Consider the following 243,793-nt stretch of genomic DNA (forward strand, 5'->3'; position numbering starts at 1 on the left):
GCTGTTTTACTGGAGCATTTAAAATGAATTTCAGGGGCCGGGTGCGGTGGCTCACGCCTGTAATCCCAGCACTTTAGGAGGCCGAGGCGGGTGGATCACAATGTCAAGAGATCAAGACCATCCTGGTCAACATGGTGAAACCCCGTCTCTACTAAAAATACAAAAAATTAGCCGGGCATGGTGGCGTGTGCCTGTAATCCCAGCTACTCAGGAGGCTGAGGCAGGAGAATTGCCTGAACCTGGGAGGCGGAGGTTGCGGTGAGCCGAGATCGCGCCATTGCACTCCAGCCTGGGTAACAAGAGCAAAACTCTATCTCAAAAAAATAAATAAATAAAAATAAAATAAAATGAATTTCAGATATATTTATGTATCAACTGCTACTTCTTAGTTCTCCTACATACCAGTAACGAGTGATTAAAAAATACAAAGGTCAAAAGATACCATAATTACTCACTACAAGCAATGTTTGTTTACCTACATGTTTACCAATTGATTGCTCACCATTCCTTCTTGAATCTCTGACGTTCCTTATAGGATCATTTTCCTTCTTCCTGAAGAATATTCCTTGGCAGTTCTTTAGGACAGGTTTATTAGTGCTAAATCAGTTTCTGCTTATCTGGATATGTCCTTAACTCACCTAATTCTTCAAAGTTGGTTTTGCTGATATATGATTCTAGCATGACAGTTATTTTCTCTTAGTTCTTAGACTTAGTACTTTCTCTTAGTACTAAGTGTTATTCTTTTGTCTTTTGCTTCTTTTGTTTTTGTTTTTGAGACAGTCTCACTCTGTTGCCCAGGCTGGAGTGCAGTGGCACCATCTCAGCTCACTGCAACCTCTGCTTCCTAGGTTCAAGTGATTCTCCTTTCTCAGCCTCCCGAGTGGCTGGAACTACAGGTGCGAGCCAACACACCTGACTAATTTTTTTTTTTTTTTGGTATTTTTAGTACAGATGGTTTTTTACCATGTTGGCCAGAGTGGTCTCAAACTCCTGACCTCAAGTGATCCACCCACCTCGGTCTCCCAAAGTGCTTGGATTACAGATGTGATTCCCTGCACCCCACCTCCTGTGTCCTCCACCTTAGTCATTGCTGACAACTTCCTTTCTTTATAGCTCAATCAGATTTCCCAGGTTTCTCTTGTCCATTTCTTGCCCTAGAACTGGCACCAGCCATTTCTCCAGGGAGCGGTAGTTCCTTTTAGTGAGCAAAATTGGGCATTAAGTGTGCTGATTGCTACTAGGTTGTCATTACTTCAGAGGACAGAGCTGGAAAATACATATTAAAAATAAGACATGAGTTTATATTGATATTCCTAATTCAGTTGTGAGATGATACGATCTTTTTTTTTTTTTTTTTCTCTTTTCAGGCAGAGTCTTGCTCTGCCACCCAAGCTGGAATGTAATGACACAATCTCAGCTCACTGCAAAGTCCGTCTCCTGGGTTCAAGTAATTCTGCCTCAGCCTCCCAAGTAGCTAGGATTACAGGTGCCCGCCAGCACACTCGGCTAATTTTTGTGTTTTTAATAGAGACAGGGTTTCTCCATGTTGGCCATGCTGGTCTCCAATTCCTGATCTCAGGTGATCCGCCCGTCTTGGCCTCCCAAAGTGCTGGAGTTACAGGCATGAGTCACCATGCCTAGCGAAATGATAAAGTCTTTAACTGAACTTCTTTTATTTTCAATCTCTAGCTGCTTTTACAGTTTGGTTTTTAATATTCTTCAGTTTCCTTACAAGAATCCTACAAGTGAAATTCTTTGTTTTTATCCTTTTTGAGTTTATACTCCTGGAAATGGGAACCTACAGCAAAATTCACAGAATTAAAATATAGAAATAACTTAAGGCCGGGCGTGGTGGCTCATGCCTGTAATCCAAGCACTTTGGAGGCCAAGGCAGGCGGATCACCTGAGGTCGGGAGTTCAAGACCAGCCTGACTAACATGGTGAAACCCCGTCTAAAAAAAAAAAAGGAATAACTTGAAGATCCTTCAGTAGGGCAAGAGTTTCATGAACTATAGAGCATCAGTAAAATGAAACACTATGGAATAATTCAAATCAAGAAGAGATGGACCGAATGTGTGATGACATTAAAAATCTCTGATGCATTGGGTTAGGCCATTCTTGCATTGCTATAAATCCCTAAGGCTGGATAATTTTTTTTTTTTTTTTTTTTTTTTGAGATGGAGTCTTTCTCTGTCACCAGGCTGGAGTACAGTGGCACGATCTCGGTTCACTGCAGCTTCTGCCTCCCGGGTTCAAGCAATTCTCCTGCCTCAGCCTCCCGAGTAGCTGGGACTACAGGCATGCACCACTAGGCCCAGCTAATTTGTGTACTTTTTAGTACAGACGGAGTTTCACCATGTTGGCCAGGATGATCTCGATCTCTTGACCTCGGGATCCACCCGCCTCAGGCTCCCAAAGTGTTGGGATTACAGGCGTGAGCCACGGTGCCCGGCCAAGGCTGGATAATTTGGTTTTTTTTTTTGTTTTTGTTTTTTTGAGACGGAGTTTCGCTCTTGTTACCCAGGCTGGAGGGCAATGGCGCAATCTCGGCTCACCACAACCTCCGCCTCCTGGGTTCAGGCAATTCTCCTGCCTCAGTCTCCTGAGTAGCTGGGATTACAGGCACGCGCCACCATGCCCAGCTAATTTTTTGTATTTTTAGTAGAGACGGGGTTTCACCATGTTGACCAGGATGGTCTTGATCTCTTGACCTCGTGATCCACCCGCATCGGCCTCCCAAAGTGCTGGGATTACAGGCTTGAGCCACCGCGCCTGGCCCCAAGGCTGGATAATTTGTAAAGAAAAGGGGCAAAAAAGAAAAAAAGAAAGAAAGAAAGAAAAGGAGCTTAAATGGCTCACAGTTCTGTAAACTATACAAGCATGGCAGCAGCAGCATCTACTTGGCTTCTGGAGAGGCTTTAGGGAGCTTTTGCTCACTGCAGAAGGTGAAGCGGGAGCAGGTACATCACATGGTGAGAGCAGGAGCAAGAGAGAGTGAGGGGAGGTGCCGCACCCTTTAAACTGAGTCACTAGAAAACAGCAGCAAGCCATGAGGGATCCACCCCTATGACTCAAACACCTCCCACAGGCCCCATCTTCAACACTGGGGATCCTATCTCAACATGAGATTTGGAGAGGACAGACATCTAAACTATATCATACATGTCAAGTAAAAAAGCAAGCCATGATTCTGTGTGACATGACCCAACTTATTACTGGCAAAACCAAGCCAGAAAAAGGCTTTGAAGAGTCCACAGCAATGTTACTAATAGTTCTCTCTGGGGCAGGAGGATGCAGAAGTAGGGGCTGGTGGCTTTCTTCCAGACTCTCAGCTAAGGCTGAGTTTTACTCTTTTTTTTTTTTTGAGACAGAGTTTCGCTGTTGTTACCCAGGCTGGAGTGCAATGGCACGATCTCGGCTCACCGCAACCTCCGCCTCCTGGGTTCAGGCAATTCTCCTGCCTCAGCCTCCTGAGTAGCTGGGATTACAGGCATGCACCACCATGCCCAGCTAATTTTTTGTATTTTTAGTAGAGACGGGGTTTCACCATGTTGACCAGGATGGTCTCGATCTCTCGACCTCGTGATCCACCCGCCTCGGCCTCCCAAAGTGCTGGGATTACAGGCTTGAGCCACTGTGCCCGGCCAAGTTTTACTCTTTATATACATTGGTACGGTTTGATTTCTTTTTTCTTTTGGTATCACCAGAATGTATTTACATATTACTTGTGTAAATTTCCTTTTAGAAAGGAGGTTATCTGCAATGTCAATTGCCTCAGAGAGGCCAAGAAAGGACTGTAAGAGTCCACTGAATTGAATTTGGCAACTTGGAGGATACTGGTGACTTCACGAAGAGCTGCCAGTGGGGTGGACACCAGACTGTAGGGGTTAGGAGAGAGTCAGAGGGGGCATGGAAGTGGGAAGGTAGCCTGTGAAAGGAGGGAGAAGGATCGGAAGACAGTAGATAAGAGCATAAAGCAGGATAAGTACAGGTTTCAGTTGGATGGTGTTTGAGAGCACAGGGGCAGCTTGAGCCAGGTTTGATGGGCAAGGTGTGGTTCTAAACAGAGGAACAAGAAACCAGAAATTGAAAGTCTGAAGATTAGGAACAGGTTGGGAAGCACGGATGGGTCAGGATTATTATTATTATTTTTTTAATAGGATGGGGTTTCACCAAGTTGGTCAGGCTGGTCTTGAACTCCCGACCTCAGGTGATCTGCCCGCCTTGGCTTCCAAAGTCTTTGGATTACAGGCATGAGCCACCCACACCTGGCCTAGGATGATTTGTTAAGGAAAAAGGCTGTGAACATTGTTTAAGGACATTAGTGGCTCATTTCTCTGAGTGTGTGTGTTGTGTGTGATGTGTAGTATGGGGGCTGGGGATGTTGGTGCCAGATTAAAGGAGACCCGCAGAGCAGAATTGTTGAAGTTGCATAGGTGACCCTTGTTTGGGGCAGGTGCAGAAGCTTGAGGGGCTAGGTTGAGAATGCTGTGGGAGATGGCTTTAAGGATGTCCCTATGAGTCCAGTTGAATAAGAAAGGAGTTGGAAAGGAAAGTGTCTAATACTATACCTGGCATGTAATAGGTGCTTGATACATACTTGTTGACTGTTGTCAAGGCAAGTGTTGTGAGACCAATATTATAGTAGGCTGGCCAGGCACAGCGGCTTATGCCTGTAATCCCAGCACTTTGGGAGGCTGAGGTAGGCAGATCACTTGAGGTCAGGAGTTCCAAAGACCAGCCAGGCCAACATGGTGAAACCCTGTCTCTACTAAAAATAGAAAAATTAGCCAGGCATGCTGGCACATACCTGTAGTCCTAGGTACTCAGGAGACTGAGGCAGGAGAATCGCTTGAACCCAGGAAGCAGAGGTTGTAGTGAGCCAAGATTGTGCCACTGCACTCCAGCCATTCCAGCCTAGGTGACAGAGTGAGACTCCATCTCAAAAAAAAAAGCAGAATATTGAGAGGTTAAGATTTTAACAGTGGGGCGGGAATGTTTTGGTTCAGCTGTGTCTTAATGGAAGGTGGTGGAGGATGAAGTATTTGAGACAATTAAAGAACAGGGGGAATTTTAGAGTGCTGGAGAACTTAAAAATGGGGCTGCCCAGCTCCAGTTTGTCTCAGCTTTTCCACTGTTCAGTCTCTGGCCTCCCTATTTATTTGTCTTTGATTATACATACTCCTCTGCCCATGCCATTACTGGCCCTTTTTTTTTTTTTTTTTTTTTAAGACGGAGTTTCACTATGTTGGTCAGGCTGGTCTTGAACTCCTGACCTCAGGTGATCCTCCCACCTTGGCTTCCAAGGTGCTTGGATTACAGGTGTGAGCCACCATGCCCGGCCTACTGGCCCTTTAGTTAACTTCCTAGATGAGTTGAAGCCTGCCAAGCTCCTAGGCACACCTTAAACGATTATAACACTCTGGCTGAGCATTCTTTTCTGCCTCAGGATTTGCTTTCACCCAACTTACAGATCTTCAGCCAATGCAGGGCTTTGTCTGTAAGGCCCTGAGCATCCTGTGATGATGTGAGTATCTATTTACCCATTCAGAGAGAAAGGGACTATTAGAGTACAAAGATTAGATATTTCATCGTTGTTCAGACCCTGTCAACTTTCTAAAGCTTTTCGGTAAGCACCATATCTACCCCTTGCATTAGCCCAGAGAGTTACAATGACACAGGAAATATGAGCAGAGGGAGTCCGGTGGTAGGGGCAGGGATGGCACCTTGCTGTGGAGACCCTATGGATTGTGGTATGTGCATTCGATTTGCTGAACCAGACACTTGAATTTTGGGGGATCCCCAGGGTGAATAATCTCACCAGGACTGATTCACACTGGCCAGCTTGATAAGAGATTCATGTGCAAACCAGATCTAAATTTTTCTTTATAGTTGGGAATATATTGTTCAAAAGGTGCCTCCTGTATGCATACTTCTCCCTCAAGAGATCTCTTGGCTCAGGGCTTTAAAACCTCCTGTGCCGATGACTCCCAGATAGGTATCTCTAGCCTCAGTCTCTCTATTTATTTATCTGTCTCTTCTTTAAGTTGACTAGTAGGCATCTCTTGGCTGCTCCAGTTTTTGCTAAGCTGGGATTTTGCTTGGGCTGTTGGCTCCCTACCCAAGTTAAACACAAGAGAAATTACAGAGGGAAACGTGAAATCCAGGAAATAACAGCAGAGAAGAAACCCCTGGGGAGTTGACAGGCTGTTTAGAACTGAGGAGTGTGTGTATGCATTTGGGGTGGGGGGTGCCTGCAGCCTGAGGGGTGTGACTCTGATGGTAAAGACAAGGAAGAGAAAAGTGATTGACTCTCTCCTCTTGCCTCTCCTGCACCTTTGCACTAGCCAGTCATCGCTTGTCTTCACCGCAGAACTACAGAGGCTCAGACCACTGGTCAGGATGTCCATGGGGATGAACTCAGGGCAGCGTAGAGCCCTGCCAGGGTGAGGAGTTGATTAAGGAACGACCATTTTTGAGCAATCCCTCCACTCTTTCCCCTCCAAATCGCGACCGTGGCCTATCCCATCAGTGGAGACAGCTTCCTTCCAAATACAGGGTGGAAAGTAAAACCAAGACCCCTGGCAGGATGAAAACAAACTTGTGGTTGTGCAGAATCTGGGGTGCTCCACTGAAGACCTGAGTCCTCACCCTCTCCTTGAACTTAACAGGCTGGTGGATACTAAGGAGTGGATTTCTAGCCAGGCGTAATGGCTCACGCCTGTAATCCAAGCACTTTGGATGCCAAGGCCGGCGGATCACCTGAGGTCAAGACCAGCCTGACGGACATGGTGAAACCCTGTCTTTTTTTTTTTTCTTTTTTGAGACGGAGTTTCGCTCTTGTTACCCAGGCTGGAGTGCAATGGTGCGATCGCAGCTCACCGAAACCTCCACCTCCTGGGTTCAGGCAATTCTCCTGCCTCAGCCTCCTGAGTAGCTGGGATTACAGGCACGTGCCACCATGCCCAGCTAATTTTTTTGTTGTTGTTGTTGTTTTTTTTTTTTTTTTTTTTTTTTTTGAGACAGAGTTTCACTCTTGTTGCCCAGGCTGGAGTGCAATGGCGCGATCTCGGCTCACCTCAACCTCCGCCTCCTGGGTTCAGGCAATTCTCCTGCCTCAGCCTCCTGAGTATCTGGGATTACAGGCACGCGCCACCATGCCCAGCTAATATTTTGTATTTTTAGTAGAGACGGGGTTTCACCATGTTGATCAGGATGGTCTCGACCTCTTGACCTCGTGATCCACCTGCCTCGGCCTCCCAAAGTGCTGGGATTACAGGCTTGAGCCACCGTGCCCGACCTGAAACCCTGTCTTAAAAACAAAAAACAAAAACAAAAAAAGGAGTGGACTTCTGCCTTCCCCAAAGGGCATTACAAGGCAATAGTGAGACACTTGAAGGGCAAAACTAAACCAGAAGAAAAAAGGATTGCATAACATATAACACCAGAAACAGCAGGACTGGGCAGGAGTATTAGCACAGATGGACCAACGATTTAAAATCAGCTCTATAGGCTGGGCATGGTGGCTCATGCCTGTAATCCCAGTGGTCTGGAAACTCTTACCTGACAATAAACCCAAGCAGCACTTAGGGGATCAGAGGAACACACTTTATTACGCTGGCAGGCCCAGAAGGGTTTGCACCCAAAAGTCTGGACCCTAGCTAAGAAAAGTTCACAGTTTTTATAGGTAAAGTGGCAGGGGAAGTAACTCAAGACTTTAGACAACGCAGCTGGTTTTAGACAACGCAGCAGTTTCTCTTGAGGTTTTCCAGTTAGTAAGCAATAAGCTGACGTACAGAAGCAGAAAGAGGTAGTTACTAACAAAAATAGGGACAATCTCCAAATAGGGACAGTTATAGACAACTTGCTGACAAAATTCTGGGCAAAATTTCCACTTCACCAGCACTTTGGGAGGCCAAGGCAGGCTGATCACTTAAGTTCAGGAGTTCGAAACCAGCCTTGCCAACATGGTGAAACCCTGTATCCACTAAAAATACAAAAATTAGCCAGGCGTGATGGTGGGCACCTGTAATGCCACCTACTCAGGAGGCTGTGGGAAGAGAATCACTTGAATCCAGGAGGCAGAAGTTGCAGTGAGCCAAGATCACGACACTGCACTCCAGCCAGTGCAACAGAGTGTGACTCTATCTTAAAAAAAAAAAAAAAAAAAAAAAAAAAAAGGGCCGGGCGCGGTGGCTCAAGCTTGTAATCCCAGCACTTTGGGAGGCTGAGGCGGGTGGATCACGAGGTCAAGAGATCGAGACCATCCTGGTCAACATGGTGAAACCCCGTCTCTACTAAAAATACAAAAAATTAGCTGGGCCTGGTGGTGCGTGCCTGTAATCCCAGCTACTCAGGAGGCTGAGGCAGGAGAATTGCCTGAACCCAGGAGGCGGAGGTTGCGGTGAGCCGAGATGGTGCCATTGCACTCCAGCCTGGGTAACAAGAGCGAAACTCCGTCTCAAAAAAAAAAAAAAAAAAAAATCAGCTCTATAAATACATAAGATATGATAAGTAAGGTATGAAAAGTGTAAAACAGAACAATAAAAAGGTTAAAAGGGGCCGGGCGCGGTGGCTCAAGCCTGTAATCCCAGCACTTTGGGAGGCCGAGGCGGGTGGATCACGAGGTCAAGAGATCGAGACCATCCTGGTCAACATGGTGAAACCCCGTCTCTACTAAAAATACAAAAATTAGCTGGGCATGGTGGCGCGTGCCTGTAATCCCAGCTACTCAGGAGGCTGAGGCAGGAGAATTGCCTGAACCCAGGAGGTGGAGGTTGCGGTGAGCCGAGATCGCGCCATTGCACACTCCAGCCTGGGTAACAAAAGCGGAACTCCGTCTCAAAAAAAAAAAAAAAAAAAAAGTTAAAAGGACCAAATGAAAATATTAGGTATGGGCCAGGAGCGGTGGCTCACGCCTGTAATGCCAGCACTTTGGGAGGCTGAGATGGGTAGATCACCCGAGGTCAGGAGTTCGAGACCAGCCTGACCAATATGGTGAAACCCCATCTTTATTTTTATTTATTTATTTTTTAGACGGAGTTTTGCTCTTGCTACCCAGGCTGGAGTGCAATGGCGCTATCTCGGCTCACCGCAACCTCCTCCTCCTGGGTTCAGGCAATTCTCCTGCCTCAGCCTCCTGAGTAGCTGAGATTACAGGCACGTGCCACCATGCCCAGCTAATTTTTCGTATTTTTAGTAGAGACGGGGTTTCACCATGTTGACCAGGATGGCCTCAATCTCTTGACCTCGTGATCCACTTGCCTCGGCCTCTCAAAGTGCTGGGATTACAGGTGTGAGCCACCACGCCTGGCCCTGAAACCCCATCTTTAAAAAAAAAATAAAATAAAAATAAAAAAGAAAATATTAGGTATGAAAAAGATAATGGAAAGAAAGAACAAATAAACCAGGTAAGTAATAGATGAAAAATAAATTAGAGTATCATATTTAGAAACTGTAAGAGGGACTCACTGAAGAACGAGGAGGAGAAAAATAAAGTTAAGAAATAAGAAGACTGGCCGGGCAAGGTGGCTCAAGCCTGTAATCCCAGCACTTTGGGAGGCCGAGGCAGGTGGATCACGAGGTCAATAGATCGAGACCATCCTGGTCAACATGGTGAAACCCCGTCTCTACTAAAAATACAAAAAATTAGCTGGGCATGGTGGCGTGTGCCTATAATCCCAGCTACTCAGGAGGCTGAGGCAGGAGAATTGCCTGAACCCAGGAGGCGGAGGTTGCGGTGAGCCGAGATCGTGCCATTGCACTCCAGCCTGGGTAACAAGAGTGAAACTCCATCTCAAAAAAAAAAAAAAAAAAAAAAAAGAAAGAAATAAGAAGACTAGAAGCAGAATACCCACGTTCATATAACAGGAATTCAGAATAAAACAATAAAAATGAATGGGGAAGGCTGGGCGCAGTGGCTCACCATCGTGCCTGGCCAGAAAAATATATTTGAAGAAACAATAGATATGCATTTTTCAGATTTAGAAAGAATGAATGACTTCAGATTGAAAGAGTGTAGAAAACAAGAGACAGAAGGGAAAACCCATATAAGATATAGTATGGTGGGCCGGGCGCGGTGGCTCAAGCCTGTAATCCCAGCACTTTGGGAGGCCGAGGCGGGTGGATCACGAGGTCAAGAGATCGAGACCATCCTGGTCAACATGGTGAAACCCCGTCTCTACTAAAAATACAAAAAATTAGCTGGGCATGGTGGTGCGTGCCTGTAATCCCAGCTACTCAGGAGGCTGAGGCAGGAGAATTGCCTGAACCCAGGAGGCGGAGGTTGCGGTGAGCCGAGATTGCGCCATTGCACTCCAGCCTGGGTTAACAAGAGCGAAACTCCGTCTCAAAAAAAAAAAAAAAAAAAAAAAAAAAAAGATATAGTATGGTGAGCCGGGCCCGGTGGCTCAAGCCTGTAATCCCAGCACTTTGGGAGGCCGAGGCGGGTGGATCACGAGGTCAAGAGATCGAGACCATCCTGGTCAACATGGTGAAACCCCGTCTCTACTAAAGGTGCAAAAAATTAGCTGGGCATGGTGGCACGTGCCTGTAATCCCAGCTACTCCGGAGGCTGAGGCAGGAGAATTGCCTGAACCAAGGAGGCGGAGGTTGTGGTGAGCCGAGATCGCGCCATTGCACTCCAGCCTGGGTAGCAAGAGCGAAACTCCGTCTAAAAAAAAAAAAAAAAAAGATATAGTATGGTGAAATTTAAGAATACCAAACAGGAAATTCTAAAAGAATTAGATTGATGGGCCGGGCGCGGTGGCTCACGCCTGTAATCCCAGCACTTTGGGAGGCCGAGGCGGGTGGATCACGAGGTCAAGAGATCGAGACCATCCTGGTCAACATGGTGAAACCCTGTCTCTACTAAAAATACAAAAAAATTAGCTGGGCATGGTGGCGAGTGCCTGTAATCCCAGCTACTCAGGAGGCTGAGGCAGGAGAATTGCCTGAACCCAGGAGACGGCGGTTGCGGTGAGCGGAGATCGTGCCATTACACTCCAGCCTGGGTAACAAGAGTGAAACTCCGTCTCCAAAAAAAAAAAAAAAAAAAAAAAAAGAATTAGATTGATGTCAGACCTTTCAACAACATTGGGTGTAAGAAGATAATGGAGTAATATTTCTTAAGTAAAAAAGAAAAACAAGTTTCAACCTACAATTTTACAACCAGCCAAGTTGTCATTCAAATGCAAAAAGATCAAAATAAAAATATTCTTAGGCAGGGGTTACAGAGGTTGAGGCCTATAATCTGAACACTTTGGGAGGCCAAGGCAGGTAGATTTGAGCTCAGGAGTTTAAGACCAGTCTGGGCAACATGGCAAAACCTCATCTCTACAGAAAATAAAAGAATTAGCGGGGTATAGTGGTGTGCACCTGTATTCCCAGCTACTGGAGAGGCTGAGGTAGGGGGATCGTTTGAGCCTGGGAGGTGGAGGTTGTAGTGAGCCATGATTACACAACTGTACTCCAGCCTGGGTGACAGAGTGAGACCTTATCTCAAGGAAAAAAAAAAAAAAAAGAAATAGGCTGGGCGTGGTGGCTCACACCTGTAATCCTACCACTTTGGAGGCCAAGGCAGGGATCACCTGAGGTCAGGAGTTCAAGACCAGCCTGACCAACATGGTGAAACCCTGTCTTTAAAAATAAATAAATAAATAAATATAAATTAAAAAAAGAAATAAAAGAAAACTGCAGACAACGAGGCCTTAAAATGCTTGCCCTGCAAAGAGCCACATTGAAAACTATCTCTGAAGTGCCAGAAAACAAGGTCACATTCAAAGGTCAATAGAGTGTTTTCAAATGGTTTAACTAATATAGAAAACAATTTTTTTTTTTTTTTTTTAAAGACAGGGATTCACAGCCAGGCGCGGTGGCTCAAGCCTGTAATCCCAGCACTTTGGGAGGCCGAGGCGGGTGGATCACGAGGTCAAGAGATCAAGACCATCCTGGTCAACGTGGTGAAACCCCATCTCTACTAAAAATACAAAAAATTAGCTGGGCATGGTGGCACGTGCCTGTAATCCCAGCTACTCAGGAGGCTGAGGCAGGAGAATTGCCTGAACCCAGGAGGCGGAGGTTGCGGTGAGCCGAGATCCCGTCATTGCACTCCAGCCTGGGTAACAAGAGCGAAACTCCGTCTCAAAACAAAAACAAAAAAAAAATAGCAATATTGTAATATTGCCCAAATTGATCTGCAAGTTTAATGCAATCCTGTGATGTAATAAGAAATAAATATGTGGCCGGGGGCGGTGGCTCAAGCCTGTAATCCCAGCACTTTGGGAGGCCGAGGCGGGTGGATCACGAGGTCGAGAGATCGAGACTATCCTGGTCAACATGGTGAAACCCCGTCTCTACTAAAAATACAAAAAAACTTAGCTGGGCATGGTGGCACATGCCTGTAATACCAGCTACTCAGGAGGCTGAGGCAGGAGAATTGCCTGAGCCCAGGAGGCCGAGGCTGCGGTGAGCCAAGATCGCGCCATTGCACTCCAGCCTGGGTAACAAGAGCGAAACTCCGTCTCAAAAAAAAAAATAAGCCGGGCGCGGTGGCTCAAGCCTGTAATCCCAGCACTTTGGGAGGCGGAGGTGGGTGGATCACAAGGTCAAGAGATCGAGACCATCCTGGTCAACATGGTGAAACCCTGTCTCTACTAAAAAAATACAAAAAATTAGCTGGGCATGGTGGTGTGTGCCTGTAATCCCAGCTACTCAGGAGGCTGAGGCAGGAGAATTGCCTGAACCCAGGAGGTGGAGGTTGCGGTGAGCCGAGATCGCGCCATTGCACTCCAGCCTGGGTAACAAGAGCGAAAACTCCGTCTCAAAATAAATAAATAAATAAATAAATAAATAAATAAATAAATAAATATGTATTTGATCTCTGCCCTGGTTTCCCAGCACAGAATAAAACTCTTGTGATTTCCCTGAGTGATAGGGGTGAGAGGAACACTTTGGTTATTCATAAAAAGCCCGTTTCAACCATACTATGCTAATGAGGAGTTTATGCTAATGAGGTGACTCTTGGAGGATGGGAGCTGGTTGACAGAGGAACCAACCTTGTAATTAGAGGGTTGGAATTTTCAGCCCCATCTCCTTGACCTCTAGGGAGGGGAGAAGAGCTGAAGATTAATGTCAGTCACAGAAGGTCAATGATTTAATAAATCATGCCTACATAATGGGACCTCCATAAAAACCCTAAGTGACAGGGTCTGGAGATCTTCCAGAACACATTAAGGTCCTGGGAGGGTGCAGGGCCTGAAAGGCCATGAGAGCTCTGTGCCCCTCCCTCTTCATGCCCTGTCTTGTGCATCTTTCCCATTTGGCTGTTTCTGAATTGTATCCTTTATAATAAACCTCAGCTGAGTTCTGTAAGCCACTATAGCAGATTATTGAATCTGAAAAGGGGGTCGTGGGAACCCCTCATTGTAGCTATGTCACACTGAAGTGTGGGTAACCTGAGGACCCATTACTGGAGACTGGCATTTGAAGTCAGGGGCGGTATTGTGGAACTCAGCCCTTAAGCTGTGGAGGTCTCACTAACTCCAGGTAGCTAAGGTCAAAATTGGATTGACTCACTGGAGACCCAACTGGTGGTTGCAGAGAACTGACGAATTGCTTGTTGTGGGGGTGGGATGGGGGTGGGGTGGAAATCCCAGACATTTGGTTTTAGAAGTGTTTTTGAGTATAGAAAAATCTGTTCACGCCGGGCGTGGTGGCTCAAGCCTGTAATCCCAGCACTTTGGGAGGCCGAGGCGGGTGGATCACGAGGTCGAGAGATCGAGACCATCCTGGTCAACATGGTGAAACCCCGTCTCTACTAAAAGTGCAAAAAATTAGCTGGGCATGGTGGCACGTGCCTGTAATCCCAGCTACTCAGGAGGCTGAGGCAGGAGAATTGCCTGAGCCCAGGAGGCGGAGGTTGCGGTGAGCCGAGATCGCGCCATTGCACTCCAGCCTGGGTAACAAGGGTGAAACTCCGTCTCAAAAAAAAAAAAAAAAAAAAATCTGTTCATTTTTTTCCTTTAAATCCCTATCAAAATCTTGGTTGCCACTTTTGCTGAAATTGGCAAGCTTATTCTAAAATTAATATGGAAATGCAAAGGATCTGGAATAGCAAAAACGATCTTGGAAAAGAACAAAACTGGAGGACTCACACTTTTCTGATTTCAAAACTTATGACAAAGCTACAATAATCAAAACAATGTGGTTCTAGCATAAAGATAGATGTATAGGCCAATGGAATAGGATTGAGAGCTCAGATCTCACATGTAAGGTCAATTTATTTTTGGCCAAGCCCAAGGATGCCAAGGTAATTCAATGGGAAAAAGATATTTAATATAGTGTTGGTAAGGATGTGGAGAAACCGGATCCTTCATACATTTCTGATGAGAATGTAAAATGGGTCAGGTGTGGTGGCTCACACCCGTAATCCCAGAACTTTGGGAGGCTGAGGTGGGTGGATCACTTGAGGTCAGAAGTTTGAGACCAGCCTGGCCAACATGGTGAAACTCCGTCTCTACTAAAAATACAAAAATATTAGCCAGGTGTTGGGGCACATGATAGTCTCAGATATTCGGGAGGTTGAGGCAGGAGAATTGCTTGAGCTCAGGAGTCGGAAGTTGCATTGAGCTGAGATCGTGCCATTGCAATTTAGCCTGGGCAACAAAGGGAGGCTCTGTCTCAAAAAAACGAAAACAACAAAAGAAAGAGAGAATGTTAAACGTTACAGCCACTTTGAAGAACAGTTTGGTAGGGTTTTTTTTTGAGACAGAGTCTTGCTCTGTCACCAGGTGCCAGGTTGGAGTGCAGTGACACAATCTCGGCTCACTGCAACCTCCGCCTCCCAGCTTCAAGCAATTTTCCTGCCTCAGCCTCCCGAGTAGCTGGGACTACAGGCGTGTACCACCATACCCAGCTGATTTTTGTATTTTAGTAGAAACGGGGTTTCACTATGTTGGCCAGGATGGTCTTGATCTCTTGATTTTGTGATCCGCCCACCTCGGCCTCCCAAAGTGCTGGGATTACAGGCATGAGCCACCGCGCCCTGCCTGGTATTTCCTTAAAAAGTTAAAATTAAACTTACCATTTGACCCAGAAATTCCATTCCTAGGTACTCAAAAGAAATGAAAACATATGTCCACAAAGACTTGTACATGAATATTCATAGCAGCACTATTCATAATAACCCCAAACAGGAAACAGTCCAAATAGCCATCAACAGGTTAATGGATAAACAAAATGTGGTATAATCACACTACAGAGCACAGCATAAAAAGGAAGTACTTTTTAGTAAAAAGGTCAGGCCTAGTAGCTCACATTTATATTATTATAATCCCAGTACTTCGGAAGGCTTGGGTGGGAAGATCCCTTGAACCCAGGAGTTGGAGACCAGCCTGGGTAACATAGAGAGACCCTATCTCTAGAATAATAATAATAATAATAAAAGATGAAAAAAAAGAACTACTAATATACACTAGGACATAGATGAACCTCAAAAATATTATACTAAGTGAAAGACAGACGTAAAGACTATATATTGTATTATCTCATTTACATATATATATTTTGTTTGTTTGTTTGTTTGTTTGTTTTGTGTTTTTGAGACAGAACCTTGCTCTGTTGCCCAGGCTGGAGTGCAGTGGCATGATCTCTGCTCACTGAAACCTCTGCCTCCCAGATTCAAGCAATTATCCTGCCTAAACCTCCAGTGTAGCTGAGATTGTAGGCATGTGCCACCACACCCGGCTAATTTTTGTATTTTTTGTGGTGATGGGGCCTGTACTGCCCCACCTTGCCCCTCCCTTCCTCCCATCCTCCCTTCCTCCTTTCCTCCCTTTTTTGACAGAGTCTCACTCTCTTGCCCAGGCTGGAGTACGGTGGCACGATCTTGGCTCACTGCAATCTCCACCTCCCAAGTTCAAGCGACTTTCATGCAGCTGGGATTACAGGTGCGCACCACCACACCTGGCTAATTTCCATATTTTTAGTAGAGACGGGGTTTCAACATATTGGCCAGGCTAGTCTCGAACTCCTGACCTCAAGTGATCCACCAGCCTAAGCCTCCCGAAGTGCTGGGATTACAAGCGTGAGCCACCACGGCCGGCCAAATCTGTGCTGTTTTAAGTGATCAAGTTCATGGTAATTGTTGTAGTGGCAACAGGAAGCTAATATTACTATAATATCCAACCTCAAGCATATTTGATTTCTATTTTATAATTTTTGAATTAGTTGTAAATGTAGAAAAATTCTAAAATTTCACATTAAAATCTGGATTTATAGTTCTGTTATTGTTATTTAACTGGAAAATTAGAAAGCATAGATCTTCCCCAACAGCATGGCAGTACTAACTGCCTGGAGCTGAGCTAGGATGCCCCACGACCCTGGGGCCTGCTTGCCTCCCTGTGATGCCCGCCCGGCTCCTACAGGCATAGGTGTGTGTGACTTCCACTTTAGGCTGCGTACCAGGGCTTCCTGCAGCCACATTTGGATCTGAGGATGTGACTGAATCACTTTGAATGAATGTGACTTTTTTTTTTTTTTTTTTTTTTTACTAGCATGAATTACACTTATCTGCTTGAGAGGTTCAAAAGAGGGACAAGTGGGGCTACTTCTCCAGTTGCCTGATTATTTCAGCCTGTGTCATCTATACATCTTCTTGCTGAAAATCACCCGCCCGTGTTATTGCAGGGACTTGTTCTTTTTATCAAGCTTCTGACTTCTCTGAAATATTTGGCTAGTGACGGAGTCTCTCCTCTTCATACTTCACTCGTATTTTCCACTTTGCCATGTACTGACGCTTACCTCCTGGAGCTCCAGGACCACCACCCTCTCTTGAAAGATGAGAGCATTGACCAGGCCTGGTGTCTCACGTCTGTAATCCCAGCACTTTGGGAGGCCAAGGCAGGTGGATCACCTGCAGTTGGGAGCTCGAGACCAGCCTGACCAACAGGGAGAAACCCCGTCTCTACTAAAAATACAAAATTAGCTGTGTGTGGTGGTGCGTGCCTGTAATCTCAGCTACTTGGGAGGCTGAGGCAAGAGAATCACTTGAACACAGGAGGCAGAGGTTGCAGTGAGCTGAGATAGTGCCATTGCACTCCAGCCTGGGCAATAAGAGCGAAACTCTGTCTCAAAAAAAAAAAAAAGAAAAGAAAAGAAAAGAAAAAAGAAAGATGAGAGCATCTTGGCACCCTCGGCAGTGCAGGAAAAGGGGGTACTGAGAATGTTGTTTTCTGTCTGGGACAGGGACACAGGCCTGTTTAATTATTTGCTTCAGCACAGGTGGAAGGTTAACAGACTTAGCTGAATGAAATCTTGGTATGAATTACAATGCACAAAAAAAGAAATCTTAAAAGTATACATTAGAGGCCAGGCGCGGTGGCTCAAGCCTGTAATCCCAGCACTTTGGGAGGCCGAGGCGGGTGGATCACGAGGTCAAGAGATCAAGACCATCCTGGTCAACATAGTGAAACCCCGTCTCTACTAAAAATACAAAAAATTAGCTGGGCATGGTGGCGCGTGCCTGTAATCCCAGCTACTCAGGAGGCTGAGGCAGGAGAATTGCCTGAACCCAGAGGGCGGAGGTTGCGGTGAGCCGAGATCGCGCCATTGCACTCCAGCCTGGGTAACAGGAGCGAAACTCCGTCTCAAAAAAAAAAAAAAAAAAGTATACATTAGAATGCTGTAGTACTCAGAGGCCAAGCTTTTCCACCTAAGTTCCCTCCTGAGCCCTCCCTTTCCCTATCCCTCAAGAAATGATACCCACAGCAACTTCCTCCACCCTGAGTGCTGGTCTCCTGCAGCCCTTGTCTTAGGTTAGGATTCCGAGGCTGGTCTTTCAAAAAGTCTGACAGCCTTACCAAAATTGACCCACTGGCTACACCCTCATCCCCATCCAAGAATACTGTGATCCTCCAGTCTGCAGTCTGGATCAGCAGCCTGGGCCTTGGCACTGTCAGCCAGTCCCTCCGGAGTCTCATGCTGAAGAGTTCCCCTGGCGGTCTTCTGGTTGCCTTCCTGGCCCTCCTCCCATTTTCCTCTGGGTAACTGCTTCAACCAGGATATACCCACACCCTTGCCCAAAACACGGCTACAGAGACTGCCTGGTCTGAATCACATTTTTTAAAAAGAAGCATTTTTCTAATCCTTAAATGATTTTGCATTGCCCTTAGGAGGAAATCCCAAATTCTTAGGAGCCCATGAGGCCCTGAAGGGTGGTGCCTGCCTTTCCTCCTGCTCAGGCCCCACCAGCCTTTTCCTTCCCTCCCTCAATTGCCTTTCTTCAATTTTTTTTTTTTTCAGATGAGTTTCACTTTTGTTGCCCAGGCTGGAGTGCCATAGTGCTACCTCAGCTCACTGCAACCTCCGTTTCCCAGGTTCAAGCAATTCTGCCACAGTCTCCCGAGTAGCTGGGACTACAGGCATGCACCACTATGCCTGGCTAATTTTATGTTTTTAGTAGAGACAGGGTTTCACCATGTTGATCAGGCTGGTCTGGAACTCCTGACCTCAGGTGATCCACCCACCTTGGCCTTCGAAAGTGTTGGGATTACAGGTGTGAGCCACCGGCCTCCTTTTCTTCTCTCTTTCTTCTTTTTTCTTTTCTTTTTTTTGAGACAGGGTCTTGCTCTGCCACCCAGGTTGGAGTACAGTGGCATGATCATAGCTCACTGCAGCCTCAAACTCATAGGCTCAAGCAGTCCTCCTGCCTCTGCCTCCTGAGTAATTGGAACTATGGGTGTGTGCCCCCACTAGCAGCTAATTTTTTTTTTTTTTAATATGGAACGCTTCAAGAATTTGTGTGTCATCCTTGAGCAGGGGCCATGCTAATCTTCTCTGTATGGTTCCAATTTTAGTATATGTGCTGCCGAAGTGAGCACAGCTAATTTTTTTTTTTTCCTGTAGAGATGAGGTCTCACCATATTGCCCAGGCTGGTCTGGAACTCCTGGGCTCCAGAGATCCACCTGCCTTGGCCTCCTAAAGTGTTGGAATTACAGAGATGAGCCATCATGTCCAGCATTACTATTTTAAGTCATGCAGAAATCCACATACTTATATTAATACAACATTCTTTGAACACTTGTGTGAGGATTTCCACAGGGTAAATTCTTAGAAATGGAGTTGCCAGATTAAAGGAACCACCCATTTAAAATTGTTGGTAGATATTAATGTATTTATTTCCAAAAAGGTTGTGCCAGTTTGTGCTTACATCAAGGGTATCCTTCCCCATCACTGCTATGTTAATTTCAATTTTAAACTAGTAGTGAGGTTAAGCATTTTTTCACGGGGTTAATTGCCCTTTATATTTCACTTGTGAACTATTTATTCAAATTCTTCAAGTAGTTGAGATAGAATCCCAAATATAAAAAATAAACTCATATATATATTAGACAGAGAGAAAAGGCAGCTCCCACACTGTCGTGGGAGAGGACCCAGAGAGGGAATCTTAAATTCCTATATTTTATTCTGTTACTTTAGTACCACTTTATGTTTAGATCTTTATTCTGTCATCTTTTTTACGAGCTGAGATTTACCTTTACATTTAATATTTATTACTATTTTTTAATAAATAAAAGTAAAATTGTCTTTTTCCTACATATTTGAAATACCATCTTTATAACAGATCAAATCTTATACATATGTAAGACTATTTCCAGACTTTCTATTCTGTTTCTGCTGACTCTGTTTGTAGATTTCTGGCTCCACCTCACATTGTTTTAATTATTACAGCTTTATAATACATACCTGGTACCTATTAAGCACTCAACAAATATTTGTTACCCTCTGAATCTACTCTTTTGAACATGCTTTGAAATCAATTTGTCAAGTTATTTAAAAATTTATTGAGATTTTAAATTCTTTTGCTTTCAAATTCTTTTTTTCTTTTTCTTTTTTTTTTTTTTTTTGAGACAGAGTCTTGCTTTGTTGCCAGGTGCCAGGCTGGAGTGCAGTGGGGCAACCTCGGCTCACTGCAATCTCCACCTCCCGGGTTCAAGCAATTCTTCTGCCTCAGCCTCCCGAATAGCTGGGACTACAGATGCGTGCCACCATGCCCAGCTAATTTTTGTATTTTTTAGTAGAGACGGGGTTTTACCATGTTGGCTAGGATGGTCTTGATCTCTTGACCTTGTGATCCACCTGCCTCGGCCTCCCAAAGTGTTGGGATTACAGGCGTGAGCCACCAAGCCCGGCCTACTTTCAAATTCTTTATGCAATTTTTTTTTAATTGACGCACAAACCACACACAGATGGTGTCTTGCTGTGTCATCCAGGCTAGTTTCAAATTCCTGGGCTCAAGTAATCCTCCTGCCTCCACCTCACAAGTAGCTGGGATTATAGGCACATACCACCACACCAGGCTGCAACTGTATTTTAAGCATATTTTTTATTGATAGCATATGTTTGCATTTAGTGGGTTTTTTTTTTTGTTTTTTTGTTTTTTTGTTTTTTTGTTTTTTGTTGTTGTTGTTGTTTTGAGACGGAGTTTTGCTCTTGTTACCCAGGCTGGAGTGCAATGACACGATCTCGGCTCACCGCAACCTCTGCCTCCTAGGTTCAGGCAATTCTCCTGTCTCAGCCTCCTGAGTAGCTGGGATTACAGGCACGCACCACCATGCCCAGCTAATTTTTTGTATTTTTAGTAGAGACGAGGTTTCACCTTGTTGACCAAGATGGTCTCGATCTCTCGACCTTGTGATCCACCCGCCTCAGCCTCCCAAAGTGCTGGGATTACAGGCTTGAGCTACCGTGCCCGGCTGCATTTAGTGTTTTTAAATCTCACCTGAAAGTACTTAATTTTAATTGTGAGTTTCTGCCAATCAATTATAGCTCTACAGATAGGTTAGTCTTGTCATCTTCTGTTATTTCATGTTGCTTTTTAAATACTCCCTTATTGTTTTTCTTGTTTTCTGTCGTTTGCTTTCTGGCCTGTGTTTTCTTTGTTGCTTTTCCCCACTCCTAACAATTTGAAAAATGTAATTATGTGCAACACACAATTTACTCATGCATCAAACCTGCACAGGTACCCACTGAACCTAAAGCTGGAAATAAAAGAACGTGTAATTTTTCAAAACTGTTACTTTTTCATTTGGTTTTGTTTCTTTTCTTTGTTCTTTCCTCCCCTAGAGACCAGAGCTCTGTCCATCACCCGGGCTGGAGCGAAGTGGCTCAATCACAGCTCACCGTTGCCTGAAACTTCTGGGCTCAAGCCATCCTCCCATTTCAGTTTCCTGAGTCACTGGCCTATTTTTAAACTTTTAAATAAATACGCTTATGCCTGTGCAATTCCAAAAGCCACTACTTTTAGAGAACGAGAGAGCAATCAGAGAGAAAATAAATAGGGATATTAAAAATCTAAACAGGCCAGGCGGGGTGGCTCACGCCTGTAATCCCAGCACTTTGGGAGGCCAAGGTGGGTGGATCACCTGAGGTCAGGAGTTCAAGACCAGCCTAACCAATATGGTGACACCCTGTCTCTAAAAAAAAAAAAAAAAAAAAAAAATCTAAACCATACAATTAATACATTTGATCTATTAGATACAATTGAACTCCACACCTAGCAGGGAATTCACATGCTTTTTAAGTGCTAGAGGAATACTTAAATTGGCCTAAAAGGAACTGTAATAAGTGTCACAGAATCAGTATCATATAGACTAAAATTAGAAATGAATAATAAAAATAAGGCTGAAAAGCACATGACTTGTAATTTGCTGGCTCTGCTGTCCCTTCTGATCTCTCCTACCTGCTCCTCCCTCTTGAATTGCTGGATGGCTCTGGGAAACTGGAAATTTTTACTCTACACAGCAATTTAGTTCTTCAGCATCTCCTCTCAAACTCAGCTCCCAGACCAACTGTCCTCATTGAGAACCCATCCATGTGCCCAGCAAAAACAAAAGGGTCATCTCCTGATTTACCAGGATTCACCTTCCTAAGATTTTATTTTTTTGAAAAAATTGTTTTTTGTTGTTTTTTTTTTTTGAGACAGAGTCTTGCTCTGTTACCGAGGCTGCAGTGCAATGGCACAATCTTGGCTCACTGCAACCTCTGCCTCCCGGGTTCAAGTGATTCTCTTGCCTCTGCCTAATAGATGGGATTACAGGTACCCGCCACCACATTGCACTAATTTTTTTGAATTTTTAGTAGAGATGGGGTTTCACCATGGTGGCCAGGCTGGTCACGAACTCCTGACCTCAAGTGATCCACCTACCTCAGTCTCTCAAAGTGCTGGAATTATAGGCGTGAACCACCGCACCCAGCCCTAAGAAGATTTTACTGGCAGTTTACACACTAGTGAGCAGTATCTATTGACCTTCCTTCTCCACCTTTATGAAAAGGGAATAAATAGGCTAAAAACACTGTGGTAATTCCCTCCTCCTTTTTCCTTTCCCCACTCCACCTTTTGGGCATGTTTTGTCATTTATTTTTATTTATTTATTTATTTTTTTTTAGAGATGGAGTTTCTCCATGCTGGTCAGGCTGGTCTTAAACTCTGAGCTCAGGTGATCCACCCGCCTCAGCCTCCCAAAGTGCTGGGATTACAGGTGTGAGCCACTGCGCCCGGCCACTTTTGTTTCTTTTTTCTTTTTTTTGAGACGGAGTTTCGCTCTTGTTACCCAGGCTGGAGTGCAATGGCACCATCTCGGCTCACCGCAACCTCCGCCTCCTGGGTTCAGGCAATTCTCCTGCCTCAGCCTCCTGAGTAGCTGGGATTATAGGCACGTGCCACCATGCCCAGCTAATTTTTTGTATTTTTAGTAGAGACGGGGTTTCACCATGTTGACCAGGTTGGTCTCGATCTCTCGACCTTGTGATCCACCCGCCTCGGCCTCCCAAAGTGCTGGGATTACAGGCTTGAGCCACCGCGCCCGGCCAACTTTTGTTTCTTTCTTAAATCAACAAATATTTCTTGAGCACCTGGTGTGTGCCAGGCACAACAGTGGACGCTAAAGATGTGGAGGTCAGGCCGGGTGCGGTGGCTCAAGCCTGTAATCCCAGCACTTTGGGAGGCCGAGGCGGGTGGATCACGAGGTCAAGAGATCGAGACCATCCTGGTCAACATGGTGAAACCCCGTCTCTACTAAAAATACAAAAAATTAGCTGGGCATGGTGGCGAGTGCCTGTAATCCCAGCTGCTCAGGAGGCTGAGGCAGGAGAATTGCCTGAACCCAGGAGGCGGAGGTTGCGGTGAGCCGAGATCACGCCATTGCACTCCAGCCTGGGTAACAAGAGTGAAACTCCGTCTCAAAAAAAAAAAAAAAAAAAAAAAAAGATGTGGAGGTCAACCAGGCAGGTGTGGTTCCTGCTGTCATGGAGCTTATAGTCTAGCAAGGAAAGAGACACAAACACAAATAACCACTCAAACGAGTGTAACATTGCCCCTGTGGATGGTGAGGACAGCTTGTGGTAAGGAGATCTTACTATTAAAGACAGTTATTCAATAACATTTGTTAAAGCATGGTAAGGAAGACTTTATTCAAGACCATCGTTATAGGCATAGGAATCGCTACAGTGGGATTTTTCAACAGGGGAAAGGGACTGGGCTCAATTCTGAATACAGCATGGGCAAGTCGGAATTTGTAGCCAAGAAGCAGGGTGGGGTCAGTGGATGGTAAATGACTAAGAGCTAACATCTAGGATAAGGGGTCATTCTGGCTAAACCGACCTCACAGGATTCTTGCTAAAGTCAGTCCAGGTGATCAGCTATCACTCCAGGGTATAGGGGAGGGTGAGAAACCCAATCAGATATCAATGGTAATCGAGATCAGATATCCAAGGGAGATGTTCTTGATGACTTAGCAAGATTCCTTGCTAAAACTAGATTTTACAAGGAAATGCACAGATGGGCCTAGCGCAAAATTCGGGAGGTTGACTGAAGTTTAGTCAAGCAAGGAATCTTTGTCACTGCCTGGCCAGGGAGCCCAGGGAAGGCTGGACTGTTAGAGGGATGCTGGGATGATGTCAATGGTGGGGTAGGAGTTACTTTGGTAAAGAAGAGGGAATAGTGTGCTGGGAGGAGGCAATAGTGCCTGCAAAGCCCTTGTGGCAGGAAGGAGCAAGGTAAATGTGAAAGACTGAAAGGAAGCAGCCTGCCTGGGTCATTGTGAGGCCCGGAGAGGCTGCAGAGGTGGGCCAGGACCAGGCCGTGCACAGCCTGGATGGTCAGGCTGGGGGCGGCTGCCCTGATTCTAACAGCTGTGAAAAACCATTATGATTATTTTGTTTTTGTTTTTATTTGTGTTGTTAAATATAACATGAATTTAGAAAATCACATCAAGCAAATGTACCATTTAATGAATTACTATAAAGTAAACATCACAGATGGGAGGAAACTGAGGAGACACGATGACTAAATGCAGTGTGGGATCCTGGATTGGATCTTGGAACAGAAAAAAAAATTAATGGGAAAACTGGTTAAATCTGAATAAAGTCTGTCGTCTAGTTAATTGTATTGTACCAAATGTTGGTTTCTTAGTTTGGACAAAAAGAAAAAAAAAAGTAGGGAGAAAGTATTATGTACTAGTAAAATGTTAACATGAAGGGAAGCTGAGTGAAGGGTATATGGGAACTTTCTGTACTATCTTTGTAACTTTCTGTAAATCTAAAATTATTCCAAAAAAAAATTTAAGCTGACAAATACAAAAAACATACTCAAATCCAGAAAATAATATGATTTAAAAAAAATAACTTACAACCTGTGGGATCGTAAAAAAGAAAAAAAAATTAACTGCCTCACCTACTTCTGCAGTACTTTTTCCCTACTTTTTTTGGGTTTCATTCGATCGTGTCTTTATTTGTTTTTTTTTTCCAGATGGAGCCTCGCTCTTGTGGCCCAGGCTGGAATGCAATGGTGAAATCTCAGCTCACTTCTGTTAAAACATGCGCTCTAAATGAAGAGCCCCCCAAACAGGCTTTGTGTGAGCAACATGGCTGTTTATTCGCCTAGGTGCAGGTAGGCTGAGGCCTAAAAGGGCGTCTGCGGAGGGCAGAGGGATAGGAGTTGGTTTTATATGTTTGCGATAAACAGTGGAAAGTTACAGAAGTAACTTTAGGGCAGTTTTTTGCAAGCTGGGAGGGGGTCGCAGGGTGTGGAGTCACAAGGTTGACCAAGGTAGGTTACAAGGTCCAATGGCCTTATCAATTGGAACAGGAATGAGGAACAATAGAGAATGTGTTAATTTAAGTTAAGTAGGCACCGCAGGGGTTGATCATTTCTTCCTCTTTTCATGGTCTTCCAGTTGCTTTAGATTTTCCAGGAACTCATCTGGAGTGTTCGTGCAGGTCACAGAGGTTAACATGGCATCTATGGGGCCGTCAGTTGGCCTAGAAGATCTTAAAACTTCTGCCTCAGCCTCCTGAGTAGCTGGGATTACAGGTGCCCACCACCATACTGGCTAATCTTTGTACTTTTAGTAAAGACAGGGTTTTGCCATGTTGGCCAGGCTGGTGTCGACCTCAAGTGATCTGCCCTCCTACGCCTCCCAAGTGCTGGGATTCCAGGTGTGAGCCACCACACCTGATATGCCTTTCTCATGGCTGCATGTCAGGAGTACATGCTTTCCATGGGATTTATTACTGGTGATGTTAATCTGGATCACTCAATTAAGGTGATGACTGCCAGGTTTTGCTATTGTAAAACTGCTATTTTTCATACTCTATTCTTTGAAGGTGAGTCTCTGAGACCAGCCCTCACTCAAGGAGAGGGAAATAAACTCCACCTTTTATGTAATATATCTACATATATTACTTAGAATTCTGTAAGGCAGATTTTTCTCTTTTCTTTCATTTATTTTATTGATATCATATAGATACATGAATATTTATTTTATTTTATGGGTTATAATCCAATACTATTATAATTTATTTTGTGGCTCAAATTATTCCAGCTCTGGCCATTGGGAGCCTGTTTTCTGGTTGGCTCCTGTAGTCTGTTGACCTACCGCACCTTCCTCACCCCCTTTTCTGCCCTGACAACTTCCTTACTTTCTGGCATTACAAAATGACCCAGGCTAACCTTGTGTTTTCTCTGCCCTAGTCCTAGAATCAGATATTTCTCGAAGTCTGGCTCTTTGTATTGGAGGACAGTAGTTAGAAACCATGAACTGGCTGCTGGATGTGCTCATTGCTACTGGTGTATCTACCTATTTTTAAAAATGTGTTTTTCAAGTTATAAGGTTCTTCTCTCTCTCTCTTTTTTTTTTTTTTTTTTTGCAATTTGTTGAAAAATACTGGATTTTTTTTGGCAATTTGTTGAAAAAACTGGACTGTTTGCTGTTTGTTGAAAAAAACTGCATTGTCAGATAAAGTTTCCCATTGTCTGAATTTTGCTGATTGCATTCCTATGTTATTGGTTTAATGCTTTTCTCTGTCCCATATATTTCCTGTAAATTTATATATAGTTGCATATAGATGTTTGATCAGATTCTGGTTAAATTGGGGGGTGGGGCAAGACTACCTCATAGACGGTGATGTATTCTTCCATCAGGAGGCACACAGTTCCTAGTTATCTCTTTCATGTTTGGGGTGTCAACAGCCATTGACAATCACGGCTTAGATCCATTAATTCCTTATGGGCTGTGAACTGGTGCTATTCCAACTCAATAATTCCTACTTCATTCATTTTCTGGAACACTTCTATATTTCAAATCTTTGGCTTGTTATTCTCATTGGTGCTCAATTTGTTGTGCCTTTGTCCAGTAGAAGCATCTTGACTTGTGTCCAGAATTCTTTTGACACAATCTTGTTGGTCTTTAGTGGCTTTCCTACAAAATGGCATCTGGGAATCAGGAAAGAGGCAACCACGCCCTCTGCAGTGTCTAGGTGGGAGTGCTTCTTTTCCTTGAAAAAGAAAAGAAAACACTGTTTCTGGTTAGGGCTTTCAGAGATTCACCAAGAGAGGGAATAAAGGAGAGGGACCAGGTGGGGATGGGGAAGATGATGAGTTCAACTTTTCATTTTATTATGGGCTGATTCTTATGCCTTCAAAATTCATATATTGAAATTCTAACCCCGGTGCCCCAGAATGTGACTGTCTTTAGAGATAGGGCCTCCTTTCTTTTTTTTGAAACAGAGTCTTACCCTGTCTTCCAGGATGGAAAACAGTGGCACAATCATGGCTCACAGCAGCCTTGAACTCTTGGGCTCAAGTAATGAACATGAATATAGTCTTTTTTTTTTTTTTTTTTTTTTTTTTTTTTGACATGGAGTCTTGCTCTGTTGTCCAGGATGGAGGGGAATGGTGTGATCTTGGCTCACTGCAACCTCTGCCTCCCAGGTTCAAGTGATTCTCTTGCCTCAGCCTCCCAAGTAGCTGAGATTATAGGCAGGCCATCACACCTGGTGAATTTTTGTGTTTTTAGTACAGATGGGGTTTCACCATGTTGGCCAGGCTGGTCTCAAACTTCTGACCTCAAGTGATCCACCTGCCTCAGTCTCCCAAAGTGCTAGGATTACAGGCGTGAGCCACCATGCCCGGCCTGAACATAGAGTCTTTAAAGAGATGATTAGGGTAAAATAAGGTCAATTAATGGGGGCTAATTCAATATGACTGGTGTCCTTGTAAGAAAAGGAGGTTAGGGAGCCGGGCGTGGTGGCTCAAGCCTGTAATCCCAGCACTTTGGGAGGCTGAGGCGGGTGGATCACGAGGTCAAGAGATCGAGACCATCCTGGTCAACATGGTGAAATCCCGTCTCTACTAAAAATACAAAAAAATTAGCTGGGCATGGCGGCACATGCCTGTAATCCCAGTTACTCAGGAGGCTGAGGCAGGAGAATTGCCTGAACCCAGGAGGAGGAGGTTGCGGTGAGCCGAGATCGCGCCATTGCACTCCCGCCTGGGTAACAAGAGCAAAACTCCGTCTCAAAAAAAAAAAAAAAAGAAAAGAAAAGGAGGTTAGGGCTGAGAGTAGTGACCGAGAGGTAATCCCAGCGCTTTGGGAGGCCAAGGCTGGAAGATTGCTTGATGCCAGGTGTTCAAGACCAGCCCAGTAAGTATAGTGAGACTTCAGTCTCTACAAAAGTAAAAAATTAGGTGTGGTGATGCATACCTGTAGTACCAGCTACTGGAGAGGCTGAGGAGGGAAGATCACTTGAACCCCTAAGTTCAAGGCTGCAGTGAGCTATAATTGTGTCACTGCACTGTAGCCTGGGCAACAGAGCAAAACCCTGCCTCTAAAAATAAATAAATAAAATTTAAAAAGGTAACAGGAGATAGGATATAATCAATACACAGACTGAGAAATAACTATATGAGATCATATAAGAAGGTGGCCATCTGCAAGCCAAGGAGAGAGGCCTCAGAAGAAACTAAACCTGCCACCACCTTGATCTTGAACTTCTGGCCTCCAGAACTGTGATGTTTTAGTAACCCAGTCTATATTATTTTGTTATGGCAGCCCTAGCAAACTAATAAAATTTGTTGAATTTGAAAGTATGGGCCGGGTGTGGTGGTGCACACCTGTAATCCCAGCACTTTGGGAGGCTGAGGCAGGTGGATCACAAGATCAGAAGTTCAAGACCAGCCTGGCCAATGTGGTGAACCTAAAATGCAATAAAAAAAAAAAGAAAAAAAAAAAAAAAAAAAAAGAAAGAAAAGAAAGTATGTGTGGGTATACAACGAATACATGCAATTTTATATGTCAACTTAAAAATAAATAAATTTGGCCGGGCGCGGTGGCTCAAGCCTGTAATCCCAGCACTTTGGGAGGCCGAGGCGGGTGGATCACGAGGTCGAGAGATCGAGACCATCCTGGTCAACATGGTGAAACCCCGTCTCTACTAAAAAATACAAAAATTAGCTGGGCATGGTGGCACGTGCCTGTAATCCCAGCTACTCAGGAGGCTGAGGCAGGAGAATTGCCTGAGCCCAGGAGGTGGAGGTTGCAGTGAGCCGAGATCGCGCCATTGCACTCCAGCCTGGGTAACAAGAGCGAAACTCCGTCTCAAAAAAATAAATAAATAAATAAACAAATAAATAAATAAATAAATTTGAAAAAAGTATGTATGAGGTGCTTCATGGCATTTGTAAGTGTTCATCTCAGGTTCAGGAAAGAGAACTGGGCTGGAAGTAGATATATGGGAGGTGAGAACATTTACAGAATGAATAAAGCCACATGTGTAAAAGGGAATCTTTAGAAGTCTAAGGACTAAAAAGAGAAGAGGGCTGAGAAATAAACCAACATTAAGAATTTGGAGGCCAGGCACGCTGGCTCATGCCTATAATCCTAGCACTTTGGGAGACCAAGGTGGGCAGATCACTTGAGCCAAGGAGTTCAAGACCAGCCTGGGCAACATGGTGAAATCCCATTTCTACAAAAGCTAGGAAAGTTAGCCAGGTGTGGTGGCAGGTGCCTGTGGTCCCAGCTACTCAGGAGGCTGAGGCTGAGGATCGCTTGATCCCTGGATGTTGAGACTGTCATGAGCCATGATTGCACCCCTGCACTCCAGCCTGGGCAACCCCCTGCTTTGGGGCAAAAAAAAATTTGGGAAAGGAAGAGAAGCCCCCTGAAAGAGACCCAGAAGATTTAAAGGAGAGGCAGGAGCAAAGGCATGAAAGAATGGAGTCCCAGCAGCAGAGAATAGGTTTGAGAGAGTTTGGAGGAAGGCAGGGGTTAACTACCATGTGCAGAAGGGAGGTTAAGATAAAGACTAAAGGAGGGCCTGAGATTTTGCAATTGCAAATGCAAAAACGACTAGGACAGGCTGCTGTAGAGTGGGGTATGAATGGGGCAGTGAGCAGATAAAGTCAGGGAGGTTAATCATATTTAGAAGACATCTCAGAAAGAAGGACGTGGTACCGGCTGATGTTGAAAGCGTGTTGTGGTTTTCTGGCTTTGTTGGGAAGGATGTGAGCATATTTATATGATGAGAGGAGGAGACAGTGGATGAGAGGTACAGAAACGAAGGAGAGGATAGAACCCTGGACTGCCTCAAAGTAGCGGAAGGAAAATTAAGCACTCAGGAACAACTCTTCCTCTGAGATGCAAAAAACGCAGGTGGAGATTGTAGGTTTGGGGTAGGAACTGGGGGACGAATATTGATGTTCGACTTTTTGTGTGGACACATGTTTTCATTTCTCTTGGATGTATACCTAGGAGTGTGAAATTGCTGGGTCATATGGTTACTCCATGTTAACAATTGAGGATCTGTCAAACTGTTTTCCAAAGTGGCTGCACTGTTTTACATTCCTACCAGCAGTGTATGAGTTTCCAGTGTCTCCACAACCAGAAAACACTTGTCATCTGTCTTTTTATTATATCCATTCTGGTTGGTGTGAAGTGATACCTCATTGTGATATTGATTTACATTTCCCTAATGGCTAGTGGTTTTGGTGTCTTTTCATGTGCATGTTGGCCACTATATATCTTCTTTGAGAATTATGTATTCAAATAATGTGCCCGTTTTTTTTTTTTTTTTTTTTTTTTTTTGAGACGGAGTTTCGCTCTTGTTACCCAGGCTGGAGTGCAATGGCGCGATCTCGGCTCACCACAACCTCCGCCTCCTGGGGTCAGGCAATTCTCCTGCCTCAGCCTCCTGAGTAGCTGGGATTACAGGCACGCGCCACCATGCCCAGCTAATTTTTTGCACTTTTAGTAGAGACGGGGTTTCACCATGTTGACCAGGATGGTCTCGATCTCTCGACCTCGTGATCCACCCGCCTCGGCCTCCCAAAGTGCTGGGATTACAGGCTTGAGCCACCGCGCCCGGCTTAATGTGCCCATTTTTAAACTGGGTTGTCTTTTGATTGTTCTTCTGTTGTTTTTGTAGAGAAAAGGCCTCATGGCCGGGCATGATGGCTCATGCTTGTAATCCCAGCACTTTGTGAGGCTGAGATGAGTAGATCACCTGAGGTCGGGAGTTTGAGACCAGCCTGATCAACAAGGAGAAACCCTGTCTCTATAAAATAATAATAATAATAATTTTGTTAAAAAAAAAAAAAGAGAGAGAAAAGGCCTCACTCTGTTGCCAAGCACTGGCAAGTTCATAGCCTACTGCAGCCTCAAATTCCTAGGGCTCAAGGGATCCTCCTGCCTCAGTCTCCCAAGTAGCTAGGACTACAGGTGAGTGCCACCATGCCTGGCTAGTTAAGAAAAAAAAATACTTTTTGACCTGGCGCAGTGGCTCACATCTGTAATCCTAGCACTTTGGGAGGCCAAAGTGGGAGAATCACAAGGTCAGGAGTTCAAGACCAGTTTGACTAACATGGTGAGACCGTTTATCTACTGAAAATACAAAAAAAAATTAGCCAGGCAATGGTGGTGCATGCCTGTAATCCCAGCTACTCAGGAGGCTGAGGCAGGAGAATTGCTTGAACCCGGGAGGCAGAGGTTGCAGTGAGCCAAGATCGTGCCATTGCACTCCAGCCTGATTGACAGAGCGAGACTCTGTTTCAAAAATAAATAAATAGGAGGTGGGTGGGCAATAAAAAAATAAAAATTAAAAAAATAATTTTTTTCTTGTAGAGATGAAGTGTTTTTATGCCCAGGCTGGTCTCAAATTCCTGGCCTCAAGCAATTGTCTTACCTTGGCCTCCCAAAGCATTGGGACTACAGGTATGAGCCACTGTGCTCAGCCTGTCTTTTTATTGTTGAATTATAAGAGTTCTTTACGGTTAGAAAGAAAAAAAAAAGAGTTATTTATATATTCTGGATACTAGCTCCTTATGAGATATATGATTTGTAAATACTTTCATCCTGTGGAGTGTCTTCTCACTTTTTTTTTTTTTTAATACATACAGTGTGATGCCAGGGAGGATTTTCACTTTTTTTTTAATGGTATTCTTTGAAGCCTAAAAGTTTTAAATTTAGATAGAATCCAGTTTATTTTGTTATATTTTATTTATTTATTTTGAGATGGAGTCTTGCTCTGTTGCCCAGGCTGTAGTGCAGTGCCGTGATCTTGACTCACTGCAACTGCCACCTTCCAGGTTCAAGCAATTCTCCTACTTAGCCTCCCTCATAGTTGGGAATAGAGGTGCATGCCACCGTTCCGGCGTTCAAGATGTCGAAGCGAGGACGTGGTGGGTCCTCTGGTGCGAAATTCCGGATTTCCTTGGGTCTTCTGGTAGGAGCTGTGATCAACTGTGCTGACAACACAGGAGCCAAAAACCTGTACATCATATCTGTGAAGGGGATCAAGGGACGGCTGAACAGACTTCCCGCTGCTGGTGTCGGTGACATGGTGATGGCCACAGTCAAGAAAGGCAAACCAGAGCTCAGAAAAAAGGTACATCCAGCAGTGGTCATTCGACAACGAAAGTCATACCGGAGAAAAGATGGCGTGTTTCTTTATTTTGAAGATAATGCAGGGGTCATAGTGAACAATAAAGGCGAGATGAAAGGTTCTGCCATTACAGGACCAGTAGCAAAGGAGTGTGCAGACCTGTGGCCCCGATTGCATCCAATGCTGGCAGCATTGCATGATCTCCAGTATATTTGTAAAAAATAAAACACTTTAAAACCATTTAAAAAAAAAAAAAAAAAAAAAAAGAGGTGCATGCCACCACACCCAACTAATTTTTGTATTTTTAGTAGAGATGGGGTTTCACCACTTGGCCAGCCTTGAACACCTAACCTCAGGTGATCCACCCACCTCAGCCTCCCAAAGTGCTGGGATTACAGGCGTGAACCACCACGCCCGACCTTTATTTTATTTTATTTTTCAGTTGCTTGTACTTTGGTGTATCTAAGAAGGTTTTGCCTCATGCAAGGTCGTGAAGATTTTGTTCCTACATTTTCTTCTAGGAGTTTTATAGTTTTAACTCCTACATTTAGGTCTGTAACGTGTTTTTTGTTTGTTTGTTTGTTTTTGTTTTTTTTTTTTTTTTTTTGAGACAAGAATCTCACTCTGTCACCAGGCACTAGGCTGGAGTGCAGTGGCACAGTCTCGGCTCACTGCAACCTCTGCCTCCTGGGTTCAAGCAATTCTCTTGCCTCAGTCTCCCAAGTAGCTAGGACTACAGGCGCATGCCGCCACGCCCAGCTAATTTTTTGTATTTTTAGTAGAGACGGGGTTTCACCATGTTGGCCAGGATGGTCTCAATCTCTTGACCTTGTGATCCGCCCGCCTCGGCCTCCCAAAGTGCTGGGATTACGGGCTTGAGCCACCGCGCCTCGCCCCTCTATAACGTGTTTTGAGTTAATTTTTGTGTGCAGGTGTAAGAAGGGGGTCCAGCTTAATTCTTTTGCATGTGAATATTCAGCTGTCCCAGGCCATTTGTTGAAAAAACAATAATTTACCCATTAAATGGTCTAGGTACCTTTGTTGAAAATCAATTGGTTATAAATGTAAGCATTTATTTCCGGACTTTTTTTCTTTCTTTCTTTCTTTCTTTTTTTTTTTTTTGAGATGCAGTTGGCAGGCTGCAGTGCAGTGGCACAATCTCAGCTCACTGCAACCTCCACCTCCCAGATTCAAACGATTCTCTTGCCTCAGCCTCCCAAGCAGCTGGGATTACAGGTAAGCACCACCACACCAAGCTAACTTTGTTTATTTTTAGTAGAGACAGGGTTTCACCATGTTGGCCAAGATGGTCTCGATCTCCTGACCTCGTGATCCACCTGCCTTGGCCTCCCAAAGCTCTGGTATTACAGGTGAGAGCCACTGCGCCTGGACTCTATTTATTCCACTGGTCTATATGTCTATCTTTATGCCAGCATGACACTGTCTTTATTTGTAGTAAGTTTTGAAATAAAAAATTGTGAATGCCCCAACTTTGTTGTTCTTTCTCTTTCTTTCTTTCTTTTTTTATTTTGAGATGGAGTCTTACTCTGTCACCAGGCTGGAGTGTAGTGGTATGATCTTGGCCCACTGCAACCTCTGCCTCCCGGATTCAAGCAATCCTCCTACCTCAGCCTCCCAAGTAGCTGGGACTACAGGCACCCGCTACCACACCCAGATATTTTTTACATTTTTAGTACAGATGGGTTTTCACCATGTTGGCCAGGATAGTCTCAATCTCTTGACCTCATGATTTGCCCACCTCTGCCTCCCAAAGTGTTGGGATTACAGGCATGAGCCACTGCATCCGGCTGTTGTTCTTTTTCAAGGTTGATTTGACTATTTTGGGTCCTGTGCATTTCCATGTCCTTTTCAGCGTAAGCTTCCCAGTTTTTGCAAAAACAGCAGTTGGAATTTTGAAAAGGAATATGTTGAACTGTAACTCAATTTGGTGAGTATTGCCATCTTAACAATATTAAGTCTTCACTTCCACGAACATTCAATAACTTTCTATGTATTTAGGTTATTAATTTCTTTCAACAATGTTTCGTAGTTTCCAGGGTATGAGTCTTTAACTTCTTCTTCTCCTTTTATTTTTTTGAGACGGAGTCTCACTCTGTTGCCCAGGCTGGAGTGCAGTGGCGCAATCAACTTCTGCCTCCCACATTCAAGTTATTCTCATACCTCAGCCTCCCAAGCAGCTGGAACTATAGGTGTACACCACAACACCCAGGTAATTTTTGTATTTTTTAGTAGAGACAGGGTTTCACCATGTTGGCCAGGATGGTCTTGATCTCTTAACCTCGTGATCTGCCTGCGTAGGCCTCCCAAAGTGCTGGGATTACAGGCGTGAGCCACTGCTCCCAGCTCTACCATTTACTTTTTATATATTATCACTCTTGGCTATGGGTCTGTATACTAAAGAAAAATTACATACACACACACACACACACACACACAATCACATTTACCCTTGAAGATAACCATTTAAAGCAAGGGCTATTGCCACCCTCATTTTCACTGATGAGGAAATGGAAGCAGAAAGAGCTTAGGTGATTTTCCCCAAGTCTCCAACTGGAAAATTGCAGAGACTGAGTGACTCTACTGCCTGTGGCACTCTACTTTCACACCAGCTTTTTGGTCGTCCAAGCACTAGATCCATTTAAAGTTAAAAAAGTAGGAAATGTTCTCATACCCATTTTACAGATGAAGACTGAAGTAACCAAGGTTACAAGAGTCAAGATGAACCCCCAACTTTAATAGTGAATTCCTCGGCTGGGCGCGGTGGCTCAAGCCTGTAATCCCAGCACTTTGGGAGGCCGAGGCGGGTGGATCACGAGGTCGAGAGATCGAGACCATCCTGGTCAACATGGTGAAACCCCCGTCTCTACTAAAAGTGCAAAAAATTAGCTGGGCATGGTGGCACGTGCCTGTAATCCCAGCTACTCAGGAGGCTGAGGCAGGAGAATTGCCTGAGCCCAGGAGGCGGAGGTTGCGGTGAGCCGAGATCGCGCCATTGCACTCCAGCCTGGGTAACAAGGGTGAAACTCCGTCTCAAAAAAAAAAAAAAAAAAAAAAAAGTAGGAAATGTTCTCATACCCATTTTAACAGATGAAGACTGAGGTAACCAAGGTTACAAGAGTCAGGATGAACCCCCAACTTTAACAGTGAATTCCTCGGCCGGGCGCGGTGGCTCAAGCCTGTAATCCCAGCACTTTGGGAGACTGAGGCGGGTGGATCACGAGGTCAAGAGATCGAGACCATCCTGGTCAATATGGTGAAACCCCGTCTCTACTAAAAATACAAAAAAGTAGCTGGGCATGGTGGCACATGCCTGTAATCTGAGCTACTCAGGAGGCTGAGGCAGGAGAATTGCCTGAACTCAGGAGGCGGAGGTTGCGGTGAGCCGAGATCGTGCCATTGCACTCCAGCCTGGGTAACAAGAGCGAAACTCCGTCTAAAAAAAAAAAAAAAAAAAGTGAATTCCTCGGCTGGGCGCAGTGGCTCACGCCTGTAATCCCAGCACTTTGGGAGGCCAAGGCAGGTGGATCACAAGGTCAGGAGTTTCAGACCAGCCTGGCCAATATGGTAAAACCCCATCTCAAAAATAAAAATAAAAATAAAAAGAGTGAATTCCTCGAGGGCTTTGCAAGTGAGGATATCATCACTAAACTTCAGCTAACATAAATGGGTCACTCCTTTAGCGGTTGTCTTTCATGTGTTTGCCTGCTTTCCAACATGACTGCTCCTCCCTCCTCCCTCCATCCCTCCTCCGCCAAGGAGGAGCAAAGCACCAGGAAAGGGGGAAACGGTGGGGAGAACTCAGACGGCTCTTCTGCCTCACCTGCCCTCTGGCTCTCTTTCCTCCTGCCTTGGCCCTTGTAGATTGGCAAGCTCAAGCTTCCTGCTGGCTGTGGACTGTGGCTTGCTATAGGAGGGCAGGGAAGCCAGCCAAGGCTCCCACGCCAGGTTGCCTGGCCCTAGAAGGAAAAGGTGGGTCTGCTAGCTGTCTGTGGCTGAGAAAAGAGCAGAAACACCAGATACCGAGGTCTTGGCCATCTAAAGGTGTGTTTCCTCCTCTAGAAGATGAGACCCTCCTCCAAGTCACTGCAGCAGCCTGCATAAGAGTTAGACAAGAAGATGGCCGAACCATCAGTTTCCTCTGCCTCCCCAGGGCTGGGTGTCCTCACTGCCTTCCTGGGCCTCTCCAGTCCATTGGAGGCAGTTCTTGCTTGAAAAGCACCCTCCTATGTGTAACTTCCACTCCTTGCTCCCTCTTCAATATCCCTAAGCCCATTTGCTTTCCCATGGAGACACTTCAACATATTTTGTCCTGCTCTTCCAGCTACATTTCCCTCTGTTCTTCACCTCACCTTCCCGTGCTATTTTCTAGTCCCCTCTTTATAGCAGAACCACATGCCCACGTCCAAGTCCTGGTGCCCCCACCTACCAGCTGTATAAGTGTGGGCAAATTACTGAACCCTACCTACTGACTCTGTATTTGCAAGTTTTGTATTTGCCATATTGGCCAGACCGGTCTCGAACTCCTGACTTCAGGTGATCTCCACATTTTGGCCTCCCAAAGTTTTGGGATTAAAGGTGTCATCGAGCCATTGCACCTGGCCTAGACTTCTTTTGTTAAATTCATTTCTAAGTATTTTATTTTTTGATGTTATTATAAACGGAATTGTTTTAATTTTCTTTTCTTTTTTTTTTATAGATGGGGTTTGACTGTGTTGGTCAGGCTGGTCTTGAACTCCTGACCTCAAGTGATCTGCCCGCCTTGGCCTCCAAGGTGCTTGGATTACAGGCGTGAGCCACTATGCCCGGCCTTTAATTTTATTTTCAATTGTTTATTGCTAGTATATAGAAATATAATAGATTTGAGTGTGTTGATCTTGTACCCAAATAACCTTGCTGAACTCATTTATTCACCCTAACAGATTTCAGTGAACTCCTTAGGATTTTCTATTTGCAAGATCTTGTAGTCGACAAATAAAGATAATTTTACTTTCCCTTTCCAATCTAGATGGCTTTATTTCTTCTTCTTGCCTAATTTCCCTAGCTAGAACCTCAAGCACATGTTGAAATAGAAGTGAAGAGAGAGGACATTATTGTTGTATTCCAATCTTAGGGAGTATACCATGGTTTTGAACGGGATGTCTATGGTTTATAAAGATGTCAGTTGGCTGGGTATGATGGCTCACAACTATAATCCTAGCACTTTGGGATGCCAAGATGGGTGGATCACCTGAGGTCAGGAGTTCGAGATCAGCCTGACCAACATGGAGAAACCCCATCTCTACCCATCCAACATGGAGAAATATTATTGCTTGAACCCAGGAGGTGGAGGTTGCAGTGAGCCGAGATAGTGCCATTACACTCCAGCCTCGAGAACAAGAGCGAAACTCCATCTCAAAAAAAAAAAAGTGTCAATTTTTTCTTACAACAATTTGTCTCACAATTCCAAATAGAATTACAGCTCATGTGGATGGATACACAAGTGAGAGTATAAGATCTTTGAGGCCGGGCGTGGTGGCTCAAGCCTGTAATCCCAGCACTTTGGGAGGCCGAGGCAGGTGGATCACAAGGTCAAGAGATCGAGACCATCCCGGTCAACATGGTGAAACCCCGTCTCTACTAAAAATACAAAAAAATTAGCTGGGCATGGTGGCGAGTGCCTGTAATCCCAGCTACTCAGGAGGCTGAGGCAGGAGAATTGCCTGAACCCAGGAGGCGGAGGTTGTGGTGAGCCGAGACTGCGCCATTGCACTCCAGCCTGGGTAACGAGTGAAACTCCATCTCAAAAAAAAAAAAGATCTTTGAGTGGAGATTTGCTCTTTTGTTGTAATGAAAACATTTAAAAGGCAACAACAATTAAAACAGAACCATATACATCTCAGTGAAAGAGAAGATGGAGTTGAGACCCTGTCTACAAATATATGTATAAACTTAAACCCAATGGCTAAGGTATAGGGCTTTGCAACAAATATTGGGAAACTTGGATAGCTGTTGGGAGAGAGCAGTTAGAGAGGCACCTGAAATCATTCACCAAAATGGTTTCTAGAAGAATTTAAAGAAAAATGAAAGAACAAACAAAAATCCAAGCAACTTAAAAACTTGAAAAAATCCAAATGAATATTATTGGACCTGTAAGTTTGGAAGAACTCAAGCTTATAACAATGGAAGAAATTCAAGGATTTTATTATCTAATTTTATTTATTTATTTATTTTCTTTTATTTTTCTTTTTTTTTTTTTGAGACGGAGTTTCGCTCTTGTTACCCAGGCTGGAGTGCAATGGCACGATCTCGGCTCACCGCAACCTCCGCCTCCTGGGCTCAGGCAATTCTCCTGCCTCAGCCTCCTAAGTATCTGGGATTACAGGCACGTGCCACCATGCCCAGCTAGTTTTATTGTATTTTTAGTAGAGACGGGGTTTCACCATGTTGACCAGGATGGTCTCGATCTTTCGACCTTGTGATCCACCCGCCTCGGCCTCCCAAAGTGCTGGGATTACAGGCTTGAGCCACCGCGCCCGGCTATTTTTCTTTTTTTTTTAAAGACACAGTTTCATCATGTTGGTCAGGCTGGTCTTGAACTCCCGACCTCAGGTGATCTGCCCTCTTTGGCCTCCAAAGTGCTTGGATTACAGGCGTGAGCCACCACGCCTGGCCTACTTATTTATTTAGACAGAGTCTGAGCTCTGTCACCCAGGCTGGAGTGCAGTAGCATCGTGGCCCACTGAAGCTAGGGCCTCCCAGGATCAAGCAATACTCCTGCCTCAGACCTACTCCAACCACCCTGCCACCAATTTAAAAACAATTTTTATTTATTTATTTATTTATTTATTTATTTATTTTTGAGACGGAGTTTCGCTCTTGTTACCCAGGCTGGAGTGCAATGGCGCGATCTCGGCTCACCACAACCTCCGCCTCCTGAGTTCAGGCAATTCTCCTGCCTCAGCCTCCTGAATAGCTGGGATTACAGGCACTCACCACCATGCCCAGCTAATTTTTTGTATTTTTAGTAGAGACGGGGTTTCACCTTGTTGACCAGGATGGTCTCGATCTCTTGACCTCATGATCCACCCGCCTCGGCCTCCCAAAGTGCTAGGATTACAGGCTTGAGCCACCGCGCCCGGCCTAAAAACAATTTTTAAGAAGAAAATTGCTATGTTGTCCAGGCTGGTCTTGAACTCCTGGGCTCAAGCAATCTTCTGCATTGGCCTCCCAAAGTGCTAGGGTTACCCGCATGAGCCACTGCACTCAGCTCATCTAAAGTCTTATGTCAGAAATGTATCTGCCGGGCGCCATGGCTCACGCCTGTAATCTCAGCACTTTAGGAGGCCAAGAGGGGCAGATCATGAGATTAGGAGTTCAAGACCAGCCTGACCAACATAGTGAAAGCCTGTCTCTACTAAAAATACAAAAATTAGCAGGGTATGGTGGCGCATGCCTGCAATCCCAGCTACTCAGGAGGCCGAGGCAGGAAAATTGCTTGAACTTGGGTGGTGAAGGTTGTGGTGAGCTGAGATCACACCATTGCACTCCAGCCTGGCAACGAGAGTGAAATTCTGTCTCAAAAAACAAAACAAACAAACAAAAAAACAAAAAACCACATGTCTAGGCTGGGAGCGGTGGCTAGCACCTGTAATCCCAGTACTTTGGGTGGCTGAGTAGGGTGAATCACCTGAGGTCAGGAGTTTGAGACCAGCCTAGCCAACATGGCAAAATCGAGTTTCTACTAAAAATGCAAAAATTAGCTGGGCGTGCGGGTGCACACCTGTAGTCCTAGCTTCTCAGGAGGCTGAGGCAGGAGAATCGCTTGAATCTGGGAGGTGAAGTTTGCAGTGAGCCGAGATTGTGCAACTGCACTCCAGCCTGGGTGACAGAGTGAGACTTCATCTCAAACAAACAAACAAAAAATCTGCAGTAAATATGAACAACAAGGTGTTACTATTCTTTATCTTTTTCTTTTGAGACAGGGCCTCACTCTGACGCCCAGGCTGAGGTGCAGTGACATGATCACAGCTTATTGCAACTTCGACTTCTTTTTTTTTTTTTTTTTTTTTTTTTTTTTGTATTTTTTTTTAGTAGAGACGGAGTTTCGCCACGTTGACCAGGATGGTCTCGATCTCTTGACCTCGCGATCCACCCGCCTCGGCCTCCCAAAGTGCTGGGATTACAGGCGTGAGCCACCGCGCCCGGCCAACTTCGACTTCTTGAGCTCAGGTGATCCTCCCACCTCAGTAGGAACCTCCTGAGTAGCTGGGACTATAGGCATGTGCCACCACACCCGGCTAATTTTTGTATTTTTTTTTTTTTTTTTTTTTTTTTTTTTAGAATTAGAGTTTTACCATGTTGGCCAGGCTGATTTCGAACTTCTGGACTCAAGCAATCCTCCCTCCTCAGCCCCTCAAAGTGCTGGGATTACAGGCATGAGCCACTGTGCCTGGCCATGTTACTATTCTTAACATATAAAGCATTCGTGTAAATAATTAATATGAAATTAAAGCTTCATAGAAAAAAGAGCACAGAAAATAGACAATTCAGAAAATAGACAATTCATTAAAGGAGGAAATACAAATGACTAATAACTGAAAAGAAGTTCAATCTCACTGGTAATCAAAGAAATGCAAATGAGACAACAAGAAGGAACAACCTTTTGCCTTCAGCAGAGATTTCTAAGATGATGATTCATGCTCATTACTGCTTAAGGGGTGTTGAGCTAGCTCTCATAGTAACCCTTTGAGGTAATTTCCTATGAGCAGGCCCGTATTACAGAGGCAGAAACAGACTCAATAAGGTTCAGTAATTTGCCCACACTTATACAGCTAGTAGGTGGGGGCACCAGGACTTGGACGTGGGCATGTGGTTCTGCTATAAAGAGGGGCCTAGAAAATAGCACGGGAAGGTGAGGTGAAGAACAGAGGGAAATGTAGCTGGAAGAGCAGGACAAAATATGTTGAAGTGTCTCCATGGGAAAGCAAATGGGCTTAGGGATATTGAAGAGGGAGCAAGGAGTGGAAGTTACACATAGGAGGGTGCTTTTCAAGCAAGAACTGCCTCCAATGGACTGGAGAGGCCCAGGAAGGCAGTGAGGACACCCAGCCCTGGGGAGGCAGAGGAAACTGATGGTTCGGCCATCTTCTTGTCTAACTCTTATGCAGGCTGCTGCAGTGACTTGGAGGAGGGTCTCATCTTCTAGAGGAGGAAACACACCTTTAGATGGCCAAGACCTCGGTATCTGGTGTTTCTGCTCTTTTCTCAGCCACAGACAGCTAGCAGACCCACCTTTTCCTTCTAGGGCCAGGCAACCTGGCGTGGGAGCCTTGGCTGGCTTCCCTGCCCTCCTATAGCAAGCCACAGTCCACAGCCAGCAGGAAGCTTGAGCTTGCCAATCTACAAGGGCCAAGGCAGGAGGAAAGAGAGCCAGAGGGCAGGTGAGGCAGAAGAGCCGTCTGAGTTCTCCCCACCGTTTCCCCCTTTCCTGGTGCTTTGCTCCTCCTTGGCGGAGGAGGGATGGAGGGAGGAGGGAGGAGCAGTCATGTTGGAAAGCAGGCAAACACATGAAAGACAACCGCTAAAGGAGTGACCCATTTATGTTAGCTGAAGTTTAGTGATGATATCCTCACTTGCAAAGCCCTCGAGGAATTCACTCTTTTTATTTTTATTTTTATTTTTGAGATGGGGTTTTACCATATTGGCCAGGCTGGTCTGAAACTCCTGACCTTGTGATCCACCTGCCTTGGCCTCCCAAAGTGCTGGGATTACAGGCTTGAGCCACCGCGCCCAGCCGAGGAATTCACTATTAAAGTTGGGGGTTCATCCTGACTCTTGTAACCTTGGTTACTTCAGTCTTCATCTGTAAAATGGGTATGAGAACATTTCCTACTTTTTTAACTTTAAATGGATCTAGTGCTTGGACGACCAAAAAGCTGGTGTGAAAGTAGAGTGCCACAGGCAGTAGAGTCACTCAGTCTCTGCAATTTTCCAGTTGGAGACTTGGGGAAAATCACCTAAGCTCTTTCTGCTTCCATTTCCTCATCAGTGAAAATGAGGGTGGCAATAGCCCTTGCTTTAAATGGTTATCTTCAAGGGTAAATGTGATTGTGTGTGTCTGTGTGTGTGTGTGTGTGTGTGTGTGTGTATGTAATTTTTCTTTAGTATACAGACTCATAGCCAAGAGTGATAATATATATAAAGTAAATGGTAGAGCCAGGAGCGGTGGCTCACGCTTGTAATCCCAGCACTTTGGGAGGCCGAGGTGGGCAAATCACGAGGTTAAGAGATCGAGACTGTCCTGGCCAACATGATGAAACCCTGTTTCTACTAAAAAATACAAAAACTGGCCGGACGTGGTGGCTCACGCCTGTAATCCAAGCACTTTGGAGGCCAAGGTGGGTGGGTCACCTGAGGTCAGGGGTTCAAGACTAGCATGACCAATATGGTGAAACCCCATCTTGAAAAAAAAAAATACAAAAATTACCTGGGCATGGTGACGCGCACCTGTATTCCCCAGCTACTCGGGAGGCTGAGGCAGGAGAATTGCTTGAACCCAGGTGGCGGAGATTGCAGTGAGCTGAGATTGTGCCACTGCACTCCAGCCTGGCGCCTGGAGACAGAGCAAGACTTGGTCTCAAAAAAAAAAAAAAAAAGGGTAGAACCAGGACTCCAAAGCCCACAGATTTAATAGTTATACTGTAGGTGTCTCACAACCATAAAAACAAACACACATAGTATAAAGACTGGAAAGAAATACAACAAATTATTAAGAGTGTTTGTTTCTGTATGGTTGGATTATGATTTATTTTCATTTTTTCTTTTTTTGAGACAGAGTCTCACTGTTGCACAGACTGGAGTGCAGTGGTATGATCTTGGCTCACTGCAACCTCTGCCTTTGGGGTTCAAGTGATTCTCATGCCTCAGCCTCCTGAGTAGCTATGATTACAGGTGTGCCGCACCACACCCAGCTAATTTTTATATTTTTAGTAGATACAGGGTTTCACCATGTTGGTCAGGCTGTTCTCATTTCTTCTTCTTCTTCTTCTTTTTTATTTATTTATTTATTTATTTATTTATTTATTTTTTAAGACAGGGTTTCACCTGTCTTAATATTGGTCAGGCAGGTCTTGAACTCCCGACCTCAGGTGATCCGCCCGCCTTGGCCTCCAAAGTGCTTGGATTACAGGTGTGAGCCACTACTCCCAGCCAGCCTGATCTCAAATTCCTGACCTCAAGCGATCCACCTGCCTTGGCCTCCCGAAGTGCTGGAATTACAGGCATGAGCCACTGCATCCATCCTCATTTTTTATTTTTTTGAGACAGATTCTTGCTCAGTTGCCCAGGCTGGAACGTAGGGCTCAGTCTTGGCTCATTGCAACCTCCGCCTCCCAGATTCAAGCGATCCTTGTGCCTCAGCCTCCAGAGTAGCTGGGACTGCAGGTGCCCGCCACCACACCCAGGTACGTATTTTTTTTGGTCTTTTTAGTAGAGATAGGGTTTCATCATGTTGCCCAGGCTGGTCTTGAACTCCCGCTTCAAGTGATCCACCAGCCTCGGCCTCCCAAAGTGCTGGGATTACAGGTGTGAGCCACTGTGCCTGGCCTAAGGTAAGAATCATTATCCCCATTGTCCAGATGAAAAAATAAGGCCAAGAGAGGTTAGAAAGTTGGCTTAAACTTTGGGTTTCATACCTACTAAGAGGCAGACAGCCAAGATCTGTAGGCGGATCTGGCTGTCTCCAAAGCTAGGTGCTATCGTCAGGAATGCTGGACCATGGGACTGGTGCTTAGGACTTCCCCACACCAGTCTTCTGATGGAAGAGTTAAGGTGGGAGGCTGTGAGGACTGGGTCTATGCTGGATGTGCTCTCATGGGTCTCCTCTGCCTGCTCTATTGTTTTCCTGGGTTCATATTCCTGGTAGAGGGCATGGCCTGGAAGGTGGACAGTCAAGGGTGCCATGGAGTCTCTCTAAGGATTACCTGTTTCTCCTGTTAGGTATCCCATAGAGCAGTGCTTCCTAACCTTTTTGGCACCAGGGACCAGTTTCCATGGACGGGGTGGCAGGGATGGTTTCAGGATGATTCAAGTGCTTTATGTTTACTGTGCATTTTATTTCTCTTATTACATTGTAATATATAATGAAGTAATACAGCTCACCATAATGTAGAATCAGTGGGAGCTCTGAGCTTGATTTCCTGCAACCAGGTGGTCTCATCTGGGGATGGGAGACAGTGACAGATCATCAGGCATTAGAATTCTCATAAGGAATGTGCAACCTAGATCCCTTGCATGGGCAGTTCACAATAGGGGTTGCACTCCCTAGGAGAATCTAATGCCATAGGAGGTGGAGCTCAGGCAGTAATGTGATAGGACGATAGGATGTGGCTGTAACGTGGCTGTAAATACAGATGAAGTTTCACCAGCTAGCCCCACCACTCACCTCCTACTGTGCTGCCCAGTTCCCAAAAAGTCATGGAGAGCTACCAGTCTGTGGCCCAAGGGTTGGGGACCCCTGGTATAGAGGAACTAAAAATAATAGCATAACTACAAAAGACCGAGGTATGGAAGTGTGTGTTAAGGCAATAGACAGTGGCCAGTCCTGATAAATCCAGACGTAGCTATGTGAGTATGTTATGTAGTGATGTGGAGGTAACTATTAGACCTGAAAACATCAGTGGCTTTAAGCAGTATCCCTGGATTGGAAGGATGGAGAGGGAGTTCTTGCTTTTCATTGGAAGCTCTTCTGTCCTATTTGATTTTTTGATTTGATTTTTTTAAAAATATGATTTTTTTGATTTTGATTTTGTATTTGATTTTTTAAAAAGGCTGTGTGTATTATTTTAAAATTACTATTTTAAAAGAACAGGTTTGTTTTCTGTTTTTGCTTTTTGGTATAGGCTTTGGGGGCATCTAGGGGATTCACATCCCTTCCCCATCTAAGCTGAAATTTTATCTTCTGGAGAATAGGGATAAAAACCATACTCCCCCCACGGAGTTGCTCTGAGGATAAAATGAGGTAATGCATATTAAAGCACATAGACCAGAGTTGGCTGAAATTCAGCATCTATAATTACTAAACATTGTTATTATTAATAATAAACCAAATACGCAGGTAATACCAGAGCCCTGGCACATAGTAGGCACTTAATATTGGGTGAAAGTTATTTAAATAAAGTAGTTATTTAACCCCTCACCAAGGCCTTATAATTTCACCCCCAACCCATGACACACTGGCCCCAAGGCTCCGAGTAACACTTAAATATTGATGTGGTTACTCATTTATTCATCACTCGGCTCTCCGCCGCAGAGTTCGAGGAGGGTAAGCCCCGCTCTCTGGCCTCCCGCGCGGCGGCCTGGCCGCATGCAGGCCCACTGCGCAGGGAGGTTGGAGGCGGCGGCAGCTCACCGGCTTCCAGGTCGCCGATGCGGGACGGTCACGTGGCCGGGCGGTAGTCGCTCCGGTTTCACTCGGGCATTTTCCAGGGCAGGGGCGGGCTGGAGGAGGGGAGATCGCGGCCCGGGGTCGGGGAGCGGCAGGGGTCCCCATCACCCTAAGTCCGCGCCAAGAGGATGGCCATCCCGGGAGGGGCGGGTCGGGATCCTTTTAGGACAAGGGCTTTCCAGAGCAAGGACTTCTAGAAGGAAGACGCGGGATTGGCCTGGAGGCGCAGAGCGGGTTTTTTGTACTGGCCGCGGGTATCGGGCTCCCTACGGGGAAGGCGCGATCGCTTCAGGCGCCCCCCAGCCAGGGGCGGGGCCACCGCGAGAGCTCCGCCTACCCTCTGCAGAGGCCGCGCGCCGCCCCGTCCCGCTTCGGGCGGGTCTGCGGCTGCAGGGGCGCAAGCGGCGTACCCGCAGCCCTGTCGCAGCGCCACGCGGGTCGGGGCGGCGGGCGCGGGGCGGGGCAGGGGGCGGGGCGCTGACGTCGCGGCGCGGCCCGCGGCCCGGCGGGGCGGGGCGGGGAGGCGGTGGCCGGTCGGCCCGGCCCAGCCCGCAGCGGCGGCGGCGCTCGGAGCCGGCTCCAGACCGCCCTCCGCCGCGGCCGAGTTTGTCTCCAGGTCCCGGGGTCTGCACCGGCTCCGCCGGCCCTCGCCCGCCGCTTCCCCGCCATGGCCCTGGTGCGGGGCGCGGAGCCGGCAGCGGGGCCTTCCCGCTGGCTTCCCACGCATGTCCAGGTGACTGTGCTGCGGGCCCGCGGGCTGAGGGGCAAGAGCTCGGGCGCGGGCAGCACCAGCGACGCGTACACGGTGATCCAGGTGGGCCGCGAGAAGTACAGCACGTCGGTGGTGGAGAAGACGCACGGCTGCCCAGAGTGGCGTGAGGAGTGCTCCTTCGAGCTGCCACCCGGCGCCCTGGATGGCCTGCTGCGGGCGCAGGAGGCCGACGCGGGCCAGGCGCCCTGGGTCGCGGGCTCCGCCGCCGCCTGCGAGCTGGTGCTCACCACCATGCACCGCTCACTCATCGGCGTCGACAAGTTCCTGGGCCAGGCTACGGTGGCGCTGGACGAGGTCTTCGGCGCAGGCCGCGCCCAGCACACGCAGTGAGTGGGGGGCGCAGGGGCACAGAAACGGCTAAAGGCCTAACCGGTCGGGGGATCAGGACCCCTGAAGTTCGGCTTGGCCGGCGAGCCCCTCGCCTCGCGCTCAAGGGCGTAAACCGACAGACACGTTGCTTCTTCGCATTTCGTGGTTGCCTTCAGGCTCCCCGAACGTGTGCTGTGAGGGGCTCGGCCACTGGCAGGTCCCTGGGAGGACTGGGGGAGGTTTAAGTGGTGGCGAACGTTAGGAGTAGATTGTCAAGTCAAGTTAGGAATGAGATCCAGAGGCTTCGGGGCTGTGGAAACCTCAAGAAGAGAAATCTTGGGACCATTCTTAGAATCTCCGGGCCTGCTTCCCTTTCCTCAAAGGGGAGGAGAACTGCGGGCACCTGTCCCTCAGGGGAGTGGAGAGGAATAGCCTTGCCCTGCGGGGGAAGGAAGTCCAGGTGTCTTCCTCCAGGGTGAGGTTGAATGTTGATTTCCCCACTAAAGATAGAAGCTGGCTGCTGAGGGCATCTGCCTGTTGCCTGGGTCTCAAGATGCCCTCCACTATCTAGAGTTGCCCCCCGCCCCCGGATCCTGTCCCTCTGTGTCTTGTGTCCCTGGTCTGGGGACTGGAGGAGCTCCTAAGTAAAGGCAGGAAACGCTTGAGTCAGCTTTCCAGTAGCCTGCCTGCCTGCCTGCCCTGTCCTGCCTGAGGTAGAGGCAACTGCATGGTTAATGCACAGCGGGAGATTATCTCCTGGTCACTCCACCTCAATAGGCCAGTGGGTTTTTTAATCATTTATTTTGGCAGCATTTACCCTTGCCTGTGTCAAGATCAAAGCTTCAGCCTTGGAGCCCCATTTCCTGTTTTGGGCTTGGGCAGGAGTTGGAAGCCAGTCTCCAGGGCTGACAGCCTGCTGTGGGATCAGTCAAATGGTTAACTTCAGAGTGACCTGGGTAGGAGGATAAGGGGATTGGGGCAGGACTGTGCCTTAGGTCTGTAGAGGTGCCGGAAAGGTTTAGCCCCAGTGACATGGGATCCACTGAGCAAATAAATCCAGGAAGGCTTGCTGGAGGAGGGAGATGAACCTGGTGCAAACCCAAATGAAAGCAGGATTTAGGTAGAAAGGATCTGACCTTGAATGTTTTCCGAAACGTGGGTGTGGAATGGCCTTCTTGGCTGGCTCTCTGTGGCCTGGGATGGGGAGGGTGTTAGTGCAGGGCAAGTTCCAGGCGTGGCTGTGACCTGACTCCCTCTCCCCATGCCCTGGCCTGCTCCCCTCCTTCCTTCATGACTTGCTGTTTGGTGGCTGGGTGTGGGATCATGTGGTATAGCGTGGCCCTTGTTTTGTTTTTTTCCTCCTCCTTTCTGTCTTCTCCCTCCTTCCTGGTTCCTGGAGCCCAAGGGGGTGGGTATACGGGGTGAAAAGCTCTCCCCTGGATCTCTTACCCCACTCTTTTTCAGAAGAGGTGCCTGTCCCCCAAATCATTCTGCCCCTTCCCCTAGTCCTTCACCTTCCACCAATCAGCTACTCTGACCAGACTGGTAGATGACACATCTGTTCGGGGGTGCTGGGGGAACAGGAGGAGGCAGACCAAAAAAAGGCTCCAGGCCTGCAGGGAGCAGCTTCTTTGTTTTTTCCAGTTCCTGCCCTTGCTTTCCTCTTGGCCTCTGGATCTTCCTTAGCTGAGCTGGCCAAGCCTGTAGGTCCAGGTGGTCCTATTTTCAGCCAAGAACAGTCTGTCTTGGAGAATTTGACTTACCACCCCTTGATCTGAATGGGAGCCTTAATTTACTTTATAGAAATCATCTTTTCCACCAGGATCTTTCCACACCCACCTGGCTGTTTTCTCTGATGTATCGACTTGATTTATTTATAGAACCGGGAGGGAACAGGAGTAAGGAGGGTCACTTAGGGTGGGCAGAGGAAAGTCTGTGAAGTTGACCTGGTCCTTTAGTTTACTGGACCTAACAGCATGCCCACTGACATAGGAGGAGGGCTGTCACCCCCACAGTGGTCCCCACCTCTGGCTCTACTGGCTATTCCTGGTGGTATTTTCTGGAGCACCCTGATGTGGGCTACTGAGACTGAGTCTAAATGCTTCCTGGTAGAGAGGGCAAGGTAGAGAAGACCAGGGTGTACCCTCCTCCACTTTGAATAATGGTAGAAAAGAACAATATCTACTCCTTATCTCCAGGAGTTGGCTCTGGTGGTCTCAGGCAGGGCAGATGGTGGTCCTTTGCCAAGAGAGAACCTGAGTAGGGAAGAGTACCGTCGTGGTTAGGAAGGGGCTGTAGAGTGGCACTAGACAGATCCCAGTCTCAAAATTGCCACCTGTGTTTGTAGGTGGCAAGTCATGTAAACTCTTGGTGCCTCAGTTTTCACATCTATAAAATGGAGATAATTTACACCTTCATAGGGTTAATGTGAGGGATGAAATGAAAATGCAACTTAAGTACCTAGTGCAGTCCCTGTACATGGTAGGTGGTCAGTACAGAGCAGTGATGGTGAAGGGAGCTTTTGGTAACAGTATCTGTTATCCCTAGTGTGGAGGAGTTCCCCTGCCCTAGAAGAGCTTCTTTTTTTTTTTTTTTTTGAGACGGAGTTTCGCTTTTGTTACCCAGGCTGGAGTGCAATGGCGTGATCTCGGCTCACCGCAACCTCCGCCTCCTGGGTTCAGGCGATTCTCCTGCCTCAGCCTCCTGAGTAGCTGGGATTACAGGCACGTGCCACCATGCCCAGCTAATTTTTTTGTATTTTTAGTAGAGACGGGGTTTCACCATGTTGACCAGGATGGTCTCGATCTCTCGACCTTGTGATCCACCCGCCTCGGCCTCCCAAAGTGCTGGGATTACAGGCTTGAGCCACCGCGCCCGGCTAGAAGAGCTTCTTATGTGATGGGGGAGAGAGTCCAGAACTTAGAGCCTAGGAAAGCCTCAGGATGGATTACACATAAGAGTACGAGAGTTCCCAACAAAACGAGCTGGCCCTTTGCAGCTCTCTGAGTTCTATTTGCTGCTAGAGGGTCAAGAACCGGGGCTGGGCTTGAGAGGCCTCTGCAGTCCTGAAGCCAGGCTCAGATAAGCCTGCAGCTCTATAGCTGTCCTCCCTGGCAGTCCTGCCTGGAGCTGGCCCTGCCCTGTTGGGAAGGAAGGACGGCCCAGGGCTTAAAAACCTGGAGGCTGGGGTTTCACTCCCAGTTCTGTGACTTACCAGCAGACAGGTTACTTACCCCACTTCCTCACTTCTACAAAGATAATGATAATAATCATAGAGCTGTACAGATTAAATAAGACATCATCAGTAAAAGCCCTAATATAGTTCTGGATACATAGAAGCTCTCAAAATATTGAGAGCGCAGTGGTGACTCTGGGGCCCTGCTTTGTGTGATGATGGTTGCTGGGGTTGTAGGTGCCTCAGCAGCCTCCAAAGGTCTTGTGTCAGTGGGGCAGTCTTTGAGATGAGGAATTTCATCAGAGGCTTCCAAATAATTGAATCTCTTCCAAATTGAAGAGGAGATTCTCAAAACAAAATGTAATGGCAGTACACAAGAAAATTAATGATCTCCACCTCCCTCAGTAGAACTGTCCAGGGATTGCCATGGTTCCCGTGGGTCTGGAAATCCTGAGATGCTTCTCAGCGATTTATTTTCTGGTTTTCACCTTCAACTTCCTTATTTTTTTTCTTTTTTCTTTCTTTCTTCTTCTTTTTTTTTTTTTTTGAGACAGCATCTCACTCTGTTGCCCAAGTTAGAGTGCAGTGGCGGGATCTTGGCTCACTGCAATCTCCGCCTCCCAGGTTCAAGCGATTCTTGCCTCAGCCTCCCGAGTACCTGGGATTACAGACACGCACCACCACACCCGGCTAATTTTTGTATTGTTAGTAGAGGCAGGGTTTCGCCATGTTGGCCAGGCTGGTCTTGAACTGCTGACCTCAGGTAATCCACCCGCCTTGGCTTCCCAAAGTGTTGGGATTATAGGCATGAGCCACTGGGCCTGGCCCCACATTCTTCTTAGCACTCCCCAGTGGGTGCCCTGTGTTTGCCTCCCTGCCTCCCAAGACAGGGATGGGATGGTGGTGGTTGGTTGCTCTTGTTCCCTTTGGGGTCAGATGGGTCATTTGGACCTTTCTGGCCTTTATGCTGTTGGTGTGGATCACACCCCCAAGGGAGTAGACCTAGATATATCAGGAGAGGGAGGGAAGGAAGCAGCAGCAGCAAAGGTTTTGGAGAAGACGGGGCATCTCCCATAAGACCATTTTGCTTGGGGAGACCTGGTCTTTGCCCTCTGCAGTGCTGGTCTTTGTGTGTTTTACAGGACAAGGAGGAGAGAGCACAACTCTGTTATGTGGAGCCCCTGTCCACCTTCTCCCTTATCCTGATAGGGGTGAAATGAATGGTCCCTGTGGTAAGGCCTGGAATATGGCGGCCAGGATCATCGTCCTGGGCCTGCTGGATCAATGGTTAGAGGCTGGGCTCTTGGGAAAGCAAAGGCTGTGGGTTCAGCTTGAGTTGGGATCAGTTTGTCTTTTTTCATCACAAAGACTAAAACTGTTGTGACCATGAATCGTGGCCCCCAAGAGGCTCCATCAGCCCCTGCTTAGACTGTGGCACTGGGCCAGGGAGTTTGGGGACCCAGAGCTGTGGAGGATGTAGGTTGGAGACAAGAGCCTTCCGCCTGGCTGGTCATGGTGTTCTGAGACCTCCTTAGGAGGGTGGGTTTGGGGGCACTGGGTGGTGCCGGAAGGGACATGCATCCTATTGGCCTAAGGTTGGGATGGTCTTTGAGGGCTTCCATCTATGCCCTAGCCCACAGACAGGCTGCATGAAACTGTTGTGGGCAGATGGTGTGTGACCCCACAGCATTATCTCTGCTGGCTTCTGGGTGTGACCGCTCCTCGGGAAACAGCCGTGGTCACTTGAGCCCCTGGCCTTGGCTCCTGCTCCAGCCCCAGAGCTGGCATGGGAGGCCTGTGGGGCTGCTGGGGAGGTCTGCTCTGGCTGCAGAGGAAGGGTGTGGCTGCACTTAGAAGCCAGTCATTGGTATGCAGAGTCTCCGCTGCCCTTAGTTATGGGGTAGTTTTTATTTGGGGTTGTTTGAGCAGCAGCGTCTGGGGGTGTGGGGTGGTGCAGGAAGTGTGACTCCTCAGTCAGGCTGGTCAGCTTCTCTTCTCTAGCCCAGCAGCTTCCCCTACCTTCCTCATCTGCCCCTGGCCCTGAGCCCTGGCTGGGACCAGGGAGTTTCAAGGGACCTGTGGTCAGCCCCATGTCTGCCCTGCCTGCCCCTCCTTGTAGGCAGCTGGCTGCAAGGCACAGCTCAGCAGAGCCACATCCTGGCGACCTTGAGGGCTGACCTTCTCCTGTGCTGGAAGCTGCCCACCCCACTTGTCACTGCTGCCACCTCAGTGCTGTGACGTTCTTGTCTAAACCACTGGTCTGGCCTTGTCCAGATGTTCTCCTGCCCTTCCCACCCTGTGCAGGGACAGATGATTAACACAAGAACAGGAGCTGTCATTGCTCTGCTCTAGGGGAAGCAGTCCTCTTTCTTTCCTCTGCAAAATGGTGTTGCCATGAAGCAGTTTTGTTCTTCCCCACGGCCAAGTAATAAAAATGAGTCCTCTGTGCACTTGTCTCTGTGCACAGACTCCCATCCCGAGGAGTCTGATCACTGTGCCCCTACTGAGGTGGCCTGAGGTTCTTTCTACCTTGGGAACAATGGTGGCCAGAGAGGAGAAGGGCTTGGGCGGTCACATGAGGCCTCTGTGTGGAGCTGGGGCCTTGCCACTCAGGAGCAGTAAGCGGGGCCTCCCAAAGCAGGGCTCCCAGGAGCAGCCAGCACCTCCGAGAAGCTGCTGGGTGGGGGATACCACCAGCCACCTTGATCTTCTGCTCACCTGGTAGTGGGGAAGGGAGCACACCCTTACTCATGGGACTGTAGCATGGGAGCTGGAAGATGGCTCAGACGAGGAAACTGAGGCTTGCAGAGGGAGATCAGCATACTGTTACCACTCAGCATTTAGTGGAGGCTGTGCTCTGTGTGGTTTCCATTAGGCCCTGGCAGCCCACAGAGCTATAGGATTTGGGGTGAAGGAGAGATGGCATTTGGAGCCCTGCATGCATCCCAGGGATTCTGTGGAAATGCCTGTGGGCTTTTAGAGAGATGGGGACATTGGGTTTCTCTGCTGACCTAGAAGAGCAGTGCAGTCCAAAGGCAGTGCTGGAGGCCTGAAAGGCCAAGTGTAGACTATTGGTGGGGGAGACCTGGTTATCACCCTACACTTGGAGGAAGTTCTGCAGCCAAGTGCTGTGTTTTGGGGCCTAGACAGGGAGCCCTGGAGATGTTCAGAGCAGACAGAGCCACTGGGGCCTACTGTGGTCAAGACAGACCTCTGTAAGGAGGGCACATACGCCAGAGATCTGTTGGCCATCACGGAACCCATCTGCCTCCCCAGCCTTCTCTGAATCCCCACACCTGGAGCACATGGCACTCTGTTTTGGTGCATTAGTTTCATTGCCTGGTTGGTCTCCTTTGTTGCTGATGAAGGCCCTTCTAGTTGCTGGCACTGTTTTAAAGACTGGACTTCTGTTTGCCCACAGCAAGTCCTTGAGGTGTAGTTGCTGTTTAACAGCTGAGGAAACCTTGGCACGGAGAGGTAAAGTGACTTTTCTTTTTCTTCCGTTTTTTGGGGTGGGGTCAAGGTCTGGCTCCCTCACTCGGGCTGGAGTGCAGTAGTGCCATCATAGCTCACTGCAGCCATGAATTCCTGGGCTCAAGTGATCCTCTTGCCTGGGCTTCTGAAAGTGCTGAGATTATAGGCATGGGTTACTGGACTTGAACTGAGTTGGCTTTTTTTTTCCCTAAAGGCACACAGTACATGGCAAAGTTAGGATGTGAACCTATGCAGTCTGGCTTCAGAGTCTATGCTCTTGGCCACCACACCACACTGCCCACCTCAGTCTTCCCCCATGACTCTGCTCTGCACAGGGCCAGGTGCTCAGCTGCTGCCTGCTGAGGGTTCCTCTCTCCTTGTTTTTTTTTTTTTTTTTTTTTGAGATGGAGTTTCGCTCTTGTTACCTAGGCTGGAGTGCAATGGCGCGATCTCGGCTCACCGCAACCTCTGCCTCCTGGGTTCAGGCAATTCTCCTGCCTCAGCCTCCGGAGTAGCTGGGATTACAGGCACACGCCACCATGCCCAGCTAATTTTTTGCACCTTTAGTAGAGACGGGGTTTCACCATGTTGACCAGGATGGTCTGGGTCTCTTGACCTCGTGATCCACCCGCCTTGGCCTCCCAAGCGCTGGGATTACAGGCTTGAGCCACCGTGCCCGGCCCCTCTCTCCTTCTTGACATGGATCGTGGGCGTTAATTTGGTGCTCTGTAAGCGTGATCTGCTTCTCCTGGGTGAGCCCTTGGTTTATTGGGATAAACACATTTGGTCTGCAGCTCTAGCCTTGTGTCTGTCCCAGAGGCTGGGGGTGTTCTCTGGTACTTTGGGAGGGAATCACTGCAACCAGATACCTCTCAGGAGTGGACTGAGGGCTGGGTGTGGTGGCTTGCACCTGTAATCGCAGCACTTTGGGAGGCCAAGTCAGGAGGATCACTGGAGGCCAAGAGTTCCAGAGCAACCTAGGCAACATAGCAAGACTCCATTTCTTTTTTTTTTTTTGAGGCAGAGTTTCGCTCTTATTACCCAGGCTGGAGTGCAATGGCGCCATCTCGGCTCACCGCAACCTCTGCCTCCTGGGTTCAGGCAATTCTCCTGCCTCAGCCTCCCGAGTAGCTGGGATTACAGGCACGCGCCACTATGCCCAGCTAATTTTTTGTATTTTTAGTAGAGACGGGGTTTCACCATGTTGACCAGGATGGTCTCGATCTCTTGACCTCGTGATCCACCCGCCTCGGCCTCCCAAAGTGCTGGGATTACAGGCTTGAGCCACCGCGCCCGGCCGCAAGACTCCATTTCTACAAAAATGCAAAAATTAGCTGGGTGTGGTGGTATGTGCCAGTAGTCCCAGCTACTCAGGAGGCTGAGGTGGGAGGATCACTTGAGCCCTGGAGGTCAAGGCTGTAATGAACACTGATTGCCCCACTGTACTCCACCCTGGGTAACAGAGCGGGGGAGTGCAAGGGGGAAGAGTGGAATGAGGCCTGAGATGATTGGCCAGGGCACTTTCCACCCTGGGGAGATTTGCTTCCTTCAAGCCGGGCTTGGGGGTATCAGCACATATCAGACTCCGTGATCCTTCCTTAGACGTCACATGCTGGTTTTACCGTGACAAAACACCAAGCCATCCTGTTCTTCCTCCTGCAGCAATATAGTCATTTGCTATTTTTTCCCTTCTGTTTAACAACATCCAGGAAGCAATTACTGGACAACCATTGTAACTACTGTGCCTAGGTCAGTGCTGTGGAGGAAACCAGGGAAATGAAGTGGATAGCCCTCTCTCTAGAAGGGCTAAAATATGTTTGAGACAAGCCTAACGCAGCAAGGACAATTCCTCTGCAAAGCAGCATATAAAAAGTGTGAGAGCCGGGCGGGGTGGCTCACGCCTGTAATCCCAGCACTTTGGGAGGCCGAGTTGGGCAGATCAGGAGGTCAGGAGTTCAAGACCAGCCTGGCCAATATGGTGAAACCCCATCTCTACTAAAAATACAAAAATTAGCCAGGTGTGGTGGCATGCACCTGTAGTCCCAGCTACTCAGGAGGCTGAGGCAGAAGAATTGCTCGAACCCAGGAGGCGGAGGTTGCAGTGAGCAGAGATCGTGCCATTGCACTCCAGCCTAGGTGACAGTGTGCGACTCTGTCTAAAAATAATAACAATAATAATAATAATAAATAAAAGTGTGAGAGAATGAGGATGTCAGGAGAAGGGAGAGCTCACCAGTTGGAGTGATCAGGGTGGGCTTCCTGGGAGAGGCAAGGCCTTGAATAGCAGGTGAGACCTGACTGGAGGCAGGGTGAGTTGGAGGCAGGGAAACTGTGAGTGTGGTGGGACTGGGCCAGGAGAGTAGATGAGGTGAGCCAAGCTTAGTTTCCTGTGTTCCACTCTCAGCAAAACAGCCTGACTTTCTTTACTTCCTATTTACTTTTTTTTTTTATGGAGACCAAGTCTTGCACTGTCACTTGGGCTGGAGTGCAATGGTTCGATCTCGGCTCTCTGCAATCTCTGCCTCCCAGATTGACACGATTCTCCTGCCTCTTCTGAATAGCTGTGATTACAGGTGCATACCACCACATCCAGCTAATTTTTTGTATTTTCAGTAGAGACGGGGGTTCACCAAGTTGGCCAGACTGGTCTCGAATTTCTGACCTTGTGATGACGTTGAGATTGAGACCAGGATGGTCTCAATCTCTTGACCTCGTGATCCACCCTCCTCGGCCTCCCAAAGTGCTGGGATTATAAGTGTGAGCCACCGCGCCCGGCCTAGACAGAATCTTGCTCTGTTGCCCAGGCTGGAGTACAGTGGCATGATCTTGGCTCACTGCAACCTTTGCTTCCCAGGTTCAAGCGATTCTCCTGCCTTAGCCTCCCAAGTAGCTTGGACTACAGATGCATGCCACTACACCCCGTTAATTTTTGTATTTTTAGTAGAGATGTGGTTTTGCCATGTTGGCCAAGCTGGTCTTCAACTCCTAACCTCAAGTGATATCCCTACCTCAGCCTCCCAAAGTGCTGGGATTACAGAAGTAAGCCACTGCACCCGGCCCCTATTTACTTTCGAGTAGTTCACCTGGTCCAAATTCTAAAGGTACAGAAGGGCACATAATGAAAAAACTTTCCCTTGCCCCAGCCTTGAGTCACCTAGCTCGTCTCTTCACAGGCATCCAATATTACCAGTTCTTGTGTAACCTTCCAAAGGTATTTTCTGCATTTTGAGGCAAATGCATTGTGTATTTTCTTCCCTCCTTCCTTTTTTTTTTTTTTTTTTTGAGACGGAGTTTCGCTCTTGTTACCCAGGCTGGAGTGCAATGGCGCGATCTCGGTTCACCGCAACCTCCGCCTCCTGGGCTCAGGCAATTCTCCTGCCTCAGCCTCCTGAGTAGCTGGGATTACAGGCACGCGCCACCACGCCCAGCTAGTTTTTGTATTTTTAGAAGAGACGGGGTTTCCCCATGTTAACCAGGATGGTCTCGATCTCTCGACCTCGTGATCCACCTGCCTCGGCCTCCCAAAGTGCTGGGATTACAGGCTTGAGCCACCGCGCCCGGCCTCCTCCTTCCTTTCTGTTTGACCAGATGCAATATTCTCACCACACAGTTCTGTACTTCCCATGAGTCTGGTGGGAGAGTTGTTTTTTTTCCCCGCCTCTTGTGGGGTCTGAACTGAGACCTTGGCAGAGGGGATCATCACCACTTGGTTTTGTCTTCTTGGATCTGAGTCTCCTGCTCAGTGTGAACAGGGGTCAGGAGCATACTGGGGAAGGGGATGTGTTAAGTGGAATTTCTTCTTTGTTTTTCCACTTGACAGAGATCCCCTGAGAGTGGTCATCCTGATGGTTCTCTCCTTCCTCCTGGGCAGGGTCGTTGCTTCTTGGTCCTGGGCCACCTCACTTACATGGGGCTGATACTGGCCTGTAAAAGGCCTTTGATAGACAACCCCCATCTTTCTGTGTGGTTTGACCTACTTTTAAGGGTGCCTTCCCAGCATCACCTCATTTCATTCTTCCCTGAGGGCAGATGGGGGACCACCATCTTTGCAAATACGGAGACTGGGGTCTCAGGAGGTAGAGTGACCTGTCTAAGGTCACAGGACTTTTTAGTGGCAGCCAGATTTCTGATATCTAAGCCTGGTGCTTTTCTCTGTACATTGTGCTGTCACCCCTACATCTTTTTTCTGTTGCTCTCTGTGGTTTGACTTGTCTCCAGGCATTTTTGCAGCTTTTCCTTGTGCTGGGTGAGCTGACTGTGACAGACCGTTGGAGCTACAGCACCAGGATGAGGATTAGACAAAGTGCTTGTGCCCAGGAGGGAGGGAGGCTGGACCTGGCTGTAGTCTGAGGAGGGCTGATTGAGCTGTCCCCACAGAGGCAGGGGGAGCTAATGAGAACCTGAGCTCCCTCCAAGAGTTGCTGGTGCCAGGCATGGTGCCAGAGGAGGTGATAAGAATCATCTTCTGGCCTGATAAGAGGCCGTATTCTGTCCTGCAATTATGTCTGGCTTGCAGTTTTACTGTAGATACCAAATCAAAGGGTGGGGTAGGCAGTGGATGCTGGGAGACAGCAGGGGTTGGCTTGAGGCCCACATAGCTCCTGTGTGCCGGTGTGAGGCAGGCTGCTGGGAGAGGAGAGGAGGCATCAGGGTGGAGGAGGCTCTGGGGAAAAGGGTTTTCCAACTGTCTCACCAAACTCTGATTATAATAGTTCTAGTTTCACTTTACCTTGTCTTTAGCTGCCTGATTTTATCAGCCTCATTTTATAGAGGTGAAATGGCTGCTTCAAGCCCTTTAGTAAGGCAGAGCCAGGATTAGAATCCAGGTCTCCCATCTTCTAGTCCACCATGGTTCTCACACAATGCCCTTAATATCATTGCTTTTCCAACTTATTTCTGAGACGAAGCCTAGCCCTGCCAATTCTGTCGTTTACCCAGTACATGTTAGAAGATGTTCTACGTCTTGGGCCCTATCTCAGGTGGTGAGAGATAAGAGGTAGATGACTGTCCCTGCTGCCAACAGTAGTGACAGTCCAGAATGGAGGGGCTCTGCCACAGTTCTGCTGCAGGAGGTGAAAAGGGGGTGCTTCCAGGGGACCCCCCTGGCCTTCCTACCTTCCCCATTGTTCCTGTCCTAGTTCAGGCTTTAAAAAAAGTTTTTTTTTTAAACCTCTGCTCTGGACTGTTACCTTAGCTCCTGCAGCCATTTTATAAACCAGAGTGCCAGTTTATTAATTAATGGTGAGAAATAACTGCTAAGGCACTAGGAATTGCTCAGGTCAGCCTGGCCATGGGACCTGCCCTGGGCTGTGACTGCCCCTTGCTGGTCCCCTGCCTCACCTCTCTGCTGTCCCTTTCCCTGCTGTTCCACCCTCTTCCTGCAGCATAGTGTCAGTCCTATCCTTGTGTTGTATCCTGTCATGCATTTCAGGGCCCAGAATACAACTATGGCTCCTTAGTGTGACGTTAGGGACAGTCTCCTCCTCCTGTCGCACATCTGTAGTCTGTGTGTTGTGTCCCTCACACCCGGAATGTCTCCCTAACCCATCCTCGCCTCTTTCCCACCCGTTGTTCAGGACCCAGTTTAAATGCCACGTCCTGCACCCTCCTCCTGAAATCATCAAACCCCTCCCCTTGAGCCTTCCTGTGCGCTTCATTTGTGCATTTTTGTGGTGTCAATCACCACCTTCCGTCCGCCATGTGACTGTCTTCTCCACCAAGGCATAAGCTCTTCAGAGACACCTTGGTTCTTGTTCCTGGCAAATACTTGGGGATCACTGGAGCAGAGGCCTGGCTGAGGCCTCCTCTGGTTGGGTGGGATCTCGCAGATGTACGCTCTGTGTCGTTAAGGGGTGGTGGGTGTCAGGCTGGGTGTCAGGATCCCATGTGGGGCCTTCAGCCCTGGTGCAGTGGTGAGCCGGTGGGCTGATGAATTCACAGGTGTTCACAGGGGTGCTGATGAGTGCAGGAGCTGAGGGAGGAGAGCAGGGGGTGGGATTCAGTCTTAAGGAGAGAAAGCCTGTGTCCTGGCCGGAGACCTGCCCTCCCTGACCTCTGTAGGAGTCTGATGTCAATCCACCATCAGTCCCAGGTGGGAGCAGGAGAGTGTCAATGCACCCTAAATGCTTCAATATGCCTCTCCAGTCCACTCCAACAGATGTGGGTACCTTTAAAAAAAAATAGCCTTAATCCCATCCTCACACAAAATCAACAATTCCTTAATAATCATCTAATACCCAGCCCACATGTAAGTTGTCCTGATGTCTAAAATGCCTCTTCACAGGTGGTTTGTTGAGTCAGGAGCCAAATGGGTACCCAGCTGTTATGTCTGCTCGTGACACATCTCCCCCTTTAGACAGTTCCTGCCCCTCCAGTTCATGCTGTCACCTGGTGAGGAACCAGGTCATCTGTCCTTGAGACTATCAGACATTATGGCCCTGGCTGCTTTGTTCCTTGTGATGGCCTGTACCCTGATGGACACTAGGTCACCTGGCAAGAGTCCTTCCAAGGGGCTGGCCAAGCCTTGCCTCACCTGGCTGCAGCCCATCTTCAGCGAAGCCCTGATGAAGCAGTGGGTTCTGGATGGTTAGCCCCTCAGCTATTCTGAGTCCTCCCCCGACACCAGCCTTTCTCCCAGAGCTCTCGGTGTCCATTGATGATTGTCTGTACAGGTGTGAATTTCTTATATACCAGCAGGAAGCCTAGCATAACGATGAGCTTTCTCTCTCACTGTTTGGTCACTGCAGCAGGAATGGCAGGCTGGCGTAGGTTGCAGTGAGCTGAGATGCACCACTGCACTCCAGCCTGGTCGACAGAGCGAGACTCCATCTCAAACACACACACACACACACACACACACACACACACATACACACACATACACACACACACACCCCTACCCACCCAAAAAACCTGTTGGGAATGGCAGGAGTGACGATTCTTGGCCATTATTTTTCAGTCTGGGGCCAGGCACGGTGGCTCATGCCTGTAATGCCAACACTTTCGGAGGCCGAGGTGGGCAGATCACTTGAGGTCAGGAGTTCAAGACCAGCCTGGCCAACATGGTGAAACCCCATCTCTACTGGAAGCACAAAAATTGGCTGGGTGTGGTAGCACATGCCTTTAATCCCGGCTACTCAGGAGGCTGAGGCAGGAGAGTCGCTTGAACCAGGAAGGCGGAGGTTGCAGTGAGCCAAGATTGCACCACTGCACTCCAACCTGGGCAACAGAGCAAGACTCCATCTAAAAAAAAAAAAAAAACCAAAAAAAACCGTTATTTTTCACTTTGGTGATGACTTTCACACTAAATATTTGCCCTGCCCATGGTACTGTCCGAGATACCAGTCATGGAAGGCTGCAGGCCTTTTGTGGGCACATGATTTCATCTATACAGTGTCACTTGAAACGGCATATCACTGGCCTGCAGTGGAAATCTGGGGCTGGCAGTATTATGGGCAGGTGTTATGGTGTTTTCCCCAGCACATACTTTTTGAGTCATATGCCTGTCCAGAGGGTTCCTCTGGAGCCCCAGAATCTTCCATTTGTACCAGCTCTAAGGGAAGCTAGGTAGAGGGAGTGAGGCTGGGAAAGGAGGCCTGGATCAGTATTTCTTCCTCTCCTTCACATTGGTACCCTACTTTCCCTCTTAGGGGACTCTCCCACCCAGTATTTTGGGGCAGCTTCGTTGTCATGACTAAGTTCATCTTGACTTCATTTGCCTTGGGGTTGGGGTTTGATTCCTACAACAGTCAGCTCTCCAGGCCCCTTGTCCCCAGGGTGGTGGTAGCTGTTCACCAGCTGAGGTAAGCCCTGTCTTTGGAAGAGGCTGGGGCAGTGGGTTGCAGCCACAGCAGGTGAGGCTCAGGTGAGGGCCAACCCAGGGAAATTGGGGACTGTGATGTTGGGGGCATGATCAAAACAAGCTCCGGAGTAGCCTGCTCCCAGCTAGCAGGTGCACGTGGCTGTTGCTGTTTCTCTGGAGTCACCTTCATCGGCATGCAAGGGTTTGAGGGTCAGCCTGAGCACTGTGCATGACGCTGGGGAACCTGAGGGCCTTTGGCCAGCTTCTTGCCCTTCACCAGGCTCCCTATTCTCCTAGCTGTGTGGGAAATGGGAGCAGCACCCATCTTCTGCTTGGAGCTCTCAGCCTGGGTGCCATGCAGTGGGCAGAGTGGGGAGGACCTGGCCGTCTGCTGAGTTTGCTCCCTCCCCACTCTAAAGCAGGTATTCTCAGCCCTTTTGGTGCCATGAATTCCTTCTCAAAATAAGGTCTTTAAATATACAGTATTGCAAAGTACACCAGTGATGTTGAAGTATAGTTCTTAATATAAAAGCCAGCATTTGGGTGGCCGAGGTGGGCACATCACCTGAGGTCAGGAGTTCGAGACCAGCCTGGTCAACCTGGTGAAACCACATCTCTACTAAAAATACAAAAACTAGCTGGGCATGGTGGCGGGTACCTATAAACCCAGCTACTTGGGAGGCTGAGGCAGGAGAATTGCTTGACCCCGGGAGGTGGAAGTTGCAGTGAGCTGAGACTGTGCCATTGCACTCTAGCCTGGATAACAAGAGTGAAACTCTGACTCAAAAAACAAAAAAAACCAATTTACTCAAGAAACGTACATGCTTTATTACTGTATTAAATAATGAGATCTACTGGAGGTCTAATGATTTTACAATTCAAAGTAGTGATGAGTGTAAATATTTGTGACATCTGTAACAGCTAAAATGTGATAGGAAAGTAATCCAGTTTCTCTTAGTGACAAATGTATAGGTGCTGCTTCTATATTACTACTGTTGCAAAAATTCATAGTTGGAAGACATGCTAAATTTTGTTAGAGATTAGGGGAAATAAGGATGTGATTTTTCTTCCCATCTAACACATACCCCGTGCTCTACAGAAATAGAGGGGTAACTTTACTTTAGATTCCTTGGTTGGACAGAGACATGGGAGCTCCTGGGTGTGGGGGTGAGTGTGTGTTGTACTTGCAGAGGGAGGCAGCATAGTACAGTGGTCAGGGTCAGGGGCTCTGGAGGTAGAGAGCCTGAGTTCCAGTTCTGCCTCTCCTGCTTACTGTGTGACTGGACCCAGGGCATGTCTCCTTACCTCAGTGCTCACACCTGCTGAATGTGAGAGCCGATGCTCCTGTGCGTTTCTCGTGTAGCCGGGCCCTGTTCTGAGCGCTCCACGCATAGGACATGGAATCCTCATGCAAGTTGAAGATCCCTTATTCCAAATGCTTGGGACAGAAGTGTTTTAGAGTTTGGATTTTGGAATATTTGTATTATCTGGCCAGTTGAGCATCCCTAATATAAAAATTGAAAATGCTTCAGTGAACATTTCCTTTGAGCACCATCAACTTTGGTGCTCAAAAAGTTTTGGAGCATTTCAGATTTCAGATTTTTGGATTGGGGATACTCAGCCTGTTGTCTTTTGAGGGGGAGGGTAGGCTGCTACCACCATTTTATAGATAGGTGAGGAAACGAAGGCATGGAGATGAGGTCACACTGCCAGCACATAGTGGGGCTGGGGCTTAACCCAGGCCGCCTGGTGCCGAAGTCCATGTTCTTAGCCACTCCCAGGGTCTGCTTCCCATATCAACCTCACGGTGTTGTTAAAGAGGATTAAATAAGATGTAATGGCATGTACTTAGTGCTTAGTATCGTGCCAGCACACAGTAAGTGCTAAATGAGTGATTATAGTTGGTAATGAGGATAAGATTAGTGGCCTTTGAGGGCCAAGAGATGGTATAGAGTTGGGTCAACTCTTCTGTTCACAAAGCTGCAAGCTTCCCACAGCTGGCTGGGCATCTTCTCTCCCAGGGAAGTTAGTGAGATTCTTAGCTTAGTTGGGGGGCCGAGGAAGTGCCTCACAGTAAAAGAAGGTCTCATTTTGAAACTCCCTTTAAGCCTGGCATCTCCAGCTCCTGCCCTCCGGAGGCTCCTGTTTGTGGGGCGGGGAGAGGATCTCTTTACTCTTTGGGAGCTCCAGCTTTCAAGACAAAGACCCATGGGTTTGTAGCAATAGAAAACCATGGAGCAGTTGTGAAGGGGGCCCAAGTTAGTCACAGAATAATCTGTTGGCTCATTGAGCAAATATTTGAGTGTCCACTGTTAAGTGCTGGGGGTACAGAGATGAGCAGAATAATGCTGTTGGCTGTAGAGTGAGGGAAGACAGATGCTAACAAGCCCTGTACGTGTGCAGCATTTCACCACGTGGATGTGCGCATGGGGACACATGCGTGTGCACACACACAGTACCAGCTTGTGGTCAGTATGATGATGAAAGAGGGTGATGGGGGTAGAGCACAGTGGCTCATGCCTGTAATCCAGCACTTTGGGAGGCTGAGGCAAGAGAATCACCGGAGGTCGGGAGTTCAAGACCAGCCTGACCAACATGGACAGACACCGTCTCCATTAAAAATGCAAAATTAGCCGGGCATGGTGGCGCATGCCTGTAATCCCAGCTATGTGGGAGGCTGAGGCAGGAGAATTGCTTGAACCTGGGAGACGGAGGTTGCGGTGAGCCGAGATTGCATCATTGCACTCCAGCCTGGTCAACAAGAGCGAAATACCATCTCAAAAAAACAAAACAAAACAAAACAGGGTGAGGGGTAGTTGCAGTTGAGATACTTGGGGAAGACGGAGGAAGCTCGAATGAACAGAGCCCTGACTCAAGTGAGTAAGTGAACCATGGCCAGAAGGTCTGGCCTGCATCTCAGGCAGAGGGAGCAGCAGGTGCAGTGGCCTTGAGGTGGGAACACACCTGATGGGTTCAGGGACACCAGGAGGACCAGTGTGTCCCAGGTGGAATGAGAGATGCAGACAGTCGTAGGAGCCAAGCCCCAAAAGAAGCTGAGCGAGGGAGGGAGGGTGGGCCATGATGAGCATCAGACTTCACGTCTTTGCTGGGTGGAACGTGCACGTCAGATAAGCAGGGAGGTGGTGGTGGACGGAACAATGGGGTGACAGTGGTGAGGGGATGAGTTCTGGAGATAATTGCTGGTAGAGTTGACAGAGTTCCAAGTTTAGATGTAGGGTATGAGGAGGAAAAAGAGACAAATCTGGTGTCTAGGTTTGGAGTCTGGAATAAATGATGGGTGGGGGTTTAGAAAGGGGCATTGTTATTTGGGTCTGAATTTTGGGCTGATAAGAATTGGGGGTGAGTAGATGGGTATGGGCCTGCTGTTATGGCTACCTCCAGCCCCCACGCTCCTGCCTGTCTCTGACTGGAGTCCCCTGGCACTTGCATGGGTATGTGTGGCAGCTGGCCCAGGTCGGCTCTCCCCTGAGTGCAGGGCCTCCCTAGTTAATGCTGCATGGCATCGGTTAGCCAGCTGCATTTCCTGAGAACTGGGTGCATTTCCTGAGAGCTGGTTATGAGGGCCTGGGGACCCCACCAGCAGGAGTAACTAGGGCTGTAATCTTGGGGAAGGTGAACAGACTTGCTCCTCTCCAACCCTTCCATCGCTTTGTCCTCTGCTTCGGGGGTGGGTGTGAGGAGCCTGAGAGCCAAGTGCCAAGTCCACATGGGGCCTGCGAACTTCGTCCGGCAGAGAGAGCCTGGGGGAGGTGTTCTCCCTGAGCTGGGGGCTCCCTGTAAGACCTTCCCTGTGGTCCCAGCCTCTCAGGAATTCTGGACCCTGATGGCTATTGAGGGAGGCTGGGCTGCTCTCTAACAAGGTTTTGAGGGGCTGAGGACTGGACAGAACCCTGAGGCCCCCTCAGGGCATCTCAGGGCTCTGTGCTCTGGGATTGTACCAGCCTTTTGAAAGAGGGTTTGGTCTTCAGGGTCTGTGATGTGTATCCAGGCCTTTTCCAGCCTCTGTCCTCTCAGGGTACCCAGGGCAGGAGTATGTGCATTCAGCTTTTCTGAAAGATACTAAACCTTAAAGGTTAAGGCATGGCCTGGAGTTGGGCATCTTCATGTTCAAGTTCCAGCTTCATTATTTGCTAGCTGTGTGGCCCTGGGCAAGTTACAAACCGTCTCCACAACTTAGTTTCCTCATCTGTAAAATGGTCCTCCCATCTCCTGGGCTGGCTGTGTGGATAGTAAAAGAGCTGCAGAGCCGGGCACACAGTGAGCCCTCAGCAGGGTCAGCTCTGGCCATTCTCTAGCCCCCTTGTGTGCAGCCCTCTGCAGAGGTGTGTCCCCTGAGCCAGCAGCAGCATGGGCAGCTCGGAGCTCTCTCAGGCCCACCTACACTTTGGGTATCAGAATACACATTTTAAAAAGATCCAGTGATTTTTTTTTTGCACTTTGCAGTTTGGGAAGCACTGATGTGTGTCTTCTGAAGAGCAGCATCGGTAGCTGCGTGTGCCTCTTCAGTTGCAAAGAATTTTCTCTTACTGTGCCTTTCCATACTGTGCCCATCATGTTCTGGCTGCAGAGGCACCTGGGACAAGTCCCAGATAATCATCATCTTCATCAAAACCCTTGTATCCTGAGCTTGTGCTGCTTGGGCCTTGGAGAATTCAAGTGCCCCAGATGGCGCTCCTAACAGAGAGGTGGAGTCAAGGTGGGTGCTTTGCAGGTGGAGCAGCTTAGTTCCTGCAGTGAAGGATGTGCTGGTCGGTGATATATGTGCTGCAGGCAGCCCGGAGTTTGATCACCAGGTGGGTGTCAGGGCAACTGTACGGGGGCAGAATCACTGTCCTTCCTGTTGTTTTGGTGAGACTGTTGTTTCTGAAATGGTTTCTGAACTACGAGGCCTAATTCCTCTTAACATTCTTTTTTTTTTTTTAAGACAGAATCTTGCTCTGTCACCCAGGCTGGAGTGCAGTGGCACCCAGATTGTGCAGTGGCACAATCTCGGCTCACTGCAAACTCTGCCCCCTGGGTTCAAGCAATTCTCCTGCCTCAGCCTCCTGAGTAGCTGGAATTACAGGCACGTGCCACCATGCTAGGCTAATTTTGTATCTTTAGTAGAGACAGCGTTTCACCATATTGGCCAGGTTGATCTCAAACTCCTGACCTCGTGATCCGCGTCAGGGATTTAAGAGCAAGAATCCTACTTGCTCACGGTCGTGGGAGAGAATGAGAGGATAAGTGGGAAGCACTGTCTGCTTGCCGACCAGGCTTGGCGTGCCTTAGCCTCTGAGAGGATGGTTGTCCCCACCTGAGGGGCAAGGAAGTGGAGGCTGAGGGAGGTGACCTGGTCAGTGGGGGACTCAGCACTCACCACCATGCCCTGCTATCAGGTGCATCCGGATGAAAGCTACAGCTCCAAATTGTGCATGCATGATTTCTTTACTTTGGAGCTGTGTGTCCCAGGGGATAGTCAGTCAATATCCACAGGAAACACAGTCTAGGTGGGGAAACCTTGGGTGCCCAGGACATGACAACACCAGGTGGTCCTGGAGCACAGTGCTGCCAGATCTGGCTGTAGGGTGACTTTGGTTCAGAGTGTGTATGTCTGACCAGAGAGAGAGGAAGGACTGGGCCAGGCCAGCAGGGTGATGGCAGCTGAGGGAGCTTCCCAGAGGAGGTGGGATTTGAACTAGGTCACAGGACCTTGCTGTCACATTCCTTGTGGGAGCTTCGGTCTCTAGGGATGAGGTGCTCAGAGCCCGTTTGCTCTGCTGTGTGAGACTCTGAGAAGAGGAAGTCTCCATTTGTTTTCATCGTGGGCTCCTTAGCCCCCTTTGACAGCATTCATAGTTTCCCATCCTCTGGGGGACCATGTCATGGTGCCCATCAGGTCTGTGGGGCTGTCTGGTCCAGGCACCGGGAAGCAGGAGCTCTCGGGAGGGGGAAGATGTGGCCATCTGCTCGTGTAGGCCACACTTCTGGGAGAAGGCCTGCTCTGGTTGAGTCTCTGGGGTGCCCAAGGTGCTGGGCAGAGTCCCAGTCAGTCCTGCTCTTGACTGGGCTGCAGAGGGAGGTAGGGCTGGAAGGGAGGTAGACGGGTGACGGTAACTGGGGTACAGAGGTCGGTCCTGGCCATTCTCCACTTCACTGTGCTCTTGATGATGGGAGAGCCTGAAACATATTCAGGGAAGCCTTTTCTTTTTCCTTTCTTGCTTCCTGGAAAAATAGGTACAAAGAGAAACCCAAATTCCCTGTCGGGGAGGGGTGGGCAGAACAGGAGAAGGGGAAGTGACCTTATAGGTTAGGGAGTTCCAAAAGGTCCTAGTGGCAGAGGACCTGAGCCTTGGCCTCCCACCTTCCTCTGAGGGCTGAGAGGCAGAGGACAGCGGCCCGTTCTGTGGCTCAGGAAGCTGAGATGAGATAGGAGTGGGAGCTTTCCCTTGTCTCTTTTTCCTATTACCACAGTAATATATGCTCCTTATAAAACCTTCAAATAGGACAAAAATAGGCAGTGTAGGAAGTGCTAGTTCCCTGCAGCCTCACCTCACTGCGCGGCCCCTAGGTAATTGTGTTGCTACTGTGGTGTGTGCAGTGTGAGCGGCTGGAGCCGAGGGTCCCAGCCTGTCTGCCCCAGCAAAGACTGGCCCTGCTTGCTGATCTAGTTACTCAGGGCTTGTGATTTGGGGCTAGAGTCCATACCCTTCTCTTTTGCCCCACTTCCCAGGACCTTCCTATGGTAGACAGGGACTAGTCCAGGTTTAGGGAAAGCCACTAGGGCTTGGTCTCTAAATAGGTAAAGGGTCAGGCTCTGGTTGGCCATTGGGCTGAGAACAACAAGGTGTAAGGCTGTTGATGCTGCGGCTGGTCTTTCTGTCAAACTTCCTCTCCTGCCCCACAGACACCCTTACACACACATCCTTCAGTCTGTCTGTCTTGCTTGGCCTTTCCTCCCCTCACTCCCTGCTTGTGCCTCAAGAGAGAGGCATACACACCCTAGGACATGGCCCTCTGCCTGCCCTGCCCGTGGCACCGTCTGTCCCTACCCGGCCTTCTCAGGGGATCATCTGTCAGGTTTGAGAAGGAAAACCAACAGCCTTGGCTTAGCCTGCTCAGGCCTTGGAGTGGGTCTCCAAGGAGCGGGGACAGGCCAGCCATAGCCCACTAGGGTTTCATCATGATGGATTCTTCTATAGGGATGGTAGTCCGAGGGGCCCAGGAAGCCTTTTCTTTTTTTTTAAACTTCAACATTAAATAAAAAATAATCAAAATACTACCATCAGTACCACCAAGCTTTTGCAGTGACTTAATTCTGGATCTTTGGATGTATAGGGACTTTTTACACAAAGGTTCCCCATGCCCCACCCTGTGTCCACCAGAAGCTCAGGGAGCTGGCACTGTGGGGTTGGCAGAGGTGTCCCCTGCACCATTGACTGGGTGGCTGTGTATGTGTGTGCGCATGCATGCTGTGCAGTGTCTTATTAACATCTTGCATTAGTGTGGCACGTTGTATTTGAAAGCCAACATCAATATATCATTGTTAACTAGGGTCTATATATTACATTAAGTTCACTCGTTCGTTGTATTGTGCATTCTGTGGGTGTATAACAATGTGCTCATCGGTATGGTAGCATGCAGGATAGTTTTTCTCTCCTGAAAAGTCCCTGTGCTCTGCCTATTCATCCCTCTGTCCTCCCTTCAATCCCCCAGCAACCACTGACCTTTTCACCGTTTCCATAGTTTTGCTTTTTGCAGAATGTCAAATAGTTGTGTCATGCAAGCATGAAGGCTTTTCGGATTGTCTTCTTTCACTTATGTATGTAAGACCCATCCCTGTCTGTTCATGGCTTGATGGCCTATTTCTTCTTATCATTAAGTAGTATTCTGTTGTCTGGATGTACCACAGTTTGCTTATCTGTTCACCTACCGGAGGACACCTTGGCAGCTTCCAAGTTTTGGCAGTCATGAACAGAGTTGCTATAAACATTTGTGTGCAGGTTTTTCTGTGGATGTAAGTTTTCACCTCAGTAGTCTAAGTACCAAGAAGGGTGATTGCTCCTTGTATGGAAATAGTTTGCTTAGTTCTCTAAGAAACTGACAACCCCTGCACAAGAACATCCCTCCCCAGTAGGGCAGGCCCCAGCCACCCTGTGCAGTGGCCATGTGTATTGGGGGCTGTCTCTGTGTCTTTCTGGGCACAGTGGGTGTGCACTGGGAAGAACTTAGGCTTTGGGGAGCTGGATGCCTGGCTCTGAGTCTCCACTGTCCTTTACCGACCACCTGTTTTTGGATGGGTTCCTTTACCTCTGAGCCTCCCCCTCCTGATCTGTACAATGGGGTAGTGCCTCTTACCTCACACACTTCTTGGGAGGTGTATGTGGGAGTAAAAACCCTCACGCTGGTTGTAACTCACTGTAGATGCTCAGCAGGTGTGAGTGCTCTTTGTCTTTCCTGGGTTTCTTTCTGCCATTCTTGCCTGCTCCTCCATCTTGTAGAGGTATTCCTGACAGGGCTTGGGATGAGTCGGTGTGTGTGTGAGTGTGTGTGTGTGTGTGCACATGTGTATGTATGTGAGTATGTGCACTAGCATTCCTGTGTTCCTGGCCCTGGGCCTCTGGGTGAGCTGTTCTTTCCTGCGTTCACTGGTGCCTGGGAGTAGAGCTTTGGCTGGGACTGGCCAGAGGAGATGATGTCAACAGGGAGAAATGTGGGTAGGTCTGTCTGTGCTGGAGCATGGAGATGGGAGGGGAGGGCCCTCACAAGCCCAGCCTTGCCCCTCTGGGCCTCTGAGTTTCACATATAGGGGATATGGGGGATGGGAGGGGTCTCTCAGCTCCAGGAGAAGGTCCTGGAGGGGTCATGGCATGGTAACTGCCGCCCTACCTGGTGGCATCCCAGGAGCTTCCCCATTCAGGATGTGGTTTTCTCCATCATGGAGACATTTTGGATAGTTTCTCAGCTGCATCTGAGGCCTGGAAGCCCAGGCCTATGGGGAGAGGCTGTCAGTGACCCTCAGAGCAAGGGTGGGTCCGGGTGGTGTCTGGTACTGGGTGGGAGTGAGGCTCCCTGGGCCCGTGACTGAGCTCTGCCTGCTCCCTTCCTCTTACAGGTGGTACAAGCTGCACTCCAAGGCAGGCAAGAAGGAGAAGGAACGCGGTGAGATCGAAGTCACCATCCAGTTCACACGCAACAACCTGAGTGCCAGCATGTTTGACCTGTCCATGAAGGACAAGCCAAGGTCCCCCTTCAGCAAGATCAAGGACAAGATGAAGGGCAAGAAGAAGTATGATCTGGAATCTGCCTCTGCCATCCTCCCAAGCAGCGCCATAGAGGATCCTGACCTGGGCAGCCTGGGCAAGATGGGCAAAGCCAAAGGCTTCTTCCTCCGCAACAAGCTGCGCAAGTCGTCCCTGACCCAGTCCAACACCTCTCTGGGCTCGGACAGCACCCTGTCCTCAGCCAGTGGGAGTCTGGCCTACCAGGGGCCTGGCGCCGAGCTCCTCACCCGCTCACCAAGCCGCAGCAGCTGGCTGTCCACTGAAGGGGGTGAGTAAGCACAGGCCACCACCCTGGGGAGCAGGGTGCTGGCTCTCCCCTTGGGTGATGGTGAAGACCTGGGGCCGTGAAATGGGGCTTCTCTTCCTGGGAGCTAACTGGGTGGGTTTCCTCTACAGGCAGGGAGTCTGCACAGTCCCCCAAGCTGTTCACCCACAAGAGGACCTACAGTGACGAGGCCAGCCAGATGCGCGCGGCTCCTCCTCGGGCCCTTCTCGACCTTCAGGGCCACCTAGATGCTGTCTCCCGCTCTTCGCTCTGTGTCAATGGGAGCCACATTTACAACGAGGAGCCCCAGGCCCCTGTGCGGCACCGCAGCTCCATATCGGGCTCATTTCCATCCTCTGGCTCCTTGCAAGCTGTCTCTTTCCGGGCCTCTGAGGAGGGGCCTCGTTCCGCAGATGACTCCTGGGCCAGAGGCAGTCGTAGCAACAGCAGCTCAGAGGCAGTGCTTGGACAGGAGGAGCCGAGTGCTCAGGCCAAAGTCCTGGCCCTTGGGGCCAGCCGCCCTGGAGAGGAGGCGGGGGCCCAGCTGCCAGAGGGCAAGCCCATCCAGGTCGCCACACCCATAGTGGCCTCCTCTGAGGCTGTGGCAGAGAAGGAAGGATCCCGGAAGGAGGAACGCAAACCTCGGATGGGCCTCTTCCACCACCACCACCAGGGCCTAAGTCGGAGCGAGTTGGGGCGCCGAAGCTCTCTGGGGGAGAAGGGGGGTCCTGCCCTAGGGGCCTCCCCACATCACTCGTCCAGTGGGGAAGAAAAGGCCAAGAGTAGCTGGTTTGGCTTGAGAGAAGCCAAGGAACCAACTCAGAAACCCAGGTATGTCCTTGGCAAGACCAGCTTTGCTCCTTGGGGAGGATGCTGGGGTGTGTGCTGCCTGGACCCTGGGGCAGGGAGGAAGGAGCAGATGTGAACCTCAGGCAGGCTGCTGGGGCTCTGGCTTTGCATGGTTAAGTGGGGGTGTCTCCCTAAGCCAAGGTTCGTTCTGTGTGCACGGACACAGGTGAGTTACCAGGGCACAGTGCTCTGAGAATTCTGTGGATTGAGAGGTCCAACTTCTCAGCCCTAGGCCTTGCTGCATGAGTTGGCACGCCCACCCCCTGAGCTGGAGGGAAGCAGGGAAAGGCCATTTGTGTGAAGTCTTTGCTTCCTGACCTCTTGCCCTCTGGCTTCAAGGTAAGGAAGCCGTGGCAGTAGAGAGATGAGAACTGGAGACTGCACCCTCAGACTTCCCTCCCTCTCTGGAGCTAGATGACCTCTCCCCAGCTGTCTCTGATCACTTCTCTCTGGGAGATGGGAGACAAATAACCGAGGCTTCTACCCCTTCCGCCGTACATTCACCCCCAGTTGCTTCCCAGCCTGGCAAGAGGCTGTGGGCAGCTCCCATGAAATTTCTAACCCAACTCTGTCCTTGGAGATGCTGGGGGCTCTGGCCCTCTCTGGTGTCTCTTGGTCTTGAGGTTTGGCACTGTGGGAAGTGCTGGCAATAGCTGCTCCATTTTGAATGTACTGAGTCCCCCAGTTCGGGTCCTGGGCAGAGCCCCCGGCCCCCACCCTTTGCTTCCTCTTAACTCTGAGCCAGGGGAGGCTGCAGAATTGTATAGCAGGGTCCAGGGAAGGACTCCAGGCACATGTCACAGAAGCTTGTGTCCCACCTTCCCAAGGGCTTGGGGCCAGCCGCTGATGGGCAACATCTGTGGCAGCCCTGGCCAGTGTGGCGAGGGCCACTGTTTCTCAGCAAGCCTGCCCTTCCCGCTCCATGGCTGTGTGGACAGGTTTAGAGGACAAGCACAGTAGCGAGGGGGCAAAAGTAAGTAGTGAGGGGGCAGAGGAAGGACCCTAAACCTATTGCCCAGAGGGGAGAGAAATCTTGTAGTCCTGGCTTTTCCTTTCCAGTCTGCTGAGAGGAGTGGAGGGAGACATGCAGCTCTTTCTAGGTTTGGGCCATGATAAGCTGGCAACCCCTGTTAGACCCTTATAGATAGGGGGATGGGGGTAAATCAGTTTCAGGGGCATGCTACCCCCTGCCTCCCCTGCCTGGTACAGCAGCCCCTGTCCCTCTGCCCAGCCCATACTCACCAGAGCCCAGGCGAGCTCCTGGCCATCTGCGGGGGAAGATTGGGAAGAAGGGGACAGGTCTTTCCCAGGTGCCAGGCTGAGCCTGGTGGCCCTGTGACAGCCAGCCAGTGATATTTGGAAGTGGTAGGTAGGGTAGAGGGAGCTGGCAGGAGACCTGGACAGGATATTTGCTGGGAGGAGCTGAGGGCCTGGATTGAAAGGGTCACAGACCATATAGGCTCAGTGTGGTTGTCTGTATGGTGTCTCTGGGCCTTTTCTGGGTCAGGGCAAATGCTATGGCCATTTGCAGGTGAGTGCCCAGGCTTTGGGCTTGGACTCCTGCAGGCCTGACTGTGAGTCTGTTGGGTTTTCACTGGCCTGGGGAACGTAGAGTCTCCATCCTCTTTCTCCTGCTTCCCCACGTCTCCTAATGGTCTCGGAGTCTGGTGGATTTGGGTCACTGATGGCCATAAGGAAGCTGAGGTTTCTGTCCTGCTCTCACTTGAATTCTGAGCCTTATCTTTAGCAGGATGGAGGGCACTCAGCATCCCTCCCCAGATAGGGTCCATTTGCAGGCCACAGCTGCAGGGCCAGGCTCTGTGGCCGTGCATTCAGATGGGGCGGGAGGAGCTGTCAGACCTGACACCTGGCCTTTGAGCTCAGTCAGCAACATCCCTGGCCTCGTGTGCCTTGCAGGGAGGGGAAGAGTGGCCTGGAAGAAAGAACTGTTGGCGCTTCCCCAGAGGGCTTGCTTAGGGCTTCTGAGGAGAGGCAAGGTGGGCTGCCTCATGGCAGGAAACTGTGGGTTAGACCCAGAACTGGAGTGACTGAATGCAGCTGCAAGATCTCCAGCTGGGGACTGGGGAGCCTGTCCCCAGGTCTAGAGACTGGGGGCCTCTGCCCTGGGGCTATGGTTGCAGATTGCAGGATGTTCCTCACTGGCAAGAACAGCGGCGCCCTCTAGTGCTCCCGTGTGGCACTGATGCCCCACAGAGAGGCCTGAGGCTGAACATATTGAGCGCAGTAGCCAGAGAAAGGCTGCTGCCACTGGGAAGGAATGAACGAGGCTATGCAGGGCGGAGAAGAGGCTCCCGCTGTTCCTCTGACCTGGCCTTCGTCTGCTGGGGCCCATGGTGGTCACACTAGGCCCCTACCAGTGTATGCTGGAGCAGGTAGTAGGTAGTTGAGACCAAGCTTGTTTCAGCCACAGGACTTAGTCTCACTCCCCACCCTGTTATGAGCCATTCACGGTGAGCTGCATTGCAGGCTACTTCGTTTGTGTTTGAGGACAGGCAAGACCTCGCATGTGAAACCCGTCAGGGCCAAAGCAGATTGTCTTTGTGTCTATCCCAGGTCGTGCTGTGTTCCCCTGATCCCTGCCCCCAACACTAACTGTAGGACTCTATGCACAGAAGGGGATCAAATGTGGATTACAAAAACTTTTAAATTTAGAAATAAGTGTGGTCCAAAGAGGTACGTGTATCATTATGGTGGCCTCTGGCAATCTCTGCAGTGCCTCCCCGCACCAGGTGTGGTAGGCAGCAAGGTCCCTGTGGGCCTGGAATGTGCCGTGGCAGCGGAAGGAGCTTGGCTGCATTCTTGGTGGTGTAAATGAATAACTCTCATGTGCGCCCAGTGGCTTGGAGTTAGTGCAGCCTCACGTCCTGCTTGTGCCTGTTCTCCTGGCATGGTTACTGTATTAACAGTGTTCTGGTTTGGAAGATAAATGATACGCTTTCACTACTTACAGCCTACAAGGCCCCTCTGTCACCTCATGGTGCCCAGGTGATGGGAGAGGATGTCTCTTGGACATGTTTTCTGGACATTGGGCCCATCTCAGGAGGGTCAGGAGGTCATGCCTCAGGAGGAAAGGCTGAAGGCATGTTGCTGGAGGTGGGCGTGCCTCCAAGGCTGGCTTTGGCCTTTGGGGGATTGCCTGGTAGAGAGCCTGTGCAGATCCACTTCCATCTCTGGGACCAGTGTGTGGAAGAGACACACTGAGGAAGAGGAAGCCTAAGGAATTGCTGTCCACTAGTGATACCTGGCCTTCAGCTACAGAGGTAGCCCTGCAGAGGCAGAGTGTTTAAGAAAAGGGGCTGTCAGGGTGAACAGGTGGTTCCTGTGTTGAATGGCAGGCTTAACCAATTGTTCAAAGCTTCCTGCAGGCAGTAAAGTTTTATTCCCTTAGGTTGAGCGAGGACAGACATCTGGACTTCTGACTTCCTTCCCAGCATTTGGTCCTAAAAGAGAACACAAGTCAGCATATGTTGCTGCCCCAACCACTTGGGGGTGGGGAGACTGTGCCAGGCCAGCACAGTAGGTTCTAGGATGCAAAGGTGTTTGTTTGTTCTCAGAGCACAGCCTGCAAAGACAAGTGCACGTGGGAATATGTCCCTGACCTGGGCCAGGTGGAGTGGGAGGGAGATGCTTTGAAGTGAGAACCTTCAGAATGCGCACTTGCTGTGGAGCAAGGGAGAGGAAGGCATGAAGAAGGGATGTGTTACTGGCTAGGCAGGTGGACAAGATGCTCTCAGAAGTGCTGCTGGCTCAGTAAAGCCTGCCAGGCCCAGTGCTTGGAGTCCCTTCCTCCAGGGAGAGCCCTTTGCTGATTCTATGCCAACAGGTTTGTGTGTACCTCTGGGGAGCTGGTGGGGAGAAGGGAGGTTGTCAAGCCTAACCTGGGGCTCCCAGTCTACTCCCCTGCCGCTCTTGTTCCTGCAGTTCTGACTGCCAGCCAGATTGCTGAAAGATTGCAAGGGTGGGTGCAGGCCAGGCCAGGGCTGAGGAGGCAGAGCTAAGCTTGGTGCTTTTAATGTTGATGGGGCTCTCTTCCTCAACGGGGGCTGGGGAGAGAAGTAGCTCAACGTGCTCTAGCCCTATTGCTGGGGGCCCTGGTCCTATAGGCAGGGTTGGGCTGAGTGCAGTGTGGATGCTGTAATGACGAGTGGGCTGAGGTCAGGCTCTTGATCTGCTGGTGGTGTATGTTGCTTCTCACTCCCCTTGGTCTCCAAGGCTGGCATGTGTGCCTTGGCCTGGGGCTTGTCTGGAATGAAGGGAGAAAGGACATCTGCTGGGGTTGAGGCTCTGGGCCCATGATTCTTCCTCTTTTGGTATCTTCACCGTGTCCGTAGAGGCAGAGTAGTAGTGGGAAGCCCAGGTGGCGTGGGAACAAGTGAGAATTTTTAACTCTTTCCCTTCAACTCTAGGTGGAGGGGATGAGACTGAGAATTTACCATTGGGTGGGGAGTTATTGTAAGGGGAAAAATAGGGTCAGGAAGCTCATTCTTATGAGAAATCCATGGGTTTGGGACCCAGCTGTGTTCTGCCCATGAGGCTGACCTCCCAGCTCCCAGAACCATCTTTGGAGCCACCTGTGATGTTTGGCTGGATTCCTTCCTGTGGTCTGCCCCTGGCGGTAGCTGCCGAGCTGACCTGCCTCAGCCCAGCTGTGTGTGGGCCTGCCTTCTTCGGGCCCTGGGTTCCCAGGAGAATCTGGGCAAGCTCTAGACAGCTCATCCTCTTTCCACAGGTGCCCTTCCTACCCCAAGCCACACTCCTTATGGGCTGGCTGGCCGAGCCTGGCTTCTGCCCCTTCAGGACTTACTGCCCGTATTTCCTATGGAAGAAGCTGATTGGTTTGAAAAGACGGATGTGTAGGAGTTTCCCCAGGATATTTCCCCCTGGACAGGCAGGAGCCAAGGAATGGGGGTTCTGGAAGCTTAGAGCCAGAGCTGGGAGACCAGCCATGAGGAGGGAGACTGCCCAGAAAGCGGAGAGTGAGGCCACTGAGGTCTGCCTCTGACAGGTGGCTCAGTGGCAAGGCAGCCTTCTGTCTGTGTCCTGGGGAAGTGAGAAGCGGTAGTTTGAGAGCACACCCCTGCCCGAATCTCTAGAGTTGGCTGCACTCTGTAGATAAGCACCAGTGCAGGGAGTGTTCCTCCCAGAAAGGACCCTGCCCTGGACACTTGAAGGCCAGCACCTGTTCTCCAGTGTCCTAAGAGGACCTGCCCTGTCCCCATCCCCAGAGTCCCTGAGAAGCCCCTGGTGACATCTAGAGTTGCTGCTGCTACATTGCCAACCTTGGGAGACACTGGACCGTCAGGGCACCTGTTGATTGGTGTTCTCCACAGGTGGCTTATCTTCATTAGTCAGTTAGGCTGCCCTTCTAAATGAGACATCTTTTCACACCTGATGACAGCCTGTCATTACTTCCTGCTTCTGCAGGTGATCAATAGAACCCAATCTGTTTCAAATATCAGAATTCCAGGTGCCCTGCGAGGTGCTATAAGTGCTAGCTTTGTCCAGATACCTAGGCCTGGCCTTTCTCTGATCTCTTTATCCCCCCGATGCCAGCTGGTGTTTCCTTTGCTCTTAGTCCTAAAAGGTGCCAGGCATGGTGGCTCATGTTTGTAATCCCAGCACTTTGGGAGGCCGAGGTGGGCATATCATGAGGTCAGGAGTTCGAGACCAGTCTGGCCAACATGGTGAAACCTTGTCTCTCCTAAAAATACAAAAATTATCCAGGCGTGGTGGCACACACTAATGGCTTGAGCCCAGGAGACAGTAGTTTCGGTGAGCCGAGATCGTGCAACTGCACTCTACCCTACCCTGAGTGAGAGACAGACTATCTTAAAAAAAAAAAAAAAAAGGTGTAAGGCACTTTCGATTAGTTTTGGATTAGTTTTCCTAGATGTAAATTCATTGTTGAGTAGAACCTTAGAAGCTTCAGCATGGGACAGAGGGAAGAACACTTGGTTTAGGTTTGGATCCTGCCTGTCAAATGGGATGATTTCCTTCTGGGGTTGGAGTGAGGATTAAAATAGCTCTGCCCAGCATCTTTCTCCTTGAGAGGCACTCAGTAATGTTACATGTTGGGGTCTTCCCTGTGTCCCCTGGCCCAAGTAGGTAAATCCAGCCCATGTGTGTGTTGTGGCCCCTGGTCCCGAGGCGGGGGTGGGGCATGGGACTCAGGGGCCTTTCCAGTCTTGGCATTAACCAGGAGGCTCACGGTTTTGTCTCCCTCCACAGCCTGGACGTGTCTCCTCAGGTAGAATCTGACCCAGCTGCTCTTCCTCACCACCTCCCCTGCTCCCCTGGGGCTCTGGCCCCCCCCACTCCTGCTCCCACTGCTGCTCCCATGCTAAGCACTAACCTTTTTGCAGCCGCCTCCCCCGCTGCTGCCACTGCCGCTGCCACCACCACCGCCGCCCCTGAAGCCACCCCACCTGGATTCTTGGGTCTCACCAACCCGTTCCTCACCTCTTTGCAGAGCAACCCCTTCTTCGAGGAGCTCATAGCCGACATAGCACTAAACTCTCCTTCACCTGCTCCCTCTCTCCCCAGTGCCTCGAGGGCCAGCCCCACCCCCCTGGCCTCCCCTGGGAAAGCCCTGCCTGAGTGGGACAACACCTTCAACGTCTTTGCTGCCAGCAGGCTGCGTCCAGAGGCCAGGAGCAAGATCCTGGCCCCTGCAGGAGTGGGGCTGGAGGCGGCAGGGCTGCAAGACCCAGGCCCTGTTGCCATGACTGTGAAGGCAGCCGAGCCCAAGGGAGAGCCTGGGGGAGGAGGAGGAAGAGGTGGGAGCAGCGTGTGGCTGGAGCCCAGGGTTCCTCTGGACTTAGGACTGGACCACCAGAGCACGAGTGCAGCTGACCTGGGGCCTGTCGGGTCTGTAGGGACTGGTGTGCCTGACTCGTCAGCTCAGCTACAGCTGAGAGCCTCAGCCTCAGAACCAGACAGGGAGCTGCCAGCCCTGGAAGGGGAAGAAGGGCAGAGTCCGGCAGACAGTGGGACATCTCTGTTTAGCTCCCCAGAAGTGATCAGTGTGTGGGAGAGGCTGCCGGGCCCAGACAGTGCTGCTGAGGGCCAGGATGATCAGGCCTCCCGAGGCGAAAACCAGCTTTGCCCTGACGTTGAGACAGCTGATGATGCCTGGCCTTGGGATGTGGTCACCATTTCTCCTGCAGCTGAGATGGCCTCACTCGTCTTGCCTGGAGAGTCTGATGAGCCTCTGCCCCAGGTGCAGCCTGAATCGCCAGAAACTGTGAGCCCCCAGGGGAGCGAGGGGCTTCCCCTGCTGGAGCCTGAGCCTACACCTGAGTGGGTGTCTGATGAGGGGCTGCAGCCCAGCACCCCACCTCCCAAGCCACCGCGCCTCTTCACACCCTCAAGATCCCAGGAGGAGGAGAAGGCCACAGCAGGGCTGAGTAACAGGGGGTCAGAGACAGAGGGAGAAGATGCCTCCTCAAGTGCACTGGCTGTCAGTCCCCCAGAGACAAAGGAGGAGGGAGAGAAGCCCGAGTCCGAGGAGTCTGACAGCCACTCCTCCGCAACCCTGCTGGACGAGCCTGGCCTGGAAGAGCTAGTGGAGGATGCTAGCCCTGTTGTGTCTGGGTCCTGCCTATCTGTGCCCACCAGCTGTCCTGAGGGTCCTGCCCTCATACCATGTCACTCAAAGAGCTTGGCTCTTCAGAGTCAGCAGGGGTCTCTAGAGACTGGAGAAGGCCCTGAGAATCCTGAGGCCCAGGGCCAGGGCCCAGTAAGAGAGGGGCTTGGGTCCCCATCAGTTACCTCGCAGCAGGCTGATGTGTGGGTCTCCAAGGAAGATGCCTTGAACCCCTTCTTGTTTCAGGGGAGCCGAGATCCTCCCAGCCTCTCATCTGCATCCCCACCAGGGTCCAGGGAGTCTTCTATTCATTCTGGCCCAGAAGAGCTGCCCACTCCCCCAGAGCCTGACTTTCCACCGCCCCCTCTCCCGCCTTGGGCCAGCCACCACTGTGGGGGACCCAGCCCTCCGTGCTCTCCCCTGTCTGGAGCCTGGCCCCCGACCTCATCCTCCTCACCACCGGGGGAGCCAGCCTCACTCCCTGGCCCCCTTGAGCCCTCCCCACCTGGGGGCTCCCCTGCCCCACTTGGGGAGGACCTCGCTGCAGCCACCCCAGCCTCCCCGCTTGTGCTTCTGCCCTTGGAGACACGACCAGCTGAGGAGCCGCAGCCCAGTGCCAGGTGAGCATCCACCCCTGAGAACACTGTCTAGGAGGAAGAGGGTGGACAGGGGGCAGAACAGCCCAAGGGACTGAGGGTTCACACTCCAGCCTCACCCTTTGTAGGGGCAGGTGAGGGTCTCTTTTACTCCAGGGGTGAGACGGTACAGGCTTTGAAGACATGAGCTTTCTGTGGTACCACCTCTGAAGCTGCCTTCTTGGGACCTGGAATAATCAAGGCAGACCCCCACAAGCCAGGGGTTTGGAAAACAGAACTGATGAGGTGCAGGCATAAGGAATGAAGTGAGGCGAGCCGATGTGGCCTGGCAGGGAAGGACAGCTGTGCTGTGGGCCTTTCCGGAGCGGGTGCGCTTGGCCACAGGGGAGCTGTGGGCGGGGGGCAGTGGAGCTTGTCAAGTAGGGGGCAGTTCTTGGGGCAGACCGTGGGAGAGCAGGCTGGCAGTGGATCCTGGAGCAGTTTCCGGTTCAGCTAGAGTGAGGGTGCAGGCTGAGGAAGGCAGAGAGCCAGAAGGGGGACCAGCACTTAGGTCAGAAAAGAAAGCTGGAGACAAATTCAGAGGAAAAAAAGGAAAAACTAAAACACTTCCACGTATGTAACTGTCAGAAGAAAGGTTTTCCACCCTCAGCAGTTGCTTCGTTGGTTTGCATTTGGTGCCTTTCAGGGGGTGGTTCCGATGCACTTAGGACTGCTGAGTGGACAGCAGATGCCTGTGTGACTGTACTCACTGTGGCACTGGTATGTTTGGAAGAATTATGAAGCTGTGACCTCACCAGGTAGCTGGTGAGGGGTGATGTGAGCAGAGTGGAGACTCAGGGCACTGGGAGGTGAGGGGTGTGACTTAGAGGGCAGCAAGTCCCTCTGGGATGGTAGTGCTCTAGGAGGACCAAGTGAAGGAGGGGAGAGCAGGACAGGCTCCAGCACTGGCCTCCCAACCAGGCACTCATGTTTCATCATCCACATTCACTGAGCATCTTACTATGTGTCAGACACTGAGCAGATGAAAGACACAGTCCCCACTCTATTCCCAAGGAATGTCCAGTCCACTGGGGCAGATAGAGTGGACCCAAGAAGGGAAGAAGCCCCAGGGGGCCAGCATTACATATGGGGACTTGGTAGGTGGGAGTCCAGGCTGCCCCCAGCATCCCTCCCTGGTGGTGGTGGTGGTGACTCTGCTCCCTTGAGCTGAGGGAGAGGACGTGGGGGAGCTGGTGGTTACAGTGTCCTTGGCTGGCCCTGCTGTCTGCCAGTATGACCTCTATTCATATTTGCCACTTTTTATAAGTTTTATTCTTCCCAGAGTTGGCTTCATGTCTGTATTGGGCTTGTTCCTTCTATCATGAAGTGGATAGGCCAAATAGAGCTGTGTCTCATTCCTCAAAGGAGGAAAGAGAGGCCATGAACGCTGCAGGGTTTAGGATCCCGGATCCCTCTGATGTAGGGGGCAAACAAGCCAAGCCAAGGCCTCCGGGTCCCTCATTCAATGCACTTTTATGCTATACTGGTCATCCTCCCCTTCCCTGGCACAGCCCATAGGTGGCATTAGAGCTGCTTTTACACCCCATCCCTAGCACAGACTCCTAGGTGGCAGGAAAGGATTGAGATGCATTCTTTTTCTCTACTGTCTGCCCAGAGCCTGGGTGCTCTGCCGCTCTTCCCGATTTGTGAGAATGAATGCATAGACCTAGTCTGAGAGTCTCTGGGTCTGGGTGACCCTTCAGTGGAGTTCAGGGCCTTGGACTAAGCCATTTTGCTTTCTATTCCTGAATGGTCTAAATCCTCTGTGAAGTAAGCATAGATTTGTAAGAAGGTCCCCCTGGACAGGATAGTTGATTTGGGGGCCTGATGCCGTTTATGTTACAGTTTATGTAACTGTCACAGGGTGCTGGAGGATCCCAGAAGAGGGTTATCTCAGTCTGGAGGAATCAGGAAGGCTTCCTGGAGGAAGTGGACTTGCACAACTGTGAAACATGAGTAGGAATTAGCCAATGGGTGGAAGAGACAGTGTTGTTCCATACAGAAGACTAGCTTTTGTAAGAGCTTGATAAGAATGTGGCTGAGGGAGTAGCAGACCATGAAAAAAGGGCAGGGGCCATATTGTGTTAGAGATAGCATTTTCTTACCTTGATAGAAGCCATTAAAGGATTCTCAAGCTTTGGAAAAGCTGAGCCCACTATCCTGCAGCAGAATGGTTGGAGGGGGGGCAAGACTGAGATGGAGCAGCTGATTTAGTGGCTGTGGCTGGAAGAAAGGTTTAAGCAGTGGCCTAGAGAGGAGCAGGGTGGCTTGAGAAGGCAGGAAGATAGCAGGGCTTGATTGTTAAGGTTGAGGCTGAAGAGGATGAGCCAGAGGGACTCCCAGGCTTCTGACTTTCTGACCTGAGCCAGGGGAGGCCAGAGGTGCTCCTTACTGCTGGGGCAGCACAGAGGAGGTGGCAGGGAGTAGGATGCACCTGACTGTGCAGGTCTAGGGTTCAGGGGGTGTGGTCTGGGCTAGAGATGGAGATTAGGGGGTTGAAGGAGCAAGGGAGGAGGAGAAGAGAGAACCCAAGGGCAGACTAGCAGTTGTTAAGACTGAGAAGGGGCTGTGGGGTCAGAAGACAAGATGGAGGTCTTGAAGGGAAGGGGAGGCAAGCAGCCTAAAGGAAGGAGTGGTCCAAGTGTTGACTCCACAGAGGTCAGTGAGGTGAAAACCAGCAGGGCTTGGTGACCTCAGCAAGTCCACTTGTGGTGGGCTGGTAGGGACTGACGTCCTGTTCTAATGGGTTAAGGAATCAATAAAAGTTAAGAAGTTAGACAAATGTAGTCTCCATGCTGTGGAGAGGCTTGGGTGAGAAAAAAGGGGAAGGTGACTGGGAGTGATAGCTAGAGCAAATACAAGGTCAAGGGAAGGTTTTGCAGAGCTGTGGAAACGCCGATAGGAAGCAACCCATAAAGAGAGCTGGGTGACCAAGTGTCCCAGTTTGCCCAGGTTTTAGCACTCAGAGTCTGATGTCCTGGGAATCCTCACAGTCCTGGGAAAACTGAGAACTTGGGAGGGTTGGTCACCACAGTAGAGAAAGGTTACAGTATAGAAGAGGATGGAGGGAAGATGGCTAGAGGAGGGCATCACTGACAGAGGCTGGGTGCAGGTGCAGAGGAGGCTGTATGGCCTCTGCTGTCCCCGTAAAGGGGCCAGATCACCAGGTGAATAAGGGAGTCAAATGGGAAGGGAGCAGATGGTGGGGCGGGGATTGAGGCCAGCCCAGGGGGTTGCTGGACATGGGTTGCAGTATAGCCCAGGAGTACTGGACACGGCTGCCTGAGACCTTGACTCTGTAGGGGCAGCCACCACCCAGCAGACCTGGAGGCTCCCAAGTGAAGGCAGCCCCACCTTTGACCCGTGCCACCCTTTTCTCCGCGTAACCCATCTCTTGTACGTCTTTGCAGTCCCCACCCTGTGAAGCCCCTCAGTGCCACTGCTGTGGAGGGCAGCCCCGAAAGGAAGCAGTCACGCTCCAGTTTGAGCACAGCCCTGAGTAGTGGGCTGGAGAAGCTCAAAACAGTCACATCTGGGAGCATTCAGCCTGCGACCCAGGCCCCCCAGGCTGGCCAGACGGTGGACAACAAGAGGCTGAAGGTAAGGCCCGGCAGGGTGTTGGGGGCAGCTGACAGAATGTGTGGTGGAGTCTCAGGGCTTGGTCCTGGGGAGGGTGGGGCAGCGAGTAGCCCAGGTCCCCCACACCGGAGTCCTGAAGCCAGTTAGGCCATCTGTGGCATTGGAGACAGGCAGCCCAGGGCCCTGTGGTGGTGAAACTTAGGTGTTAGTGGGCAGGTGGGTGGGCAGACAGGCAGGTAGGCCTGGAGCTGCCCTGCTCACTGTCTTCGGTCTGGCCACAGGACTCAGCTGTGCTGGACCAGTCGGCCAAGTACTATCACCTGACCCATGATGAGCTCATCAGCCTGCTCCTGCAGCGGGAGCGGGAGCTGAGCCAGCGGGACGAGCATGTGCAGGAGCTGGAGAGCTACATTGACCGGCTTTTGGTGCGGATTATGGAGACCTCACCCACGCTGCTGCAGATCCCCCCAGACCCCCCCAAATAGCCTTCCTCACCCCACCCCAGGAGGGTTGGCGTGGACCTGCTGCCGCCTGCCCTCCCTCCTGCTGAACTCTGACCTGCAGCGGGGCATCATCTGTCCCGCCTCATCACTCCTTGCCCCCCTCTCTCCTGCCTCGACTGGGGCTGCTGGAAGTGGGGCGCTCTGGATTCCCTCTGGAGGCATCAGGTTCTGTGCACAACTTGCTTGTCTTTGGGAGCCCTGAGTCTTTCCCACCTGCCTATTTTGGAACTCTTCCCCCCAAGACAGAGCAGGGGTAAGCTGTAGCTTGATGCGGTATCTGGGACAAGACTGGTTGCTAGCACATACTTTATTACACCACAAGGATAGTCAGCCATTTCTGCCCACAGCCAACCCCCATCCCCTTCATTTTCCTCCAGTCTCTGGAGGGGCTTCTAGTATTACTGGGACAAGGACCTTGCTGCCTATTTGTGAGTTATGGGCAACCAGGGTGCCTGCTCTTCAGCCTCAGACCCATTCCCCTGAGTGCAAGGAGCCTGTGTGATCTGGACCAGTCTCTGCTATGTCCCGAGTCTGTTTCAGTCTCAAGCTGTCTGTCGGGCGAGTGCCATGTAGACAGAGGTAGATGATGTGTGTTCTTTAGGCTGCTCCCTACCCCCTCTGACCTTCCACAGGTGTCACATGGGAATGTGTGGGGTGCAGGGGTGGGTGCAGGAAGAGCTCCTCCTTGCTTTTTGAGCTCTTGCCCACCTCCAACATGTAGGCCCCTCCAGTCTGGGGCTTGGGGCTGCTTTTGTTTTGGGGAATCAAGCTTCCATGTCTATTCTTGTTGCCTGTCCAGATGCCAAAACTCTGTGTTGCTGCAGGGTTTGAACTTTTGGAAACCAATTAAAATGTGCCTTTTGTGGGCAGGGTCAAGAGCCCCTGGATGTCGACCTCTCCCGCTGTGTGGCGTCCCCCTCCCACCTGTTGAATACATACGGATGGCTCTCTCAGGGCCCTGAGAATGAGAATGGGTGGCCCTGCTGTGTGCTCTTCCCCTCTCCTAGAGTTAATCTCTTGGTCTGGCCAAGTTACTGCTCACTCAACCTTCCTGCCATCTTCCCATCCCTCAACCCCAATAGGAGGATCCCAGGATAAAAACTACTGCTGGGCAAGTGGACAGGCAGGCCTAGGGCTGCCCTGCTGACTCTCTCATTTTGTCTGGCCTCAGAACTTAGCCATGCGAGACCAGTCAGCTTGCCTGTAAGTGGGAGGTCCCACTATACCTTTGGGAGACACCTGTACTTAGGAAAAAGCCTCTGTTGCCCTCCCATCCATCCACTAAGCTGCTGTCCCAGCCTGTCCTTCTGTCCCACGACCTTGCCTGGCTTGGCTGCAGTGCACTTTGAAATGAAGTGTCTGTCCTTTGGCCCTGCCCCTAGTTTGCTTGTAGAAAATATGGCAGGCTTCCCCAAGGCATCTGTAAGGAAACTTTGCGGCTTGGGCCATCCTGAATTAGCAAAAATGGGGGGTGATGAGGTACTGAAGGAGGTTACTTATGGCCTAGTGAGGAGGCAAGAGCTCCTCTGCGACCACCGCTTCTTCAGGAGAGGGCCAGTGGGCTTGCTTGGAAGGCCTTGGATAGACACGAGCCCTGTGGGTGATGTCTGTCTGCCGCGAGGATGAAGCAGAGGAGCGTCACACATGGAGGAAAGCCCCTGTAATGTTACCTACCTTAAACTCCACTCGTCAGAGCTGAGAAAAGTGTCCACTAGTCCCCAGGGCTTCAGTCATGCTTTTTGGGGGTCATTGGGCATTAGAGAAGTAAGTATCTTTTCTGAGCGAGGGGGAGTCACCCTCCTACTGGGTATTCATCTGGGCTTTATTCAGTCCCATCCCTGGCCCTGACCTTTGACTGTGGGCCTCCCTAATGCCCAGGGCATGGGTCTTCAGAGGAGTTTTTGAATCGAAGCCCAGCGTCCTTGTTGATGTTTCTTTTAGCCACACTTGGAGGAGAGTGGGCAGGGAGCAGGCATGGTTCTGCTTTGCTGTTTGTCTTCCTAGTTGTAACTCCTGTTTATAAAGAGCTTGTTCTTCATGTTTTAAGCACTTTATGAAGAATAAAACATTCATGTACTGCAGGTGGCTCTTGTGTTCCTGTTTTGGAAAGAACAGGTACAGGAAGCTGCTGTGGGAGAAGGCACCTTAAATCCAGGTGATGGGATTCTTGGATGACACTGTCTTTGACCTGACATCAGGGGGCGCAGCACAGTGTTGCCCAGTAGCCTGAACTCACTCCCAGGATACCCACATTTATTGGGCACTTTAAGATGGGCCCATTTATTGGTAATACAGAGGGTAAGAAATAGATTCCTATTCTCAAGTTGCATGGTCTAACGGGGGAATATAAGACAGAAATCTAAGATACAAATTGTTCTTCATAGCTAGCTAGAATCTCCCTCCAGGTTTATGAAAACTGTTTCTTGCGGTTCAACTACTGGAGGATGAAAAACTTTGCTACAGCTCATGCAGTGTCCAGAAACACTGGCAGACATGAGCCAACTCTGCACGTTACCATGAGACTGAGACCCAAAGTAGGGTTCCCCAGAGTCAAGACCAAATATTTCTACCGTCATCTTGAGTAAAACAGGCATCTCCCCAACTCCCCCAGCCTGGGCCACTGATCAGGTAATTCAGCTGGGAATATTCAGTTAATCCATTCTGCAACTGTGTGTGTTTTATTATCCATGCTGGTGCTTACTCCACAATCTGTAGTACTCCCCCTTACCTAACGCACTCCCCCTTACCTAACGCCCTCCCCACCCACCAGTCCCAAGTTCTCCTGCCGAGGAATTAGGCCCAGAGGGATCTTCCTTGGTTTGCCAGAGAAGGTGAAGGCTGCCAGGGCCCTTAAGTCCCCACTTATGAACTCACAGCCAACACATATTTGAGTCTGTACTGTGAGCCCTCTTGTCTGGTTCTGAAGACTTAAGTGAATTATAAAATCACAGTTCCTGCCCTGTGAACCTTACAGTAAGGAAAGACTGTCTAAAACAGTAAGTAATCGTGAATGCAAAAGGTAAGTGCTGGGTGCCACGGAACCTGTAAGGGATTTTGTGGAAGCAGAGTGATGGACTGGGAAATACAATGTTTAGGCTGAAGCCAGAAAGAGCCAGCATCAGGTGAAGATTTAGTCTTCTGGGTACAGAATGTTTAGGGGTCCGAGGGGGAGGGGCAGGCCCCAGCATGCTCCGGGAACTGAGTGTTAGGGCCACCGGAGAGCACAGGCGAGTAGGCAGGGTGGCGACGGAGGAAACTAAGAGAAGGTTCCAGAGTGCAACTCCCTGCAGAAAGCCTTCTGAGGTTAACCCTACTCCACCTGGAGTCTTTGCCCATCTGGTCCCAGGTCGGGCCCGCTCGAATGGGACTCTATTGGGCTGCCTGGCCTCGGGAGCGACGGCCACGGCAGCAACTTTAACTTCTGGGGGCAGGTAAGCAGCGAGGGGTGGCCCGTGGTCCCCTGTTGGGATCTCAGCGTCGACAGGAACACCATTTCTGGGCTGCCGACCTTGCACCTTGCAATGCGGGCGGCGGGCACCGAGACCTCTTCGTTCGGCTGCAACTCCGCAGTCTAGGGTTGTAAGCGCCATGACGCGAAAAACTACACTCCCCACAACCCCTTGCGCATCTCTCGCTGCGGTTGCTTAGGGCCAATCGGGAGAGGCAGCTGTGGCGGGGGCCGAGGAGGGACATTTTAAAAGGGCCGGAGATTGCGGGCGTCAGTGGCCATGGCGGATACAGCGACTACAGCACCAGTGGCAGCAGCTAGTGCCGCTAGCGCCTCGAGCGATGCACCTCCTTTCCAACTGGGCAAACCTCGCTTCCAGCAGGTGAGGACAAGGCCGTGGTCTGCGGGCCAGCGGGTGGCAGAGACAGGGCCAGCAAACTCCCCTCCAAAGTCCCCTTCAGCCCGATGGTCTCCCACCCGCAGCCAGCGGAGCCTGCAGCTAGCGCCTAGGGAGACCTCGGCCACAGCCACCCCATTCCTATTGGTCAGCGGAGCGGGCTCGGACTCCCACTGTGGCTTCCCATTGGCTCTTGGCGCCGTCATTCCCCGGCTGCCCGCGCCCTCTAGCCTTTCCCGCCCGCGGCGCCCGGTGATTGGCCGCCGCCGGCTGCGGTCAGGGTCCCGAGAGCCCCGCTCCGAGCGGCTGCTCAGGGTCTCTCCCCGCTGTGCAGCTACCCGCCCGGAGCGCAAAGTTCTAGTCCAGCCCTGGATGGGAAGTTGGCGTGGCCGGGATGCCTTCTAACTTTTTTCTCCGGTGGGGACTGACGTTCCTTTCGAGCTGCTGGCGGAGCCGCCGGGCAGCGTCGCGCCCCGCGGTCATCCCCCAGCCCTGGCCCCCAAGCCGGGCCCGGCGCGCGCGACGGGTTTGGGGGCGAGTGCCGAGGCGAGAGGGGGCCCGGCGACCCCCGTGCCCGCGCCCCCTCGCGGGCTGAGGATTTGCTGACGCAGCGAGCCGGCCGCTGCCCTGCGGGGATGCCGCCCGGGCGTGCAGGGGAAACGCTGTGTCATCCCCTGAGGCCGCCCTCCCTTCGAGGGGCTCGGGAGCCCCCCCACCCCCCGCTGCGTTCTCTGCAGAGGTCTCCCGCGCCTGGGCTCTCGCACCGCGGGGCACTGGCTCTAGGCAGACCCGCTAGTGCTCTGCGGGGCACGGCGACAGGGGTTCTTTCCTTCCGGGACCCCGCTGGGTCGTCGCCGACTAGGTCCCGGTCTGCGGAGGCGGAGGTGGAACTCCGAGTCCGGGCGGCTAGCTGGGCCCGGAGCCGGAGAGGGGCGGCTCCCTCGCCCCAGACCCTCGGGCTCGCGAGCCTCCCGCACCGAGGCGACGGTGTTTATTAGGAAACGGACAGAGAGACCGCTGAAGTGAACCGGGGATTGCCAGGGGTGGGCGGCAGCCGAAGCGGCCAGAAAAGAACTTTGCAGGAAGAAAGGAAATTGTGCAAAGGTCGGTGTGGTGGCTTTTTTTTTTTTTTTTTTTTTTCAAATCGTGGTGGTTGAAGGGGGACAGGTTCCAGCAAAAGGGGGTCTCGAACTTCGCTGATAATTAGGGAACTTGGCTCCTGAGCCATCTGAAAAAAATGCCCCCAGTGTTTCTTAACAGGACTTTAATTCCTTTTAAAAGTAGGCCATCTCAGCATGTAGGTATCCAAGGCGAGATTGGCATCTTCCTTCCAGCGTAGGAGGCCATCTAAGGGTGAGATTGTTGGGGTGCACACCTCTTGGCCAGCACATGTCTTTCGCCCCCCCGAGTGGGATCCTCATAGCTCAGCGTTCAGTCTGCCCTATGGTCCTCTAAATGTTTGCTGTGTGACGACTTGGTTTCCTCAAACCCCCTGCAGGCCTCTTGCCAGAAGGGGTTGAACTTGCCCTTCTATGCCTCTGTCTTACGCTGATAGAGGCAGGTTAGGCATATAGTAATGTGCCAAGTAAAAGATTTGTGAGGTGTTTTTTTTTTTTCTCCAGGTGTCTGTTATCTGTATGTGGCACTTGGGACATTAAGTTACCCAACAGACATTTATCAAATATGTCTTAGTGACTTAGATGACTGAACCCTTTGCTGTGAGCACCGCTCTAGAGCTATAGATAAACATTTGAGGTTACCTTGTTCCTGCAGCCATTGGGGTACTTCTTTTTGGCATCGCTCTTGAAGGCAGTAAGAGTATTTGTTTTATCCACTTTTTTTTTTTTTTTGAGACGGAGTTTCGCTCTTGTTACCCAGGCTGGAGTGCAATGGCGCGATCTCGGCTCACCGCAACCTCTGCCTCCTGGGTTCAGGCAATTCTCCTGCCTCAGCCTCCTGAGTAGCTGGGATTATAGGCACGCACAACCATGCCCAGCTAATTTTTTGTATTTTTAGTAGAGACGGGGTTTCACCATGTTGACCAGGTTGGTCTCGATCTCTCGACCTCGTGATCCACCCGCCTCGGCCTCCCAAAGTGCTGGGATTACAGGCTTGAGCCACCGCGCCCGGCCGTTTTATCCACTTTTGAAGCTCCCTCGTCCATCCTAGTGACCGGCCTAAAGCACATTACATGTGATTCATCCATATTAAGGATCTTCTCTTTCCTCCACATCTGCTCCTCCCGCATGGCTCCCTGGCTCTGCAAGCAGCCCAACTTGCCACCCAATCAATGCAGTCAGAAACCAGGGAGCTGCCTGTCTTCTTTCCTTCTCCCTCACCCTCTAAATGGAACCAGAGACGCAGTGATCTTACCTCTTACACAGCTCTCAAGTCCACCCAGCTCTACTGCCGGAATCCTGGACCAAGCTCTCATCATCTGTTTCCTGGGCCACTGCTGTAGCCTTGCAACAGGTCTTCCTGCTTCCATTCTGGCCCTCTTCCAGCACCTCCTCCTTCTGCAAGGGAGTATCCCAACAATAGAGATCTGATCAAGGGACTCCCCACCCCCTTGCACATTTAAATACCCTCCAATGGCTTCCCCTGGTTTTGAGATAAAGACCTCACTTCTGAAGGGGCCCGGAAAGTGTGCAAGGCTCACCCCACTGACTACTTCCTTAAATCACACCCTCCACCCACCCACCCACACCATGCACCCTCCCTCACATCACACTGGCTGCTTTTCAGCCTCTGAACCCACCATGTTTCCTCCCACCACTGGGCCGTCTGCTTGAAACATCACCTCTTCCTCTGTCCCAACTCTTGTTCCCACTCTTCTTTATCCTTGGTGTATCCATGAAGCATCACTTTCTTGGAGAAGCCTCCTGCCACTCCCAGGTTGAATTTTTGACTGTTCCCTTACTGCAAGCACCTATCTCGGTGTATACATTGATTTGTGATGATTATTTCCTTGCCATTTGTGTCTCCCTTTCAACTATGGACTTGTAGAAGTGAGGGCTGTGCCTGTCTTCACTCCATGTTGACTCTCCCAAGGCTCAGCACAGTGCCTGGCAGTTAAGAGGTGCTTAATGAAAATTTGTTGTATATGTGAATATCTTGGAGACAGATCAGTAGGGCTTTGCAGACTTGAATTAAATTGACTTGTAAGATTGTGACTGGGGAGGTGGGCCAACTTTTTTTCCAAATTCTCCCTTAGGGATCTTATAAAATTGCAGCCAAGTGGAGCATGTTTGACAGTGTAAGATTTATTAGTGCTGAGACACCCCAGAGTTGAAGTGTCTCTAAGGAGGTGAGTCTAAAGACACAAAGGTTGGCCAGTCTCAAGACACTGGGTTGACGAGCTCTTTTAGGGTCCATCCTACATCTCTGTGTCCTGCCCTGGCATGTAATAGTTGTGTAATATGTGCTCATAGTACCTTGTGCTGGCCTGACAGAAGCCTGCTTCAAGGTGGTTGATAATCCAGGGTTCATTCCCAGCACCCATGTCAGGGACATGACTTTTGTTCCCCAACTAATCTCACCACTTTCTGCAGGATTTGGCACCAAGCTCTTTCCTTATTCCCTGGAGTCACTCCAGAACTCTTCTTTACTTCCTCAAGGGTCTCCCTGTGCAAATGGACAGAGGGTGGAAGAGGGTGGAGGGTGTGGAGGATCAGAGGGTGAAGAAAGATGATGGGTGTTGGTCTGTGACTTTCTTTCTCCCTGTAAGATGGTGATGATAGCCAAGCATCATTCCATCCTTTTTGTGTATTGTCTTACTCAATTTTCACAAAAACCCTGTGAGGCAGTTGTAATGATCTTCATTTTATGGGTAATAAAACTGCAGCACACAAACAGATTAACTTCCCAGTCAGTCTGGCTCCAGAGTTCATGTTTGTTTATTTATTTGTTGTCAACTTTTTATTATGGAAGTTTACAAACATATAAATCTGGAGACAGTTGTCAGTGAACCTTTACGCACCCATCATCCAGTTTCAGCAGTTGCCAACTTAAAGCCAACCTTGTTTCATCTATACACCCAACCCCCACAACTCATATCAATGAATTATTCTGAAGCAAAGCCCAAACATCCCATCATTTCATTGAACCTATTAGTAGGTGTCTCTTAAAAAGTAAAGACTCTTTAGTTAGCTTTTTAAAAATAAACTTTTTTACTTTGGAATAATTTCAGACTTACAGAAGTCAAAAGACAGTAGAGAATTAATTCCTGCCTAGCCCTCATCCATTGTCCTCTATTATCGTCTTCCATTGCCAGAATACATTTTTCAAAACTAAGAAACTAACATGGGTACATTATCATTAACTACTCTCTGGACTTCGTTGAATTTTACTGTTTTTTACACAAATGCCTCCTTTCTGTCCTAGCATCCCATCCAGGAACATGTTACATTTAGTCATCATGTCTCTTTAGCCTCCTCTGGTCTGTGACAGTCATAGTACTTGGGAGTTTTTCTCAGACTTTACTTGTTTTTTATTACCTTGAAAATTTTGGAAGATTTTTTGTAGAGTGTCCCTCAATTTGAGTTTGCCTACTGTCTTTCTTTTGGGTAGACTGGAGTTATGGTTTTGTTTTGTTTTGTTTTGAGACTGGAGTCTTGCTCTGTCGCCCAGACTGGAGTGCAGTGGTGCGATCTCGGCTCAGTGCAACTTCTGCCTCCCAGGTCCAGGTGATTCTCTTGCCTCAGCCTGCCGAGTAGCTGGGATTACAGGCACGAGCCATCACACCCAGCTAATTTTTGTATTTTTAGTAGAGACAGGGTTTCATCATGTTGGCTAGGATGGGTTCAATCTCGTGATCCGCCCGTCTTGGTCTCCCAGAGTGCTGGGATTACAGGCGTGAGCCACCGCACCGGCCTCAGAGTTATGGGTTTTGGGGTAAGTATATCACAGAGGTAAAGTGCTCTCTTTATCATATGATATTGGAGGGCTTTTTGATTCATTTAACATAACCACACCCTTAAAACACCTAAAATCATTATTTCTCTTTTTTAGAGACAGAGTTTCTGTCTGTCACCCGAACTAGAGTACAGTGGAACAGTAGGGCTTAAGCAATCCTCCGGCCTCAATCTCTGAGTTAGCCACTGTGCATGGCCATATTTATATATATATTTTTGTAGAGACAGGTGTCTTGCTATTTTGCCGAGACTGGTATCAAACTCCTGACCTCTAATGATTCTTCTGCCTCAGCCTCCCAAAATGCTGGGATTTACAGGCATGTAAATGAGCCACTGTACCTGGCCCATTAATTCTTAATATCATCAAGTAACCAGTCACTATTTATATTTCCTTGATCATCACATAAGTTATTTGTAGTTGGTTTGTTTGAATCAGGATCCCATAAGCCCCCACATATGATTACCTTTGAGTATCTCTCTTTTGTATCTTTTATTTATTTTTTTGAAGACAGAGTCTCTCTCTGTCATCCTGGCAGGAGTACAGTGGTGTGATGACAGTTCTCTGTAACCTCCGCCTCCGGGGTTCAATTGATCCTCCTGCCTTAGCCTCCTGAGTAGCTGGGATTACAGATATATGCCACCCCACCCAGCTAATTTTTGTATTTTTAGTAGAGATGGGGTTTCGCCATGTTGGCCAGGCTGGTCTTAAACTTCTGACCTCTGGTGATCCACTCGCCTCCACCTGCCAAAGTTCTGAGATTACAGGCATGAGCCACTGCACCTGGCCTTTTTTGTATCTTTTAATCTGTTAGTTCTGCCTTCCTCTTTTCTCTTTTTTTTTTTTTTGAGACGGAGTTTCGCTCTTGTTACCCAGGCTGGAGTGCAATGGCGCGATCTCGGCTCACCGCAACCTCCGCCTCCTGGGTTCAGGCAATTCTCCTGCCTCAGCCTCCTGAGTAGGTGGGATTACAGGCACGCACCACCATGCCCAGCTAATTTTTTGTATTTTTAGTAGAGACGGGGTTTCACCATGTTGACCGGGATGGTCTCGATCTCTCAACCTCGTGATCCACCCGCCTCGGCCTCCCAAAGTGCTGGGATTACAGGCTTGAGCCACCGCGACCGGCCCTCTTTTCTCTTTATATTTGTTGAAGAAATGTTTGTTTGTCCCTGTAGAATTCCCTCCTTCTCGGTGTAGCTGATGGCATCTCTGTGATAGTGGTTAGCATGTTCCTTGTGCATTTAACTACTACCCCAAGTGCCTAGTCAAAGGGAGGAGATGACAACGCAGCACCCAGGGAACCTCTGAGAGCTACTTTGCTTCTTTTCCTCTTCCTTTTCTGCTCATTTCCTCTCCTGACCTCACTGTTTTCCCTTCTAGCCCAGACACCATGTTTACCAAGTTGGGGCCTCAGGACAGGAAACAAACACACATGCTTTTCTTCCATTTGTGTTTCAGTCCATTTATAAATTGTTGTCCAGGGCCAGGCACGGTGTCTTATGCTGGTAATCCCAGCACTTTGGCACTTTGGGAGGCTAAGGTGGGCAAATCACTTGATGCCAGGAGTTTGAGACCAGCCTGGCCAACATGGTGAAACCCCATCTCTATTAAAAATACAAAAAATTAGCTGGTCGTAGTGGCAGGCACCTGTAATCCCAGCTACTCAGGAGGCTGAAGCAGGAGAATTGCTTGGACATGATAGGCGGAAGTTGCAGTGAGCTGAGTTCGTACCATTGCACTCCAGACTGGGCAACAAGAGCAAAATTCCATCTAAAAAAAAAAAAATTGTTGTCCAGCTGCAGTGGCTCATGCCTGTAATCCCAACTTTGGGAGGCCAACACAGGAGGATTGCTTGAGGCCAGGAACTAGAGACCATCCTGGACAATATAGTGAGACCCCATGTCTACAAAAATTTTGAAAACCAGCTGAGCGTGGTAGCATGCCCTTGTAGTCCCAGCTACTTGGGAGGCTGGGACAGGAGGATCCCTTGAATCCAGAAGTCTGAAGCTGGAGTGAGCTATGATCACACAGCTGCACTTCAGCTGGGCAACAGAATGAGACCCTGTCTCAAAAAAAGAAGGAAAGAAGTTTTTTTAACAACTTCTGGCAAGATGTGGTGGCTCATGCTTGTAATCCCAGCACTTTGAGAGGCAGAGATGGGCAGATCACTTGATCCCAGAAGTTTGAGACAAGCCCAGGCAACATGGTGAAACCCTGTCTCTACAAAAAAATATAAAAATTAGCCCTGTGTGGTGACACATGCCTGTAGTCCCAGGTATTCCAGAGGCTGAGGTGGGAGAATCACCTGAGTCCAGAAAGTAGCGGTTGTAGTGAGCTGTGTCATGCCACTGCATTCCAGCATGAGTGACAAAATGAGACTCTGTCTTGAAAACAAAAATTCCTTGCTCTTTTGGAAGTCTCATTTATCTGCTGAGATGGCTGGGGATGTGAGTGTGCTGGGGAACAAGGCCTAGGTGAGCAGAGCAGGCTGGTTCCACAGGGCTGCCTCTGGGGCATGGAGAGCTTTCTGGGCAGAAAAATGCTTTCTTCACTTCAAGGTTGGAAGGTTTTTGTGGGTTGAGAGTTGGGAGGCAAGGGGGAAATTTCTCATAGTTTGCTTGAAATAAAGTTCTAAAATCGCAGTACCCTGCATGCAGGTAGTTACGTATTTTAATCATTTTCTTCCTATAGCTGAGACAGTGAGTTTTTTCTAGTGCTGCTCTTGGGCTGGTTTGTGCAGTGAAGGGGGGTCATCATTTCCAAGAGTCATACTGGGCAAGTTTTAAAATAGACACTGATGCCTGGAGGCCACCCCCACAGCAATAGAATCAGAATCCGTGGTTGTATGGCCTGGTTTTTGAAGTACCCAGATAGTTCAGGGTGCAGCTGATTCAGGACTACTGGGCTGGCGCAGCCTTTCTGCTTTGGGCTGTAGGTTCAGTGAGTATATTATTCTTAATCCTGAAGAGTAGTAATTTGGAGGTCTGGTGTGTGTAGTTGGGGGACAGTGTCAGCCTCTGTGATATTTGTTCTCAGCTGCCGCTCCCAAGGCCTGGTCTCCCTGGGGGGCCTGCAGATGGGAGAGAGCTGGCTGGTGGAGGTGGGAAGGCAGCTGCTGCTGCAGGCCACAGGCTCCTGCTGAGAATTAGCTGACTCACCTTTCTTGTGAAGGGAAAGAGAAGGAATCACTTGGCTGACTCATTCTTCCTGCAAAGAAAAAGGGGAGGAAAATCATCTACTGATTGTGTGATTGGGTAAAGATGGCTGAATTTGGGAGGGAAGCTCTACATTTTAGACGATTGAGAAAATGAAAATGAACTGCGACTGAGAAAGTAAAAACCTTCCTTGCCATTCATCTGGCAGGGAGGACAGACACAGCCAGCTGCAAAGAAACAGTGTTTCTCACAAGAGCTATAAAGTATGGGAACAACCTTCTTCCAGTAACCACCCCTTTCATACTCCTGTCTCACTCTGTAAGGTCCTAGACTGCCAGGAACTTTGCTGTTTAAATCATATCATTAGGAATGAACCATCCACCTCTTGATTGGCAGGTCTAAGTTCCTCTGCCTCAGAGAATCGACCCATAGCTGCAAATAAGGGGTTCCTGGTCACAACATTTCTCATTACTCTTAACTTTATAGTTTTTAAGGAAAATGACTATGAGTCATTGGTCCGGACCTATGTTGACTCCTTTCCACACAGTCTTGCTTTCCGTGGAGCCTGTTGAAGCACTGCTTCATTTAAATTTTACTCTACCTTCCTTAAATCAAATTCTATGCTAAATATTTTTTTCTTTGTTGGCAAGGTACCCCATAATTCCTCTGCTGTGTACCCTTCTTAGTTGAGTGAGTCAGTAAATCTGACTTTGTCAGACTATAGGTTTGTTGTCTGTATAGTGGGTAGAGGGGTGTGTCTTAGGCCAATCTGTGCCTGACATTTCCAACTCAGAATCTCTTTCTTGAATCTCAGTCCAAGTGTTTGCTGCAAAATTACATCTGGAAGGCCCTTCAAATATCTCAGACTAATATAATCAATACAGAGTTTTTATCTTCCTCCCACTTAATCTGTATGCTTCTTGCTGTCCCTGTTCTGGTTAACAAACATTCATGTCTCACTAGAAAGCTAGGCATTATCTGTGGATGCTCTTCCTCATTCCCTACAGTCAGTCAGCCTTGCTACCTCCAGGACTTAGCACAGTGCTGGGCACACAGTAGGCCCCCTTGATACTGGGTTGAATGGTGAATGAATGAAGAGACCACAGGAGTCTGGTGCAGCTTCTGATCCTAAGCTTCATGCCTTCATCCTCTTGCATTTACCCTCCTCTGTTAGGTAAACTCATCCACCCCCTGCTCCCAGCTCCACTGGGATACCTCCTTGACTCACACTAGGAAGACATAAGAAGAACTCTGTGTGTCCCCAGTACACTTTGTGATGCATCATTTAAGCTCTAATCAGTGTTTTGTGGTTATTTATTTGTTTATAGTTATTAGTCTGTCTTAATGGGCTCTGAGCTCTTTGAAGGCTTGTTCATTCAGTATCCCCTGAGCCTAGCTCATTAGGAGTTTCTAGATGTCTGTGGAGCAAAGTGCTTTATCTGGGAGTCTCCCCCAGTAGCTGTGGTTGAAAGTGACACAAGAAGGCTGGCAGGCCTGGGACAGGATGAAAACCGTGCCAACTGCAGGACAAGTCAGAGGCTGAAGTTTCTGCTGGACCATCTTCAAGAAGTTGCTTTGCTCAGTCCATTCTCCTTGCAAGTTCTCTCCTCTGCCCCTGCTCATCCTCTTCCCTCCTTGGACCACTAGCTGCCATACAGCTATCCTTTCCTAATCCTGTCTTCTCTTCAAGGCCCAGCCCACCTCTACCACACCCAGAAGCCTTGAAGCCACTGGCTGCTCATCAGCCCACTCATGCATTCCTATGGCAGGAGACCCTTCTTTTCAGATATGTAAGGAGACTTGGGACCAGGGAGGATAGGGAAGGAGCATTCAATAGCCCATGTCCTTCAGGAGCTCATAATCAAGTGTAATACTTAAAATATCAGTTCATATTTTACTTTATTTATTTATTTTTCTTTTTTGAGACAGAGTCTCTGTTGCCCAGACTGGAGTGCAATGGCACGGTTTCAGATCACTGGAACCTCCGCCTCCTGGGTTCAAATAATTCTCCTGCCTCAGCCTCTTGAGTAGCTGGGACTACAGGTGCCCACCACCATGCCTGGCTAATTTTTGTGTTTTTCTTTTAGTAGAGACAGGGTTTTACCATATTGGTCAGGCCGGTCTCGAACTCCTGACCTCAAGTGATCCACCCATCTCAGCCTCCGAAAAGAGCCACCATGCCTGGCCTTTACTTTATTTTATAATATTTTTGGAGACAGGCACTTGCTTTGTCACCCAGGCTGGAAGGCAGTGGCATGATCCTGGCTCACTGCAGCCTCGAACTTCTGGGCTGAAGTGGTCCTCATACCTCCTAAGTAGCTGGGACTACTTACCACCATGCCTGGCTAATTTTTAAATTTTTTTTTAGATATGGGGTCTCACTGTGTTGCCCAGGCTGATCTCAAACTCCTGGGCTCAAGTGATCCTATCATTCAGCCTCCCAAGTAGCTGGGATTATAGGAGCAAGCCTCTGTGACCAGCTTGCATTTTGCTCTAAATATATATTTTAAAATATAGTATCATTTCTGTGTATTATGTATAATATTGATTTTTTTTTTTTTTTTTTTTTTTTTTTTTGAGACGGAGTTTTGCTCTTGTTACCCAGGCTGGAGTGCAATGGCGTGATCTTGGCTCACCGCAACCTCCGCCTCCTGGGTTCAGGCAATTCTCCTGCCTCAGCCTCCCGAGTAGCTGGAGTTACAGGCACGTGCCACCATGCCCAGCTAATTTTTTGCACTTTTATTAGAGATGGGCTTTCACCATGTTGACCCGGATGGTCTCGATCTCTTGACCTCGTGATCCACCCGCCTTGGCCTCCCAAAGTGCTGGGATTACAGGCGTGAGCCACCGCACCCGGCCGATTTTTTTATTTCAAAAGCAATTTACAGACTTGGAAATATAAATCGTATATAAGCCTATTACCCAGAGGCTATCTCTGTTAGTATTTTAGTGTATTTTCATTTAGGTTTTTTGAAAATATAATTTTTACCTTTTTATTTTGGAACACTTTCAGTCTTACATAAACATTGCAAGAAATAAAAGGAAAACTTCCCTATACCCTTTGCCTAGACAACCAGTTTTTAGCATCTTATCACATTTCCTTTATTATTCTGTTTGTCTACAGGTAATCATATAGTCTGGACACGTAGCAAATATACATGATATCATCAGGACATCTTTAGTCTGTAAATAAATGAAATTATAGTACCTACATGTCCAGATTTTATGGCTGCTCTGTATTTTTACATGTTATTTTTCTTCAACTATTTACGAATAGGCTGTATTCATTCATTTCCTAATATATCAGCTAGATCTCTTTTTTTTTTTTTTGAGACGGAGTCTTGCTTTGTTGCCCAGACTGGAGTGCAGTGGTGCGATCTTGGCTCACTGCAACCTCCACCTCCCAGGTTCAAGTGATTCTCTTGCCTCAGCCTCCCAAGTAGCTGGGATTACAGGCACACACCACTGTACCTGGCTAAATTTTGTATTTTTAGTGGAGAAGGGGTTTCACTCTGTTGGCAAGGCTGGTCTCGAACCCCTGACCTTAGGTGATCCGCCCGCCTTGGCCTCCTAAAGTGCTAGAATTACAGGCATGAGCCACCGTGCTTGGCCCAGCATGTATTTCTTAAGAATAAGGACATTCTCATATATAAACACAAAGTAGTAATTACATTCAGGAGATTTAACATGGATACAACACTTTTATTAACCTATGGCCCGTATTCCATTTTTGTCACTTGTCTCAGTAATGCTCTTGAGATCATTCCCCACTCTACTCCAGGACCCAATCCCAAGTCACACAATGCATCTAGTTCTCTCTTTAGTTTCTTTAATGTGGAGCTGTCTCATTCTCAGTCTTTCTTTGTTTTTATGACATTGATGTATTTGAAAAACAAAACCAATTAATTTATGGAATGTCCCTCAATTTGCGTTTGTTTTGTTTTCTCATTAGATTCAGTCCCTTTGGAATATTATGTGAATGATGCTGTGGACTTCTCAGATTATGACATTTGGAAGAACACACTGTGCCACCTGCCCTTCATTGATCCTTTTAACATGTCCCCATCATTTTTGGGGTGTAAGACTTCATTACTTTCTGGTGCAACAAAATGTACCAGTTTCATCTTGCACCCTCCCTTCTCCAGCCTTCAAATCAGCTCCTTTTGTAAAGAACCCTGGTCCCTGTTAGTGGACCAGGATCTGGATGTCATTTCGTCTTTTTGCTTTCACTTAGTATCTGTCTAGCTCTGTTTATCTGCTTGTTTATTGAGTTGGAATCACACTGCTTATATGCATTTCATAAAATTATAAGCATTATTCCATGTCATAAATGTTTGAAAACATAATTTTAAAGGCTGCATAGTATTCGGTCATATGAATGGGACATCATTTATTTAATCATCCACCTTTGTAAATAATACAGCAGTGAACATCTTGGTGTATCCACCTGACCACATCTTTGAACATTTTGGATTATTTCCTTAGACAACCTTCTTAGGGGTGAAATTTTGCCAGGACAGCATTGTGAGCCTCCCCTATGTATGTCTTAAATGGGGAAATGGTCCAGGTTGTCTGGATTATAAGAGGTTAGAGAGGCAGCTGTTCCTGTTAGGAATGGATTGAAGCTTGACCTGATTTGTGACAGACAGCACCTGGGAAGTGGTGGCATTAGGGGTTAGAGGTTGCTTCATGCAGGGGTGCCATGGTGGAAGAGAAATGGAGGTGGGATAAGAACTCTTGTGTTGGGGTACTTTGAGGTGACCTGGATCCTATTGCAGGGTCTTTATTGGGAAGGGAAAGGAACAGGAATTAACTGCAGAGTCTAGTGTCCTACTAAATAAGGGGAGAGAATGTGGAGGCTTCTGTTTTCTCCACCCTGAAAGGATGGTGCTTGGAGAGTTGTGGGGCTCCAGGGAGGAATTTGGGGCAGAGCCCAGAGTGTAGTGAGGCATGAACACCCAGCGATTGCAGCTTCCCCTTCATCCCTGAGCTTGGCACCCTCCATCTTCCCCTTGAGCTCAGCTTTGCCCAGCTGGCTTAGTCCCCAGGACAGAAGGCCCAGCAGCCCCGTTGCTTGATTTCCTTTCATTGTGCTCTAATGCCTGTGGCTGCACTTTGCACAAAGCCCTCCTTTTCCATGGCCCCTGCTCTGGGGCAAGGTTGAGGGAGCTGCTCCTTGTCTTGCACCTCAGCAGCTACAGGGCTATAGGTGAAGGATGACCTGAGGGTTGTGAGCTTGGTGCTTTCAGGCTTGAGCTGTGCTTGTGGACCTCTCCCTGGGGGCAGAGCTGGACCTTGGGGAGGAACCCTGTGTGGGGCAGGTAGGACACTGTATCACTTGAAGTCCTGAGCAAGGCAGGGGGTCTGGGGACCAGGCCTCACCTTCAGCCTGCATGTCCAGGGATGCTTGGGAGCTTCTAAAGGGCTCAGAATAGATCTCAGGGCATTGGGAGAAGGGGGAAAATGGGAGGCACCTGGAAGAGCAGATGGGCCTGTCCCTGAGTATCTCAGTGGTCTCTCTGAGTTGACTTTAGAAAACCGTCCACCGTAGGAAAGCTGTCTTCAGATTTTTGAGGCCTCATTGGCATTTATCACGCACATGGTGAGTTCTGGGGACTGGGGGACCCCAATCATAAAGGAGAGCTGTGGTTGGGGTTCCCCAGTGTCTGGAGTAGGGTGTACAGCAGCTGATCCTTTTACTCTTCTCTCTCATCCCCTTCTTCAGACATCCTTCTATGGCCGCTTCAGGCACTTCTTGGATATCATCGACCCTCGCACACTCTTTGTCACTGAGGTAAGTCATGGCTGTCACCCTCAGTGGCCCTTGGGCCTTTGTACCTTGTCATTTCAGAATATGTGGGCCATTAAGGGGCCAGGGAGGGTGAGGATGGGGGAGTGAAGAGAATAGGAGAGGTGGGAGGTGAGAGGAAGGTAACAAATTCTCTCTACCTGTAAGTATCTATGTATCTATGTGTCTGTCTGCCTCTGTCTGAGTTCATACATTGTGCTGTATGCTTTTCACATAATGTCATTTGGATCTCACAACACCCCTTCAAGATAGATATTATTGTTATTATTTAAAACTTTAATGAAATTGTCAAGTACCTAAATTATTTGCTTGTTAGAAAAGTTCCAGCAGTACAAATATGTTTAAGTAGAAAAAAAGTATCCTTTAATCATCCACCCTACTTAGTTCTGTTTTCTCATAGGTAACAGCTGTTAATGGCTTTTTTTTTTTTTTTTTTTTTTTTTGAGACGGAGTTTCGCTCTTGTTACCCAGGCTGGAGTGCAATGGCGCGATCTCGGCTCACCGCAACCTCCGCCTCCTGGGTTCAAGCAATTCTCCTGCCTCAGCCTCCTGAGTAGCTGGGATTATAGGCATGTGCCACCATGCCCAGCTCATTTTTTGTATTTTTAGTAGGGACGGGGTTTCACCATGTTGACCAGGATGGTCTCGATCTCTCGACCTCGTGATCCACCCGCCTCGGCCTCCCAAAGTGCTGGGATTACAGGCTTGAGCCACCGCGCCCGGCCTGTTAATGGCTTTTAACATCAAGTTGTTAAGATATAATTTACCTTTCTTAGGTGTGCAGTTCTTTGGGTTTTGAAAGTCATATTCAGTCATGTATCCACCATCACAGTTGAATTAGTCTGGTCTCAAACTGCTAGAAAGAAATACCTGAGACTGGTATTTAATTAATAAAGGAAAGTGGTTTAATTGTCTCACAGTTCCTCATGGCTGGGGAGGCCTCAGGAAATGATCATGGTGGAAGAGGAAGTAGGCACCTTCTTCACAAGGTGGCAGGAGAGAGAGGAATGGAGGAGGAACTTCCGAGCACTTATAAAACCATCAGATCTCATGAGAACTCACTATCACGAGAACAGCATGGAGGAAACCACTCCCATGATTCAGTCACCTCCCACTACGTCCCTCCCTCAACATGTGGGGATTATGGGGTTTACAGTTTGAGATGAGATTCGGGTGGGGACACAGAACCAAACCATATGGACAATCAAGATGTGAAGTATTTTCATCACTCTAATGTGTTCCCTCATACCGGCTTATAATCAATTCCTCCCTGTCTCCACCCCTTGTCAACCAATCATCTGCTTTCTGTTTCTATTGTTTTGCTGTTTCCAGAATGTGCTATAAATGGAATCCTACAGTATGCAGCCTTTTGTGTCTGGCTTCTTTCCCTTAACATAATGCTTTTGAGGCTGGGTGCAATGGCTCACACCTGTAATGGAGGATTGCTGGAGCTCAGTAGGGCTAGACCAGCCTGGGCAACATAGTGAGATCTGTCTCTACAAAAATTTAAAAAATTAGCCCAGTGTGGTGGTGCATGCTTGTAGTCCCAGCTACTTGGGAGGCTCAGGTGGGAGGATTCCTTGAGCTTGAGAGATTGAGGCTGCAGTAAACCATGATTGTGGCACTGCACTCCAGCCTGAGTAACAGAGCGAGACCCTGTCTTTTAAAAAAAAATGCTTTTGTGATTCATTTGTGTCATTGCATGTATTAGTAATCCTTCTTCTGCTGAGTAAAGTGTCCCATTGAAAGGATGTTCCAGAATTTGTTTATCCATTTGCTTATTGATAAACACCTGGGTTCTTTCCAGATTTTTGGCTATTGTGAATAAAACTACTATGAACATTCTTTGTGTGGATGTATGCTTTCATTTCTCTTGAAGGAATAAGAATGGGATTGCTGGGTCCTATGATAAATATGGTAAATATATGTTTAACTTTTTCAGAAACTGCCAAAATGTTGTTCAAAGGGCTGTACATTTTACATTTCCATGAGCAATGTATGGGAGTTTCAGTTGCTCCACTTCCTCACCAACACTTGCTATTGTCAAATTTAAAAATCTTTTTTTATTCAGCCATTCTAAGAAGTATGTCTTGACAGACTTTTTATATGTATTTACAAATGTGTGTAGGAATACATGTACATATAAAATACTGGGGTTTTTTTTTTTTTTTCAGACAGGGTCTTGTTTTGTCGTCCAGCTGGAGTGCAGTGGTGCATTCTCAGCTCACTGCAACCTCTACCTCCCAGATTCAAGGAATTCTCGTGTTTCAGCCTCCTGAGTAGCTGGGATTATAGGCGTGTACCACCATGCCTGGCTAATTTTTTGTATTTTCACTAGAGACTGGGTTTCGCCATGTTGGCCAGGCTTGTCTCAAACTCCTTGTCTCAAGAAATCCACCTCAGCCTCCCAAATTGCTGGGAAAATAGGTGTGAGCCACCGTGCCCAGCCTAAAATGTCAAATATTTATTAAGTGCTATAAACAAGGCAATTTGTAAGCATTTTACATGCATTAGCTTATCAGATTAACTCCAAGCAGCCCTAAGATGTCAATGCTATTATAAGTTCCATTTTACACATGAAGAAACAGACAGGCTAAAAGTTAAGCCTCATGCGTATGATGTTGGCAAGTAATGGAGCCAGGTTATGAACCCAGGTACACTGGTCTCCAGACCCTTATTCTCACCCCATTTGCATTCCTGTTCAAATAACTTGAGTTTAGGGAACTTGACCAAGATGACATGGCAGAAGGCCCGAGCATTGGTCCAGGCCCCCACGTGGGCAGCACTTCACTGCACATCTTCTCTGTACTGACATTGGCTTACTTGCTTTAAGCCCTGGAGTTGACCAGCTCTCGGAGAGAAAAGCCATGATAGAAGGGAGCACAAGGCTTGCTGGGCACCTGGGCCTAGAACCAGGCCCCGTCGTGTTTAGGGGAGCAGCTCAGTAACGTGAAATTTGGGAATTACCCTGGCATGTGGTTTCCTACTGCATCTCAGAAGGACAAAGGGCATAGGTATTTTAGTAGCTGACCTGGCCTCTGTCTGGATTCTCCTAAGAAGTAATCAAGGAATAATCAATGCAATTACATAAGTTGGAAGAGCACAGAACTAGAGAAACTACTTATCTGGCTCACCTAATGTGCTGGGAGGGAGCGCGGGATGGTTGCTGCTTAACTGGAGGAAATTTGCATGAGCCCCTTTGTCTGTGATGATGGGAGAACAGTAGAGGTCATGAGGACTTGAGGAGGTGGCTCTGGAAGCTGGGGAGTCCAGAAGTAGAAGGAGCCTAGGCAGCTTGAGCCATCTGGTGACCTGGTTCTCAGGGACATTAGCTGAACCAATGGAGAAACTCCTCTTCAGGGAATTTTGCAGCTACTACTTTGTAGTTTCTTCCAACTGACCAAGCTTTAAAAAGATCCCAACCCTTATATGTGTAATAAGGCAGAGGAAATTTTATTCACTGTAATTTCTCTTAGGAAGAAGGCTGTCTTTGTTCTAAGAATGCCTTGAACAAAGCTTCAGAGGAAAAGCTTGCTCTGCTTGACAGAAGAATGGTGCATTTTGATCCTAAATGGAGAAAGGAGAGGGAAGAAAGAGGAGAAAAAAACAGTAGGAAGAAGAGCATGATACTGGGATGGGCTGAAAGACCAATAAAGAAATGCCACAGTGAGGTGTGGCTGGGCTCTTTTGAGTTAGTGATGCTTACTGTATTTGTGAGAACTGTGAATTTGCACTGTTATTCCCTCTACCATAATTCCTGGGAAGTTGTCGGAAAATATGCCTGGTTTGTGAAATCTCTACAAGAGATTATTTAGGGGGATTTTTTTTTTTTGTTATTAAGGCAGAGTCTCACTTTGTTGCCCAGTTTGGAGTGCAGTGGCATGATCTCGGCTCACTGCAGCCTCTGCCTCCTGGGCTCAAGCGATTCTCATGCTTCAGCCTCCTGATTAGCTGGGACTACAAGTGCATGCTACCATGCTCAGATAATTTTTCTATTTTTCTAGAAACAGGGTTTCGCTATGTTGTTCAAGCTGGCGAAAGTGATCGGCCCACCTTGGCCTCCCAGAGTGCTGGGATTACAGGCATGAGCCACTGTGCCTGGCCATTTGGGGGAATCTTGAAAGGCTGTGAGTCTCCTTGCCAGGGTGCAGTGTGTGCAGAATTATTTCCAATGATATAAGTCACCAGGATCTTGCAGAAGCAAAAGGGAGAAATCTTTGGCCTTCCATGTAGGCCAGGGAATTAGATCTAGATCTCTAAGGGCAAGGCTGTATGACATCTGAATTACTCTTAATTATAGACCAAAGATGGAAGGCATTTGCTATTCTGAATTCAATAATTACTTAAGGCAGGCATCCCCAAACTACGGCCTGCGGACCACATGCGGCCCCCTGAGGCCATTTATCCGGACCCCGCCACGCTTCAGGAAGGGGCACCTCTTTCATTGGTGGTCAGTGAGAGGAGCACAGTTTGTGGCGGCCCTCCAGCGGTCTGAGGGACAGTGAACTGGCCCCCTACGTAAAAAATTTGGGGACGCCTGACTTAAGGAATTGAATGGCTGACACATCATCATCATGTAGGGCATGGAAAACTAACTGAAATTGTATTAATAACAATTCAATACTAGAACTGTTGTTATAATCTAAAACTATTTGAGGTGTATTATAGGATAGAATAAATAATTATACTGATGTGGAGAACCAGCGTTCTCACTGTGGGAGATGAGTGATACAGGTATAGAGTAGGGGAAAAGACAAAGGACTATGTGATGTTGTATTTGAATTAGAGGTACCAATATGCACTTATCTCTCTCTCTCTCTCTCACACACAGACACACACACACACACACACTGTCTCTCACTCACAAACACACTTTCCTAATTTCCTGGCTCTGTTTTCTGAAAGGGCGTAGAACTTAGGAACACCACAGTAACAATGAACACAGCACCCAGATCTTGGTTTCTAAATACCACTACCCACAAAAAGGAACAAGGGCTTCTTGAATACATGGTGGGATCCAGGTCTGAGGCTGCAGGTGTTGCTACAGAAAGCAAGGAAATGCTCAAAGAATGATGGAGACACAGTAACTGGCTTAAAAGGAAATCCACTGGCCGCATTGGGACAATTTGAGCATTAAGAAAAACAGCAATGAATTACAAGACATTGAATTAAAAAATAAATCCAGGCCTGGCGCGGTGGCTCAAGCCTGTAATCCCAGCACTTTGGGAGGCCGAGGCGGGTGGATCACAAGGTCAAGAGATCGAGACCATCCTGGTTAACATGGTGAAACCCCGTCTCTACTAAAAATACAAAAAATTAGCTGGGCATGGTGGCGCGTGCCTGTAATCCCAGCTATTCAGGAGGCTGAGACAGGAGAATTGCCTGAACCCAGGAGGCGGAGGTTGCGGTGAGCCGAGATCGCACCATTGCACTCCAGCCTGGGTAACAAGAGTGAAACTCCGTCTCAAAAAAAAAAATAAACAAACAAATAAATCCATGAGTCAGTAAGCTATGGTTTGAATGTGTCCATTCCATACTTGATGGTGAATGTGATAGTATTAAGAGGTGGGGCCTTTATGAGATGATTAGACTGTGACTGGAATTAAGACCCTTATAAAAAAGGCTTCCCACAGCTGCTATGGTCTCCTGCCCTTCTGCCTGCTTCCCTGTGAGGACACAGTGTTTCTGCCCTCTGAAGGATGCAGACCTCACCAGACACTGAATGCTGGTTCCTTGATCTTGAACTTCCAGCCTCCAGAACTGTGAGAAATAAATTTCTGTTCTTTATAAATTACCCGTCTGTGGTATTCTGTTATAGCAGCACAGACGGAATACAACAGAAATTGATACCACAGAAGTGGGGTGTTGCTATAACAAATACTTAAAAATGTGGAAGCAGCTCTGGAGCTTGGTAAAGGGTAGAGGCTGGAACAGTTTTGAAATGAGTGCTGGAAAAAGTCTCATTGCCATGAACAGAGCATTAAAGGCGATTCAGGTGAGGGCTCAGAAGAGAAGAGCTGTAGGGAGAGCCTCCTTCCTTTTAGAAGTAACTTACGTGATGGTGACAGTGAAGACCCTTCTGATAAGATGTGAGACAGAAATAAGGAACAAGGTATTGGAAATGGGGGAAAGGCCATTCTTATTACAAAGTGACAAAGAACTTGGCTAAATTATGCCTGTGTCCTAGGATTTTGTAGAAGGCAGGACTTAAGAGCAGTGGACTGGGATATATGGCAGAAGAAATCTCTAAGCAGCAAAGCATTCAGGAGGCTTCATGGCTTCTCTTAACTGCTTTTAGTAAAATATAAGAAGAGTGAAACAATTCAAAGATAGAATTTATAATGAAAAGGGAAGCAGATCGTACATATTTGGAAAATTCTCAGCCTGGCCATGTAAAGAATAAAAAATCATGTTTAGGAGAAAAAATCAGGAGTGTGGCCAAGTGACTGTTTGATAAGTAGATTAGTATGGTTAGAAGGAAGTCTGGTGCTATTCATTAAGAAAATGGGAGAATGAACCCCGGAGGCATTTCAGATCTTCGAGGTTGCCACATTCATCACAGACCCAGAGTGCCAAGGCCTTAGCGGCAGAAGTCTCTAACTGGGGTTACAGAGTGTCTATGGGACTTCAGGGCTCACTGCTCGTTGTCTCTGCCCACTGTTACTGGCACAGTGCTTCTCAGCCACTCCAGCTGTGGCTCAGGCAGACCCAGGTGCAGCTTGGGCCACTGCTGCAGAGGCACAAGGGTAAGCCTTGGCAGCATCCATTTGGTGCTAACTCTGCAGGTTTGTGTGTGAGCTGGGGCTGCAGTGCTACCTCCACCCAGATTTCAAAGGACATTGCAGACAGCCTTGGGGCCCAGGCAGAAAGTTGCCGCAGGAGTGGAGCCACTGCAGTTTTCACCAGGGCAGTGCTTGGTGGTATTGTGGGGATAGGGCTGTCCCTGCAACCCAAGAACAGTAGCGCCACCAGCATGCAACACTAGCCTGGGAAAACCACAGGAATACAACGTTAGTGTGTGAGAGTTGAAATGTGGCTGTCTGGCAAAGCCATGGGAGTGGGGCTGTCCAAGGCCTTGGGGGCCTAACTCCTGCCCCAGTGTGTCTAGAAGGCAGGACATGGAATCAGAAGTAATTCTGATGATTGAATGTTGTTTGCCCTGTTGGATTTTAGATTTACTGAGGACCTAGTACTTCTTTTTTTTTTTTTTTTTGGTATTTCTCCCTTTTGGAAGATAAATTTTCGTTTTTGTGTCTGTCCCACCATTGTACTTTGGAAGCATATACTTTGTTTGATTTTTACAGGCTCACAACTAGAGGGAAATTTGCCTCAGGATGAATCACACCTTTGAGTCTCATCCATGTCTAATTTAGAGGATTCTAGATGAGACTCTGGACTTGATTTTTGAGTTGCTGCTGGAATGACTGACTTTCAGGACTACTAAGATGGAATGAATATATGTGAGAAGGACATAAATGGAGGGGGTGGTGGGGTGAGCTGCTGTGGCTGAAATGTGTCCCATCCGAAATTCAGGTGTTTAAACTTAATGGCAAATGTGATAATAAGTATTAAGACGTGAGGCCTTTAAGAGGTGATTAGGCCATGAGGGCTGTTCCCTCATGAATGAAATTGAGGTCCTTATAAAAGAGGCCATTGCACTCCAGCCTGGGTAACAAGAGTGAAACTCTGTCTAAAAAAAAAAAAAAAAAAAAGAGGCCTGGCTGGGTGTGGTGGCTTATGCCTGTAATTGCAGCACCTTGAGAGGCCAAGGCTCAAGAATCACTTGAGCCCAGGAGTTTGAAACTAACCTGGGCAACACGGCCAGACCTCATCTCTAAAAAATTTCTTTTTAAATTAGCTGGGTGTGGTGGCATGCACCTGTAATCCCAGCTACTAGAATCACTTGAGCCTGGGAGGTCAAGGCTGCAGTGAACTGTGATCATGCCACTGCACTCCAGTCTGGATGACAAAGCAAGACCCTGTCTCAAAAAACAAAAGGCTTCACACAGCATTTAGCCTTCTTGCCGTTCTGTCATGTTGAGGACACAGCCTTCCTGCCCTCAGAAAGATACCGCCCTCACCAGACATCAAATCCTGGTTCTTGATCTTGGACTTCCAGCTTCTGGAATTGTGAGGAATAAATTTCTGTTCTTTACAAATTATCTAGTCTGTGGCATTCTGTCATAGCAGCACAGATAGTCTAAGGTACCATAGTAATACTAAAAATGTGGGTGGGGAAGCGCCTCTTTTTACCTTTGGTAACTCTCAGTGCAGTAACTGATTCTGTCCAGGATCATTAATAAAAACTATTTCCAAAGAGTAAAACGTTATTGGGAAACTGAATACTCATTTGATCTCAAAGTATCACTCTGTGATTACTTAGCAGTTACAAAGGGGTTAGGGTACCTTTATAATGGAGACCCTTAAAAAGTCTTTCATTCAGAAATTTCATTTCCAGAAATATATCCAAAGGAATTAAGAGAAGTACAGTGAGATTTATATACAAGGATATTAATTGCAATATTATTTATAATGGTGGACACCTTTTAGCTAGATGACCAAACTTAGCATCCCTAACAATTGAAAAAAACCTGACATTGTGTGCTTCCTGATGTGATATGATTCTGGTAGTAATTCCTAAATACTGGAAGACATATAAAAGTCTAAAGAAAATTAAAACTGCTCATCGTCCAACCTGCTAGAAATAATCACCATTAACATTTTGGTACATATGTATGTATGATATTGGGATGACTGGCTGGGTATAGTGGCTCATGCCTATAATCCCAGTACTTTGGAAGGCCAAGGCAGGTGGATCACCTGAGGTCAGAAGTTTGAGATCAGCCTGGGCATCATGGTGTGGCGGCACATGCCTGTAATCCAGCTACTCCCGAGGCTGAGGCACAAGAATTTTGAACCTGGGAGGTGGAAGTTTTAGTGTGCTGAGATCATGTTACTGCATTCCAGCCTGGGTGACAGAGACTCTGTCTCAAGAACAAACAAACAAACCAAAAAAATTGGGATGATGATATAATATGAATATATCTGTATCTCTATTTAAATATGGGGAATCATGTACATATGCATGATATTTATATATACATATACATAGATGTCATACATGGTTATTTATATAGAGATGGATATCCATGGTATGCATAATACCTATAGTATATACTTTATGAGTATATGAGCATTTTTTCATGTCATGAAATGTTTCAAAGTGTTTAACTGCACAATAATTCATCACATGGTTATTCTGTATAACTTATTTTCTCTATTGACCATTTAGGTGGATTCAAGACATTTTCATAAATAATATTGCAGTAAATATCCTCATACAAAAATCTCACTGTACTTCCTTTAATTTCTTTGGATGCATTTCTAGAAGTGGAATATCCAGATGAAAGACTTTAGGGGCCGGGCGCGGTGGCTCAAGCCTGTAATCCCAGCACTTTGGGAGGCCGAGGCGGGTGGATCACGAGGTTGAGAGATCGAGACCATCCTGGTCAACATGGTGAAACCCCGTCTCTACTAAAAATAAAAAAAATTAGCTGGACATGGTGGCACATGCCTGTAATCCCAGCTACTCAGGAGGCTGAGGCAGGAGAACTGCTTGAACCCAGGAGGTGGAGGTTGCGGTGAGCCGAGATCGCACCATTGCACTCCAACCTGGGTAACAACAGCAAAACTCCGTCTCAAAAAAAAAAAAGACTTTAGGTAATATTTTGAATTTACTGTATTAGTCTGTTCTCATGCTGCTAATAAAGACATTCCCAAGACTGGATAATTATAAAGGAAAGAAATTTAATGGACTCCTAGTTCCACATGGGGAGCCCTCACAATCATGGTGGAAAGTGAATGAGGGGCAAAGTCACATCTTACATGGCAGCAGGCAAGAGAGTTTGTGTAGGGGAACTCTCATTTATAAAACCATCAGATCTCGTGAGACTTATTCACTACCATGAGAACAGTATGGAGGAAATTGCGTCTATGATTCAATTATATCCACCTGGCCTAGCCCTTGACATGTGTGGATTATTACAGTTCAAGGTGAGATTTTGGTGGAGATACAGCCAAACCATATCATTGTCCTGCAAATTGTACCAACCTGTACCAAGATTTTATATTTATACTCCCAATAGCAGCAAGTGAGGATGTCCATTTAAATGTATTCTAGAAATGGAAAAATAGCTAAAACAGAAAAAAGAAAAAAATGTATTTTAGACAGCACTGGATAGTGTAACTTTAAAACATTTAATGGAATTTTAAAATTTAAAACATACCCATTGTCAGTATCCTTCAAGTTCTTGTCCATCTGCATACATTTTGGCAGTTATGACATAGAACACGTACTTTTAAAAATTATTTTCATTTCTTTTTTTTTGAGATGGAGTTTTGCTCTTGTTACCCAGGCTGGAGTGCAATGGCGCCATCTCGGCTCACCGCAACCTCCACCTCCTGGGTTCAAGCAGTTCTCCTGCCTCAGCCTCCTGAGTAGCTGGGATTACAGGCACGCGCCACCATGCCCAGCTAATTTTTTGTATTTTTAGTAGAGACAGGGTTTCACCATGTTGACCAGGATGGTCTCGATCTCTCAACCTCGTGATCCACCCGCCTCGGCCTCTCAAAGTGCTGGGATTACAGGCTTGAGCCACCGCGCCCGGCCTATTATTTTCATTTCTAAGTCTTTATAACTTTAAAAAAATTGGGGTACAGTATCAGTGATCATGGTTCACTGCAGCCTTAGCCCCTTAAGCTTGAGATCCTCCCACCTCAGCCTCACAAGTAAATAATCATCCCATTACACTTTTTGGTCTAACAGATAGATTGTTTTCTATCTTTTGCTTTCTTGCACAAAACAGTCTTAGGCATATCACTTTATTTTTTGAGATGGAATCTCGCTCTATCACCCTGGCGGGAGTGCAGTGGTATAATCTCAGTTCACTGCAACCTCCACCTCTCAGGTTCAAGCAACTCTCCTGCCTCAGCCTCCCGAGTAGCTGGGACTACAGGTATGTGCCACCACACCTGGCTAACTTTTGTATTTTCAGTAGATATGGGGTTTCACCATGTTGGCCAGGCTGGTCTCAAACTCCTGACTTCAAGTAATCTGACTGCCTCAGCTTCCCAAAGTGCTGGGATTACAGGCATGAGTCACTGCACCCAGCCAACATATCACTTGTAGTTTTTACTAAATTTACTGTTTAGAATAAACTCCCAAGAGTAGGGTAGCCAGGCTGGAAGCCATGGTCATATTCAGAGCTCTTGGGATAGGTGGATTGGTTTCTTTCCTGAAGGGATGTGCAACCTGTCATGCTGCTAGAACTGCATCAGTTTACCTCACTTGGCCTCCTAAGGTGACTAGAGGTCAGGGCAGGGAAAGCCATGTGTCTCTGGTTCCCCTTCTTTGGGCCTCTCAGAGGGTGGGCTCCTGGCTGAGGGGGGCCAAGGACCCATCCCAGCACAGACAGGTAGAACCCTGAGGGTACTAGGACTGCTGGGTGGGAACATGGAGTTTGGGATGGTTGAGGGAAGACAGGAGAAAGGCTTGGGACTTTGCCTGCGTATAACTATTACGATTGGCCTTCAAGACCCACTGCTTGGAGGTGACTCTAGGAATGGTCAAGCCTTGGTAAGGATGCACGGCCCTGCCCTCGGTGCTGCAAGATTGGCCCAGTGAGAACAGCTACTGAACCATCAAGGCATGGTGGAACATAACCTCTCTGCCATCCTGCATGCCCCACTGCCAATTCCTCACCCCCATACCACCCCACAGTCTTTTAGTTCTGTAAGCATTTGGGCTCCCAGACTCGGCCTGAAATGGCCCATGTTTCAGCTATACCTGCCTCCTCTCTAAGCACGTTCTCTGTTTTTTCTGTGTTAGGCTGGGCTTAGCCTTGAGAGTAGAAGAGACTGTTTTTTCACTTGGGGTGCCCTGCCTCAGAAGCCATTATTTCTGGGGGGCTTCGGGTATTGTTGAGGTTTCTTTGGGAGACGGTCGCCTGCGTGAGTACAGCAGATTCTTCTGTGCAGATGGCTCATGGAAATGGCTCTGAAATAGAGGTGAGGTTTCCTGTGGTTTCTAGGTGTCACTCACCCACTGTGACCTTGGGCAAGGAAGTACCCTTCCCTCTTGGCCCCAGCTTTGTCAGAGAGGGAATGGCCCCCAGGTTTCTAGGATGTAGACCTGCAGAGAGGTAATCTTATCCATATCCCATGTGAACAGGGCACAGTCTCCCCAAGAAGAGATGGGTTTTGCTTCCGATGACTCTTCCTTAGCTTTCCTTTTTGTGCCTCTTTTTCTTCTTTGTCCCTCTGTCCCCATTTCCCTCCATTGAGGTATCCTGCCCTCTTCCCACCCTTCCCCCTCATGCAGGGCCTTGAGGCAGGACCAGTGGGGCCAGGATCCTTCTCTGTTCAAATTCTGTTCCGCTGGAGCAGACCTCCCAGGTGCAGGCCCTCCAGAGGGATCTTCTGGAGACCACCCTCCTCTCAAATAAACGAAGGGATTCTCATGGTGAAACTTGCTGGCAGGCTGACGATGGAGTAGTATTTGGGAGCAGCATCCTGGGCTGTGTCCTCCCGCTACCCCCAGCTGGATCCCTCACAGCCTTTGTGTTCAGGGACTGGTGCCTGTTTGTTCCTGGTTGAAAAGATTGCAGGAAAAGATTTCCTGCAGAATTCACCCTGCCACCCACCTTTCCCCACTCCTCAAATACTGAGGCCCTTCTGCCGAACCTCACAGTCCAGGGGCATGTTTAAACAGGGAGGCTGTCCTCTCATTCCCCAAGTGTCCGTGATACAGGCCCTTTCTCTAAAGCGGGGGCATCAGCCCCTAGAACAGCCAGGCCACAGTGCCCCAGGTGGCCTGCGGCCTTGCCTGTCTCACAGGCCTGGAGCCCCAGTCCCTCAGACAGAGGTTTCCTAAGGTCCAAGTCCAGGCTGTAGCTCTCAGAGGTAGAAAAGAAGGTTCCAGCTTCCTTCAGTCCTGGGCCCTCAGATTTGTCTGCAGGAACCTTGGATCTTGTTCTCCCTTAACCCATGCCCTTCGCCAAGATTAGGGCTCTTTGGATTTTATTCTTTTGGCAGGAGGGCTCCCTTTGATGACTGTGTCAAGTGAGATGGAATCTGGCCAGGTTGTTATAGGAACTCAGGAGAATCCCTAGAGTGGAAAAAATAATGAGAACACGGGGCTATTCACCATTCAGCATTGGAAAGTAGAGCATTCATTGTCCAGTTCCACAGAGACAGACGATGGGAGGGGCAGGCTTAAGGGTGGGGGCCTCACTGCATCACTAGGAGGCTTTAGGGGTATTGAGGGGGTATGTGGTGGGGTGTGCAGACAGGGGTCTAACTAAACTCGGTTCAAATACTAAATCATCCACTTGCTATTTGTGTGACCTTAAGCAAGTTAAAACAAATAACATGATCCAATTTTGTTGATAAACGTATTATGTCTAGAAGGAAAATCGTCCTCACTTTTGGAGTGGTTATCTCAGGGATGTGTTTACACGTTTAAGATTACTTTTTGTACTTTTTCATGTTTTTTCTGATATTTTCTTTCTTTTTTTTTTTTTTTTTTTTTTTGAGACGGAGTTTCACTCTTGTTACCCAGGCTGGAGTGCAATGGTGCGATCTCGGCTCACCGCACCCTTCGCCTCCTGGGTTCAAGCAATTCTCCTGCCTCAGCCTCCTGAGTAGCTGGGATTACAGGCACGTGCCACCATGCCCAGCTAATTTTTCATATTTTTAGTAGAGATGGGGTTTCACCATGTTGACCAGGATGGTCTCGATCTCTTGACCTCATGATCCACCCGCCTCGGCCTCCCAAAGTGCTGGGATTACAGGCTTGAACCACCACGCCCAGCCTTTTCTGATATTTTCTTTAAACAGCATGGGGAAACATACTTGTACAATGGGGAAAAAATAAAAACAACTACAAAGGTATCTCCACTTTGGAAATAAGCAGTACCTAGGAAGAAGGGGCTCTTTGGAATCTAGGAACTGCTGGACCCTTCCATATTTGGAAGGGAAAGGACAGTACTTTTTGGTCTTCAAGCCATTCCAAGTAAGAAAAGTGTTCTTGGCCCCCAGACTACCTACGGTTCTGTCTTGGGCCAGGCCTGGGTTAGACCAGTGCTGGCCACCACAGCGTTTCACATGCAGGTGCTTCACATGCAGGCCTGAGGGGTTGAGGGAGGCATTACTGGTTTGTCTGGGTTGGCTGTTCATTTTCCACTCTGTCAGCCAGCTCAGAAAATCTTGCCTGCCCCACTGAGGGCCCTTCCTGAGACTGCATTCTTCTTTTAGACTAAGGGGCCTATGTTGAGGTCTCTGCACTCCCATGCCTAGCCAGTCTCATCTCCATCAAAAGGGGAACAAGGCAGCTTCACTGGGTTTCTCCCTCCATTCAGGCTTCCTTGGTGTCTGGGTCCCTCATCTGGACCTTGATATGAGCTTCCTCTATCACTGTTGTGTTTATTGTTTTTGCTGTTATTTGTTTTTTTGAGACAGTCTCACTCTGTTGCCCAGGCTGGAGTGCAGTGGTACGATCTTGGCCACTGCAACCCCCACCTCCTGGATTCAAGTGATTCTTCTGCCTCAGCCTCCTGAGTAGCTGGGGTTACAGGGGTGTGCCACCACACCCAGCTAATTTTTGTATTTTTAGTAGATACAAGGGTTTCACCAGTTAGTCTGGTCTTGCATTCCTGACCTCATGATCTACCCACATTGGCCTCCCAAAGTGCTGGGATTACAGGCATGAGCCACTGCACCCAGCCTAAAAGCTTTCAACGTTAATTAAAATTAAATTTCCTTCTGACACCCCTTGCCAAGTCTTGGCTATTTCCTTCTACCCCGAGGTAACCCCAGCCACCAGGTTGGTTGCTCTCCTTTTAGGGCTTTTCTGATACATTGACATATACATATAAATGTCCACATAGGAAATACTGTTTTATATGTGTGTGTTGTTTATTTGGTACAAGAAACAGCATCATACTGCTGGGTCATTTGCTTTTTCACTCAACAAAATATCTTGGAGAAATGACTGTGGAAGCACACATCACTCTACTTCACTTTTTAAACTGCCAAGTAAGAATATTTAGGTGTGTTTCTTTATTATTTTGTGTGTATCCCATGAACTGAGGGCAGGCCCGAGAACTTTGGCTGGCAGTATTTGATACTGATGTAATCCCACAAAAGAAACATTTGCAGGAGCCCTGGATCTGTGCCTCTCAATATCTCTTTTTTTTCTTTTCAGAGACGTCTCAGAGAGGCTGTGCAGCTGCTGGAGGACTATAAGCATGGGACCCTGCGCCCGGGGGTCACCAATGAACAGGTAACCCTGTGGGAGGTAGGAGCATGGCCAGTGGGGAAGGGAGAGTGATACATTCACACCCCCTTCCCTGCAGCCAGAACCACTTCTTTCCTCCAGTATCTACTTCAGCTGGTACGTACCGCTGTGGACTAAAAGCTCTTTGGAGATGGCCAGATCTCTTCTTTGCTCTAGGTCCAGTGGGAAACAAGGAGGCTGGTAAGACTAGGGTGGCCCAAAGGCAGTGGCTTGGTGAGGCCGGCTTGCACTGGCTTGCGAGAGCTGACTGTGTGCATCTCTTCCCAATTCCGCATTCAGGGACAACACAGTGGGAGTTTGAAATCAGCTAGGATTGGAGTATTTATACCATAGAAGTTAGCAAATGCTACAAATCAGGACTTTTTCTCCAGAGAACAGATTATTAAACCAGCATACCACTGTTCAAAAATTCAGGTTAAGGGTAGGAAGGATCCAGGAGAATGTTGAGGATTAGGCTAGTATACTGTCATTTTATTTTTTAATGTCATGTAGGAACTTGAATTGGAGATACTTGAAACGTTGAAGATTGTGTTTTGTTTTGTGGAGGGGTAAAGGAATATAGTACTCAATGATTACAGAGACTAATGGTTCATGTGCCAAAGTCTATCTTTTTGTTCATAAACTTTATTTCAAAAACTTTTTCACATTTTGGGAGGCCTGGGCAGGCGGATCACAAGGTCAAGAGATCGAGACCATCCTGGCCAACATGGTGAAACCCCGTCTCTACTAAAAATACAAAAATTAGCTGTGGTGGCACACGCCTGTAGTCCCAGCTACTCAGGAGGCTGAGGCAGGAGAATTGCTTGAACCTGGGAGGTGGAGGTTGCAGTGAGCCACGATTGTGCCACTGCACTCCTTCCTGCCTGGCGCCTGGTGACACAGTGAGACTCTGTCTCAAAAAAAAAAAAAAAAAAAAAAAAAACAACCTTTTTCAAACATTAATTTAAATATTTTCAAAGTCGTGTGTACATAATTCAAGAAGTCAAATAGTACTAAAATGCTTATAAGGGGCCGGGCATGGTGGCTCACACCCATAATCCTAGCACTTTGGGAGGCTGAGACAGGCAGATTGCCTGAGCTCAGGAGTTCAAGAAGAGCTTGGGCAACATGGTGAAACCCTGTTTCTACTAAAATACAAAAGAAATTACCCGGGTGTGTCGGTGTGTGCCTCTAATCCTAGCTACTCAGGAGGCTGAGGCAGGAGAATCTCTTGAGCCTGGGAGATGGAGGTTGCAGTGAGCTGAGATCACACCATTGCACTCCAGCCTGGGCAACAAAGCGAAATGGTCTCAAAAATTAGTAAAATAAAAAAATAGTGCTTGTAAGGGAAAAGAGTATATGCTTCCCATCCCTCCCTGGTTCCCATGCCTGTTTCCTAGGAGCAAGTACTTTTCGCTATTCTTCAGATAGAATTCTGTATTCTATATTTCAGATGAATATGCTTATCTATACTGCTATTTCTCAATTAGTTTTTTTGGATTATCTATTATGGTAGTTGAAGATTCAGCTCTCTTATCATCCAATCCTCTAAACACACTTCTTTCCCCCATCCATACCCACTCTTGAAATAGTTATCATGGTTTTGGGGCCTATACATATTCAGTCTTCATGTTGTTACAATTATAGAAATAACATTTACTGCGTAGTCAGACTGGCTGTATCATGATTATGTCTCTTTTTCAAATTTGTTTTATCTGGGGTTAATAACTACCTCAGATTTTTTCATTGGCGTAATTTGCTTTGTACTATCTCTCACTCCCACTGTACCCTCCCATGGCCTTTCAATACAGTCATCACCACATAATGACATTTTGGTCAACAAAGGATCACGTATATGACAGTGGTCCCATAAGATGATAATGGGAACGGGCATGGTGACTCATGCCTGTAATCCCAGCACTTTGGGAGGCCAAGGCGGGCAGATCACTTGAGGTCAGGAGTTTCAGACCCTCTTGGCCAACATGACGAAACCTTGTCTCTACTAAAAATTTTTAAATTAGCCAGGTATGGTGGTGCATGCTTGTAATCCCAGCTACTTGGGAGGCTGAGGCGGACGTTGAAGGGATCGCTTGAACCTGGGAGGTGTAGGTTGCAGTGAGTCGAGATCGCACCACTGCACTCTGACCTGGGTGACAGAGTGATACCCTGTCTCAAAAAAAAAAAAGATGATAATGAAACTGAAAAATTCCTATTGCCTGGAGATGTCTTGATGATCCTGACCCTGTGCAGGCCTGTGTTTGTGTCTTAGTTTTTAGCTAGTTTTAAGAGTTTAAATAGTTAAAAAAAACTTGAAAATTTTAAAATAGAAAACTTAATAGAATAAGGATATAAAGAATAAGGACATAAAGAAAAATGTTTTTGTACAGCTGTACAATCTGTTTGTGTTTTAAGCTAAGTATTATGAAAGAGTCAGATAGTTAAAATTTAAAATTTTATAAAGTAAAAAAGATACAGTAAGCTAAAGGTCATTTTATTGAGTAAATAATACTTTTTTTTTGTTTGTTTTTAAGAGACAAATCTTGCTCTGTCACCCAGTCCTGGAGTGCATTGGGGGATGTAGCTCACTGTAACCTCAAACTCTTGGGCTTTCCTCCCACCTCAGCCTCCCGAGTAATTGGGACTGTAGGTACACACTACCACACCTGGCTAATTTTTTATTTTAAAAAAAATTAGTGTGCTTAAGGGTACAGTGTTGATAAAGTCTACAGTACTGTACAGTAATGTCCTAGGCCTTCACATTCACCCATCATACACTCAGTGACTCACCACAGCACCTGCTAGTCCTGCAAGCTCCACTCATGGTAAGTGCCCAATGCAGGTGACTACTTTTTATCTTCTATGCCATATTTTTATTGAACCATTACTATATTTACATATACAGATACCCACCATTGTGTTGCAGTTGCCCGTATATTCAGTATAGTAACATACTATCCAGGCTTGTAGCCAGGAGCAGTAAGCTGTACCTACCATGTAGCCTAGGTGTGTAGCAGGCTTGCCCATCTAGTTTGTGTAAGGGCACTCTATGCTGTTTGCACAATGATGAAATCACCTAGTGATGCATTTCTCAGAACATATCCCTATCGTTAAGTGATGCATGACTGTATTTTCAGTCCTCCTTTCAATCGGAAGATTTCTGTCTTTGAGTTTCTTTTTGTTTTCCTGAAATTTTTCTTTCTGGGGCCTACCTCCGAGTTCCAGGTCTTCCTTTTTCTTGTTATATTTCATCATTTTGGCGTAACACCTCTTCTAGTAGCTTCCAGAAAAAGGGTAAATGAGAAGAAAGTTTTGAGTCTTTTTATGTCTGAAAAATTATAATTCTGCACTCAGCCTTAATTGACAGTTTGGCTGAGGAGAAAATTCTAGGTTGACAATCATTTTCCTTCAGATTTTGAAGACCATTGCGCTATTTTCTTCTGGGTTCCAATATAGCTGTTGAAAACCTGATGCCGTTTCATTCCTGATTCTTTGCGGTCTGTTTTCTTTCTTTGGAAATATTTAGGATCTTCTCTTTATCTGTGAAATTTGTTTCTGAAATTCCACAGTGCTGTTTCTTTTAAAATGTATCATTTTGGATTCTTGATGACCCCTTTCAATTTGAAGGCTCCTGTCTTCAGTTCTGGCAAAATTTTTAATTGCTTTCATCATTTTTTTCTTTCATTCTGGAACTTCTGTTAGTCACATATTAGGCATTATAGGCTGACACGTAGGTTTTCTCACCTTTTTTCTCTTCTAACCGTCACCATGGACCAGATGTGAGGGTAGGGCTTTGTGGAATAGAGCAGATAGGAAGCTGGATGAGGTTCTTAATCTGCACCACCAGAAACCAGGCAGTGACAGTGAAAGCACAGGATACCGTGGGAGAGCTATGGAAGGGGTGACCCTCCCAGACTCAGGGCGTCTGGAAGAAATTTCTTGCCTGAGATGTGAGGGCTGACAGGGCTGGTGAAGAGCGGGTAGGGGTGGTCCAGGCGAGGAGACGCACACTGTGCTAGAGGTAGAGGGAGCAAGACCCTGCAGAAGAAGGGAATGGGCGAATGTGCTAGACTGGAACATGGTGATGGGAATGGAGGGCAGATGCATGAGTGGAAGCAGCACCTTGGCCAGATGCCCCTGTGCAGGGCCCTGGGGGACAGACTCGCAGTGCCTGCTTACACAGGGCTCACCTGAAGGCGTGTGCACTGCGTGCTGAGTCATGGGCAGCCGTCAGCCAGGAGGGCAGGCTGCGATCTCCTCTTTCCGGAGCAGTGGGACTTCTCTCTGGCCATGAGCACCTAAGAGCCTGGATGGTGTTATCCGGTACCCCACCCTACCCAGGCCGAAGCAGTCCCCAGCCCCTTTCATGTTTTTCTCAGACCTGTGAGAGTTAGATCCTGCCTCTGTGCCCTCTTAACCCTGTGTTTGCTCCTGGCCCAAGCTCCGCTCTGCCCCTTTTTTGCTGAGGTTGGCCTCTCGGGATCCCTTCCAGCTCCCATAGTTTGGAGAATGAAGCCGCATTTCCTCCTCTTTGCTCCCTTCAGTAGCTTAAAGCTGCCTGTCCTGTTTCCTGGGCCTCCTTTGTTTTCTGTCCTGAAAGCCCCCATGTGCCTCCAGGGAGCTGGGGAGGAGGGGAACTGGGGGGATGGTTTGGCACTAGCTGTGCTTCCCGATTCTGGCTCCTGTTGGTGATGCCTGCAGTGTCCATCTGGTGGCTGGGTAGCACAGTGCTCTAGGTGTGAGCCTGCCACTATGGCCCCCTAGAGGCAGATCCTTCCTCTCCCTCCCTTCCCCCAGCCTCCTGGCTCCCCCAGCACCAGCTCTTACAAATGCTTCCCTCCCTGGGCTTCAGTCAGCCAATCTACACCCTCCTCTGGCCTCCACAGACACAGGAACAGAGGGGATGGGTGGTGACATGGCAGTTCAGGGCTTGGGGGGCTTAGCAATTCATAATTAACAGTCACTGTTCCTGGCCCAGGCTAGCCCTGCTCATCTGAAGCAGCCTGGGTGGTTCTTGGTCTCAGTCTGGACAGCGGCCTCACCTGCACCTGGACTCTGCGGCTGCTCTGATGCCATTGCAGGCGTGTGGGCTAGAAACCTGCAACTGGGTCCCGAGGCCTGCAGGCCATCCTGGCGTTGTGGGCAGGACTGATTAACTTGAGACACCCTCTTTTGCTACCCAACTTGTCATATAACCTGCCTTCCAGGTACAACACCTCACCAGCGGGTGTGCGCAAATGTATCGACAGTTTGTTCCCTCCTGATGGCCTTGGTTTGGTCTTCTGTTGTGTGTGGGTGCTCTTTCCAGGACCATTACCTTGTTAAAATGTTGCTATACCAGCTGGGTGCAGTGGCTCACACCTGTAATCCCAGCACTTTGAAGGCCGAGGTGGTGGATCACCTAAGGTCAGGAGTTCGAGACCAGCCTGACCAATATGGTAAAAACCCATCTCTACTAAAAATACAAAAATTAGCCGGGTGTGGTGGCATACGCCTGTAGTGCCAGCTACTTGGGAGGCTGAGACAGGAGAATTGCTTGAACCCGGGAGGCGGAGGTTGCAGTGAGCCAAGATCACGCCACTGCACTCCAGCCCGGGTGACAGAGCGAGACTGTTTCAAAAAAATAAAAAGATTGCTGTATCAATGAATCACTGGTTCCTAGGACAAAATAAAAATGAGTATAATTTACCTTTTGGGTTTAGCAGATAAAAATTTGATGAGCTAGGAACCCTAATAAGGACTGTAGCTATCAGTTAAAAAAACAAAGCCATAGTGTGCAAAAATGTAAGCATAGACACAGCCAACTAATTTCTGAATGTTGACTCAGATCTGTACACTTGTATGTGCTGGGGCTTTGCCAGAATGATTTGGTGTGGATGGAGGTGGGTGCGGCTAAATATGGAAGACCCCCTCCCGGTGGCGAGCCACTACTCCTTGCATGCTTTTGAAGTGCTGGGCATTATACCATAAGTACCAGCACTTTCCACATATTATCTCAGCTAATTTTGACATAAGCTTGTCAGTAGGTACACCCTATATCAACCCTATTTTGCAGGCAAGAAAACTGAGACTCAGAGAGGTTGCATTATTTGCCTAAGGTCACATAGCTAGTATGTGGTGGGGTAGGGATATGATACTGAGCCTCTTAGATCTAATGGGAGAGACGTCTTCTGGAAGTGAGAGAGACAGAGAGAAAAGAGTTAAGAGAGAGAAAGCTGGAAGGAAGTTGGAGGGTACAGGCCAGATTGTGAAAGTCTTTGAAAACCAGGCAGAGATGCTGGATGCGTTATATGGGTTAAGAGGAAGCTACTGAAAGCTGTTGAGCAAGGGAGTAGCATGACCGTGGTATTGTGGTAGGATCAGTCGGTGGCAGTGCCAGAGTGGACTGGCAGGAGTAAGTGCTATTACAGAAACCAGCTTGGAAGCGACTGGAGTGATTGGGAGGGCGGTGAGCAGGTTACTGGGAACCACTGTAGCTCCTGAGTGGTGGGACTTGTCCATCACTCCACATTCCTCAGAGGTCGGGAACCAGCCAACCTTTCGTAAGTGCCTACCCTGCAGCCAGTGCAATGAATGTGTGGGTTGCTCAGAGCCCCCATGCAGGATGGATTTCTGTCTGTGACCTGCCTAGGAGAAAGAGTTGCTGGGATGCCAGGGATCCTGCAAGTCTTCTCTGGCAGAAAGGAAATGGGGTCAGCTGTGTTTGGGCTTTGCTGAAAATAGCTGAGCAAATACCAGAGGCTTAAAAATACTTGTGCCCCAAGTCTTCTGTGAGTGTCAGCAAGTTTGTCAGATGCTGAAGGGAAGGCTTGGCTGACCTACTAGTCTTACCCCGACTCCTAGCATCAAGCTCTGTGGATCCTGGTCAGCACCCTTTCCCTCTGGGCCAGCCCCAGTGTGGCCCTAACTGATAGCACAGAACAGACTAGTGATGAGTATAAGCTAAGTCATTTGTATGATGTGCTAGGTGTCGTACTGAGTGCTGTAGATGCATCTGTGGACTGGGTCCCTGAAGTGGCCTCCCGGATGATCTTCCCATGCTACCTGGGTCCCTTTGTTCATTGCCAATATAGCAGACAGAGTGAGCTGTGAAATTATACATGACATTGTTTGTTTCTCTGCTCCAGGGCTTCTCCGACTTGGCACAATTGGCATTTGGAGCCAGATTATTCTTTTTTGCAAGGGCTGTCCAGTGTACTGAGGGTGTTCAGCAACATGGCTGGCTTTGACCCATTAGATTCCAGTAGCTTCCCCTCCCCAGTCATGATGACCAAAAATGTTTCCTGATGTTGCCAAATGTCCCCTGGGTGCAAAATCCACCCCCAGTGGAGAACCACTGCTCTAGAAAAAACTATAGTGTTCCTCTTTTGCACTTAGAGTAAAAGTCATAATCCTTAACCTGGCCTGCAAAGCCCCCAGTCCTCTCTGACCTTGTCTCCTACTGCTGTCTCCTGTTGGGTTCACACCAGTCACACTGGCCTCCTTGCTGTCTCTCAGACCTGCCAGATAGTCCCACTTCTGCCTCGGGGCCTTTGCACTGGCTGTTCTGTCTGCCAGAACAGTCTCTCGCTAGATAGCTGCCTGACTCATTCCTTCCTTCAAGTGTTTCCTCCAATATCACCTCAGTGAGACCCACCCTAACCACCTTGTGTCTGTAATCTCCATCTCTGCTACCAGCTGACACTCGCTATCCTCTTGCCCTGTTCTGTTTTCCCTAGTTTTCTGAAGCACGTATCCTTCTAACATGTCAGAGAATTTGCTTATTTATTATTTGTGTTGCTTATTGTTTGTCTGTCTGCACAACCCTGTAAACTACAAAAGCAGAGATTTTGGTCTGTTTTTTGTGACTGATGTATCCTTAGCACCTAGAGCAGTGCTCAGCACATAGTAGATGTTCAATAAATACTTGTTAAATAAGTGAATTTGTTAAATAAATGAATTATTTTCACAGTAACCTTCAAAGTATTCACATCCTCATATTATAAATGAGGAAGAGGAGGCTCAGAAAGATTAAGTACATTGCCCTAAATCACACAGCCAGCAAGTGGGAGATCTAGAATTTAAACCCGAGTCTGTATAGAAACAAGCTGCATGTATAGGGAAGTTGCAACTGCTGCTGTGTGCTATGCTGCAGAACTGGGCAAAGAGTCTCCTCTTTCGTGAGTCTGTAGAACTGGGGGTACCCTCACCCAACATAGACTTGCAAAAGTACATATTACCTGGGAGTAACCATGGTTACAAAATTAATGGTGAGGTATAATGCGATTGGCCCAACTGATAAATTAGGAAGTTTTTTTTGTTTGTTTTATGGAGGCATTCTTTGCCTTACAGAAGGATCCCCTTCAGGCTCTGTTTAATTACCTTCTGGAGGTTGTTTTAAATAGGCTCTGTCTTTGCTGCCTTGGGAGGTTTGGAGAAGCAGCTTGGAAGGAGGCAGAGGGGAAGGGGAGTGAGCCAGATTGGGGGTGGGGCTGGGCCCTTCCTCCTTCCCTCTGGGTGCTGGGGATGTGCCCTGCTCTGGCCAAGAAGCCCAGTTGATGAATGTGCTTTACCCCTCCCTTGGGCTCTGCAGCGAACTTCAGATAGGTTCAGATGGCAGCTCAGCCGAGATGCTGGCTGTTTTTGAAATTTTCCAACTTCTGGGATCTTCCAGCCACCTCTCATCCAGATTGCTTCTCCACACCTCCTCCTTGTCCTCATTCAACGAGTTGAGAAATCAAGCAAGGTTCAAAGTCTCATATCCATACACTGACTTGTTGGAGCCAATAAGTCCCAAGGGATCAAAGCTGCATATTTTTATGCTCAGCAGGGGCACAGAGGAGATGGGCTGAGCCCACATGAGATCAGCTCTTAAGCAGGAATTATAGTTTAAAGTGGAGATGCTTCAGTGGTCTAGTGAGAGGATGCTGCGGGCTCCCTGTCCTAGATTCCCAGTGTGGATGGCCTGTCCACTGCACCTCATTTGACTTCTCATCGAACTCTTTACGTTCCAGGATGATCCTCCCCTATCACTTGTTCACAGGATTGGCTTGTAAAACTTTAAACTAGCAACCAACTCTTGGCTTGTGGGTGGTACCTTCCCTGCTGACATTTTTGCATCCAACATTTAACCCCTTAAAGTCAACGTTTAATCCAGCAGGACCCAAGGAGTCAGACCTGAGTCCTTGTCCTGTTCTCCCTCTAAGCTGGGCCTGGTATCATACACCACAGGACAGGAAGGGGCCCTGGAGAGACTTGCTTCTGCGTCCTATCCCTGCTTCTGCCTAATTTAAAAACAGTACAAGTCTAAGCTGTGAGGCAACTTGCACAGGCAGGCTATGTAAGTTAATGACTGAGAGAGGGTCAAAGTCCATGATCCTGACTGTTGTCACTGCAGCCTGGAGATGGGATCAGCCCAAACAAGATCAGATCATGACTAGGAATTTTTGTTGAAAATGGAGATGTTCCTCCCACCTCACCCCAAAACCTCTGAGGCTGGTGTGTTGTCAGGTGTCTCAAAAAGAGCCTCATGCACCACTTTAGCTTCCATTTCTTTCTTTCTTCCCTGGAAATCTTTCCCTGATACCACTGGAGGCAGTTTCCTATAACCCCAAATGGGTTATATTAGTTAAAGTGATACTAGCTGCTGTAACAAAAAGATCCCCAAATGCATTAGCTTAAATGAGACAATTTATTTCTCTCCTGTGTAACAGCTCAAGTTCCAGGTGGGCAAGTTGCTTCGCTCCACAGGATCATTCAGGAACCCAGGCTTCTTCCATCACCTTTCTCTATTATCTCTTTGCGTGTTGTGCTAGCTTCATGGCTGAGACTGGGCTGTAGCCACATTCTCGTGCTGGCTCACAGCAAGGGGATGGAAAGCACGGAGAGAGAGGCACTGACCTGGAAAAGGCACATTACTTCCCCTCAGATGCCACTGGGAGTCTTAGCCCCATGGACAAGGCTCATTGCAGAGGAGGATGGGAAATGTGTAGCAGGCCAGCCACTTGCCAGCTTCTGTTCCATGACTGTGGACAACGGGAGATAGATTTTATTGAACAGTTTGTGGTCTGTGCCATAAGGGTCAATAAAGGGTTTGGAATTTGTGCATCTTCTATTATATTTTTCTAGTAGTTACCTTTTTTTTTTTTTTTTTTTTTTTTTGAGATGGAGTTTCGCTCTTGTTACCCACGCTGGAGGGCAATGGCACGATCTCGGCTCACCGCAACCTCCACCTCCTGGGTTCAGGCAATTCTCCTGCCTCAGCCTCCCAAACAGCTGGGACTACAGGCACGCCCTACCACGCCCAGCTAGTTTTTTGTATTTTTAGTAGAGACGGGGTTTCACCATGTTGACCAGGATAGTCTCCATCTCTTGACCTTGTGATCCGCCCACCTCGGCCTCCCAAAGTGCTGGGATTACAGGCTTGAGCCACCGCGCCCGGCCAGACAAATATTTTAAAGTAGGTAATGTATGAATAAGATACAGAATTCTAAAGATATTTTTAAAATAGGGTTTTTTTTTTTTTTAAACCTCTCCCTTTTTGTCTCCCCCAGTTGCCCATTTTCCCTCCCTAATCATTGGTTTCTTTTGTATTATGCCAGAGATAGCTGTATAATTTATCCTTTTTCTTTAAATGCTCACAATGTAATAACTCCAGTGAAATTCACCAGAGCATGGTTTGTAATAAGCAGAAAGATAAGACAGTCACAAAAGAGTAAGTACCGTGTGATTCCACTGATATGAGATGCCTAGTGTAGTGAATGTCATGGAGACAGAAAACAGACAGTGGTTTCCAGGAGCTGGAGAAGGGTGGAATGCGTAGGTTGCATTTAATGGGTAGAGAGTTGCAGGTGGGGAAGCTGGCGGTGTTTTGGAGATGGTTGGTGGTGATGGCTGCCCATGATGTGAACATACTTAATGCCAGAGAACTGCATACTTAAAAATGGTTAAGATGGTGAATTTTATGTTATGTATATTTTACCACAATGAGAAATGAGAAATAGCTTAAAAGTCCATCAGCAGGAGACAGTTTATAAAATATGCAGTCTGGGCAGGGTGGCTCACACCTGTAATCCCAGCACTTTGGGAGGCCAAGGTAAGAGGATTGCTTGATGCCAGGAGTTCTCATGACCAGCCTGTTCAACATAGGCGAGATCCTGTCTCTACAACAACAACAACAATAACAACAACAACAACAACACACACACACACACACACACACATTTGTTTATTCATTCAAGGGTTTTGGTTGGAAGAATAAGACTGTTTTCTGTGCACTGATGTGGAAAGATCTCCAAAATATATGACATGCCTGAGGGGCAGAACAGTGCAATGGTAAGCTAGCCTTTAGAGATGGAGGCATGTGGTAGTTAAGGGTAGGGACTCTGGAGCCAGACTGCTTGGGTTCAGATCCCAGTGCTGTGAGACTTTTTTTGTTTGTTTGTTTGATTTTAGGTTTGTTTTGTTTTTTTGAAACAGAGTTTCACTCCTGTCACCTAGGCTGGAGGGCAGTGGTATGATCTCAACTCACTGCAACCTCCGTTTCTTGGGCCCAGGTGATTTTCCTGCCTCAGCCTCCCAAGGAGCTGAGACTACAGGCATGCACCATTGCGCCTGGCTAATTTTTGTATTTTTTCTAGAGATGGGATTTCACCATGTTGCCCAGGCTGGTCTCAAAACTCCTGAGCTCAAGAGATCTGCCTGCCTCAGCCTCCCGAAGTGCTGAGATTACAGGTCTGAGCCATGGTGCCCAGTCTTCTTTGGGACTTTGGGCCAAGTCACTTAATCTCTCTGAGCCTCAGTTTTCACATCTATAAAAATGGGAGATATATTAATCCCAACCTCTTAGGGTTGTTGAGGGGATTAAATAAGTTAATAAGTCACTCTGGCCAACTTCAGATGTTGATGCGCTCCAGTGCGGGGGAGACCCAGATGAGGAGGCCTGGATGCCTGTCTCCATCCTGCCACTGGCCCCTGGGGCCCTGGCTTAGTCACGTAGTCTCTCTGAGATGTCTTACCTAGTCTAAAGAGCATCTGTCTACCTCCCAGGCATTTGAGGGATAAAACAATAGAGATGAAGTTAAAATTTGAAAGATGATTAAATCCTTGAAAAAAATACTGCTCATTTGAGTTGCTTCCCTCTATTTTAGGCAAAACTATTGAGCACGTTCTATGAGTCAAATATTTTATATATACATATGTCATTTAACGCTCAGTGTTAGTCAGATTGAGCCAAATGTTAGTACAAATAACGCCCAGGTTTCAGGGGCTGAACACAGTCAGGTCTGTTTCTCATTCACGTCTGACTCCATTGCAACTCGGGGACCTGGCAGAGGCCAAAGATGATGCTAAGATGCCCCCTTTCACTCATGTCTTCTAGTGCCTCACTGTCCTCCTCTGGATTCTCTGCGGGAGGCTCCGGGGACAGGCCTGAAACAGGCAAACGTCATTTCCACCCACAGTCCGTTAGCCAGCACCCGGTCCCAGGAGGCCACTTGACTGTGGGGGAGGCTGGGAAGTATAGGCTTAGCTGTGTGCCCATAAATGCAGACTGCCAGGGCACCCTGCCTTACAACAACTCATGTTACTGATGGAGAACCAGCCACTGAGGCAAAGTGATTTGCTCAGGGCCACACATGCAGTAAGTGATAGAGCCAGGATTTGTCCCCTCTCTCTTTTTCATTGTATCCTCATGTCTGTCTGCTCTGAAGATGGTAGAGTCTTTTAAAATGTTCTTTAGTTCCTGCATTGTCTCCTTTCCTCAGAATTCCTTTTTCTTCCCAGAATTCCTTTTCTATGTGTACATGTGTAGGCTCACTGAGCAATGATCTGTTTCACTGGGGTCCTCCAAATATCAGTACTTCTAGGCGGAGCTGACTATGTCATGCTCAATGCAAAATGGAAATGCAAGACCCTTGTTACAGAAAACAGAAAGAAGCTTTTCCTTCCTTTCTGAGTTCTCTCTCTCCCCTCATTTTTTCTCTACCTGGCAAGGTATTTTTTTGCTATTTAATGTTTTTCTTCCTTAGCCACAGGGGACACTCATGGGACAAGTGCAGACCCTCACAGGCACCCAAAGTCCTGCCTCACAACTTGGTGCATGGGGCCTGCATGGTCCTCCCTGTGCCCAGCTCTCTGACAGGAGTAGAGGGTGCAGCAGCCTCTGGGTGGCCAAGAACCCAGTTCAGGGAGGTAGCTGACGCAGTGGGAGGCAGGACCACGTGTGAGCTGAGGCTCCAGGCCGCCAGCACATGCTGCATTGTTCCACTGGGCTTAACTTATTATTATTATTATTTTTTTTTTTGAGACGGAGTTTCGCTCTTGTTATCCAGGCTGGAGTGCAATGGCGCGATCTCGGCTCACTGCAACCTCCGCCTCCTGGGTTCAGGCAATTCTCCTGCCTCAGCCTCCTGAGTAGCTGGGATTACAGGCACATGCCACCATGCCCAGCTAATTTTTTGTATTTTTAGTAGAGGCGGGGTTTCACCATGTTGACCAGGATGGTCTCGATCTCTTGACCTCATGATCCACCCGCCTCGGCCTCCCAAAGTGCTGGGATTACAGGCTTGAGCCACCGCGCCCGGCTACCTGGGCTTAACTTATAAAGTACAAACTCAAAGATAAAGATACAGTCATGCCTCACTTAACATCAGGGATATGTTCCGAGAAATGCATCATTAGGTGATTTTGTCGTTATGGGAACATCAAAGAGTGCACTTACACAAACCTAGATGGTAGAGCCTACTCCACACCTAGGCTGTATGGGCTAGCCTGTGCTCCTGGGCTACATATCTGGACAGCATGTTACTCTACTCCACACCTAGGCTGTATGGGCTAGCCTGTGCTCCTGGGCCACATACCTGGGTAGCATGTTACTCTACTCCACACCTAGGCTGTATGGGCTAGCCTGTGCTCCTGGGCCACATATCTGGACAGCATGTTACTCTACTCCATGCCTAGGCTATATGGGCTAGCCTGTGCTCCTGGGCTACACACCTGGACAGCATGTTACTCTATTCCACACCTAGGCTGTGTGGGCTAGCCTGCTGCTCTTGGGCTATACACCTTGACAGCATGTTACTCTACTGAATACTTTAGGCAATTGGAGCACATGGTATTTGTGTATCTAAACATAGACAAGGTACAGTAAAAATAAGATATAAAAGATTAAAAAGATGGGGCCGGGCAGGGTGGCTCATGCTTGTAATCCTAATACTTTGGGAGGCTGAAGTGGGAGGATTGCTTGAGCCCAGGAGTTGGAGACCAGCCTGGGCAACATAGGGAGACTGTATGTCTACAAAAACACACAAAAAATTAGCTAGTGTGATGGCACACCCTGTGTGCCCATAAATGCAGACTGCCAGGGCACTCTCCCAGGACTACAGTAGCTGGGACTAGCTGTAGTCGAAACTAGTCCCAGCTACTCAGGAAGCTGAGGTGGGAGGATTACTTGAGCTGGAGAGGTGGAGGCTGCAGTGAGCTGTGATGATACCACTGTACTCCAGCCTGGGTGACAGAGCAAACCCTGTCAAAAACAAACAAACAAACAAACAAAAAACAAAAATGGCACACCCTCATAGAATACTTATCATGAATGGAGCCTGCAGAACTGGAAGTTGCTCTGAGTGAGTGAGTGAGTGCTCTGTCAATGTGAAGGCCTAGGACACGACTGTATGCTACTGTAGACTTTATAAACCTGTATCCTTGGGTTGCACTAAATTTATTTAAAAATATTTCTCTCTTCAAAATAAATTAACCTTAGCTTACTGTAACTTTACTTCATAAACTTGTAAATTTTTAAAACTTTGACTTTTTTGTAATAACACTTAGCTTTAAACATACACATACTGTACAACTGTACAAAAAAATTCTTGTCCATAAGCTCTTTTCTATTTTTAAACATTTTTACTTTAAAAAAAAAAACTTTTTAAATGTTTTTGTTAAAAAGTAAGACACACTCATATTATCCTAGGCCTACATACAGTCAAGATCATTAACATCATTGTCTTTTACCTCCACATCTTGTCCCACTGGAAAGTCTCTAGAAACAGTAATATGCTGGAGCTGTCATCTCCTATGATAACTATGCCTGTTTCTAGAATACCCCTTGAAGGGCCTGCCTGAGGCTGTTTTACAGTTTGTTTGTTTGTTTGTTTTTTAAATATAAGTAGAAGGTATACACTCTATAATAATAAGAAGTAACTGGGCACAGTGGCTCACACCTTTAATCCCAGCACTTTGGGAGGCTGAGGCAGGTGGATCACCTGAGGTCAGGAGTTGGAGACTAGCCTGGCCAACACAGTGAAACCCCATCTCTACTAAAAAAAAAAAAAAGCTGGTTGTGGTGGCACGCCTCTCTGTAATCCCAGCTATTCAGGAGGCTGAGGCAGGAGAATCACTTGAACCTGGGAGGCGGAGGTTGCAGTGAGACAAGATCGTTGCCCTCCAGCCTGGGCAACAAGAGCATCTCAAACTCTGTCTCAAAAATAATAGTATTAATAATAATAAATAATAATAAAAAGCATGGCATAGTAAACATAAACCAGTAACATTGTCTATTATTGTCAGGTGTTGTGTACCATACATAATTATAGGAGCTAGACAGCAATGCAGTAGATTTGTTTACACCAGCATTACCACAAATGTGAGTAATGCATTATACTGTGACTTCAGGACAGCCACAAGGTTACAGGCCATAGGAATTTTTCAGCTCTCTTGTAATCTTATGGGACCACTATTGTATATGTGGTCTGTCATCAGCCAAAATGTCCTTAGGTGGAATGCCTGTATTAAAGTTAAGACAGCAACCATGTTGGGTGAGGCGGCTCACCCCTATAATCCCAGCTACTGAGGAGGCTGAGGCAAAAGAGTAACTTGAACCTGGGAGGTGGAGTTTGCAGAGGGCCGAGATCATGCCACTGCACTCCCACCTTGGTGACAGTGAGACTCTGTCTCAAAAAAAAAAAAAAAAAAAAAAAAAAGACAACAACCACACAGTATCAGACCACTGGAACGGGGACCTCCTTCTTAGCATTGTGCTAATGGCCTATTCATGAATCCAGCCTTCTTAGTGGGTCATTTCTCTGGGAGCTTTTCTGTTTCCCTGGAGAAGGCGTCTCCATCCTCCTGCCTGTGGTGTCCTGGGAGCTGGACGCAAATGGGCTCCTTGAGAGACCTGTATTCAGCACTCAGACCCTTGCCTGGTCCCCCTGGTCCCCCTGTGCCTGTGACCATGTCTGGGCTGTACTGATTCAGCTTCTCTAGAGAATAAACCTCTATCACCTGGGTGGGGACTTTGAGCCTTCCTGGTCCGTGCACAGGGACATTTGCAATCTCTCTCCCTGTTTTCTGGCCCTGCCACCTGCACCTTTGCAGTGTCTGGAGAGTCCAGTTGGGCTGAGCCCACTCACTCCCCACTGAGCATATGGGGGGCACTTCCACCCTCTGCAGCATTGCCAACTGCTCACCTCTTCATCAGCTTACCACCTTTCAAAGATGTGTGACATCTTCTGCCTGCTGTCATGTCCCCTTCCTCCCTGAGGGGGTTTTCAGCTGGTTTATTCTTTTGCTGTTCTTTTATCGAGGATTTGGGAAGAAAAGGTGATGAAACTGTGCATTGGCCTCACTGTGCCTTACCAGAAGTCAACTTAAGTCTAGGGTATACCTCTGTTTTAGAAGATGATATTCCTTCATGAGGCACATATTGAGCACCTACTGTGTGCTAAACCCTGTGGGGATGGGACGTGCTAGGAGACAGTGCTGAAGAGCCGATTCCTGCCTCTGAGTGGCCTGACTGTGAATCCAGAGGGGAGAGGATGCAGAAGGTTATGACTGAGGGGGAAGGTGTGGGGTGTCAAAAGTCTGTACACAGAGCCTGGGGTGGCACCAGGGACAGAACCCAGACTTCAGGGTGCGCTTCAGGAAGGTGCTTACTGAGCAGAGAGGGGAGGATCAGCCTTTTATTTTTATTTACTTTTTTTTTTTTTTTTTTTTTTTAATAATCCCTTTGCTGTTAGGCTCTCACTTAACCTTTGTGCTAGAAGTGATTCTGCTTTTGGCTTTTCTCTCATCAGCCCCCCTCTGTTCCCCAATTATTATTTTTTTAAAATCAACTGCTTCTAATCTGCCTGGGTCTGGAATAGCAGACAATCAAGTGTGTTGGAAATGTGTCTAAAATAAGAGTTAATTAGGCTGTGAAGTAAGGTTTGAGGGACTCAGCTGTGAGTAAAATGCATAAACTTTAATGTATCAATTTTATAACTTCTATTTTTACTACCCAGTAGCCTTCTTAACTTCTGCAGCTTAATTTATGTTCCAGATGACCAACATTGCCATATACATGAGGCATAACAACCATTCTATTATAAAACTTTAAACATCAGCTGCTGTCTGTATATTTCTTCTATCCCCTTAGCCTTCTTTCTCCATTAAAAAAATATTCCAGGCCTTTGGTTTGCCCATGGTGTAAATTTTTTATTTTTTATTTTTGAGACAGGGTCTCACTCTGTCATCCAGGCTGCAGTGCTGTGGCACAGTCATGGTTCATTGCAGCCTCTACCTCCTGGGTGCAAGTGTTCTCCTTGCCTCAGTCTACTGAGTAGCTGGGTCCACAGGCACATGCCACCACGCCCGCTAATTTTTAAATTTTTTTTTGTAGAGATGGGGTCTCCCTTTGTTGCCCAGGGTAGACTGATTCTGGGCTCAGTGATTCTCTTGCTTTGGTCTCCCAAAGTGTTGAGACTACAGGCGTGTGCCACTGTGCCTGGCCCCCAGCCCACAGTGTAAATTTTTATTTACCATGTTTCTTTGATTTGAAAAGGCCTACTTTATCACATTATAACGTCTGTAAAATGAAATGAGTCTTTTAATTGATGGGGGTCTTGATATTACATCATAGTTTTCTTTCGTATGTGGCACATAATAGTGTATGTTAGGATCAGTGGTGTCTTAGATTCAATGCAATACAGTATTTAGGTCATTTGAAGGGATTGACAAATTATTCTGTTTCTCCAACCTGTCTCTGTGCTGGAAAGAGACAACCTCATCATCATTTGAAAGGAACTTTTTTCTCCCTACAGCCTTCTTATAATAACAGCAAGCGTAATAATGCCAACAACAGTAAGCACTTACAAGCACATGATACTGTGCCGACATTGCTCTGAGAGCTTCCCATTCACCTCTTAAATGATTCTGTGTTAGAGGCTTGGCTATTATGCCCATTCCACAGATGAGGAAACTGAGGCTGAGAGGTAGAAGTGGCACCGCAGGGAATCCAGGCTATCTCTGAAGAAATTGTATATACTATGCCGCCACTAGTGATTCTGGGAGACGGTTGAAGTATCTTCATTTAAATCAGAGTTTGTTTTTTTTTTTGTTTTTTTTTTTTACTTAGTTTATTAAACTAATAAATCAGAGGTTTTTACCTGCTTATGACTTAGAGTGAACTAGGGAGCTTTAGGAAAATACTGAAAAAAATCTCCAAGGAATTCTTGAGTGCAGGCAGAGTCAAGAACCCCTGACTTAATTGATCCACCTGAGGTCCCATAGCTCTGCCATTCTGGGGCCTCTCTGGCCCTTACTATCTGATGCCACACCTCCGGAATAGGACAGCTGCCTAGTGTGGGCTGGCAGGGACAGCCCAAGCCTCTTATGCTTTTGGAGCTGAATCCCTTGGTTAGAAAACATGGGTGGGAAACCTTAAACCAATATGTGCTTTTAATTTTTGTTCTTTGTTTAATTTTTCCTTTCTCTCTCTTTCTTCCAGCTCTGGAGTGCACAGAAAATCAAGCAGGTAATCCAGTTTTGGATTTTTTTTTTTTTTTTTTTTGAGACGGAGTTTCGCTCTTGTTACCTAGGCTGGAGTGCAATGGCGCAATCTCGGCTCACCGCAACCTCCGCCTCCCGGGTTCAAGCAATTCTCCTGCCTCAGACTCCCAAGTAGCTGGGATTACAGGCACGTGCCACCATGCCCAGCTAATTTTTGTATTTTCAGTAGAGACGGGGTTTCACCATGTTGACCAGAATGGTCTCGATCTCTTGACCTCGTGATCCACCCGTCTCAGCCTCCCAAAGTGCTGGGATTACAGGCTCGAGCCACCGCGCCCGGCCAGTTTTGGATTCTTTATTTCCTTCTTCATGCTATCCCTGCTCTGTCCCAGGGATTTAGTGGAAGCCCCTCTTCCCATGGCTCTTCCGTGCTCTCACATTTGCCCTTGGCCCCCTCATCCCTTCCTCCTCCTCGGGCACCCGAGGGCCAGAGTCTGTGAAGCCTGGAGCTCAGGCCAGGCTGGCCTTTTCCCTGGGTTCTCTGAGCTCCGGGAAGAGACAGGGCTCTGCCCACAAAATCCTTCTTACGTGCCTACCATGTACCAGGCATAGGGGTAGAGGGCCTGTAATGTAGACAAGATCCCGTTCCCCATGGACTTTGGCTCTCCCCTACATTCAGCTTTTAGGGTAAGTCAGGAGGAGGGGTGCTGTCTGTTTATGGCCCACGTTTTGGTATTCTCTTGCCTTGAGTGGTGTAAAGGCCTAACTGACAACCAGGCAACATAAAGCCACTATGTCTGAATCTTCCCAGGGAGGTTGTCCTCTTCCCTCCTTCCTCCCCTAATGCCTTTGCTTGTCTTCCTCCTCCCTCCTCTTCCGCCTTCCCCCTCCCTGCATCCCTGTCCCCACCCATTCTCTGTTCTCGCTTTCGCCAGGCTATTCTACACCCGGACACCAATGAGAAGATCTTCATGCCCTTTAGAATGTCAGGTAAGCTCCTGGGGCCCTTCTGGTTCTGGTCAGCCTGGGGTGTTTACTCCACTCACAGCTCCAGGAGTGTCCAGATGTGTTGGCCTAAGGATGAGACACAACCTGTCACAATCGTGGCCACATTTGCACCTACATGTTCACCTCAGCTCAACCATACAAGACGCCGGCCAGGCCTCAGAATCCTCTATGGAGCTTGCCTGCCTTTTCTGCATGAGCAGTTGGGGTGGAGCCGGGGCTTCCAAAGATGAATCTGGTTGTCCCTGCCACCACCCACCCCGTATCACTCAGCACCCGCTAGGACAGCCTCAGTGATGCCTCCATAAGCAAGCCCTGGCTTCTACAAGTCATTCCCTGTCTCTTATCCATGCATGTCCTGCTGTTTCCTTCCAAGTCGTGCTCCCTGCCCTGCCCCGTTTAGGCAGCCAGTCTCCAGCTTAATTTTCTGTTCTCTGATCCTGCAATGAGCTCTCCCTTCCCTTCAGAATGGATGCACTGTTATTGTACTTGCACTGCTGTGCACATACAGAAGGTGGGATTCCCGTTCTGTGGAGACCAGTGGGCAGAGTGGGAGACAAGATCCCTACCCCAGGAAGTCCTGTGGTCACTGAAGAGGCAGCTATGTATATGTGGGCTCTAGGGCTTAGAAAGCACTGGCATGTACACAAGCTGGGTTGGCATGCTTATCTCCCCAGCAGTTCTGAGAGTCACTGCAGTCACACTCATGAGTGTGCTGATGCTTCCTCTTTGCCAATTCTCAGTGCAGTGGGACGCACCCATCTTGAGTGATGAGGGTGGGATGGGAGGGTCCTGCTGCTGCTGCCTTGGGAAGGCCTCAGGGGGCTGGAGAAAGGCAGTCTCAGTCAAATGGGTCAGTCAGGCTCCCCACCCCCAGAGAGCCTGACCTCATTGTGGGCAACAAAATAAACAACCAGGGAGTGGATGAACATGTGATGTTATTGTGTAAACTGGGGCAGTGAGTGCCCTGTGACCCCCTTGCTTTGTCATGTTAGAACTCCAAGGCTCTGAGCATTTTTTTTTTTCTTTATATTTGAGACAGAGTCTCACTCTGTTGCCGAGGCTGGAGTGCAGTGGCGTGATCTCTGCTCATTGCAGCCTCCACTGCCCAGATTCAAGCACCTCCTGAGTAGCTGGGACTGCAGGCACACACCACCATGCCTGGCTAATTTTTGTACTTTTTATTGGAGATGGGTTTTCACCATGTTGGCCAGGCTGGTCTTGAACTCCTGACCTCAAATGATCCGTCTGCTTCGGTTTCCCAAAGTGCCAGGAAGGGCTCTGAGCATCTTATAGTTGTGGTTGTAGACGCCCCCAGTCCCTGTACCCGGCATAGCAGGCTCTCACCCTGAGCCTGGCTTCACTTGTAATTCCTGACCTTTTTGAGTCATGCATTCCTCTGAGGCCCCAGTCAAACTCTGGTTCTCTCCCCAGAGAGCAGTGAGTCGGAGAGTGATGGCTCATGTGTGTGCATGATTATGCACACTCAGGATGCAAAGCTTCACTTGAGATGTAAGTCAGATAAGCCCGATCCTGCTGTCCAGCCACTGCTCACTGGCTGCCATGGTTAGAGGTTGGGGACAGGAGGCCGTCCGCTGACAACAGTTGGGGCTGTGGAGAGAGCCTTGCCTGGGGGCTGAGAGCAGCGAGGAGGCCGTACCCAGGGCCTGGCTTCCTACTGAGCCACTGGGGATGCCACAGATTTAAGAAGCTTTGGCACTTAGAGGTGCATGGCTCAGATGGGGAGGGAATTTTCTTTCCAGAAATGGCCTTGATGCTGGGGAAGTAAGGGCCTGTGTTAGAAAGACAAGCTGAGGGAAGAAGGAAGACATTCTGGGGTCCTTGGAGGATGTTCAGCTTCATGTAGTGAGTGTGCGCAGGGGTGTCATGCCTCGCAGGAAATCGTGGGAGGATCACCACATGTGGAGCGGTGGTGCCCAAGGCAGCGGCAGCCCTGCCTGCAGGAACAGGCCTCTGGGTTCCAGTGGAGAGTGAAAGCTGCCTGGCCAAAGACAGCAGAGAAGAGGAGGCTGGGGACACAGGGGACCCTCTGCCCTGGCGAGGGCTGAGCTGGGAAAGGTTCTGTGAGATTGGAGGTGCCTCCTGCCTAACTGACCTGAGCCGCTTCATCAGGACCATTGATGGCCTCAGACCTAACCTGGAAGCTCCTGGGTATCTCAGGTGAGATTTGAGTGGGTTTTAAGGCCTGACTCTTTTCTTCTTGTTCACAGGTTACATTCCTTTTGGGACGCCAATTGTAAGTGTTACCTTCACAGGATTTCCTTTTAAAAAATTATTTTAAATGTCTAATGTTACATTATTGCTCACAGATATTTGACTGAGTTGTTGATTGAGGATAAATCAATTCCTGGAGGGAAATTACCAAATAAAATAATACGTATTTCTTACCGTGTTTCTCGATGCTGATTGGCAAACCTCTTTTCTTAAAAAGCCTGATGACTTAAATCCAGTGTGGAGTCGAAATTGCCTTCTTCCCTGCATGTTTTCTGTCCCCGGTGTTGTCATTAGCACCTGCTAGTCATAGAGAAGTTTTATTAAAGAACCTGGGAAGTACGAGTGGAAGCATGCCTTCTGAAAAATCTAAGTTTAGAATTAATTCAGAAAGAATTTTCAGCATTTTTTTTGTTCACTTTTAGAATCAGGATTATGTTTACTCTTTGTTTTTATTGGAATAAAACATACAGAAAGGTGCATTCATCATCTCAGAAAGCTCACGTGTGTCCTTCCCAATCACCACCCCCATAGGAAATCAGTTTTCTGACTTTTGTATTTTAGTTTTGCTTGTTATTGAACTTTATATAAATGGAATCATCAGCATGTGCTTTTTTGTGTCTGGCTGCTTTTACTCCATATTGTGAGATTTGTTCATATTGTTATCTGTAATGTTTGTTCTTTTTTCATTGCTATATAATATTCCATTGCCATAAAAATTCAGAATTTCTTTATACTACTGTTGGTGAACATTTGTGTTTTTCTGGTTTTGGGTTTACAACAAATAGTGCTGTTTTGAACATGCTTGTACAAGTCTTTTAGTGGATATATGCCCTCATTCCTCTTTGATATAGACCTAGGAGGCTAAATTAAAACAGGTAACAACTATAATAAATGCAATGTGTAATCCGAGAATGGATCTGGTTGGAGCAGGTGGTGTGTAAACTGTATTGCAGTTTCTTACAATGCTGAAGATGCACTTACAATATGACCAGATGACCCTACTTTTAGGTATTTATCTAAGATAAATGAGTATGTTTGTCTGCACACAGATCTGTGTGTGAATGTTTATAGTAGCATTTTTCACATTAGTCTAAAACTGGAAGCAGACAAAAATGACCAACAGATGTTAAAACTACTGGGTAAAGAACTAATTGAGAACAGAATATTTGCCTAGTCTCAAATTTTTCTATAGCTATCATAGATATTATTCCTTCTATGTTAATAATAGTTGGCATCCTCTTGAGTTTCCCTTCTGTCTCTTCCTTTAACGTTTTCTTGAAACTATCAGTATTTAGATACTGCTAATACAGTCTTTGTGTGTTTTTTTAACTCAGCAGTTAAAAATTTACTCCTGTCATTATTTATTTTGATATGCAAATTGGGCCACTTTTGACCCAACCTTGAAGCAGTTTCTCTATTTGACATGTCCCCTTAGTCTTTGAGAGCTTCAGTACCCCCTGACACAACAGGATAGTCTAGGTTCATCTTTTCTTTCCCCTCCCTTTCCCCTCCCCCTCCCCTTTCCCTCCTCTTCTCCTCCCCTTCGCTTCTTTTCTTTCCTCTCTTTGCCTCCCTCCCTCCTTCTCTGTCTTCCTTCCTTTTTTGTTCTTTTTTCTTTCCTTTCTTTTTCTTTTTTTTTTTTAAGATGGGGTTTCACCATGTTGGTCAGGCTGGTCTTGAACTCCTGACCTCAGGTGATCTGCCCGCCTTGGCCTCCAAAGTGCTTGGATTACAGGCGTGAGCCACCACGCCCAGCCGTTCTTTTTTCTTTTATTTTATCTCACTCTGTCACCCAGGCTGGAGTTCAGTGGCAGGATCATGGCTCACTGAAGCCTCAAACTCCTGGGCTCAAGTGATCCTCTTGCCTCAGCCTCCCGAGTAGCTAGGACTACGATGCCCAGCTAACTTCTCAAAGTTTTTTTTGTAGAGATGGAGTCTCATTATGTTGCCCAGCCTTGTCTTGAACTCCTGAGAGAAAGCATCTTCCCACCTCAACTGCCTAAAGTGCTAAGATTATAGATTTGTCTGTACAGTACTTTCTTTGCCCCCATCCTAGAATAATTGATTTCTCCAAGGAACCCTATTTCCTTTTAGAGGGAAATGATACTTAGAAACCAAGATCTTGATGCTAGGTGTACTCATTGTTACTGGAGTATCATTACTTCTAGCATTCTTAGAGCTAAGAGATACAGCTTTTAAAAATTCACGAGTTTATACTGATAGCTCTAATTCCCATCAGACATCTCAGTGTTCATTTGTTTTCCCATTTCATATTTGAATCTCCCTTCTCCCCGAACGAGAATCTAACAATATTTTTACTCACTTGCTAAATCTTAGACATACAGATAAGAGTTTTCAGAATTGCTGCACCAATACCGCTCTCAAAATACGTGTTAACTACAGCCTAAGATTTCTTTGAAGTTCTTTTTGTCCTTAGAAAGTATCCTATTGAGAGTACACAGTCGGAGAACCATGTTCAAAAGTTACTTGAATTAACTTTTTTCTTATGTGTTTGTGTTATCTATTTGATATACAGTTAGGTTTAACTGATTTCTATTGGCATTCCATTTTAGTTGTTTCCCCATTTTTATTAATTTATTTTTTGATATTTGGGAGATACGAATAGTTTAAAAGTTAAAGCCCTTTAAAAAGATATACTCATAAAAGTTCCACTCCCTATCCCTTCTACCTCCTTCTCACCCATCCTCTGTAGGTAAACAACTTCTCCTTACTTTTTTTCTATAAGAATAAACAGATACAAATATCTGCTTTCCCCTTTTTTTCTTATATAGAGAGTAGTATACTGTATACAGATGTGTCTGACTTAACAATAGTTCAACTTACAATTATTTGACTTTATGATATGTGACAGCAATATGCATTCAGTGGAAACTGTGCTTGCAATTTTGAATTTTGGTCCTTTCCTGCGCTAGCGATATGTGACATGATACTTTGACCATGCTGAGCAGCGGCAGGAACCGCAGCTCCCAGTCAGCCATGTGATCACGGGGTAAACAACCCATACTGCAATGTACGGTGTTGCCAGTGTTTTTTTGAATATTGTGTTCTGTGTTCCGCATACCATCATGTCAACAAAATGCCCATTTTCAACTTATGATATGTTCAATTTATGATGGTTTAGAAGGCGTAACCACATCATAAGTTGAGGAGCATCTGTATATCCTTTTGCACAATGTTTTGTTTTTTTGTTTTTTTGTTTTTTTTTTTTAACACCATTTATGTTTCTTTTCTTTTCTTTTTTTTTTTTGAGACAGACTCTCACTCTTTCTGTCACCCAGGCTGGAGTGCAGTGACATGATCTTGGCTCACTGCAGCCTCTGCCTTCCCGGGTTCAAGCGATTCTCCTGCCTCAGCCTCCTAAATAGCTGGGATTACAGGTGTGCACCTCTACGCCCAGCTAATTTTTATATTTCTAGTAGAAATGGGATTTTGCCATGTTGGCCAGGCTGGTCTTGAACTCCTCGCCTTAAGTGATCCACTCGCCTTGGCCTCCCAAAGTGTTGAGATTACAGGTATGAGCCACTGTGCCAGCTCTTCCATTTGATATATCTTGAAAATCACTGTATGTCGATTTATAGAGCTCTTCCTCATTATTATTTTTTACAGCTATATGGTATTCTGTAAAGTGGAAGTACCATGATTTATTTAATTTCTTACATTAGATTATTTGTAATTAGATTATTTGTAATACTTTGCCATCATGAATAATGTCAAAATGATAATCGTGTGATATCTTGAGGCTGAATTCCTAGGTTTTGTGGAAGGACTATTAAATAGACATTTCTAGCAAGATTGATCAAGACAAAAGAGAGAAGATACAAATAAACAATATTAGCAATAAGAAGTACAATAATTATAGATGCAGTAGTAGCAGATTAAAAGATCAGAATGCATTGAACAACCCAAGGCAATACCTTTAAAGACTTAGTAGAAATGAATACATTTCTGGGAAAATACAGCTTACCAAAACTGCCTAGAAAGATAAAATATAGAGTCTTTGTTTTCTTTTTTGGAGACAGGATATCACTCTGTCTCAACAATCATGGCTCACTGCAGGCTCAAATTCCTGGGCTCAAGTGATCCCTCCTTCCTCAGCCTCCCAAAGTGTTGGGATTACAGGCATAAGCCATCACATCTGGCCTTAAAATCTGAATAGACCTATAAATAGAAGGAAATTTAATTTGCAGTTTAAAATATTTGCACCAAAGAAGAAACAAACCAAAAATTATCACTGGGCTCTGATCTTCTAAGTGACTGTAGCCAAAGGAATAGCTTAACTTCATTTTATAAAGCTTTTAAAAGAGAAAAAAGTACCAGGTGTGGTGGCTCATGCCTCTAATCCCAGCACTTTGGAAAGCCAAGGCAGGGGGATTGTTTGAGCCCAGGAGTTCGAGACAAGCCTGGGCAACATAGCAAGACCTTGTCTCTTTTGGAAAAAAACAAAAGAGAGAGAGGAAAAAAGGAAATCTTTCCAGTTCATTTATGAGGCACTTTGAGACCAATACCAAAGTAAGTATAAGAAAGAAAAAGTGTAAGCCAATATCACTTACGAAATTACATGTAAAACTTATGAAATAAAGTAATAGCAAACTGAGTCCAGCAATACATCAAAGTACATCATAACAAAATGCCTTTTACCAAATATGATAACATTAGAGAATGTATTAATATAGTTAATCACACTAAGAAACTGAAGGAGAAGCATAATTTTCCCAGTAGATACAGAAAAAGCATTTGATAAAATAAAATATAACTCAATTTACAGTAATAATTATTATGATAAAAACAGAACAGATTAGGTCTAGAAGGAACTTTCTTAACTTGATACTGTCTATTAAAAAATATTTAAACCAACCACAGCAAGCCCCTGTCTTCAAGATGAAACAGAGGTAAATTCTTAAATGTCTTGGACAGGTTAAGAATACCTGATAATGTTGCTTCTAGCTAACATTTTTCTGGAAGACTAGCAAGTGCAGTAAGACATGAAAAAATAAACAACTGGTATTAGAGTTGGAAAGAAAGAAACAAAAACATTTATGAGAATAGACAAATTTTTGGAACTATTTAAAAAGATTTCTGGATGTAAGACAAGTATACAAAAAATTTTGTATGCCTGTAAATCTAAAACAAACATCTAGAAAATGATTTTTATAAAAGCTGTCATTTACAATAGTATTTTAGACAATAAGAGATATAAAAATATCCTTTTTTTAAAAGGATATTTAAAAAAAACCACTATTCAAGACCTTTATATTGCAACTTTTACAACTTTATTGAAGAAAATTGGAGAGCTAAATAAATGGAGAGCTATATCATTTTGTTTTCTTCAAATTAAAATCTGTATTCAATGTAATTTCAGTCATATTCTCAGCAGGATTTGTCATGGAACTTCACAAGTTGCTATGAAAAATTATATGAATACGAGCTAAGGGATAAGAATAGCCAAGACAAGAATAAGGTAGTGGGAGGGGACTCACCCTACCAAATATTATAAGACAATTTGGTTATGGTACAGGGATAAGCAAATATGTCAGTGGAACAGAACAGAGAACTTGGAGACATGCCCACATGGAAACATAAGATTTGACTAAGGTGGCATTATAAATCAGTGGAGAAAAAGGACAAACCATTTAATAGTATGATATGGTGCTGAGACAGCTGGCTACCTATCTGGAAAAGAAGGAAAGTCTCTACATCACCTTATACACAAAAGGACATTTAAATATGAAAAGAAAATATTTGCAGCAATGTTTATGATAGCAAAAAATTGGAAACCACTGAAATTCCATCAACAAGAAATGAATCAGTCGTGGCTTAGTCACGCAGTGGAATACTTAACACAGGAAAGAAAACAATGAGCAAGGGCGACATTTATGAATATGGATAAGTCTCCAAAACAATGTTGAATGAAAAAATAGTAGCAGAGTAGTAATGCTCTCTGTCATTTATATAACGTTGAAAAATATGCAAAGCAATATTATATATAGTTTATGAGTACATTTTTAATGCATCCTTAAAAACATTCATGAGAACAATAAGCACCAGGCTTCGTGATACTGTTTACCTCTGGGGAGAGAGAACGCAATGAAATTTAGCAGAACAGGGGGTGCTTCATTTGTATTTATAGTGTTTCATCTTTTAAAAACATCTTCACAAAAAATTGACGAAATAAGATTGGACATATATGGATGCTCGTTATCCTCTAGACTTTTCTGTATCCTTGAAATATTTCATTTTATACATATATTTAAAAATATATAAATATATCGAGAGAGGTATTATTCACATCTCTATTTTTATGTCGTTGCCCTGAAACTACTACATTGTTCTGAAATATTCTGAGAAAGGTTTATAAATTTCCCACCATAATTGTGTGTATGTTCGTGTGTATGCTTCATTTCTTTGCATTTCTTGCAGTTGTTATTGTATAGATTTCAATGCAATGGTGTTTGGTGTGTTCAGACAGTTTTGTCTTCTTGATATCATCTGTGTTTCTCACACACACTCACACACACACACACACACACACACACACACGAAATATCCCTGTTTCATTGATTATTCTTGCCTTGAATTTTACTTATATCAATATTTTTATTCCTTTTTTGCTTAATTGACTTGCATTCCATATCATTGTATATACATTTATGTCAAAGTCATTAAAGTTCTGTGCCATTTTGTATTACACATCTCTTTTGGACAAAATATAGCTAAATTCTACTTTTGCTGCATAAAAAGGCTACTTACATTTAACCCGGTTTGAGAAACACTGCCTTTAATTTTAATGAGAAATGGAGCCCGTTTGTATTTATTCTGCCACTGATAATTGTGACTGCATATCCCAGCTGTCAGATGGATTTTGTTGTTGTTGTTAGCTTTTATTAAGCTTTGTTATTGTTTCCACTTCTTTTCCTGATTTATACTGGAGGATAGATCTTTTCGTTTCTTTAGTGTAGAAGGGGAGCATTCTAGTTTTCTCTACTTACCATTCATCTGTCATATTTTGTAGTACAGAGAGGTTGCATTATATATACTTTATAATCAAGAATCAAATAATAAATATGACTTCCTCAACCCTACCTATACAGGAAGAGACTTTTAGTATGTAATTTCCCTCTACTCTCTACTTGATTATTTTACCTCCATACACTTGCCAAGTTTTTGGAATGTCATCAGATTTATAAAGCCTTTCTTAACACCTGTATTATACTTTACAATTATTTAGACTGTGTGTGTCTATGTGTTGTTTGGCTAGAATACGTTTTTGAACAATATTCAGAGTATATGGGCAATATGCCTTTCTGAATCTTTGCATATCTGGAGATATTTTTTTCCCTTTCATACATGAACAATAGTTGGCCTGATTTTCTTTTCCTTTCTAGGTAAACTTCCCCCCTTCCCCTGGAATAGTTTGGTATTTTTTCTCTTTATCTTTGGAATTCAGAAATATCTCCCAGGATTTAAAAAAAAATCTTCTCTGTATATTTTATAAAATTATACAAGTAATACATGAATATGTTCTTTAGGATTCAAAAATACCACCAAGAATGTTTTAAAAGTTACACAGTAATACACGAATGTTCTCGCAGCTCAGAATTTAAACAATACAAACAAAAGTAAAGGTCTTTGTGATGCTCCTCAACCCCAAATCTCTGCCCAGAGTCACCTCTGTAAGAAGTTTAATGTGTGTCTCTAGGCTTTTTCTAGATATCTGCATACATATAAGTCATCATTTAAATTTTTTTTTTGTGGATTTTTCCATTAAAAATATAACAGTATACTTATTTATCTATGGTTAATTTAAGACCCTTAGCAGTTTGCCTCCATACCGACTGGCTTCATTTATTTGTTCATTTGTTTGTTTTCTCTGCCAAGTGATATCTTCTCCTCCAGTATGATGGGTTGAGGTTCTTTCTGATTATTTGCTATTGGAAACAGTTGTGCTGTGAAAAATCTATGTAAAGCCATTTTTGCACAAGGATAAGGGTTTCTCAAGGGCACTTCCAGAAAGTGAATTTGCTGCCCAAAAAGCTACGCACATTTACATCTTTAACAGATATGGCTCAATTTCCCTTCAAAAAGACTGTATTTCCCCACGCCTTTGTAACACTAGTATTCATTCATCTTTTTAACATTTTTCCCAGTCTGATGGGGGAGGGGGTAAATTCTGATTATGGTTTTAATTTTTATTTCCATAAACACCGAAAAGATTTTGGTGCTTTTAAAATCTATTTATTGGCTATTTGTATTCCCTCTTCTCTGAATTACCTGTTCACACTCTTTGTCCATTCTTCCATGGGCCATATTTTTCTAGTTGATTTGTAAGAGCTCTTTATATATTCTGGACATTAATCCTTTGGATTATATATATGGCAAGTCTCTTCTCCAGCTGCTTATCCCTTATTCTCTGGTGTCTTTGTTATAGAAATTTTTAAATATTGAAGTCTTTAAATATAATGATCTATCTTTTGATTGATTTGAGTCTTTTTCCACTCCTCACCTCTATCTCCTTTATTAAAATAACTGAGGACGCCGGGCGCGGTGGCTCACACCTGTAATCCCAGCACTTTGGGAGGCCGAGGTGGGTGGATCACGAGGTCAAGAGATCGAGACCATTCTGGTCAACATGGTGAAACCCCATGTCTACTAAAAATACAAAAAACTAGCTGGGCATGGTGGCGCGTGCCTGTAATCCCAGCTACTTAGGAGACTGAGGCAGGAGAATTGCCTGAACCCAGGAGGCGGAGGTTGTGGTGAGCCGAGATCGCGCCATTGCATTTCAGCCTGGGTAACGAGAGTGAAATTCTGCCTCAAAATAAATAAATAAATAAATAAAAAATAAAAAATAAAATAAAATAAAATAAAATAACTGAGGCCAGGAGTGGTGGCTCACACCTGTAATCCCAGTACTTTGGGAGGCCAAGGTGGGAGGATTGCTTGAGTCCAGGAGTTTGAGACCAGTCTGGGCAACATAGGGAGATCCCATTTCTACAAAAAAGTTAAAACATTAGCTAGGCATGTTGGTTTGCACCTGTGGTCCTGGTTGCTTGGGAGGCTGAGGTGGGAGGATCACCTGAGTGCAGGAGTTTGGGGCTTCAGAGAGTTTTAATTGTGCCACTGCACTTCAGCCTGGGTGGCAGAGTGAGACCGTGTCTCAAAATAAATACATAAATTAAGATAATATAAAATAGATTTGTGAAAGCTATGTCTTGGAATCAGCTCTTGTATATATTTATCAATTCTATATTTTAATTATTCATTTATGCTTTTTAAAAATAATATCCTTTTTTTCCTCCTTTCTTTGTTTGTGGTTGGTTTTCTTACTTTTTGCCTTGAATGCTTAGTTTATTTATTTTCCTTTTAATGAAAGTGTTTAGTGCTGTGAATTTGCCTCTGAATATATCTAAAACATGGTTATATCTGATATGTTTTCATATATAGTGATCTTATGTTGTTATTTTCTAAATAAGCTTGAAATTATAATTTCAAATCTTCTTTAGTCAATTAGAAGAACACATTTTAAATTCTAAGTGGTTGGGTTTTAAAAAATGTATTCTTTTGTTATTTTCTAGCTTATTTTCAGAGAGTGACCTCTAAAATTTTGCCATTTTGGATTTATTTTGGTTTTCTTTGTAGCATGTTATCTGAATATGTCAGTTAGGATCAGGATCATCTGCATGTAACAAAGTCCAAAATAACAGTGGTTTAAACAAAATAATTTATTTCTCTCTTCAAAGAAGTTTGGAGATAGGAAGGATCCTCACAATGTCATGGTTGTCTATTGTAATGTACTGGCTTCTATTGTAAAAAAGTCACCCCCATAGCCCAAGAAGGCTGCTGGAGTTCCAGCCATCACAATCACATTCCAGAGGAGAAAGAAAAGAAGAATAGTGGACTGTATCTCTCAATTGAGTTACATTTATCTTTAAGATACAGACTCTCTTTAAAAAGGAGGCTTTTTGGAATTTCCATGTAACAGTTCTGCCTACATTTCATTTAGAATTTAGCTGGGTATGTAGTTGATTCCCCAATTTTATAAGGAGTCTATTAGTAAGAAAGAAGTGAAGAATGGTTGATAGGTAGGCAAACAAGAATGGCATAATAACTTTTATAAATTTTCCATTAACACTTTAAAAGATACACAATTTGGTAATATCATCTCTTTGTCAAACCGCAGAACTGGGTTTTTGAAATGGCAGAAGTTGAATGTGCGGCCCATTTTTCCCTGAGAAGCCAAATGGACCCTTACACAATTACCAGCTGCCATCAAGTGGGAAGAACCGGCTAACCCAGTAGATGCCAGCACTGCCTTCAGTTCACAAGGGGTTACTGAGGCGTTTCCACTCTCTCCTTACCCTACCCAAGAAAAGCCCATCATCACAGGATCCCTATGGCCCTATAGGCAGGAGGGGGACGTGGATGCCAATCCACTCCCATGCCATTTAGGGGTTCATTACAGAAGCAGATGCTGTGAATGTCCTATCAGGACCGATCTTCTCCCAGCCTGGAGCAAACACCCCTCTGTGAATAAACACGTATGGTGTAAGAGGATGCCCTGACCCCCAAGATCCTGTGTGAATACTTGTTGGAGGCGAAATGAGCAGCATGGCCTGGGACACCTCCCAGCAGCTCTCCGAGGCAGCCAGAAATGAAGGGGCTCACCTGTTCCTACTTCCTAGGCCCAGATAATCTGTATTCTGAGGTTCAGAACAGTCGAGCCAGAGGCTGGGTCTCCAGAGGAGCCACTGGATTTGGAGAACTTGTGGCCTCCCACCTCGGCACTTTCACGTAGACAAGCAACATGGTCCATCCCCACTCCTTCCCACCCCCAGGCCACTGCCTCGCCTTGTGTGGAAGGAGCATGCTGGCTACTCCAGCGCTTCTTGCAGCCCCATCAGCTCCTCCAAGGCCCTGCTGTCACCTGGTAGGATGAAATGTTTCAGCAAATGCCTGGTCTGAAGGGGGAGTGAAGGTTCCAGTCCACACCTTAGGAAAGCCCCTGGTCTGATGGAGTGGGTAAGAAAATATACGCATGCAGAAGCCACTAAAAATGCTTACCAAAATAGAAACGAGGGTGCCAGCGAATGTGCTAGGAACTGGGTCCCTGAGTGATGAAGGGAAGGGGCGAGTAAGGCTGGCAGGTGCCTCAACTGAGAAGCCTCTGGAAACCACAGTCAAGCTGCTTTCTGCCCAGGTGAACATCCCCAGCTTGACCCCAGTACTGTTCCCACTGTGCCCGGGAGTCACCTCGCCCTACTCTGCTCACCCCCCAGTGCTCAGGAGAAACAAGCTGGTTTTCTCCCAGAGGCTGGTGCCAGTTTAGTCAGCAGATTTCACAGATCCACTGGCAACCATGTAGTGTCTTATTTTAAGCTTAACATTTGAAGATGGGAACTTTTTCCCCCTTCGGTGTGTGGCAAAGAGATCCCAATTTATACATAAGCACCGCAGCTAAGCCGGTGCACCAAGGCTGTCCCTCAGGCTCTGCGGTTCATCGCTCCCTTTCTTCAGGTATCTTTCCAGAAAAACCCTGCCAGCATGGTCGCTTCTTATACACGGCCTCTCCCTTCCCAGGGTTCCCCTAAGCGCAGCACTGCCGCTTCCTTGCACGTGGCCGGGGAGAGGCAGAGCTAGGCTTGGCCTTGGTGGTCTGGCCTCATCCTGCCCGCCCTCTCCATTTCTCCACTGCTCCTGTGCCCTCTTCCCTTGGCTGCTATGGAATGCCTCGGATGCCAGGGCCTGGGTTTCCCTCATGGGCCCGGGGCTCTCCCAGAGAGCATTTGCGCCTCTCTCAGCCCTGAGCTCCCCACAGTGCTGCTTCCCACCCTTCCCCTCCCCTGTCATATCTGGAACTCTCAGAACTCAGGAACTATTTCCAGCCCAGAGTGCTGAGGAGGACGGACTGTGAACACCTAGTCATTGGGTCTGGTGGCCTTAGGTTAAGTCTAAATCCAATTTCTGTCTTGAGACATTAAGAGCTTGGACTTTGTACTTTGCACTCCTTCATTTTAACACACAGATGATCACTTGGACTTAGAGACGCCAAGTGTCAGTAGGTGCTGGTGTAGGTCACTTCATCTCCAGGGGTAGGGTAGACCACAAAGGGTTCACTTTATGTTAGGACTTGGCACGTCCCAGGGCTCCTGACATCTCCCAAGCTTCCTCATCCCTCCTCCTCTTTTTGGCACATTTAAATTCCAATCCCAGTGTTCTCCCTGGCCTTCCTCTAGCATTACTGGACCCCAGCCACGTTGACCTAGCTCACCACACAGGAGGTGTCTCTCCACTGAAGCTAGAATCAACTGATTGATATGGGGTAAACGTTCATTCTTTAACTGGCTGGCATCCTTTGAGTAGCAACAGCCCCAGTACACTGAAGTGTAACTTTCAGATCATTAGCCACATAAATCAGAAGATGGAGACAAAGTAGAAAGAAAAAATAGGACACTTGTTGGGTATTGGGGTACTGGGGCCCATGGTGGGTCTATCAATGACAAAGAGGAACATTTTGGAGTTGAGCAAGTCAGTGTGGTAGAAAGGGATGAGAGGTAAAGACACTTGCTCTACCTGTGAGGGCTCCCGGGTATGCGAGGAGGCAGCGTTGAGGGGCCTCGTTTCCCTGAAAAGCTTATGGAAGCGCTCAAGGAAGACAGACTTTCCACAGCTTTTTCCTGCTGAGATGAATGGTGCAGAGAAGGCACGCAGGGTGTTGGGGAACAGGTGACGGACCTGACCTCACTGTGAGGGTCAGAGGAGACTTCCTGGCGGAAGTGATACCTAAGCTAAAACCTGAAGGATAAGGAAGGAGGGATTAGCCAAGTAGAGGTTGGGTGAAGGGTGAGAGAGTTTATTTCCACCATTATTTTGGCGAACGAGACAGTTCTGTACCCCGTAGTCTTCCCCTGGCTTCAGTTTTACCGCCCAATTGTTTGGACACATACCCCATTTCCTCTCCAGATTTCCGACGCTTAAAAAAAACAAACAAACAAAAAAAACCCTTCTCCTGTAGTTTGAGTGAGTTTTGTATGGGAGGTGGCCAAGGGGATGGGGGCTTGCTCAGTTCTGAGTCCTGATATCATGGAACACAGAACTGTGGCAGTGGCCTTACCCTTCCTGCCTTTATCTTCAACTGTTCATGTCCCGCTTCTGTTCAAGCAGATTGAGATATTTGGGGGTGCCTCTCTCCCAGATTGAGACCTCATCTTTCTGCAGCAGTTAGAATACACTGAAGGAGGAGGTCCAAAGTGAAGATGTGATTTTTTCTTGTAGCAAGTTACCATATGGGTGCCATTGGCCCCATTCCTTACTCTGTCTGGAGGCAAGGCTCAGGCACAAACTGCCCCTCTTCCTGGGCCTATCAAGGCAGCCCCAGAGTTGGGCTGATAACCCCTAGGTTGGGTGAGTTTGATAAGCAAGGCTGCTTAGGAACCAGCACCCCTAGTGAAGACTTAATTCAAGGCATATTCATAATGGTACAGAATTTTGGGTTAAAAAGGACAGTATAGGCACTCTTCATATGTAGTAAGCCATGTATTAGCTAGCTCTTGCTACCACAGTGCCTTGTAGAAAATGTCCACAACACTTCAATGGCATCCGTGAGCATTCATTCATTCTCTTTTTTTTTTTAGACAGCCTCGCTCTGTGGGCTCTGTTGCCCAGGGTAGAGTGCAATGGTGCAATCTCGGCTCACTGCAACCTGCACCTCCTGGGTTTAAGCAATTCTTGTGCCTCAACCTCCCAAATAGGTAGGATTACAGTCATCTGCCACCACCCTCAACTATTTTTTTGCATTTTTACTAGAGATGAGGTTTTGCCATGTTGGCCTGGCTGGTCTCGAACTCTTGACCTCAGGTCATCCTCCTGCCTCAGACTCCCAAAGTGCTGGAACTGCAGGTGTGAGTCACTGTGCCTGGCTCTGTGAGCATTCATTCTTAGGGGTCTGTGGTTGACTGGGGTTTGCTGGTTTAGACAAAGCTTGACTGAGGCAGTTCTGCATCTCACTGTGGTCAGCTGAAGGTGACCTGACCTGGGATGGACTGTGCCCTCCTGTCTCTCCTCCTCCTTGGACCAGGGATTTGTCAGGGATGTCTTCTTGTGGCAATGTTAGATGCCCAGGAGGGTAAGCAGGAAGGCATGAGGCCTCTGAGGCAGGGCCCAGAACTAACACACTACCACATCCTCCTACATGCCATCGACCAGAGCAACTCATATGGCCAAGTGGAGCCAAAAAGCGGGGAAACAAATTCCTCCTGGGATGAGGCTGTGGCAAGGGTATGAATGCAGGGAGTGGGAAATAATCTGGACCGAAGACTCAATTTCCCACCCCACCCCCCTGCAATTAGGACTTCATAAAAGGAATCAGGAGCGGATTATCCCAGTCCAGCAGAGATCTTTCCCTGGCCAAGAATTATTTAATGACTAGCAGTGTTCTTTCATACCTGAGTGTGGGCCCAGCTTTGTGCTGAATGCCATGGGGGGCATCAGGAGAACAGGGAAAAGCCCCAATTTTACTTTCTGGAGCTTTGTTCCCTGAGGGTTAAGGTTTGTGTTCCAAGACAAGATGGAGATGAGATGATGTTCAGTGGTGTAATGCTGACTGCAGAACTCAGAGAAAGAAACCAGCAAAGGCCAAGAAAGAACTACATGGGAGAAGAGGAATGACACTAGCAACTGGCATCCAGAGAGCGCTTGCTGCAGGCCACACGCTGAGCCCAATTCCTTCCACACCTTACTTCCTCATAACCATCCTGAGAGGTACCGGGATTATCCTTCACTTGACAGGTGAAGAAACAGGCACAAAGATCTTGTGTGAGTTGCCTGTGGTCACACAGCTGGTAAATGCTGGCACCAGTATTTGACGACCAGAGCCTGCGCATTAATCACTAGGTCCATGGTGGAACACCCAAGGGGAAGGGGAACAGCAAAAATACAGACAGATGTGCAGAGGGCTCAGCTACCAGGGGCCTGGAGCAGCAGAGAGGACTTCAGCCATGTTACGAACTATAAATGGGAGCAGAGATAGGATGTGCGATTTGGCCAAGGTCCTGCAGCAAGATAGGGTGGAGGCTGGGCTAGAAATCCTAGCTGTTGGCTCCTGTTTCCCTCTCCTTCCACTTTCCTTGGTACCAGCCACATTCTGGGCGCTCTCCACCCGTCTGCGTGGCCACGCCTGAATCGTTTCCCTCTTGGAAGAGGTGCAATCCACTGGCATTGAAGCTGGGTGGACTGGCTCCCTCTCTCTATCCATCTCTTTCTTCCTTTCCCCTGCCATGTTCTGGAAAGGGCAGCGGGAGAGAATGTGGGCAGGTTGCACCAGAGATATACATCTGAGAGCTGAAGGGAACATTTATTTTTAATTTAGACTTAAAAAGAAAAAAGGAAGTTATAAAATATCTGCTCTTGCTCCTGGGATTGTGCAGATGGTGCTGCATTTTGCCTAATAGGGAATGGGGCTGGCATCCTCGTGCTTTTGGTCCCCGCCTGACTGTAAGGACCTGGAGGGCAGGATCCCTGCTTCCCTGCCTCAGCCTCACATGGCCCCCTAAGGCTCCGTTTGGCCGGTGCAGCTCAGTGCTCCCTGTCTTCTAACCTCAGCCTCTCCAGACTCTCTTCTGGGCTCCCAAACCTCCTCTGCAGTCAGACCAGTCTCTCCGCTGTATCAGCTGTCCCTGCTCCTGTGTCTGCACCCCCTCGACTCACTCCTACCTCCTCCTCCATTAGATAGCCGAGACACACTTACCCCTCCCTTCCTGAACTCCTGTTTGAATGTTAAAATTTATCAACTTTACTCACACCCAAATACCTCATTAAATCATCTTGTCATTTTCAAGCCTAGGTGTTATAGAGGATGTTCTTTATTTTCTTGTCTGGTTTTTGATTTTTTGTGGTTAAGAATGTGTGTGTGTGTGTGTGTGTGTGTGTGCGCGCGCGCGCATGTGTGTGTGCGCGCACGCGTGCACGCGCGCATGCACACTCATTCCTCTTCTCTGGCGTTCTCCATTGGGAACAGCAAATAACTTGGTACACAGAAGAAGCTCCCCATAAATGGATGTGGAGTGCTGACTGGATCCCCTCTTTCTCTGTGCTCAGGGGGATGAGCTGGAAAAGGAACACCCTGAAATCAGTCAGGGCCCCCAAACCAGGAATCAGGAGACCTGATTCTCTAGCTTGCAATGAAGCCATGGACAGATTGCTGAATTTCTCTAAGCCTCAGTTGTCCCATTTGCAAAATATCAAAAGTAATCTCTGCTTTGATCCCCAGGGTTAGTATGAGGATTATGGTAAGTGCAATGCTTGGCAAAATCAGTCAGTCAGTCCATCTCTTTAAGAAAGAATGAGGATGCTTATAACAGTTAGAGGTGCCAGCATGGACCCCCCGCTACCCATGTTAGGGCAGGAGGTTGGGATAGGAGGTGGGGGTTGTCCAACGAAGTAAAAGCTCGCTGGTCACAGAGCCATGGGCAGCGTGTGTGTGTGTGTGTGTGTGTGTGTGTGTGTGTGTGAGTGATACGTAGCCCGGATACTAGTTTAGTTTAGACCTCCAGTTTGTTCTGGAAAAGACTTTTAAAAACGCATGTCACTAAAGATAAATCAAGTGAAGATGAAAATGAGACAAAGGGAAGGTTAGGAAAGGGAAGATAAAACGAAGCCAGAGTGAGGTTTGGGCACAGAATCTAGCAGTGTGGGTCTGTACACTTGGCAGATATGGCCATGGAGAGCTGGCCTCAACTTCTTGATGGTGCAGAGAGACTCAGTTAAATGGCCCAGTCTCTGCAAGGCACACCGGTTACTCAGATGCACAGTTTCTGACCCTGAGACTGGAAAATCTTTCCCTGGAGAGGATTATAAAGGGAACCCTGTGGTGTTGTGGGCAGTGTCCTGGACACAGTCGTCTGTTAAATGCAGTGAGTCCCATTGGGCTGTATCTTATGACGTTCTTGGTGGTCCAAGCACAGTTCCAGGGGCAAGTAGTGATTCAGGGGAGAAAACAGTGTAGTCCATAAGATACCATGTTCAGTAGATTCCAGATCGGGGGATGACGTGCTGGGCTCCAAACAGTGAACAGCCTTATTAACTTCCTCTGGTGGTAGGAGGCAGTCAGACCTGCATACGCTACACATGGGAGCACATTCCCCTTCACCCACCCCCCACCCTGTCCCTGTCCCCTCTTCTAGGCTCAGCGTCCTCCCTCTGGTCTGGCTTCTAACTGGGCCCCCAGCTAGAAGGAGGTCCTTGGTTTCCTGGGATACTCCTTAGCAGATGGGATCCCATTACAGACAATGAAACTGTCTCTGTTGATTTCACACCTACTACCCAAAATCTGGGAGTAGAATTTTAAACTGAGGTCAATTCCTTCACTTTCCTAGGTAAGAAAGTTAGAGCCCCAAAGGGGATCATCTTCTGCCAGAGATCACACAAGGACCGAGCTGAGTCTAAGACCCAAGTTCCCCTGATTCCCACTCTAGTTCCCTGAGCTGCCACTGCAAAGAAAAAAAAATTAAGTTGGGACCTCATTCTGGGGAGAAAAATCTCATAATTCCTCATTGGAGCTATGAAATAGCTTTATTATATAATTTTATTCAAACGGATACGAGCCAATAATTATAGATTGTGTGTGTGTTCGCTCTTTTAAAACATTTTAATGTTTAAAACATGATTTACTAATGCTGCTGAGGATGTCTAGAATTTGATTTACTCCATATTATTTAGTGTTTATACTTGTTCCTTACAGAAATTCTTGCCAAAGAGCCATTTTATCTATAGGAATAATAAATAAGTCAATATGTGGATGGTTGTGCACATTTTTCCCATATGCAGCGGGTCTTGGTAGGTGTTATTTTGCCTACAAACACTCACAAGGTAAACTGGAGAGATACATGTGGATTCCTGAAGTCCAAGCCTTGGCCAGTGTCAAAATCAGACCATTCATCTTGACTTAAACCAAAAAAACAGTCAGCAAGTCTGGGTCTTAGGTGCTATTTGGGCTTTTGAAATAATGGATCCACACCTATGTTTCCATACTTAGCCATATGTGTATATTGGTTTATTTCTTCATTCATTCCTTTACTCATTCAACAAATATTAGAAATTTATGTTTCATTCAGTCACTTAAACATGGTATAGGTTTTTGCTTTATGGAAATTTACAGATAACATACAAATTCCCCCAACTTGTATTTACAAAGCACTTAAGGCCTTTGAAATTATTTTTGTTTAATTTTCACAAAAATCTTACAGGATGTCTAGGGTGAGAGGGAGTCAGGTAACCTGAGTGGAAACAAAGGGATTCCTTTTGTTTGCTTGTTTTTATTGCCCCCCAGTTGTGGAAATAATGCAGCATGTCTGTTGTTAAAAAGAATACAGAAATATTTAAGTTTGTGCAAAAGTAGCCTGTAACCCAGCCTCCAGAGAGATCCATGCTACCGATTTTTTCATGCTTAGGGATGTGTGTGTATGCATGCGTTTGTGTATATGGTTGTATATATATAAGACGATTTTTCTTTAAATAAGATCATGCTATAATATAATTCTGCAACTTGGTTTTTTCCCATGGTACACCCTCTCCCTCAGTGGGCCTCAGTTTGTGTGTCCACGGCATACCACATCAGTTTGTACAGATCCAGCTCACTCGTCTGCGGCAGTGTATTTTTTCTTTGCGAAAGCATAGGATGTTTCTTTTGCCTTTTTCAGCATTTCTTCTCTCTCACTCATAGGTAGTCGGTCTTCTCTTGCCCAACCAGACACTGGCATCCACTATTTTCTGGCAGGTAACAGTCTCCCAACAAACAGGGCTCCTGAAGGAAGGGCCCACACAAGTGCTGGTTAAGAACTCCTTGTCCTGGTGTCTCCTGCCCCTTCCAGACCCCACACAGGGTCAGTCCACCCCCACACCTCCCCTAGCCCAGAACCCACTGAAGGAAAACTGGGACTTTGGCCCTGCTGAGCAGGTCTCCAGCAGCCCAGCATGTCTCAAGCCACCGTGTGTTACTCTAACCTTTGGACATAGGTGATGAGGGCTGCGTGTCCCTGCCTGGAACATGCTGGCTTGCCCCCACTCTGCCCCTTGGCTGCTTGTCTGAAGGTCAGTGACCCTGAGGCCCATAGCCTCATTTTGACATCAGCCTCCCCCACATCTACAGAGGAAGGTAAATCCACGCCTAACCTGAGGTCATGAAGTGCATCACAAACCCTGGTCCCTGCCCTTGGAGACAGTCTGAGGTGTGACTCCATGAAAATAGTTGAGGATGTCTCTGTGTTTGTGTGTGCAGAGACAGAGGGGCAGGAGAAAAACCTATCTGTCTTCTAGGAGAAAATGTCAGTCTTCCCTTGAACAGAACTCCTGACAGCCTCTGTGTCAGGGAACTGGAAGTACAGGACACTGAACTGGGAGATTTTTGAAAGAAGTGCAGGACTGTCAGTCATTCTAGGCCACCTTTTGTCCAGCAAGTCATATAATAAAGATGGTGTGACAAAGGCAGTGGGGTGTGCAGGAGCAGTGAATGCCATCATTCCAGGAGAGTTAACTGTCTCAGTATCAGGTGGACTGCTGGGGTGCTCAGGACCTCATCCAGGAACCGAGAGGCTTCCCAAGATGCAGGGCTTCCAATGCTAACACCAGCACAGTCCTGGGCAAACCAGGATGGTGGGCCATGCTAACTAGCAGCATGGGCAGCACCATGTGAGCTGGAGACTGCATGCTGTGCCTTTCTGGGGATGTGTGGCCTCCTGGGGTCCACGTCTGGCTTCCCAGGAGGTGACCACTCCTTCCCTGACTTCTCTCATCATTGCCTTTCAGTGGCTGAACCAGAGCCACAATGCCTGTGTCAACTATGCAAACCGCAATGCTACCAAGGTGAGCATCACTGTCCTCTGTCCAGTAGTGGGGGTCAGGATGAGAAGGCCGAGTCAGCCTCCCTACAGTGTGACATGTCACCATCAGTGGCTGCTTCTTGGTTAATCATTGCCCTCCTCCAGATATCTTATTTAAAATGCCAACCCTTCAGGTTGATTGGCTGACTCAGACAATACTCGGCTGAGGTCAGCTGGAGTCTCTGGGCTGGGAGTCCTCTGGGGAGGGACTGTTGACATGAAGTGAAGAAGGCCCATTAAATGGGAGCAGTGCAAGGGATGAGTTCCGCTGGCTTTCGGATTCTTTGACAGCTCTTACACATGGGTTTTGGATCATGATGATATCAGCTACCTGGGGGCCAAATTCCCCTAAAGCTTCCTCCAAGCTTTCTGGAAGCTGCCTCAGTGTCCCCAGCTCCCAACTGCTGGCCACAAGCTGAAGAGCCGCTCCTGAGTGGGGAGGATCCGGGGCTGATACCTCCTCCCCAAAGTCCCCTGCACTCCTTGGAGAGCTTGCGGTGGAGGCCTCGTCACCCTTCTATTGTCCAGGAAGGGCTGCTGGGCCCCTGCTTTGCTGGCAAGGCCACATCTCCCCCACTTCAGTTCAAAGGCAGAAAAGGCAGGATGCATCTAGGTCCCCTTTGGGAGCCGGTTGGTTTGGGGGTAGAGGAGAGTCTTAACATTTGCTAACCTTGCGGGAGAGGAGGGGAGTTAGGAGCTAGCCTGGGCCAGAGGCATTGAGAGGCCTGATGCTCTGTGAGTACCCCTGACATCTAAACCTCCACCCGAGGTCTCTCTCATAGGCTTCATATATGGACATCTCTGCCTGGATGACTCCCATTTATCTTAAACCAAACATCTCTGAACCTGCAGTTGTAGCACAGGACAAGTTCCTTAGCTTTTTCTTAATTGTCTGTGTTGGAACTTGGGGTATATTTTTTTGTAGCGATACTGGACAGCTATCGTCTGTTGACATGAGAGCCCAGTTGTTCCATGGGCTGACCAGGCCTATGAGAGCCTTGACCCTGGCATTTTCACCTAGAAAGTGCTCCAGGTGCCAAACAGCCCCCTCCAGTTTAGCCTCTAAACTGGAGACTGCTTGCCCCAGCCGTCAGTGGTCCATGTTGGCCTTGCTGTTCTCCACCTCCAGCTAGCACTATCTGCCAGTGACCTTTCTACAACAGGGCAGGAGTGAAGTAGGCCCTTCAGCATCTCCCTGGATAATAGTGCTCTATATTTCTACATTGGGAACCGAGCTGAGGGTGGCCCGATTCCTTGTGGTCCTGTGGGGCGTCTTTTCACCCACCTTCCAGGCTGGTAGGCAGGATGCTTCTTGCTGGCTGGGACAGTTTACGAGGGGGAATATGGGAGCTTTGGGCACCCAGCGGGCCTGAAATTCTGCCTCTGTTTTACAGCCTTCACCTGTATCCAAGTTCATCCAGGGCTACCTGGGAGCTGTCATCAGCGCCGTCTCCATTGCTGTGAGTACTCCCTCCCCTGCTCCTTCTTGGCTCTGCTGCTCTGGGGCCACCTCACTCAGCATTGCACATGGGTGCTTCTCTGAGGGCCAGGCCAGTCAAGGATGTGGGAGACAGGTTTCTGTGGGTGGGCTGTCAGAACAGGCTTTTCAGGCCAAGAAGAGGCTCCAGTAGACAGAGCACAACCTGGCGCTCCCTGTTTTGGAGAGCAGGTGAGGTGAGGTGGTGCCCAGGGGCACCAAGGCAGGACATCTTCCTTGAGTGGGGCTGCAGTTGCCCAGCACTCTGCTTGGAAGAGCCGCTCCTCATTCTGAGTAATGTGGCTGGGGTGGGGGGCGCACAGGAATGACCCTGCAAGGCTGGCTCATGTGCTCACTCCCCTGAACTCTTGCTGAGCTGCCAGGGCGCTGTTCCCTCTTTGTGGCTTTACTGGTGTCACACGTCCATCCTCTCCTAAAGACCTGTCAGTGCTGAAGACAGGGGCATTAGGCTCACTCTGAGTCTCTACAGTACTTTGAGGCCAGAGCAGCTACTCATTAGGGGAAGTTCAGAGACCGAGCGTGAGCATAGGGTGGGTGTGACTTGTGACTCCCTGCTTCCCAGAGGAGATCAGAGGGCAAGTGACACAGTCAGGGGCCTGGGTCAGAGTCAGAGTAAAGCTGCCAGGGCCTTTGACACGCTTGTCTCGCCCTGAGCCCACCCCTGTGCCTACGTCTGGCTCTCTCTGGATCCCCACTGGGCTGGCCTTCTATAGCCAACTCTAGAGGGTGAAGGACCCCTTCACAACTCTGTCATTTCATTCATTACACAATAAATTAATGTAACTGGCAAGAAAAAATAATTAGAAAATGAAAACCAAACAACATTCACTTAGCTGAGCACAGTGGGCACGCCTGTAGTCCCAGCTACTCAGGAGGCTGAGGTGGAAGGATCACTTGAGCCCAGGTGTTGGAGTCTGTAGTGTGCTATAATTGCACCTGTGAACAGCCTCTGCACTTCAACCAGGGCAACACAGCGAGACCCCATTTAAAAAAACAAAAGGCCGGGTGCAGTGGCTCACGCCTGTAATCCCAACACTTTGGGAGGCCGAGGCAGGCGGATCACCTGGGTCAGGAGGTCACGACCAGCCTGGCCAAGATGAGGAAACCCCATCTCTACTAAAATAATACAATAATTAGTCGACATGGTGATGGGCACCTATAATCCTAGCTACTCAACCCAGGAGAATTGCTTGAACCCGGGAGGCAGAGGTTGCACTGAGCCAAGATCACACCACTGCACTCCCTCTCCCCACCAAAAAAGATAATAATAAAAATTGAAAAAAATTAGAAAACAACCATTCAGCTGGGCAAGATGGTGTGCCCCTGTATTCCCAGCTACCCAGGAGGTTGAGATGGAAGGATCACATATGGCCAAGTTGGGCAGCATAGCAAGCCTTTATCTCTAATGAAAAAGAAAACATTCACGTATAATGAAGAATTCATATATAATAACCTTTTGGTAAAACCCACTTTCCTCATCTTTCCAGTGCCATTAAGTAAATACTGTATAATAACTGTTCACAGCTGTATAATCACCCATTGTACCATACACTACAGTTTAATTCACCATTCTTCTAAAGGAGGGATTTGGGGTTGTCCTGAAATGGCCTCATTTATTTCACTCCCACATAGACCAAGTCATCTCCAAATAGCTGTGAAGTGGGATGTCCCATCTCATGCCCAAAATCTCTTCCCTAAATCCTTACGTCTTCACAAAAGCAAGAAGCCAGACATTGCAGACCTATTCAGATGACTCACCAAGAGACTGCTGACCCGCCACCCTACTTGCCCTGCAGCCCAGCTGGAGACTTCATCTGGGATTCTGACAAACTGGGGGTCCCGTATGCTGGGGACTCGCTGGGTAAAGGCCAAGGGCTCTCCTGAGTAGGGGAAAAGGCTCTGTCACCTCCTTGTTCCTTGTGATGAGAGAAGCTGATGGTAGGCTTAGTTTAACAGATCAAAAATCTCCTTCCCTTCTTAGAGACTCGGGGGTAAGGTGGGAAGAGGAGGCCACATAGGGAAGGATGCTGAGTGGCCCTGAATGGAAAGGTGTGAGTGAAGGGGATCACTGTCCTGCTGGACTTCCTTCTGCAGGCCTGGGGCACGGAGAACAAGATTTCAGTTTTTCAGCCTGGGTAACATGGCAAAATCCTATCTGGTAACATGGCAAAATCCTGTCTCTACCAAAAATGTAAAAAAATTAGTCAGGCATGGTGATGCACACCTGTAGTCCCAGCTACCCAGGAGGCTGAGGTGGGAGAATCTCTTGAGCCTGGAAGTTCAAGACTGCAGTGAGCCATGATTGTGCCACTACACTGCAGCCTGGGCGACCGAACAAAACCCTGTCTTAAAAAAAACTTTTTCTGAGCGCTCCAAGCCCTCTATATGTCCAGTCCTCACTGCCCCAACTGAGGGACTGTCAGCCGTTCCATCCCAACACTTGCCAAAGCAAACTTAGCACAGATTTGTGTGGTATGGGTTCTGAAGACAGAGTTATTGGGGGACTTGGAGCGCTCTGGGGTTCCCAGAGCTGAGATCTTGCTGGGCAGGGGCTGGGCCTCACTGGGGGCTGTGCCTGTGCTGGGGACTCCCTTCTTTCTCCTCTCTGGGAGCTCCTGCAGCCCTGAAAGGCTTTCCCCAACCACTCCAGCCTGTACCACTCTCCCTCCCCACAAGTCCTGGAAACTCCTGTCCTCCCCACTCATGCTCAATTTCACTGTGTCCCCTTCCCCTGAGTGTTCTGCAGTCTCAGCCCCATCCCCACTGGATTACAAGTTAGCCAGGGACAGGCACCATGGTTTCTCCCCCATGGAGAGGAGCACAGGCCACTGCCCCATAAATACTTCTTAATTAGGCCGCTGATTGATTGCTGGCCTTGAGGCCCCTCTCCTTTCCGATCTGCGAGTCCTAGTGGTGGCAGCGTCCCTCTGTCTGACGTCTTCACACAGTGAGGGTCTAACTCCGGCAGATGGAGTGGAGTTTCTGACTTGGAAAATCGGCAGCTTGCTTGCTTTTCTTTTGTGTGTGTAAATCACAAAACCTCTGAAGAAAGAGGCTTTATTTTATTTTCCTTTCCCTTGTTCTCTGGAACCCCAGGTCCCACAGCCTCATTAACTGATCTCTGCTTCAATTAGTGACAAATCCCCTCCCAGGGTGAGCCTGTTAGGAGGAGATGACCTGCAAACAAGTGTCATGGCCCCAGTGGTTGGCCCGGCTCTGGCATTAATTAAAACGAGTCCCTACAAGCAGGCGGCATGGATGGGGGCCGACAGGCTGCGAGCAGGTCCTTGGGACTGAGGGCGAGTGGGAATGGAGGCCAGCCTCTTCTGGGGGCCCTGAGAGCCCCCTCCCCCACTCAGAGGAGCCCTGACCTTGGCGATTAACCCTGGGATCAGGGATCCCCAGTTCGCATGCCCCCAAGTGAAGTCTCCTTTTGGTTGCTGGACCACCAGGGTGGGATTAGCAGCCTCTTGGTGAACCTTCTAAATAGATTTGGCAATGTCTGGCTGCTTGCTTGAGAATAAAAAAGAAATCCCGTCTTAAGTTATTTTTGAAATCTAACAGTTTGCTGTCTTTTAACAAAGGAAGCCTCTCTCAATCCTCACTGTTTTTTAGTTTGAGAGTTTGCGTTAAGTGTTTCTGTGGGCGGCCCTTCCCCGGCCCCGGCTACATGAGGGTGAGAGGAGGCAAGACCCGTTGACTCCCATCCGGGGACTGTGATGTGCCGGCACTTTGCAGGCGCTGGGGGCTGCAGGGACTAGTGTGTCCTTCAAGGCGCTGAGAGGGGAAGCTAGAACACTCTGTGGTATAATCAGAATTATGATGAAGGTGACCCCAGGGTGTGGTGGGAGCAGATGAGGGGCCCCTACTTCACACAGGGCTGACTCTTAGGACAGAGTGGAGAGAGCCAGGGGCTGACAGGGTGGGTGTTCCAGAGAGAGGGCTCGGCACATGCAGAGATGCACAGGAGAGCATGACCAACTCCAAGCGCAGAACAGGAGGGTGGCCAGCAGGTAGGGAGTGATGGTGATTGTGAGTGGAGGAGGATCAGGGCCAGTCAAGAGGCGCTGTGAGTGCCTTGCTCAGGGGGAAGGAGGCCACGCCTGGAGCCCACGCCTGGAACCCTGCCTGGGCTCTGGGAACTGGGTGTTGCAGAGGGTGCAAGTAGAAGTGGGCTGGAGGTGAAGGGGTGGGGCCACCCTCATGGACGAGGGGCCTGGATGAGGGTGGATGTGAGGCTGCAGAGGAAGACTCAGGGATGAAGTGCTGTGGGCCAGTCAGGAGCTACCTGGGGGAGCCACGTGATGACAGGCACTTCATGTCCATTCCTCACACCCGTCCCTTCCAGCTGGGTCTTAGCTCCCTGAGGTCTTTCCCTGTTGGGGCAATGCTGAGCTTCATTCCCAAAGGTTCTGGGCCCTGGGGGGTCCTTTCTGTGTAGGATGCAGTGACTGTTAACCTTCACTACTAGACACTGGCATAGAAAGAGGGGTTCCAGGGGATTGCTGGGCTGAACCCATTCACCTTCCGGTTCCCATTGCTTACGGACAACTCCATGTCCCTGGATAGTCAGACTGGAATGGCTAGCATTTCTGGAGTTTCCTACAGTGCACCAGACATTGTTTAAGTGTTCATCCTCATTTTACAGACGAGGAGACTGAGGCATGGAGGTGAAGTCAGTGACAGGGCCTACCCAGGCTTTAATCACACATAGAGACCCCTTTTTCCTCCTGCTCCGCCTGTGGCATAAGGAGGTGGGAAAAGCCGAGTGGTGTTCTCAGCTTCTAGGTTGGAGAAGCTGTTACCCTGCTGCCTGGTAGACAAGTCCTTCCCCAGGTACTCTGAGAGCAGTGGGGACTGGAAGCCATTCTTTGAGAGGTTCTTTAGGTGGAACAGAGTTCGACCCTCTGCTTGCGTTCATACTTGTTTCCTGGGCTTGTGTTTTCTAGCCATAGTCAAGTCCGTGACATGTATTTGTCCCTGGCCCAGAGCATACACCCTCCACCTGCAAGACGGCGCCTGGCTGGCTCTGTGGTGGAGGGTGTATCCCAGGCCCTCTGCTCTTCTCCAGGCTGGAGAGAGGTAGCAGCGCGACAGCACCTGGGAATGCTGGACCAGACTATTGTCTTGCTGGGTCCTGGGCGTGGCTTTGGGTTTGGAGGGCCCATGGCATGGACCCTGTAGCAGAATCTGCAGTGTTCAGAAGCCTGCAGACAGTGACAGTGGTAGTGTAGGTCAGACACCGAAAGCAGCTCTGTGTCTTTTCTGGGTAGGACAAGTTGTTGCCCCCTCCTATGTAGAAGGGGTCTGCTGTAATCAGTTTCCCAGCAGGCAGCCCCCAGCCCTGTGGGGCATGGTTCAGGGGTGAGGGTTGGTCACTATTGCCAGCAAACAAGCCATTTGGTCACTGCTGGAGCAACTGATGTTTTAGCCTGTGCAAAGCTCTGCCCAGCTACTTGGCCACTTTGCTGCTGACTCCATTGCCAAGCAACAGGCTGGTTGGGGGTTGGAGAACAGTTGATCTCCATGGAGGGTCTTGGGTCCTCTTGACCACCAATGTGGTCTACCAAGTGCGCCCTCTGGTGGATATTTTTGGTACTTCAGTGATTCCTTGACCTTTCCTTGACCTTCCCTTGACCTTGGCCACAGTGCCCACACAAACCCCTAACCCTTGGTTTACATTGTTATCCACCACCCAGGAGGGACCCTCCTTTTAGGCATGCCCCTTACTCCATTGTTATTCAGGGGCATTTGGACCCTCATAATGACTGGTGCAGCAGAGTCTGCAGACGGTCGTCTGAGTGCCCTGCAGACAACTTGGTATTTCATGCTTCTGATCCTCAGCTGAGCCCCGCTCCCTTCCTAGCCTCCTACTTATCCTTCAGGGCTCAGTTAAGCATCCCCTTCCTCAGGAGCCTCATGAACCTTGGGCCCACTCCCTTAAGGCACCTCCTTGTAGCAAGTAGCCAGATCCTTACAGGCAAGCAAGCCAAGCAGTCCTGCAGGGCTGTGTGGCTCTTCAGTGCCACTGAAGGCTTTAAGTAAGTCACCATGTGTTTTCAGACTTCACTCTGACTGCTGTAGAGAGTAGATGGTTGGGGGCAAGAGTGGAAGCAGGTGGCCTGGTTAGGAGGCACACAGTCATCCAGGGAGAGAGGCTGTGTGCTGAGCAGTGGGAGCAGGGAGAGCAAACAGCTGTATTCATGACATCCAGGAGATGCACCAGGGTGCCATGGTTACATATGGGCCTGGGGAGGCTCCTGCCCAGGAATGCTCTGAGGTCTCTGGCATGAGAAGCAGAGCTGGAAATGGGCGAGGAGGCTGGGGTGTGGGTGAGGAAGAGTGAGACAGCCTTCGTTTGGTGTGTGACAAGGTGGAGCACCTGGAGCCCTTGGGCACAGAGGCATCTGCCAGGCAGTGGATATTCAGGCTGGAGTGGGGACGCAGATGAGGGAGAGGGATGCAGGCATTCTTCCAGCCCCATCCAGTGTCTCCTTGCTGGCCTGCATTTGGCCCAGAAAGCCCTTGGTACTTAAGGCTACAGCCACCAGCTGCGTAGCTCATGACACTAAAGATTTGTTGTCTGAACCTCCCACCCCACCCACAGTTCCTTGTGCTGGTCGGCCCTGTTCCCATCTCCATGGGGACTGTCATGAAGCTGGCCTTTCCACCCTTTTCCCCTGTTCTTCTATCAGCTTCTCATGGCAAATTCACTGGCCCAGTAGCCAGACCTTGGAGATAGGTGGTCAAGAAGGCCTATTGCCTCCTTCAGGATGGTGCTGATGTCCTGTGGGGCCTGAGCCCTGGTTTTCCCAGAACCCCTGTCTACTGGCCATATGGGAAACTCTTGCGCAGAATCCACACCCTGTTTGTTTTCCCCGTCTACCAAAATTGAGCTCCTGTTTGGTTAATTTCTATTTTGTGGCTTATTTGGATGCTGTTAAAACAGATCCTGGGGACCCTCAGCAGTCATTGTTCCACATCTCATTATCTTTCCTGAACCCGATTATTAGCTCTGATTTTTCTGATTGCTAGCTGCTGTTTGTGATGAGCTGTGTGCCATTAATACCAGCTGGTTCCCTTAAACAGGACCCACCGTGCCAGGGAAAACGAGCTGGCATTCAGAGCCACCAGCCTCTTGGCTTTTTAATTTTAACGGGCTCCACAAAATGCTCCAGGCCAAAGGGCCCTGAGGAACCAGAACAGACAGGCTTCCGACCTCTGGTCTGCAGCCATCTTGGTTTCCTTCTCAGGCTATGGCTGTCCTAGGTGCTGGGGTGGTAAGACCTGGGCTGGGGCCCGGGAAGGGGTAAGGACAAGTGGCTATTTGCCTCCTCTGTGTCCACACCCTCCCTGCCATTGGGCAGTATAACCTCACTGACTCCTCGTGAGGTCACAGTTACATACATGCCCAGGTCTCCTCCCAACTTTGCTGGTCCCCAGCCCCTTTCTTGGGCTCAGGCATGTTGGTCATACTCTCAGAAGCACATGTGTGCCTCACTAAATGTCACTCATCCATGCTGGCAGATCCTGGTGAACTTCAGGGAAGGAGGGGCCGGAAACCTGGGACAAGGACATTGTTTTCTCTCTTTATTCTTCCTCCCTACCCTGGGGTTGGGGAGACAGGGTAGGTCGCTCACTCTGGGCTGTGCCAGTCCTAGCCAGGAAGAACGGCCAACAGTGGGTGGGAGGCTTCCGAGAGAGGGAGGCAAATGTGACAGCTGCTTTTCCTCCTTTCCCTCCCGCTGCTCAGCAGCCTTGCCCACCTCCAAGAGGCTGTCCTGCAGAAGGGTCCCCCCTTTACATGCCAAGCCCACACCCAACACTTTACATAGATTCTTATACCCGCGCTTGGATGTTGTAGGTATTACCATCCCTTTTCTCTGCTCTTACTTCCTTAAGGGAATGGCTTTTGCTGCCCACCTCTTCCAGCACTTTCTATATCCTCTCAAATTGGCATGCAGGATTTTGAACCCAGATCTTCTGTCTCCCGGCTGCCAGGGACAGGAGTGGTTCAGGGCCCTATCTTCCCTGCAGGAGTTGCCTTCTATTTTCCACCCTCTGGACCCCAGTCTCAAGGTGGCCATTATCAGGGAGGTGCTTGCTATGCAGATGTGCCATTAAAAGGCATGTGGACATGAACGAATCCCTCCTTCAGGCAGAAGACAATGGAAAAGTGATAGCACTGTGGTTAGGAGGAAAGCGTTGAAACTAGCAGGCTCTGTGCACATCCTAGCTTTACTTGCCTCATAATAGCTATCTATCCTTGAGCAAAATTATTCAACCTCTCTGGACCTGTCTCTATCTGTAAAAAGGGCCAACATGGTCTATCCAAAAGCCTTGTCATGGGGATCTCATTAAGATATTTCATGTGAATATGTGCTGAGTGGCCTCATGTGGGAGGTGCTCGCTGACATCGACTGAGCCCCCCTCCTCTTCATCACTACTGCCCGTCTGCGTGTCCTCCAGCCTCCTCCCGCCTCCTCCCACGCTTTCTCTCACTGCACTTGTTTGGGGGTGAGGGAGACCATTTCTGAGTCACTCGCTCCTGGACTTGAATTCCGTTCGTGTAGCGGGGGCAGCAGGGCCCGGGGTGAGCCGGCAGCTCCCCAGCCCTGCCCTCGATACCACTGAAGTGTGTCCGCACTGTGATGCCCCTGCCTGCCTCCCAGCCTTCCCTCAAGCGAGCTGGGAGGACAAGGACTGGACTCTGAGGATCAGCCTGAGACTGAAGATGGAGGCTGTGTTCCCGAGAGCCCAGGCTGGGTTTCCCAGGAAGCACTGTGGCTCCACAGGATGCTGTTGTCTTCCTGGGTCTCACAGTTGCAGCTTGGGCTGGGCTGTTTCTGCCTTGCCGCACCCTGCCCCAACAGCAGCAGGAACCTGGCAGCCCTGAAGGCCTTCCCAAGGCTCTGCGTTTTTGCCAGCCACCCATAACATTAAGGCCAGAGGCAGGCCTGAGAGCACAGGGTGGCCTGCTGAGTCACCAGTTGTGCCAGAGCTGACAGCAGGCTGTCCCGGCCCATCAGGCCAGGAGTCCTGCCATGGCTCCTCCCCCACTTCCCAGGAAAGACAGTGCAGGGGCTGGCTTTGGCCTCTATCTGGGGAAGCAGAGGCCTCTCAATTCAACTCCCAGTCTGGTTTCATGCGTCTTGTCATTTCTCCCTCCAGGCATGAACTGGTATGCATTTCTCCACTAGAAAGTCCTTCTCCCCTGCCTAGCCCAACCAAGCCCGACTCCCAGCCTTTGCTGTCTCCATGCAGTGTGCTTGTTGGTTCCTGCATTTATTCCTCAGTCACCAGTTTATTGAGCATGTACTATGTGCCAGTGAGTGCAGCCCTAAGTGGTGGACATACAAAGATGAAAAAGGTGCAGTCACCCCTCCTGGTCCAGTGACATGATTATATAACTTCATTTATTGAAGTATCTTACATGCCAAGTCAACACCCAACACTTTACATATATTCTTATACCAGCGCTCGGATGTTGTAGGTATTACCATTCCTTTTTACAGATAGGTAAACTGAGGCAGAAAACGTTGAAATGACTTACCTGCTTAAGGTCCCACTGTAAGTGACACTGGAGGTGGAACTCAGAGATGGGCCTGAAAGAACAGGTGTGGACTGAGTGGAGGAGGGAGGCATCCCAGGCATGGGTGGAAGGCTCACAGAGCATCTGATGAACAGCAAACTGGACTCTCGGGGTTGAACATGGGGTTTGGGGAAGTGGAGAAGAGGTTAGGGAGGCCAAGGCCGCTGTGCAAAGAAGATGACACCTTCTCAGGCGGGTTGGTCATAGAGAGGAGCGGATGTGGCAGACGTGAGAAAGCCCGTGCTTTAGAAAGATGAAAGGGCCTAGGGAATGGGCTTGATGGACTGGAGTGATGAGGCAGGCAGGGGCTGGGGTGAGGCGCCTGGCATCCTGGGCCAGGCAACAGGAGTGACTGTGATTGCAGTGAGTCCAGGATGTCTGTCTCGCCCTCCGTCCTGCTCTGAGCTATGCTGCTTAGTCCTGCAGCCTATGGGCAGCTGTGGGGGTCTCTCTGTCCTGAGTCCTTATGGTCTGGCTGGGCCCAGACCTGGGCCTACTGTGGGGTTTCAGAAACGTGGTGCTTAGGGCTGGGGTGGGAATGAGGCCTTCCTATGCTTACATTTATTCATGGAGTATATATCTTTCTAGCAGCAACCGCCATGCCATCCCATTCCTTTTCCCCTCTGCAGCGTGTGTGTGAGTGTGTAAATGTGTGTGTATGTGTCTGATGCTTTACCTCTCTCCCTCTTTCTCATGGGCCAGTTACCTGGGATGACTGGGCAATGGTACTTTAAACAGCCACACTGGAGCTCTGCAACCTCAGATGATGCTGAGGATTAGGTGTGTGAGGCGCAGTTGCGGAAAAGATGACATCCCCCACTCTCTGGTCTTCTCCAGTCCAGCCCCTCCTCCCAGAAGCCACTGCAGCCTCATGTACTCTTCCTGTGTTTTTATTTTTTCTTTCCAAGGTGGGCCTTAATGTCCTGGTTCAGAAAGCCAACAAGTTCACCCCAGCCACCCGCCTTCTCATCCAGAGGTTTGTGCCGTTCCCTGCTGTAGGTAAGACCTGTACAGCACATAGAGATGTGTATTGTGGGTGGGTGTGGGTGACCGTGGGGCTCCCGGGTGGCAGATGACCCTTCTACACCTGTCCTGATTCCCACAGGGCACCCAGCTGGGGGGATTGGTACAAAATCTGTAGCTAAAAGACAGGATCGTGGGGTCCCACCGACCAGCTCCATGCTGAGATTCTGCTTTTAGCATAAGGATTCTTAGCTTGGGGTCAATAGTCAGAATGCTGCAGATCCCATGAGCTTGGTCTGGGAAAAGATTTACATTAACCTCTAACTGCATTTTAACATTTCCTTCCGTGACGGATGTAGGCAGCAAACCACAGTCAGAAGCAGGACCTGTGACTTTGTCACCAGTAGAAATCACAGATGTTTTCATGGCACATTATAGTTGTTACAGAAATCTTAAAATATCATTTATGCTCAACACTAGTTCATATTATCATTTTTTGAGACAAAGTTTTGCTCTTGTCACCCAGGCCAGAGTGCAGTGGCATGATCTTGGCTCACTGTAACCGCTACTTTCCAAATTCAAGCGATTCTCTTGCCTCAGCCTCCCAAGTAACTGGAATTACAGGCATGCACCACCATGCCCAGCTAATTTTGTATTTTTAATAAAGACGGTGTTTCACCATCTTAGCCAGGCTGGTCTTGAACTCCTGACCTCGTGATTCACCCACCTCAGCCTCCCAAAGTCCTGGGATTACAGACTTGAGCCACCACGCCCAGCCACTAATTCATATTTAATACATCAACTGATAGATCTTGTTTTTAATTCTTTAGTTAAAAAGCTCATCTATTATTATATCACAGTTTAAAAATAGTTTGATAATTTCTTTCAGGATGATCCCTTTGTGATCCTGTATTCTTTGTTTTATGCATTTAGAAACACTATCCTGAGAGGGGTATATAGGCCTCACCAGACTGCCAGAGTGGTTCCTGGCACAAAAGAAGGTTGGAAGCTTCTGCTAGTACAGGTTTCAAGCCTTTGGGCATTGTGACCCTCTAGGTTTCAGAGGCCTTCGCTCTACACAGGTGATTGTGGGCACACAGGTATCTGTGGAGGGGATTTCCCCTGCCTTCAACTGCATCTTTGCTGAACTCGGAGTCTATGAGCTCACGATAGATGCCCCAGGCCCGGGCCTTGGAAATACCACAAAGCCCTGTCTGGCCCTTAAGAAACCTCACCTTGTTTGGGGAGAAGGACAAAATAGTGGAAGGATTTTTAAAACTAAAAAGAAATAATATTGAGAGCAATGTAAGGCAGTGCATAGTTAGCTGTCAAGAGAGAAGGATAAACCAGTGCTTGAACCATAACACTGGAGCTCCCCATCTGTGCCCAAGGATGACGGGGACGGGCCCTACACAGGGCATGAGGACCCATGCCCTCTGTGGCACCAAGGCACAGTCTGAAGAGGCAGAGTCAGACCCAGGCTCACATTCCTGACCCTGATCATCATCTCCAGGGCCCTGCTTCTCCATCTGTAAAGTGTGGGCACCAGTACCCACCTTCCTACAGCCCAGAGCTCTGGGAGGAGCAATTGAGGCCACAAACCAGTTTCCACTGAGGAGAAGGTGATTTGGAGCACCTGCAGAGCCCCTGTGAGAGTGTGGGAGGTCATTGCTGGGCAGTCCCACCCCTGGATGGCCCGGAGGCTAATGAACTCACAGAACCAGCGACCCGGCTCAGCCTCAGCTGGCCCAGATAATTGCTATGGCAACTCCACACTTTTAATGAACTTTCAGCTATTTCTGTCGTGGGCCACATTAATGGAATAACCCTTTAGATCTGACTTCGTTAAGGGGCCTAAGAAAGCAAACACGGCTGCCCAACTGGTGTTCCTGGCCATTCAGCCTGCAGGGTCAGATGCAGCCTGAGAAGGGGCAGCGCTTGGCTGCACTGTGCTGGATCTGGGATTCGGCCAAGATGTAATCTGTCTTTAGCCAAGCTTTAGATAAGAACTTTGCCGGGGGCCCATTCCAGCCCTACCAGCCATCTTGCTGTGTGACCTTGGAGTGGTTTTAACCTCTCTGGGACACCTTCAGGAGGAGGGTTCCTGCTTCAGGTCTGAGACTTTCTGACCTGCCCCTCTTCAGGTTCCAGCCTAATTCCCCTCCTCTCTTCTTTTTGGGAATGAGGCTTCAGCCACTCACATAGGTGCAGCCACTGTTGGGGTCTTGAGATCCTGCACATCCCTCGAGGGTTGCATAATGTGGTTTTCAGCCCTGACAGTCCTAGCTCACCAGGGTCCAGGGAGAGGCAGGCCTTTTGTGGCTTCTTCCTCCCGCCTGGCTGCTGAGTCCTGGCTGGGTGCCTGCCTGACTTCTGCCCCAGCCCCAGTCTCCCCTCCCCACACACAGGCTTCTATCTCTCTAGTCCCCATGTCCAGCCCTCTCATCTTCAAGTGGGCTCTTGCGGACAGCCCTAATCAATGTTGACACAGTTGCAAGACGAATAGGTCTGGCCCTTAACCCTCCAGGGACTCAAAAGTCCTCTGGTCCTCTCAGGCCATTGTCCAGTCCCTGTGCTTGGCCCCTCTTTACCTTATCCCCAGGTACCCTTAGCCAGACAGAGTATCTCTAAACTGCACTGGGTGCTGGCAGGGCCTAGGTCCTGCCCAGTGTTCACTCCAGAACTCCAAGGCTAGGCAGCCCAGGCTGGGCCATCATTAAAGGTGACCAAGAAGCTGGCTCAGGCTGTGCTTCACGTTGTGGAGGGTCCCCTGTCCCTTTAGGCTGCTTGCAGAGACGGAAATCAGTAAGTGATGAGTGCATATGGGAAGGAAGTTGGGGCAAGTGGCAATGATCATATTTAGGCCCTCGTTGCTGGGACGTGAGTGGAGCGGAAGGGAGTCTTCAGGGTGATGGGGGGTCCTGAAGAGGCTTCTACTCTGTGGTCAGAGGCCACATCCCAGCTCTCATCCTTCTGAGCTGGCTGGGAACTCAAGCCCTGGGGAACAAGGAAGCCCCAGGAGTCAGTTTCTTCTTCCCAAGGCTCTGCCAGCTCCTCCGTAGGCTCCAGCCTGAAGCCTGGGAGGTGGGTCACATGCCACATAAGAGTGGCCTGAGACACATGTGCCTGGGCCCCACACCGAACTCCACCACTCCTACCCCATCCTACCTGCTGTCTCATCTGGAAATGAGGCCTCTGACCAGACCTCCATTCAGCCCCTTCTCACTGGGACCTCTGTGACTGCAGGCCTCCTGAGGTTTGCAAAGCTCTTGGGGGCTGCACAGCTCCCCTCATGTTCCCCAGCAGGCCTCTCTCCTCCCTCAGTTCTCATTCTGTGCTAGGAGGGTCCGAAGGCAGAGTGTGCCATCCCCCTCTTACAGAAGAATGAACAAAGTCGGACTTGCTGTAAGAGATACTGAGCTGGCCAAAGCCCAGGCCTCCCAGGCCCAGCCCAGGGCTCTTTCAAGCCCCATGGGATGGCCCCTGACTCCTATAGCTGAGAAACTGAGCACTGTGGCCACAGGCAGCCAAGGCTACTCAGTGTCCTCCCTGTTCTGCCTCCAAGTTCCCCCCTAGTTTTTCAGTGTGAGTGTGTGTGTGCGTGCGCGCGCGTGTGCACACGCCTGTGTCACGTGACTGATGTGTGTGGACACGTGGGCTGAGTACATGAGAAATCCTGGGATGCTCACTGCAGCCGTTTCTCTCCCCTTGGAGAGAGGCGGTTTCAGGGCCATGCTGTGCCCCTGGTCTAGAACAGCAATCGTGTGGGAGATCGCAGTTTCTATTTATACATAGAGATGTTAGGAAAGACAGTGAGTCCAGGAGCATGTGCGCTGGCATCGGAATCGATTGGGGACTGGTAATTAATTTGCTTAGACCTTAATTAATTCTCCAGTTCTTTCTTATTTGCGTACTGTCACGCCTAATTGTGTTCAGGAGCTCAAGCTCGGAGCGAGCCCTCCGTTAATTGACGTATGGTTGCTTCAAGGTGAAGTTAATGGTTTGGGAAGCTGGGCAAACAGTGTAATTAAAGGTCAGTAGAGGAGGCATAGGAAAAATACACACCCCCAGGTCCAGCCACCAGTCTCTGTGAGCAGAGTCCGTTCCAGCAGATGCAGGCCCCACAGGCTTCTTGAGGGGCCTTGGAGGAGAGGGACTGGGAGCAGTTACCAGCAGGAAGGAGGGCCAGGTCCCAGGTCCCAAGGTGGGCAGTGGCCAGGGGAATAGACACATCTCAATGACAGTAATGGGTGGGGCAGGGGCTTTAGGGAGGTGGAGACCAAGGTGTCACATCTATAAAGCTGGCCCGCTAGATTCCCGGTAGGTGTGTGCAGGGGAGGGCAGGAAGACCTAAAGGTCAACCCAGGCTGCCTGGCTACATCCACTTGGAGCAGAGAACAGGCAGTGAGTGTCATGTGCTCATCAAGACCCCTAGCTGGGCCCTCAGCTCCCGATGAAGGAGGCTTGAGCCTTGGCATCAGCCAGCTGCTCCTTCTAAGGAGAACAAGCTTCCTGCAGGCACCGGAAATGCCAGCCTCAGCAGCTCCTTGCTGAGAAGTGACTTCTTCCTGTGCCATCCTCAGCAGTCTCTTATGTTAAATGTCACAATGTATTTTGTTGCCATGAAAAGATCTCTGTGTTCATCAGTGAGTCCATTGCCCAAGGGTGTCCTGGCAGTGTTTGGAAGGTCTTCTGTTCATTCACAGGTGGGCAAACCTGCTCCCCCACATCCACACCCCCTTCTCCCCCAGGCTGCATGGGCCTTTGTGTCATTGAACCCCTCTTCACTTCACTGCTCCTCCTTTGTGCTCAGTCCATCCTGCTTCCTCCGTCTAGGAGGTGGCCATGGCAGTTCTGCCCAAGTCTGGGAGTAGGCTCCTGTGAGCAGGAGGCGGCAGCGTGCACCCGTGGCAGCTGTGTCCTGGGCCCTGTGACATCAGGGTCTCTACATCAAGGTCAGTGGTGCTTCATGTGGCATCCATGCCCTTCAGGCACCTCCAGATGCCATGAGTCCTTTCTTGGACCTACCCTGCTCTTGCCTCTCCTGTGTCCCACTGCAGCCGTGATTCCTGCCATCCTTCTCTCTTCCCTCTTGCTGGGCCCTGGACCTTTGCATGTGGCCCTGATGTCTGGATACCTGCTCTCCTACTGCCTCAAGTCACCCTCTGCTCTTCCTCGACTGCCAGGCTTCTGTGACTCAGTTCAAACACCATCTCCTCTTGGAAGCCCTCTCGGAGTCCCAGCCAGGGTTAGATGGCAGCTACCTGTGGGTACCAGTGTCTGTCTGGGGACTGCCCATGTTGTTTCCAAGCCTGCCTCTCCCATCAGACAGTGAGTGCCCCAAGACAGGGAGTAGATCTCATCCACCACCTCAGCCCCTCAGTGCCTGGCACACAGTCGGTGCCCAGTGTGGGTTTATTCAATGATCAAACGAGTGCTTTAGCACAGAAGGTTTGAGATGAGGCACTCGCAGCAGAACCTCACCCTGATGGCGGTGGTGCCCAGATTCTGTAGCTACCTGGACATTTATCTGGACCTTTTCCGCTTTTTAAAATTTTTGTTTTTGAGTGCTCTGTTTTCTTACATACATTTTTACCATCACTGTGGTCCACTCTTAGTCAGCAGGCCTAGGGTGATTGACCATGGGCCCACCTCTTTCCAGGTCATCCTAGGCACATTATCCAAACATTCCGGGCTGTGATGGCCCCATCTATAAAATGTAATATTAGTATCTCTAAGCAGAATTTTCATGGGGATTAAACATGTCAATTTCCCAGCATAGCATGAGCACCTACTAAATGTTGACCCTCTTCCAGCTCCACTCCGTTCTTCCTGCCCCAATCAGGTGGCAAGAACCAGATAAGACACATTCCTGCCATCAGGAAACTTGATCTTTGCGGGTAAAAGGTGGTCAGATGTTGAAAATGGCACACATACACACAAAGCAAAAATTCTGGTGATAAGGGCAATTAAGTTTTTTTTAATATATATACTTTAAGTTCTAGGGTACATGTGCAGAACGTGCAGATTTGTTACATAGGTATACACGTGCCATGGTGGTTTCCTGCATCCATCACCCCGTCATCTACAATAGGTATTTTTCCCTCCCCTAACCCCTACTCCCTGCTATCCCTCCTCTAGCCCCCAACCCCTTGACAGGCCCCGGTGTGTGATGTTCTTCTTCCTGTGTTCATGTGTTCTCATTGTTCAACACCCACTTATGAGTGAGAACATGAGGTGTTTGGTTTTCTGTACTTGTGTCAGTTTGCTGAGAATGATGGTTTCTAGCTTTATCCATGCTCCTGCAAATGACATGAACTTACCCTTTTTTATGGTTGCATAGTATCCCATGGTGCATATGTGCCACATTTTCTTTATCCAGTCTATCATTGATGGGCATTTGGGTTGGTTCCAAGACTTGGTTATTGTGAACAGTGCTGTAATAAACATGTGTGCATGTGTCTTTATAATAGAATGATTTATAATCCTTTGGGTATATTCCCAGTAACGGGATTTCTGGATCCTTGAGGAATCACCACACTGTCTTCCACAATGGTTGAAGTAATTTACATTCCCACCAACAGTGTAAAAACACTGCTATTTCTCCACATCCTCTCTAGCATCTGTCTCTGATTTTTTTTTTTTTTTTTTTTTTTTTTTTTTTTTTTTGAGACGGAGTTTCGCTCTTGTTACCCAAGCTAGAGTGCAATGGCACAATCTAGGCTCACCGCAACCTCTGCCTCCTGGGTTCAGGCAATTCTCCTGCCTCAGCCTCCTGAGTAGCTGGGATTACAGGCACGGGCCACCATGCCCAGCTAATTTTTTGTATTTTTAGTAGAGACGGGGTTTCTCCCTGTTGACCAGGATGGTCTCGATCTCTTGACCTCATGATCCACCCGCCTCGGCCTCCCAAAGTGCTGGGATTACAGGCGTGAGCCACCACGCCTGGCCTTCTCTGATTTTTTAATGATCCCCATTCTAACTGGCATGAAACGGTAGCTCAGTGTGGTTTTGATTTACATTTCTCTAATGACCATTGATGATGGCTTTTTTTCTTAGGTTGTTGGCTGCATAAATGTCTTCTTTTGAGAAGTGTCTGTTCATATCCTTCGCCCACTTTTTGATGGGGTTGTTTTTTTCTTGTAAATTTGTTTAAGTTCTTTGTAGATTCTGGATATTAGCCCTTTGTCAGGTGAGTAGATTGCAAAAATTTTTTCCCATTCTGTTGGTTGCCGCTTCACTCTGATGATAGTTTCTTTTGCTGTGCAGAAGCTCTTTAGTTTAATTAGATCCCATTAGTCTATTTTGGCTTTTGTTGCCAGATAAGGGCAATAAAGCTTTATAGAGGATGAAACCCATTTGATATTCTCTCTAAATTATCTTCCATCACCTCTAAGATTTTAGGAATCTAATATGAACTGAATTATTTAGGGAGAGGATGTTTGTCGAAAAAAAGGGCTCGGAATCATTATATCATGTTATCAAAGAAATATGTGGGCATGGCGGTGTGGATTTTGAGGAGCTATGGAAGGCTGAGTGCTGGAATTGGTGGCAGCCTCAGAACTGGCATGGACCCCTGGTGTGTGTCAGGCCCCAAGAGGACACAGGCGTTGGGTCAAAGGCAGCCAGAGGGAAGTCTCCAGTGGTGTGTCCCAGGGCCCTGTCTTCAGTCTCATTCCCTTCAGTTATTTTGACTGCCTTAGACGGAGGAGGCCTATGGCTCCCATTCAAGAAACAGGGACAACAACCTGGCAGGGATTGTGAATTCATGGGCAAGAGCACCAGGATCTAAAAAGAACCGTCGAGGTGGGCCGATGAGATCTCACAAGGTTTGATAAAAGTCTTGCTGTTCAAAAAAATGTAAGTGTACAAGTGTGAGGGTGCCAAGACCTGACTTGGCTGAAGTTCTCAGGACAGAGATCTGGGGATCTCGTGGGCCATGTGCTCAGAATGGGTCCCTGGTGTGGTGTGTGCTTCTGATGATGCTCACTCAGATTTCAGCTGCATTACTAAAGATAGAACATCCAGAACAAAGGAGTCTGTTTAATTCTGGCTCTACACATCAAGAGTAGCTCTTGATAAGTGGTAGCACCACAAGAGTGACAGGATCTTCTGAAAAAATTGAGAGTCTGTTATTGGAATGAGCTGCCTGACCCCTGGATTTGAGGGAAATGTCTGCTGTGAGGGGCACTTGCACATGACCAAGTCACCTGTTTCCAAGCAGCTTGCTTGGGATCTGGCATACAGTAGGTGCTCCATAAGTGCTTGTTGCGTAAATGGCCTTCCAGTTCCAGGGTTTTATAATTCCTGAAATCCAGAAGATAGAGAATCCCAGAGGCAGAGAAAGTGGGGAAGTGTAATGCGGAGGGAGGGAGGGGTTATGAATGCTGGAGAAAGCAGTGGGTCTGGCTGGGCTGGGCTGGCCTGCTGGGGAACAGAGGAGGGCATGTAGGCACTATGAGTGTTAGCTTAGGGTTTGAGCTTTATCTTTGGTTGATGGGGAACCACTGAAGAATCTCAAGCTAAGAGGCAGCTGTGATAAAAAGGGGCTTTTTAGAAGGTGGCTGTGTTAGCAGGAATCATATTAAGAGATTCCAAGCTTCCGAGTCAGCCTACCCCTAGGCTTACAGGCTGATTTTTCAATCCAGAAATTCCCAGTCCTGAGTCGGTGACACTTCAATATGGGTTGTGAAACTCTCCCCAAATTCTCAAGCTATTTAAAAGAAAATTTGTGCTGCTGACTTAGCACTGCCTCTCAGGTGGAATAATGGGGATTATTGTGAAATCAAGCAAATACGAGGGCTTACATCTTTTTTTGGTAATTGTCACTCTCTTAAAGGCAGAGGGGTTATATTCTGCTGTGATTCGAGTGTGAGAGAGTATGTGTGAGTGTGAAAAGGTGGTGGTGTGCATACGTGTACATTTTCAGTGCATAGACCATCCCCGACAGGGACATGAGAACCTGGCTACAGTGGCTGCCTCTGGGGAGGAGGCGAAGCTTGGGGTTGGGAAGGAGGCTTACTTTTTTTTAATTTCTCCTGTTACACCATTTGAATCATTGACTGTGTTGCCCACAACAGTGGAAGGAAGGAAGAGAGGGAGGGAGAAGAGAAGAGAGAGGAGAGGGGAGGCCAGCATTACCTCCCACTTCTTGCAGATGAGGAAGTGGAAGCTGGAAGTACTTAGCCCAACATCAGTCTGGAGCCAGAATAGCAACTTAAGTCTCACAGTTGCTACTAGAGTGCTTGTTTGTTTTAAAGAAAATGGCTCTTTTTCTTTCTGATAATAAGTAATAGTGTAAGCAATCCTACTTCTCTCTCCAGAGTCAAGCTTAGTATATATCCCTACAAATTCAAGTTAACACCTCTAAGTGTATGCATTTCTGCCTATTATATCTATATGTAGTGTAATGTCTGTAGAAATATAATACAAATGGGTTTATATGTAATACAAAATATATATATTTTGTATTACATAAAAAAATATATATTTACAGAATAATATATATTTATATATATATGCATATGTATATATATATATATATATATATATATATATTTCTGTAAACTGCTTTTTAACCTCACAGTCAAGTTTAGATGTCTTTCCATGGCAGTCATAAAATTCTAACTTCTCCTTAATAGTCACAATAGTTTCTTCCATGGCTATTTTTAAATTATTTAATTATTTATTTATTTTTAGATGAAGTCTTGCTCTGTCACCCAGGCTGGAATGCAGTCGCATGATCACGGCTCACTGCAACCTCCACCTCCTGGGTTCAAGCAATTCTTCTGTCTCAGCCTCCCGAGTAGCTGGGATTACAGGCATGTGCCACCACAACCAGCTAATTTTTGTATTTTTAGTAGAGACAGGGTTTTGCCATGTTGGCCAGGCTGGTCTTGAAATCCTGACCCCAGGTGATCCACCTACCTTAGCCTCTCAATGTGCTGGGATTACAGGCATGAGAAACCGTGGTTGGTCTATTTTTTAATTATGAAATTTTTCTATTAACAGAAAATTGAAGAAATAGAGAAAGAGAATGTTAGATACATTCAAAACCCCTGTGCCCTCTGCCTTGTTGATTCTGGTTTCTTTCTCTCCCCACAGAAGTCACCAACCTGGAGTTAGTGTATGCTCACCATTTAGGTTTCTATTTTAGCATATGTGCATGTACTGTAAGCCATCAATTGTATTGTTCATTAATTTTTTTTTTTTTGAGACGGAATTTCGCTCTTGTTACCCAGGCTGGAGTGCAATGATGTGATCTCGGCTCACCACAACCTCCACCTCCTGGGTTCAGGCAATTCTCCTGCCTCGGCCTCCTGAGTAGCTGGGATTACAGGCATGTGCCACCATGCCCAGCTAATTTTTTGTATTTTTAGTAGCGATGGGGTTTCACCATGTTGACCAGGATGGTCTTGATCTCTTGACCTCGTGATCCACCTGCCGCAGCCTCCCAAAGTGCTGGGATTACAGGCTTGAGCCACCGCGCCCAGCCCCATTATTTTTTTAAAATTCATATTAACTGTACCATACTGAACATACCCTTTTGAAACTTGCCTTTTGTTCTGGTTTTGAAATTTATTTATGTTAATACATATACATTCATTTCAGCTGCCATAGGCATTTGTTCTGTGTGGCTATCCACAGGTGATTAATTGGGGACATTTAGGTAGTTTCCAGTCTCTCATTATTATACAGTCCTGCTCTGAACAACCTTGTGCTCTAAACAGCTCATGTGCACATGAGTAAGACTTTCTCCTGGGCAAAAGTTTTCAAACCTTCATCTGTATTATAATCACCTGGGGAACGTAAACAGATCTGGGCCTACCTCAGCTTTGGTTTCCCTTGTGCAGATGGTGCTGTGAATTGCCAGGCTAGGGTGTGTACCCAGATATGGAATGGACACACTAGAGGGTACGCACGTTTCTAGCTTTATTAAATATTGCCAGGTAGGCATATGGGCTTTTACCCAAACTGCAGGGTATAAATTTTTGTTTCCCTACCTCCTCTTCAATATTTGATATTATCGATCTCTTGAAATTTTTGTTTATCTGGGCCAGGTGTGGTGGCTCAAACCTGTAATCTCAGCATTTTGGGAGGCTGAGGCAGGTGGATCACCTGAGGTCAGGAGTTCAAGACCAGCTTGGCCAACATGATAAAATCCCGTCTCTACTAAAAATACAAAAATTAGCTGGGCATGGTGGTGGGTACCTGTAATCGCAGTTACTTGGGAGGCTGAAGCAGGAGAATCACCTGAACCCAGGAGGTGGAGGTTGCAGTGAGCTGGTGCAGTCTTGGCTCACTGCAGTCTCTGCCTCCTGGTTCAGGCGATCTCCTGCCTCAGCCTCCTGAGTACCTGGGACTACAGGCGTGTGCCAGCACACCCGGCTAATTTTTGTATTTTTAGTAGAGATGGGGTTTCTCCATGTTGGCCAGGCTGGTCTTGAACTCCTGACCTCAAGTGATCCACCCCCGTTAGCCTCCCAAAGTTCTGGGATTACAGGCATGAGTGACCACACCTGCCTAGAGTTTCTTAACAATACAAAATATATATACCAGGAAGGAATATTTATCTGACTATATATTAAACAGTATAAGAGAAGACATCGTGTTGTGAGAAAAACAAGTCACAGGCTGGGAACAGCTATTTGTAAACCCTTTAACCAATGAGGTGTAGTCTCCAAAACCTATAAAGAACTCCTGCAGATTTTTTCCCTCAGTTCTAGAAACCTAACCTTGATTATTAGTAAGATCGAGTTCATGTTTATTAGTTTTTTAATCTTTTATGAATTATCTACTCATTTATTTTTTCATGATTTTGATCACCAGATCTTTTTCTTAATTTTTAAAGCCTTTATACATTGTTTGGATATTTTGGCTGAAATTAGCTGAAACCCTCAACACAAACTGTTGAGGGTTTAAATAACAAGGGAATCTATTATTACTTTACAAAAAATGGGGTCTCAGGTGGGGCATCCAGGGTGCTTCCCCCGACACTACTGTGCTGGCTTCCCTGTGGGCTTCATCTCAGGCTCCAAGCATCACATCCAGTCCCACAATATTCAGAGGATAAGAGGCACTGCCTGCCTCTCACTCCTTCTTAGCTGGGAGGAGACCTTCCCTAGAAGTCCCTAGCAGATATTCCTGGTTGTCTGGGATCAGGTCACCTGCTTCTTCCTAGACCAGTCACTGCCTGTTGGAGGATTATTACTATTAGTTTGGATTAATACCAGGGGGGTAGAATAGCTCTTAGGAGACAGTCTTCATGACCTCCATAACTGAATATTAGTAGCCCTTCGTTTATCATCACTTCTCAGGTCCCCATTTCTTATAGTATGGTTTTAAATTGATCTTGAATGCGGTGTTTCTAAGATGCCTGAGTTATAAGAGGTATTAACATGATAGCCTTTTGGAAGAAGAGAGAACTAAATTAGTGTCCATTGGAAGGAATAAGCCAGCATTCACTTACACATTCAATACAAGTCACTTTCTTTAGCACCACAGAGTTGGAGTCTAAGCCTCCTTCACATTTTCTTGTTCTTTTTTGGGCATTGGTTGTTAAACACAGCATCGTGGCCACCACTGCTTTTTGTAGTCCTGCTTCTAATCTTGACTCCTTTAGCCCATTTAAGATGAATGGTATAATTTCAAAGCATATAAAAGAATATTGGGAATTTTTTGTTTGCATTTCTGATTTGGTTATACTTGTGTCTCATTTTTTTTCTTTGCTTGAAGAAAAAATATTCCTGAAATTAGTCAGCTCCTTTAAGAAGCCCACATGTTGTAGGTACCTAAGTGTGGGACCCAAGACTAGGTTACATCAATCCCTGCTGGCTTTAAAATTTGTGTGATCTTCTTCAAGAAGTTTGGCAGGTTTTTTTTTTTTTGTTGTTTTTTTTTTTTTTTTTTTTTGCGGGTAATTGAAACATGATTATATTCTCACTGTAAAAATTTAAATATTATAGAAAAATTTGATGTAAAAACATGGAAGTCTTTCAATAATCCCTAATTCTCAAATTGAATTCCTTTCCCTAACTGGACCACTCTCTGAGCTGTGAACCTTCCAAAACATTACCTGTGGATTTATGCACACATATATGTGCATATGCCAATTACAGGGTTTTACATACAGTAAATCATCATGTACATACTCAGTAGCTTTTTTCACATAACAGTTTGTTTTGGAGATCTTCCCATGTGAGTTCCCTAATGGTGGACATTTAGGTTGTTTCTAATTATTTGCTCTTACAAACAGTGCTATAATTAACATCCTTGTAAATGTCTCTTTGTGCATATGGGCAAGCATTTCTTTAGGGTAGCTATCTATGGTTTGGCAATTTCTACTGTCTTTAATTGCATTGCCTGGTATCTGGCAGACGATCTTCTGCATGTACAATAACTTTTCATGTCCGTGCTCCATTATAGTGTAAGTTTTAGAAAGATGTTTTAGGCAACAATTAGGAATCTAAGTTTAAGTTCAAATTCTGTATGGATTGCTGTGGTCAGCTGAGGTGACACTTGAATGAACAGATAGATAGCTCTGCACATGGCTAAATTCACACATGTACAGGCAATTGTGTTGAGTAGCAGGTAAGGTTCCTTTTCTGCTGACTTTCAATGTAAGGCACATCATGATTTTTAAAACATTAAAATCTGGGAAAGTGCATCGTAGAATTGAGGAGTTACAGTAGTTTATTTTCCCCAAATCAGTAGCCTATTGCTATGCGTCCATGTTTAAATGGTCCTTTCCCTGTGAGTTGATACAACGGCTTTTCCACCAATTAATTTCCCCGACAGGTGGGTGTGCTACAGGACTGGGGTACTGCATGGATCTGCTTGTCTATTCCTGCCCTAGTTCAGGGGGCAGGCTCCCCTGTGATCTTCTTTTGGAAAACTTTCTTGCACATTTGTCTTTCCATCTACTGCTCTTTCTTCTTCCCCACGCTGCCCCTTTTACACTGGGTGCTTCATTAGCTTTCCACAATCTGCATGATTTTGCATCGCAATGGGTCGGATGTGAGAACATCTGTAGCAGGCAAGAGCAACTTTTCCTCAGGACTTAACACTGAGCTTGCCATCATCAAGAACTCATGCCTTTCTCTCTCCTTCTCTTTTTCTCTCATTCCTTGACATCTCCCACATTGCTGCTCAAACATCAGTTATGCCTGAGTCTTGAGTGGTGTCAATCTGAGTTGAAAATATGCGAGCTTTCTTAACATCATCACTAACAGGCTGCTTAATTAACCTGCTGATACCATCAATAATAGATCTTGCTGGTGTGTTAGAGAGGAGACCTTGGCCCAGGGTTGTGTGTGCTCTCGTTCTCTCTGTCTCTCTCTCTCTCTGTCTTTTTCTCTCTGTTTCTCTCTCTCTCTGTGTGTCTCTCTCTCTCTCTCTCTCTCTCTCTCTCTCTCTCTCTCTCTCTCTCTGTATTGTTTGCTTGGGCTCTCAGTGTCACTTGTCACAAGAGCTGGACTTGCCAGGAGTGGGATGGGAGGGATCTGGGACAGTTTGAAAAGGATATGGCAGAATTGAAAGTTCTGGATGAGCTCATGGAAATGAAATCAGTGTGACAGGCTGGCATTCCCATTGCTGAAGGGCAGGGATGGCTGGTAGCCTGTGCATATGGCAGGTGCTCAATAAATGGCTAACCAGTGTACACAGTCAACAGAATTGCTTGCAGGTCATGTGCCATCTATGGAGGCAGTAAGAACTGGCTGTTTCAAGGGAGGAGCCTGGGGGGTACCATCATTCTGAGATGGCTTTTAGGGTTTTCTCTGTCTTTTTTTCCATCCAGGCAGCTTCAGAGGTGTTCTGGAGGGGCTGGATGAGGGGAAGGAGGCTGTGTTTTCACTTCCTTTTGTGCTTCATCTTTCTTCTCAGTGGTTTTGTGTTTGAACCAAAGCTATCCTGCTTGCCCCATGTTTTACGTTTGGGGATTATGGGGAGGGAGGGAGATGCTGCTATGAACCAGGACTGGTCCACCACCCCCTCCAGATCCACACTCTCTTCTCTTTGTCCCTGCTATGCATACACACCCAAAATGGGGGCTAGAGGCATTTCAGCTATCCCCAGCTTCCCCTGACCTGGGCATGGGCACAGGTGCAGAGGCTGACATTTTGTGTGAGCTCAGCCAGCACCCAGAAATCCCATGGAGACCCTAAATGCTGCCCTTTATTTTATCCTGGGAGAAGCCGAGGTGGGGTTGGGATGGCAATGGCTCAAGTTCCCAGAGTGAGCTGGTAGCTCCCGATCTTAGCAGGATGCTTGTCTCTTGGACCACATTCCTGTAACTTTGCCTTTCCTGGAATGGTGGTGGTGGTGGTGATATGGTGGACAGGGTTCTCAGAGGGCAGGGATTGATGCCTTTCAGGGCAGAAATCCCCACTATCGTCTTCAACAGTTTTCTTAGGTCTCCTGGGAACCGAGAGCCTGACAGCCCCAAGGGCATGGGGGTTGCATAGCCTCCCTACGGCCACTAGAGGGTGTGTCACTAACACACAGGCTAGGTGACCGCTTCCCAAGGCCACCCTGAGGGGCCCTTCTGGGCCCTGAGCCCTGGGTGCCTGGGGCTGAGAGGGAAGAGATACAGAGCCAGAATTGGAACCCAAGCCTGATGGCCCCAAACCCAGGCTCCCAACCCCTCTCTGTCATGCCCTGCTGACCGGATCTCCTTTACCTTGGATTCAGCTTTCTAATTCTGTCCCTCACTGCCTGTGGTAAAAACGAGGGTTTCCCAGTGTCAGCACCATTGACATTTGGGGGCCAGATGATCCTTTAGTGGGGAGACTGTCCTGTGCCTTGTGGGATGTTTAGCAGCATCCCTGGCCTCTACCCACCAGATTTGCCTGCAGCAACCCCCCACCCCAGATTGCAATCACTGAAAATGCCCTCAGATGTGGCCAAATGCCCTGCAAATCTGCCCCAGGTGGAGAACAGCTGTTTAGAGCAGGCGAGCATGCCTGTTGTGGGGCAGGAAACCCCAGGCCGCAGAGGGACTGCCCGTGGTTCCCGCTGCGCTGAACGTTGGTGGAAGCAGGAGTGATGCTCGAAGATGGCGTGTGTGCTGTAAATACATTTTAGAACTGTATTTGGCCTCCTGCATTTCTTCTCCAAAGACTGCAGAGCCTCTCGGTCTTGCCCTGTTTATTCCACCTCCCCATTTTAATGAAACAGGCGACTGAGGCCCCCAGGGTCTCAAGCCACACCTCACCCATAGAACCTTGTCCCCCAGCTGTGAGCACCCTGGACCGCTTGTTGGCTCGGGCCCCAGGAGCATCTGTGGTCTCCCTCCCACTCCGCCTGCCCACTAGGCCCCGCCACCCTCCAGCTCCCCAAACCCTGGTGCCTCCCCCCACTGGAGGGAGGGGGAAGCAGCAGGTGTTGATGCTAATCAGCGTTCACAGCCCAGAACTGCAGTCGCTCCCAGGCTCACACACTCCCCAAAATTAAACACTCATTATACAAAATTAATTGACATTAATTAGCAAAAATTAAAACTTTAAACACAGCAAGGCGCTTTAGGGGGAGGAGTGAGGCAGGCAGGCTCTGAATTTGTCACCCCCCACTCCCCACCTGCCCACCCCTCCCAGGTTCCCCCACTTCCATCCTGAAGCAAGGCTGGGAGAGTTCAGGCAGGGTCAACACCCACACTGCACCGGGCCACGGAGCCTGCCCAGTCATGTGAGTCCCAGGCTAGGGGAGCAGAAGGAGGCTCCCTGAGCTAGTCGCCAGCTGATGGGTGGCCCCAGACTTCAGCAGCCAGTACTTCACTGTGGAAGCAGGAATCCTCCCCTTAGCCTAGGTCCCCAAGATCTCAGAGGGCAGAGGGGCCTAGCCAAAGGCAGGAACTCGACCATAGGAAGCAAGAATGGAGAATGTCTTCCTTTAACTCAGCCCACCGCCCCCACCCTAACCTTCCTGCCCAATGGGTATTCAGGAGGCATAGGCACTGTAGCCTTTCTGCTCTGTCCCACTCTGCTGTGTGACCTCAGATAAGTCACTCCTCTTCTCTGAGCCTCAGTGTTCCATCCATATGATGAGGGGGTGGTGCTGGGTGAACACTGAGGTTTCTGCCTCTCTGGCACCTGCTGTCAGGGTAGGCAAATTTCTGGGAACCTGATTCACTTAGAGACAGAGGGTGCTGAATGTGGGATGGGTAATTCAAGAGGATGGGGCAGCCCAAGGGCCCCAGCGACGGTGGAACATCAGTTCTGGGTCGGTGGGGAATGCGGCTTCAGATCAGAGAGCCCTCCCAGGTGGACGCCCACTTGGCCTGCCTAGGGGGCCTGCCCCAGAGGAGAGGAAAGCAGCCCCTGGGTAAGTGGCCACTCCCAAGGGCCCCCAGATCCCTCGACAGGCCAATAGGCAGATGGACAACAGAACCACCCCTTCCCCAACCTTTGCCCATGCATTTGAACGCAGAACCCTGTGGCTTGGGTAGGGAGGAGCACAGTGACCTCCCTCCAAGTGGAATGACGTCCTCCTTCTCATCCTGCTCTCTGCACCCCCTCTCTCTGCAGCCAGTGCCAATATCTGCAATGTGGTCCTGATGCGGTACGGGGAGCTGGAGGAAGGGATTGATGTCCTGGACAGCGATGGCAACCTCGTGGGCTCCTCCAAGATTGCTGCCAGACATGTGGGTCTGGGGGCTTGCAGGGTTGGGGAGGCCAGCAACAGGGAGGGGAGTGGTTTTCCCTTAGCATGTGTCTTCCACAGGCTTCTCTCCAGAGTACCCTGGTTTTCGCCTCTTGATGTCTCCTCCTCACCCCGCCCCCATCTCCAGCCTTCACGAATTCGGGCCTCTGGCTTCCAGCCTGTTCCCCCGGACGTGCCCTCACTGCTGTGAAAAGTCCCTATCTCTTGTCCCAGCCCCTCAGGACCCAGCTTCTTGCTTGTCTCACCCAGAGGAGGTGTTAATTGGTGAGGGCAGAGGAGACTCTCCCAGAGCTCTCTTCCCTCTCCCTCTGCCCAGGGCCCTGCCTCCCAGGGCCTTCACATCCTCTTGGGTAAGCCAAGGAAGCCTAGGAGGCCAGTAGCTTATGGTTCTGGGTTAATAGGCACTTCTGCAGGTGAGAGCTCACTGGGGAGCGAGTGCCGTGAGGTCCAGGGATTTGAGGCTTGCAGAGGTTTAGAGAATATTTTTTTACAAGACCCTCTTTCACCCCGGTTACATAGGCTCCACCACTCTAGCAGTTGCAGTTTAAAAAACGAAAACACAGGCCAGGTGTGGTGGCTCACGCCTGTAATCAGAACTTTGGGAGGCCAAGGTGGGTGGTCACCTGAGGTCAGGAGTTTGAGACCAGCTTGGCCAACATTGCAAAACCCCATCTCTACTAAAAATACTAAAATTAGCCAGGTATGGTGGTGGGTGCCTATAATCCCAGCTACTAGAGAGGCAAAGGCAGGAGAATTGCTTGAACCAGGGGGACAGAGGTTACATTAAGCCAGGATCGTGCCACTGCACTCCAGCCTGGGCTAAAGAATGAAACTTTGTTTCAAAAAAAAAAAAAAGAAAATGCAGCCCATGTGTACATCCCCCTATCCTTTCCCAGCCTTTGTCCAGATGATGGTTAGTGGCTTGTCCTGCTGCCCTGGGCTCTGGCCTCTGTGCTGGGCATGGGACAGGGTGGGGGCTGGGGGAGAGCCGTGAAGTGGTCGAGCATGCACGCCTGCTCTAGCCACTGTCCTCATCAGATCCCATGAGGGCCCCCAAGCCTTACCCCAGTCATGAGACCTTATTCAAACTTTGGTCTGAGAAGAGCTCTGTCCAAGTCAATTCCCCTCCAGGATTTTTAGGGCAAGGGGCTGGTGGTGTCGTGCCCACACTGTGTCTTCCGCTGCCTGCACTGGTACTGGACCCTCGTATCATTCTCAAACCTGTTCCAGAGATTGGAGGGGCCTCTCCCAGGCCTTCCTGAGGCTGACCATAAAGAACCTAGGTTCCTGGGAGAAATGTTCAGCCCTGAGCCCATCAGCAGAGGGGATTTAATCTCAGTTTCCTACCTTCCTAACCCAGCCCTGTTCCTTTCCCCAGCCCCTGTGAGGGAGGACAGCCATGATAACTCCTCTCAGTGTCATACAACAAGGAAACCCAAGTGGTCTGGGCTCTCTTCAGCCTGGCTTGCTTAGTTCTTTGCTGTCTGGAGAGGGACTCCAGGCGTCTGTGGGCTGTGAACTGTTCCTGGAGCCTCCTCTGAGGACTGGCACTCCTGGGGCTAAAGGAACTCACCGCAATGGCTGTTGGAGCTCAGAATCACCACTGAGCTGTGCTCTGGCCAGGGACACCGCCCCACTCCCTTCCCAGGAATCCCTGGAGTAAGGCCGCAGGCAGACCCCCAGGGAAACCCTGCAGACACCCAACTGAAGAGTGCCTCCCTTGTAGATCCCACCTCTTATCACTGAGAAACTCATCCATAGCCAAGAGACACAAGATCTTGCAAATCTTTGTCTTTAAGATATGTTTAAAAAATAAATAAATACGAGGCTCACGCATGTAATCCCAGGATTTTGGGAGGCTGAGGTGAGCAGATCACCTGAGGTCAGGAGTTCGAGACCAGCCTGGCCAACATGGTGAAAACCCATCTCTACTAAAAATACAAAAATTAGCTGGGTGTGGTTGCTCATGCCTATAATCCCAGCTACTGGGGAGACTGAGACAGGAGAATCCCTTGAACCTGGGAGGCAGAGGCTGCAGTGAGCCAAGACCATGCCACCGCACTGCAGCCTGGGTGACAGAGTGAGACTCCATCTCAACAACAACAGCAAAAAGTAAATTCTAGAAGCTCGGTCCTCCTCTGGCTCCATGAGCCCCAGTGGCTCAACAGGCCCCCAACTTCTGTGTCAGCCTTGCTGTTAGAGCTGCTCCCCAGTCCCCTTGCGCACTGAGCGTGGGAGGCTGCACCCGCCACCCCCAAGGTGCTCAACCACCTCCCTGAGCACTGCACATTCCTGGGGCTGCCAGGGTGTCCCCCATATGTGGCAAGTGATGGGAATCTGCTCTTCTCAGATGTGTGTGATAAGACCAGTGGAGCCTGGACACGTTGGTTTACGCCTGTAACCCCAACACTGGGATGCTGAGGTGGGTGGATCACCTGAGGTCAGAAGTTAGACCATCCTGACCAACATGCTGAAACCCTATCCCATCCTTACTAAAATACAAAAATTAGCCAGGCAGTGGTGGTGTACACCTGTAATCCCAGCTACTCAGGAGGCTGAGACAGGAGAATCACTTGAACCTGGGAGGCGGAGGTTGTAGTGAGCTGAGATTGTGCCGCTGCACTCTGGCCTGGGGGCCAGAGCAAGACTATCTCAAAAAGAAAAGAAAAAAGAAGGCCAATGGCTTTTTTTGATGTTTGGAATGTGGCTTCCTGAGCAATCCCATGAATAATGCCATTCAGCCAAATGTGCATTGTGGTGGCACACACCTAGGGCTCCACGTGGGTATGCTGTCCCATTACCGGTCATCAGGCCCCTCTCACCACAGCCTCTGCCTGCCCCTCAGGCCCTGCTGGAGACGGCGCTGACGCGAGTGGTCCTGCCCATGCCCATCCTGGTGCTACCCCCGATCATCATGTCCGTGCTGGAGAAGTGAGTTGGGACAGCCAGGATGGAGGGGCCACTGTTGGGGAGGAGAGGGAGAGGGAGGGAGAACCAGCTGGCCCAGGCAAGGGATGAGGGGGCAGCAGGAAGCCCGTCCCAGTTTGTGTAGAGTGTGGAAGGTGTCTTGCTCTGTCTCGGACTCCCCAGGTGGTGCCACGGAATCACTCTTGAGAATTCTTGGACTTTTACTATTCAGGACCCTGGGCTAAGTGCCCCGAGGGGTACCAGGATGACAGTGCTGGCCCTCCCCTGAGGAGCTGGTGGTTCGGGGGTTTGTGTGTGTGCACGTGTGCTCACATGCTCTCAGTGAATAGTGCAGGACCATTTATGAAGGCAGAGGCTTGAGGATTCAGGGAGGAAGACTAGATTCACGTAGGTATCCGCTATGGGGCAAATCACCACCTTACTGAGCCTCAGTTTTTCTGCTTGCAAAATATAAATAGTAATAGCCTCCTGCCTCCCTCAGGGATGTTCTGAGCACTCATATCTGTCATGACTGTAAGGAAATGAGGGAGCATAATAACAGTAATGGAGTGAGTATTAATTAATGAGTGCTAAACTGAAGGGGCGGACTGAAATGCTGCTGGAGGAAAGGCTTCGTGGAGAGGGCAGGCCCTGGGAGAAGACAAGGGGACGGTCCTAGGTGGAGGGGGCCTGAAGGCACAGACCCCTGGCTGGTCAGGTGACAACAAGGAGACCCTACCTCATGGGGACACCTCAAGATAGGAGCTGGAATTGGGGGTGTGTGGGATAAGGATAGGGATGGGGGTACTCCATCTGGGGTTCTGGAGCAAGGAATTCTTTCCCGTTTGGGGACTTTTTTTTTAGGGGGGGGGACTTTCTTATTCCCACAATATGAGTTTTAATAACAACTGACATTTGTTAAGCACTTACATATCCCAGTCCTCTCTCAGTCAGGTTTCTGCCCAAATGCCATCTCCTCAAAGAGGTCCTCCCTGACTACCCCATCAGAAGTCACCATTTCTCATTACTATCTCTCCCTTACAATCCTTTATTTTTCTTACGGCCCTTATCCATATCTGAGATTGCTCTTCTAGTTGCATATTCTCTGTCTGCTCTACTAGAATGTCATCTCCATGAGGCACGTCCATCCTTTTGTTCACTGCCCTGCCCAGCATCTAGCACAGTTCCTGGCATACAGTAGATGCTCAGTAAGCATCTATGAGTGAGTGAATGAATGCTCTCATTTCACCTTCAGGACAGCACAATAAGGTAAGTATAACATCCTCATTCCACAGATGAGGAGAGGAAGGCAAAGACAGGCTGTATCATCCGCTTATGGTCATCTACTAGGAGATAGCAGGGCCAGCAGTGGCTCAGGAATATGGCTGCAAAGCTTGGTCTCTTCAAGCCACACTGGCTGCCTCTTGCATCTTCAGGTCACATCATGCAATCAGCGTGTGTTTGAGTCCTGCCCTCCATGGAAATGGGAGGAATAGATTTGGGGTCTGATCTCAGGAAGCCTGTGTTTTTATAAGGGTAATGGGCAAGACCTGTACACAGGTCAGCTGCAGGTGACAGCAGGCAGTGAGTGAACTCAGCCAAGATGTCCTTGAGAAGAGGAAGCACTGTGGGCCCAGCAGTAAGGAGGGCTGGTCCCCAGAGGGGCTGCAGCCAACCCAGAGAGCTGGATAGGATTTTTGTAGAAGGGCGGGCTTTCTGGGCAGGGTGTAGGCCTGTGGCATGGACACTGAGATGTCCAGCCTGGCTAAAGGGAAGTGCACTCATGGGGCAGCTGATGAGGGGTCCTGTGTGTCCAGCTCAGATGATCCCTCTCTCACCCTAGAAGAGGGTGGAGCCTCTGGGGATACCTGAGCATGGGCATGGCCTGGTGAGCACTGGGATTAAGAAAATTCCTGTGGTATGGAAGTTTGCAGCAGACAAAAACAGGGTAGTGTCTTTTGTGCCCCTGACTCTTGTATGTGTAGCGCCTTCGTGAACTGAGGTCCCTGAATACCAGTGACTGCACGTACGCACAGGGAGCCAGCGGGGCAGGTGAGCAAGGTAGTTCTGTCCTTGAGACTGCTGAGTCCTGAACCTTGGAATTCTGGAGCAGGTTCAGTGAGTACTGCTCACTCTGTTACTTGCATCACAAGTCCAGTGAGGTAGAACACTCGCACAAGTCAAGCGCAGCAGCTCGATTACTCACGGTAGGCTTCAGGTACAATGGGCACCTGAGATTTATGGCATGCTGATGCCCCATGGCTTGAGGAAGTTGCCCAGGGAGGATGGAGTCTCTTCCACCCACGTACCACATCACACTGCAACTGAGGGAGCCTGGAAGCACTCCACCCTGGGGTTTGCACCCGGGGGGACATAGGCTTGCTGTGCTAAAGTGTTACAGGACATCCTGTTCCAGAAGAGATGGGAACATGAGCCCAGGCTGTCCCAGACAAGCCCTCCTTATCTCAAGATGCTGTATTCCCAGCATATCTGCAGCTATCCTGAGAATGACAAGAAGGTGGGGGCAGGGTGTGAAGCTGGGTCAGGCACGCTCATCCAGGGACCTGTCCTTCTGCAAGAATTTGCTGGGGAAAAACATGCTCTGCGATGCCTCTCCAGGTGGCAGAGATGTTTGCAGAAAGTGGAATGATGGTTAGTGTCCCATTAGCTTGGGGGCTTGAATTTGGCTTTGGGAGTCATGGTCAAACAGAGAAAGTTTCCTTATCTCCCTCAGAATGAGTCTGATGGGGGTATGGCTTGCTTTTTCAGTGCCCCACTGCTCAAACCTCTAGGGGAGCATACAGAGGCGCAGACTGGGGGGCAGCCACCCCCACAGCAGTGTCCAGGGGTGATTGTTCACAGCTGAAGCCCCAGTGGGCGTGTGTTACAGGGTGCTTTTTTAGTTTAGCCATTCATAGGCAGCTTGTGTTAGCTCAATTAGACTCCTCCCTTATCGCAAGGACAGAGGGCTTTCTTTATCCCGGGGTTCTTCCCTTGGTGTCCCAGAAGAATTGGATCACACGTGGGCTTGCAGAATGAGTGCAAGGTTTCATTGAGTGGAAGTAGTTCTCAGCAGATAGGGGAGCCAGAAGGGAGATTGGTTTTCCCCTGGAGTCAGGCTGCTCAGCGGCCCAGGCTCTCCTCCCTACTGCCGCAGCCAGCCTCCACATTGTTCTGCTAGTCGGTGGCCGGCGTCTGTCAGTGTGCTCTTCTGCCAGCATGCTCCCCTTGATGTCCTCTCAACATCCAGCCACTTGTGTGTTTCTCCACTGATGTACTCTTCTGGATGTCCACCTGCCTGTGTGTCTGCCTGCTAGGGTCTTGGGGTTTTGTTGTTGTTGTTTTTTTTTTTTGAGACGGAATTTTGCTTTTTGTTGCCCAGGCTGGAGTACAGTGACATGATCTTGGTTCACTGAAACCTCTGCCTCCTGGGTTCAAGTGATTCTCCTGTCTTAGCCTCCTGAGTAGCTGGGACTACAGGCTCGTGCCACCATGCCTGGCTAATTTTTGTATTTTTAGTAGAGACAGGGTTTCACCATGTTGGCTAGGCTGGTCTCTAACTCCTGCCCTCAGGTGATCCACCTGCCTTGGCCTCCCGAAGTGCTGGGATTACAGGTGTTAGCTACTGCACCTGGCCAGGTCTCAGGGTTTTTTTAGGCACAGGATCAGGGTGTGGCAGGTCAGAGTGGTCTTGGGAAATGCAACATTTGTGCAGGAAAACAAAAAATGCCTGTCCCCACTTAGGTCCCTGGGCCCCTGGGCACAGGCATGGGGGTGGAGCCCTAGTCAGGGGCCACGCCCTTCCCTTCCCCTCTTCCCTATCATTTAAAGGGACCATGCCCTTCCCTTCCCAGCGCTTCCCTTCTCCACTTCTGTATCAATGGGAAGTAGGGTGATGATTCTGGGTCTGAACCTCCCCAGCCTGGGACCTGTCTAGTGTCCGGGATGCCACATACTCTCACATCTCAGGCTCCAAAGGAGCCCCTGTGATAAGGTGAAGAGAAGTCAGAGTTTGATGTTCCTGGCAGCCTCGTGTTTCATTGGTCCTTCTCTGGATTTCCTTGGAGGGTCCCTGGGAAAAGAAGAGCTCAGCCCAGCTTCCCCCAAGAATATGAAGATGAATAAGACCCAGTTTGTGCCCTCGAAGGCTTGTTAATCTCACATGTACTCTGGAAGTGCAGGACTGTGTGGTAGGAGAGGCAGGGCAATGTAGCAGAGTGATCTGAGGCTCTGGTAGGAAAATAAAATCTAGATTCCTGCTCCACCTCTTTCTGCCAGTCTAATGTGGTTGTGGAGCCTCTCTCAGCCTCAGTTTCCCACCTGGAAAATGTGGACGCTGCCCCTTCATCACCTTATTCGTTGGGGCTTTGCATTTTGCACCACCCAGCAGTTCTTTGGCTCTTTGTTGGGGGCCTGCCACACACCCCATAGCCTTCGGGTGCAGGGGCACTAGGGCAGGGCCTCCGCTGAGGAGACTGATGAGGAAGGCAGCCCCCATTCTTTTGGGGAGCCCCTGTTGGGTGAGGGAGTCAGGACAGCCAGGGAAGAAAAGACAAAAGAACACTTCCAAAGCAGCCTATGTGCAAATTAATGGAGTGCAAACTAAAACTGCGCTCCAAGTGCTGAAGGAATGCACAGCAATGGTGGGGACACAGCTGTTGTGTGGGGCCAGGGGCTGGGACCTGTGTTGCTTTGCCTCTGGCGTCAGTTTATACTCTCAGAGCCAGGGTTCCTGGGCTTCCTGCTGGGAAGAAAAAGGGGGGAGCTCTTCCTGCTCAGTTGGCCTTGACTCTGAGACTGAAAGGAGAAGAATCTCAAGTCAGAAGCAGAGGAGCTTCCATCCCCAGCCCAGAGCACTGGGCTGCCTCTGGGGCTGCAGTGCACTGAGTGCCATCCCTCTCTCTCCACCACCCTCCAGCTCCCCTGAGTGTTCCAGGGGTTCACACTGCAGCACCAACCTTGTTGGGGAGAGAGCTAGTTTTAGACCCAGGGCTAGGATTACAGGTTCCTGTGCTGGATCAGGAGTGCTCTAGCTGGCTCAGACCCAGCCCAGCCTCCCAGTCCCTGGAATGAAGGGGGCCAACAGAGGCACCAGGCTGAGTCTGAGTTGGCTCTGGGTCCAGGCCACAGCCCTGAGTCCGCTCCCCCAGCTTCCTTTACTTCCTGGGCTCCGGGTCTTTCCTTTCTCCCAAGCATTCGCACATCTCTCCATCTGCATATTTTAACTCCCCCAGCTGCTTTTCCATCCCTCCTTGCCATTTTCCTCCCCCCTCCTCTCCCCCTGTCCTGCTGTGTTCACTCTCTGGCCTGCTCTGGGCTGGGGCTTCCAAGGCTCCTGTTTCAGCCTCAGGCCTGCCTCCTTCCGGAGCTGGGAACCCAGGCCTGGGGCTTCCTGGACCCCTTTCTCAGTGAAGACTTCAGCCAGCCACCCTGAGAAAGGAGCCTTGGTCACAGCCCCACAGGAAGGGGTCTGTTCAGTGTCCCCACCAGCAGATCCCAAGGACTAGCCCATGGCCTGCTGTTCACCTGCCATGGAGGAGCTTCTCTCTTTTTCTCACCCTTCCCTACTCTCAGGGCTGTGAGCAGGGACCCTTGGAGCTGTGCTTCCAGGGACTCCACACCCTCTAGTCACTGCCACTGGAACAGGAGGGCACCCTCATCCTTCCACAGCCTCCTCCAAGCAGGGCTCTGGGCCCTGTATGAAGCTTGGAGAATTAGCTTTGTGTCCCCCTCTCCTCCTTGTCTTGCTTGAGAAGTTCATCTCAGGGCCCTCTCAGCCTTATTCCCAGCCCCTCTGTGACCCCGAAGGAAGCCCAGGCTGGCATGGGCTAGCATGGAGGAGAGAGAGATGATGGGGGCGCTAGCTATGGGTTAGGGGGATCAGAGGGATTTGAGCTTGATTTAGGCACCTTGGTCCTGCTGCTCAATCCTGTGGAAACTCCCCTTTCCAGTTGCTTAATTCTGGCCAAATTTAGCAGCTGCACAAACCTCGGGGTCTGGGCCAGTGGTAAGGGCTGCAAGACAGGTGGGCTACCAGGATCCTACCATCCTGCAGGTAGCATGAGCAATAGCAACAGCAATAATGACACGCAGTCTCTGAGCACGCACTGCATGTCAGGCCAGGACTCACCCTTTTGCTTGCATAGTATTTGCAAGTAATGGGATCTTTATTTATTTATTTATTTTCTTAAGCAGAGTCTTGCTCTGTCACGCAGGCTGAAGTGCAGTGGCGTGATCTTGGCTCACTGAAACCTCCATTTCCCAGGTTCAAGAGATTGTCCTGCCTCAGCCTCCCAAGTAGCTGAGACTATAGGCGTGTGCTACCACACCAGGCCAATTTTTGTTATTTTCAGTAGAAGCGAGGTTTCACCACATTGGCCAGACTGGTCTTGAACCCCTGACCTCAGGTGATCTGCCCGCCTTGGCCTCCCAAAATGCTGGGATTACGGATGGGATCTTTATTAATACCTGAGCAGGAAGATCCAGGGGCAGGGTTTGTCAAAAGTGTGATCTGGGATCACCATTTTAGAATCATGAAGGGCTGATTAAAATGCATATTTCCAGGTCCAGTGCCCACTGAATCTGGATTTCTTGGTTGTAAGCAGCCCCTGGGAGTTTGCATGTTTAACTAGCTGCCCAGCCCATCTGATACACTTTAACTTTTGAAAACTACTCCCAATTTTGCTGCCTTCTCAGGCCCAGGTGCTGTTGGGATTCTTGTCTCAAGAGGTCAAGGTATATGGTGTTACTGCCCACCCGCATCGGGGCTCTGCCCTTAGGACGGCCCCTTACCTGCCTGTGGCCATGGTCAGCCCTGCTGGGGGTGGCAGACAAGAGCCTGGATTATTTCCCCTTCACACTAGGAGCCTGTCACTTCGAGGCTGCCGGTTACTGAGGTCAGATTTAGTGCCTGCCCAACATCCCCCGGTACATAGTCTAGTCATCCCTCCCCAAGTGGAATGCTGCGGTCCCCGATGAAGGGCCTGCTGTATTAGGCAAAACGAGAAGTTCCGAGGAACATGGTACAGGCACATTGGCCGATCGATATGTCCCCACACTGTCTGGGGATCCTGGGCCCTGGAGGGAGGTTTATCATGCCCCCTCTCCTGCCCAGGAAACCAGCTCCGAAGCCAGCCATAGGGAGAGGGTGCCAGCTGTGTTGTGTTGGTGATGAAGCTGGCAAAGGAGACCAGCTGGGGTGACAGCACCCTTGGGGAGTCAGGCGTCTAGGCAACAACTCTGCTGGCCTCTTGGAGACTTGGCCTTGGACAAGTCACTGCCCCCTCTGTGGCCCTGGGGTTGAAATGGATGAGGTGGCCAGTGGGTATCTTCTGTTCTCACACACAGAAGAGGATCACCTCTCTCCTGGCTGGCATGTGCCCACATGTATGTGCTTTGTCATCCCCCCTGAACTTCGGACCTACTTTTGTTGGTTGGTTGTTTAATTACATGCCACCTCGAGAGCAATCTTAGGTTCCCATGCGTCTCCTTAGGAACAGGGGCCGACAGCCTCTTCCAGTGTCTCTCCCACACGGGACTTGGCATGGAGCTGGATGCATGGTGGGCGGGTGCCCCGAAAGTGCTCATTCGTGACCTGAGTAGTTGAGAGTTCAGCCAGCCATGCCCTTCAAGGCAGGGCCTTGGGATAGGAGTGCCCATTGGGAAAGGTCCCAAAGACCTAACTCCGCTATGTCTATTTAGCTGCACACTGGCACTGCTCCCAGAATCACGCTTCCTGGGCCCTGAGACAGAGTGGGACCCAGCATGGTGGCCCACCCCACCTTGGGGTCTCATGGGGCTCCCTCCTCTCTCCCCCACAGGACAGCTCTCCTGCAGGCGCGCCCCCGGCTGCTCCTCCCCGTGCAAAGCCTCGTGTGCCTGGCAGCCTTCGGCCTGGCCCTGCCACTGGCCATCAGCCTCTTCCCGCAGATGTCAGAGGTCAGTGGTGAGGGGCCCAAGGGCAGGGCAGGGAACACCGTCTGGTGATTCCTGAACGAATACTCATATCATGCTGACTCCTTAGCACTGCTGGGTGCTGGGGCTGGAATTATGCATGAGGCTGGTCCAGGCTCTGCCCCTCAGAGTGAGGGTCACGCAGTCAACACGGTGATTAAACAGAGGCCAGCAGATGAGGAGCCGGGAGTGGAGAAGGGTGGGAGAAGCTCCATTGGGTGTGGAAGGAGATAGCAGACCAAACCGAGCCTAGAGGGAAGTGGCATTTCACTGGGACTGGGAGTGCGACTGGAGTTGGCCAGACGAGAAGGGATGGGAGGGGAGATAAGAGGTTGGCGGACACCTGGTGTGAAGGCCCTGAGGGGAGGAGGCACATGCCATGTCCAAGAGCTGACCGGTCTACGGCACAACCAAGGAGTGCCGCAAGGTGACGTGGCCCACGAATGAGGGGCTGAGGCTGGGTGGTGTCAGGAACTTGGAAGCCGAAACAGAGATTGTGAATGTCCTCCTAAGGGCTGTGCAAGGCAGACCACAGATTCCTGATTCTGAGCAGCCCCTGTGCTGCCGCATGGGGCTGGGTTGGAGCTCTGGAGAAGGAACCATCAGGAGGCTGTGGCGGGCGTCCAGCAAGCAGTGATGGCGGCTTGGACCCGGCTGTTGGCAGTGGGCATGGAGAGAAGGGCCCCTTAAGAGGGAGTCAGGAGGCAGCTTCTTCAGAATCCGGTGAAGAGCTGCCTGTGGTGGGAGGGAATGGGAGCCGGCTGGATGTGCGCCTGGCTTTTGGTTTTGAGCAACCAGACAGACGTAGCTGCTTAACGAGATGGAGCCACGTGGGGGCAGATTCGAGGGAGGGCAGCAGGTCAGTTGAATGGACACGTGGGGTTGAGGAGCCTGTGGGATGTTGGCTCTGCATCTGGAATGAGGAGAGAGGCTTAGACTGGAGGGGTAGAAGTAGAGGATACCAACATGCGAACGGTGCTGGAAGTGAGTGAGGGTGGTAGGTGAGGCTGCCACCCTGGTGGGGTCCAAGGACAAGCAGCCGGGGGTGAGGGCAGAGCCGGACCACGTGTGATCAGGTAAGTGGGCGTCCACAGGATCAGACTCTGCCGAGAGGTCACACTTCATGAGATGACAGAGTATCCATTGGTGTCTTGGGCAATATAGCCAAACCCTGTCTCCAAAGAGGGGGCCCAGGTGACAGGTGAGGGGAAAAATGAGAAAGACAGGTCCACAGCTGCAATAAGATGTGAGATTAGGAGGGGCTTTTATTTATGTATTTGTCCTTGGTTTTTTTGGGGGGAAGGGGACAGAGTCTTGCTTTGTCACCCAGGCTGGAGTATGGTGGCACAATCTCGGCTCACTGCAACCTCCACCTAACAGGTTCAAACAGTTCTCTGCCTCAGCCTCCCGAGTAGCTGGGATTACAGGCACCGCTACCGTGCCTAGCTAATTTTTGTATTTTTAGTAGAGACGGGGTTTCACCATCTTGGCCAGGCTGGTCTCGAACTCCTGACCTTGTGATCCTCCCGCCTCAGCCTCCCAGAGTGCTGGGATTACAGGTGTGAGCCAGCGCTCCCAGCCTATCCTTGTTTTAAATGGGAGAGACGGGGGCTTGTGTAAATGCAGTAGGGAAGGCACCAGGAGAGATGCTGAGGACACTGAGAGGATGATGCTGGGGGAGGAAAGTCCATGAAGAAGAGGGGGAACCAGAGCACAGATGAGGGGATCAGCCCTGGTATGGGGAGACCCCTCCCCACTTCAGTAGGTGGAAGAGGAGTGGGGTGGGAGTAAGATGTCGCTGGGCATGGGGTTCAGGGGTGGGAAAATTGAAGAAGTTGTTCCAGTGGCTCCTGTGTTCTTGTGACTGAGCAGAGAGGAGCGGAAGGGGCAGAAGGTCAGGGGTCTGAGGGCACAGAGAAGGGGTGAGACATCCAGAGGGGAGAATGAGAGGTGAGGGAGGCTGAGCAACACATAGTCTGGGGGTGTGGCCAGGGCCTGTTCACCAGGAGGTGCTATGGGCCAGTACAGGGAGGGCCATAGGTCCTTTCTGCTGGAGTTTTGTCATGTTGGGAGTAAGGGGGCTTCAGAGATAGGCAACAGCCTGGAGGAGCCGAGGACCACGGGATCTATGCTGGGTTGGAGTGAAGGTGGGAGCTAAGCTGACAGGGAGGAGCAGACCGAAGAGGGCCCGGAAGGTGTCTGCGCTGACTGAGCTCACAAGAAGGCAGGGGCTGTGGCCAGAGAGTTCCTTCTGAATCTGTAATTTCAGGATGGACCTGCTTCAGTCAGGGCCCCATGTGAGGTGGGGGAGAGGTAAGGGCTCCTGGAGAGAGAAGTTGGGGAAGTGAAAACAAGAGGCTGGGGGTGTTGGGGCTTCGAGGACTTAGAGCAGGAGGAGGGTTGACCCGCCTTAGGCCCCAATGTCCCTGGGAGGTGAGAACTGGGGTGGCTTCCTTCCAGAGCCCCAGAGTTTGAGGAGGAGACTCTGTGGGAGTGGGGCTCCTGTCTTGGAGGATACCATTCAAGGCACACCAGGATGGAAGCCAGCGGGACCTCATCTCATACCCACAGGGCCCAGCCTTGTCATGGATGCTGGGATGCTCCCTCCCCCACCTCCCACCCCGGGAAAGCTGCAGTCTGAGAACTCCAAATGGAGCTGTGGGCTCTGGGTTGCCTAGGAGCCCTGAAAAGGGAAGGGCAGGTATTTCTCAGTGGTCTCTGGCATTCCTGTCCCAGCCCAGCACTCCATTAAGCCATTGTATCTGTCTGTGCAATCAGCCTGAGACCAGGGTCCTAGGCCAGGGACAGAGTCACCCATGTGCTTGTGTGTACCTCTGTGCTTCTAGTAGCTGTCGTAACTCCACCTGCCTGCACAGAGAAGGGACCTAGGGCAAAGAAAACGCATGACCCAGAATTAAAGACCCTCCCAATCGGAAGGATTTTCAGGGTCATCCAGTTCCCTTGCTCCTGACTTTGCTGGGAAAATGGTGGCCCAGAAAAGCCATGGTACCAGCCCAAGGTCGCAGAAGCCAGGTGCTTACAGGAGAGGAAACACCAGAGGGCCACACTCCAAGTCCAAGCCCCTAGGAAATGCTACATCTGATTGTTTTCTGTGGCTGAGTTTCTCTCCTTAGTCAACCACCTTGCCTGCCTTGGGACAGTTAAGAGAAGAGGAAGCTGGGGGCTGCACTGTGGTGGGAGGTGTCTAGAAGTGCTGCAGGTCTTTGGCAGGTGTTCCTCTGGGGCACATAATGGGGAGATGGCCACCATTCACCCACCAGGCCTCCAGCTCTGGCTGCAAAGCAGTGGTGGCAAGTGAGCCACCCTGGTCTCACAGTTGCTGCAGGTCAAAGCCCAGGCTCCCCTCTTCCGCCATGCCTACCTTGAATAGACATGGGAGTTAGTTCTTCTGCGTGTTTAAACTAAGTCCCTCTTATTGCAATCCAAGCCCCTCTCTCTAGATTGGGAAGACGGTAGTCATTGCATGTTAAGTCTTTGTCCTCTGGGAAGGGAGGGTAGAAGCATGATTTTCAGAGCTTCCTCGTCAGCTGCATGGATCCCAACAAGATGCAGGCTGGCCTGGGCATTATGGGGTGTTTTGAGGCCTGTCTGGGACCCATGGCACCAAAACCTTCAGCCAACTTGCCGAGAGGACCTTGTTCCCCTGTTCACTCTTCCAATTAATTCTCCCTAACAAGGTGCCGCTTCTGCCGTACGGGGATCATGTCTCACGTCCCAGAAGCCAGTGGGATTTGCCACAATAAGTCTGGGCTTGCTTGGGCTGACCCAACCTTGCCAAAAGCCACCAAGGTTGTCAACAGAAGTAATCACTGGAACACCAATTAATTAATCAGGGGACTCGGAGATAGAATTTAGGAACTCATTCCTAAAATGGGTGGCCTGCAGTGATTGGTATGGGGTTTCCAATTCACTAACCCCAGAGATTGAGTTAAGGACTTCAATCCTTCCCTCAATTCCTAGAGGAGAGTTTTGTCTGCTCTTTTCAAATTAGTAGTTTTGCCTGTTAAAATGGTACTGAGGGTCAAATTGCAAATAATAATAGTGGCTACTATTTGCCAAGTATCTATTGGACCAGGCAGCGTGCTGGGAGCTTGGCATGCTTTACTGTATTAAGTCTTCCTGATGCCCTTTAAGTCCAAAACATTGAACATCAAGTGGTGATTCCTAAACAGTCAAATGGCTCTGGGGAGAGATTTTGGCTGGAGATATGGAACCTTCAGTGCATAGGGGAAAATTGAAGCTGAGAAAGGGGATGCGGTCAGTGACAGGAGAAAGAAAAACCATCAAGAAGGCAAAGAAACAGCCAGGGGCACAGGGAGAACCCAGATGGAGTAGCTTCATGGAAGCTTCGAAGAGGAGGGGCTGTCTGCAGAGTGGGTGAGTGCAGCGAGGACTAGAAGGAGTGGAGGAGACTTGGGTGGCCATAGCTAGACAGGGCAGTCTAGGAGGCCACATGGTAGTCAGTTTCTTCTTTGTTCAGAATATTGAGCTCAGGGATCGGGAACAGTGGGAGAATACAGCAAAGAAACTGCGAGATGGAGATTGGGGGTGCTTGGAGAGAGGGCAGTGATGGGGAAGGAATACCCAGAGCCCAAGGTGGGAAGGCACGGCCTCTGTGGAGTCCCCAGGTCCAGTGAGTAGAGAGACCTAGCTAGCTCTGGTGGGGAAATGGGGGCCCAGATCTTGACAGTTCTCCAAGGTAGGTACCAGTATTCCTTGTTTACCAATGAGGAAACTGAGGCACATTAAGATAAGACCTTGTCCAAGAGCCAAAGTTGCTGATGATGGAGCAGGCTTTGTACCAAGGTAGAAGGAGTCTGACCCTCCCCAGCCCACCCATACCTTACTATAGAAAGAAGAGGCCCACTTCTGGGCCCCGACTGCTTGCTGCTAATTTATCAGCAGGAATATCCCAGTGCCCTCACCCAGCCCTCCTCCCTTCTGCAGGAAATCTTTGTGTTTTCACAGGGACCTTTTGGAGTAAGTGTTGATGTCATTTCCAACCCAGAGGTGAGGAAGGGGCAGGGCAGTGGAGGGGCTGGAGGGAGGATAAAGGGCCAATAGGTGGGGCAGGGAACCTCCTTGTGGTTGTGAGAATTGGGTAGCAGAGCCTGGGCTCCCTTCTGGACCCCAGTGCTCTTGCCCATGCAGGGAGTACAGGGTCTGCCCTGGTGGATGAGGTAGATCTGGCAACCTACCCCACCAGCCTGTCCCCAAACTTGGACGGGCCCATCATATCCAGAATCTCCTCCCTGCCCCATGGAGCCTGGGCACTTTCCTCTTTTTCTTGTTATAGGAATGGCCACTTAGGAGCCCGTTGGTCTCAGCGAGCCTCCCTGCTGGTGGTAGAGACAAAACTCAATAAACAAGAACTGTCAGGTGACAGCGCAGGTCACGATGGAACTAAAGCAGAGGCTGCACTGCAGCTTGCCAGGGCCTCTGTAGGTGGGGCTGGTGGTGGATGCCTCCCTTGTGGTAGGGCCAGATCGTGGTGGCCTTTCTGGCCTTGTCCCCATTGGCAGTTGGAGCTCTGGATTCCAGGCAAATGGGGTCCTCTCTCTCCTCCCCACCACAACACAGACATACACTGGGGCCTCAAGTCCCTCGAGGGAGATGTGCAGGGTCCAGTGTCCGGGAATATGGGCTTGGCTACCACAAGAGGCTGGAGCGGGTGGTGGCAAATGTCCCTCTAACTCTGACAGCCAGTATTCTCTACCTGGGAGTGCTTCCAATCCCATTTAATGATCCTCCTGTCTCTCTGGAGCAGGCAGCAGTACCTTGGCCAAGGCCCCTCCCCATGTCCCTGCCTCTGTTTCTGCCTTGATCTTTCTTTGTGCCTCTTTCTCCCTTCCTTGATTTCTCTGGGGCTCTCCCCCACCCCAGTCCCCTCTCTTTTCCCCACTTTTCCCCCGGGAGCTCGGGGGCTGGGGAACGGGGCTGCACGTACAAGCCGGAGCCATTGTTCAACAATCTGTTTTTGTCTTCATCTTGTTGGCAGGCGGCAGGAGAGGAGCAAAAGGTTAATGAGGCACTGTGCAGCGGGATTACTGCGTGAACGGGCGGGCGGCGGGCGGGCGAGCCAGCCGTGGTGACAGGGAACTAATTAGGAGCAGTTTAACAGGAGGAAAAAGTGAAATCTCCTCTTCACCAACTGTCAATAATTAGCTGATTTGGTGAGGCTGAAATGTGTCCACAGAAGGTGGGGCTTGTCTGTGGATGAGTGGGTCGTGGGGAGTGGGGGGCAGCCAGGGGCTCGACCCCGTCCCTAGGTGATGTTGGGGTGGAGGGGCCATCCTGTGGCTCCAAGGCTTGCCCCCTGCCCCTCTGGTTGGCATCCCTCTGCCTCAACTCTCTGTATGACCTTGGGTCTTAACCTCAAAGCCCTCAGTTTCCCCAGCTGGAAGATGAGGTGTTGGAACTCAGTTTCTTCCTGTAAGAACTGAGTTTCTCCCAGTAAGATTAGGGAATTGAAAACTCAAGACAGGGCCCTGGTGCTAGACAGTGGGCTGAGTGAGTCCACTTAACTCACCTGCTGCCCCACAGGTGCCCGGATTGCAGCAAGGGTGTGCCCTCTGGGAGCCACCCTCCGGGGCTGGGCCTGACAAGTGGGCAGGGCCTTGGCCTTCCTGGGAACTGGTCTAATGGCCCCCAGCCCCTCACTGGCCCCTTTGTCCTTCCTGCAGCCATGGGGGCTGAGGTGGGGGATGAGAGAGATTGGGCAGTGTGCCCCTGGCTGGGCCTCCAGGCAGGGGAGAGGGCTCTGGGCCACCCTTGTAGGGGCTGGAGGCCATGAGCGTGCGTCTCTTCCCTGCCTCAGCTGTTGCAGGGGCCCCTGGGGGCAGGAGTGAGGCTCACTGGCCAGGAGGCTTGTTTCCTGTGGGCCTGTTCCCTCCTGGTTGCCTTGTTGGTTTGTTGGCCTCTGGCCTCTGCCTTCCCCGAGGCCTCAGCAGAGAACCAGTCTCCCCCTGCACCCCCGCCACCTGCTCCTGCCCCTGCCCCTTCTAGCTTTTGCCAAGTGCTTTGACTAGAAGAAAAGTCATCCTAAGAGACCCCTAGGGCCAGGGCTTCCTGCTCTGAGCCTCCCATGTCAGCCCTGGGAACTCCCCAGGCCCCTCCCTCTGCACTGAGCCCCTCGTCATGTCAGCTCTAGAGGGTTCTAGGGATTAGGAGCCATGTTCTGAGGAAGGCTAAAGCCTTCCCTGTGTTCTCAGCACCATTTATGAGCTATGTTCCATCCTGGCCACAGAGGGTGGCTTTTAGAGGCCACACCCATGTGGTAGATGAGGCAGGAGGGCCAAGCCCAGCCACCCCTTACTCCTTCCTGCCTCCCCACTTACAGCTGTCAGAGTCAAGAAACAGAGAGGCACACCCTCCCTTATGGGCAAAAATGCGGGTACCCAAACCTCCACAATCTCCACCCTCTTACCAGCCCTGATGAAAATGGCAGTTCTGATGAACCAGCCTGGCTAGACAGCTGTGAGCCACCAGAAGCACAGAAGTCCCCTCTTCTTATCTCCCTTTCTCTGAGAATGTATTTGGACCCCCAACCAAAAATGGGGAAGAGTAACCAGAAGTAAAGATTCCCCCCAGCTTATCTCCCTTTCTCTGAGAAAATATTTGGATCCCCAACCAAGAATAGGGAAGAGTTGGGAATAAGCTGGAATGTGAGTCCACATTCAAGCTGTTCCAGAAATGGCGCCTCCTCCAGGAAGTCCTTCCTGATCTTCCCCACCAGGATCTGTCTCATCTCACCTGTGTAGGCTCTGGTGGTGTGTTTTCTGGTTTGCATCTTCCCCCTTGGGTCAATAGACCTTTCTCCCTTCCCTGACACATAAGGTGTTCCTGTAGCTAAGAACTGGTACTCTTTATCAACACCAAGTACAGAGCGTGGCTCATCTGGGTTCACTGCGACTTTGTTGGTTCCTGCTTTTCCCACTCTTCCAGGGTTGATGCGAGGCCAGAGACAATGTCTAGGGGACACTGTGTCCCTCCCAAGTCCAAAGCAGCATTCAGTGTCTCCCAGAGCAGGGGCCTCCTCCTCTCAAGTCTCAAATCCATCTCCTACTTTGCTTGGAGATGTTTGTTTGGGGTTTTTCTCGTTTACTGGTTTAATCAGTCCCTACTGAACTCTAAAGTGGGCTATTTTTGCCATCAGAAATCTGCTGCCTCCCCGCCCGCTGCTTTCTTGGAGTTTGCCCACAGGACCCCCCAGGAGGGACGGATGGGAATGGCAAAGCCGCTCGGAGCCCAGGAACGCCAACGCCACCTGTCATGTTGCCTGTCCCCCACACCCCCACCCCAAACCTGCACGCACACACAGGCTCGCACACGTAAGCGTGCACGCAGGAACATGCACACATGCCTGGATGGCAGGCCTTGGCCGGGCTGCCTGACAGCCTTTCCCCGCTTGTTCTCCTTTCCGGGACCTTCTAGGACACCTACCTGAATCCAGGACAGGGAGGGAAAAGGGTTGGTTGTGCAGAGCTTCCGTTAAAAGCTTTAATATGTACAAAGTGGAACATGCCTGGCCCGCAGCAAGGCTCAGCCCTGCAAGCTGAGTGAGCGGGACTGGGGTTGAGTGTGGGGACCTGGGGTCCTGCCCTCTTTACACAGCATTACACAGGTTTCTAAGCCTCCAAAGGGCCAGCCTGTCCATTTTGTGATACCATCCTCATCCTGGGCCCAGGAGATCTTAGAAAATCTTCCCAGCATACATGTGGGGAAACTGAGGCCTCAAAGCTGAGAAGATAGAGGACAGAGAATGATTCTGAGATTGGTCCACCAGAGGGCACCCAGGAATGGTGCAAAGCTCCAAAATGGTAGGGGGCGGGGTGTGGTCTGAGCATTTGCTGGGTACACAGAGCACTGGGGAGATGGAAAAGACAGGATTCTCACCCGTGAGGCACTTCAGTGTCATGTAACTCAGCTGTTACTGAGGACCTACTGTGTACAAGGCACAGGGATACCAAGCTGCCTGGAGCGGCTCAGGGTAGGGTGGGGTGGGGGGTGGGGGACAACTGTAGTCACAGCTCTGTAGAGTGTAAATGAGCCTGTGCCTGTGGATGGGATGGAGATAAAAGCATGCGCTGGGGCCGCCAGAGGCAGCAGCAGTGGATTTGGTCTAAGAAGATCAGGGGAGGCTTCCTGGAGGAGGCAGCCTTAGAGGGTCAGGATATAGCCTGGATTTAGGCCTCAAAGCTAGACTTAGAATGTACAGGAACTGGACAGCAGTTGATGGGTGAAGAAACTGGAGAAAGTCCCAGAAGGCCTGGAGTGTCCAGCTGAGGGGTCTTTCACTAAGGTAGTGGGAGCCTAGAGCCAGCACCAGAGGCCTGACTCAGGGGTCCAGGGATCTAGGCCCAGGCCTCAGCTGCTCCCCAGCCCCAGCCTAATGCCTCTGGCCCCCAACGACACTAGGGATAGCTTTCCTAAAGGTGGGACCTGGTTGTGTGTGTGTCTGAGCAGGACACAAGGCCTGCCCAGTCCTGTTGAGAAAGGGTAGGATGTTGTGCCCAGTGGACAAGGCAGTCCCAGGCCTGGCAGAAGCCTCAGGCACACAGGGTCAGACAGGTGCCCACCTGGGCTTTGGGCCCTGTGTCAATGTTGCCACCTCCTCCTGACCCTCAGAAGCCCAGACCTCTGTCCAGGAGCAGGTGGTGCCTTTGAGCTATGTCGCAGGGTCTCACTGAACACCCCACCCCCCTAGCCCTGTGCCTTTGAAAAGGAGGCAGAAAAGCCACCAGAAGAAAGACCAGGAGGAGGAAGTTCTTTGTAGTAGGTAAAAGCCCCTGAGAATGGGGCACAGGCGGGGGATCCAGTTTCCTGTTTATGTCTCTGTACCTTAGCTCCAGGTTCAAATATGTAAACTATCTGCTGGCCTGGCTGCAGGTGTGTATGCTCCCAGGCTGTAGAGGCAGAGGTGGCCCCAAACGCATTCCTGACTCTAGCCCCCCACCCACAGTAAGCCATGAGACGGAGACAAATAGCTCAAGGTTAACCCTTCCCACACCACAAGGGAAGGTGATTGGCTGTTCTAGCTGGGCCTTGGGGTACCCGGGGAGGCTAGGGAGATGCTGGATGGGATGCTCCATGTCTGGGGACATCTCCTGGAGGAGCAGCAGGGTCTGAGCAGGGTTGGAAGGATGGGGTGGCACTCTTAATACTGAGACGGGCACATCCGGAGGGGGCTGGCTGGAGCTGGCATGCAGGCTCTGCCTGGAAGTCAGGGAGTGCTAGCAGGGTGACACTGTTTCCTTCATTGCAGGGTGGGGTGATCCTGGCAGCCCACTTCTGTGGCGGTATGGGGAGGGACCATCAGCCAGTGCTCCATGGTCCCTGCAGCCCCTACCCTTCAAGGCTTTGGCTTTCCATCCCAACACCCCCTCCCTTGGGAGCCCGTGCTGACTGGCTCTTGGGTGCCCGGGGAGGAGCCTACCAGATGGAAGAGACCGGACCCACAGATTCCAGCCTGCCCTGCCCCGAGCTGGTTGCCTGGGGCTGGGCCACCCCTTCTCCCTGTGGTCTCTCCTTGTCCTCTCTCCTCGTCTCTTATCCCCAGAGAAGGCCCCTCAGAGCCAGTTCGTGGTTACAGCCAAGTCCCTGCACCTCAACCCAATACCCTGGGGCTCTGGCCTTTTCCAGGGTGGGGCTGAGTTGGGCAGCAGGAGGGGATGCTCTGTTGTCCTTGCCCAGACCTGTGTCACCTTCACTTACCCATGGGTCCAGAGGCCACTGCCAGGCAAGGGCCTGGATATGGTTTCCTTGGAGAAAACTTGGCCCCACGCTTAACCTCAGAGACGTGGTCTTCAAGGGAGACACTTAATTCTTGATGGACAGGGGAGGAAATATCACATATAGGCCAGCAGGCAACTCAGGGGTTCCTGCCCCAGCCTCCCCCAGCCAAGCCCAGTTGGGGACCCCAGTGGTCCCAATACCCATGAGACCTAGAGATGGTGGCCATCGACCTAGCACCTGGCCATGGCCAGAGAGATTGGAGGGTTCCTAACAAAAGACCATTTGAATTGGCCTGGGGTAGAGTGAGCGGCTGTGAACCAGGATCAGCACTGGGTGGGGAATCGGGCAATGTGGATCTCGGGCAGTCACTGAAATCCAGTCACCAAGACCAAAGCCTCTGAGCCCTTATTGGGACCACTCAGAAAACTCTGTTTGCCTGATGCTCACGGCTGCTCAATGTTTGTGGCACCCTCTGTCACTGTATCCACTCCTTGGGCTGGTCCCCCAAGGCCACCGTCACAGGCTTGTTCCTTCACTTGCCCTTCGAATGTGCCTGTTTCCCAGGCCTTGGCACCCACCCCTCTGTCTGCTTCCCTGGGCCAGCTCCTCCACTCTGGAGGCTCTGGCTGTGCTCACACATCCCAGGCGCTCTCTCCTGCCCAGAGCTCCAGAGCCTGGACGCATCTGCCTCCCAGGCCTCTCGACCTGAGGAACCCACTGGCACCCCAGACTCAATGTGGCCACCCTGAGCCTACCACCCCCCACCCTGGCCCATTCCCTCCCTCTGAGAGTGGCGTCACCAGCCACCCCAGCTCCTGAGCTAGAATTAGGAGTCATCCAACGCACAGTCATCCTCAACACCTCCCTCTCACCCCCACGTGGAATTGGTCATCAACTCCTGTGGATTTCATCTTCAGAAAGGCTCCTCCTGTCTGCCCCCACTGGCAGCATTGTAGGGCAGGACCGGGCACTTCTCTGATTCCCACAGACGCTCCCCAGGAGGCCTCCCCACCCCTTCCTTACCCCTCCAGTCCATCCTCCCACCATCCTAAAGAAGACCTTTCTAAGACAGTCTAAGGCCAGGTACAGTGGCTCACCCCTGTAATCCCAACACTGAAAGGCTGAGGTGGGAGGATCACTTGAGGCCAAGAGTTCAATATCAGCCTGGGGCAGCATAGCGAGACCATGTCTCTATAAAACATTTTTAAATAATTAAAAAATTAGCCAGGCATAGTGGCACATGCCTGTAGTCCTAGCTACTCAGGAAGCTGGGGCAAGAGGATGGCTTCAGCCTAGGAGTTTGAGCCTGCAGTGAGCTGCAGTCACGCTACTACAGCCTGGGTGACAGTGAGATCCTAGCTCAAGAAAAAAATAAAAACAGAGTCTGGGTATGGCCCACTCCTGCTCAGAGGCCTTCTGTGGCTCCCTATTGCCCTCAGATAAAATGCTGACACCTTCATGTAGACTACAAGATTCTGCCTGTCCCAGCCACACCTCCATTTCCTGCTGAATTTCCACGTCCAACATTGCCCCGCCTCCCAGAAACAGGCTGTGCTAGCCAGCTAATACTTTTTTCTTCACCTAGCAAGCGTGGTCTGCCCTTTCTGATCAAAATCCTCCATTGTCTTCCTGGCCCACCTTCTCTGAGAAGTCTTCCTTCCTTGTTCCTTCATCAATGCATTGAAATGCCCAGCCCCTCCCCAGTTGCCATGGCACTCTGCTTGTCTCTCTGGACTCCATCTGCTTTCACCAGCCAAATCCTCTCTAGACTGTAAGCTTCTCGAGGGCAGGAGCTCTCTGTGTGCCTAGCCTGGGTATCTGGAGTTGGCGACCATCAACATCTGCTGACGTGAGAGTGAATTGACTTGAAATGAGGGAGGAAGCCTAGGATTCCAGGTCTGTCCCCGGGCCCCCACTCCTGATCTCTCGGCCACCTCCCCCAGGAGCCTTCCCACTGCCTGTGTCTCCCCCTGCTCCTACCTGCTGCCCTCAGTGTGGCGGGGAGCCCGGGGGAGACCGGGTGCCAGGAGGCGGCGGCCTCAGTCTCTCCCGGGCCAACGTGCTCTAGGGAGTGGCACGGTAGGCCGTGGCCCTGGGCCGTGGTCCTCCCCGGTGGTGCTGAGCAGCCTCTCCGATTTTAATGTGGGCCTCAGTGCTTCAGTGAAAGCCGGCATGGGAAGTTGCTAATAATGGCACTAAAATAAAATATGCTACATCTGTTATGGGTAGCAGAACAAAATTAGCTGCTCACACCTCTGACATCCAAGATGTCTTAACTTAAAATACTCCTTGGCTTACTTTACATCATTTACTGATTATATTTAAAAGAAATACAATTTTGCAATTACTGTTCTTTCCAGCGTGATATCTATGCATCATTTTCCTTTTATGTTTATATATTTCTCCTTCATTAGTGCAGTCTGAAGGGTGATTAGGATTCTTCAAACATTTTACAGAGGTTAAACGTTGATTAAGATTTAATTATTACTGTAAATAGCTTGGAATGACATATGGTGCAAAAGCCTGACATATGTGCATTTGAATAAATGAAGTGCTATTTCCCAGGATGCCTCAGTAGCTGTTTAACAGCTTTCCCGAAGGGTTATGTTACACCTCATGGTAAGATTGCTGGGATGTTATATTTTGTTGGTTTTTGCAGCTGAAAGCTAAGAACAGTTTTCCAGTTTTTTAAAAACATTGAATATTTTAAATACCTAAATTGTTTTGCACAAATTTTTGCTAATTTGTCTAACTAGGTTAAACATTTTCAAAAGCATTTAGATTTTTAAGCGTGGGCGCTGTGCATTGTGTCAGTGGCAGCGTGGGGACGAGGGGAGCCGGCGGGGTGGAGGGGACTGAGGGTGGCAGGGGTGGGGTGGGGGAAGGTGGTTTGAGGAGAGGGGGTGGGGAAGAGGCCTGGGCCCTCCACCTAGCTCTCCTCTGTCTGGCCATCTTGGGTGACCAGACCTGAACAATGGGGTACCAGGGACTACAGAGGAAGGGCCCCCCTTCTCCCACTGTGCCCACCAGCTCTAGTCCTCCCCATATTCTCTCTTTGCGTGGACTCTGCTGTGCACGGCCCGGGCATGACAGAGCTCTCTGAAGGCCAGGCTGATCTGTGCCACCTTCTGCCCACTTCCCAGGGTTGCCACATCTTGACATATGGCGGGTGCCTAGAACCAAGTTCAACCAACCTAAGTTTCAAGAGGCCCGGTGCCTCCTTGACTGTGTCCAGGGCAAATGTCCAGTGGGGACCTTCTCACTGCAGGAGTATCTTCCTCACCAGCCCCGCTCAAGCTAGGGGCTCAGGCATGAGATGAAGCCCGACCTTGGGGCTGATGTGGTGTCTCCGGGGGACCCCGTCTTCCAGTGCCTACTGCCTGTTTTCCTTCTGCCCACATATTCCACACTGAGGGAGCACCTACTGTATAGCAGCGTTGTGCCAGGCTTTGAGGACACAGGGGTGAGCCAGATCCACACGTCTGCTGCCTCAGGGAGTTTGTGATCTAACGTGGAGAGGCCAGGATGGGAGAAGTTCAGGGAGCTATGGGGGCCACACAGGTGACCACACCCAGCCTGGGGGAGGAAAGGTGGCTAAAGCTGAGACATGCAGGATGATGAGCTGAAGTTGGGAGAGCGGAGTAGGGGCAGGAATGGAAGTAGGACGGGCATCTCTGGACAGCTCAGGCAAAGACCAGAGTGCGGATGCAGCCCAGGGTGTGCGTGGAACCAAAATCAGTCCATGCACACTGTGTCTCCAGTCCAAGGGGCAGGGTGGCACGGGGATCTGACTTGATCCCTGAGGATCAGGGTGCCACGGAGCCATTTCACAGTGAAGAGAGGCAGGGGCGGACTTGCAGTTTAGAAGGCTGGCACTGGCTGTGGTGGAGGATGGACTGGGCTGGGTGAGACCTTGTGGGGAGGGCAGGGGAGAGGACGCAAAGAGGCTCTAGAGTCTTTGGCCAGAGCACCACTCACTGGATGGCCGATCATTCCCGAGATGGGGGGCTGGGTGGGGCCAGGGAAGAGGCGGGTTCAGTTCCATTTCAGGTGGGTTGAGTTCAGGTTCCTGTGAGACGTCCACAACAACGTCTGGTAGGCAAGCAGCTGTGAACCTGAGGCTCCAGGGAGAAACAAGGGTGGAGAACTCTGGTGTGGGGTAACCTGGGGCATGTGCAGAGAAGAGGGCCCAGCCAGGCCAAGTCCCCAGGACCCACAGGAGCATGCAGTGAGTGTCGTGAAATGGGAGGTGGCAGTGACCTTGGAGAGAAAGATTTTTCTGGAGTGTGGTGAGAACAGAAGCCAGATTTACTGTGGGTTGAAAAGTCAGTGGGAGGGAAGGAGGTGGACACAGCCATTGTAGACAGTTTTTTAAAGAAATGTGGCTGCTGGGGAGGAGGGACACCAGGTAGTAGCTGGGCCTGCCTCAGGGTGAAGGGGAGGTGTCATCAAGGAAGGTTCCTGTGTGTGGAACACTAACAGGCAAGGGTGGGAGAGAGGGAGGATGACCCCGGACAGGGTCCTGGAGTGGGCAGGGGAGGGAGAGCCAGGTGGGCTTCTGTCCTGTGAGGGGAGGGATGGCAGCTGTGGGGTAGCAGGAGGGCAGGGGGGAAGCCGTGCGTGGACACGGGGGGCAGCGGGTTTGATGACAGGAAGCTGAGGGGCTCCCCTCTGACACCTTCAGCTTTTTCTCTGAGTAAAAGGAAGTCTCACTTTCCTGGGATGAGTGGGAACAGGGTGGGTAAGGTGGCCGAGGAGAGGACAGCAGAGCAGGTGTCGGGTGGCCTCTGAGAGTGGGTGAGGGAGCTGACCTGGCTGTGAGGGCTGGGGTGGGGTGGTTGTCAGCCATCAGTGAGGGTCCAGCCAAAGTCAAAAACGGAATTTTGAAGGTCTCCATTACATGGTCAGGTTTAAGTGTAGGTTTAAGTGTAGGAGCAGGGTGCATGGCGGGATTCTCCAAAGCAGGGCTTCTCCCAGCAGAGTGGGAGGAACTCTTGGCCTAGGGAGTAGCTGAAGGGATGGCCCCCAGAGTCCATGTTGCAGGGGTGGGGAAGATGTAAAGACTGAGTGGTGGGAGTGTGAGCCCTGAGGTCTAGTGGGCTGGAGACAAAAGCAGGAGTGAGTGGGGTGCGGGAAGGGCAGGGGCTGAAGAACCTAGGAGGGTGGGGTTTGGATGGAAGGAGTTGAGGTGGAGCCGCCCTGGGTGGTCATCAGGTCCAGGGGATGGCCCTGGGCGGGGCTATGGTGGGTCTGCAGTTTGGCGGACATGGTTCTTGGAGGTGAAGGGGATGCAGAACTGAGGCCAGCGTGTAGGATGTCCACTCACGTGGACATGCCATCAAAAGAAAAAGGCCAGGTCTGGGCTGGAAGGGGTGCAGTGAGCCCCATGGCGGAAGGGCGGTGGAGAAGGAATATGTGTCTCTAGGTAGGGCACGTGAGCCCTGGCCGGGACGGACATGGGGAGTGCAGAGGGATACAGCTCTGGGCCCCAGGGTGGTCCTCACTGCAGCTCCCAGCCCCGCTATTTGTGCCTTCCCACTAGCCCATTTTCCTCTCTGTTCTCTCTCTGCAGATTGAAACGTCCCAGTTAGAGCCGGAGATAGCCCGGGCCACAAGCAGCCGGACAGTGGTATACAACAAGGGGCTGTGAGTGTGGTCAGCGGCCTGGGGACCGAGCACTGTGCAGCTGGGGAGCTGAGGGGCAGGGCCAGAGACTCAGGCTGCACCTGCGGGGAGCCGCATGCCAACCCCAGCAATCCGGGGCTCGGGAGAGTGCTCAACCTGCAGTGGAGGGAGACTGACCCATTCACATTTTAACATAGGGAAGAGGAGTTCTAACACATTTCCTACAGAGCATAATCAAGTGCATTTCTGGGCCTTATGTGGGGTTGTCAAAACTCCACTCAGCACAATTATGTGAGAAGCTGAAAAATCGTAGCGTGCCCATGGGGTAGAATTACAATCCTTTTATACTTTTGATTTCTTTTTTATTTTTATTTTTTATCAGAATCAAATCTGAGCCTTAGTTTCAGCTGACCAGAAATGGCAGGACAAGTCGGGGGAGCCAGATTAGGCCTAGAGCTAGGTTGGTTTGGTGGCCAGGCTGGTAAATTTAGGCTATTACAGTGGCCAGCCCAGATGGCTCCCCAGGCTGGCATGGGGAGGGGAGAGAAGGAGGTCTGCACCCCACAGGATGAACTAGCCATGACAAAGGTCCTCAGGAAGTGGTCCAGGGAATCGGGGAGCACCGGAGGCCTCTGCACGATTGTGTGGGCAGCTGGCTCTGAATGTAGCCAGTCCATGTCCATTCCAGAGCTGCAGAACTGGCACCTCTGAGTGAAGCCCAGTGACCCTGGAGCTAGGGTCCCCCTTCGTGGAGCTCTGATTCAGGGCCCCTGAGGTGACCCCAGCTCCAGGCAAGAATCCCAGAGAAGGAATGGTGCTTGGCAGGAACCGTGGACCTGCACTTGACCTCTTTGAGAAGATCCTCCTTCCAGGCCCCAGGCTGGACGCTGGGGCTGAGAGTGGGGCTGGAACTGGGCTCGCCGCCTTCCGCAGAGCTCCAGCCACCAAGGCTGCCTGCCCCATCCCATCCCTTTCTAAGCAGGAAGGTCCCATGCCTGAGAACGCCTAGGCCAGCTCCTTAGACACCTATCAGAGAAGCAGCATCAACCCAGGAACAGCTGGGCCTGGCTCTGGCCGTAAATGGCATTGTGATGTCGGACAAATTCATTTCCTTCTCTGATCCTCCACTCCCTGTCTGAAACCAGAAGACTGGATCAAGGGGTTCCCACTGGCTCCTCCAGCAAGACCTTGTCTTTGCCTGTTGTGCCTAGATGCTGGTCATCCTGGGCATGTCCCCAATGTGGACACTGGACTGCGAAGGGGGCAGGCCCCTTTGGACTAGCAATTGGCCTCAGAACCTGGACCTTGCCTTCTGTATGTGACCCCATATCCCGGGAGCACTTGACCTTCGCCAAACACTTCACAGTTCTGGCGGAGGAGGTAACACAGATACCTGGACCTGATGGTGGGGCCACACCTGCGTGTCACCTTTCACTCCTGCAGCCTCAGAGGCCCCTTGCTGCCGGCTCTCATCTCCTTCCCATTTGCTGGCCAGGAAGGAAGAGCAAGCTCTACAAAGAGAAGCAGAGCCTGGGGTGGGTGTGAGCACGTGACCCCTCACCTGAAAGGCCCAAAACAAGGGGAAGCACCGGCCTCAGTGCAGCCCTGTCCTGACCCCACCTGGAAAGTAAGCCTCCACCTGCAGCCCCGGGCCTCCCTCCCCTGGGGACTCCACCTCAGGGGAGATTTGGGCCAGAGGCAAACATGCATGTGTAGGAAAAGGCTGGCACAGGGCAGCATCTTAGTAAGTGTGCTGAGGCAGGTCTTCCTTGGGCATTGCAGTTGCCTCTCTGCCAGCCCCTGGTTCCCACAGCTGGCTCTGCAGCGCATTGCCCTGAGGGGCCTGCCACTCTCTTGAGGAGTGGCCCACCTACTGCCTGTGAGGAGAGGGAGAGGCTTAGACAAGCCTGGAGGACAAAGCATTGGGGGAATGGGGGGGTGCCATGGTGTTAGAGGGGCAGGCTTTTTTGAGCCAATCCCACCGTCATGTGAATATGCCAATGACTGCTGGCATGTCTGGGTCTTCTTTTGAAAAGCTCACTTTAAGCTCACCCTGCTCCTACCTATCATAGAGTTGTCTTGTGCACTTTATCTTGAGACCAAAACTGCCTGACCACCCCCCGCCCTCCCCTTGCCAGAGGCCTGGCAGAGATGGGTGCCCTGGCCCAGCCTGTGGCCTCAGATCTCATAACATACTTGCTTTGTCTCCCCGGTGATTTCCATCATGCTCACAAATGCAGTTTCAGGTGAGCCGAGGGGTCTGCTCCTGTGGCGTTACAGTGGCAGAGGATCCAGATAGCCCAGGGTGAGGGTGACATAGAGACAGTGGGCCATGCCACTAGGCCCCGGTCTGGCTTTGGAAAGCCCGGTGAGGGGAAACCTTCACCCAGCACCCATGCCCTATTTTGCTGAGGCCCAAGGAAGGGAGGCCTGAGGGGTAGATTGGTTCATGCTTGGGGCGGAGGCTGTGCCAGAACACGGGCCACACCTGCAGTGGTTCTCCAGCCCTGGTGTCCCTGCCCGGCCCTCCTCTGGTCACTTCAAACATTCCCTCATGCTTGGGGATGCCCTTCTTCCATTTCCAGACAGTAATGTGAGGGTGCAGGGACCAGAACCCCAAGATGTCAAGCTGGCCATGGAGTCAAGCTGGCCGACAGACTCCTTTCACTTTCTGGTTATGAGCTGACTTGTTTTGAGTTCTGGCCTCTGGCCTGGGAGAAGGTCAGGAGCCTAGAGGAGGAGAAAGGCTGGTGGACAGACCTGGGGTGGTCTTCAAGCCTGGACCAGTGAGAGTGGGGCCCCAGCAGGCAAGCCTCAGCCACTCCCAGGGGCCTTTGCAGTGTCTTTTTAACCTCAGAACATTTCTCAATCTATGTGATTTATGTAATACTAATGAGCTTTGGGCAATAAATAAGGGATTTAAAGCATCAGGGTGTGGCTTTGTGAATTGTGGGTGGGAAGGGGGGCGGTGTACGGAACCCAGTGGGAAAGGGAAGGACTGCCTGAGGATTTTGTGGGAAGGCCCCCAAGGAAGGTACAGACCCAGGTTCCAGGCTGGATGGGGCCAGCTGGGAGGCCTAGAGGGAAGGGAAGAGGAAAGGATGGAGACCATGTGAGGGCAGAGGGTGGAACCGCAGGGCTCCCCTTACAGAGCCGTTATTGAGCACTCCCTAAGGAGCCTGCCCTCAAGGAACGTGAGTTAATAAGACTCGGTAGATTCCCATACTGTTGATATCCATGGGGCTGGGAGGCCCGAGGGGCCTGGACCACCTGGGGCCAAGAGAGGCCTCCTAGGGAAGGAAGATTTGAGCCAAGTGGAAAGGTGCCTCATGGCATGGTACCAGCCCTGGGAGCTCTTCCTCTTCTTAACTCCTCCACTATCCGTTGTGGCTGGGACTCAGCTACCTCCTGATAGCGATGGTTCCTCTTCTTCCAGGCGGGCCCCCAGAGTTCCCTGCAGAGAGAAGGGGGCAGGGAGCTGGAAAGCCATCATGGTTGAGGTCAGACAGACCCCAGTTCCAGCCGAAGCTTGGCCCAGCGTGACTGGGACTTCTAATCAGATGCTTCCTTTATTCACCCATCAATTTGGTCGGACACTTACTGACTGTGTCTCTAACTGAGGCGTGGTGTCCTTACCTATAAAATGCCAAGAACAGCCTCACTCCCTGGACTGTTGTAAGGATGGAGAGCTGGAGCAGGAATGCACCCGGAATCCTCTCTCCCATCCCAGGTGTGTGGGGGAGGGCCTGCCTCCCCTCCTGGGAGCTGGGCCCCTCACCGTTAGAGAGTGAGGAGAGAGAGAGTCGGGGGAGGGGGCTGTTCTCAAAATGATACCTCTGGGCCAGGGCTTCTGGTCTCTGGGGAATTTCTTTGCTAAGAGCTCCACAGGCCACAGCCTCCATCCGGGGCGGAAATCGTTGACTCTCAGGACAGACACAAATCCCTCCTGGGAGCTGTTTGTTGTTTTTAGCTGGTTTGGGGGCTCAGCTCCTACCCAGCCCAGAGATCATTAACACTCCAGGAATGTGGCCTCCCCTGCCCCCAGCCCCTCCTGCCTGGCCCATGGGGCCTCCCTCCTCCCACTCAGGCCACGGTTAGAAGGAGAGGCAGAATGTGAGGGGATGGGGACCACGATGAGTGACCCTTCCTGATGCCTCAGGGAACTAGCCTCATTTTCATAGCTCCCTCAGTCCCCTCAAGCTGCGGCAGCTTCTGCCGTCTCACCCATCCCTCTGCCACCAATTAGCTCCCAAAACAGGAATGCCTCAGCCGCTTCCTCAAAGGCCTAACCCCTGCATGCCCACCCTTCCCTGCAGAACTGAGTCTGTCTGGACAATGGCCGAAAAGTGTACACTTTCCACTCTGCACACCGAGGCAGCTGCTGGCAGCCTCGCCTAAGGCCAGAGCCAGTCCCCTTTCCTTCCCCACAAGGACACCTTCTCAGCCACAGCAAGAATCTGGGGCCCACCCCAGCTCCTTGGGCCTTATGGAGGGGTGGAGAAGAGAACAAAGGGAGAGAGAAGATGGACAAATGGACAGACAGGCCCCAGACCACCAGACCCTCTCCTGGAAGACCCCATGCAAATCCATGAGAAAGTGAGGGAAGGGGCCACCCTCCATCCCAGGCCATCAGGTATTATTAGAGAATAGAAGGGAGACCCAGGAGCGGTGGTGTGGCCACAGGCCAGTGGAGAGCCCCTTGAGGCTTTAAGTAGACAAGTACAATGACCTGGCTACAGAGTGGAGGGTGGAGTGGACACAGCCAGGCTGCTGGGGGAACTGGATGAGGGACCCCCGCGGCAGTCAAGGTGAGGAAGATGTGGGCCACGTGGTGGTGATGGAGGGGGAAGGAGAGACGTGAAGATTGAGGACTGCTTGGCTCTCCATGAGGGTGGCAGAGAGAAGTAAGGGATGACCCTAGGTTCCTGGCTTAGGCAGCAGAGAGGGGGGCATTTCTGAGCTAAGGTGCAGAGGAGGAACAAACTCACAGGAAAGGGGATGCATTTCAATTTACAAGGTGTCAGAGGCTTCTGGGAGGTAACCAAGTGGACACCAAGAGACAACGAGGAATGCTGGCCTGGAGCTCAGGAGGCAGGTGGGGATGGGGAATGTGGTTGTGCCTGTTATCCATGTCTAGGGAGCACCTGGAGCTGGAGGAGCAGAGATGGCCACCCAGGGGAGTGGCCTCTTCCTAGAGGAAGACTGGAACGGAGCTTTGAGGAGCCCCACCTTTGAGGTCTGGGCAGAGACAAGGCAGCTCGGCCACAGGGAGGTGTGAGGGCTGAGCTGTGTCCTTCCAGAACTTATCTGTGGAATCCCAATGCCCGGGGCCTCCAAATGTGACTGTATTTGGAGAAGGGTCTTTACAGAGGTTATGAAGTTAAGAGGCAGTTATGAAGGTGGCTCTCATCCAAATGAGAATCCAAAATGACTGATGTCCTTTTAAGAAGAGGAGATTGGATACAGCCACACTAGAGGAAGAAGACCCTGAAAAGACGAAGGCGCCGTCTGCAGACCAAGGAGAGAGGCTTCAGAAGAAACCCGTCCTGCCGGCCCCTACGTCAGGCCGGCAGCCTCCAGTGCTGGGAGGAAATACATTTTGGTTGTCGAAGCCACTCAGTCCGAGAGCTTTGTCATGGCGGCCCAGTGCACCAAGGTGAGAGGTGAGGAAGGTGGGGAGGGCGTGGCATTGCAGAGGACAGTGATGGGGGTGCTTCAGGCAGAAGGGGTTTCCATGTACTTCACTGAGGCCAAGAGGTAAAGGCAGACACAGACCAAGGCAGGCCCCATGGAGGACCCAGAGAAAAGGGCCTCAGTGGGATGTGGTCAGGGCAAAAGACAGATCTCCACGGGTCAAGAAGTCAGTAGGACTCCCACCGATGGCCGGTGTAGCTCATTCCTTCATGACATTTGGCTGACGGGCAGACGTGGGGCAGCGTGACATGGAGCTGAGGGGGCGCTTAGAAGGTGGACCCTCAGGCAAGAGTCAGAAGAGACCGTGTCGCAGAAGGAGTTGGAACAGCCTCTCAGTGAGCACCTCCAGGCAGGGAGACTCTGAAGCCAAGGTTGGAGGTGGGGCGTAGGGGGTGGGTCCTTCTGAGCCAGAAGGGGAGAAAGTGGCAGATGGTGACAGGAGGCAGGTGGAGAGGAAGGGCTGGCTGCAGGCAGCGTGGGGTTGAGGGCAGGGAGCTCCTGCCCCTCCAGATCCACTCTGTACCTGTCCGCCTGCTCTGACGCTGGAAGCCGACTAAGGGCTTGCTCTCTGGCTTCCACCACTGGGAGTCTCAGCAGGAAACTGGAGGGTTGGAGGAGTGAGGCTGGGGGATTTTCCCTTCTGGTCCCTCCAGCCATCTCTGAGCCTCTCTATACTGAAGGTCACAGCTCCTGCCTGGAAGCCCTCTCCGGCCAGCTGTCTGGTCCAGGTTCCAGTAGCTGTCCCTGCCTCCTGCCTCCTCAGGCCTCAGGGCCATATGGGCTCCCCATTGTTACCAGCTCTGGGGTACGGCACCATCCCTGTAGGTTCCCCAAAATTCAATTGTTCCTGTAGTAAACTCCTCAAAGTGCTGTCTGAAGGTACCATCTGACTGATGCAATGGTGTCCCCTTCCAGGGCTGTCTCTGAAGGTGGGAGTAAGGCCCTCTGCTGAGGGTCAGGAGGGAGAGAGGCTTGGAGGGAGGGCGACAGGTTGAGACATTGCGTTTGGAGGCGGAAGGCGACTCACCAACAGGGCGAGGCCTCAGCTGAGGGGGACCCGCAACATTGAGGGGCACTGCCCTGCACACCTGCCTGCTGTCCTCACGGACTCAACTGCACGGGCAGGTGGAGAAGCCTGTTCAAGCAGGGTTTCTAGTCTGTCAGGCAAGTGCAACCAAGGAATAGTGGGACAAGGATGTGTCGGAAAGAGAGCAGAGGGGGCTGAGGGCCCCCACAAGGTCCTGCACTGCTGCAGAGGGAAAGGAGCAAGCCAGCGACTGGGAAGAGCTCGGGGTTCGACGGGAAAAGACACCCGCACATGATTTGAGAGAAGGCCCCACTCTGGGCTCTGCTCATCCCTGAGAGACGGTGGTGAGGGGGAGATGAGGGAGTGAGAGGCTGGGACAATAGGTGGGCTGTCCACGCAGACCCCAAAGTCTGGGGGACAGGAAGACCATAAGCCACAGCCACAGTTTTCACAAATGAGGGGCATGACCGGGCCACGCAGCCACAGACCGCACACGTGCACAGCCGCACACATGCACAGCCGAACGCCCACAGGCACCCACAGTCACACTTGCGCACACACCCACAGCCCTCCCAGACACTCCAAACACCCTCACATGCACTCACCCTCACACACACCCCAGACAGCAGATGGGGCGCTCGGGTAATTGGTTAAACCTGTTCCGATGTCTGGCTCCGCCTTGGCAGCGCCCGTCTGACAGGAAAGCTGGCTGGGCCTGCACCGCTCAGCCTGCTGGCCGCCCCTCCCCTCCGCTCCCCTCGCCTGCAGGGCTGCCCTGGAGTGGGGCTGCAGAGAGGCCCTGGCTGGCTCCCTGCGGGCAGAGCCCAGTTCACTGGGCCAGGGCGCCTCGATGCCTGCTGGGAAGCGGTCCCAGCACCTGTGAGGAGGAAGTGGTGCACACTCAGTGCAGAGATGCTAGGAGCCTGAGCCGTCCTGCTGCGAAGGCCGTGGGGACAAGTCCTGGAAAGTTCCACGGTGAAGAGGATGTGCAAAGATCAGTCCCTGAAGGTGAGGCGTGTGGATTCGGCCACCAGCGTTCAGAACAGGTCCCCTGAGCGACCTCTACTTCAGCTGCATACAATTTGGAGCTCCTACAGGTGCTCACGAGACCTCAGCCCACGAGATCTGCAAGCCCTGGGGGACCAGCCCAGCTGAGGGGAATGGCCGACCTGGGCTCCCTCAGAGAAGGCCTGGCCACGCAGCGCCTGCCCGCCGAGGGCACCAGCAGGCCAATGTCCGAGGGTCCTCGCCCTCAGAGGGCCCCGCGATCTCCAGGTGGGAGGAGCCGCTGGGGGAGGGAAGGGAGCAGCAGTCCTCGTCTTCCCTTCTCGGCTGCATCTGTGTCTCTTCGAGAGAGACTTTGGTTTGTTCCCTGGAGAGGGCCCAAAAACTCCCAAATTAGCAAACCTGGCAAGCCCGCAGCTCAGAAAATAGTTCATCCTGATTCCATGTTTTTCAGGCTCACAGAAGCCTTTATTAATGAAGTCACAACACCAATATTTACCGTCTGCAGGGAGAGGCACAACATGGGGGGTGGATGGGAGTACGGCAGGGACTCCCCGCCCCGCCCCCCGCAGGCCTGGCCTCAGGAGATTGGCAGGTTTCCTTGGATCCCTTCCAGCCCTTTATTCGGATGACAGGGGGTGCTCTGCTGTGATCTTCCTGGACCCCCTCCCCCTATCAAGTGAGGCAGGATCTTGAGAGGAACCGCTCAGCCCTTTCTCCATCCCCCACTGGGGCCAAAAGGATGACTCTTCCTCGCACCTTCTTTCCACACCTGGGCATGCGTGCTCCCAGAAGTGATCCCCCTGCTTGGCAGCAAGGGTCTCCGTGTGGGTTAATCTGGACTTAACCAGGTCAGGACTTTCAAGAGGTGCAAATGCATTCCTGGCTGATGGAGGGAGACAGGGCGTCGGGATGGGACAAAGCCCTTTGGTTGCTAGCATTGACTGGACGGACACAAGTGAGGGGGGCAGAGGCAGGGAAGAGACGCCGAGTGCAAATGGACCTGGGTCTGTGGCCCCAGCAGAAGGACCTTGTGTTGCTTGGATCCTTGTATGTGGCCCAGGCGGCAAGGCTGGGCTTCTGACCTCTTTCCGGTGAGTTCAACATTGATCGAGCACCCGACATTCCAGGTGGGAAGAACAGCATGAGCGAAGGCACGGCACAGGGAAAACCTGTGGCTCGCTCAGGGACAGGGATGTGGACATTGAAGCAGATACCAGAAGCAAGGCAAGAAGATGGGGCAGAGGGGCTTAGAAAGGGGTGACTCTGCCCTGTTTGGGTGCAAGGAAGAGAAACCTAGCTGCAGCATGGAGGGCCTCCTTTGAAGTGGGCCTTGTCCTTGACATTCACAGAAGCCTTCCTAGAGAAGCAGGGACCGGCCGGTGGCAGGGGGAGCTGCAGGAGGGGGAGCGGTGGGGGGGCTGCAATGGGGGGTGTGGTTGGGAAGCCACTTTAGACTCCACCCACCAGATGGGAATGGATGGGGCTGGGGAGGAGGAGAGGAAGCTGAGGAAGATTCCCAGGCTTCCTGTAGCTGGAGAAACGATGTACATGGCTAATGCTGTTTGCCGAGGTGGGTGATCCTGGAGAAGCACAGGTGGGAGGTGAGTCAGCTGTGGATGTGTTGGCTTTGAGGTGCCGACGGGCAGGGGGTGCAGCAGGCAGCTGGCTTGATGGGTCTGCAGCTCAGCAGAGGTCAGCTAAAGACACAGAGCAGGGAGCCAAAGAGAAGTCCTGGAAGTAAATGTGAGTCCCCGAGGCAGAGGGCACAACTATGAGGCAGGGGGAGCAAGGGCGGACCTGGGGATGGCCAGAGGTGACAAGGCGTGGCTCACACTGAATGAACTCAGGCTGGAGGAGGAGTCAGAGCTACCGAAATGAAGGCAGAGCCGGATGGGAGAATCCAGGAGGGCATGGCCAGCGGATCGGGGAGCAGGTAAACCCAGACAGGAAGTGGTTGAGTTTGGCCACAAGGGGGTGGCCAGTGACTGTGGTTGGTGACTGTCATTAGCACCAGCGGAATGGTGGCATGGAGGCCACAAAGCAGAGGTTTCAGGAGCACAGGGGAGGTGAAGAAAGGTCTGGATGTCGTAAGGGAAAGACTTAGGAATGCAGATTTGCTTATCAGGAAACCTTCATCCTGACAAGTGGGAAAGACCAGTGGACAAGCAGAAGGGCAGGTGAACGCAAGAGCTCAGCAGGCCCAGTGCATTGCTCTTTCTTGGGCTGGGAAGGCCATGAGTCCCTTGGGACTGGTTGCAGGCTCAGCCTCAAGCCCTGTCTCTGCAGTCTTAACCTGCCCAGGGGTTCTCCAAGGACAGGTGAGCATCCTGGTGGGCCCAGGACTTTGGTCTGGAACCATCAGCCTTTGTGAATGGTGTTCCCTCCCCCAGGCCCCCGTGCTCCCCTTTCCTCTGGTTTCTTCTCCACTGGAGAAGCCACCAGAATCTCTAAGCAGAGGGAAGCATTCTCCCTCTCCCACTGAAATAGCTGGACCTGATTCCCACCCCTCAATACATTAAGAAGGACCTGGGCCTGTCCTCCCTCAAGATACAGGGTGGCCCTTCCCTAGGTCTAGCTTGTTTCTCCTGCTATGGAGCTGGAGGTGGAGACCAGGGTCCCCCAACAAAAGAGAGGAGTGAATGAATTACCCTTGCCCCACCCCCCACCAGTACCCCACCCCAGGCTCCCAGACCCTGAATGCGTTTGCTCTACCAGCCCCTACCGGCCCTCAGAGCCAGAATCTACCACCCCAGGCTCTGGGGCTGGAGCTGGATGCCCGTGTCATTAAGAGAGAGACTTTTATTATTCCCATAGGGAAGGGAGACACAGGGGATCACTAAACTACAGTGGTGCCTGGAAAATAAATTAAAACAGAAACGCATCAAAACAAAAGGGAACTCGGAGACACGGAGAGCAGCTGGGAGGCTGCGGTGGCAGGCGGCCCGCCCAGGCAGGCAGGCTCTCCGAGGAGAAGGCCAAGTGGTCCCAGGCCTCAGCCAGCCCGTTACTTGTCCCTCTTGTCAGTGGCGGCCCCGGGCTTCGAGCCCTGTGGGGCCGTGACTCCAGGCCTCCCCGAAGCCTGGCCAGGGAGTGGCCAGAGTCCAGCTTGGACCCATGCAGGGGCCTGGCCAGCAGCAAGCAGCACTCTGCCCTCGTGGGTTTGTGGTTGCCCACCCTAGTCATTGGAGGTGACATCGATGTCCTCCCCATTGGCCTGCTTCGTGGCAATGCGCCACCGGTTGATGTGATGGGAGCCCTTCTTCTTCTGCTCGGACTCAGGCCCTTCCTCCTCCAGCTTCTGCCGTTTGTACTTTGTCCTCCGGTTCTGGAACCACACCTTCACCTGGGCCAGGGAGGGAGGGGCACAGATGAGAAACTCAGGAGGCCCCCAGAGCAGCCATGGGGGTCTCAACACTCAGGCCGAGCTGAGAGCCTGATGGGAAGACAGAGGCTGTCCTCCCCTCTGACCAGCTGCCCCCGTGGGTCTGACATTCACAGAAGGGGACAGCGGGGCAGGAAGAGGACACAGTGGGCCAGAGAGAAGGGTGGTTTTCCTGCGCCTCTCACACAAAGGGTCGCAGAGCCGCTGCACATCCTAGCTCCTCTAGCCCCTGCAAAGCCAAGCCAGGGTGGGGGAGCCTGGGCTCCGGAAGCCGGCAGACCTGGGGCTCCACAGTTTCTAGAGGAGAGCTCGTAACAAATCCTTCACGGAGTGGATGTCAACAGTAAATGAGAGAGCCTTGTGGGTTCCCATGAACTCCCACATGGCCCAAAGTGGACACTGCCCCACGGCCCAGCCCCATGCTCGTTTCCATACACAGAGGCAGAGTGGGCATGGTGTGATAACCAGGAGGTGGTGTTGCTACCGAAAGCAGTGCCTGGACAGCCAGGCTACCCCTGGGGGCACAGAACCCGCTGCTAGAGACCAACCTCACACACTGTGTGGTCTCCTTCTTCAGGGGAGGCTTTCTTAGCAACCTCATGTGGCTCTCCCCTGCCCCTCATCAAAGGCAGAGCTGTAGAGGCTGGAGCTGGGCAGGTTGGGGGCCTTGTCCCTCAGGTGTCAGCTCCTCAGGGTAGTCCGAAACCCACCAGTGAGACCTCATTCTCCTTGGGCAGACAAGGACAGGGAGGAGGCGGGTCTGAGGGAGGTGTCCTGCCCTTCACAGACAGCTCTAGACCTTCTGTCCCCACAGCACTGGCTCCTGCAGCCCATCCAGATGTGGGATCGGGTCACGCAAGGAACAGTCAAGAGAAGCTCAGGGGACAGAAGCAAGCTCCACTTTGACCCAGGAAGCCCCCTACTCTGTGTCTGGCAGTGAGAGTCCTGGCAAGGTACGGGGTGGGGTTCAAAGAGAAACTGGACAACCATCCTTCATGATGGAGGAGGTATGAGGCAGAGGGCAGGTCTATGGTTCTAAGCCCTCTCCTCTAGGAAGCCTCCCTAGACTTTATCCCCTTTCTTATCCCACTCTTTTCCCTCCTCCTCCAGCATCTGTTCAGTGTCCAGGACACAGCCCTGAATCTCCTCTCATGTATAATCTGGGAGGCTTGTCCTGGCTGCTGGACTAGCCTTAGTGCCTGTGGGCTGTGGAGAAAGCCTTCATCTACCGACTCTATCTGACTCTATGGTTCTTTACTTGGCTTTGCAGAGTCAGGCCAGACCCAAACCATCTTCAGCGTTGGCAGGAGGATCCTGGGTGCTAATTCTCAGCTAAGTCCCTTCCTCCTCTGGGCTTCAGTTCTTCACGCTTAGGAGAAATGTTTTGGGGACTCTTGCAGCTCCGGGGTACCTTTTGGACTCTTGCTCCAGAGGACCCCTGGGGGAGGAGGTGCAGAGGGCAGGCTACAAGGCATGGATGGTTTCCAGGAAATGACAGCACATTTAAAAGCAAGTGGGTGTGACCAACTGCAGCTGTGCAAACGGTGATGCGTGGCAGCGCTGCGGGTGAGGAATAGTGGGGAGCCTCTTGGTTTCAGCAGCAGCAGTGATGCTGAGGGGAGATCCTTGAACCCTGGGTGGGGCTGAGGGCAGGTCTCAGAAAGACTGCCGGGTCCAGCCCCTGCTCCCAGAGAACTGGGAGAAAGCACAGGCCTTAGCCACAAGGCCAAGCCGTGCATCCAGAGGCAGGCCTGGCCCCTGGGCCCTGCAGATGGTTTCATGCCCAGGAGGTACTGCCCCCACACCCTTCTCAGGCTGTCCTCTCTATCCCACCTACCTCAGGACTCCCCCTCACAGTCCCTCTTGCCAGGGTCTCCACTGTGCCATCTGCCCTGGTTTGAGAGCACTGATTTTAGAGCACTGAGGTGGAGATGGGGGCAGCTGGAACTCAGTGCTTGCAGAGCAGCCAGCCAGGGACAGGAAAGCTGGCCTGGCCTCAATGAATGGAGTAAGGGCAAGGGAATTCTTCCCGCATTTACAAGCCCATAGCCTGCACATCTCACCTAGGCTGGCAGCGGAGGACGGTGGGGGCTCTGGGCACAGGCTGCCGGACTCCAAGCCCACCTATCTTTGGGCGCAGAGCCACCTGGACCCTGGGTGGTTCTCAGCACAACCATTTGGCAGCAGCCTGGCTCCTGCCCCCCACCCTGGAGCCTGCTGTGACTGTGCCTACCAGTGGGCGGGTGAGCTCCCCCTGTCTCCTGCGCGTGACTCAGGGCTAGATGCAGGGCCAGGGCGTCATTCCTGAGAAGCCCAAGTGGGCTGGCCGAGGGTGCCCATCAGGTGATGAGGGCAGCACCAGGGACTGAGAGCCCTGTTCTGTACCTTCCTCCCTCCACATATACTTGCAAGTGTCCTTCAGGAAAGAGACTCTAACAGTCCAATTGGCCTGTGGTGGGACGGGCCCAGCATGCTGCCCTTGTCTAGCAACACTGGCTCCAAGAAGGAAAGCTTTGAAGGAGGCTTCAGGCACAGGGTAGGCCAGAGGCAGCTTCCTAGGGCACCCAAGTGAAAGGAGATTCTGAATATTTTCTCCATGAACAATACTGGGGTCAAGTAGGTATCCCTCTTGAAACAGGGACATACATCCTCTCCCTGTGCAGCCTGGCCATCTTCCAGAGAACGGCCTTCGGCTGAGTGTCCAGATGCTATTTACAAAGTCTGCAATAACAGGGTGGTGCTTATGACTTCAGAGCATTAGTGGAAATGCCAGGATGCACAGGCCTGGCACAGTGTGATCACAACCATAAAAAACAAAATCTACACACAGCGAAAAAAGACTAGAAGGAAATGTACCCAAAGTGTGGGTGATGTTTCTTTCTTCTTTCTACTTTTCTGAATTTCCCTTAATAGTTATTGATAACGATAGTTATTTTTTACTTAGAAAAAGAAAAGGAACGGGGCTCTGAGTGTATTAAGAGATAAGAGTGACATTTCATGACCTCTCCAACACAGCTGGGCAACTCTGGATCCTCCAGAGCTCCTTCCCTAGAGAACACAGGCCCTGGGAAGGAGCTAGGTCATATGGCTGCCCCATCACCTGCCTGTATTCCTTAGTACCTTTTCCCAGTCTCGGTAACAGTGACCCCCACTGTGCACGAATTTATTTCTTTATATCTGTCTCCTCACCGGACTGTGAGACTGGAGAACCAAAGTGGTGTGTTAGTCCCAGTGCCCTGCCCCGAGGGCATGTTCCATGTATAGTCATCTGGCTGGACAAAGGCAAGGTGACCTAGCCCTATTCTCTAGGCAAGGGGTACCTGGGCCAGACCTGGAAAACAGGAGAAAATGAATAGAAGAGGGGGAGAATTCTAATCAGCAAAGGGTTTAGGAAGTGCTCAATGATGGAGAGATAGGATCTTTTTCTTAGTTTTGTGGACACTTTTGCAAGAGGGCCAGAGGGCCAGTTCTTTTTTTTTTTTTTTTTTTTTTTGAGACGGAGTTTCGCTCTTGTTACCCAGGCTGGAGTGCAATGGCGCGATCTCGGCTCACCGCAACCTCCGCCTCCTGGGTTCAGGTAATTCTCCTGCCTCAGCCTCCTGAGTAGCTGGGATTATAGGCACGCGCCACCATGCCCAGCTAATTTTTTGTATTTTTAGTAGAGACGGGGTTTCACCATGTTGACCAGGTTGGTCTCGATCTCTTGACCTTGTGATCCACCCGCCTCGGCCTCCCAAAGTGCTGGGATTACAGGCTTGAGCCACCGCACCCGGCCTAAAGGGCCAGTTCTTAATACTCCACGTGGTAAATTGGATTGGCCACTTGTAGGGGAAGTTGGAGGAGGGAGACCTACTGCTGGGCAGAAGAAGGGTTGGCTTGAGTCAGGCAGAATGAAGAAGGTGAAACTGCTATGGATGAATGAATGTATCAGTTTGCTAGAGAACTGATCAATGTATGCATTAATGAATGAAGGCATGGATGTAAGAACAAAAGGAAAAATGAACGAACAAGCAAACTATATCTCCAGCCAATGTTTCACAACGAATCAGACTTTACTTTGGAATAATCTGCTATTGTGAATGAATGAGGTCTGGATTCCTTCTTTTTCACCATTCCTGCAAATGGAAAAGTCTGTGGCTCCAGGCCCCTGCACACTCTCAGGTGAGTAACTGCCTTGTCTTCAAAGAGTTCAAAGATCCCAGAATAGACAGAAGCCTGGAGACATCAATCAAGCCACCCTTCAGCCTACTCTCTTCCCTGGGGACCCACTTCCTATCATTTGATCATGTGAGCTGTTCCTACTCTCAAGGTCAAGCCCAATGCCAAGCTAAGTTCAACCCTCACTCCAGTAAGCTGAGGTCACCTCTAGCTCCCCACCAACCATAACCATAATCTCCCTAAGCCTCCCTGTCTCTTCCTCTTTCAGCCCAGCCTGGACCCTTCCTCTCTCTCTCAGAGAGACATCATAAGATTCTCCTCAGGACATGTCTCCGGTCCCAGCTCCTCAGAGAACCACTCTAATCTCCTTCGTCTCCCCCTCATCCTCCCACACAGGACTCCTGGAACATGAGATGCAGAAGTTCTTGAAGAAAAGCCAAGACTTAGAGAAGAGATGTGGACACACCGTGAGCTAGAAACAAATGTCTCTCGATTTTCCCCTAAAATTCAGGTCACCTGGTATCCCCCTCTTATCCATCCCTCTTAGAACATTCCAGAGCAGGAAAGGACCCTCCAAATCCTCCTCTCCATGCCTCTGAGGGGAAAAAGCCATAGTCAGGTGACCATATACTCCTGCCTCCCAAGATCTCCCTGCCCTCGGGCTCCAAGATGGTGGCTGGTCTTGACAGCTCCTGCTCTATCCACCTGCCTGCCTCAGACCCTCTCCTTCTTTCCCTCCAACATAGGATCCTAGGTATCCCCCTCAAGCCTTCCAGGTCTGAGGCCTCCTGGAGCCTTCTTCTCAAGCATTTCTCTCCTGACACCCCTAAGTGCACAGCTGTGACTTCAAGGGGACCCTAGTCATTCATCCTGTGCATGTTTCACAAGTGTGCAAGCTTTGCACTTAGCCACATCACTCAGTGAGGAATCTTCAAAGCCACAGACCACATTTCTGTACCCTTTGCCCTCACCGCTCAGCTAAACTCTAACCCAGGCAAGGTCAAGAAACACCTGCTGGTCTGCTCAGAGGAGAAGGAGTAGCTGGAAACACTGACCAGATCAGCCTGGAGTGACTAGATACTTTCTCTCACTCCCCTTTAAACTAACTTACCCCTTCCCCTTACACACACATGAACGCACACAGAAGCAAGCAAGCTGTATTCCATGTCATGCAACTGCCTAATGGCATCTGACGTGTACCTATGCTAGCATCTGACCTTTGGGCATCAATCACATGAAGCCTGTTGGTATCCCACATGGTGGGCAGACATGTGTTGCACATGCCCCTTACACACACTCATTCAACCTGAGCCTCTGAAATGACCCAGGCCTGGGTCTGCCCAACCAGCCACCAGAACTGAAGCTTGGACTGGTACCTTCCTGGTCATCCTCCAGGGCTGCACCATAGCAGTGATGAGCGAGTCATCAGAACCTGAAGGTAGAACTAGCTCCTCTCCAGGGCTCTTCCCTCACCTCCTAGATTGAGGCACTGGCCTTCCCAGCACAAATACCCCACTCCTACTAAACATGGACAGTCACTCAGGGTGCCCACCTCCCAGCACCTCATGTGAAGCTTTGGGAGTGCACAAACCTCTGAGCTCTGGATTAAGAGCTCACTCACACACTGAGCTGAGTAACTAACCCTCCTAGAAGTTTTATCTACAAAGTGGTATATGTATAATCTAAATCAACAATCAGCTGAGGAAGTGCAAGGGAAAGACAGGAGGAGAGGGACAGGGAGGGAGCAGTGACAGCAGAGAGCAAGGACAGTGACTGACAAAGTTAGTATGTATTTGTTTGGGCAAAGAGAAATGTGATCATTAATTCAATACATATTTATTGAGCATCTACTCCATCCTGGGCGCTGACCTGGGCCCTGTGAGAAATAGAGAGGCTTGGCCTCTGCCTCCCAGAGCTAAGATGCTCAGGCCTGCTATTCATCACAATCACCCAGATAACTGTTTTTAAACTTTTTCCTGCACCCTACCCTGAACCTCCTAAGAAAATCTCCTGGGCGAGGCCCAGGAATCTGTATTTTAAGATCTCCCTGAGAGATGCATGCTGCTGGTCTACAGACTGATGCTTGGACATGGAAGATAATTAAGTAATAACAGCAAAGTTTGATGCATATCATGATAGGCAGGGGCTGTGCGGTGAGCTCTGAGAATGAGGAGAAGGGAGTATACAGAAACACAGAGAAGTAGAATGTAGAGGAGCCACAGAAACTCAGCTAGAAAAAAACGCTGGAATTTGTGTCATTCATTCTCACAGATACAGAAACGGAGGCCCGGAGAGAAGACAAAGCCAGAGCCAATAAGATAATAGATAACCATTAGCAGACGTATGAATATGCTGTCAGTTGCCAAACAGCTATGTAGAGATGAAGTTTGAGATGAACGGTGGACACAGAGAAGACAAAATAGATGACGAAAATAATGAACAGATGGGTAAATAGTACTTATTGTTAGGAAGAATGTATAATTAATAGAAAAATAAGAAATATAAATTAACCAGTTTGGGGAGGCAGTTTAATGACAGTAGACAGAAGTAGATGGCTAGATGTAAAACAGCTAGGGACAGATTAGAGCTTTGAGAGACAGGTATAGATATTAACAGTAGAAATGCATGGCAGGGGGCTGATGGGGGTGACTGATGCTTGACAAATAGCTGATGGCTGCAAATGACAGGTAAGCTTGCCTGGTAAGTACCAAGAGGTGGCTAGGGAAGTAGTTAATTATATATCCTGGCTCCAAATGATAAGTTATGAGGGCAACAGAAAGGTAGTGTTGATGATGGAAACCAGATAAGGCAGGAAGAATGCTGGACTAAGATCCATCCAGGTTTGGATCTTCTTATGCTACTAATCTGACATACTACCTTAAACAAAGGGAAGGGACTAGGGATGGTGATTAATATTATTTGAGCTCATATGAGGTACCTTTGTTAATCATTAAACAACCCATTTTCTTGATGAGGAAACCAGAGCTCAGAGGTGAAGTAACTTGCCCAGGGTTACACAGTAAGTTAGCTGGTATTTAAAATTGTGTTTGCCTGCCTGGGAAGCTCTGCCCAGTCCATCTCCCATCTCAGGGTCTTCACCTGGAAGGACAGGCTGCCACAGAAGGTTCCTCAGGCTCAAACCTCTCCTCATTCTTTTTGTTGTATCATATGCAAAAAGCATTTACAGATGGAAAGATTAGCCCTGAGTTTTGATAGTTAATGAAGCTGGATACATTATGTTATTCTATCTGATTTTGTTTAAAATATATGTTTGAAATGTCTCAATAAAAATGAAAGAAACAATCAGTCCGTTTACTAACTAGCATTGTTAGGAGCAAATATTGACAGGCAGCTAGATTCAGTTTGAAAGAGAGTTAATTAAAAATGCTCTCACTGAGCTAAAAAATGGAAAGTTTAAAAACAATGACATTATTTCAACAAGTGTTAATCTGTGGGTGGTAAGATTATAAACCATTTTTGTTTTCTTACACTTCTGCAATTAAAATTTAATAAATATTACTTTTTAAATGAAGTTAATTATAAACACCATTCTTAAACTGACACCTTGTTTCAAACAATAATTTTAAAACTGCCAAGAGGGAAAAGGGAGTGTTATTTTATTAACTTATTTTTTTAAACAGATCTTTCTTTGAAACGTTTTTAAAATTAACTCTTGTTTTGTAAGCTTTTCCCCTGTAGTTAGAACAGCCCAGCCAGCAAATCTGAAAACCCATGGGTCCTGCCTCCGACCTGTGAGCGATTTGTCGATTGTTAAGTGGGGCATCAGGCAGATATGATGACAATAGATGCCAAAATGCCACGGAAGGAGGAGAGGGTGAGGTCCCCTGAAGAGAGCTGGGGATGTAGTTTGGGTCTGGGCTTCCTCACTAGGCTCCCTTCTTACTCTCGCTGCTAAATGGAGGCTCCGGCTGTCCCCCAAGCAGGGTATCTTCTCACTGCCCGGGATGTGGGAGGGGAGGGGAGGGGACGGTGGTGTCTTGGGAGGGGAAAGACTAGGAGGAAAGGGGACTTCAGCTGGGAGGGAGCTGGGGGACCGTAGGGCAGACCTCTCGTAAATCTGGGAGCCAGTAGGCACATCCAGAGACTAGGCCCATCCAGAGACTGAAATCTGCCTTGAGGCAGCAGCCGGGCTGAGGGTTGCTGAGCCGCACTCCGATACGTGGGACCCCGGTGGACCAAGAGCTTATGCAGTGCTCCCAGGCAGCATTTATTTATGGCAAAGTCTTTACTCACAATGAACCCAAATCCACCTCCCTCTAACTTTCATCTAATTCTTTGTGTTTTTTTTTTTCCCCCTTAAATTAATGATCAGTTACAAAAATACTACACAGTAATTGTTAATTTCCGTCGGTTTAAGCCTGGACACCGTTGGAGTTTATCCCCTCTCCCGCTGGACAGCCTTCTCAGTGATTCAGAGCAGCCCCTGAGAACCCTGGGTCTACTTCCCAGCAGGCTCATGCCCCTCAGATGCTCCGCGAGTGCACACTGTGGCTTCCACAGCCCTACCAGCCGGCCTGCGCCGGATCAGTGCTACCCTCGGACCCCAAGCAGGGGCTGTCCCCTCCCTGGCTAAGCCCCTCTGTTGACAGTCTGAGGACACCTGGGCTTTCTCCCCAGACTATCCCTGCTGGTGGGCAGCCAAGGCCCCACCAGTTTTGCCCAGGAATAGCAGCAAAGCCAGTGCGGACTGGCTCCCCGCAGGACTATGAGCGCCCCGGCACAGTGTGGGGGAAAGATCCGCAGGAATGCCAGGGCTGGGGCCAGCTCCGGTGGCCTCGGTGCTGCCTGCACTGCCCGCTCCCGAGGCGGCCCGCTTCCTCCAGGGAAGCTGGTCTCCCTGTGATGGTCTTTGGGAGCCGGGCTCGGGATACAGTTTACATTTACTCTGCCTCCTGCTAGGTCCTTAGCGCTTGACGAAAGTCCTGCGGCCTTAGCAGGGGCACGCAGTCTCCAAGGAAGGGGCTCTAAAGGGCTTGATCGCAGCGCCGCGGGGAATGGGGGCCTTTTGGAACCCAGCAGGTGAGACTCGAGGCCGGGCTGGAGCGGGTTCAGGGTCTCTCCTGCACCCGCGCACCCTCAACTCCACTAGGGATCCGTGCGAAGCGCCCGGCGCCGGGCAGGCCGCGACCGGAGGTGATTACCTGCGTCTCGGAGAGGCTGAGGCTGCCGGCCAGCTGCTTCCGCTCGGCGCCCACTACGTAGTGGTTCTTTTCGAAGGCGCGCTCCAGCCGCAGCAGCTGCGAAGGCGAGAAGGCCGTGCGGATCCGCTTGGGCTTGCGTGCGAAGGGGCCGTGCAGAAGCAGCCCGTCCTGGGGCACGTCGCTGGCTGCTGCCCCACCGCCGACGGCAACACACGCAGGTACAAACAGAGAGAAGGGGCGCCGTGAGCCGGGGGCCGGCGGAGCCCGGCCTTCCGCCCCGCTCCCACGTGCCCTGCCCTCTCCATTCCTTGGTACTGCACACACACCCCATTTCTCCCTCTGCTCCTTTGCCGCCCCTTTCCTAGTCCTCTCCCCTCCCCAACACCTCCCCACACTCGAGAGCCATTCCGCGGGGGGGGGGGGTGCGGGGGGGTGACTCGGGGAATAACAGCGCTGCAGAGCCCTCTGCTAGGCCAAGAAATGGTCCAGACCCCACGAGGCGCCGACTAGCCCAAATCCACAACGCCTGGGGCCCCGGAAGTGGCCAAGAAAAGTCCCTTGGCGCTCTTTCTCCGCCCTTTCCTAGAGGGGCTGCCCTGGCCGCCAGCCCCAACCATTTGCTTTTAGTTAACTGGTCGCAAAGCATATCCCTCCAAGAAGACTAAGGGTAGAGGCAGCGCTGCGGATCAGAAAGGTGATAAGGGGAGCAGCAGGATGCTAGGCACACCCTTGCCAAACACAGATTCAAGAACTAGAAGGTACCCAAGGGGCAATCCCTTCACACCTGCTTGCACTAATCTTGTGGCTGAATGCTCAGGCTACTAGCTCATTAAAAACTCCTGCCAGCAGGCTCTAGCTCTGTCTTGCAGGGGGTATAAATAGGCCAGTAGCTAGGTCAGTGGTCCAGGCAGCACCTGGAATGGAAAGTCAGGCTCCTTCTTCCCCCTTCTCCACCTCTGCCTCCCCAGGTCTTGGCTGTCCAGAGACCCAGCCTCTAGAGTAAGCCCCAAACCCCCACCCCAACACACACACTGGAAACTCCAAGTACTGTCTGGTGGGAAAAGCTTCATCCCTGAATAGTCCCTTGCTAAAGAAACATGTGTATAAATATCTAGATGTCATCTTTCTCTCTAATATATATAGATATAGATATATTGGTTTCTGCATGGGCGTGTGTAAATATATGTTCCAGCCTCCCTACTGTCTTTTTCTCCCATCTACTGTATAGGATTTTTAGAGTGTGACTGTCCCTTAGCAAATGTTGGCCAGCATAGGGACTCAGCTCCCACATGGAGGAGGAGGGGTAACTCTGGACTGGATGAAGCTGGGGTAGGGGAGATGAGGTCAGGAATGATCAATGCCAAAACAAGCCTCCACCCACAGCCCCTGTGTCAATGAACCCCCCACTAGACCTTCACACAATCTCTGACTTGGTTGCACATGCTAACAGGCCCTGACAAAATCACCCATAGATTCTCCTGCAAGGGCACGTAACAGCCTCCTGATGCACCAACAACGCAGAACCCTAGATGGAATATTTTGACAGAATTAGCTGTTGGGATTGACTGCTCCAATTAACTTCTTCAGAGATGGCTATTGGTTGGATTTGATTTGACCTGTTGTTTTGCTCTAAGACACCTGGATAATTCAGTTGACATCTCCCATCTCTGGAAATATCTATGTAAGTGAAGCAAAGGCACATAATTGAGATGCTGTAGCTAAAACTGTCCAGGTAACTGTCCTTGTCCCTCTTCTGGTGGAAACTGCCTGACCTTACTTCCTCCAAGTCTCTGGGCTTTGGGTACTTAAACAGGCCAACTTTTTGCTGGTGTTTTCTGTGGAACAGAGTTACTAGGATTGGGGGACTATTGCCTGGGAGGAGTCAGTCACTAACCTCCAGTCGCCTTATCAATTTCAAGTGGTTGGATCTGTGTGGCTACAAAAATGGTGGGACCACATCATAGGGAGAAGGATGAGGGACACCCCATTTGGTTATTTAAGTGGTGGCAGATCTACGGCCCCCGGGTCTGACTGAAGGAAGAGAAGTTTGACTTGGGGTAGTGAAACAGACAGATGGTCAGGGGAGGTGGTCTGGCAGAGAGAAATAAAGGGCAGAGAAACAAATATGGAGTCTGCTCCAGGTGGGGAATAAGGAAGATTAAAGTCTCTGGGGTGGAGCCAGTGAGGTAGGCCAGGAAAAGGTGGGTGGAAAGCAAATGCTGCTTGCTGATGTTAACAACTTGCTTCAAAAAACAACATTGTTATGAACCTGGGTGAAGTCCCAACGGTGGTTTCCTCCAGATAAATGAACCAGAGAGGGACAGAAAAGCCTAGCTCATCCCAGCGCTGGCAGGGATTGGCCTCAGCTGCTGGGCTGGCCTAGGTTGGTCAGAAGTGAGGCTGCAGTGTTGAAAGCCCTGTAAGTGTGTGACTAGGATGCAGAGGTGCGAAGGGTAGTGTGGGGCTAAGGAAGCAGGTTTGCAGTCCACCCCAGTGTATGTGCCTTAGTGACTATGTTGTGATTCTGTCGTGTATGTCACCTGTGTGGTGGAGTGCTCTGTTTGTCTTTATAAACCCAGATTAGAGGATGAAGGCAACAAGCTTCTGCCCAACATACACGCTCCTCTGCCTCAGGTCTGGTTATTTTAGGGATAACAACCTATGCTAGGTTGCTTTGGGTCTGCCTTACTGAGAAAATGGCCCTACGTCATTGTCATGTCCAGTTGTGGTAGACAGCATGTGTCCTAAAGGGCATATTCACATGCATGTACAAAAATGTAGGAGTCCTTCTACCCCATCATGGAAAAGCAGGACATTGCAAGATTAGTCAAGATGCTAACTGATGACAGGTTATTTGATTCCAAAAGAGTAAGGACGTTTCCCTGTTAGAGGATGTTTCTTACACCAGCCATCCTGAGAAACAGATCAATTGCTACAGGTTTCTGCAAAGACAAGGGTGATGCCTTAAGTGCACAAGCACCTGTACCCCTCTGACAAGTGGGAAGGAGGCCTGAATCCCTACTACCAGGGCTTCAGTTTCCCTTGACTGGACCACAAGGGCAGAACAAACTTGGGGCTAGGGTGCGCCCTGTTTGGACGCAGTAGTTCCGAGCTGTGGGAACGCGCTGTCAGTTTCAGACTAGGACAGTTAGCAAAGTGGAAAAGGACTGGCATAGCCTTCCCAGGAGCTAGGGAAATGAACACCCCTCTCCCCACTGCCTCCCTACCCCTCCGATTTTTCTACAGCTGCTCTTTTAGGGCCCCTTCAAGGGAATGGCTGGGAACTAGCAACAGAATCCCAGGAATGAGGCGGCTGGAGGTGGCGGCTAGGGTTCCGAAACACCCGGCGTCAGAACTGCAGTCTTTGATGGAGAGGCCGCCGCCGGCCTGGGGCTCAGGGCTGGACGGCTGGGCGGAGGGCCCTAGGGCTAGGAGGGGGACAGGCAGGACGGGCAGCGGAGATAACCTCATTCCCCCTCTTCCTTCCCACACAAAGGCGACCTTAGAAGCTCTGGCCCATTTTCGTTGCGGGTCCGGGGAGGGGAGGGCTGGGTCTCTACAGCCCCATCCCGGCGTTGCTCCCAGGCCCTGAAAGTTCATGATCCCGGGGAAACAGCACCGAAAAGCGGCCCAATCCTGGTCTTCGCCTGCCCCTCCCCTTCGGGCCTCGCGAGCAGCCGAGCAGCCCCGACCTTCGGGGTCCGGGAGGATTCCGCATTCGCTTTCCCCCTTCCACTGCCTCGGTAAGCGGAGATGCAGCTTCCCCGCGCGCCAGGACCGCGGCGCCCAAGCGCGCTGCGCACAGACATGTTCCTTTTCGTTCGTGTGGGGTTTCGTTTGTTGCATTAAAACGGGGCTGAAAAGAGCATCTCTGAGACCCGGTTCTCTAGAAAATGCGGCGCCGGAGGGCTCGAGAGGGCTCGACTCCCAGACCCGAGGCCTGGCCGGACCGGAGGGCGCAGAGCTGCCGGGGAGCGCAGCGGTCTGCAGCAGCGACGATGGGCCCCGAAGCCACCGCGCTTCAGGGTTCGAAAAGTCCTTCAGTACCCAACGGATTTCTGGGTCTGAAAACGCAGCCACACTTGGGTTCATCTCCGCGTCCAGACTCGGTTCTTGAGAGAAAAATCCAACTGTGCAACTCGATAACGTACCCGCTAGAACTGAGGGCTCGCAGAGCGGCGGCAATTTCCAAGAGGGTTTTGCGGAGGATTTATTCGCCTCGCCCGGCTGGCTGGTGAAGCTCAGAGCCGGAGCTGGATCTCTCTCGAGGCGACCCCGGCCCTCGGCGCCCCGAAGCGGGAACTGCAGAGCGGAGGGCGTCGGGGACTGTATTCGAAGCCGAGGGTACGGCCCAGGAGGCCGCCTCCAGACAAGCTGAACCGCTGGAGGCCACAGGACTTAGGAGCGGCCCCGCCCTCTCCTTCCAGCCCCTGTCCCTCCACCAGCCTCCAACCCGCCAGCCTCTCGGCAGGCCGCGGTAGACTGAGAGCTCCCACACTGCCCCAACTCCAACTCGGTCCCTGGGCGCCAGGTTTTGAGACCCAGGCTGTGAATCGAGCCCACGGAGGACCACGGTAGATTGCTCAATTTTAAAAACATCCTCATTTTATCAGTAAATATTTATTTTTAAGTGGCAAAAACTCTTGCCCAAGGCAGAGGACATTGTAGGCATTTTTGTTTTTTTCGGGTTTGGATAAGTCTTTGAAATCTTCAAAGAGGAGATAAAGCTGCCCACAATTCTTATTCTAGTAATTACATTCTCTGTTTTTGTGGGATCTGCCAGGTCAGCATCTATTAGCCAGGTGGGGCTGAAAAATTGCCTGACAAATCGGGACCAGGGAAAGCAGCTTTCTGTGAAAGTCAAAGCGTCAAGTGGTAATTTTCATTTTATTATCTAAATAATTGTGCCAAACATCTAACTGTAAACCTAGACTGCAGACCGTCATATTAGCTCCTGGTGCCGAAGCTCCAGCCATGCCCCTTTCATTTGTTTCTCTAAAAGCAGGGTTACCTAGCTCTGAGCCATGGACCCTCCTTACAACGCTGTGGCGTGGTGTACACTAATAAAACTAGAAACTAAAACGATTTACTGTATAAATCAAGGCGACTCTTTAAAATAAAAAGAAATAAAAGAAAAACCCCAACAAATTTCAAGGAAAGAAACGAACTCCAACAAATGCAACTCTCTTTTCTCCAGGAAAGTCAGATAATTGAGACGTGTGTGTGTGTGTGTGTGTGTGTGTGTGTGTATAAGAATAGTGGGGGATCCTTATTAGCAAGCCGATTGCAGGGTGCAAACTCCGAGGCTCGGACTGGCTACGACCTTAAAAGCCCTCTGCCCCCGCCCCTTGCCCTGGAAGACTGGCCTCAGTACTCCAGCAACCGGGTGGGCTTCCGCCCGAAGGCGGCTAGCAACGGTGGAAGCCAGTTTGCTTATAGCAAACCTTCCCCACCTTGGGTAGGAGAGGCACGTGTGACTTGAAGAAGTCGGGCCAAGGTTGCCGAGAAACATCCCAAGACAGCCGGGCCCTCCACACTGAATATTAACTCTCCCGATTCGCCCTCCCCGCTGCTCTTGCGTCCCACAGAGCTGGGGCACGAGGATGGACTTTCCCCTGCCCGGACGCGCCAGCGAAGGCTGAGGTCTGGGAGGTGGTAGTGGACATGCGAGCGAAGTGTGGTGCCAGGTCAAGCCTGGTGGAGGGAGAGTCGGGGGAGTTGTACTCAGGGGCTGAGACCGGCTCAGCCGGGAGAGAGAATTGGGCAGGCCGCGACGAGGGCCAGCAGAGGCTCCGAGGACGCGCCTGGGCTTGCGTCCGAACTGTTATCGTTTCTAGAAAAGCCTGGAGGTCTCCACCTGGTTTTCTGGGAGAGAGACCAACGCAGCAGAGGCGCCGGTGGGTCCTGCACGGCTCTTCCCTGCCTGGGAATCTACCTCCGCGGACCCGCAGCCTTCTGGGCAGTAACTTCTGAACAGCCCCGCGCGCCCCCGAGCCTCCCTCGCATCGCCGCTGCGCAGCGCGGGCGCCGGCCGGCCGCCTCGGCGGGCACAGCGTGGGCACTCACCCTGGAAGCGGTGGCCGAAGAAGCGGTTCCGCAGGACCCAGGGGTAGAAATGGAGAGGGTCCCGGTGTTGGGCGCCGAAGAAGGAGTGCGGGGGCTGCAGCGGGGAGGCGCCCAGCTGGTGCGCCGGGTGCACGGTCAGCGCGGGGTGGTTCATGGCCTCGGGGAACACGAGCTCGGGCCCACCGTAGAGCGAGCGGCCGGCGCCCGCGGCGGCCGCGGCGGGGAAGCCACTCACGAAGGCCGCCTCCGCCGCGCTGGGGTGAGGGTAGTTGAGCGCCGTGGGCCGGAGCGGTTCCTCGGAGGCGGCCGCCGCCAGGAGATGGGAGCCCGCGCCCCCGCCGCCAGTGCCCCCGCCGGTGCCGCCGTCCTTGGCCACCAAGGACTCTATGGTAAAGCCGCGCTTGGCCGCGGGCTGGAACATGGTCGCAGCCGCCGGAGCTGTGCGAGGCAGCCGGGCTCTGGGGAGCGCTCCGCGTCCTGGCGCCGCCGCCGTGCGGGGTGTGCACCCAGCCAGGCACATGCACACCCGCCCGCACCCCTCACCTCCCCCGCCCGCCCGCTCGCGCTCGGCCCCCGCGGGCGAGCCAGGCGCGGAGTGGCGAGGGGTGTGTGAGCTAGCGAGCGCGGGGTCCGGCCACAGCGCACAGCCAGGCGCGGCGGCTGCTGCGGCGGAGCGGGCAGCTACAGGCGCCCGCACAGGCGCGGGCTCCGTGCGAGGCTGTGAGCTGCCGGTAAGGCCCGAGGGCTGAGCCCGTCTCCCTCCTTTCGGAGTCCCGCCGGGACCGACCCCAGACCCCGGTCTCCCCGCACTGCCCTGCCCGGCCCCCGGCCGCCCAGCGCTGCGAGGCGCGAGTTAGCGGGCACCTGCCCCGCGCTCGCCCATTGGCCGCCGCTCACCTGCCCCAAGGTGGGGGGCGGGGCGGGGCGGGGCGAGGGACGGCGGGTGGGGAGGGAGCCCGCAGTCGGAGGCAAAAGGCGGACTGGAGCTTTCGCGGGGAGATCCAGGCCTCCTCCCCTCACCACTGGCATCTCCTCGCGACTCCGCCCTTTAGCTGAGTCTGGTGGCCGCTGCCGCCGTCTCAACCCACGCGGGAGCAGAAGAAGGGCCCGAAGGGCTTGGAGCTAAACTCCAACCCCCGCTCCGCAGTGTGTAGATCAGCCGAACTCTCCCATTCGTCCCGGGCTGTCGTTTCAGTTCTGACAACTTGGATCCGAGCGGAGGGTGGGTGTTTGGGGTCCAACACATTGGTTTTCCCGAAAACCAGCTCTCTGCTCCCCTGGTTTCCGGGACCCTCCCACTCACCCACCATCGACCTCCTGGGCCGCGGTCTGAAGCTGCGGCCTTGTTCCTGAGGTTTCCCGCTTTCTGGATGTCACAGGGACAGCTCTGGAAAGGGGACGCTCACTCCCTTTCCGAGGGGCCAGGCAGGGCACTGTGCGGGAGAAGCCGCTGGAGCTGTCACACCGCAGCCCTCCAGCTGTTCGCGGGGCTGGAAGCAGCTCCTGT

General features: G+C 49.6%; 4 protein-coding genes and 1 non-coding gene across 15 annotated transcripts; 3 read left to right on the forward strand and 2 right to left on the reverse strand.

The window, feature by feature from the left end:
- Positions 1-18,771: 18,771 nt before the first annotated feature.
- Positions 18,772-18,878, reverse strand: LOC120361949 (U6 spliceosomal RNA). Its single transcript, XR_005577980.1, has one exon. It is a non-coding gene; the product is annotated as a U6 spliceosomal RNA (small nuclear RNA).
- Positions 18,879-31,985: 13,107 nt separating this feature from the next.
- Positions 31,986-32,467, forward strand: LOC101034269 (large ribosomal subunit protein uL14). The gene is given in 2 exon segments (XM_003922611.4): positions 31,986-32,384; positions 32,387-32,467. Coding segments are annotated over 2 exon segments (420 nt in total). The 5' UTR covers positions 31,986-31,993; the 3' UTR covers positions 32,416-32,467.
- Positions 32,468-46,131: 13,664 nt separating this feature from the next.
- RAB11FIP5 (RAB11 family interacting protein 5) lies at positions 46,132-84,218 on the forward strand. Of its 4 annotated transcripts, XM_074398410.1 has the most exons (7): positions 46,132-46,757; positions 70,306-70,742; positions 70,871-71,570; positions 77,838-77,856; positions 78,079-79,814; positions 83,240-83,429; positions 83,690-84,218. In XM_074398410.1, the coding sequence occupies exons 1-7, from the start codon at positions 46,327-46,329 to the stop codon at positions 83,891-83,893; spliced, it is 3,717 nt and encodes a 1,238-aa protein (XP_074254511.1). In that variant the 5' UTR covers positions 46,132-46,326; the 3' UTR covers positions 83,894-84,218. The 4 variants fall into 4 exon arrangements, with proteins under 4 accessions (XP_074254511.1, XP_010331763.3, XP_010331764.3 ...); XM_010333461.3 differs by having other exon boundaries at positions 77,838-79,814; XM_010333462.3 differs by lacking the exon at positions 77,838-77,856 and having other exon boundaries at positions 78,153-79,814.
- Positions 84,219-87,533: 3,315 nt separating this feature from the next.
- On the forward strand, positions 87,534-217,436 carry SFXN5 (sideroflexin 5). Of its 7 annotated transcripts, none has more exons than XM_039474036.2 (14): positions 87,536-87,741; positions 101,551-101,619; positions 116,897-116,974; positions 135,708-135,734; positions 136,645-136,699; positions 138,946-138,971; positions 157,683-157,736; positions 158,765-158,821; positions 160,233-160,298; positions 170,837-170,927; positions 188,414-188,529; positions 191,395-191,480; positions 199,277-199,394; positions 203,699-212,995. In XM_039474036.2, the coding sequence occupies exons 1-14, from the start codon at positions 87,640-87,642 to the stop codon at positions 203,825-203,827; spliced, it is 1,074 nt and encodes a 357-aa protein (XP_039329970.1). In that variant the 5' UTR covers positions 87,536-87,639; the 3' UTR covers positions 203,828-212,995. The 7 variants fall into 7 exon arrangements, with proteins under 7 accessions (XP_074254540.1, XP_039329970.1, XP_074254524.1 ...); XM_003922610.4 differs by lacking the exon at positions 203,699-212,995 and adding an exon at positions 215,737-217,436 and having other exon boundaries at positions 87,556-87,741; XM_074398423.1 differs by lacking the exons at positions 199,277-199,394; positions 203,699-212,995 and adding an exon at positions 215,737-217,436 and having other exon boundaries at positions 87,550-87,741.
- An 8,863-nt stretch (positions 217,437-226,299) lies between these two features.
- On the reverse strand, positions 226,300-243,198 carry EMX1 (empty spiracles homeobox 1). Of its 2 annotated transcripts, none has more exons than XM_039460210.2 (3): positions 242,287-243,198; positions 236,221-236,405; positions 226,300-226,861 (listed from the first exon to the last, which is right to left on the reverse strand). In XM_039460210.2, exons 1-3 carry the CDS (start codon positions 242,804-242,806, stop codon positions 226,694-226,696), a joined length of 873 nt encoding a protein of 290 aa, XP_039316144.1. In that variant the 5' UTR covers positions 242,807-243,198; the 3' UTR covers positions 226,300-226,693. The 2 variants fall into 2 exon arrangements, with proteins under 2 accessions (XP_039316144.1, XP_039316139.1); XM_039460205.2 differs by having other exon boundaries at positions 236,221-236,408.
- Positions 243,199-243,793: the final 595 nt, after the last annotated feature.

The sequence above is a fragment of the Saimiri boliviensis genome, chromosome 1, assembly GCF_048565385.1.
Source record: "Saimiri boliviensis isolate mSaiBol1 chromosome 1, mSaiBol1.pri, whole genome shotgun sequence".
Taxonomy (NCBI): domain Eukaryota; kingdom Metazoa; phylum Chordata; class Mammalia; order Primates; family Cebidae; genus Saimiri; species Saimiri boliviensis.

Coding starts and splice junctions, on each gene's coding strand:
- RAB11FIP5 (XM_010333461.3), top strand. CDS start 46,327: ATGGCCCTGGTGCGGGGCGCGGAGCCGGCAGCGGGGCCTTCCCGCTGG. Junction 70,743..70,870: donor CTGGCTGTCCACTGAAGGGG/GTGAGTAAGCAC, acceptor TTTCCTCTACAG/GCAGGGAGTCTGCACAGTCC. Junction 83,430..83,689: donor TGGACAACAAGAGGCTGAAG/GTAAGGCCCGGC, acceptor GTCTGGCCACAG/GACTCAGCTGTGCTGGACCA.
- SFXN5 (XM_039474036.2), top strand. CDS start 87,640: ATGGCGGATACAGCGACTACAGCACCAGTGGCAGCAGCTAGTGCCGCT. Junction 87,742..101,550: donor GCAAACCTCGCTTCCAGCAG/GTGAGGACAAGG, acceptor CCCCTTCTTCAG/ACATCCTTCTATGGCCGCTT. Junction 170,928..188,413: donor TGTGCCGTTCCCTGCTGTAG/GTAAGACCTGTA, acceptor CTCTCTCTGCAG/CCAGTGCCAATATCTGCAAT.
- EMX1 (XM_039460205.2), bottom strand. CDS start 242,806: ATGTGCCTGGCTGGGTGCACACCCCGCACGGCGGCGGCGCCAGGACGC. Junction 236,409..242,286: donor CTTCGGCCACCGCTTCCAGG/GTGAGTGCCCAC, acceptor GCGGTGGGGCAG/CAGCCAGCGACGTGCCCCAG. Junction 226,862..236,220: donor TCAGCCTCTCCGAGACGCAG/GTAATCACCTCC, acceptor TCCCTGGCCCAG/GTGAAGGTGTGGTTCCAGAA.